Source organism: Trichosurus vulpecula, chromosome 9, assembly GCF_011100635.1.
Source record: "Trichosurus vulpecula isolate mTriVul1 chromosome 9, mTriVul1.pri, whole genome shotgun sequence".
In the NCBI taxonomy this organism is placed as follows: domain Eukaryota; kingdom Metazoa; phylum Chordata; class Mammalia; order Diprotodontia; family Phalangeridae; genus Trichosurus; species Trichosurus vulpecula.
The window spans coordinates 124,484,772-124,773,129 of record NC_050581.1 but is presented as its reverse complement, the minus strand read 5'-3'; the positions used below and the strand labels follow the sequence as shown (position 1 = coordinate 124,773,129).

General features: G+C 42.2%; 7 protein-coding genes, 3 non-coding genes and 1 pseudogene across 13 annotated transcripts; 7 read left to right on the top strand and 4 right to left on the bottom strand.

The window, feature by feature from the left end:
* Positions 1-2,257: 2,257 nt before the first annotated feature.
* Positions 2,258-9,530, bottom strand: LOC118831512 (myb-related transcription factor, partner of profilin-like). The gene is made up of 3 exons (XM_036738883.1): positions 9,232-9,530; positions 5,758-6,417; positions 2,258-3,323 (listed from the first exon to the last, which is right to left on the bottom strand). The coding sequence occupies exons 2-3, from the start codon at positions 6,134-6,136 to the stop codon at positions 2,350-2,352; spliced, it is 1,353 nt and encodes a 450-aa protein (XP_036594778.1). The 5' UTR covers positions 6,137-6,417; positions 9,232-9,530; the 3' UTR covers positions 2,258-2,349.
* Positions 9,531-42,094: 32,564 nt separating this feature from the next.
* On the top strand, positions 42,095-48,258 carry LOC118830698 (whey acidic protein-like). The gene is made up of 5 exons (XM_036737601.1): positions 42,095-42,204; positions 43,376-43,522; positions 43,831-43,995; positions 44,648-44,794; positions 48,091-48,258. The coding sequence occupies exons 1-5, from the start codon at positions 42,132-42,134 to the stop codon at positions 48,123-48,125; spliced, it is 567 nt and encodes a 188-aa protein (XP_036593496.1). The 5' UTR covers positions 42,095-42,131; the 3' UTR covers positions 48,126-48,258.
* Positions 48,259-49,032: 774 nt separating this feature from the next.
* LOC118831178 (histone H2A-beta, sperm-like) lies at positions 49,033-49,603 on the top strand. The gene has a single exon (XM_036738346.1). It carries the CDS (start codon positions 49,076-49,078, stop codon positions 49,505-49,507), a length of 432 nt encoding a protein of 143 aa, XP_036594241.1. The 5' UTR covers positions 49,033-49,075; the 3' UTR covers positions 49,508-49,603.
* Positions 49,604-63,810: 14,207 nt separating this feature from the next.
* On the bottom strand, positions 63,811-64,396 carry LOC118831881 (histone H2A-beta, sperm-like). The gene has a single exon (XM_036739352.1). The coding sequence runs from the start codon at positions 64,351-64,353 to the stop codon at positions 63,922-63,924; it is 432 nt and encodes a 143-aa protein (XP_036595247.1). The 5' UTR covers positions 64,354-64,396; the 3' UTR covers positions 63,811-63,921.
* A 29,339-nt stretch (positions 64,397-93,735) lies between these two features.
* TBRG4 (transforming growth factor beta regulator 4) lies at positions 93,736-107,800 on the top strand. Of its 3 annotated transcripts, none has more exons than XM_036738154.1 (11): positions 93,736-93,829; positions 97,224-97,697; positions 99,967-100,290; positions 101,336-101,507; positions 101,888-102,045; positions 102,614-102,724; positions 103,273-103,417; positions 103,753-103,995; positions 104,502-104,613; positions 104,859-104,973; positions 107,408-107,800. In XM_036738154.1, exons 2-11 carry the CDS (start codon positions 97,302-97,304, stop codon positions 107,507-107,509), a joined length of 1,878 nt encoding a protein of 625 aa, XP_036594049.1. In that variant the 5' UTR covers positions 93,736-93,829; positions 97,224-97,301; the 3' UTR covers positions 107,510-107,800. The 3 variants fall into 3 exon arrangements, with proteins under 3 accessions (XP_036594049.1, XP_036594048.1, XP_036594050.1); XM_036738153.1 differs by having other exon boundaries at positions 93,742-93,874; XM_036738155.1 differs by lacking the exon at positions 93,736-93,829 and adding an exon at positions 94,356-94,377.
* Positions 100,864-101,000, top strand: LOC118832435. The gene has a single exon (XR_005009197.1). It is a non-coding gene; the product is annotated as a small nucleolar RNA SNORA5 (small nucleolar RNA).
* LOC118832437 lies at positions 104,144-104,281 on the top strand. The gene has a single exon (XR_005009199.1). It is a non-coding gene; the product is annotated as a small nucleolar RNA SNORA5 (small nucleolar RNA).
* Positions 105,124-105,261, top strand: LOC118832436. Its single transcript, XR_005009198.1, has one exon. It is a non-coding gene; the product is annotated as a small nucleolar RNA SNORA5 (small nucleolar RNA).
* A 7,040-nt stretch (positions 107,801-114,840) lies between the features above and the next one.
* Positions 114,841-131,373, top strand: NACAD (NAC alpha domain containing). The gene is made up of 9 exons (XM_036739636.1): positions 114,841-114,958; positions 121,440-127,616; positions 127,783-127,938; positions 128,543-128,631; positions 129,561-129,644; positions 130,089-130,235; positions 130,436-130,564; positions 130,762-130,884; positions 131,269-131,373. Exons 1-9 carry the CDS (start codon positions 114,841-114,843, stop codon positions 131,281-131,283), a joined length of 7,038 nt encoding a protein of 2,345 aa, XP_036595531.1. The 3' UTR covers positions 131,284-131,373.
* Positions 131,374-136,916: 5,543 nt separating this feature from the next.
* Positions 136,917-267,964, bottom strand: CCM2 (CCM2 scaffold protein). Of its 2 annotated transcripts, none has more exons than XM_036738144.1 (10): positions 267,879-267,964; positions 180,739-180,912; positions 164,867-164,950; positions 163,343-163,526; positions 157,067-157,203; positions 155,241-155,376; positions 149,813-149,870; positions 147,482-147,617; positions 145,437-145,575; positions 136,917-141,606 (listed from the first exon to the last, which is right to left on the bottom strand). In XM_036738144.1, the coding sequence occupies exons 1-10, from the start codon at positions 267,906-267,908 to the stop codon at positions 141,326-141,328; spliced, it is 1,359 nt and encodes a 452-aa protein (XP_036594039.1). In that variant the 5' UTR covers positions 267,909-267,964; the 3' UTR covers positions 136,917-141,325. The 2 variants fall into 2 exon arrangements, with proteins under 2 accessions (XP_036594039.1, XP_036594040.1); XM_036738145.1 differs by lacking the exon at positions 267,879-267,964 and adding an exon at positions 197,025-197,086.
* Positions 218,198-260,387, bottom strand: LOC118831075 (annotated as a pseudogene).
* Positions 267,965-288,358: the final 20,394 nt, after the last annotated feature.

The window sequence follows — 288,358 nt, the reverse complement described above, 5'->3', positions numbered from 1 at the left end:
ATACCTGACACACTTACTTGCTGTGTGACCTTGAGCAAGTCACTTAACCCCAATTGCCCTGCCTTCCCCCCTCCAAAAAAAAAAAGGAAAGAAAAGACTAGCCTTGTGATCTTGGACAAGTCACTTGGCCTGATTTTCTTGTTCTATAAAATGAGCATTATGCTTAGACTACCCATCTCACAGATACATCCTGAGAATCACATGACACAATCTACCCACTGAAAGGGTATGAGACTGGCCAAGTCATGTACATGCTCTGTGCCTCCGTTTCCTTATCTGTAAAATGAAGGGGTTGGACAAGATGATCTTTTTATGTCTAAATATGATTCCATATAAAACTCTTGATAAACCTTAGAGCACCATAAAAATATAAGCAGTTCTTCCCAGCCCTTGTACACAGTGTCACATTTCCCAATTTTTAAATACAGGGTACCTAGCAAGCTAGAAGGGGAGGGGCAAGGGATGTGCAGAATTCAAGGGAAATGATGATTCCAAAGCTCTATCTTCGAAGCTGCAGAAGACTTCAATAGGCTTTGTCTATGTGAACCATCCACCCACCTCCACATGGAGGAATCCAGGACATTAACCCCTGTAGGTTTCCTTTCATTCCGTCTCTAAGAGCCAGCTGCCAAAGGTCTGGCCAGAGTTACCAACTAGCCACTGACAAGGGTTGGCAACAGAAGCCAGGTGTCTGTACACATACCCAGAATCACAGAATGGCAAATTTGGAAGAGTTCTTAGGGATCATCCAGGCCACGGGTTCTTTGTCTGGGGCCCATGAACTCGTTTCTTCAATGTTTTGATAATTTCATTTCAATGTTAGTTGTTACTGAAATCCTATGTGTTAGTCATGCATTTCTATGTATGAATATTTCATGCAATAATGGATATTTATGCATTTCAAAATATTATTCTGAGATGGGGTCCATAAACTTAACCCGACTGCCAAAGAAATTCATGATACAAAAAAAGGTTAGGTAACCATGATCTAGACTAACCTTCTTGTTTCTCTAAGACCTAGAAAGATGAAGTGATGACCATAATCACACAGTTAGGCATGTTTGACCCTGTATTCTCCAACTCTCTGGATAAAAGTCAGTTTCAGAGTGGAAAGGAAAGAAGGAAGGAGGGGAGGAAAGAAGAAAAGAAGAAAGGAAGGAAGGAAGGAAGGAAGGAAGGAAGGAAGGAAGGAAGGAAGGAAGGAAGGAAGGAAGGAAGGAAGGAAGGAAGGAAGGAAGGAAGGAAGGAAGGAAGGGAGGGAGGGAGGGACCTCCAGAAAATTCTCCTGTGCATAGCTTAGTAAACATTTTCAGGGAGATGAAATGACTTTTCTTTCGATGGCCACAAGGTGGCAGAGTCAAGCTTTGACCCAGGTTTCTTCCTTTCCTATGGGTACCCAATGGTAATTTAGGTGTGGAAGCCTCAGGCCACCTCTGTTTCTTTCGTGATTAAGTTCCATTTTCAGAATTGCTTCCTTCAAGGTTCTGCTGCCCCATTCTCTTCTGGGTTCCTTCTCTCCAATTCTGCTTGCGGTTTCCAGGAATTGCTATCATCAGCCAGGGTTGAGGGGCCTATAATGGCCAAGTATAGCACTCAAATATGCCAGGCCAGCTATAATACTGTGGTATGGACTGCACTAAATGCAATGGAAGGGGCAGGAAGAATTCCAAAGGGTGACAGAAGGAAGCAGATTTCAGGTCAATCTGAGGAAAAATGTTCTAGGGTTGAGAGCCGTCCAAAAGTGGAAGACCTGGCTGCTGCCTGAGTCTGTGGGTGCCTGGCCACAGAAGAACTCACCAACAAACATGTGCCAGGCTGGATTAGACCATCTCTAACATTCCTGCCAAGTCTAAATCTATACTAATTAATGCCTTGGTGAACTTTCAGACACAGCTGTACCTACATACTGCTGCATATCCTTTAGGCTGGTTTGTAGGGAAAATCTCCACAGTGAGGTTCTGTTGCCCATCCCCCCCCCAACTGGCACAGAAACAGGAGAGTAACCCACTCTGCATCTCTCCATTCTAGCCCTGCCACCCCCTCCCTACTTCATGTGGCATGTCACATCAGACCGTTCACAGGTAAGAGCCAGGGAGAAGCAGTGGCCAATAAATCAGATAACTCATTCCCCGTCTGTGGGCAGATCACCTGCCCTCAGTTGGCATAGTGTAAATGCCATCTGGCCAGTAGTACAAACCCTCTCCTGTGCCCCCCCACCACTACCCTACTTGCATACACTGGCATGTCCTACAAGTATCGTGTTGAATTTTTTTATTAACATCATTTTGTTTTAAACTTTTTAAAAAGTCTCTCAGTACATGCCCCCCACCCCAATTCCCTTCTTCTCCCCTAGCTGTGAGCTAAGGAGAGCCTTTTGTGTTTTGATGTGGAGCCTCTGGGTCTTCCTCGGCCTCGACGTGGTGGCCTTCCACTGTGGTTCAGTCCTACTGACTCCCCCCGGCCTGTGCTGGCAAGGGGAGGGCCTGAGAAGCCAAGCCCCGAGCCAGGCTCAAAGAAAGAGGAGCCAGAGTGTGGTGAGGTCCCTGAGAGGGGGGTCCCTAAGGTGGGGAAAGCTGGAGGTGGGGAGAGACTCTGGGCTGTGTTGGCAGTGGTGGATGCTGCCATGGCTTCGCTCTGTCGGGCAAAGGCCCTCTCTTGGCGCAAGTAGCGAAGTTCATCTCTAATGTCTGTGAGTACGCTGAGAAGGCGGGACTGCAGCTCACGGTCTCGGGCCCGCTCCTCCCGTTGCTGGGCCCTCTCCTCCTGCCAAACACCCAGCTCCTGGTGGTACAGTTGATCCCACTGTTCTTCCAGGTCCAAGAGCCGATGCAGGTTAGTCCGCCAGGCCTCCCGAGCGCTCCGGGAGCAGCTCATACCCCCCCGGAGGGGCTCCCCACTTGGTGAGGCTGAGGAAGGAAGAGATTCCTCTCGGAACAGTGGGGAACAGGGGGCCACATCCTCCAGCTTCTCCCAACTCAGACCCCGAGGTCTGCCCCTGCCGCTCCCATCTCCTCTCTCTTCATCTTCAAGTGAAGGTGGGGGCAGCTGGGAGGGGCTGAGAACCTGGCTGAAGTCGCTGACCACAGCAGGGACAGCCCAGTCAGGAGGGGCTTCTCCTCCGTCCTCAGCAAGGGAGGCGAGAGACGTCCGTGAGCTGCAGTGTCGCAGCAGCAGCATCCCATGTCTCTCCTCCTCCTCTTCCTCTCCTTCCTTGAGGTGGCCAGGTGCTGCCTGGGTGTCTTCATCCTCCTCGTCCACGGAAGCATAGGAGACCATCATGCCATTTCGAAGGGTCGGAGACATCGGTGGCTCGAGGCCAGGCTCTGTGAGAATACACAGAGAGTACACATCAGGGAATGTGGAAAGTGAGTGCTTCTGCTAAGGCCTCCCCCATCCCAGTCCCTAAACATTCCCAGAATCAGGCCCTTGAAGGGAGGAAGCTCATGACAGTGAAGAGAGGAAGCTGAGTTCAATCCAACCTTATCTCAAAGCGCTTCCTGATTCTCTGCTTTGATCTAGCCAGGCCAGTCTCCTCTATCCAGAACACAGCACCCACTCTGCCCAGTGTGGCCTCTGCTCATAGAAAGTCAATGGGTTCAGAGCTGGAAGAGACCATCATGTCCAACTCCTTCTAGGGTTGATAGGGAACCATATAGGGATACTGAGAGGGAAACTGAGCTTTAAGTGATCTGCCCAAGGCCATGCAGCATGTCTTGGGGACACTGAAGCCCAAAGTCAGAGAAGTCACAGGTCATAGATCTAACACTGGAAGTGACTTGCCCAGGGTCACGCAGAAAGAGCAGCAGAGCTAAGTCTAAGGACCCAGATTTCCCAACTCCCAGGCTAAAGTCTGAAATGATGCTCAACATATTTCACTGGAGAAGCAGGCTTTGATTGGGGCCAGCCCCTAGATGCCAGATTGGGCATCTGGAAAGACAGGGATTGTCACCCCATCAAGCCCCTTCCTTAACGTCTTCTTCATTTCGGACCTGCACAGTCTCAAAGGGTAAATGGGGCCATGATCTGGGAGACAGAAGGGTGCTCAACACCATCGTCGATTTGCAGTGTCACCTGGGGGTTTTCCTGCAATGGAAAGGCTAGGTCTTTCCATCTCTTGCCAAACCTCTGCTCCCAGCTAAGGAGCACCTTGAGGGCTACAGAGAAACTTGTGTTGAGAATGTAGCCTCTGTAGCACTACAAAGTATTTTAATGCTCATTTTATAGCGGAAACAACCACAGCCCAGGGACAGTGAGTGACTTGGTCCATGCCCCAACAGGGAGCTGGTCACAGAACTAGCACTCTGGACTTCTGAATCCTAGACTAGGATTTTTTTTTCTGCATAACCTTTGACCTTCCCCAAGTTTGGCCCAGTCTCGGCTCTGAAAGGCCAGCATAACCAACACTATTCTCCTAGGAATCACAGGATTTTAGAGCAGAGAGACCTTAGAAATCACAGTATATTTCCCCCATCCTCGTTTACACATGTGGAAACTGAGGCATAGAGAGGTTACGTGACTTACCTAAGGTCACACCACACGGGTACTACATGGCAGAGCCAGGATTGAAACTCAGGCCTTTTGACTCAAAGTCCGGTGATCTTTTCACTATGCAAGGCTGCCCCAACAGAGGGCAGGCAGGATCATTCCCTTGTTGGCATCAGCATAGAGGCTAGGGTGGCAGAAGCCCCATTGTCAGGGTGGCCGTGACTGCTCAGAGACTCTAAGGAAGAAGCAGTTTGTGGGATGGAGGAGCAGGACACAGATGGGCTCAAGCCTGGTGTCCATCCCACAGAGAGCTCCCAGGGGAAAACAGAGATCCTCCCAACCCTCCATCCACCTGCCCAGAACCAGAGGCACAGCATGGTACAAGGGGAAAAGCACTGGACTTGAGTCGGGAACTCTGAGTCTGAATCCCAGCTCTGACACAAGCCAAAAAGAGACTGTTTCCTCAGCTCTAAAATGGGCATAAATTAAACCTGCAGCCCCTCTCAGAGGACTGCTGGGAAAGCAGTTCTGCAAGCCCTCAAGTTCTCCTTGGCAGGGCATCCCCCACAGCCCGTCAGCCCTGGGTCTGCACCTTCCAATAATGAGCACTTGGTCAGGGAACAAGCTGGGAGTCCCTCCGTCCAGCCACAGCAAGTCCCAAGAAGGGAGGGCAGGCGGCTCTTTCAAAAGCCCCTGACCCAAAGTCTCCTCTCCTTGCGGGATCACGCCCAGGGTAGGGGAGGAAACCTTCCCATCTAGGCCTGGATGCTCCTGTGTAAAATGACCTCTCCTGGCCCTTCCAGCCCCAGGAGAGGGCACTGGGTCTGGAGGCAAGAGGACAGGGTTTGAGTCTTGGCTCTGATCCCTCCTTTTCTGGGCCTCTGTGAAGTGAGGGGGTCAGACTAGGTGATTTCTAAGGTCTCTCAGTTTGAATCAATCTCCCATGTCCCTCCTCTGCAGGTCCCAGTGCTGGGGGCAGGGGAAGAGTCTGAGCTTCTGACTCAGCTCCTGAAACCTTCCTCCATGAAGGAGATCATGGGATTTAGAGCTGGAAGACACTTCAGAAATCAGCTGGTCCTTCCCAGCACTTTAGAGAAGATCCAGGAAGGCAAAATAACTTTCCCCTGGTCACAGAGCTAGTCAGAGCTGGTGCCTTGTCTCCAAGTCCAGCCCTCTTGCCCCTGCCCCACAATCTTCTCCAGCAGTTACCCCACACCAAGTGACTCTCTTCCCTTTCCAAGCCAAAGCCTCCCGGGATGCCTGGGGCCTCACCAGAGTCAAAGAATGCCTCAGGTTCTGCCTCTGGGCTGGCCTGGGTAAAGGTGGAGGCCACCATCTTCTCCAAGGGGGTGAGGCGGGCCTTCTGGGGGCCACAGCTGCCAGGGGGACCCTTCCTGGAAGTGAGCTTCCGCTTGACATCCAGCCGTAGATCCCGCCACTTGTGTTTCAGGTCTTCCACGGAGCGTTCAGTATAACCCAGGAAGTTCACTCGGCTCTGGATCTGGCCCCAGAGCTGGTTTCGGTGGGCAGAATGGGTGCGAAGGGCCTCAGCCCCGTACAGGGCCCCAAAATGCCGAACCACGTTCCACACCAGCGTCTCTGTCTCATCATTAGAAAAGTTGGCTTTTCTCTTCCGACCAGGGGCCGCCATGCCCAGTGACTGGGAGCTGGAGGAGGGGTTGTCCACCCTGTGCCCAGGCTGCACAGGGGGCCCGGTGGCCCTCCAGCAGCTGGCAGCAGGGGCAGCCCTTCAGGTAGGAAGCCAAATGTACAGCCAGGCTAGCAGGGCCAGGGCAGGAGTCCTGTCCCTGGAAAAGGAAGACCAGCTTTTAGGCATCAGTTGTTCCCTGAGTCAAAGGAGTGGGGGAGGAAGGCTTTGGATCCACGTCTGGCCCCTGCCCCTGCCCCTGCCTTCCCATGGTTCCAGTGCACCTGGCAAATGAAGAGAGAAGCATATTCAGGCAAAATTCATTTCATTAAAGGTAAATAGGGCCCCGAAGGTCACGTTCTTCCCAACTCTAAACCCCATAATTCTCTCATCACTCCTCCTTCCCTAGTGCTATCCAACACCAGCATTCGTCTTGCTATTGATCGGGGCTGCCAAAACCAACAGATTTGTGACAGCTCTTGTAACATGTACATATTATACATAATATATATAAATACATGCATACATATATATACATATACACATATACATACACACACATACCTGCATGCATGCATACATATACATACTTAGCAATAGCTCAGTATGATAGAAAAAGCATTAGAGCAAGTTGAGACCCTGTTCTGACTCACTAGCTGGGAGACCATGGGCAAGTCAGTTTCCCTGTCTAAGCCTGTTTCCTTCTCTGTAAAAGGAGGATAATGATGCTTTTACTACCTGCCTTACTGGACTATTGTGGGTTAAGCACTTTGGGAATGGAAGCTATGGCCAATTTCACCAATGTCATAAACGCCTTGGGAGCACAGGCCATGTCCTAGCACAGCTCTGAATTTCCCACAATGGTTATTTCAGGGCTGCGCAAATCCCACTTCAGTACAGCCCCTGGTATCCACAAAGTATGACGTTGTTCTTCAGTCATTTCAGTCATGTCTGACTCTCCATGACCCTATCTGGGGTTTCCTTGGCACAGATACTAGAGGGGTTTGCCATTTCCTTGTCCAGCTCATCTTACAGATGAGGAAACTGAGGCAACCAGGGTTAAGTGACTTGCCCAGGGTCACCCAGCTAGTAACTATCTGAGGCCAGATTTGAACTCAGGAAGAGGAGTCTTCCCAACTCCAGGGCTGGAGCTCTAGACACTGTGTCACTCAGCTGCCCCATAAAGTGTGAGGCTCGTCATTCAGAGTGGATTTCTAGGAGAACCTGGTACTCCAGTTTGTGCTAGATTTACTGTCGTAATGTCTCTCCTAGTACCTCCCTTTCCCCAACTCACTTCAAGCTTACAAAAGAAAACTCATAGGATTTTGAATAGTTCCAGGAACTCACTTCTCTTAGTCCTATCTAATGTAACATACAGTAGGAACTAAACAAATACTAATTAACTAAATGATAAAGATACTAGATAGCTAGATGGCACCATGGATAGAGTGCCTAGGCCTGGAGTCAGGAAGACCTGAGTTCAAATGCAGCCTCAGACATTTCAAGTCTCTTCACCCTGTTTGCCTCAGTTTCCTCAACTGTAAAATGAATTGGAGAAGGAAATGGCAAACCCCTCCAATATCTCTGCCAAGAAAACCCCAAATGGGTGAAGAAGGGTTGGACACGACTGAACAAAAACAACAAAGAAGACAGTCTTCTTTCGTCCAGTGTAAATACACAGTGGCACCAAAAGTCTCTGCAACAGTCTAAGCATTTATTTTTCCTTAAAAATGTAGCTTTTGGTATCTCAGAGCCCTACCAGATCTTACCCCAAACTGCTTAGTAAGCCTGCCTGCACGGCCTATCTGATCTCTCTCCAGACTCCGGATCCTGCAGCTCAGGAGGAGATATATCCTCTGTGGAACTGTGAGACACACATCCATCACACATCCAGATGGTGTCACACGCTTGAGTGTATAAATAAACTGCTATGTACCTGTCCATAAGCTGCGCTGGCTTATTCATGCAATGGCTAGCAAGGAAGGTGAAAATTCCTGCAGCATGTTTATTCAACCCAAGGATCTGACTTCGTTTTGCTGGGAGAGGGGAAGGAGAGAGAAGGATTGGCAATGAAATCCCCTCCCTATATTTTCCCTGCCCAGATGGGTTATTCTATCTTAAATTGGGGAATTGGCATCTAGAAGATTAAACCAAGTCCTACTCAAGGCTCAGCCACTAATTTCCCAAATGGTCTTAAGGCAAGCCACCTCCCTCTCAGAGTTTCAGGTTCGTCAGTAATAAAAGGGGTCTGGACTATGTGACCTCTGAGGAGGCTGTCCGGCACCACCTTCTCTGACTCCAGGGCCTCACATCCCATGGCCAGGCCAGCTATGCCTGATATGATGGGAGAGGCTTAATCCAGCAATGGAAAGGCTGGGAGCTGCAGGTGTTAGAAGAGCAGCTGGGGTCCCAAGCAAGGAGTAGTGGTGAGAGGTGAGCAGAAAGTAGCATGGGGTGTTGGTGTTAGCCTGGCAGGCTTTGTCTATGGTATACACCCGGTCATCTCCCATCCCCCAAGGGCTTGGGGTACCGGGTCTCCCCTCCTGCTCCCTAATGAGTCTGTTCTCCTACATCACTAGCCTAAGACCAACAAGCTTGCCCGGGTGGGGTTGGGCTAGGCCCCACCTCGGTTAAGATGGGGCACCCACTGCCCAGCTGGGGGAGTTACGTCCCATTCTGGGAACGACAGAAAAGGGCTCACCCCTAGATGGAAAAGGGGCCCACAGAAGACGATGGACGTCCCTCCTCCCCAATCCCACACATCTGGATTTGGGTGGGGCGACACTGTGCCCCTGCCCCCAAGTATGCACACACGCGCGAACACACACACAAACACACACGCCTCCCGGTCCACAGTCCTAACGCACGCGCACACACACACACACACACACACACACACACACACACACACACCTCGCGATCCACAGTTCTACCCCACACTATCCCCTGCTTCGGGTCACTGGGGCACCGCTGGCCCTGGGGTCACCCCCAACACCACCAGCCGGGGCGGGGGAGGGGGAAGAGTCCAGGCCCCTCAGCCAATAGGAGGCGCCCACCCCCTCCCTGCCCAAGAGTGGGTTGCAGGCCCGCAGACAAACCTGGCGCGGGCTCCAGGCACTCGGCTAGTGCTCGGTGGTGTGGCCCGCTAGCCCTGCCCCTCCCCCGAGGGAGGAGGAAGGGCGGCCGGCCTGGCGGCCGACCCGGACGGGGCACAGCTCGGAGGGAGGGCGGGGGTCGCAGCTCGTCGGACCGCGGTGGCACCCGGCGTCCACGGAGGGTGCGGGAGCGCAGCAAGTCCCGGCTGCCGCCGCTTTAGGGACTAATGGCTCCTGCCAGGGCAGGAACTTGCCTTCATTTCCTCCACCGCCGCCGTCTGCCACAGAGGGAAGGAGCCGTCTCCCGGCCGCCCTCTGCCGGCCCTCGGGCCTCAATGCCCGCCCCGCCCCCCATCTCCAGTCTGGACCCCTGGGTCCCTTTCCCAGGGCTGCTGCGGTTTAGCTGCGGGGGTGACCGCGGGCAAGTCATTCCCACTCTCTGGGCCTCAATGTACGCACCTGTAAAATGGGTCCGCGGCGGGGGGGTGGGGAGGGGGTGCGGGGGTGCAGCGGGGCACAGAGGTGACATCAGGGTAAACGGGCTTGGATTCAAATGTTACTCTGTGGCACCTTGGGCAAGTTATTTAGCTTCCCTGAGCCTCAGTTTCTCCGTCTGTAAAATGTGGGACCCTTCCAGCTGTAGATTCGTGACTATATAAATGGTTTAGGGCTGGAAGGGACCTTAGGAATCATCTAGACCAACCCCGTTATTTCACAGATGAAGAGAATTGGTTTAGAGCCGGAAGAGGCCGTGGAGGCCGTCCACTGCACCCCCCTCACTTTGCAGAGAGCCTCAGACAGTGGGAAAACTTCCTAACAGCCGGCGCAGAGCGCAGGTAGAACAGGCAGTCCTTGGGCACGGCGGATTCACTGGAGGTCTTTAAAGAGACAGAGGTAATCGGACGGGATAAACATTCGTCGGGTCCTAAAGGTGACTGCCGTCCAGGTATAGGTTAGACTAAATGCCTTCTGCTCTCGGATTGGGCAGTTTTGTGATTCTGTGTGTCGTCCTGTGCCTGGCACACCAAGCTAGGCAACTAATAAATCCTTGGTGAGTGATTGACTGATCCATGGGGGCCGTCAGAGAAAGCTTCCTAGAGGAGGAGGATGATTTGGGCCCTTGAATTTGGGACAGGATTTGAATAAAGAACTCGGAGTATCCTTCTTTAACTAACCTGTCTATAAGCTACATGAATCTCTGATGAGCTGATCATTCCTAACAGTAGAGGTCCCATTAGGTTCATATATTTCCGATTTGCTGTGGCCATGGGGAGGGTATGGCAGGAAGGTGGCCCAGCTTGGGAAAAGGCAGACAGGTGCAAAGACAGGAATGAAAATGGGGAAGAGAGCAGGGTGGGGTGTTATAATGGAAAGACCACCAGAGTCAGAGGACTTGTAGTCAGAAGACCTGGGTTCAAATCCCACTTCTGCACAACCTTCAGTGAGTCATTGGACTCCCTGGACCTCTCCTCATCTGTAAAGTGAAAAGGCCTCTGAGAGCCCTTCCAGCCCCTCCTAAGACAGCCAGGAGAGCGAGGGCCGCAGAGGGCATAACTAGCCACAATTCCCATTTCTATGGCCCTTTACAATATTATCTCGCTTAGAGGAGGAAGGAGGCCTCCTCTGCAACTCAGAATATTCATCCTTTTTTAAAATTTTTTTTGCAGGGGGGAAGGTAGGGAAACTGGGGTTCAGTGAGTTGCCCAAGGTCACACAGCTAGTGTCAAGTGTCTGAGGCTGGATTTGAACTTAAGTCCTCCTGACTCCAGGGGGGGGGTGCTCTACCCACTGCGCCACCTAGCTGCCCCACAACATTCATCTTTTACTTAATGTCTGTAACTTAGAAGAAGTTTAGATGAATCATTCACAAGGACAGGGACTTGTCCAGTTCATTCATTGGAATAATTCACTTCACTTGTGGGGGGGGGTAGAATAAACTGGAGATATGTGTGATAACTTCTCATTTTCAGCCAATACATGATCTGTCTCCAAGCTGTAAACTTGGGCTTCCAGAGCCGTTTCCAAAGTGCTCTCCCATCCACAATCTCATTTAAGCCTCACCCCAAGCACGCAGTATGGGCGATCGATAACCACATTTTATGGATAAGAAGACCGAGACTCAGGTGGGTAAAGAAACTTTGGATTCGGAAGTCCTGGGCCTGGGTCCTGGCACTATGCCGTGACCTTGGGCAAGGCACAACGAGCCCTGTGCTCGTACCCTATTTGTAAAATAAGGAGATTGGGCAATAGAGTCAGAAGTCCCACAAACTCTCTCAGTGTCCTATCAACCAACCTGTGATCCTAAGGTCACATGGTATGGTTTTCCAACCCAGGGCTTTCTGACAAATAAGTAGAAGACCTCAAGGAGCTCATAGCCTCCTTGGATAGACAAAACAAACCCATGTGGATAGTAGTAGCTCCCTCAGGAAGACCCTGGTTAGAATCTTGCCTTACATAACTAAGTGGCTGTGAGCCCATGGGATAATAATAGCACCTATCTCACAGGGGGCTGTTGTGAGGATCGAATGAGATAAAATATGTAAAGTGCTTTGCAAATGTTAGCCATGAAGTGTTAAATGAGGATTATAAGACCTTCAGAGTGGCTTTGTGAGTAATCACAGCAGCTAGCACTTATTTAAAGGTTTGCAAAGCACTTTGCAAATAGCTCATTTTATCCTCCCAAGAGCCCTCCTGGGTAGTCCCATTTTACAGATGAGGAAACTGAGGCAGGTTAAAGGATTTTCCTGGGGTCCCACAGCCAATAAGTGTCTGCGGATGGATTTGAACTCAGATCTTCCTGACTCACTATCCACTATGCAACCTGGCTGCAACAACATAGGTAAAGCAAATGCTAAAAAAAAAAAATAGTATCTCCAATTTCTGTAGCATTTTAAGAAGTATTTTCCCCACAGCAACTCTGTGAGTGCAAGTATGACTATTCAGTTTATGGACGAGGAAACAATCCCTAGGAAAGTGAGGTGACCTGCATAAACTCACACAGCTCACAAATGGAAACAGGGATTTGAAGGCAGGTCTCCTGATCCCAAGTCCAGTGCTCTGTCCACCTTGTGCGGCTCCCTGGCCCAAAAGCCAGGGAGACATTAGGTGCCAAGCTATGAGAGCCAGGCTCCCTGTGCCACAGAAATTCAGATCTGGGGGAGGTCCAAGTTGGCAGCAGCATCATTATTATAATTCTCTTTCTATCCCCAAAATAGATACTTGGCCAGGAGGACTTGGGGTGCTGTAGAGCTAACACCAGATTATAGAAACATATTGTTAAAAAGAATCATTTGATTGAGTTTCAGGGACCTGATCTTTCTTTTTATCCCTCAATCCAGACTTACGGCATTTCTACAGTAGGGTCATTGAGAACCTACTACAGTGATGATCACTCCAATTTTCCTCAGTGTCTGAGGTTGCCACATGTTTTGGTCAGAGAGGCTAAGGTGACTTGTCCAGGGCATCCAGAGCTGAGAATCAAATCCAGATCTTCTGACTGGCAGCACCGGAGCTCTTGACCCTCCTATATTATACAGTAGCTTCTTGGGCCTCCTCCTGTGCACCATGGGAAAGACTGCCTTCAAAGACCTCCCCATCTATCTAGCTGTAGAATCAGTATCAGATGCGTACAAGTGAGTACAATCTAAGGCAGGAAATATTATTAAGCATATCGTGTGTGTGTGTGTGTGTGTGTGTGTGTGTGTGTGTGTGTGTGTGTATGAGGGGTAGTGTGGTACAGTAGGTAAAGAATTAAACTCAGAGTCAGGAGTCCTGGCTCTGGCTGCTGAGCTTTCTAACACTGAGCGAGAGGATTTGTGGCTGGAAGAAACCTTGGAGATCATTTAGTCCAAACCTCTTATTTGATGGAGAAGGGAACTGAGACCCAGAAAGGATAAGTGACTTGTCGAAAGTTATATAAAGAGCAATTGTTGGGATTCAAACCCAATCTACTACACAAGGCTACCATTACCTCTCTCCTCCAAGCAGAGTGCAGTGGGGAAAGCCCTGAATTTAGAGTCAAGAAGATCTCTGTTCAGATCGAAACTGCTTCTTCCTACCCCTGTGGCCTTGGGGAAGTCAAAGCATAGATGGAGATCTGGAAGAGACCTTAAGAGAGTCCAAGCCCCTCAATTTAGAGGTTGAGTCCCCTGGGCAGCCCCTGTTTCCTTACCTGTAAATTAAGGGCTGAGGGATGGACTAGATTTCTACAATCCCTCCCAATTCTATAGGATCCTAAATGAAATGAGGGTAATGATAGTTAACATTTATACAACGTTTTTTGTCCATTATCTGATTTGATCCCCTTGGCAACCCCATGAGGTAAGTAGTATAAAAGTTATTAATCCCGTTTTCACAGGCATACAACCTCAGGAAACTGAATCGCTTCCATCTGAATTGTCTTAGGAAGATTCTGAAGATCACCTGGCAGAATAAGGTACCAGACACCGAGGTCTTTACTCAAACTAAACTGCCAAGCACTCAGACTCTGCTTCAGAGAGCGCAGCTCCGATGGGCTGGCCATGTTGTTCGAATGCAAAATGTACACTTGCCAAAAAGATTGTTTTATGGAGAACTCAAACAGGACAAGAATTCACATGGTGGTCAGAAGAAGCGATACAAGGACACTCTCCAGGTCTCTCTTAAGAACTTTGCAATTGATCGTGTGAAATGGGAGACATTGGCACAGGACTGCTCAGCACGGTATGCCCACATCAGAGAAGGTGCTGTGCTCTATGAGCAAAGCAGAACTGAAACAGTTGAAAGGAAACGTAGCTTGTGCAAATTCAGAGAATCCACCCCAAATGTTCACATGGATTATTTGTGCCCAACCTGTGATAGAATATTCCAAGCCCGTATTGGTCTGATCAGCCACAAACACATTGAAACTTGACTCTAACATAGTGATGTCATTTTGGTACTCTTCGAGAATGAAGGACAACAACCAACCAATCCCATTTTACAGATGCTAAAACTGAGGCTCAGAGAGGTTAAGTTATGAGTTATACCACTAGTAGGTGTTAGGGGCAGTGTCTTCTGACCCCTAAGTCCAGTGCCTTCTTTTAACAATGCACCACTTGTGCACCTCACTGGGTTGTAGTAAGCAAACTATAATTGTAAGCTCTCCCTGATAAGATATCCTTATCTAAGGGGAGAAAGAGATCTCTAGCTGGAGCTTGAAGGATGGGTGTGGGAGGGAAGAGAGGAGAAAATGTAGGTCAGTTTTCTAGCTAGGACTAGCTTTCTAAAGCTTTCAAGGCTTTCTCCTTCCTTTGCCCCTCTGTTCTCTCACAGAATTTTTTCTGTTATCTCTAGAAAGAATGTTGGGTTGTGGAGGTAAAGAAGCCACTTCAGGCCTCAGTTTCTTCACCCATAGAATGGGAAGAACAACTCAGAGGGGAGTTACCTTTGGCTCTTGGAAGGCTAGTCATTCAGCTCTATCCTTGCTGGGGGACACAGAAGGCTAAGACTAGACAGGAATCAATGTGCTAAACAGTCTGTAAGCCAGCTTTGATCCTAGATCACTAAGCCAATGCTCTCTACACTATTTTGAACGAGTACCAATAACAGTGAAATGTTTTTTTTTTCCCTTCCTGATGGGTAGGTAGGGGGTAGGGGAGGATTTTCTCAGTTGCACCTGGACAGCTGCTGCTCTGGGTGCTCTCGTTGGGGTAAGGTTATAACTCTCTTGAGACAGCTCAGAAGGGGAAAAATTGAGAGCTTACACATACGGGGAGAGCATGGGAAAGGTTGGGCTGTAATGGGAAAGGTTGGGCTGTAATGGGTAAAGGATGGATGTGATTGTGTTGCCAACAAGCTCATGACTGGAAGAACAGGAGGGGATCCATAGTCCAATTTTCAAATGACTGTTCACACATTCCTTGGGGTTAAGCCATGGTCCTGTTTGGGTCATGCCCCAGCCACTACTTTGGAGACCACTGCACTAAGATGCCAGGGCTCTAAACTACTCATTGAAATGTTAGTCACTGCATGGGGAAAAATCTTGTCTGTATGGCAGTGGACACCCAAGTCTTTCCAACGTGCCAGAGCCCATGTGAAACAGCAGGTTCCACCAGAAGAATGAGTGAAGTATGGACAGAGCACTGAATTTGGAACCGGATGACTCAGCTTCCAAACCTGCCTCTGCTAGACTAACTCCATGTTCTGACACTCAAAGAATAAGCAGATGTGATTGCTGAGCCACTTTCAGTAGTGGTCTCTGAAAGGTAGTGGAGAAATGAAAAATTGCCCCAGGATCCACAAACTATGGGCAGGCTGAGCTTGAGTTCAACTTCTGGCCTAATTTTAGAGTGAATATTAGAAGGGTGGTCAGTGAGCATCTAGAAAAGGAATCAGTGATTGCAGAGATGTGGCATGGCCTCATTAAGAACTGAGCACCCTGGTCTAACTTTGATTCAAGTTTTTGATGGAGTTACTTATGGCAGATCAGGGAAATGCTGTAAATATAGTTGGATTTTAGGAAAGCATCTGGTAAAGTCTTTCATGCTATTTCTTGGGAGGAATGGGGTGATGGGGACTAAAAGGCAGTGTAAGGAGACAGCTTCAGGACTAGTTGACTGAACACAAAAAGTAGTCACCCAGATCAATGTCAACTTTGGAAGATCATCTCTAGTAGAGGATCCCTGGTCTCCATGCTCATTCAGCCTTTACAGCTGAACCCTTTTATCTACGTTTTGGCTAAAAGCCTAGACAGCATGCTTATCAAGTTTGTAGATAACACAGAGTTGGATTCAAAAAGAACATCTCGGACTTCTCAACAGGATAGTGATAGAAAAGGCTGTAAAGGAGCCCAGTTCTCCCATAGAATATCCAACAAATATCTGAAAATGACCCCAGAAAGACCAATGACAAAGAAATGTGAAAAGACTCAGCTCTTCCATCTAATCCAGAACTTGATGAAAGGATACAGAACAGGGAGGAGGCCAGTAGAGGGATATTGAACCAAAGAAGCTGGCACCACACCAGAAAAACCCGAGGGAACTCAGGCAAACTGTCCAGAAGGCGGAGGAGACAGGGAGAGGAGGGGACCGGGGCTGAAGCCAGCCAGCACTGCAACAGAGGTGTCACAAGCTGACACCAGCTCCAGCCGTTGGGCATCTTTGGACTTCAGTATACTCATCTGTTAAATGGAGCTCTTACTTAGACTACCCAACAGATTTATAGTGAAGAAAATGTTCTGTAAACCTTAAAGCCTACAAAAGTGGAATTGTTATGCGTTATCTCAAGGGCATGCTAGGCAGAGGCGAGTGACTTAATGGAAAGAGAACCTGATGGAGAGAGCAGCTTTGGTCTCAAATCCTGGCTTACTCTTGGCACATGTGCTAAGTCACGGCTTTTCTTTGGTTCTGTTTCCTCATTTGTGCAATAATCTCAAAGTTGATTCTAGCTCTAATATTTATGGTCCTTTGAAGGAGGGATAGGACTAGTTATTAGAAGGAGTTCCCAGGATATCTGAAAGAGAAGATATTTTTGTTCTTTCCAAAGTCACCAAGGATCTCAAAATTTTTTAATATAATTGCCTTTTCTCAGTGCTCCCCCTTCTTGACGTCTTTTTCAGCTTTTGACATCTCTGGTCCCCACTTCCTCCCAGATATTTTCTCCTCCCTGTGTTTTCCTTGCTCTCACCGGCTTTCCTGGCTGAGCAGACTTCAGTCTCCAGTGCTGGATTAGGACCCATGTTCCACTCCCTGTGCACTCTCTCCTAGGTCCTCTTCTCCCTTCTCTGCACTCCCTTTATGCAGATGATTCCTGCGCAAACAGTTCACATCTCTCCCCTGAAGAGCTAGGCTGGCCTTCACCTGATGCTTGATAGACAGAAGTCTCAAAGGAGTACAAAGAATGGAATTCATTGCACTTCCCCTCAAGCCCACTTCTTTCATTGCCGTTTCGGTTAAGAGGATCCATATGTTTCCAGTGACTCAGGTTCACAACAACAGACTCATCCTTGGCTTTTCCCTCTCCTTCACCCTCCATAGTCAATCAGTTGCCAAATTTTTGCTGATTCTACCCTCATAATGTCTCCTGAGTCCATTCTCTCCTCTCCACTCACATCACCACCACCCAGTCTCAGATTCAGCACAATTCGCCTACTCAGTTATAACAGTGGAAGAAATTTCTAACTGGAAGGGATCTAGAAGTCATTGAATCTAATGTCCTTGTTTGACATTTGAGGTCACTGAGGCTAGAGAGAAACTATGATTTATTCATTGTCATAGTAAATGTCTGAGGCAGGATTTGAATCCAATTTTTCCTTTCTCCAAGTCCAAAACTCTATCAATTACACCATCCTGTTTCTCTTAAACTGAAATACTCCCTGCCCTCAAGGATCATGCATTCTAATATTTTTTGTTTTGTTTTGTTTTGCAGGGCAATTGGGGTTAAGTGACTTCCCCAGGGTCATACAGCTAGTAAGTGTCAAGTGTCTGAGGCTTGACTTGAATTCAGATCATCCTGACTCCAGGATCTTGGCTCTATGCACTGTGCCACCTAGCTGTCCCTCTAATTTTTTTTTAAATTGGACCTGTGATTTCATCAATTGAGCATGCTCCCAAGGAGGAACTTCCTTTATCTCTGTCATTTCCACTAACCAGTATATCCCCCAACATGATTGCCTAGACCCTGGCACCAGGACCTTCTCAGGCAAAATCTCTCTCAGTTACCCAGCATATCTATACCCTATTATCCATATTATCTCTAGGCTGTGGCAGGTGCCCCGAGGGTACTTTGGGGTGGTGGCTAGTAAGAATCCCACTTCCCCCCTTTACATTTTTAGTGGTCAGAGTGAGCAGACACAGATGGGTTACACTCTTCACCTGCATTGCAGATCTTAAAGTATTGTCTCCCCCATCAACCCACCCTCCTTCCTTAGTCCCATCAAAGGCATCACTATCCTTCCAAACTCTCGAGTTGTCATCTTCCTTATTATCCTTAACTGCTCCTCACTCAACTGAAATTGCTCTCTTCACAGTCACCACTGATCTCTTAATTGCCAAATCTGAATGCTTTTTCTAAATTCTCTTCCTGCATGTCTGTGGCAACTATGCTATTCATCTCCCTCTCCTCCTAGACAACTATTCTCTCCCCATTTCTCAAAATGACGTATGTCGACTATAAAAACTTCTCATGTCTGCACACTTAGAAAACTTGGAAACAGAACTTTCTTGCCTGTTTAAAAGCCTTCCAAAGGAAGGGTTTGAGTGGGTTTTGAACTCCTTTGTTAAAAATGCAACACTTTCTGGCCGGTTTGCAAGAACCAACCAAGACTAACACCAGGGAGGATGGAAATTTACTAGCTGTATTTCAACAAAAACCTCTGTATAATAGGAAGACAGGATTGAAAAATGACTGTCATTTAGCAACTGTAGTGAATGATCTACTCCTCCCATTTGGATCTATCCATCTTTGGGAGGCAGCCATCTTTTACAGCTGTGACAGCCATTAAAACCAAGGACCGAAATAAATTGCATTAAGAACCAAACCTTTGAATCATTGTATCAAAGTATTAAACTAAGATTTTAAGAAAATAATGATATATATTCAATCATATTGCTCTCGTTAAAAATGTTAATATGAATAACAAAATTTTACTGAGAGGAAAAAAGTTTTTTGTACCATTAACAAATGAAACATATTCAAAATACTATTTTACCTTTTCTCATCCCTTTAAATTTTTATTTTTTACTTGTTTTGTGACATACATAATTAGTTCTGAATGAATGAATGAAAAAAATTAAGTGTTTACTATGTTCTGAGTATTGTATTAAGTGCTGAGGATACAAATAGAAAAATGAGATAGTCCCTGCTCTCAAGAAGCTCATATTCTAATAAGGAGAGAAAACACATATGGGGAAGGTTCAGCTTCAAGACAGATGGTGAGGCCCAGGAGTCCTTAGGGTCCAACGTGAGGGCAAATGGTAAGATCCAGTGGTCTACCATATTACTAAAAGGATTGTACTTAGTGATTCCCTGCTCATCCAAATGGTGGGAATGGATATATAACTCACCCATAATAATTGGGAAAGTGATAGTGGACCCATAGATTGGAGTGGAGTAGGGTCTCTAGATTATCTCCTGTGGGAGTGGGGATGGGGCAGTATACAGCCAGAAGGAGCACCCAGGGCCAGGTAGGAATGGGCAGTGGGGACCAGGATGAGAGAGGGAAAGATAACTGCTCTATACAGTGTCAGGTCCTGTTAAGTCCTTAGGTCAAAAATTCATATATCATGAATTGATATTCATGCATTACAAATTTATGTTATACAATCTCAACTGGGACCTCACTGCTGCTAGGTAATCTTCCTAGACATTCTTCATCAATTCACTATCCCACTTTCCACAGCAACTTTCCTGAACCTTTTTCATCCATCTTCAAACCTGCCATGGCTCCCTCTCCCCCTCCAACCTCTCTGCTGAGAACCTTATCTCACATTTTACACAAAAAATGGAGGCCATTTGTCATGAGCTTCTTCTTCTCCCCTCTTCCTCATTTCCCATCATTCAGGTGCCTTCTGTTTCATTCTTTTCCTTCGCCCCATCTCATATGATAAGAGGCCTTAGACCCTACCAAGGCTAATCGCTCTTCCTGCTCAAGTGATCCTATTCCATCTTGTTTCCTCCAACAGACTACCCCCGCTCCATCATTCCCTCTCTAGAGCTTATTTTCAATCTCTTCCTCTCAACGGCTCCTTCCTTACTGCCTACAAACATGCTCATGTCTCCTTGATTCTAAAAACCCTCGCTTGATTCTTCCATCCTTGCTAACTATCGTCCTGTATTTCTTCTGTCCTTTGTGGCTAAACTCTTTGAAAAGGACATCTACAATGGATGCCTCCATTTTTGGTCCTCTCACTCTCTTCTTAACTCCTTAAAATCTGGCTTCTGATCTCACTGTTATATCAGAACTGTTTTCTCCAAAGTTAGCAATGGTCTCTTAGTTATCAAGTACAATTGCCTTTTCTCAGTCCTCGTCCTTCTTGACCTCTGCAGCCATCAACATTGTTGATTGTTCCTCCTTGAAACTCTTCTCTCTAGGTTTTCAGGAGGCTACTGCTCTCTCCTGGTTCTCCTCCTACATATCTGACCTTTTTTTATCTATCTTTTTATTAATTGTATCCCCAGCACTTGTCTCTGCTGGATCCTCATCCAGATCACACCCTCTAACTGTAGGTGTCCCTCAGGGCTCTGTCCCGGGCCCTCTTTTCTTCTCCCTCTACACTATTTCACTTGGTGATCTCATCAGCTCCCATGAAATTAGTTATCATCTCTATGTTAATGACTTTCAAATCTGCTTATCCTGTCCCCGATGACCTCCAGTCTTGTATCCCCAACTGTCTTTCAGACCTTTCAAACTAGATGTCTTGTATGCATCAACAGTCAGCACTTCCAAAACCAGATTCAATATCTTTCCTCTTAAACCTTCCCTCTCTCCCATGTTCCCTATGACTGTTGGGAGCAATACCACCCTCCTAGTCCCCCATGTTTGCAACCCAGGGGTCACACTCATCTCCTATCTCTCATCCCCCATTTCCATTTGTTGCCAAGGCCTGTCAATTTCACCTTTGCAATATCTCCCCTGGTTTCAACTCCAAGAAACAATATACCCCTCCCAGGATAAGCTCATCACTTGTGACTACTCATCACCTCCCTAGTTTGGAATCAACAGCTCCCTCAGCCTCCTCTCCCCTCTGATTGGAGGGCTAGAGGGTGGAGTATCAAACTCCTCCCAGTGCTTTCCTTTATAGAGAGCAGAAATGGGACTTGGAACTCACTTTGCAATTGCTGCTCTCCCTGGCTTCAACCCCATGGAACAAGATGCCACCCTGGGGTTACCTCCCCCCTTTTCTTGCCTCCTTCTACAATATTTGTTGTCTCTCCCCTTAGCTTGTAAGTTCTTTGAGGGCAGGGACTGTCTTTTTATTAATTGTATCTCCAGCACTTAGAACAGTGTCTGGCACATAATAGACACTTATAAATGTTTATTGGATTTATTGGTTTAGATCTCTCAAAGATGCTCCCATCTCTGCTCTGACACTGCCACGGCTCTGGTACAGGCTCTCATCACTTCTTGCCTTGATTATTGCAATAGCCTGCTGGTGGTCTGCCTGCCTCAAGTCTCTCCCCGCTCCAATTCACCCTCCCCTTAGTCACTAAAACAATTTTCCTGAAGTGTAGGTCTGACCTATTCAATAAACTCCACTGGCTCCCTGTCACCTCCAGGATCAAATACAAAATCCTCTGTTTGGCATTCCAAGTCCTTCAAAACCTAGCTCCCTCTGACCTCCCCAGCCTTCATACACCTTATTCCTCTCCAAGTACTCTCCAACCCAGTGACACTGACTGACCGTCTTGCTGTTTCACACTCTCTGCTCCAGAATTTTTCTCTGGCTGTGCCCTATGCCTGGATTGCTCTGCCTCCTCTTCTCCACCTACTGCCTTCCCTAGCTTCCATTAAGTCCCAATTAAAATCTTTTCTTTTACAGAAAGCCTTTCCCAAACCTCCTTAATTTTAGTAACTTCCCTCTCTTATTTTCTATTTTCCCGTATGTAGCATGTTTATACGTGTCTGTTTGCTGGTTATCTCCTCCATTAAACTGTGAACAACTTGAGGGAAGGGACTGTTTTTGCCTTTCTTTGTATCCTCAGTGCTTAACACAGTGCTTAACACATGATAAGTACTTCATAAATGTTTATTAAAAGGTTATGCAAAATTCCCCTCCTCACTTCCTCTTTTCCAAATACCAAGAATATAAGAAATAAATATTTCTAGTTTGAAGTCCATTTTAGACTTATATAAAGAAAACTTTATCAGGATTGAATCAAACTTCTAGGAAACACAGAATTCTTTTCCCCTTTCCCAAGCCCTAACCACTTTATCTTAGGAAATCAGGTAAAAAGTTCAAGAACAAACTCTAAAGCCTGGAAAATGGATTAAAAATACTAAATATTTGATCCTCATAACAACAGTGAGGTCAAGTCAAGCAAAAAAGCATTTATTAAATGCCTTCTATGTGCCACATACCATGCTAAATAAACTAGAAGGATGCAAAGTCAAAAAGCAGTCCCTGTTCTCAAGGAGCTGATATCCTCATGGGGGACAGAACAATAATAATAGCTAACATTTATAGAGCACCTACTATGTGCCAGGCACTGGGCTGGGCACTTTACAATTCTAAATGCAGGGTGGATGTTATTATCTTCATTTTATAGATGAGGACCTTGAGACTGAGACTGGCTTAGTGACTTGCCCAGAGTCATGTAACCACAAAGTGCCTGAGGCAGAATTAGAATTCAGTTCATGAGTGTAGGCTTTCCTCACCTCACACCTATTCATGAGGCCACCTACCTGCCACTTTATTAGGACTGTAGGGAATAGAGAGAAATGGAACTGGGAAGGCACAGAAGAACCAGAGTGTGTTGAGCTTTAGGAGCCAGGCTGAGGAGTTTTGACTTAATATGGTAGCCAATAAGACACTGAAGGTTTCTGAGCAAGGCTCCAATCAAGAAAGAATATTCTGGAAGCTGTGTGCAGAATGGACTAGAGAAGAAAGAATAGAAGCAGAAAGACCAACTCAACCTGTATCAACAGTCCCAATAATTAGATATGGATGGTGAAATAAGAGGGAGATTCAAAAGCAACACCAAACTTTTGAATATGGTTGCCTGGAAGAATATTAATGGTCTTAAACAGAGAAGTGAATACAGTTTAAGACGGGCGGGGGGACTCAGTTTGGGATCCATTCAGTTCTGCCAAATGTCATTCTTGCTGGAAACAAGGGGATGTGATTTTTTTCTGAGGTGGTGGATTCGGGACCCAAGGCTTATGCCAGCACACAAAGTTATTTAACCAAGAAGGATTCTGGGAATCAAGATGTCTCTTTTGTACCCACTTCCTGCAGTGCTCAGGTGCTTAGCAAAGGGGCACTGTGTCCTTCCTGTTTGCCTTGGGGGCAATGTTCTCTGGTACAAATCAGGCTAGTAAACTCCAGGTGAGGTCTGGCTTTAGCCTTTTCCCTTCTCAGAAGAGAGACTTATTTTCACCTTTGTTTATTTATTCACAATGATGATACCAGAGGAATGTTTTCTTGGACCTGAGGTTTTGTTTACTACTGAGATGTTTAGGATGAAAATGGGACATGATAATAATAATCATACTCATAATAATACGTATCTGTTTACAAAGAACTTTTTTCACAATAATCCAGTGTTAGAGACTGCAAAAGCTAGCACCCTCATTTACAAACTAGAAACAGACTCCAGGGAGATTAAATTCCTTGCCCAGGGTCATAGAGATAGTAAGTGTTGGGGCTGAGGCTCAAACCCAGATCTTCTCATTCCAATACCTATGCTTCTTCCTCCCACTAGATGAGGGCTCCTTAAGCCAGGCTCTCAGCATCTCACACGCACATTGGTTCCATGTCCTCCTCACCAACCTCCTTGCCTCCAGGCTCCCCCCACTCCAATTCATCCTGCCTGCTATCTCCAGAAATATTCTGCTCAATTCAAAGAGCCACATATTAAACATCTACTATGTGCAAGGTACTATGTTAGGTGCTAGGGAAAAGAAGACAAAATAAAAACTAGTCCCTGCCCTCATGGAGCTTATATGATATTCTAGGCTCTTCCTAAAAAGTCACTTTCAACATGTCCCCCTCATGTTTAAGAACTTACTGAAGCTCCTCATTGCCAACGGGATCAAGTTCAAAACTCCTCACAAAAGCAGTCATGCAAAGCTCTCCATTATTGGGAGGTGCCCTACCTACCTCTCCAAATAACCACTCCCCTTACTTGCCACGTTCATTCCTGGCCTATAATGTTGCTTGATCTTTCTGCCATCTGGAATGACCTCTCCAGTCTCCACATATCCACAATCTACCTGAAGGATGGAGTCAAGAGATTCCAAATTATCTTGATGAACTGAAATCAACAAAATGAAACTTAACAGGAATAAAATAAGCATGGTGCTAACAATTCTATAGAGCTACAAGTCAGAAAAAAAAGTCTCAGAAGAATAAAGATTACAGGTGACCCAAGGGACAATGGAAATACATATGGGAGGTAGGCTGAAGCATATTACCTACCATGAGATCAAATGAAGATGAAATGAGATATTATGAAAGCACTATATCGATATATATTACTATTTATATACTAATATGCATATTATTATATAAAAGCACAAATTAGTACAATCTATTATTATGGTCATCTCATTCTTGCTTTTTCAAGGGAGTCCAAGTAGATATAATCCTGGAACAAGTGGCTTGTCTGCTACTATTCCTTTATATTTGATGTTCTCTGGACCATTGCCCAGATGAGTAAATGCTTTCTGTAGCTAATCTTAAAATGTTGGAATATAAGTTTATCTTCTATATAGACACACTCAAAGCATCTTTGAGACAAGAAACAGGACAACAGGGATGATATTTACCTAATTCCCTTCCATCAAAAAATCCAAGTACCAAATTGGGCAATTGATTCTTACCAATACAGAGGGGAAAGGGAGATCAGGTTTGGCAACAGTGCCGGGAGAAACGGCCTGGGTATTTTTAGTTGACTTCTAATTTAGCTGTGATGAAGCCACAAGGAAAAACTGACATAGTCTTATTTTCATACTTCAAAATCTGTGGTTTTATCAGTGCATGCTTGCTTCCACCAGTGCAGACCCCAGCCCCTCCAGGCTTTTGTAGATGGTCTTATTATTGTCAAAGGCTGAAAACATTTGTCATCTAGTGGCCAACCCTGAGGCAGTTACCCTCTCCAAACTTGGCAAGGCTGGTTGGTCTTCATGTGACAGATATACAGGCCATCCCCAGGCCCACACTTGAAGCCTGTCCATCCTGGTAGGACCAGCTGGAGTTTGTATTCCATTGCCACAGCCTATGAGCACCTGTGGTCACCTCCATAGCATAATAAGGCATCAGAAGAGGAGTTTAGTGGAAGAAACTAATCTGTGGGTGCTGATCATGAGTTGTGATCAGAAGAGGCAGTAGTCTTACCATTCCTTGTCCTGATCCAATCACTTCTGAAGCATAGCACGTCACCTATCCAGAATATATCTCTCCAGCATCCCTATCAGAAGTGTAGCTGAGAACAAGAACTAGTAAGGATGATGGTGATGATGATGATAACGATGATGGCTGTCTTATTTTATCCCCACAACAGCCCTGTGAGGTCAACATAGCTGCTTCACTTGCACTCTGGTGATGTGGGTTAAAATCTCTACTGTGGTGTAGTTAGATCCATGAACCAACCATTCACTTATCTGAATCCCAGTTTCTTATGCAGAAAATGCCATCAACCAACCAAACAACAGGAGTTTCTTAAGTGCCTACCACGCATCAGGCACTAGGTGCTCCAGATACACAGATAAATATAAAATAGTCAAGTTCAATCTGTGGAGGTAATAATGCACACATATAAGTATATACAGAATATAAGAAACATGAATACAAGGTAGTCTGGTGAAGGATAGTACCAGCAGCCAACGGATCAGAAAAGGCTTCGTGTAGAAGATAATGCTAAAGCTGAACTTTGAAGGAAACAAGGGACTCTGGGAGGTAAATGTAATACCAAGCAGAGTAGAACTTTTTGCTGTTTTCTGTCTGAGTGCTTCTCAGCACTAAGGCAATTGAGTACCTTTGATTGAGTCTTGCCTTTGTTTCAATCAAGAGTCTTTGATTGAATCGGGAGTCTTTGATGACCTGCTTAAGTCACAAGAAAGTCTAAGTCGCATGAGTTTGAGTCACATGGTAGTGATGCCCTCTGACCCTGAAGAAGTGTATATATACTCTGAGATCAGAATTTTGCTTGGGGGGGCACACTCATGGGAAGAGTGTTAGTGTGGAGACTCTGGGTAGCCTTTAAGGGCCCGCCCTGCTTTAAAAACCCAGATGCTGGTGCTTCTCTTTCTGTTAACTATGCATGTATTGCTATGGTCAGACAAAAACCTGTTTGTTGATCTGTTTATATTTTCTCTGTAATTTCTGTTTGTATTTGCTCTGAAGTTCAAGGTGCTTACTTTTTTGCCCTGAACTAAGTGAGTGATATATGTATGCTTAATTAAAGTGAGATTGTAAACCCCTTAAAGTTGCTTTCCTTAGAAAAGCAGATCAAAGAACCTGTGCTAGCAGCCCTCCTGTGTGCTGGTGTTATTAGCCTTACATAGCCATAGTAGCTGTAAGTAACACTGTTGTTACAGTAAGGTGGGAAGAATATGGTGAGGGGAAGAGGGGAAATAGCTTGGAACAGAGATGAAGAGTACATATGTATGTGTATATGTGTATTTGTCCTCCTGTGTTCCTGAATATGTTACTTCTAATTTCTGTCCACTGCCTCTCGTTTATGATTAGGGGACAGAAATTGAAGAGGAACTTCATATTTGTCGTGTGTGTGTGTGTGTGTGCATGTGTGTGTGTGCGTGTGTGTGTGTATGCTGAAGTCTAAGAATATTTCTTGTTTGGAGTATAAAATGAGGACATTTTTTAAAAAAAGATTCCTTTAGTAAATGTTCTCGTTGGCAACTGAAGATGGAGTCAGTAATAACTATCAAAACAATCAAACTTCAAGATTTGATTACAAGATGGTATCCCCAAATCCACCTTGATCAGCTCTCTTTGCAGGAATAGCCTCAGGCCCTTTTACAAACAATTTTAGCAAGCTGAGTTACCTGGTTTTCTAGCCTATGGCTAATTAGGAACTATGGATAAGAAGGGGAGAGGGTACAAAACACAAATAACAACAAGAAAGGACAGTTAACAAAGACCATGAAGAAGAAAGAGAAAACCTGAGACAAGAAGTCAAAAGAATTCACTAAACTTGGAGGTCTAGTACCATTTAATTTAGGGCAAACATTATTACATAAACCAGTAGTGCCTGAGGGCACCACTATTGGTATTACAAAAGAGTACTGTCATTGATGTTCTGGTGATGATCCTAGGAAAGGTAAAAGATGTTTATTTTCTCTCTTTTTCTGGTGTACCTTACTATTTCATTAGTGTAGGGATTTCCGGGTATGGAAACTTTTTCCACTAACACAAATAAAAAACGCCTTTTAGTTTTAGAAAGTTGAGTAGCCTGGGGGCACCAAGAAGTTAAGCATCTTGACCATGTCACATAGTTAATACCCTTAGGAACCCAGTCTTCCACAATCCAAGGCATGTCCTCTAACCGTATACCAAACTACCTCAAATGCAGGGAGTGGTGCATTGTTTTGTTTTGTTTTTATCAGTGTAATAGGTACATACAATCTTAGTTATCTGGAAAGCTTGGCTAGCCAGAATAATTCATTTTACAGATCTGGATAAAGGGAAATGTGCTCTGTGTTCAGTAATCTATTCTGGGCACCACATTTTAAGAGGTAATGATAGACACAAGAGTGTCTAAGTGAGACCAACCAACATGATGACAGGTCTTGAAAGATGAAAAACTGTTGAAAGAGTTAAGATGAGAAGTTTGGGGAAGAGAAGATTTGAAGGGAGTTAATGGAAAGCAATCAACATTTTCAAATATTTAAAGGGCTTTTAGGAAGAAGAGAGAATAGATGTATTCTCTGTAACTTCAAAGTCCCAAAGTTACAGGGGAGCAGATCTGATCTCAGGGGAAAAAAAGACCTGTGATGAGGTTCATTGACCACTCTATTTGAATCCCATCAACCTGTATGAAAGACCAACCAACAATATAATAGAAGAACTCATAAACTTGTGAGAGAGGGGATTTTTATAATGAGTGGGAAGCTGAACTAAATGGCCTTTAAGATTTCTTCCAACACGGGAGTCTACATTCTGTCTCCTTTATGAAATCTTCCCTAAAGACTCTAGTCCATACAGTTTGTTTCTCCTCATTCTTCACAACCTTTAGCATCCACTCCTTATATTTTGTCATATCCTATTTAGTCCCTCAGTTATCAGTACATAGGATTTAGAGATGGAGGGATCTTAGTTATCATCTAATCTAATCTCATTTTGTAGATGGACACTGAGGCAAAGAGGAGGGAAGTGACTGCAGCTGTTAAATCAGAGCCAAGATTCCAATTCAGATCACCCAGCTCCAAGCCCAGGACACTTTCAACACATTACCTAGAAGAGTAGTTCTCAAAGTGTAGTCCAAGGACTTGTGGGGGCTCCTAAGACCCTTTCAGGGGGCTTACAGGTTCAAAACTATTTTCATAATAATACTAAGATATTATTTGCCTCTTAAAATTTTGTCTTTTCCAACTGCAAATCTGCGTGAGGCCAGATTTTCTCCATATTATTCCACCAAAACAAAATGTTGCAAAAGAATGAATGCAGAAGCAGATGTGGGAATCCTAACGTCTTATATTATGGACAGACAGCAAAGAGAGTTGAAAAAATATGTAAAGCCACTCTTCTGACTAAATTTTTTTTAATTTGGAAAATATAGTTATTTTTCATAAAACATACATTACTTATGTTAGTAAATGAGCTCATTATTGTTATTTTAATGAATTAATAAGTAAATACTTTAATTTTAAAATTTCTAATACATAAATATTGATAAACAAAAACTCTTTGGGGTCCTCAATAATTTTAAAATGTGTCAAAGGGTCCTGAGATGAAAAAAAAAGTTGGAGAATCAATAACCTAGAATGTTACTGGGCACAGAGAAAGCATTCCAATCAGCAAGCATTTATTAATTGTCTTCAAGGCCTTGTCCCAGTTGCTTAGGCATAGAAAGGCAAAAATGAGAACAGTGGTTTCTTCAAGGAGCTTACATTCTCCTGCAGGAAAACAACATGTCCACAATCAGAAGCAAAAAAGACACAAATGAATTTGGGGGTGGGAGGAAATGACAACTAGGAGGATCCAGAAAAGTCCTGTGTAGGAGATGGTACAGCCTTGAACAGAATAAGGGATTCTAAGAGGCAGAGGGGGAGTATTGCAAGCACGGGGGACAGTCTTGTACAAAGATATGGAGAGGAGAGGTAGACGGAATGTAGGGGAACAGGAATACCGGGTAGAGTACTGGTTGAATGTTGAGTGGATGATGGATTTTTCTTGGAGAATTAAAGACCTGTGTGGTATGGACAACCCCATCTTGGAGAGTCTGGAAAAGGTCGGTGTAGCCCATCTTCCATTCTCTGTGGCTCTGAGTTCAGGAATGAAGAGGATAACTGGACCCCCTATAAACAGCCTCAACTTACCCTTGACTCTCAACTCCTATCTTCTAGCACCTTCCTCCAAGTTGTTCCCAAGATTTCTAAACAGATTGTAACCTCCTATCAAGCATGGAGCAGGTGTTATTTATATTTGTCTTTTCCCTACACCCAATCCCAGTCTTCTATAGTTGGCAAGGACAAGAAATATTTAACGAATGAATGAGTGAAAAACGCATTTATTAAGCACTTACTATGTGTCAAGCACTGTGCTAACATGGTGAGCAAGCAAGACAGTCCCAGGCCTCGAGGAACTTATATCTTTATGGGGGAAAGCAACACATTAAGGGCAGCTAGAAAGAGAGTGGAGGGCAGAACATTTGGAAAGGGCTAGGAAGAGAGATGGAGTCTGGTTCTGGGCAAGATAAGATTAAAATATATTTAAGGACAGGTTGGACAAGAGGCAAGGAGATATAGACTGGAAAGAGTGGCGAACTCAAGAATCAAGAGTTGGCTGTTCCGTCCTGACTCTGCCTGAGTGTTTGATTTGTACAGACAACTTCTTCACCTCCTTCGTCCTGCTTCCTCAACTGTGTAAAAAAGGCAGCTTGGGCTAGACAGCCCTTAAAGTCCCTTCTTGTTCTGACATTTTATGACTTGATGCGAAATTCAGAGAACAAATAATTAAATAGTCAGTTGAGACATGCAGATTCTAAGAGTTATGGGAGCTTAGGAAAGGGAGAGCTAATCCCTGCACAACCGGAGAAGCCTCAGGCCCCGCTGAGGATGGGGACCTGAGCCTGACTTTCAACAATCACTTAAAGCATAGCTAAGTTTTGCGTAATTAAAAAGGAAGGGAGGACAAATATATAGAGAGTTATCGAAAGGTCATGGATAAAGATCTAAAATATTTAAAAGGTCACATCAAAAATGAAAGGAAAATGGAAAAACTAACTACAAAGGGGTGCAGGGAAACTGGACATTAATTAAACAGGCAATAGAGAACACCTCCCAAAATAGCCAGATACAAAATTTAAAATCTTTTAATCCAGAAAAAAGTGTAGCTGGAATGAAAAAAGCCTGTCAAATAAGGGAAAAATCTTTGCATCAAATATTTTTGATAGAAGTCAGATATCCCAAACACAAGAATCAAGAGAAGCATGAAAAGAAATAAAAGCAATAGGGAACAAACTGTACTTACTACAAAGAAAAACAGCAGCTAGTGCCCCTCCACCTCCAAATGAAGAAGCTGTTTCAAGTAGTTCTGAGGATGATTCTAGAACAGACAGAGAAGACAAGGGCTCTGTTTCTCAGTGCTCCACACCAGTCAAGATGACAGATGCAGGAGACAGCACCAAAGTAACGGAGAATTTAATGCAACCTATAAAGGATGTTTATGGGTACCCACCTCTCAGATGTCCCTTCAGAAGAAGATCTCTCTGTTTGTACAAGATTTGTTCAACTGGGACAGCATCAACAGAAGCAGGACAAGATTAACCAGCAGCATTGTTCCAAGCACTCAGGTGGAGTTGTAAAATTAACACATCTCTTTCTCTTTCTCTTTCTCTCAAGACAACATTTATGAAGTTCAGCCTCCAAGAGCAGATTGAAAATCTACTGAAATCTTTCAGGCACACATCCAGGCCAGTAAAGGCATCATGCAGGCTCTGGGAAAAGAGGATATCTCTATGTACAGAGAATATATACAAAATCGATACATATGAAAAAGAGGTTAAGAATGACATGCTAGACTCCAAAAATAATTATCTATCTTTGATCATCCTTGTTTGTTTTGTTTCCTCTCGTGAAGGTAAAATTTCTCAGCTATCTGTTGTCAAGCATGTTTTTTCTTTGTTACTTATAAGTGTGGGGAGCCAGCTATATCCTGTTTAGGCCTCTTAGACCTCTGCAAGGCAGGGTCAATTGAAAATGGGCCTGTGCATGGCAAGGCCAGTTTTAGGATAAGAAGACTTGGCAAAGAAAACCTGCCTTTGTAGCTGATTGCCCACATGGGTGATGACAGAAATGTTTCAGTCTGGTTATCTATATGTGAGAGAACATAAATGTTTCAATTTGGTTAGCCTTGAGTAAAAATAGTGTCTCACTCCTAGGAACAAGGAGATAAAAAACTTAATCAATGCTTTATTGTACTTTTCTTTCAAGTCAGGATGACTCAGTAATTAACCTGTATAAAATACTGTCAGTAACTCCATTAAAATCAGTCTATAGCTTGAATATACTCGCCTAGCCCCATGTCTTTGTCTTTTTGTGTCAATTACTTCATCATATATTTACACCATTGCGGGCACAGTTGGCGCCAGGAACAGGGACAAGTCGAGGACTTGAGATGAAGTAACATCTTACCAACACAGGCTCTAGAGTGCATTCAAATGAGAGGTAAGAGGATTACTCCACTAGGCTTACTGGGGGATTGTAGAAACTTTAGAGATTTAGAGAGTTAGAAAAGTAGATTTAGAAAATTTAACTATGGGACAGATACAATTTAAAGATAGGGATCTGTATCTGCAAGTATTAAATAAAATTGTAACAGAAAGAGATTTTTGTATAACAGAAAAGCAAAAACAAGAAGGCACAATTGATTCAGAAAGATGGGAAATTATCAGAAAACAAATTTGTAAAAGATTAAGGGAAGATGGACCAGAACACTTCCCAATGTCAGCCTTTTCCATATGGAACATTTTAAAAATATGTCTTACTCCAGAAGGAAAAGTTCCTGTGGTACAAAGCACGATATTGGGGTTGTGGAGAGATCTTGTGAGCCTCAGCCCAGGGATGGCTGACAATAACCCCTGGGGGTAGACTAGCTAATTGGGAGTTACCAAAGTAGAAAGGGAAAAGAAAAATGCCAGATTTCTAGAAATCCTTTTTGTGTGTCCTGTCATTTTCTGTCTGTATCTGTTTTGTGTTGTGTCTCTGTGTGAAGAGAGTATGTTATCTGACTCTTTGTTGTTAAAGCTGTTGAAATAAAGAAAATGCTCTTTCTTTCTCCCTTCATTCCAATTCTGGCCAAATCTGAAAAGTGAAGAGAGATAAGAAAGAAAACGGGGATCTTTTCCCCTTAGAGGTAAGTGAAATGTGTTACTCCTAAATTTGATGTTAAAGTCAGAATTTATCATACTATTTGGTATTAAGACAAATTTGGAAAATATATAGATCTGAAAAAGAGACACTTTGAGTTTCCCAGCATGGGGGAGAAGGGACAAGGCACCACTGGATCTTTTCCAGAGTCCCACTCACCTTGGCTGGAGGATTCAAGGTTCTCACTTTCAAAAAAGTTTTTAAGGAGTGAACACAGAAGTAAAATTTACTCAAGTTAAAAATAGAACTATTAAGATCTTTTCAGGGCTGCAATAAATGTTAGAGCAGCTAAAAATTCTTTAGCAGCTTCCGTTAACCATAGATAATCTGGTGAAGCATATGAAACCTTTTTCAAAATAATAACACACTTACGAATGTGAAGAAAATTCAGTTTAAATGACAAAAGATATATATTTTATATCCCCCTCCTATCTGTAGACTCCTTGGGGGGTTAAGAATTCCAGCTCAAAGTCAGAAGTATACACAAAGATGTTTTAATTCATGTGTGGTTAATAAGAATCACCATGAGACTAGTATAAATAATAAAAAAAAACTGGAAAGAGGACTTTAAAAAAAATCTAGAATGTGCTTTCCCAGTTTTTAGAATTAAGAACTTTAGTAATGATCCTATAAACAGAATTGGAAAATACTTAATAACATAAAGGTATTAAATAAATAAATAGAATTAATAAGTAGTTTTTAATATACAACTACAGAGATCCTTATGTGCAATTTAGTGACCCTCATTCCTATTTGAGTTGAAAAAAGTGGCTTAAAGCCTCCAAAGTAGAGAAATAGAAGCAGAGAATGAGAGCCAATCTGAACATATCTTACCCAAAAGACTGTTACTTACCATATTCCTGAGAAAACAAAAATACTTCTTAGAATAGGAATTATCTCAATAGATATTTCTAGCTTGCTGTGATCTTCCTAGTTTGCTACTTGGAAACTTTAAAAAGTGATTCAGCTGTGAATATACAATAGAGAGTTGACTCCTTTTCAAAATAATTGCCCCACTTACTAGCTGCTTTTTCTTATTTAGGCCCTTTATTTTGATGTTTTTTCACCTAAAGCCTCAATGTAAATTAAATTATAATAACATTGAAACTGCAAAAATTAAAATGCATGTTGCAACAAAAGCTCTACTCCCTGTTCTCTACTTTGCTACTTTGTTGCCCTCTCATACCCCCACTGACAGTAGCCCTGGACCCTTGGGCACCCTGACACCCACACTTCTAGGCAAGCAGAGGAACCTCTCCTCTCAAGCCCCCAAGTCCTTGCTTCCACACCACCAGAACCTGGAATTTTTGCTCCAAGTTTCCCAAAGCCCAGCTACTCCTATTAGGAAGCAAAGGTTCCTCAGGGACCCTCCTTAATGACTCCTCAGACCTTTAATTCAGGTGCTGGACTCTACATAGCTTCCCAGCACTCCCCGGTCCTTAGTCCCCCTCCCCTTTCCCAAATCCCTGGCTCGACCACCCCCAATCCACAGCCAAACTCTGCAATTGTGGTGAGAGAAGAAAAACCTCTATGCTTGGTAACCCCAATATATGTAATTATTTGGGAATGCAATTAATGTAATCTGAAATTTTTCTGCTTGGATTGTTATTGTACTTCTAAATTGTAGTAAAATTCTCCTATATTGTAAAACTCAGGTGAATGTTGTGAGCTAAAATTAGTGTTAGACAAAGAAATTTTTAATCTGAATTTTGTTGAAACTAAAAAATGACAACAATTGTGTAAAACTGGTTAAGTTACTTTCTCAGCTTTGCTAACCCTGTCTTATATTTTATAATTGCCATTTAAAAAGCCAGGTATTCCTACCTTTACCTGTAGTTAATAGAAGGTCACACCTAAAACAATTCGGCCAGCACTTATGAAACTTGTAAGATTGTTAACTAGGTTTTTTGGGATTACTGTTTTAATGTTAAAAACCAATAAAGTTCTGGAGAGATAAAAGGAATTATGGCCACCTAAAGATATTGATTAGGATAAAGATATTGATTATAGTGAGTTATTATTATTGCTGTTCGATTAACTATCAGCCCCCTCTGCCTGGAAGGGAAACTGACTATACCTTGTTAGCAATGAGTCAAATTCCTTAGGCTTCCTTTTTACCTGGGCCAAAAGAAGTAGTTAGAATACTGGCCCAGCACATTTTAAACCAACCTAATTATAATAGATGATTCCAAACTGTTTGTAAAACTTTCCCAAGAAAAATGTGAATGGAACTTAGAAATGTATATTTGAATAATTAAAAAGGGGTACATATTGTTATTTGGCATTGAGAAAATTATTAACTACATAGCTCCAAGAAAATTCTATTTACTTTGTTTATTGTTCAATAAGGGGATGGTGGTGGAATTCATTCCCAGGGATATTACAAAGATCACATGATTATAAAGGTGCTTAGCACAATGCTTGTCACAAAATAAATGCTATTTGAATGTAGACTATTTTAAGTTAAAAATAATTGCTTCATATTTATTAACTTTATGTGGATTTTCTTCAATGTGAGGTTTATGTTAATGGTGATGAGATGAATGACTCTCTGTATAAGGCAATATGGGAGTCTTCTCCATGGGACCTACGAATAGCCCAGGACCTTCCTGTTGGGACTCTGGAGGCTGACCTGGGTCTCCCCAGCTGTGTGATACAGATGTAGATAATTCCTCCATTGGTGCTGATTAATTGTGGTGATATTGGGTAACTATTAAGACTTACTGGTTGTAACATAACTACTGAGACTTACTGACTATGACATAACTATTGAGACTTACCGACTGTGACAGAACTATTGAGATTTACTGATTGTGACATAGTTATTGTGATTTACTAATTGAGACCATTACTATTATCATTAATATAAATACTAGTAATATATATGTGTAAAATTTGAGACTCTGTGTTGTCAGAAAAGCAATTTCTTTTATAATCTAAATGTTGTTAGGGTAAGAATTGTACTGAGTTAGAAAACTTTTAAGTCATTCTAATTGACCATGCCTTTATAATTATATTTCGTAGTGTTGTAATTTAAGAACTCATAAATTACCAAATTTTGTCTTTAATTGTTTTGCTATCATTTAGGAAATTTGTGAGATTGTTAATTAAGCTTAAGTCTAGTATTTACAAAACTATGTTTAGTTTTCTTTTTTTTTCCTCTTCAATTATGTGGAAAAGGTTTGATGATCAAATTTAAGAATTGTTTAGTACTTAGAAATTAATAATAATATCAGGATAAATTGTAAGCTGTTTCTGAGAAAGGGAAATAAGTTTATGAAGAAAAGTTTTGTAAAATCCTTTGCATGATTTTCAGAAAGACTCGACCTTGTGTAAGTGTGCTCAGAGAAAAGGCAAAAGATAGCAGACAGGCCCAAGGTTTTTCTATTAACCCCTTCCTGAGATCCATGTTACTTCTCCTTATTTTGTAAAATTGCCAAGACCCCTGTAGGTTAGTTCATCATCCCTGGAAAAGAACTTGTTTGATTTATGTAAATTCTAAACAATGAACTTGGCCTGCTGAGAAATTGCCAGTTTATGTACAATAGATAAAAAGGATTCTAAGAGTAGTAGTATTTTTCCTGTGATCAGTCTCTTACTGCTAACAATGTGAGATTCTGTTACAACACCTTTTTGACTAAGAAACTTTGTGATATCTAAGAATTCTGCAATAACTAGAAACTTTGTTTATTACAATACTCTGGAATTAGTGTTACTTAAGGACTTTTGTACTAACTTAGTAAAGTTTTATCAACAAGGGTAGAAATGCATGCGAGCCACTTAGGGCTCACTTTGTAAATGTTCCTTAAGCAATGTGAGAATGTTATTTTGTTATTTGATTAATATCATGCTTGTCTAAAGTTTTGTTACAACTAATGATGCCCCCCCCAAAAAGAAGAGGTTTGTGGTCTACTTTGTAAATGCCATCAAAGAAACATGGCATGACTAAAAGGTTAAGATTCCATATGCATTGTGTTAAAAATTGACAATTTAACGTATTTATGTATGTACTGAAGCCTGTTATTAACTCTTTAAGTGACATCTCATCCTCCTAGTGAGGAAATTAATAATGGATATATGTCAAGTGTAAGACACTGGCTTCTGATGTGAATTTCTTAAAAATGACAGTTGGCCATGGTTCACATTTCGAGTTCGTAAATATGATCAGGGTTATAGAGATTAGAAATGGTAATTTAAAATTGTGCTAAGATCACTCTTGTAGGAGAATGGACAGAAAGCGGATTCCTATAAGAAGACAAGAAGAAGAAGATGCTGTGCTGGAGACGGTGGAACAGATACCAAGGACCAGACAATTGCGTTGACAATGATCCCTGCCAGACTGCTGCATAAGAAAAGACTTTTTGAATCTTAAAGAGACAATTACATTTTTTATTTCTTTTTGAGTCTATGTATCCATATTCATAAAGGGGACTGCCCCCTTTGATTTGTCAATGCGTCGATCAATCCTTCCCATATTTACTTAAATGGATGATGGTTAAGGGGAAGAATTCACATGTATCTATAATGGTGAAGTGTCTACAAAAGAGAAAGCGGGGATTGATTGGAATGCTGACATAGTGAAATGCCCCTCTTCCTGGTATTGATTCAGAAGGGGTAGTAAAAACAATTATTGATATTTTCAAAAATTTAACCCATTTAATAATGTACTTTTGACTATTTTCCATACGCTACCTTATATTCTTTGTTTGGTCATGGCAATTTTTTGTCTACCTTGTGTCCTTAGGATAATGAACGCTATGTTTAAGCCACTTAAAATTTCAAAATAAAAAGGAGGGAGATGTGGGGAGCCAGCTATATCCTGTTTAGGCCTCTTAGACCTCTGCAAGGCAGGGTCAATTGAAAATGGGCCTGTGCACAGCAAGGCCAGTTTTAGGATAAGAAGACTTGGCAAAGAAAACCTGCCTTTGTAGCTGATTGCCCACATGGGTGATGACAGAAATGTTTCAGTCTGGTTATCTATATGTGAGAGAACATAAATGTTTCAATTTGGTTAGCCTTGAGTAAAAATAGTGTCTCACTCCTAGGAACAAGGAGATAAAAAACTTAATCAATGCTTTATTGTACTTTTCTTTCAAGTCAGGATGACTCAGTAATTAACCTGTATAAAATACTGTCAGTAACTCCATTAAAATCAGTCTATAGCTTGAATATACGACTCGCCTAGCCCCATGTCTTTGTCTTTTTGTGTCAATTACTTCACCATATATTCATGCCACCGCGGGCACATATAAGTAACTTTGTAAAAAAATAAAGAAGCAACTAAAAGTAAAAAAAAAGTCAGATATCCAAGATATTTAGGAAATTGACAGTGGTATACTAAACCAGGAGTAATTCTCCAATAGATATGTGATCAAAAGACATGAACATATAGTTTTCAAAAGAAGAATTACATAGAAATAACCACATAAAATGCCCCAAATCACTAGTAAAGAGAGAAAATGCCGGTTAAAACAACCCTGACATTTCATTTCACACTCATGTGTGAAGGAGATAGCTCATGTTGGAGGAACTCCAGAAAGGCAAACACATACTATTACTGTTGGTGGAACTGTGAATTAGTCCAGCTTTTCTGGAAAACAGTTTAGAATCAGGCAAGAAAAGTTACTGAACTGTTGCCCAAGTTATCCCTTTACTGGATCACCTCAAGGGGATCAAAGACAAAAAGGAAGACCTCATATTTAACACAATATTTTTATAGCAGCACTTTTTGTGGGAGCAAAAAAACTGGAAACAAAGTGAGTGCTTATCAACAGAGCAATGGCTGAACAAGTCACTGGTATATGAATATAATGGAAGGTTGTTATGCACTGAGAAATGATAAGTATGAAGAATTCAGAGAAACGGGCAATCTCGAATGAATTGATGCTGAAGTAGACAGAACCAAGGGAACAATATATACAATGTCTATGATGATGTTAATTAAAGGAACACTAAAAGGAAGTTTAACTCTGAGTAACTGTAATGACCCTTCTTGGTCCCATAGAATAAATCATGAAATACCCCTCTTTCCTCTTAAAGGTGGAAAAGGGAAGGAGGGGAGGGGATCTTGGGTGTGGAATATTGCATACACTATCCAATGTGGTCATTGTGTCATATGGTTTTTCTTAACTGTGTCTCTTCATTCCAATGACTGTGGGAGACATATCTGGAAATGATTGTGATGTCACAACAAAATGTATCAATAAGGCCCCTTTTTTTTGGTTAACACATTTGGAGAGGGGGATGCTGAAGAGGAAGGGTCCTAGACATGTCAATCTAGACAAAAGGTATCCAGTTTTATCCTAAGAAAGATCTATTTTTAAATCCTTCAAAGTTTTGCAGAGTGGGGCTGTTGTCACTGACAGGTGGAGCAGTGAGGTTATACAGCAGCCACTGACTTGGAAGTCTACCAGCAGATGGCGATCAGTTTGTTCATAGGCTCATAAAACTCGGAGACAGAAAGGATATCAGAATCAAGGCTTCGAGTCAGGAGGGAGTTGGGTTTGAATATCACTTCTCTTACTGGCTGTGTGACCCTGGCCCAGAGGCTAAGTCTTCTTGAGTCTATCTCAACTGTAATACAGGGGTAACCCTGCAGTTCTTACCACTCATAGGAGAGATCAAACAAGACAATGTGAGCAAAGTGCTTATAAACTACAGTGTTACCAAAATGTCAATTATTATTATTATTATTAGAGATTTAGCCCAATCCTCTCATTTTATAGACAGGAAAACTGAGGCCCACATAGGAGCCCATGCCATCCATAACATTTAGATAATTGAATCCAAGTCTTCTGACTAGAAGGTAGAACCCTTCTCATTATACCAGACTGACCTAAGGTCTTGATTGAAATGATCTTATCCCACCCCTCCTACTTTCACCTGCCTATGACCACAATTCACTGACCCAACCCTGAGGGTAAGTGGGTTCAGAAAATTTGACTAGAGGAAGGACTCCAGGGCCCTTCTGAGAAGAGGGGGCTCCACCTACCACCCTCTGCTAGGAAGGAGCCGACCCATAGCCCCAGGCAGTCTCCAGCCTCCAGCTCTAGCTGGATTCAGCTCCATTGGCAAAGGCAAGGAAGCTTCTGCGAAAAATGGCTTCCTTGTGTCTATCTCTTTGACTCCACGCTAAGCAACTGTTCTGCAGGACCATAGTAAGGTACAGGCATGGGTAAAATGAACAAGAAAAGTTTAGCCCTGGGCACCCAGAACGTGAAAACGTGTCTGAGGGTTTAGACTCAATAGCAATTTAAATTCAATTAAGTAAATGTGGTAGGAAGGTAAATAGAATAAGAAACAAAACTCTGGTCCTCTGGGGAAGGGAAATATTGCTGTTTCCTCCAATTCTAATTCCCCTTCTCCCAGCTTCCCTACATTCCAGAGCCATGACAGCTCTGGACCAGGAAATAGCCTCCCTTCATATGGTTGGGGTGGGGAGAGGGGCAGAGGAATCAGGATTTGGAGATGGAACAAAGGGACTTGGGAGACCGTTCAGTCCAACCCCTCCATTTTACATCTGAGGAAGTTAAAGACCAAAGGAAAGTGACTTGCCCAGGGTCATACAGGTAAGTGGCAAAGGCAGGATTTGGTCATAGATTTATTTTTGAGGTTGGGTCAGAAACACAATGGAGAATTCGTAGATCACAACCCACCTGTGCCTGCCCATACTGTTTAATCATTGTCCATATCCTCCCACAGTATTTTTTTTAATTTTGAGTGTAGTTATCCCTTCCATATTTCAGTGGTTACGGATTTGTGGAAGGGACAATTCTATTTTATTTTTTCCAATTACATGTAAAAACAATTTTAACATTCTTTTTTAATTTCGAGTTGTGAATTCTTTCTCTACCTCCCCTTCCTTTCCCCCTCATTGAGAAAATAAGCAATTCGATATAGATTATATATGTGGAGTCATGCAAAACATATTTCCGTATTAGTCATGTTGTGAAAGAAAACACAGATACACCCCACCCTCCAAAAAAGAAAAATAGTTTGCTTCCATCTGTGTCCAGACTCGATCGGTTCTTTCTTTGGAGGTGGATAGCATTTTTCATCACGAGTCCTCTGGGATTGTCTTGGATCTTTGTATTGCTGAGATTGTATAGCTAAGCCATTCACAATTGATCAAAGCACAATATGGTTGTTACTGTGCACAATGTTCTCCTGGCTCTGCTTGCTTCATTTTGCATCAGTTCATGTAAGTCTTTTCAGGTTTCTCTTAAAGCATGCTCTTCATCATTTCTTGTAGCACCACAGCATCCCATCACAATCATACACCACAACTTGTTCGGCCATTCCCAGTCGATGAGCATCCCCTTGATTTCCAATTCTTTGCCACCACAAAAAGAGCTGCTATAGATATTTTTGTACAGATAGGTCTTTTCTTTTTTTTTTTCAAATCTCTTTGAGATATAGACCTAGTAGTGGTATTGCTGCATGGGAGGGTGTGCACAGATTTATAGCCCTTTGGGCACAGTTCCCAATTACTCTCTACAATGGTAAGATCAGTACATTAGTGTCCCAATTTTCCCATATACCCTCCAATCCTCCCATGAGTCTGACCCAGGAGATCTGTCTAAGATACCACTGGAGAATGCGGGCAGTCCTTCCCTCATGTTCCCTAAGTGAGCAGTTTATCTTCATTTTCCACTGTGCCTTTATCTAGCCCATTTGCACTTACCACTCGTCTCTCCATTGCCTTTGGAGTGTTATTCATTTTTAACTCTCTGCAGACTGTTGTCTGTCTTGACTCACAGCCTCCAATAATAACCATTCACAGGTAGTAAGTGACTAGTGCTAGATGATGGAATCAGGAAGACCTGAATTCAAATCCAGCCTCAGACAATTACTGGCTGTGTGGCCCTGGATGAGTCATCACTTAATAGCCCTCAGCCTCAATTGCCTTATCTGTAAAATGAGGATGATGATCATGGTACCTCTCTCCAAGGGATGTTGTGAGGATTCAGATGAGAGCATGTGCAAAGTGCTATGCAAATCTTAAGACACCATATAAATGGCAGCTATTATTATAGTTCACAAAGTCCTTTTCTCCCAAGCTTCCTCTCACTACTGGTGCTGGGTTATTGCAAGTCCTACCAAACTGCAAAGGCTTTGGAGTGCAAGCCCAGAGCTGAACTGGGCATATCTGTCACAGGAGAGAGGCTATCTACCAGAAGATAGATTTTTGGTGGGGGAGGGGTGTCACATGAGACCAACTACTAAAAAGAATGGAGCAGCTCTGGTCTGCATTACCAGGAATCACAAATCCTTGAAGAACTGAGGTATTTCTCACCATAACCCTATAAAGCAGGTGGTGCAAGAATTATCACCTTCATTTTACAGACAAAGAAACTGAGGCTCTGATCCATGAAGTGCTGTGTCCAGTCATACAACTAGTTAGCTCAAAAATTGGGCAGGGGATGTCTTCTGGCTCTCAGTTTAGAGTTCTTACCCTCCTCCCCTTCCCCTAAAAGAAGGAGTAATACTCTGAACAGGAACTCCCAGGAGAACCAGCTGTCCTGCTTCTCCCCTTCACCCTTCTCCACTTTTTGCTCCACCCTTCCTGGCCCCTCCCCTTCCACCCCCCAATCTGTCTCTCTTTTAAATCCTGCTGGAGCAACTAGGATGGCCATTCAACTGGTGCTGCAGCCAAGCAGGAGGAAGCTACCACTTCATGATGCAGTCAGTGCAGATTCTGACCTTGGTCCTTCTGGCCCTAGGAGCATGGGCTGCTCAGAATTCAATAGGTAGGAGAGTCGCAGCTGTTGGAGATGTCCCTCTCCTCCTTCCTAGTCCCGCATCCCCTAGTCCACTGTGTGCTTGGGGCCTTTCCCTGGTCTCCAGCCCCTCAGTTTGCCCATCTAGAATGTAAGAAGGTTGGGGGAGGGCTGAAGTTTAGCTGAGGCAGATAATGGCTCCATTGGTTACCAACCATTCTTGATCCCAAGGATCCCTAGAAATGATGGGGTGTCATGGAAAAGGTTTCAGTCAGGAAACAAGGGTTCCAGTCCTGGCTGTAGAACACCCCCTAGCTCTGTGACTTTGGGGAGGTCCCCACATCTCTCTGGATCTAGCTGGATTTCCAGAAATAGCTTCTTTCCAGTTGTAGCTCCAACCTCCAGTTTTGCTAGCAGGATACTCTCCTGCTCCTTCCAGCTGTCCACTAAGAATACCTGCCCATCTCCTTGTCTCTTTCTTCTCTCTCCTCATCCCACATTTTATTTCTAATCCCCATTCCCCATAACTTTAACTTCCACCAGTTGTGGGACCACCCTGGCCTGCCCAGCCCCTTGGGGAAAGCTTTGCTTTTCTTCCCACCTCTTTGTGCAAAGTAGCCCTCTGGGGTAGACGTGCAGCTTCTGGACAGGAGCAGGAAAGAACTGGGGAGAAAAGAGGAGGAAAAGAAAGGAGATGGCGGGAGAAGAAGTAGGGAAGGAGAGAAGGGAAAAAAGAGAGACTCAATTTGACAAACTGCTATTCAGCAGCTGCTGTGTGGCAGACACTGTGCTCCACACCAGAACTCCAAAGATGAGGAACAAGAGTTGGCCTTCTAAGGTGGGGGGAGGGAGGAATAGGGAAAACAGATAGATTTTAAAGTGTGCCAAGAGCAAGGAGACGGAGTAGTCCAGAAAAGTCTGGTACAGAAAAGGACACAGCTCGGAGTATATATCAGGGAAATCTTCAAGGAGGAAGCGGCATCTGAACTTGATGAGAACACAGACGGAGAGATGAGGAACGGCTTCTCATAGGAGAAAAGGGCCCTGCCTTCATGAAAGGAGGCAGGAAGAGAAGGAGGTGGGGTGGAAGGAGGAAATAGAAAGGGGGGATGGGGCAGAGGGTGGGGAGAGTGAAGGTGTCAGGACTTACCTTCCAGAGGGGAGAAGTTGGCAGGGTGCTCATGGCTCCAATTCACTGCAGAAAAGGCTGGGTACTGCCCAGACCTTCGCCACGTCTTGTCAGACATCCGTGACTGTAAACAGATGTGCAACAATGATGCCAGCTGCCCCCAAAACCTGAGATGCTGCCAACGGGGCTGTAGCTGGCTGTGTTTGAACACCACCCAAGGTAAGAGAATTTGGTTTGGTAGGGAAGTGCTCCCTGCATCTGGGACCATGGAGGCTAAGACTCTGGGATTCTCCAGTTAGGGTGCCTTGATAAATAGCTATGGGGGTGGGTAGCAGATGGGGAATGGAAAATGGAGGCAGTTCTCCTCATTCTTCAGCTCACCCCAACTCCTCCAGATCAGGGAGGACTGCCTAGAAGAGACAGCCTCACCCCACCGGCCCATAAGCAGAGCTAGGTGACACAGGGCAGCATCCTAGAAGATCTTCCACCCCACCCCCACAACCACTGTTGGTTCTGCTCTCTTCCAGAGAAGGATGGCATGTGCCCCATGGGGACCTCTTCTTCCTCCTCCTCTGAGGAGCAATGGCGCAATCGGCTTTGCAACAGCACATGCAAGACTGACCTGGACTGTGCTGGAGAGGCTAAATGTTGTGCTAGCTCTTGTGGTCGAATCTGTTCCATGCCTATCAAAGGTAATAAGGATCCCTGCATGTGTTTCTAAAGCAAGCCTGACTTTCTAAGGCTGCTAAATGGATGGGACCTGCTGGGCCTGAAGTTTGGAAGACCTGAGTTCAAATCCTGCCTCAGACACTTACTAGATGTGTGACCTTGGGGAAGTTGATGAACCTTACTCAGCCTCAGTTTCCCCATCTGCAAAATAGGGATAACAGTAGCACTTCCCTCACAGGTATGTTGTGAGGATCAAATAATATTTTTAAAGTGCTTTCAAAACCTTAAAGTGCATTATAAATGTTAGGCTTCCTTATAATAACCTGGAAGGTATGAAATGAAAGTACCACTTACCCCCATTTCATCGGTGGGGACATGAGGGTCAGAGACTCGCCCATGAGCACAGAACTAGTGATGTGGCAGAACTGGGACCCAGACCACTGCACCAGAGAGGATCATGGATGTAGAGTTGGGAGGGCTCATCAAGCCCAACCCCGTCCTGTGAATTTTACAGATGAGGAAACCAAGGGAATCAAGTGGAAGAGGTGAGATAAGAGAAATTGAGCTTGCTCCTGCAAGGCTGCCTCTAGACAGGCCCTCTCTGCCCCATGCTGGTAACAAGGCTCCTGTCTGTATCCTCTAACCCACACTGTCCCCCTTCTGTTCTCCCCACAGCTAAGCCCGGTCGATGCCCTGCCATAGCCGAGGTTTGCCCCAAGAATATGTCCTGGATCGATAACTGTCAGAGTGATGATCATTGCAACAGAAGTAAAAAGTGTTGTTCTTCTGGCTGTGGTCAGAGGTGTATGAAGCCTTTGCCAGGTAAGAATCAGCCAGCAAAGCTTAGTGAGTTCTCCTACTTAGTGAGTTCTGCATTCCAGTGATCCCAAAAAGCATTAAAAAAAATCGCCCTTTCCTGGGTGGGGAACTCACTATTTAGCTGGAAACTTGGGACTTGGAATCTGTATCAAGTTAAAATGAATACTTAATTCTGAACAATCTCATTTTAGAACTGTCTAGAGGTGGTTTTGTGCAGACCTGAAAGCACTGTACAAATGTGACAGATTATTCATATTCATGATTCTTTCTAAATGCTGGGAGAATTCAGAGATCAGTTGGGCCTGGTATTATTGCATTATTCGGAAAGGGAAAAGGTGGGAGTTTAGCTGGGCGTTGAAAGATGGGAAAGTTTCTGGATGGGCAGAAGGAAGTTTAGGCACAATGGGAATAGTAGGATAAAAGGTATGAAGGCCAGAAAAATGATAGTAAGTATGCATTGGCTATAGAGACTTGGATTCTAATCCTGGTTCTGCCATTTACTAGCTGTGTGGCCTTGGGCAAGTCATTTCCCTCAGTACAGGTTTGACTTTCCTTATCTGTAAAATGAGGTGGGAGTGGACTAGCCAATCCTCTGCATTTCTGCCAACTCTCAGTTGGCTCCAAGTTTGAGTATGACATGTATAGGGGACAGTGAGGAAACAGGTCCAATTGTTGTAATGGGGTATAAGATGGACAGGTGGGGCAGGGGCAGATTGAAGATGCACTTGAATGACAAGCTAAAGAGCTTGGATTCAATTTTGGGTTCTGTAGACAAAAGGGAGAAATTGAAGGCTCTCAGTCAGAGGAGTATGCATGAGGAGAACAATGTTTTAGATTAATCTGATAGATTAGAAGAGTCAGGGAAGCTAGTGCAGGGACCCGAGCATGAGGTATGGGAAAGGTTTATAGGATTATGGATTCAGACTTGGAAAGGAGTTCCCTAGAGGTTATCTACGTCAACTCCCTCTTTTTTTTAACACATGAGGAAATTGAGGCAAAGAGAGGTTAGTAATTTTCCCAAGGTCCCAGAGTGTCAGAGGTGAGATTGGAAGCCTGGTCCTCTGACTCCAAGTCCAGTGTTCTTTCCACTCATCTCTTCCAGGGAGAGTGAGATTTTTCTCCTTTCTCCTCCCCATCCTCCAAAGGCCAAGACCTCAGGCTTAGGCCAGCTTCTCTGGCCACTACTGTAGCTGCTGCTCATTTGTTCCCAGTCCAGCACATCCAGAATAGGATCAAACTCTTCTCCCATCCTCTGCAATTCCAGCCAGAGAGTCATAAAGACCTTCTGATTATGAAGGTCTTGATAGAATGATGGAATGGAAGGACCGCTGGCCCTAGAGGTCAGAAGGCCTGCTTTACATTGTAGCTCTGACCCTTACTAGTCACCTGACCTCTCTGGGCCAGTTTTGTTAGGATTTGCATCTTTGGTGTTGCTGTTTACAACCCCATAGAGACAGAATGCTTAACATCTCTGGGCCTGATCTACATGATAACTCAGTTCGATAGCCTACAAAAGGAGGGAAATATTGTACTTGCAGTGTAAACTTCCTGAGGCCAGACCGTTTCCTTTTTGTCTTTGTATGTATCCCTGGTACCTGGCCACAGTGGACATGGGAGACCACTTAATATTTGTGTAGTAAGATTGCATTATACAATCTCAGACTTATTATGAGCAGAGTGCTTTGTAAATCTTTGTAATCACCAGGTAAACAGGAGCTATTATTATTAATTATTATTATTATTATAATATTACAATTATCTAATGACCCTTCTCCTCCATACCGTCCCAGATCCAAAAACCACTGAGCATCTACCATGTGTCAGGCCTGAGAGGGAGGTAATCAATCTACCAACAAGTAATTTATTAAGGGCCTGCCATATTAGGCACTGTGCTAGGCATGGGGAAATATGCTTTCTTTCATCCATTTTTGTGTTGTTTAAAATTTTGTTTTCTCTGTGTCCACTACATTTCTATCTGTGTATGTCAATGTCAGTCAGTTAGCCAATTAGCATTTATTAAGCATCTGCTTTGTGCCAGGCACTGTACATTGCAGGATACACAAAAAAGAAAGTTCTCAAGGAACTCACAGGCTAAGAGAGACAACATGCAAACAATTATGTACAAACAAGCTCTATACAGGTTAAATTGAGGACAATCAACAGAGGGAAGGCACTAGGATTAAGGGGGGGTTGGGAAAGGCTTCTTAGTGGGACCTAAGGTCACACAGGTAATTAATTAGATGGCAGAGCCAAAACTAAACCCATAATTCATGATTCCAGGGCAGTACCATTCCCTCTATGCCATGCCCCTCTGAGGATAGAGACCAGAACTGTGTCTTGTCTGTACCACATTAGGTTCAAAGATGCCGTGTGTATGTGTGTGTAAAGCTGAATGTATTAGGAAAACAAAGTGCCAGGGGACAGAAGATGGAAGCACTGGGGAGACTTGGGGGTCTTTGAAAGTTTCAAGACTAGATTGGATAAGAATAAGAAAGGGCCATCAGTTCTCCCCTGTTACATCCATCATCACCAACACATACCCGATCAATCCATTTCACACACACACACACACACACACACACACACACACACACCCCAACTCAACCTTTTAGCCTTCCAGGCTGTGATGTTCCCTAGAATGAAACGATCAAACACAATATCTTCCCCCTTCCTGTCTTCTAGTCCTGGCCAGGGCTGACTGTCATGGTAACACTGCCTTTCCTTTTCATCATCACCACCCATAACACTACTTTATATTCATGAAGTGCATCACATTCTTTGTCCTGATCCCTACAATATCACTGGGAAGTAGGTAGGGAAAGGACAACGACAACCATTTCTCAGGTGAGGAAAATGGTCCAGTGACATTAGGTAACTTGCTCCAGGCCACGCAAGTTAGTGGCAGGCTGAGGCCAGAGACCCGGGCTATGGATCATAGGAGTTAGACCTGAAGTTATCAAGCTCCACAGAAGTACATGGTAGCAGTAAAGAGCAAAGCTAGGATGCTCTGACTTTCAATCCAGCAGGTTTCTGCTCTACCATCCACCTCTCACCTCCCCCGACCCCTCCTTGGCACTTTTTTCTAGGACCTACTTAGCCCCTTGCCTTTCTTGAAAGCTTTCCTCCCATCCTGACTCCATCTGTCTAACTAGAGTGGATCCTCTTGCTTGAGTCTCCCTGGTTGGTTTCATAACCTCAACCCACCTCGAGATTCCTCCCTTGCCATTCAACAATGCTGACTCCAAATCTGAGGCCAGTCCCTTTCATGCATCTGAGTGGTCCCTATGTTTCCTTTCCAGAGGAGCGTGGAGCAGTAACCAGAAGCTTCCACTGAGAGGAAAGCACCGTACTAGCCCTCTAAGGACTGAACCAAGACAACAGACAGCCCCACTGGCCTACTCCTGGAAGTCCAGATATTTTTTCTTGGGGCTCCAACCCCCGCAGGTACTAATAAAGCATTAACTCTGAATTGTGCATGATGGCACTTTGTTCTGACTCCTTTCTCCTTCTTTTTCTGGTCCAGATTCTAGAGTTGTATAACCATACAATCATAGGGTTTTAGAGTCTAGCTACTACTGACCATTCTGCTGTTGCCCTGCCCTTAGGAAAAGAAGACAGTAATGTGTGAAAAGTTAAATACTGATAGAACAGATAAATTGATGGATATAACAAACCAAGAGTCTAGGAATAATACATAAATGACAGATACCAATAATAAGTGAGGTGAGAGACATCACTATAGGCCATGTTCTCAAGGAAGCCTTGCTTCAGTGAGAAGAGAATAACTTATTAGCTGAGCCCTGAAGGATGGGTATGATCTGGAAGAAAATGGAAGAGGATGTGCCAGGGGAGGAGATACAACAAAACATGTATTCTGTGGCCATTGAGTACAGCATTTTGGCTAGAAGGTAATATTTGGGAGGGCTATATTCTCTGAATAACTAGTGATGACCTGGTGTCCAGATTTCTGAAAAGGCTAGTTTCTGTGAAGGATGAAGTACTTATTTGTTCAGCCTCCACATAGGAAATTGTGAAACCACCATGGGAAAACAAGAAGCTAAGGAAAGGGGCCCAAGGGAGAAGAGTTGGCAAGAAAGCAGGAGGTAATGACATCACAACCAGCCAGGATGAGTGTCTCATCTCACAATGGGTCCCTGGCTCCCCATTGGCTATCCACTGGCCAATCGAAATAGTGAGTCTGAGTGTATAAAAGGGTCCCTGTTAGGGGACCTAACACAGGTGCCTGGACTAGTTGGGGATGCCAGAAGACCTCAGGATAACGTCATGCCTGAGAAGCGGAGTCACCAAGGACCCTCGCATCCCCGTGCCCGAACCCGATCACGCTCCTCAAGGGCCCAGCTGCACTTCCCTGTGAGCCGTGTGGACCGCTTTCTGCGCCAGGGTCACTATGCCCAGAGACTGGCTTCAGGTGCCCCTGTTTTCCTGGCTGCGGTGTTAGAGTACCTGACTGTTGAGATCCTGGAGCTGGCAGCCAATGCTGCCCGTGACAACCAGAAGAGCCGCATAGCCCCCCACCATTTGCAGCTGGCTGTGCGCAATGATGCTGAGCTCAACCAGCTCTTTGGGGATGTCACCATCTCACAGGGTGGAGTCTTGCCTCACATCCACTCACAGCTGCTGCAGCCAACAAGCAAGGCCCACAGCGGCCAGAACCATGTTGGACATCCCCATACCCATCCGGTGAAGGCCAAGTGAGCCAGCTTGGAGAGAGCCCAGAATCTCATGTAGTAGCCGCTTCTGTTTTCTGGGTCTTCCAATTTCATCACCCCGCAAACCTATTAAAAGAGATTAAATCCAAAGCAGCTTTGTTCAGACTCATCATTCTTTTTGGAAATCCCACTTCTAGAGGTATGGTCATGTGCCATGTGTCTTGGGGACCATATTCTGCCCCTGTGTCATGAAGTATGAGCTGACCTCTTGGTTCTTTATGGGGATAGGCACAAGTTTTCTACAGTATAAGTTGGTTTTCAAGGCCTTTCGCTCTTTGGGTCCAACACATCTTCCCTAATTTTATCTCCTACCACTTGCCTATAGGAATCCTTGGCCCTACTTAGAATAAAATCAAGTTGGGCAGTGATTGTTATATTTTAAGGTATAGGAGAATAGTGCATCTTTAAACATAGAAGAGGGGTCAGTTCAGAGGGATGAGTATGGGAGCGGAGTCCAGATCACTTAATCTCATTCCCTTCTGATCCCTGAAAGATCTAGACTCTGTTTTCATGGTCCTTTACATCTTCTATTGATGTGGTGGTTGTTCAGCCATTTTAGTCATGTCTGACTCTTTGCAACCCATTTGTGGTTTTCTTGGCAAAATTACTAGAGTAGTTTGCCATTTCCTTCTCCAGCTCATTTTACAGATGAGGAGCTGAGGCAAACAGCGTGAAGTGACTTGCTTAGGGTCATACAGCTAGGAAATGCAAGGCCAGATTGAACTTAGGAAGAGAGTCTTCCAGATTGCAGGCCCAGCACTCTATCCACTATGCCACCTAGCTGCACTATCTTCTATTCTAGTCATTTCTAATTACATTGCAATTGTTGCATTATATGGTCTTTTAAATATAACATAGAGTAATTTGTGCTTTTTAAAATTTGTCAGTCTGCCTTTTTTTTAAATTTACCCTTCCCTGTTTTTACTGCTAGACAACACAAGGTTTCTGTCAACAGGAGTTAGAATTCTACTAAATGCAGGAAACTGCTACACAATTGGAAAATTGAAAATTCCTTCCATCTTCATTACCTAAAACCTGGCTTTCTTTACCTCAATGATGCTGCATCCCTAGCAGCCTGCGAGCTGATCCTGGTCATTTTTATTACACAGAACCATAAGGAGCCAAGATAGATTGTGATCTTTATGTTCCCATATCATTGACGATCTCTCCTCCTTTCAATAATGTATTTCAACTGTACCACTCTCTCCAGATCAACCAAACCCCTGGCATTTTCTCATCTTTTTTTTCCCATGATTTTGATAGTCTTTCTCCCCTTCTTAATGACTTTAAAATTAACATTGATGGGAAATGTGCTTCTATCATCTTTCCATTGTTCAGTCAGGCAGAGATGAAGATACTTCTGGGAGAACCATCAGAATACGGTCACCAAAGGAGAACCCCGAGTTTAGGTCAAATTTGTATTAATTGGTAATGGTGGTACTAGAAAAATCACATTGGTAAACACTACTTGACTGGTACATTTGAGAAGTATGCAGACATTTGGGTGTTGAGGTCCATCTCTTTGTGTCCTTTATCAACAGAGGTTCTAGTAAGTTCAATGTATGTTATACATCTGGCCCTGAGAGGAATTTGGTAGTCTGAGAGATGGTCATTGCATTCAAGTTCAGTGTACCACTGTAATGTTTAATGTAACATGGAGAGCTACTTACAAGAATGAAACTACCTAACATAGAGATCAGATATGAGAGCATGCGAAGTTATATCTTAAGTGTCGAGTGGCAACAAAGTGGATATTAAGAACAGAAAAGTCAAGGAGAAATCCATTGTCTTCCATTGGAAAAAAACCCTAGTGCTATGACATTTCAGCCAAAAGTAACCGTAACGGGGCAGCTAGGTAGCGCAGTGAGTACAGCACCGGCCCTGGAGTCAGGAGGACCTGAGTTCAAATTTGGCCTCAGACACTTGACACATGTACTAGCTGTGTGACCTTGGGCAAGTCACTTAACCCCAACTGCCTTGCCAAAAAAAAGCAAAAAAAAAACCAAACCAAAGGAACTACAACTCTGAGATGCCCTTCTTTTGGCTTGCTAGAAAACTTAATAGACACCCTAATTTGGAGCTTGTTACTCTTGCATCTCTCCAGAAGTGGTCATGGACCCAACACTGGCAAACACAGTATGAGCAGAACTTACAGATTGCTCAGACAACTGTACTCTTGATAAAGACGGTGATGGCTTATGAGAAGTGGAAGTTAGAGCCAGCATCAGAGTTCTCATTATAAGTAACTATTCTGTGATGTCAATGGTGCAAAATATCTAGAACTTTTGAGATAGGCAGAACATGTGTTTAATCTTTGGGTTGCTAGAGGAAATGAATGGATTTTGAGAGTGAACTGTGGTCAACTGTTTAAAAAATGTTTAATTTATATTTTGAACCTGAGTGTTTAGCTGTTTTGAGCTAAAATTATATCCCCCACACACCCCTTAAGTTTCAAACATGACTAACTGCTGCAATCCTATCACCATATTCAGTTCTGAATCTAATGTGTTACTGTCATTCTCATCTCTTTTTGTTTGATCATAATAAGACTATATTTCAAATATCTAAGCAAGTGAGATCTTATCCCTTGTTTACAGTAAGTATTTAAAAAGCTGTTTTGTGTGTTACTATTTTAATGGTCTTCACATTTTCATGGCAAAATTATATTTTTAAAAGTATCGAAAACAGCAAATATCATCATCATATCACATATAACTCTCCACTTCTTAACTCTATAAAATAAGTTCAGTGAAGCGTTCATATTTTTTCTCTCCTGACCATTCTTGCCCTCATACCAGGGGACTTCACCATATTATATATGTGTATGTGTGTGTATGTGTATATATGTGTGTTGACACATATATACACACATATATAATATGTATACATATATTTTGACTCTCAAATACTCTAACCACTTAGTTCCTCAACCTACTCACCTCCCATTACTTACTCCTCTATTCCATCTCAGCCACACACAAAGATGGTGTCATACCCTTCAACTTGCCATCACCCACAAATGCACCACCTCTATGTTCAGGAATTCTGAAATCCTCTTATCTAACCACAATCTATTGACTTGCCACCTCTCCCTCTTCCTTCTCTTACCAGACCCTACTCTTTATTCACACTATGACTGCCAGTCCCTTGACTCCTTAATTCTCCCCCAAGCCATCTTCCCTGCCCTATCCACCCTCTCTCCTTTTCCCCATCTTGATCTCTTGGTGAACTTATTCAACTCTACATTGTCCTCCTCTGTTGAATCCCTAACTGCTCTATCATTTCCCTGACTGCATCCTGCCAAGCCTCAGCCGTGGATCACTTACCATCCACTTCCTTCCTTCCTGCATATATGTTACTGAATGAAGGTAGAGAAAATTACACAACCATTCTTATTAGGTCCACTACAAATGTATGTTATACAACCTCAACTGGGCCCTCACTGCTGCTAGGCAATCATACTAGACCTCCCTCATAAACTCACTATTCCAATTTTTCCAACCCTCTTCAAATTTCCTATGGCTCTCCCTCTCCTTGCCCTCTCAGCTGAGAACCTTGCCTCATATTTTACAAAAGGAGTTAAGGCCATCTCCTTCTCCTCTCTTACAGCTCTCACATGCCTTCTGCTACTAACTATCTCCTTCACCCCTTTCTCATGATGAAGTGGCCTTTTTATCAAGGCTAACAGCCAATCTACCTGCTCGAGTGATCCTATTCCATCCTGTTCCTCTAACAAGTTGTCACACCCTCTGTTACACCTTCTCTGTCAACTGTTTTCAGTCCTTCTCTTTCTACTGGTTCATTCCCTACTATCTCCAAACATAATCATGTCTCCCCCATCCTCAAAAAAAACTTCACTTAATCATTCTTACCCCACTAACTATCAGCCTAAATCTCTTCTGCCCTTTGTGGCTAAGCTTGTAAAGGCCATCTATAATAGATGCCTCCACTTTCTCTCTCCTCTAACTCTCTTCTTAACCCCTTACATTTTCAGCTTCTGACCTCATCATTCCACCAGAACGGTTCTCTCCAAAGTTACCAGTGATCTTTTAATTAACAAAACCAAAGGCGTTTTCTCAATCCTCATTCTCCTTGACCTCTCTCAGTCTTTGACAGTGATGATTGTCCTCTCCTCCTCTTCTCTCTAGGTTTTTGGAACAACGTTCTCTTCTAGTTCTACTTCTACCTATCTGACTGCCCCTTCTCTGTCTCCTTTGCTGGATGCTCATCCAGATCACACCCTCTAACTGTAGGTGTCCCACAGGGATCTATCCTGGGCCCTCTTCTCTTCTCCCTCTATACTACTTCACTTGGTGATCTCATCAGCTCCCGTAAATTTAAGTACCATCCCTATGCTGATGTTTTTCAAATCTACCTATTTTGCCTGAAACTCTCTGTTGATTCCCAACCTTGAATCTCCAAACTGCCTTTCAGACTTCCCAAACTGGGTGATATCCAGTAAACATCTTAAACTAAACATGTCCAAAACAGAACTTATTATCTTTCCCTCACCTACTCTCCTGTTAATATAGAGGGCAACACTATCCTCCTGGCAACTCTGGTTTATAACCTACGAGTCATCCTGGACTCCTCACTATCTCACCCCCACATCCAAGCTTTTGCCAATGCCTATCAACTTTACCTTTGCAACAACTCTCAAATACGCCCCCTCCTCTCCTCTGATACTGTTACCCCACAGGTGTAGGACCTAGTCACCTCAGACCTCAACTATTGCAATAGCTGCTGGTGAGTCTGCCTGCCCCAAGTCTCTCCCCACTCCAATCCATCCTCCATTCAGTCACTAAACTGAATTACCTAAATCACAGGTTCAACCATGTTACCCCTCATACTCAATAGACTCCAGTAGCAAGTGCTTAAAATGTCGACTTGACCGTTCCAAATGTATTAAAGAATTATATTTTACAAAGTGAAGTTTTTTAACCTAGATGTACAGGTTTAAAACTTTGTGCTACTGTTAGATGAGTGGTTACAACTTGGTAATGAAGCTAAAAGTACAGGACATAGTATATATAATTTTAATCAACTTAAGCTAAAATAATGTGAGGATTTTTTTTACACTAAATTGCATTGCCCTAACGTGGCTTGTGGAAAAACGAATGGTAAAGTTGAAAGATAAAAGACTCACAGGAATATGGTACACTTTTCCCTATGAAATGAGTGGCCAATAGGATAGAATTGCAGTTATCTAGATTGAGTCTGTTAACTAAATGTAGTTTTAAAGACTATCCTGCTTTCTTGGCTTACATGTTTTAGGGATGCCTGGAGGTGATTAGAGAAATAAGGTAGACACTGAAGCTGAAATATTCTTAGAGGGAAAGAAGTAAGCATGTCAAGATGAAAGTTATTTAGATAATGCTGCAATGACCACTACTGGAATGGTGTGAAAATGGACCATTTTAGTGATATCAAACTAAATTGAAGCCTTGTGAAACTGATTTCTACTATTTGGGGTTTTATAATAAACACACACACACACATCAATGACTCTTCTAACCTCTTAATCTCACACTTCCTTGAACTTTCCAACTCCTATGACCCATTAGCCACTTCTATTCTTATCTCAGCCAGGGTGGTCATACTTTAGCCATCACTTAAAATTTAATCCAATTGTATTATCTCCTATTCTCCTCTCTGACCACAATCCTCTATCCTTCCTCCACCTCTCACACTGTCTTATTCTTTCCATTTGTTTGTTGAACTCATGACATACAGTCCCTTGATTCCTCCTTATTCTCCCAAATCTGTCCTGGGTTCATGCCTCTCACCCTGAGCGTGGTGGGAATTTGTAGGTGAATAAAAAGAAGACCTAATTGTTCAGTCCTCTCTTCCAGTCTTGAACCTCTTGCCTCCTTCAGTTTCCACCTCCCTACTCCGTCAATCCTTCACACCTGGATATCTCCTACCAATCTGCCTCTTCTGCCTATACTGTCAAGTGGCTAAAAGCTTATGGGAGATACCTCAAAACCACCTTCACTGGGTCATCTACTGATTCAAGCTTTCTAACTACAGCATAATTATGGTGAGGTCACCCTCCCTAAGCCTAGTCATCTTGTCCGTAAAATGGAGATGACAATACTCACACTATACACTATTGAGAGTGAAGCAATTGCTTTGTGAACCTTAAAATGCTATTTTAAAAAAAAACATAGCTCTTATTATCAGTAGAGCTGCTGATCCATCATAGAGCTACAAGGCTCCAAACTAAATCATTGTTGGCTTTGATAAGTAACAGGACATCGGACAAATGTTCTTGGGCATATAGAAATTTTATCTATGTCTGTGAGTGAACAGAAATTCCCCGATATTAGTAGGTCAGCTCCCTTGAGTAAATAAATTGGGAAATTACTGTCCCGTTACAGATAAACGTACAAGTATATTTGTATTGGGCCAATATCTCCCAATGCATAAATTCCTCTGTACTTTAGGACTGTCATGGTATCTTTTCAAAGTCTCAAGCCTCTTCCTCCACCTTCCCTTCTTCCTTCCACCTGTTTTTTCACCTCTTCTTTCTCCCTTTTCTCCTTCCAATAGTAAATGCTCAACACTCTCTAGGGCAATCCTATTATTCATCTCTGCTGCCAACCTGAACCTATTCCCTCTCCAATTCTCATTCTTTACTTCACTAAGAAGATTGAAGCTATTTGACATGAATTTCAATAATAATAATAATAATAATGTTATTGAGTCATTTTCAATCCTGTCCAATTCTCTATAACCCCATTTGGAGTTTTCTTGGCAAAGATACCAGACTGGTTTGCCATTTCCTTCTCCAGCAATAATAATAATAATAGCTAACATTTATATAGCTTTCACAATGTGCTGGGCACTGTGCTAATCACTTCACAATTATTAACCTCATTGATTCTCCCACCAACTCTGGGAGGTTAGTACTCCTGTTGTATAGATGAAGAAACTGGGGCAAACAGAAGTTAAGTCTCAATTTCTTCACCTATCCTGTCCCTCCTCCCAGTACCTGAAAGGGGTGACCCTTCTCTTTGACAAAGCCAGTCCCTCCAACTTATACCCTTGATCTTCTCCCTTTCCCCTGCCTCATGTCCTTTCTCCAGCATTTATTCCCCTTTCTTTTAGTCTTTATTCTTCCCCTCTCTACTGTGTCCTTCCTCCCAACCTACATCTCTCCTATCCTAAAAGGATGCTTTCTCTTAATCCTGTTTCCCTTCAAGCTACTTTCCTATAGTTTTCCTCCCTTTCATTAGCGAACATCTAGAAAAAGTGGTCTACACTCGATGTCTTTACTTCCTCACTAGCTATTCACTCCCCAACCTTTTACAACCTAGTTCCCATCTCCACCATTCCAGTGGATGACAGAGAAGGTGCTCCAAAAGATCCTGAAAAACCAAACCTAACAAGCCGAAATTTGATAAGAATAAATAATGACTTATCACATTACACAGCGCACATCAGGGTTTGTAAAATACTTTATATACGTTGTCTTATTTGACCTCAGATGCTATTATCACTCTCATTTTACAAATGGGAAAATGAGAAACATAGAGATGAAATAATTCACCCACGGCCATAGTATTTGAGGAAGTATTCAAAACAGGTTAGTCTTCGTAGCTTAAAGTCTAAGGCTCTATCCTCTATACCACACTGCCTATAAATGTATACATATATATATATATATATACATATATTGGTTCAAGAAATCAGTTTCATAATTACAAGAGAGTTACAGGTAAAATACAATTCATGTGAAAAAATCTGGGTTTGTCACAAGTTCAACATGTATGTCAACACTGTGTCATGGTAGTAAAAACATAATGCTAATCCGGACTATGTTAAGAGATGTATAATGTTCAGGGCTAGAAAAGTGACAGTGTCACTGTATTCTGGTCAAACCACATGTATAGAGTACTGTCTTCAAATCTAGGTTCCATATTTTAGGAAGAACATTGACAATGTGGAGCATGTCCACAGGAAGGTGATGATGGTCAGAACACTGAAGACCACACTATTAAGAGTTTGGTTGAAAGAACTGGCGGGTGTTTATCCTGGGGAAGAGAAAACTTAGGGAGATATAGGGTAATTAATCCTGACTGCTCTGCAACAACCCAACCTAGTTTTTCAATATTATACCTTTTTTGGACTTAGGACCATGACCTCAGCTATAATGGCAAGAACCTACCTTGGTCCGGTTTCATAGTTGCTAACAAAGGCATTGTGATGCAACATTAGTAGGGTTTTTTTTTAAATTCAGATCATCTTTTTTTTTTTTTGCTTTTAAATTCCTGTGGCAGTATGTTGCTGTAGGGTTATCAGTGCTTCTTTCTCACCTCCCTCCACTCCAATGACTGTGCCAGGTCAGGATCCCAAGGTACTATGATAGACTAAGGCTTTATACCACTTGAATCAACTCTCCCAAGGTGGAGAACTCAGGTGTGTGCCTCTCAAGCAAGTAGTATGTTAATGGAAAAGTATATAAGGTTCATCCTATACACAGGACTGGGGATTCTTCAATCCATGGAACTTGGAGGTAGGATGTCCACGCAATGTCTTTAGAAAAGAAAGCTAGGAAAAGCTGTGTTCACTTAGACCTTTGCTTGCAATTGCTTGGGTGAGTTTTCAAACTCCCAGTCATTATGTCAGATAAAAGAATGCTTTTGGGGGTAGTCTTTTATGACTGTTTGTATAGGGGAAGCCTGAGAAAAAGATTTCCATATACATACTCAGACAGCATCATCAAAGGACAGATCTCACCAAGGGTTGACTCTAGCAATCTGAACAGCCTATGTTGTTTCCCTGGTTCCTTTCTGCTACCCAAAGACCAAATAGAATCTCTTCACTAAATATCATCTCACTAGAAAAAAAATCAGACATCTCAGCTCCTCTGGGGAGTTGAACCCCTTGAGAGTAAACTCTAGAGAGACACACAAATTCACATACTAGAAACCGCAGAAGACTCAGAAACTCAGAAATTCCCACCTCACATTTTGCCCATCTCAGAAGTGTAAGCAGTTACGCTATAAAGCAATATATGCATTCCTAAAAATCACTGCACTCTGTGAAAATTGCAAAATAAAAAAAAAAGCCACAGGATTTATGGGGAAAATGCGGTTGGGACATAATACTTAAAAACTTCATCAGTGACACAGAAAACAAGATAGGAACCTAATAAAACTGTAGCACAGTGTTATATAAGCTATTGGTTTTGCCTGGCAATGTTTGTGGCTATGGATGACTCTTTCAACTTGGAATGATGAATGAGTTGTTGGAGTTAGGTTTTTTTTAATAGAAAAGTTAACAAATATGAAAGGATAGCAAAACAAGACCTTGCAGGATTGCACACTTGGAGAACGGGGGTAGCCGGTAGATATTTGAGACATGAGCCTTGGGCACTTACTGTCTATTCCTCCGTTTCATTTCAGCTGGGTGCAGCATTCTGCATTCTCACTGTTTCTCATGGACAGTTACACATAAGCAAATCCAAAATTCACATTATACTCAAATTGTTCCCTACTATATCAATCATGTTGGAACTGACTCACATTTTCAAAACAAGCATTATAACAGAATAGACTGGGGGTCTATCATGACACTGCTGATTGCCTTCCTTAGCACGTCACCCCAGAATATGTGGCCAGCTTCAACAAGTCACCAGTGTCAAAGGAGTCTCTGTCAGTGTTTGAAATAAATGTGCCACCCTTCACTGGGCAGCTTAGGTGGTGCAGTGGATAGAATTCTGGGCCTAGAGTCAGTAAAGACTCCTCTTCCTGAGTTCAAATCTGGCCTTGGATGCTTATTAGATGCATGACCCTAGGCAAGACACTTAACCCTGTTTGCCTCAGTTCCTCATCTGTAAAATGAGCTAGAGAAGGAAATGGTGAACCACTCCAGTATCTTTGCCAAGAAAACCCCAAATGGGGTTACAAAGAGTCGGACACAATTAGAAAAAAACTCGACTGAATGATTAGTATCGTTATCCCTCACCATTTTTTACTGACCCAGCACAACAAATATTCTTGCCTCAGATACAATGAGAAAGATCATCAATGACGTTTGAAAACTCATGGAAAACATGAGAGGTACCACAAGAACGGAGAAGGGCAAATGCCCTGATTTTCAGAAAGGAAAGAGAATAAGAGTCTACAAGTATAAGCCAGTGTGTTTGACTATCACTTCCCTATTATTGGAAGCTATGCTCCTCTTAATGCAGCCCAAGATCAAATTAGCTTTTTAGGCTGCCACATCATACCGTTGACCCATATTGAACTCAAAGTCCAATAACTCCCAGACATTTTTCAAAACAATTGTTATCTATCCATGCCTCCCCGATCTTGTACTTCTGGAGTTGATTTTTTTGGTACCCAAGTGCAAAACTTCACATTTATCCCTACTGAATTTCATCTTATTAGATTCAGCTAATGCTCTATCCTGTCTAGATCCTCCCAGATGCTTACTTTGTCGCCCAAGGTATTAACTATAGCTCCAAGCTCTGTAAATTTGATGAGTGTAACCATCTATTCAGTTATCCAAGTCTCTGATAAAAATGTTAAACAACACAAGGCTAAGCACGGACCTCCAGGGCACTCCACTGGAGACCTCCTTCCAAGCTGATGTTGAATTATAATAATTAACTATTCTTTGAGTCCATCCATTCAGACAGTTCTGAATCCATCTGATTGTATTAGTTCATAATCCATACCTCTCTTCAGCTTCTCCACAAGAATAGCATGAGAGGCTTTATCAAAAGCATTGCTAAGATGTAAGTGAGCTATTTACACAGCATTCTCCTCATCTACTACTTTAGTAATCCTGTCAAAAAAAAAAAGAAATGAGGTTTAGTCCGGCACAATCCATTCTTAATGAAGTCATAGTGGTTCTTTGCAATCACTACTTTCCTTTTGCTATGTTTGCCGACAATCACTCGCTTTAATGATCTGTTCTAGACTTTTCTCAGGAATTAAAGTCAAGCTCACCAGCCTATAGTTGGCAGACTCTGTTCTCTCTTCTTTTTTGAAAATCAGGACATTTGCCTTTCTGGCACCTCTACTGGTTTCCAAGATCTTTTCAATATCACCGACAGTGATTCTAATCCTGCCTGTCTTTCTTATAGTATACCGTGTTTGTGAAACCCAGCACCCCCTCTCTCCAAGCACATCATTCAATTAATCTTCCTAAAACATAATCTTGCAAACTTCGCACACATATCCCCTAATATAAGTACTTTCAATAAACTGTAGGATTACACCTAAATGTCTTAAAGTGGTATTTAAGGTCTTCCACAATATGACCCCTACCTACTTGAAGGCAGCATAAGTATAAAGAAGACCAGCAGATGAATAGGCCCAAAGGGACTATCCCAGGGAGTTTGTCACTAGGAAAATTCAAGGGACCTCAGAGGAACATGTCCAAGATGTCAAACAGTTTGGCTTCTTCTATCAATGTAGTGCCCTTAGCACAGAAGGGCACATGGGAACTTAAAGCGAAAAACTTCTGAGCCAGAGGAACTGATGATTCTTTTTTCTTTTTTTTTTGAGGGGGGGAAAGGAAGGGCAATTGGGGTTAAGTGACTTGCCCAAGGTCACACAGCTAGTAAGTGTATCAAGCATCTGAGGCCGGATTTGAACTCAGGTCCTCCTAACTCAAGGGCCTCTGCTTTACGCACTGCACCACCTAGCTGCCCCTGGAACTGATGATTCAATGGACTTTTTCTAATGGACACACAGTTTCTGGCTCAGTCTCTTTGCTTTTTTTTCTCATGTGGTAAATCATTATGCGTCTATGAAGTTGGGAGATTGGAGTGAGGGGATTCCTTAAGCAAGTAGGGATTCTTGTAACTGCTAGATGATGTTTCTCTAACGAGAGGTTCAGGAAGGGTCACCCTTTCCCCTACTCCCCAATTAAGGAACCACATTAAGAAGAAAGTTAGGATACTGTGAGGCTAGAGAGAAAAAGGGACTACAGGTGCTATTATTTGGGGAAAATCCCCTCCCACCCCATCAAGAGTAGCTGTGAGGAATGATAAACTATAATTCCACGCCATATTTAGGGGCATTGTTACTCATGTGTCTCTGAGGTATTTAAATGACTGACAAAAGTCTCATTCCAATCCACTAACTTTGAGGTGGATTGTTGGTAGGGTATAGCTTAAAAATCAGTACTTTTGGTTAAACTGTGAGTAGCAACATTGTCACATTGTGGTGTGTAGAAGGTGATCACAGAGGGGTACTCTACACACACACACACACACACACACACACACACCCCTTAGCTTGAAACTGTGGGGTACTTAGTGGCCTGGAGAAACGAAATGCTCTTGGAGGATGTCATGCAACCGTGCCAACAGAATTCACTACAAATTTATTCGATGTACACTGGGCTGTCTCAAGTTCATGGCAATCTTTCTATTCTCCATCACATTCTCCATCTCACATTCTCCAAAGTGGAGAAGATCCTGAATCTTTATCCTTTCTCCTCCCAGTGGAATATAAAATAGTTCACAGGACAGGTCAGAGCAAGGTTCTTACTGAGAAAATAGAATTCGAGTTGGTCCTTGAAGGATAGATGGAATTTGAAATACAATGTAGAGAAATAATTTATAAGCACAGCCAGTGGAGGGCAGTGTGAGGGCAGGATCTCCTGGCTGACCTGAGAAGAACATGCACACAGGGGAAAAAATAGGAGAGGAGGGTAGAGAGACTTTAAAATCAGATGGTGAGATGTGCACTAAATCGACATTTCCAATCCAGACCTGTCTAAATTCAATTTAGTTCAATTGAGTGCCTACTATACTGCAAAGAGTGGAGGTACAAAGACAAAAAAAAAACCAAGAAAGTCTCTGCCCTCAGAAGGTTACACTCTACTAGGGTGTGAGAGAAGAACCAATACGTACAAAGATGGGTAAATGTAAAATATATACAAAACAAAGGCTATGTATTACTTGGGTGTGGGGGAATTAGGAAAGGCCTCTCCTAGGAGATGAACCTTGAGCTTGGCCTTGAAGGGAGTTCAGGTATTCTAAGGGAAGGCGGTAAGGCGGGAGCTTTGTTCTCATTGTCTACTGGACCTCTCCAGGTGAGTGAGGTCAATGACTTTTTGCAACTCTGTTTCACTTAAATCATTGTCACTAGTCCTCTCCAAAAATAAAAGACAAACAAGAACAACAAATATCCCTTTGTAAAAATCTAATTTATTTTAACTGGTTAAGCACTACTGGGGCACCAGGAGACCCTACAATGATATAAATATAAGGAACATACTAACCGTTAACTCATGGTTGATGTTAGGAGAACACACTAGAATGGTATTAGAGAATGGTTAAGAGAACACACTAGAACGGTATGAGAGAATGGTATTAGAGAGACCCCACACACACACATACACAGTGACATTCCTAGAACTTTGAGAGGGGAGATATATCCTCTCAAGGTCCAGGTGCCTTCGGAGACCCAGTTCATCAGTGCCAGTGGGAACTGGGAGAAGAACCCTCAAAATTTATAAAGGCTACAAAGCAAGATTTAGGCAATAACAGTTAGCCATATGTATACCTTGCTTAATAATTCAGTTATTACTTCTCCGCCTATGCTAACTAGTTCTACTACTTATAACGAAAGCAATAATTGAGGAAGATTTTAGCTGGCCTCCAAGTTCCTTTTTCTGACACACATATTATGTAGGGTCTTACAAAAAGGAGACAATGCAAATTTGGAGGCCAGAGAAGCTTGTCGCAAGGGTCTAGTGATAAGGGCTTGAACTTGAATCGTGGGAAAATAGAAGGGATAATACCCAGAGTCATAACTAGGAATTAGACCATGCTAGTACGAAAGACGGTAATTAATTGCCATCACCTCTCATACTGCCACTGAATCCTGGGTGTCTCATATAGAGAGAACTGAGCCTGTTGTCATGGACTTAGGCAGTCTATCCTCATTGCCATCCCCCTTCCCCACTCCATTCCCCCAGTGGCACCCTTTGGACAGTCTCAACCATTCTTCTCTAAGCTTGGCAGATACACACATTTTAAAGAAAAAACCAAAAGGAATGGAGATGGATTTTTAAAAGATTTTTAAGAGATAAAAAGATGACACAGGTTATCTTGGAAGAGAGAAGAGGAATTGGTTTGAAACGTGTTAGAAAGTGAGTGAAATAAGTGTAGCAGCAGGGGCAATCTTCATCCTCTTCAGCTTCTAGTGATTAGGGACTAAGAAATAAAGCCGTATCAACAATCAAATTTGTTCTTGGGGTAGAGAGGCAGGTGTGACGCAAGGGGAGTGAATGAGGAAACTGGACAATGTTATTCTGAGTTTTAATCTCTTTTAATAGAGTTTGTGGGATGGGGGTGGAAAAGATGGAAGACCCATAATAAAGGAAGTGGCTACCCTTGCTGGGCTCTCATGATGGGTCCATGAGCTGGACTCATTTGGCCTTTAGTGGCTGGATACAAGAATTTCCTCCACGGTTTCGGCTACTTTGACCCTTGTTCACCGACTGCAGGAGCTCCGAATGGATGCGGGGCAAGACTCCACCCTGTGAGATGGTGACGTCCCCAAAGAGTTGGTTGAGCTCAGCATCATTGCGCACAGCCAGCTGTACATGGCGGGGAGCAATGCGGCTCTTCTGGTTGTCACGGGCAGCATTGCCTGCCAGCTCCAGAATCTCAGCAGTCAGGTACTCCAGCACAGCAGCCAGGAAAACAGGGGCACCAGAAGCCAACCGATCGGCATAGTGGCCCTGGCGCAGAAAGCGGTCCACACGGCTCACAGGGAACTGTAGTTGGGCCCTTGAGGAGCGTGATCGGGTTCGGGCATGGGGATGCGAGGGTCCTGGGTGGCTCCGTTTCTCAGACATGGTGCTATCCTGAGCTCTGCTAGCATCCCCAACTGGTCCAAGCGCCTGTGAAACTCCTCATGCTGGGCAAGTCCTTTATACACCTAGACTCCTTATTTCAATTGGTCAGAGGGGAGCCAATCAGGAGCTTGGGTCCTTTGTGAGGTGGAATACCCACCCTAGCTGGTTATGATGTCATCACCTTCTCCTTTTCTGTCAACCCTTGCTACTAGGGCCTTTGCCTGGAACTTGTATGGCCATTGCCTATGCAACCCATTAATTAGTTTTTACTTATCTTTGAATGAACTAGAAACAAAAAAGCAAGTATTTTTAAAAATTGATTTTCATATTTGTAAGTAAATCCATATACAAAATTCTTCAAGAAATGAATTAATTTGTAAGTTCCCTTAATGTCTAAGAACTGCCAGAAAACAGTTCTCAGATCCCCCTGAAAATCTGGTTTTCTACATAAAACACAAGGGTGCTTGGATAAGTTTTCAGGCAAAACAAATACTTTGGCCAGACACTAAGACATGTTTCTGAAATACTAGTAACACTTACGTGAAACTTTTAAGAGGTTTCACATCTACTCGATTCTACATGTGAATTATTTTTAAATGATATATATGAGTGCTACCAAAAAGAAGCAGGGACATTGTGAGCCAGTGTGGGTCCATTAAAGTTATGCAAGAGTTCTGGGGAGTACATCCTGATGGGGAAGGAGGTAAATATATCATTCAAGACTATAGAAAATATTAAACTTGGTTTATATAGGAGTCACATGGTATCTCTCTTTTGTATTCCCTACAATGGCTGTTCCAAAAAAAATCATCTTTTCTCCTCACAGTCACACAGTTTATGTCTTATTTGTACAGGTTTTTGTTTGTTTGTTGCATGTTGTCTTCCCCATTAGAATATGAGCTCCTTAAGGATGGGGACAATGTTTTTGCCCTTTCCTACATTCTCAGTACTAAGTACAGTGTCAGGAAACAGAGAATGTTTTTTGACTGACTCTCAAAAAAAAGTAATGCCCAACTAACCATTTCATAATTTTCATAAGATTGCTAAGAATGCCAAAAATGTGGTGTACATGTTTCAGCAAGACATATTTTAGAGTCCCTCATGATATTCTTGGGGCAAAAACTGAGAGATATGGGCCAATGCTGGAATAGTTAAGCAGTCATCACCCTTGATGAGTGCTGAAAAATGACTCCATTTAGCCACCCCCACCCACCTGAGCCTGTCATCTTCCTGCCATACAACCATAACCCTCTCCCTACTATCCCTTTCCATCTTTTGCCTTTGGAACAGTTATTAAACCAAACTACCATCACTTCTGAAAGGCCATACCATCTGATTTCTGTATGGTTCCACTCATCATCGCAATGACTCCATCCTTCCATGATTACCATTCCCCACATGTCTTCCCCTGTCAGAATGGAAGCTCCCTGCGGACAGACTATCTTTTGAATTTGTATCTCCAGTGTTTAGAACAGTGCCTGGCATAGAAGCACTTAACAAGAAATCATTTGTTCTTTCCATTCATCGAATAGCCATGCTGAGAGTGGTGACAAGTCATCCTGGTGGATGATCTCTAGCTTTCTGGTACAGCTGGCCAACATGGTTATCAACATCACTTCCCATACACTTATATGTATACATGTTGTTCTTCTTCCTCCCAGTAGAAAGTATGCTCATAGAGGGCAGAACTGTTCTGTTTTTAATCACTGAATCCTCTGTATGTGATACACAGCAGAATATTTTAAAATGCTGCACGAAGTCAATGGTAGGTACACTCATCAGATTTGCGAATGAGGATGTACATGTCAGACTATTAAAGTAGTGAAATATTATGCATTCTTCCATGCCTTTTTTTAAGATTTGGGAATGCTTGGGAGGATCATGATCATCTTATGGCATCCACAGGATTAAGGATCTAGCACAGGATGCTGCAACGTGATGTGAACTAGGACTCCAGGAATGTCCATAGGGTAGGAGGAAAGCTTTCCTCCCCTGACTGCCATAGATAAAGGTGAAAAACCAAGGTAACTTTCTGGCCTGACCTGCATAAAGTAAGTTAGCTTCTCAGTGGAGCATCCTACCAACCAAGTGACCATTTATGAAGGGCCTGCTTTTTCTGAAATGTGATTGAAGTTGTGATGAGGCAACATGGATGGAATCTGGGGACTCTTGGAATTAGGGCTTTCCCTAAGGACATGCACCTCCGATTGAAGTAGGATTTGTTGTTTCAGACCTTTTCTTTCAGACCCAGGGGACCCAATCCTGTCTCTCATAGAAGAACAAGTCTCTAATTTTGACAGAAGTTTTATTTAGAAAGATGTCCATAGCAGCCAAAAAAAGGAAGAAAGACAAAGGAAAGAAAAGGAAAGCCTAAGTATAGTACAGATCATAGATTTAAAACTAGAAGGGCCCTCAGAGGTCATGTAATCCAACCACTTCATTTTATAGTTGAGGAAACTAAGGCCCAGAAAAGTTAAGTGACCTGGGCACAAGATTACACAGGCAGTAAGTTCTCTGACTCCAAATTCTGTCCTTTCGTCACTATACCACGATCCCAAATGGGCTATTGACACTATAGAATGCTTTGCTCAGCTATGTCAAGAAATTGCTGTCCTATTGGTAAGGAAGCTAAGTGAACTATGATAACATGTGGAAATATTCATATGAAATAATATTTAGTGAAAAAAAGTAGACCAGGTAAGTGAGTCAGTGCACAGAGTGCTAAAAAAAACTCCAAAAAAGGAGACACAAACCTAAAGTATGACTAAGGCAAAACAAACTATGATTTACTCGACAATATCGGAGCTTTGGCTGACAAGAAAGCAGGGGTGGACTGATAAATTGTGGACCACATCAATCAAAAAGACCAGCCTCCATAAAGACATATTTTCTCTTCTGAAAAAAAAAGTTTTGTGTTTTTACATCACATTTATACAATGTGTCCTCAAAATCAGAGGGCAGTTTTACCCTATTAAAGCTTAGAAGTACACTATAATTTTGAGGACATCTTTTCCACCCCAGCCTTCTCAAGCAAAGTCTGTCTGGTTACCTTTTCTCCTCAGAACAATACGGCTAGAATGTAACCAATGGCAAACAAAGTTGTGACCTACTCAATCGTATTACAACATGTACAAAATAATTTGTCTGACCATAGGACGAGCATCTGGTGAGCCAAAAAGCAAGAACTCCGCTCCTCTGGCCAATGCTATTTCTTGGCTGCTGTGACACACCTCAGGGTTCCAGGTTTTATTGATATTTGAATTTCTATCTGCGGGAGTGAGGTGAGTGATGGATCAAGGCTATATTATTACTGCTATTACTTAGTGTCTACTAAGAGCAACTGCATTTGAGATTTCTTTCTTTCAGGAAAGGCTAAAATTTTTTTATTAAATATGGTTTATTTTAATCATTTTTGCTTGCAGCTGAAAGGTAACAGTTTTCTTAGAAGCACAGCTTCTTGTATTTAGCCTTGTAAATTTGGTTGACAAAAATATAAAGAGTTTTTTATTTCTTTTAGCTTTTACAAAATGTTTCATGCCCTCCCCCTCTCCCTTCACCAAGATTACAATAGCTTTTGTCAAGGTCATTCTCAGGATATTTATCTGTATCCAAGCCAAGTCTGAGATAACTGCCACCCCCCTGCAATGTCACTGATGTCAATATATGTATCATCATATTAAGGTTAATTATGGAAACCAGTCCATCATAGATTTCCCCCCAGATAATAGAAATCTGATGCTGATAAAGGTCCAGGCCCAATAATGAAGATAGAAAGGACTGTCCACAAGCTAGGCTTCTGTGCTCTGGCCAACTTAAATTCAGAAAAGACTATCCCCAAGCTCAGATGCAGATAGACTTTGTGGTCAGCTAGTGTTCATAAACCTACAGGCACACTTGAAGAGGAAGAAACTTCACTGACTAGAATTGTCCAAGGTGCTTTTTCACTACGTAAGAGTTATCTATACATTAACAGAAAAATTTTTTTAAGATTTTTGAGATTAATATTCATTAGGTTATTTTCAGTAAAGTTTCTTAAATTCCTAGTTTTTTTTTTTTAAATCTGCTGTATATGTGGGACTACCAGGGCAAAATAGTGTATACATTATCAGACAAGGTTCCTGTATTGGATATTTTTGCTTAATTATTTAGAGGATCCAATCTGGAGAGAGTTGAGAAATGTTATAGCAAAAGGACTAGTTCTCTTTTATAGGTTTTGGGGAGTACAGAACAAAGAACAGAACTGGGTAGATGACATCATGAGATTAAGGACAACACGATTGGGTACAAAGCTGAGGCGCAGGGAACAACATAACTGGTTGGAAGTTTGGTAACGGGAGCTAGCAATGACTCCTCTTCTTCTCTCATGACACTAAGAAGTGCTCATTATTTGAGTGCAGGTGTGAGATATCACCCAGACTTTGGGGCAGCAAACTGGACATCTTTGAAAGATACCTTGGTGACATAAAGATATTAGGCCCAACTCCCTTTGTGTTCACACACATCCCCCGAGGTCAGCCAAATTCCTTGAGGCAAGAATAGATCAGTGATTAGCAGGAGAACTAGATTTTTAAAATTAACCCATTACAGGCCAGCTGAATTCTGAACTAAGCTCAGAGACAAAGAATCATGACTTAAGCAATTACAAGACAAAAGCAGTTACAGGACAAAAACAATTACTTGTAAATAGGATCAATAAGAAAATGATACAGAATTTATCTTAATCTTCTCATTAGACAACCGTGGCTGCCAAAAATACTTAATGAGAAATTTAGGCTACCGTCAAAGTACAGCATTCAGATGTAAAAAAGTGATAGTCTCTTTGTAATCGGACCTGGTCAGACAAATGGATAATATGGCCATTTATGAGTAGTGCTGTTTTGTTCGGTTGGGGACCATATTTTAAAAGAGCTAATGGCAAACTGGAAGGTGACTAGGATGATGAATGGCCTGAAAACTGTGTTATATGAGAATCAGTTGAAGGAGTAGAGCAAATTTAGCTTGGAGAAGAAAAATCATGAGGGAGTTATGCTATCTATCTTCAAATATTTGGAAACCTACCTTCTGTAATTATGATTATGCCTATTCTTTGTAGCTCCAGGTGGTCAAACTAGGATCCATTAGTAGAAATTATAGGGAACTAGACTTTGGCCCAGTGTAAGAAAGAACTTTGTAACCAACAGTGCTATCCAAAATTCAACCTTGTGAAATAGTGAGATCTCCACCACTGAATGTGTTTAAGACTGGATGAACTAACTGTCTTAGAGGGAACTCATACATCAGGCCCCTGATCGCCTTTAAAACTTTTAAACTCTAGGATTCTGGGGACATCTTAAAGCTGTCTATGGCATGTGATTTTTAAGGACTATTAAAAAACCTTACTTTATCTTTTAAAAAACATGCCTCCCTCACTTCTTTCCTCAGATCTAAAGTTTCTTCAGAAGGGGTCAAAGCCTTTTTATTGCATGGGGTTTACCATACAAATAATCTCCTGGGGAACATGGAATATTTTACCTCTCAGATCTATGGATAAAGGAAGAATTTATGACCAAACAAAAGCTAAAGAACGTTAAAGGATATAAAATGGATAATTCTGATTACATTAAATTTTTAAAATTTTGTACCAAAAAAAAACCCCATTGTAGCCAAGATTAAAAGGAAAGCAGAAAACTGGGAAAAAATTTTATAAGCAATCTTCTCTGATAAAGGCATCACTTCTCAAATATGTAGAGAATGGAGTCAAAGTCATAAGAATGAGTCATTTCTCAATTGTTAAATGGTCAAAAGATATGAACAGGCAGTTTTCAGAAGAAGAAATCAAACTACCTATAATTATATGAAAAAAATGCTCTAACTCATTATTGATTAGAGAAATACAAATTAAAACAACAGAGATACCACCTCACACCTATCAGATGGGTTAATGTGACTGAAAAGGAAAATGACAAATGTTGGAAGGAATGTTGAAAAATTGAGATATGAATGCAATGTTGGTGGGGTTGTGGACAGGTTCAACCATTCTGGAGAGCATTTTGGAACTACACTCAAAGGGCTATAAAACTATACATACCCTTTGACCCAGAAATACCATTACTAGGGTTATATCCCAAAGATATTTGTTTTAAAAAAAAGGAAAAAGACCTACTCGTACAAAAATATTTATAGCAGCTCTTTTGTGGTGACAAATAATTGGAAATTGAGAGGATTCCCAACAATTGGGGAATGGCTGAACAAGCGATAGTATACAATTGTGATGGAATACAATATATTGTGCTGTAAGAAATGATGAGTAGGATGCTTTCAGAAAAACCCGGAAAGACTTACATGAACTGATACAAAGTAAAATGAACAGAACCAGGAGAAGATTGTACACAGTAACGGCAATAGTGTAATGATCAACTATGAATGACTCAGCTATTCCCAGAAATACAATGATTCAAGACAATTTCAAAAGACTCATGAGGAAAAATGCTATTTACATCCAGAAAAACAACTGATGGAGTCTGAATACAGATGGAAGCATACTATTTTCACTTTATTTTTTTGTGTTTTTTTCTTTTGGTCTGTTTCTTCTTTTATAACATGATTGATATGGAAATACATTTTACATGACTGCACATATATAATATATATCAAATTGCTTTCCATCTTAGGGAGTGGGGAGGTAAGGAAGGAAGAGAGGAAATTTGGATCCCAAAATTTTAAAATGAATGTTAAAACTTGTCTTTACGTGTAATTAGAAAAAATAAAATACTATATAAAAAAGAAAAAGAAGAAAAATGCAAATTAAAACAATTCTGAGGTACCACCTCACACTTGTCATATGGCTAATATGATAGAAAAGGAAAATGAGAAATGTTAGAGGGAATGTGGAAAATTGGGACATTAATGCACTGTTGGTGGAGTTGTGAACTGATTCAACCATTCTGGAGAGCAATTTGGAACTATGCCCAAAGAACTATAAATTTGTGCTTACACTTTGATCCAGCAATACCACTATTAGGTCTATATCTCAGGGATTTAAAAAATAAAAAAGGAAAAGGACCTATATGTACAAAAATATTTATAGCAGCTCTTAAAGCTGTGGTGGTCAAGAACTAGAAATTGAGGGGAAACCCATCAATTAGGGAAGGACTAAACAAGTTATGGTATATGACTGTGGATGGAATACTATTGTGCTATAAGAAATGATTAACAGAATGTCTTCATATGAACTAATGCAATGTGAAGTAAGCAGAACTAGGAAAACATTGTCCACAGTAACAGCAATACTGTACTATGATCAATGATAAATGACTTAGCAATTCTTAGCAATGCAATGACCTAAGAAAGTTCCAAAGGATTTATGATGAAAAATGCTATCTACCTCCAGAGAAAGAACTGATGGCAACTGAATGCAGCTTGAAGCGTGTTTTCTTTACTTTATTTTAGGGGTTTTTTTTTGCTTCCTTTTGCAACATGGATAATATGGAAATACATTTTGCATGACTGTATATGTACAATTGAATTCAAATCGCTTTCTCAAGGAGGGAGAAGTGGAGGAAAAGAGGGAGAGAATTTGGAATTCAAAATTTTAAAAAACAAATGTTAAAAATTGTTTTTACATGTAACTGGAAGAAAAAAAGGATGAAAACAAAACAACTCCCTGAGAGAAGTAGTTAAATACTAACACTAAGATGTAAATGATTAATATCAGATTTTTTTTTCTTAAGAGCATGTTTTGCCAGGCAATAAGGTACTGGGCACAAGGAAAGGGAGGGGACAGTCAGTTAGTACCACTCAAGGCAAACCATTAATTTCACAATTTTGCCTTAGGTCTGATGCCCCACTGTCTGTGTCATGAAAGGGAAGGGATATTAGAGTATCAAGTCGCCAAACAGGTCCAGTTGTCACTGGTCCCGTATTCATGTCATACTTCCTGGCCCAAGTTCCTGGGGCAGTGCAGGTCTCCCCTCTTCCATAAAATGCTGAAGGAAATTATCCACGCCACCAGGCCCACAGAGAGGAATCCCACCATTGAATAAATCACCACCAAGTCCTCATCCTTTTCTGTAGAGGAAAGACATACAGTCACTATCACTGTTCACTCCTGTACCACAACCCCTCATGCAGAAGCACAGTGATGCAGCAGCTGGCAGTAGAAATAGTATGGGCCTGGGCCATCAGAAGACCGGAGGTCTAGTCCTGGCTCTGGCACAAACTCACAAGCTAGGGTGCTATCACTGTGCAGCCTGATGCCCTTGACCTCTCTTGGATTTTCACTTCCTCATCTGTCAATGTGGATAATACCTGTTCTATTTACACAGGATCTTTGGAACCCTGGATCTGAAAAGACTCTGAAAAGTGACATTTTACTACTAATGCCACCTTGGGCAAGTTACTTAACGTTCCAGAATCAGCTTCCTCTTCCGTAAATTGAGGGACTTGGACTATAAGAGTGCCCATGAGGTCCGTTGCAGATCTCTGATGTACACTGTAATTTACTAATACTCCCAGAAAAATGAAGATACCAGCTTTCAGGATCTCCCCTATTTTTAGGAATAACACTAATATGCACGGGGATAAGTTTGAGTTTCACCCATTGTCTTGATGAGATTTTAGTGTGAACTTGATGCAGGCATCCAAAGGTTGTGCCAGACTGATGACCCCTCACTGATCTCCAAGGTGAAGGTTGGGGCTGCCTCCTGATGACTGGCAAACCCTCAGAAACTCATCCCTTTTCTCTCTTTCCTCCATTTTCTCTCCTCCTTGGACCTTCAGATCAAAATGCAATAAGAAGGGGATTTCTTTCTTGCCAAAACCAGAGTGTGACAACTGACCTTACAAGTAATAATAATAACCCACATTGACCCTTCGCTTTCCTCACAGCAACACTGGACGCAGGACAGTAATAAATTGAAATTCAGGTTTCGATTCATTCTTTTATTGGTAAAGCTAATCGTTTAAGCAAGGGATTGACGTTAGCAAATTTAATTTGCTGAGCTGTTTCCTAATATGAAATAAAAGATTTGAGAAAACTCAAAAGATACTTGCGAAATTAGTATATATTTTGATTTTAGAAAGCCTGATTAAAACAGAAAACTTTAGTTAAATGGACAATTAATCTTGGGACTAGGAGGCTAAATAAATGCACCTGACTAATGCATTTTTTTTTCCTGATTGCAGATACTAACCAAAATCAGTCAACCTTTAATAGACTCTCACTGTATAAAAGTGTATAAGTGGACTCTGTATTTGTCCATTTCCCCCACTGAATTGTAGGCTTCTTGAAAATAAGATATATGTTATATCTTGGTATTCCCAGAACAGGGCAGATTTTAATAAATGTGTCAAGAAGAAGATGAGTAGGATAGTGTGAGAAAATGAGAGAAAACTATCAAAGGAGGGGCTCTTAAAGGAACTCAAAATATTTGGCCTAGATAAAACATAGGCCGGGATATGACAGCAGTGTTCAAGTTTATCAAAGGTTGCCATGTGGAAGAAGGATTAAACTTGTTCCATTTGGCCCCAGAGGATAGAATGAAGAGCAAAGAACTGGAAATTGCTGCAAATCCATTTAGAACTGACATGAGGAGAAACTTAACAATTACAGCTGTCCAAAGGTGGAAGCAGCTGGTTCCCTCCCACTGAAGGTCTTCAAGCAAAGTCTGAATGACCTCTTCTTGGTCAGGTATAAGTTGGAAAAGATGGTCTCCAAGAGAGATAGTCACTCTCTCTTCAACTCTTACTTTTGATTACATCAAAAATATTTGTTGAAATGAACTGAATAGATATGTCCATCACTAATACCGCTATCGGTTGTGTCTCCTCCATGAGACTCTAAGTTCCCTAAGATCAAGGGTCATGTCTATTCTTGACAGAGCAGTATGAATCAACAAATATTTATTAGGTGTCTACTATTTGCCCTCTATTGGTCTCTAAGTCTAAGTACTGCCAAAGATACTGAGCATTTTAAAACATAGTCCCTGCTTTCAGGGGAAAGACACAACACACAAAGGAAACATTAATAAAAATGTAAGATAAATTAATGGTTGAGAACAATTCCATACAAGCGCTCACTAGGTATTACATACCAAATTGGGGCATAATAGACAATAGTGCTATAAGAGTTCAGGGGAAAGCATGAGCGCTGATGATTAGAGCATCTCTTAAGGGGGAATAAGAAGGATTTAAGCTGGATCTGTGGACAGGAGAAGAGAGAAGGTACTGATGGGTATGAGCAAAAGTACGGCAGCAGGAATTCATGACATTTTCAGTAGGCAGTAAGTAAAATTCAGAGTGGAAGAGTTCAGCAAGATAAGAAACTAGAGATGAGGCTGGAATTCTGAAAGGTTAAGACCAGATTGGAAAGGACTTTGAATGCCAAGGTAATTAGGGTAATGGGGAGATTTTGAAGGTTTCTGAGAAAGGTGCTGAGGAAGGCTTCTCAGGATAGAGAACGAAGGAAATCATAGCCAATTTACCTGTCACCTGGAGAATCATATATCTCTCTGTTGATTGATGATTATTCTCCTGGACACATATGTACGTCCCACTATCTTCTGGCCTTACAATCCACAAAGTCAGCAGCACCTCCCCTGGACTGATGATAAGGAGGGTACGTCCCCGGAACTCAGGGTGCTCCTGGATATGGTCATCATGAGGAGAATAACTCCGTACCTTGGCATGTGATCCATCCTCGCCGAGGTGGTACCAAGAGACGCTGAGATCTGATATTGGGAAGTCTGCCCTACAATAAAGGGTGACATTTTCCCCTGTCCTTGAGATCACTTTTGTCTCTATCACAGGTGGAGAAGAAACATCTGGGGAAGAAGGAGATAACCAAGTTTAGGGCTGGGGTTCTGAGGCCCTGACTCCTAGCTACCCCCTCCCTGGAGGCACATTCTGCCTCCCTACCCTGAGCGAACTAGACACATCCTGGGAAGGGAGGAGAACAGGCTACTAGAGAGGACCTTCCAAAGATCTTTGCTGTTCCCAGAGCTCAGATACTCATTCAGGCCACCCTGCAAATATAAAAGCTTGTCCTCTGGTCACTTCTAACCCTGCTTCTTCCATGAGAGCTCACCACCAACTCACCCGAAGTCACTTCTGTCACGGTAAGAGCTTCGGCAATCCCAAACAGCTTCAGTAATCCCGAAAGCAAGAACAAGGACCATCTACAAGAATGTTGCCCTCCTGGTATAGGGAAGAAGTTCGTGAATAAAGAGCCAGAAAAATCATTAAATTCATTCTATTACTCTAAAAATGGCTAGTTCAGGACAAATCCCTAGAGTCAAAGTTACACTCAATTTGCATCAACTTAATTTGCCCTTATTTCATATAATCAGAGCATCTTAGATGTCATCTGATCCAACCCATCCTTGAAGGAGGAATCACCCCCAAAATAGACCCAAGAAGAGATCACTGAAGACTCCATTTAAACATCTCCACTGACAGGGAACTTGTGACCTTTAATTCAACAAGAATTTTATCAATCATCTCCCATGTGCCAGGCACTTCTAGTTCAGCCTACTGTATTTCAGGACAACTCTAATTCTTAGGTTTCAAAGGGTTAGAGCTGGAAGACTCTTTGGAGCTCATCTAATCTAGTGGTTCCTCATGTTGGAGCTGAAAACTCATAGAAGTACATGCATCATAGAGTTATTGCAAGAGGTCCCTAAATCCATTCATAAACCAAGCATTATCCTTTTGGTCTTTATTAAGTTCCAACAAAATAGTCAACATGACTGTATAATAAGGAAATGTATACTAGGAATGTTTCCTAATTATATTGAATAATATTAAAGTATTGAATAACCAACACTGACTACGATGTATTAATAGTTTGCAACTGTGCATAAATGTTGAAGTAAATAATGAAATAGAAATTCATTTGAAGCAATGCTGCATCCACAGATACTAATAGTACAACTAGTTACATAAGGAGGATCTGAGCATTTTTTTAATGTTAAAAAGAAGTCCTCCTACTCGAAAAGGATAGAAACCTAGTCCGACACCTCCCCCCACCCAAACCCAGGAGCTCGTAGCTTGTCATCCAAAGAAGCAGCAAAGCCAAGATTCAACCCCCCAATTTCTAAATCCAGTGTTCTTCCCCCCATCCTGCACTTATTAGGAAGCTCCTCCTTAAGCCAAACCAATCTGCCTCCCTGCATTTCTTCTTTTCCCCCTGCAACCAAGCAAAACAAATTTAAATATTCTTCCATAGGTTAGAGATTCACATACTCGAACTTCGTGACTGTCTTCCTTTCTCTAGACCCCAACACATCTCTAATTCCTTAATTGAGCCTCATACGAATCTTATTTACAGGCTGTGGGTCATACAATTGCCCTTTCCCAGAGGAAGGGGGGGAATTGTGTGGTTACTTTCTCACCAGGACTCATGGAGGAGAGGCAGGTGGGGGTCTGTGTTAAAATGTAAATGTAGGGCCCTAAGTATTTTGAAATATTTAATTAAAACCAAAATATGTTTGAAAATGTGTGGTCTGTATCCTTTAGGGGGAATATCATAAAAGGAGGGGATGCCTAGGTTGAGAGGAGAAAGGAAATTAATGCTAGTACTAGTGGCTAGTAAAGGGTTACTGTTGGGGAAAAAATATGAAGAGAGTACAGCACAGAGCAACTGGTGGCAGAGAGAAAGGATGGCAGCTCAGTGAGAATGAATATAATCATTAATAATGGAGTTCCCTACACAGATAAAATTGCAAGTGTCGGCAAATAAATACTAGCCAACATTTATAGAATACCTGAAGATTTGCAAAATGCTTTACATGTTATTTCAATTCATCCTCACAATAATCTTGGGAGATAGGTACTTTATTATCCCCATATTTCAAATGAGGTAACTAAGGCACAGAGTAAGTGATTTGCCCGGGAGCACACAGCAAGTGTCTGGGGTCACGTTTGAATTCAGGTCTTTCTGATTCCAAGTCCAGCATTCTATCAACTACACCCCTCACTGCCTTATTAGTATGTAACATTATATTATAGAATACTTATGAGTTACAGAATGTATTATGCCTGTGAGGTCGATCCAGAGTACAAAGGTAGAGGACAGAAGAGCCCAGGAGAGGGGGGACAAAAGCGAGAATAGGAACCTACAGAGTTTAATGGAGAAAACAGGGCCTATGCTGCAAGTCAGAGATAGATGAAACAGTGAGTAACCAGGATTCCTACAATGAGAAACACCTGGACACCTTGGTGACAGAGATGGCTTCAATGCCAGTCAGTTTCTTCTTTTTCTATTAAAAAAACAACAACTTAATATGCACTTATAATCAACAAAAAAATCAATTAAGCATATTTATAAGTATTTCATTTTTTAAAAAATTTAACATATAAAATGTTCATAACAGCTAATTGGCTATCCTTTTCTATTCTGTTCACAAGGTCACAGGATCTCAGAGTTAGAAGGGACCTCAGAGGTGCTCTATGTCCCATCTACACTGTGCAACATCCACAGGTGGTCATCCAGATCTCTAACAAGGAGGAATGCATTGTTTTCAGAAGCACTTTTGGGTATCTGAAGCCATTAGGAAGGTTTTCCTTGTAATAAGTCTAGATATTCCTCCAGCTCATCCTCCCTTGCCCCCGATTCCGCCCCCTAGGATGAAATATAACAGCTCTAATGCTTTTCCAAGTGACAACCAGTGTCAAGTACCTGCAGTCTGCTATCTTAGCTCCCCTACCTCCTCTACTCTCCAAACTAACCATTTCCAGTTTCTTCAACCAATCCTCCTATATAACATGGTCTCCAAGTCTTTGTTTATCCATATAAACTTCCTCTGGACAGTCTCCAGCTTGTCAGTGTCTTTCCTAAAACGTGTTTTCCATAACTGAATACAATATTGCAAATGTGGTCTGATCAGGACAGAGTACAGCTGGCTGGACTATCACCTCCTTAGTCCTTGATACTAGGCCTCCCTTAATGTAGCCTAAGATCACCTCTGTATCGGTGTACATTTGGATTTTTAGGTAATTGCATTTGGTGCATGTATAGTTCTTCTGATTTTATTTTCTATTATTTCATGTCTTTGAAATTTCTTTATATTACTATATTCATTTTAATTGCATTATAATCTACAACATTGATATATTTATCTAGTATACAGTTGTTGGTCATTTAGCTTGTTTCTAGTTTTTTGAGCTTATAAATAACATAGCTATGAATATCTTTGGACAGTTAGGTGGCACAATGGATAGAGTGTTGGCCCTGGGGTTAGGAGGACCTGAGTTCAAATCCAGCCTCAGACACTTACTAGCTATACAATTCTGATCAAGTCACTTAACCCTATTTGCCTCAGTTTCTCATCTGTAAAATGAGCTGGAGAAGGAAATAGTAAACCACTCCAGTATTTTTGCCAATTAAACCCCAAATGGGGGCATGGAAAGTCAGACACAACTGAAACGACTCAACAATAAAAATCAGTATCTTTGAACCAAGAACATGGTGGGTAGGAGGGGAGTGGTGGTGGACAGAATATTGTTATTCGGTTATATTTCCAATAATGGTGTAGCAAGCTCATGAATCTTGATCATTATAAAGATTTACCCCCACTTTCCATGCCTATCAACTTGTGTATCATAGGTACCTGGATTGTAAGTATCTGCTCTTCTCTGTCTTTATTTACAGGCTTTCTCAGGTAAGAGCCTCAGGGTAATTTTTGCCACAGAGGAAGGTGTGGAATGGAATGGCAAAAGGAAAGGGAATGCAAGAACCATCCCAAATCCCCACCGCCCCCCAAAATGAGATAGGTGACCTCATCAGAAGCACACTGCTCTAATGAGGAAAAAGAGATAAGTGATTCATGGAAAGGGAAATCAAGACTTTTGTTTGGAAAAAAAAAATACTTTTGTTTGGGCAGGGTAAATAAACACGATTCCATGACAACTGAAGAGGATTTTCATTTGCAGCACTAGGCTATGGGACCTGGTATGATAAGACAGAAAATTAACAGAGACAGAAAATTTTGGACCCGGAATTGAAAAACAGTGATTCTAATCAGCCTCTGCATTGGGTTGGCTTTTAGGGAAATGATGCCATCTTACAGAAAGAAGCATTTACTGCTAGAGAGCATCTGTGGCAGTAAGTAAATAGGCCAGAGCCATTCTGCCTCAGGGGACAAAAGGACTATATAATACTGTTTGCTTCTCCTGGTTCACCTACTCCAGATTAAGCATCACCTCTTGGGGGAAAAAAAAAGCAATGAAAAAAAAGCAATGGCATCTTTAGAAGAAGTTAAATAGCAGCGAGCAATCAGGAAACAGGAACCATGTGGTGAATTATTAGAGATGGAGCCTCATTAATGAACTCCTGAACTTTTTCTACCACTGGAAGTCACCTAGAGAGACACTGAGTCACAGGGAAAGTAGAGGCAGGAGGTTAAGGGGAGGAGATTATCCCGAGAGAGACCCTCTTAATTCTCTCTTGACTAAGGTTCTAGGGAAGTGACAGAGGTCCTTTCTGTACGCTTTGCTCAGTAAATCAAACTTGTTCTATGCTTGATGCCTTGTGAGTTTGAGTGCTTATAAGGGGAGTCGATGTGCATCTTGGAAACCGTGACAGATCGATTTTCCCGGGTGCCAGCTGAGCGGGTTAAGGGATCAAGCAAGAGAAATGAATGGTCACCAAAATGACCATAACACAAGTCAGGAGAGTGCCATGACACAAGGGTTGCAGTGGAATTATTGGTCTTAAAGCTTAACTTCTTAATGTAAACCTATGTAAAACAAATTAATATGAAGTGTTGCTATGCATCTACAGATACTCCATACTATTTAGATTTTTAATGATAATGCAATAATGCGGGGAGGGGAGAACATTTCCAGAGGGTTGATGAAGACTATGCTAGAATTCATTCTCTAGGGTTTCAAGAAAAAGAGGGATGATCTGGAGGGGAAACTAAAAAGATTAAGAGTGGCACACATGTGTTACATATTATAATCAATGTAGAGCCAACTCTGATCTATATTAATTGTGGATAAAGGGGTTAGAATGGATATACCTCTAATATTCATTTCATGCAATTCAAATTCCTTACCCACTAAACATTTTGCAAGATTTGTCAACAAAGGAGGAAAATCAAAAATTAGAAATGTGGAAAGAGATTTTACTAGGTATCAGGACATCTAGGTATAGAACTCTATCCAGTGTGCAATTTAACTAGTGCAATGGCCTACCCTCTCCTTCAAAGCTGCTCTTAGCATTCAATTTAACTGCTCTTGTTAAACTGCACACTGGATAGTGCTGGACTTGGAATCGGAAAGACCTGAGTTCAAATCCACCCTCAGATGCTTACTAGCTGTGTGACCCTGGGCAAGTCACTTACCCTCCGTGCCTCAGTTTCCTCTTCTGTAAAATGAGGATATTAACAGCACCTACCTCCTAAAGTTGTTATAAGGACCAAATGCTATATTTGTAAAGTGCTTTGCAAACACTACATATAAACCAGCCATGATAATAATGAAGATGCTGATGATTTCCTCCTCAGAGGACAAGGAAAAAGTTCCTTTCGAAGATGACTGGCCTATTGTTTCAGCTTCCCAACCGGTGCAATAATTGTAATTATTATTTCATGGGCGAGGAGACTGAAGAAGCAGTCCAAGCCTTCAGTTATCACTCCCCACCAACTCATCCTACCCAACAATGCCATACAAAGCTTTTACTGCCATCGAAAAAGATTGCAACAGCTCCTTATTGCCTTCACAGATGTAGTTTTCGAGCAGTTGGCTAAGAAGCCACAGAGGTCAGCAAAATTACTACAAGGCATTCACATGCAGACTAACACTGTCATTTTTTACCTTCAGTTTTAGCAAAAGTTGCAGTCAGTAAGGATTTATTAGGGAGCAAACATACCTTCCATAGACAGAATAACTGTCTCATGAATATATGTATTACTATTTTTCTAATGTAACATGTAGATGTTTGTGATTAATAAGAAAACTTATTTAAAAGCATTAATATTCATGGAGTCTTTTGGCAACATGCATTTGCTCCATTAATATATACAGCTAAGTGTTTCAGTTTATAGAGTACTGAATTTGAAGTCAGGAAGACCTGAGTGTCAATCTTGCCTTATAAACTTTACCTGTGTGACTCTGTCACTTAATCTCTCTGTACCTCAGTTTCCCTATCTGTAAAATATGGATGATAACAGCACCTACCTTCCAGTGTTGTTGTGAAGATCAAATGAGATAATGATTGTTGAGTGCTTAGCACAGTGGCTGGGACATAGGAGGTGCTATATAAATGCTAGCCATTTTTATTATTATAAGATAATACAATTACTATCATATGAATGCTGCAAATTTTTAAAAATATTTATTATTTATTTTAGACATTCTTTTATTTTTAAATTTTGAATTCCAGATTCCCTCCTCCCCCCACCCACTGTGAAGGCAAACAATATATTATCAATCACATATGTGAAATCATGTAAAACATATTTCCATATTAGCCATATCACAAAAAAAGGAATAAAAAATACGGAAAGTGAAAACTATACTTCAATTTGCATTCAGAGCTCATCAGCTCTCTCTCAGGAGGTGGGAAGCATTTCATCATGGGTCCTTGGTCCTGACCACTGCGTTGATCAGAGTAGCCAAGTCTTTCACAGACGATCATCATTACGCTGTTGTTACTGTGCACAACAATCTCCCAGCTCTCCTCACTGCATTTTGTATCAGTTCGTACAGGTCTTGGCACATTCAGAATTTTTGAAATTAAAAAGGGTTCTTTTACTCAAAAAGGTTGGGGATCACTGGGTTACAAATTAAAGTCCTCTATGATCTCTCTGAAGTCCTTTTGCAACCCGATTTTACAATACTTTTCCACACAAACTATCCAGTTGTTCTGTTTGCTGTCTTCCTAATGGGCCATGCTCATTCCTACCTCTGAGCTCTTGCTCACATTTCCCCCTATCTTGAACTCCCTTCCCCTGTACCCCACTCCCCAACCCATATACACTAATCCAAAGCCTACCTATCCATTATGGTGTTTCCAAGGGCTAGCCCTCCATGAAGCCTTAGTAAGGCTGTTCCAACTCAGTTAATACCACTTACTGCCTGAGCTACTCATTTGACGGGAATGGCCAAGGCTCTTATATCTTTGTTTGTGTTATTAAACACTTAAGAGTGTTGCTTAGCTTCAAGTCTCCACCTCCTGATTCCTACTTAAGTGCTTTTGATACAAGTCTCCTCCTCTAGACCCTGTCTCCTTTGCTTAGCCATTCTATCCCTTTACCCTTCCCTGCTCCTTCCACTGCAATGCTATGCCAACTATCTGGTTTTTCCCTCCCTCCCTTTTATAGTTCATCCAGGCTTCACTTATCATAAACACCCCCAAAAAGACAAAAGCAAACTTACTTCCCTGGGACCACGCAGACAGCATATTTCCTATCAATGTGATACTCCAGCAGCTGCACCAGGTACCCTATGCCTCTCAGTCTCTCTGCTGCTCTTTAACCATGTGCTCTTCTGATTTATAACCTCTGAAGCAAGACCAACTCAGTGTCCTGGCCCGCCCAATGTATCCAAAATTTCTGATGGGGGGAAAGTAACTGCTGATTCATCAGTGGTAAGACTTGATAACACTGAAGAACCAATACCTATTCCCGAGGCTAGTTCATTAAGCAGTATCTCTCTAGAACATATGGTTCCCCAGTCACATTTTATGACTGAAGGGCCATGAGTTTACTAATTGAAAGGGAATTAGTAGAAATAAAATACAGAGGAATATGTAAAGACAAATTAAACAAATTGCACCGCAACCTTTAACTTGCTCTCATATCTAGGATGTCAGCTATACCATCCTTAAGGGCAGACTGTCTTTTGCCTCTTTTTGTACCACTGATTAACACAGTGCATGGCATATAGTAGGTGCTTAATAAATGTTTATTGTTTACCTGTAATAGTGTTCTTGAAAAGCTGTGTAATCAAAGAAAACGTAAGATCTAATATTTCCATAGAACTTATAATTTTTCAAAGCACTTTTCCATCTGTTATTTCAGTCAGTCAATAAACATTTGTTAATGGCCTACTTTGTGCCAGGCACTATACTAAGCACATTTGTTCTTTACTTGCTGGGAGTTTGGCTAAGTAGAGACGGTAATCTCTTTTGACAAATGAGGAAACTGAAGCTGTTAAGTGATTTTTGTCTAGTGAATTAGCTGGACCTAGTATCCAGATCTCCTGTTTGGTTAGTTTATTCCCACTAGAAGGAGGGAAACAAGCATTTTTTAAAGCACCTACTATGTGCCAGGCACTGTGCTAAGCACTTAGTAAATATCCCATTTAATCCACACAAAAACACGATGAGGTAGGTGCTATTATTATCCTCATTTTGCAGTTGAGAAAACTGAGGTGGACAAAGGTTAAGTGACTTGCCTTCATACAGCTAGTAAGTGTCTGAGGCCTGATCTGAACTCAGGTTTTCCTTATTCCAGGCCCAGTACTCTTATCTACTGTGTCATCTAATAACCTCTACATTGACCATGCCAAACTCAAATTGGAACAAGGGTCATTAAACCAACATAAGGATCTCTGCAGGCATATCTTAACTTAGAAAGCTACATATTGGCATTAACTATGCTTTACTTTGCTGTACTTTTATTTTTGTAAATATTTCCCAATTACATTTTAATTAGGTTTAGCATTCAGGAATGTTGTAGGAACCTGCAGCCTGTGGCTATGTTTAACACCTCTACTCTACATCATGTTAGCTTCTAACTTGAACCACAGAACTGAAGAGCTGGAAGAAAACCCAAAGGTTGACTATTTCTTTTTGTGACACCATCATTCACCTAGTGTCCCACATTTCTAACAATGAGGTTGTTTTTCTATTCATATCCTTCCACCACTTTTCATGTTCTATCAGTTACAAAGTTCTGTTGATTCGAACTTTCTCACATCAGGCTTCTCTTCTATTCCCATGGCCACGATCTTAGTACAGGCCATCATTACTATCAGCTTAGACTATTATGATAGCCTCCTGGCTATTGTTCTTCTTCAGACCACTACCTGTTCCCATACTTTGACTATCTACTGGAGAATGGTTCCTGGTGTTATTTTTTGGTTCAATTATATATTTCGCATATCAAACTTTTATTTATGGCAAGAGTTTGCCTTTATTTCATCATTTGTGCCTTCCTTGGTTGCTACTAATTTCCCTTCCTTGTGCTTCTTTTGTCTGAGGGGCTTGCAAAGCAAAAACTCTGCTCATGTTTTGGGGCTTTTTTGGGGGGGTGGGGAAATGCTTCAAGTGTCTTTTTTTGAAAATCTTTTTTCATTGAAGATTAGGCTCAGGTTTTCTGGGTATGTCACCTTGGGTTGAATCTTGAGCTACTTTGTTCTTTTGTATACATTATTCCATTTTCTACTTTGGTTTCTAGTTCTTGAAGAATGTCTTGCATTTTTCAATTTTTCCCCCTTTATATTTGACAGCCTTTCTCCTGGTTGCTTACAGAATTTATGGTTTGTCACTGCCATTGTTAAATTTAACCCAAAGTGTCTTGGAGTTTTCAGCATAGGGTTTTTGTCTGGAAATGATCTGTAGATTCTTTTGAGTGATACTTTGTATTCTGTGTTCAGTTCCAAGAAGTTTTTTTGAATTATTTCTAGCATTCTGGTATTCAGATTTTTTGATTTGTGTCCTTATGGGAAACCTATAATCTTTAAGCTGTCTCTATATATTCTGTCTTCAATATCAATGTTTTGCTTGCATAGAAATCGTGTTTTCTTTTAATGTTATTGCTTTTTGATTTTCTTCTTCCAGATTTTCCTCCACTTATGTCTATCTGCATTCCCAATCAGGTGTTCTCTTTTGTTTCTTTAGTAAAACTTTCCACTATGGATTCAAGTTTTTCCATTCTGTCAACTATTCTGCCACAAATTCTGCTTTCAGGGTACCTACTTCCCTTTAGAATCATTTTAGAAACATCCTGCTGTAGTTCCATGATCTTTTGGGAATGCACAGGGTCCTCTGCCTCATCAGGTGTTGATTTGTTTTTCCTTTTTCTTGAAATATTTATTCAAAGATGTCTGGACTCATTTAGATAGCCTGGAGGCCATCTTCCCTTCTTTTATTATCTTTCTTATTGTTTATCTACTTGTGCTCAAGGTTTTTAACTGGGTTTTCTTCTTTCTGAGTTCTTTGATCATTTTGATTTTCTTTTCCCCTAATTCCCCTTTGCTCATTTTCTTTATCATTTCACTTTGATGTCAGTTTACCAGAGGGCTGGACTTCAAAGTTGCCTTAGCTTCCTCCTATACTAGAGAATTCACATTTCACTGGCCTTAGTCTCTGCCCCAACTGACTTCTAGAGGGCCAGAGCTGGTCTCAGCTGGCTTCCAGCTTCCTTTTCTTGAGGCCCCATGGAACCTCATACAAATGCGGTCCCTGCCCCAGTTCCCTATGTACCTTTGCTCTCTAGCCAAGCATTATTACAGAGTAGCATGCATTCTGCCACCACAGGGAAAACAATATTCCATTTTCCTATACCTCTACCTTCTTCTCACAGGGAAAGAGGGCAGAATCAAGTTCTATTGTTTGTTGCTACAGAATGCTGAGGCAAGGCAGAATGCTGGCAGAAACTACAGAGGCAGTGAAAGAATTGCTGAGTGATCCTAGAGTACAAGCCTGTGGGTCCTGTTGTACTTCCTTAGGATTTTGGTGTCTTAGCTTCCGAAGAAGGTTGCAACTACTTTTTACCTCTTGTGCCTAATTCTTACTTCAGTGATATTTAAGAGGCTGTGAAGATCAGGGAATATGTCTAGCCCATCAGCTTGTTGGTCATGTGACCCAAAGTGGAGCAAGTCTTTGCCTCTGATTATTCAAGAGGGAGGCTCACCCTCCAATCTACCACTACCACCAACAGCTATTAACAGAAGGGTGCTCAAGAGCCCCTCGAAAAGTAGTGCCCTCAGTGTTTCATCCCTAGTGCTTTGCAAATAAATGCTTTTTGATTCATTCATTCTTAATTGGTGATATTTGATGCAAAGGCATTATCACATTTTAAAGGACATTACTACCGTGCTGGAGGACAGCAACTCAGATGCTGGTATGTAGGCCTATGAGGAGAAAGTATAGCTAGCACTTGCTACCAGAAGGGACATCAACAAAATAAAGTATCTCTAGAGGATGGCTGGTTTGTGAGCCTATAAAGAAAAAGCACAACTAGTACCTGCTGCTATAATAGAACATTATTTCAGGCTGAGACCAACCGTGATTCACTAAAACTTGTACTAGTTTCTACTTAGTGTTCCCTAAACCAACTCTACACTGCCAGCTCCACCAGCCACATCAACTTTCAAGGCAACCGGGAGCATTAAAGGGGTCGGATATCTTTACTCCAGCTGTACCCAGACACTTGGCCGTTTGGGGAGGGGAGTGCAGGGAATGACTGGATGATTTGAACCTAGGTTCCTGAACCAAAGATATAACATGAATTAAGAAAAATTTTGGACCATAAGTCAGATAAGTGTTTAGACTTAGGGAAGAAGAGCAGTAGGAGGAGGAAAAGAAGTTCAAAGGGCAGCCTTAAAAACACCCAGTGGCTTCTATGTAGCTGGCTAGGGTAGTATATTACAAAAGAGTAAAGAGAGCCATTAGATTACAGGGAAAGAAGCCACATGGCAGCCACAACCCAGCAGAGGGCAGCAAAAAGCCCCGAAGACCCAAAGATCAACCAAACTACCCAATCATCATCACACATTTATTAAGGGTCTGCTATGTACCAGGCCATGATACAAACACAAGAGTGAGATGGCCTCCACCCTCTAGGAGCTTACATTCTAATAGCGTGTGGTGGTGGGGGGTGGGATACAATCGTGTACAGAAAAATAAACACAGGATATACACAACAGAACAAAGTGACTGGGGCAGGGAAGGAGGGATACACAGGAAGTATGTGTTAGTTGAGCTAAGCATTAAAAAAAATAAAAAGACTTCTAATAATCAAGAGATGAGGAGGAAGCGTATTCCAGGCAATGACAATAGTCCAGGCAAGAGATGATAAAGGCCTGAAGAGTGTTTGGAAAAAAGAGGGGAGCTTATATTCTAATTGGGAAATGCATAGAGAGAGTAGAGCTCAGGGAGTGTGTGAGTGTGTGTGTGTACATGTACACATATATATACTTTCAGGGAATGTGTGTACGTATGTATATGTTTGTGTGTGTGTACAGACACACACACACACACACACACACACACACACACACACCAAACAGAGTGGAATGCCTAGGTTGGCTGGTCAGAGTTTTGAGGAGGAAAGTCTACACAGGAAACCAAATTAGTATTGGAAAGTTGTTTAATCGGTATAGTATTTGAACAAATGAGAGTTGAATCCTTTAAAACAGGATCAAGCTTAAAGTCTCTCTACAATACCTCATCACAGCTGATCATGACTTCTCAAAGCCAATGCCAGTGGAGGACAAACTGTGGAGTATTCCACATATAACAGAGCATGCTGGTTCATCAAAAGCTAAAAGCTGTAAGGTAAGGAAAAGACAAACATTGAAATGTAAGCAAACATTCCACACCTCAACCAGAGTGATTCTTGAATAGCCCAATTGCATATGAAGGGACCAGCAAAGGCACTGAATTTATTTCTAGGGCACAAGTTGCATCCTATCTTTGTTCCTAGTCACTCGTCTGCATAAGATCCCAAAAGGAGTCTAGAAGCACAACTGATTGGTTTGTGATGATCAGTTCCAATTCAAAGTGGCATTCTGGGCTGAGAATTGGCTTTGAACCACCAAAAATGTTGAACAGGAGGTTAGTTCTCTTCTACCTCTTCTCTGAAGGTGCTAAACCTCAAGAGAGCACCCAGAAGGAAAGGTTTCTCTGCCAGGCCCAGGCTAAAAGAACTCTGTCACACTCCAACTAAAGGGAGAGCAGTACCACTCGGCTGAATGTAGTGGAAGACTGCACCTGCCCATCAAACAGTGAGCTGGGTGAGTCTAAGGGTTGACCTGTCCAGGCCTAAAAAGAACTCAGAGGCTCAGTGGTCTGGAGGCCCAGTGAGGAGCCAGTCCAGTAATGGATTTATCCAGCTGAAACTCTGTGCCCTGAAAGGATCCAGACCAGGTGAGCATCAGAGCAACTCGGTCATCACTAACACTATGTTCCATAGCAGGGTGTGAGAGTTTTCTCTGAAGAAAGGAAATCAAGCTCAGAGTTAAGAGTTGCCTTGGCCACAGTCTTTACACATACCTCACTATGATTGTATTTTTAGTTTGTGCCCACTCTTCCTCTCATAGACTCTGAGTGCATTTAATGGAGATAGCACTCATAGTTTGGAGAAGAAATGCTTTATAGCTACTACTCATCATGTTATTTTAGTAATTGTCTTTGCTAAAGAACTAAGTCTAATGACTGATTGTTAAGGAGAATCACATGGGTGCTACTGACCTAATGTTAGAAGAATCGCCCCTACCCCTAGAACCCTTAACAGCTTCTCTACTGGGGATCCAACCTGCAAGTACCATCGAAAAGTTGAAATCTGCTTCAGTGATGAGAACACTCATACAGAATTAAAGAACTGCAGTAACTACCATCAATCTATGATAGCCTTCATCTACGCTTCCTTATTACAAGTCCATCAAGGCTGCTGGTTGTCCCCCTGTATCAAGTCTCTCCCCACTATGATCCATTCTTCACTTAGGTGTCTGATTTTCCTAAAGCACCTAGTCTAACCATGTCACTCCACCCTCCCACTCCCCTATTCAATCAACTCCAGTGTCTCCCTATTGCCTTCAACTGGATCAAATATAATATCCTGTTTGGCTTATGAAGCCCTTTACAACCTAGCCCCTCCCTACCTTTCCAGGCTTATAATACCTTGAACCCTACCATGAATGCTGCAATCCAGTGACACTGGCTTTCTAGTTGTTACTTACACATGACATTCTTATCTCCCAGCCACAAGTGTCTTCACTGGCTCTCTATCATACCTGGAACTCTCTCTTCATCTCTACCTCTTGGCTTCCCTAGATTCCTTCAAGTCTCAGGTAAAGTCCTATCTTCTGCAAAAACCTTTCCTAATCTCCCTTAATGCTATCCTAGCTATCAATCAGACCAGAATACAAGCTAAAGAGGGCTTCTCTTTGACTTCTCAGAGGTTGTCACTTGGAAATACCTGGGAGAAGGTCTTATGTATGCTTCCATATATGTCTCTGAGATGACTGGCTATATAAATTCTGTTTTTCAATACAAAAACCATTTATTTAGTACTGCTACGCACACTACAGTGCTGGGCCTGGAATCAGGAAAACACTAATTCAAATCCAGCCTCTGACACTCACTAGCTACGTAACCCAGAACAAGTCATTTAACCGGTTTGCCTTAGTTTCAACTGTAAAATGGGGATAATAGCAGCATCTACCTTGGAAGCTTGTTCTAAAGATTAAATGAGATAATGATTTGTAAAAGTGCTTAGCTGATTTATGTGTATGTGTGTCTGTGTATTATAAATATAAGACTCAGGACAAGACCTTGTTCCTGCATAGCCCTACGAGCATGCCAACTCAGCTCGGTTCAACTCATGGCATCAGCAAAATGTTTATACTCTCTCCTTTTCCAATATGCTTCATTAATCATTAAAACATTAGCTCTTATTACAATTTCCAGGATTATAGCTTTATAGAGTACATTTTTTAAAATTTTAGGAGTCACACACAGTATCATAGCAAGAGCACTTGATTTGACTTTGTTGATGCAGATTCAAGGCCCAACTCTGACATCTGATTGCTGTATAACTTTGAGGAATTCACCTCTCCTCTCTGGGCCTCAGTTTCCTATTCTGTTAAAACAGGCTGATTTAAATCAGCAATTCTTAAACTGAGGATTTTTTAAAAATTTTATAACTATTTCATTTTATATATTTAAAAACATTATTCTAAAAAGGGGTCCATAGGTGTCACCAGAATGCCAAAGAAGCTCAAGACACAAAAAGTTTAAGAATACTTGGTTTAGAATTTCAGGGGTGGAGAACTTGCAGCCTCAAGGCCACATGGGGCCTTTTGAATGAGTCCAAGTTTTACAGAACAAATCCTTTTATTAAGGGGATTTGTTCTGTAAAGTTTGGATTTAGTCAAAGGGCCACACCTGAGGACCTAGAGGGCCACAAGTGGCCTTGAGGCCACAGGTTCCCCACCCCAATGATCCTCAACATCCTTTCAGGTACTGAAATGTTTTGATACTATGTTCACAATAATTACTCCAGGAAAGTTTTCTTACAGAGGGGTGATTTTATTCATTTGAGGTTGATTCTTAGTAGCTTCAATTTCATTGAGTGGCCATTTCTGATTTTGTCCACATCTAGGGCAGATCCTATTTAGAGCTAGTAGTTTGTTGACACTGCTCAAAACACCTACCTGCTTTTACAACATGTATTCTACAACTATCATTTCTCATCAGCTCATACCGACTCCTCCCCCTCAACTAAAAACAAAATAGGATAATTGGATATATATAACTGAAGGATACCTTAGAGGTCAATGGGCCCAACCCCCTCATTTTACAGATAAGTAAACTTGATAGGATGCTGGGGTGCTCGTGCTTGGATGACATTTCTCCCTTGCCTCGAAACACTATGCCTGACAGTTTTCTCCCCAGCCCAAGGATACTATGCCTAGCAATAACTCATGGGTGGGCCCTGGTAAAACAAACTATCTCTCCCCATCACAAGAACACGCTGACCTCTGAAGAAATTCTCTTGCAAAAACAGGACTATCCTGTAACCACAGAATTATCATGTATTTATTCCCAAAGTTATGATATTCAATCCAGAGGTCATGCTATAGACATCAACTCTCAAAAGCTATCTTACTACAGATGGGGCAGACTAAAAGTACACCCCTGAGAAACCCCTTCCCCTGGTTTCCAGTAGTGAACGAAGCCAGTGACCAAGGTTGTATGTTATCACCTAATTTGCATATCTGCCAGATAATCCACTGCTTTTCCTATATAAGCTTTAGCATCATTCCTGTTAGGTTACAGATTCCTTAGGAACTCTTGCCCACTGAAAAGCATAACAATTAATGTTTGCCATCCTTGACTTAAAGAATGCTTGAGTTGGTGAATTCATTCCAAACAAACCTATCTAGTACTCAGGTCTTTGAGGGGTCCCTAAACCTCTCAAATACCCCTCAAACCTCATCATTTCTTTGGCACCAGGGCCAAAGAAATGATGCAGTTTGGGGGGGGGATGACACCCAAACAGGTGAAGTGACTTGCTCCAAGTCAGTTAATAGATGGAGCCACTATTTAAGGTTCTCCAAATCTAGACCCAGCACTTTCCAAAATACCCATCAACTAATTAGCTATTTATTTACAAATTAAACACAGCTTCTTCTTACTGTAAAATAATCTCTGAGGGGCTTGGCAGAATGAAGATGGAGAAATTATATTCAGGAAACCTGGGTTCAAGTAGTTGGCTCAGACATTTACTAGCTGTGTGACCCTGAGTCAGTAATCATCACCTCTACAGCCTTGTTTCCTTATTGTAAGAGACTTATATTGCCTCTCCCACAAAGGTGTTATAAACTTTAAGCCCTCAAGTGCTATATAAATTTGAGCTACGGCTATGGTAGTGCAGCACCACGGAGATTATCTCTAACTTATTCTGTAGGTATCTCATTTATTATTGCATGTAGTCTTCCCCATCAGATTGTGAACTTTTAGAAAAGCTGGGAGGGGGGGGGTGGGAACGGACACGACTAGTCCTGCCTTTCTTCCTAATCCTGGCCGTTAGCACAGTGCCTGACATATAACGGGTGCACAATAAACCTTGCCTGACTTGCTTGCTTCCCTTTGTTCTGAAACTGACCTACTTCCTTCTCAACCCCAAGTTAAAACTCCTATTCCCTCTCTTCCACTAAGAAAAACTCCCAGACGGACTGATAGGTTTAAACTAAGGGTATGGATGCTTTAAAAAGAATTCACTTTAAAAAAATTGATATTAATGGATGGATTAAAGGGCATTTTAAAAAGAGAGGAGCGGGGTCTTAACCACTGCAGCTGCAGGCCTCTCTCTCCCCACTCCTTAGAACAGTGTTGACAGCCACTGAAAGGCAGCCAAGACTGACACTGGCAAAGAAGGACCTTTGAAAGTTTTATTTGTTGTTTATTATTATATTTTAAAGCGGGAGTGCCACGCACTGACACTGTTTTAAAAGGCTAGATTTCCTAAGGCAGTGAGGTCAGTTGCCAAGTTTCTGACTCAAAACCACAGGGGTCTACACTGTTCACAGCTGTGAGAAAGCCTGGGAAGGTAGGGGGACCAGAAAAACGACGACAAAAATGTCGACGCAGGACTTTAAGGCCAGGGTTTCTCTCCCTGGTAAAAGGGCGCCCAGGTCTCACTCGGCTGACCCTTAATTAATAGCTGTGTGACCACGGGCGAGTCGTTTTAATTTCCTGGAGCCTCGGTTTCCTTACCTGTAAAACGGAAATGAAGAAGTTTAAGGAAAAATGATGACAGGTAGTGAACCATAGGTTTCCAGGGGTGCTCGAGACCCCAAAATACCTACACGCTGGGTCCTGCCGAAAGGCTTCGACTCAAGCTTTCTCAGCCAAGGGAAAAGAGAGTTTATTAGGGATTCACCATAAAGGGATGTCTTAAGAAATCCCACCCTTTGTGACGCCTGTTTTCACAAGCGGGCCAGATTCAATCTACTGAGCTAGATTCAATCCAGAGATTATACACACAAAGATTGTAGGAGGGATTGAGGGGTGGTCTGGGGTGACTAGAGGAGGGGTTTAGGGAGGGTCCTGAGGAGGAGTCTAAGGAGAGATGAGGTTAGAGTCCGAGAACCAAGAGAATGGCATTAAGGGTGGGCAGTAGCAGAAGGTATGGATAGATAAGTATCAAGGGTGGGAAGTAGCTGGACAATAAAGGGCGAGGCTAGGCAGAGATTTGGGCCTAATGATAATGTAAGGCTTATGGCCTTAGGGGAAGGCCAGACCTAGTTGGACGATTCAAGGGCAGTTCAAGGGGGCTCCCAGAGACTGTGCCCTCATCAGAGATGAAGGAAACCGTAAGCTTTTTGTTTAAGAGCTAATATTTGTACTGCAGAAATCTCCAATATCATTTCCTTTTAAAAATTGTTGTGGCCTACCTCACAGGGTTAGTTTAAGGAAAGCGTCTCCTAAGTCTCTAAAGATGCGAGTTATTACTCCTCTGGAAATACTCCAGTATTTCCCTAAGGAACGACACCGCACCCCTGCCCTCCTCCTCCCCTCCCCCCCATAAAAAGTCTTTCATTTCTCCCAGGACTCGCCAGAGCTTCCGCCTTCCCATGGTTGGGTCAATTCCTCAAGCCTGATCATCCCGGCGATAGTTCCTCCCGGAAGTAGAAAGGCTTCACTTCCACCCGTCGCGCGCCCGGTGACGTCATGTGCGTGCGCGACGCCGGTTCAAGTGGCCTTGCGGTCGAGTGGCCGTTCCTTCTTTCGCTTTGTCGGCGTGCGTGGCGGCGTATGGAGGTCAGAGGCTGCGAAGGCCTAGGGGTGCTGCCCCTGGAGACCCGAGTGGGTACAGCCCCAGGGAGGAAAAAGGGGTTGGGGAAAGGGAGCCAGGAAGGTGCGGGAGTAGGGGGAGGAGGCCGCGGGAAGGTCCAGAGGCGGAGGGGGACGAAGGGCCTGAGAAGGGGAAGGCCAAGCTCACGGGGAATCTCTGGAGCGAGGAACCGCCTCCTCGACTCTGGGTGTGCGGAACGTTCTTGAGCGCCGGCTGGGTCCTTCACGTCGATGCCCCGCTCCCGGCTGCTTCTCTTCCCACGGGGTGCCCCTACCCCGCATGCGCCCCCGGCTTCCGGCCTCGGAATGCGGGCCGCGTGGTGCGGTGGGGGGGCGGGGCGGGGGCGGCTTTGTAGGCCGCGTGGAATCGACTTGCTTATGCACTGGCCGCCGGGTGCACGTGTGACCTTGAGCAGGTCCCTTAAACCTTTTGGATTGGAATGGGTGGATTGGACCTCGTGACCTCTAAAATCACTTTCGGCGCCAAGTTAATCGAGCCCCCAAAAGGCCTGGCGGTATGAGAAAATGAATATTCTCTCTCACCCCGTGGAATGCTTTAGAATTTTACCGAGAAACTTCAGGTTCAACCCTTTGGCATAGGACAAGAGATGGGGAGGTGATTTGGCCAAGGTCACGCAGCTGGGAGAGCCAGGTCTCACGGCTCCCAGCTCCCTGCCCCTTCTGGAGGCTGGAGCAAAGAAGTTCCATTGTTAGAGACTTAAGCAGGTTAGAAAGGTGAGATACAGGGCTTCCTGGGGTCCGCTTAATGCCCGACTTGGAGACAAATCCAGAGGACTTTCAAGGTCGTTTAGTCTGACCTCCTTTTATGGTAAGGAAAGGCTTGGAGGTGGTTTAAGGGACCCTTCTAAGTGGTCTAGTAGTTAGTGGCAGTTCGGGAATCCAAATCCAGGTCTTCTTGAACCCAGCTCTTAATACTCTTCTAGTAGGTTGTGCTGCCTGTCTTAATTATGTGTTAATCCGAAAACGGTCTGTAAAATTTCTCAGAAACTTGGCTTTTACAAAACCGGAGATTTGTCTGTAATGGTGTTGATAGTGTCAAAGGTAAGCACTCACTTTTTTCCTTTTTTTTCCTTTTCCAGAACTAGGCTGAGAGCATAAAAAAAACATGATCTCTATGACGGGGATAGAGGCTCTGGGAACCCCCTTCAACTCTCCTTGAATCTTCCCACTTGATGAGGCCTTTGCCTGAGGCCATAAACCTTCCATTACCTAGGCCCAAATCTCTACCTACCCCTCTATTGTCCCGCTGTTTCCCACCAAAATCCCATTCTCTTGTTTCCTGGAGTCACCTCTAGTCACCCCAGTCCCATCAAGATCCTCCTTAGATTCCTCAAGACCCTCCCTAAACTCCTCTTCTAGTCACCCTAGACTACTTGACCACCCCTCCATCCCTCCCACAATGTTTCTGTATATATAAACTCCATCTTTTCTCCATGAATGCGTTCAGATTCCATCTAGCTCAGTAGATTGAAGCTGGCCTGCTTGTGAAAACAAGCCTCACAAGTGGTGAGATTTCTTAAGACTGTCCATTATGGCTGGTCTTTAATAAACTTTGTCTTTTTCTTTGGCTGAGAAGGCTTGAAAACATTTTAGTTGTGGGTTGCTTGCCCTCTTTGAGTATGTTTTTAGGAAAAATGAGAAGCGATAGTATGGGATAGAACAGTTCCCACCTTGAGTTTGGGATCTGCTTGTGGTCTTCTTAGGCCAGGACTGGCTGCAGCATCTACTGTCTATTCTTAGGAGTTTCAGTTCTAGTAAGTGGAGTAGAAGTAGGTGAAAAAGAGTGACTGTTGACTTAGTGGATTTCCACCCTGTGCAAAAGTACACAAATGATTTAAGCTGGATTTGGAAGGGTTCCCAGTTCAACCCATACTTGCAGAAAGAATCCTTCCTACAACATAGGTAGTAAGTGGTCACCAGCCTTTGCTGGAGAAACTTTCTTGATCGCTAGGCTGCCCTTTCCATTTTTTTTTTTTTGACAACTCTCATTGCTAGGAAGATTCATTTTATGGTATGTTTACATATCTTCCTGACCTATGTGGCCAAGAAGTTTGATTAGTCTTCCACATGCTGTCTTTGTGGACATCAGACTATTACTGGATTTAATCTCTTATCACAGCACTTGATTAAGATGAAATGGTCACTTTCTCCCCAAGGTTCTTTTTGCTAGAAAAGCTATGTATAGTCTAGCCCTTTCCTACAGAAATGATCAGAGGTCTAAAGAGGTTAAATGAAAGTCCCAGATCATAATCTATTCTATGGTCCTAAGCTGTGTTGATTATTTCACAGCTTCTATTCTGTCCTTTTCTTTCAAATCTAATACCATAGTTCCATATTAATTATCTCACAATTGGTCTGAGAAGATAGGCTTTTAGTGGATTCTCTTCTTCCCATCAATGTCCAAATTGAGTTTACCAAAACATAACTCCTCCACAAATATTTTCCAAGGTTCCCTGATTATTTACAACCTGGCTTCAGCCTTCCATTTTCAGCTCACTGCTATCATCCATGAAGCCCACACTCCAAACTAGTCCACAGTCCCCACATAGATCATCTGTAGTTTGCACAACTTTTTAAATCCTGTGAAAGATGGGAGTCTTGGCTGTTTTGTTTTTTGTCTGTATCCTTGGGGCCTCACAGGGAGATGACTCTAAATAGAGTTGAATCAAACCCTTTGAGGTAAATAGTTTGAGTTACACATGTGATGTCACAGATAATACAAACCTTAGCTAGAAGGAATCTAGTCTGACCTTCCCTATTTGAAATGAGAAAACAGAGCCACAACTTTCCTGTGGCCACACAGTGGGCAGGCTTAGACTTAAGTCCAGTGCTTATTCTTGCTTTACCACCCTGCCTCTCCCACTGCCCAGAGGAGCATAGCCTTAGCAGAAAAACTTGGTCAATTACCATTGGAAGCAGTTGCCTTTTCTGCAACAAGAGGCGATTCAAGGTCTATTAGATGAATAGTTAACCTGTTGAGATCAAGCAAGTAGCTCCTGTCACCTGCCGCGTGTTCCGTACTGGAGAACAGAAAACATAAGGCAGTTCCTTTCCGTAAGGAGTTTACAGTTCTGCTGTGAGATTACAATTTTCAGGAAATAGGCAGTTATTCAGAGTATTAAATGACTGGATTGAATATAATCAGTTGCTGAAATATTTGTAAAGGCAGTGTTCTGTGTGCTTGGTGTTGTTTGGTGGTGGTAATAGGGAAACCTTCATGGGAAAAAAGTGGCCTTGAAAACCACCTTGGTCTTAATGCTTATATTTCAGGAACGACTATTATAATAACTTGTTTGTACTATGCTTTAAGGTTTGCAAATCCTCTTTCTTGCTTTAACAGGTCTTAAGTGGCTTGAGTTGAATTGAAAGTACTACACCTCTTCAGCTTCAGTGTCCCTCCCCAGGCCTAGAGAGCATCATGGCATCTCGCCTGATGCAACGCTGCATCTGCCTTTTGGCCACCCACCAGGCCTCACCTTTAACTGTAATTGGCAGCCTAAGGCTAGCCGGGGCCCCCTGCAAGATGATGACCACCTCACGTGAATCCACTATCTCCACTTTGGATAGCCTCTTAAATAAGGAGCCATTGTTCACGCCCTACCCACAGACTCAGGAAGTCGACCAGAAGATTGAGAAGGCCACCACCACTGAGGAAGTGCTAGAATTGCTTAATGGTAGGCACAAGCTACACCATAACCATGCTGCCCTCATGGTAATTAAGCTTTCTCGCCTCTTGGCTGATAAGCACCAGGACAGAGACTCACTCCTTAAGGATGCCCGGGTTCAGAAGCTTTTCCGCACTATGGACACCCAGGTGAGCTACAGGGCATTATTTAGACCTTTAGAAAAGATGAGAACGACAGAAGTATTTATTTTGTTTACGTGGGCTAATACTCTACTAGGCATTTGGTATTGCATCTTCAAGTACAAACATGGGCCGGTCAGTCAGTCTAAGAGTCGGGCAAGAACTGGATTCTTTATATTCTCCACTGTGCCAAGACTCTGCTAGATGCGGAGTTGATTAATTTCTTGAGGAGATGCTTACTAAGCTCTTCCGTTGTGCAGAGTGCTGGGGCAGATGGATGATACTCTGACCTCAAGGAGCTTACAGTCTAATTAATATATTACACAGTGTTGTATGAGAAATATGTCAAGACATACAACAAAATGTGCTATATGAGGTCTGGAGCTGGAGGGCTGGGAGGTGGCGTTTGAGTTGGGATGTAGGACTGCCTTAGGAGTAGGACAGGTGAGGACATATGGGGATCAGAGAAGCCTTCATCAAGAAAGTAGTCTTTGAATTGAGCTTTAAAGGATCATTTGGAATTCAGCAGAAGAGGGAGAAGGACTTTTCAAGCATGGGAAAATAGTGTGAGCAAAGATATGGAAGTAGGAAAACAAGGCATGTAAGAGCATTTAGAGGGAGATAGGAAATAAAGCTGAAAGTTAAAGTGGTACAAGTTTGTGGAGGGCCTTGACTGTGAGGCAAAGAAATTTAGGCATAATTCAGTAAGCACATGAGGAGCCACTGAATATTTTGAGCATCGACATAACCACGTCTTTGCACAAGATTATTCTGACAGTGAAGGATAGATTTGTAGGGTCATACGAGTGGAAAAAGGAAGACCCGTTAAGAGCTATTGTGTAGTCCAGGCAGGTATTGATAAGGGCCTGTGTTAGAGTGGTGGTAGTGAGAATGAAGAAAAGGATGTAAGCTGGACATAGAATAGACATGATTTGGTAACTAGCAAAAAAGAGGAAGAGGGAAAGGAAGACTCAAGGAGAACTTGGTTTCATAGATGGAAGTAGTAAAGTTAGGATGAATTTAAGAGAAAGGATAATGAGCTCGGTTTGGGACATGTTTATCACAGATCTTTTTGGTAGTCTGATGATTATGAACTCTTCAAATACGTAAAGTAAGATTAAATCAATTAAAGTTCAGTTATCAAAATATTTAAAAAGAGAAAAAATAAGGTTGAGAACTCCTGGGTTAGCGAGATGGTCAAATCAAGAGAGTGTGGTGTTTGTGAAGCCAAAAAAGAAGAGAGTATCCCATAGGGTAGCAGTATCAGGTGCTGCAATTCAAGGGAGACATGAAATCATATATTGTGGGCTAAAAGGGACCCTAAAGATCATCTAGTCAACTCTGTAACTGTACAGATGAGGATAAAGGCTCAGAGAGGTTAAATGACCATCTCAGGGAAGTAGCGGAGCCAAGATTTGAACTAAAGTCAATTCTAAATACAACTGGTTTTTCTGCATCATGAAAAAAAAAACATTAAATTTAGCCATCCATAAGTCATTAGTAATTTAGGACCAGTTTTCGTAGGCTGAGGTTTGGGAACTGGGTTGCAGGAGGTTGAGAAAAAAGAATGGGTTGTGAGTATTAGAAGTAATGAGAAAACAGAAGCTGGACAAGGTAGAGAAGTCTCTTTTAAGGGTGTTGAAGAGACCCTGCACATTTCTAGGTAGATAGGATGATGTGCCTGCAGGAGTATGTTAGGGTGAGTGCAAGGGTGCAGCTTGTGGGATTCACCTTTGAAGGGTTGAGATACCATCTTCTTGACCACAGGGTATTGACAAAATAGGAGGCTCTCTCAAATACACTCATTGATAGGAAAGGTTTGCAATTTTTGCTATAGAGTAAGCTTTCGATCTAGCAGCATGTGAAACATTTCATAGCCAGAAAAGTTGTATAAATGAGTGTCGACTTGTGTACAGAACTGAAGCGCTCCAGGACTTTTGAAAAGAGCCTTGGATTCTGAGGAGCAAGAGGAAGAAGGAGTGCATCCCATGGCCATTGCAGTGGCACCAAGATGGCAGGTGGGAGGTGTCATGTGAGGACCAGCTTGAAGGATATCTCAGCTAGACCTTAGAAAGTGCATGGGGGGGGGTGGTGCGGAGAGGGTAGGTAGGTAAGTTAAGACCAGGTTGTAAAGGGCTTTCAAAGCCAAACAGGAGTTATATTTGATTTCAAGAAGTACAAAGAGTTACACAGTCTTCTCACTGTTTCAGTCTACTTTCCAGTTGCTTTTTAATTACACTTTGGACTAGAAGGTTATTGTCTTCCATCCTTGGCCCAGGTATCCTCAATCTGGCATGGAACCCTTATGAATTTGCTCCGGAGCCTGTACGCATTACAACTTCCAGAAAATTTCAAGCCTCTGCGATCTGTGGAGCAAGAGGTTCGCTGGAGGCTTCGCCGAGTTAAATATAAGAATCTGGTTTTTCTGGCAGAGACTAGCATCCCCTACATGCAGGAGCGGACCTCAAAGGAGCTCCTGACAGAACTCTTGATGCACTTAGAGCGGCGCTGGGCAGAGATTGATGACTGCCGCAGTGTGGTGATCCTCATGACCAAAGCCGGGCACCTCTCAGAGGCACTAATGGACCATCTAGAGGACAAGGTATTGGGAAATGAGGGCTGAGGAACACGTTTCCTTCCCCCTGAGAGTTTGTCAACCATCGCTCATAGAAGATTTTAGGGAAAGTAGGTAGAGTCAGAACTTCCCTCTCTGCTCCAGGCGCATGCCCTCTGGGGCAGAAGCTGTAGTCTTATTCTTTAGTGTCTCAGCACATGGTCCCAGATGACATAGGACAAGAAGCATGGCTCCCTGGGAAATGGTGGGTTGTGGTGCCTTCCACCTCTAAATTGTGAATCTATGTTCTGCTCTGTTTGTGGTAATGGGGATTAAGAACCTCAGCCACTGGCAGAAAGTCAGCCAATTTGTAGCCAGGGTTTTTCCCCTTCATAAGCTTCTGTGTTTTTAGAGGGCTTTTATTTTTTTCCAAAGCAATTTCCCATCCAGTATCCAATCTCACTGATAATGAGGTAGGTAGAATAGAAGCTGCCCTTAGCTGACATAAAGTTTATAAAAATAGTAGTTCACCCAAGGTCACACAGGAAGTTGGTGGCAGTGTTGAGCTGCCTCCAGCTTAGGTCTCCTTAACTCCTAGTCCACTGTACGTGATCTGTCCTTTGCAGCCTTGTCAAATTCAGCACCTGCCTCTGGCCATGGCAAGGGCTGGCCCAAAAGGCTGCCACAGAAACACTGTGGTTCATGGGCCCTATGTCCTGCTTTCTGGGACCTGGGGATAAGTTTGGCTACAGACACTGGATTTCTACCAGCAGACTTTTCCCTTTAAGTGTCTGGATTTCAGGTTCTAAGCTGCCGTAGAGGTCCCTGAGACTTAGAAAGTTTTTCCGCTATCCTTGGGAGTTCATGATAGAAGGGTATTGGCATGTGAGAATTTGATTTAGTTCGGGTCCACGAACGTCCATAGAGGTTAAAACATCTCATGGGGTATTTCCTATGGGGGAGGGGGGAATCAATGTTTTGGGTGCTGGATTGAGACCAACTCTCTAGCTCCTCCCCCTCCCCCCCATCTTGGTGCAGCAGAGAATGGCAGCTGCCCAGCTAGCTGACCTCCCTGGGTGGCTGTGGTTGACAGTTCCTGGAGTTGGCAGAGCAGTTTGGCCCTGAGGACCTGCGGAAAGTGATGCTGACCCTGGCTTCTCAGAACCGGCGGTCAGTGCCTTTACTTCGTGCCATCTCCTACCACCTGGCTCAGAAACCTTTTACTCTGACAAGAGGAATGCTTATTGACTTTGCATATGCTTATGGTAAGGCAGTGGAAGTGACTGAGGAGGGCAAGGAATTTAAGGGTCTTGTCTCCATCGCTAAATCTGTTGTCGTGTCTTTTCCTTTCTCCTTGTCATATCAGTATTTGCCCTACCCCTCTGGCATGTTTGACCTAAAAAGCTGCTACAGAAACACTGTAGCACTTGGACCCCACATATTCCTGTCCCTTTTACCCCATTAAATTTTAAGACACTAGCAATTCTGGTTCGTGGGAGATGGGACCAGGGTTCCTGAGGTCTGGGCAAGGCTAGTGAATAAAGGAGGTGGCTTTTCAGGCTCCTGCTGTGGATTTCCCCCCTCTTTCCCCCATTCCCTCAGGGGCCCTGCCATTAAGCTCACTATAGTCTCCTTTGTCCTAAAGGAAAACTAAACTTCCACCAAACCCAGATATTCCAGAAGCTCGCAGCTGAACTGCTGTCCCAGGTGTCCAGCATGACGCCCAGTGAAATAACTCAGTGCTCTAAGTCCTTTGCCTTCCTCAAGTGGCTCAACTTGCCTCTTTTTGAAGCCTTTGCCCAGGTAAGCAGGGGTCAGATGGACTAGAGAACCCTACCACCCCAGGGCTAGGAGGTCCATTTTAGATAATAAGAGTGACCGCCACCATGTATATAAAACTTGGACAGTTGCAAGCAGTGGGATTTATGGGCCAGGCCTGGTTCAGAAACTGAATAGAAAGTGTCCTTTCAAGATTTCTCCTTATGCCTTCACTACAGTCATATGAGGTATCTCCTAGGTAGATACCAAGCCAGTAGCCACAGATTATTACTAGTTGATAAATTTTCTTAAGAACCATAACCATTAACAGGCCCAGGCCACCACCTTACCACACAGGCCCTTGCAAGGCTTGGGAGCCCAAGGTCCAATGACTGGTATGTCTGTATTCTCCTGCCACTAGGAAGATAACACTTCTGGAAGAGCCATAGGTGTTTGGGGAACGACCTGTGTCCTTGAGAGAATAGATTAGATGTGTGTCTTGACAGGTACATTGGTTGTTGGATAATGAGGTAAGGGGTAATAGACTCAAGTTAGGTTAGGAAACAAATGGGCAGCCTCTTCTCTATCTTACCCTACCTCTTCTGGTCCCCAGCATGTACGGAACCAGGCAGACAGCTTCACCCCACTCCAGCTGAGCAACATGGTCTTGGCATTTGCTCGCCTGAACTTCCGTCCTGAGCAAGAAGAGCAGTTCTTCAGTTTGGTATGGTTCTTCCCTACCCCCGTTTCCCCTTCCTGGAGGGAACACTAGAAGCAAGGTCAGGATGGTGGGCTTACATGTGGTTTTGTTCAAGGGACCAATGAAGAATGAACTTGGCTGGAGCATTTGGGTAGAAGGACAAGAGTTCAAAGGAAGAAAGGCTTCTGTTGTCTTAATTTTACTCCTAAATAAACCCTAAAAAACCTAATCTTGTGGACATGTAGAAATGGCAATAGAAGAGGAAAAGTGGGTGCTGGGAAAAAATACTTGGAGAAAGGGGAAGCAGGAATACGGGTTCAAGTGCTATAGATCTCTGACAAAATGAAAAAGCCTAGAGTTTGAGGTTAAGGCTCCTTAAAAATGTGACTCGGAGAGGGAGAATTGTTATCCTAGGAAGATGGCAGAGGATGTGATGTAGACCTCACATTTTTTGCAGGCTGCCTTCAGCCTTGGGTTGTGTGACTACCTCATTGATCATATCAGGGAGTGTTCCACCCAGGGATGGATGCCCAGCTGCTGAGAGGGAGCCTCACACCTGTTCCCTTCCCCAGGTGCACAGGAAGCTGGAGCCAGAACTGGCCAAGTGGAACCCCACCCTGCATGTCGATGTGGTGTGGTCTCTTTGTATACTGCAGCAAGTACAGAAGGCCCAGCTTCAAGAGGTTCTTCGCCAGGACTTTAACAGCCAGTTTCTAGGTGAAAGATTGAAGGGTTGGGGAAAATAGTCTGGCATCTCCTCTGTCTCTTTCCATTCTCCCTCTTGAACTGCCACGGGCCAGGGCCAGGGCCAGGGCCAGATTCAGCCCTGACAGGTACCTTATGCCTGCAGTGGAGAATTACCTGGATGGTTCCCACAGTAGTAGATTGCTCCTGAGCCTTGTCTGTCTTCACGTGGCCCAGGTACAAGATAGGCTCCAAGCTTTTAGTTCTGCTTTTCCTCCAAAGTTGGCTTCCCTTTGACTGACAGTCTACAGTGTTTGAGTGTTAACTGTAATGTCCTTCCCTAGAACGTGGCTCTGTTCTGTTTCCAGATGGCAAGTTCCCTCAGAACCAGAACACCTGCCAGAAGCTCATCCACATCAATGCCACCGCTCAGCTGGAACATCCTGAGTACACTGGACCATTCCTGCCAGCAGCGGCTCTCCACCCCCAAGCCCCCACATCCAGGAAGATGACACCCATGCAGAAAGATCTGCAGGACATACTGAAAGGGTGGCTGGGGAGCGATGACAAGGCCCGTTTTGGAGAGATCACTCAGTATGGCTGGGAGCTGGGTGAGCCTGCACGTCTTCCCCACGCTGTACCTGGGCTGATGGTGTTGCATCCACAAATACCCTTCCCCTATTTTTACCACCTCAAACCTAAACCTCCCCAGAGGTTTCCCAGAGCTTCTATTGAAATATTTGGTTCTTCCTGCAGTTCTGCAGCTGTGTCAAATTCAGCACCTGCCCCCTTTCATGGCAAGAGCTGGCCGGAATAGCTGCCACAGCAACACTGTAGCTCATGGGCCCCAAGTCCCTCTTCCTGGGGCTCGGGGATAAAATCTTGCTGCAGACACCGGGCTGGGCAAGGGTATTCTATGTTTGCCTTCCCTCTACGTTTCTGGCTAATTACTAGAGGCAGGTTAACCAGTACTTTGATCATCTCACTCAGGCACAGGCCTGTCTTGGCTGCCATCTTCAGCATGAGATCTCAATTGAAGCTCCAACTCATTGACTATCCATTTGCTCCTTAGCCCTTATATTCCCATCCTCATCTCTCTTGCTTTCCCGTTATCTAGATGCTGAGTTGGTACTCGACGCGGACAGTCAGCCTCTGCCCGTGAAGAACTTTTTGGCGCCTCACCTGGCTCAACCAACTGGAACTCAGCCTTTGCCCCCTGGTGCCAAGAGGTAATGTGCTTGTTGTTCCAAACCCTGTGTAACATGGGCAGAGGGTGTGGGGGGGTGTCATTCCTACATTGGAAGGCAGGAGTTGGCCTTGGCTACAACATGAGCAGGAGATCTGTATCTTCCTTCTGGGCCTCTCTTCTGTTTTTCCTTTTGATCTTCCCAGTCCTTTGTCTTTGAGGAGGAAAGGTGAATGAATCTTTTTCCATGGAGTAATGCCCAGCTTCCTGTACTTGCCTTTTCTCTAGGTTGGTTTTTCTACGTTGGGAGTTCCCAAATTTCATCAGCCGAAGCAAGGATCTGCTGGGTCGATTCGTTATGGCCAGGCGCCACCTTCGGGCTGCAGGCCTCCTGGTGGTCGATGTGAGTACCGAGTATGGGTGTGGTTATCCAAAGCCCTAGCCTCCCTTCATGGGCTGGCAGAGGAGGAGGGAGAGACCAAAAGGATGGGAGAATTCAGTGTGCATACACATGCCTTGAACTTAGTTGTAACTGTTTTTAACCTTTTAGACCTGCAGCTGCGTCAAATTCAGCACCTGCCCCCTTTCATGGCAGGAGCTGGCCCAAACAGCTGCCACAGCAACACTGTAGCTCATGGGCCCCAAGTCCCTCTCCCTGGGGCTCGGGGATAAAATCTTGCTGCAGACACTGGGCTGGACTAGGTTAGGACATTCCTCCTCTCCAGCCATTTTCCTCTTTCTTTATGTTGTCCCTTCCGCTCTGCCGACTGTTTCACCTGCCTCTTGACTTGTTTTACCTGTCTTTCTCTTTCAGCAGTATTGTTTCTATAAATACAGTATGCCTGATGGAACTGTCATTCACTCTGCCATCACCTGCAGGGGCCTTCACTTAGCCCACTGCAATCAAAAAGTACAAATGTGGGACTAGGGATCAGCTAGTAGTTGGAGACAAAAACAGCTTCATCCAGTTCTCAGTTATGTTGTGACATCCATTCGAGGTTCTCTGAAAAGTTAAAAGTGGGAGAGCTTGCCTCTAGCTTAGGGGAATCTGGGAAAGTCTCATAGAAAGGTAAGGTTGGCACTTTAAGAATACCAACAGTTAGTCTTGGGGGGGAGCATTATCAGAAGACCAAGGCTCAGCTGTTCTTTTGAACACTCGTTTCAGCCTCCTAACAGCTGTGCTATATTTCATTCATTAATGTGCTGGGATTCACACGTGGAACTCTACCCGCCTTTCTCCACTCTTTGTTGTCCCCCCTCCAGACCTTCCTTCACTTGGCTGTGATTGGTTTGGCATCAGAATCTGACTAAGGTCTGAGAATGTTGACAGCCCCTTGTTGCTTTTTAAGCAGGAAAGTGTTGGTTCAGAGCTTCACATTAGGAAGATGGCATTAGGAAGTGGTTGGAACAGAGAAGCTAGAGGCCAGTTAGGAGACTTGAGATCCCAGCTGAGGGCTGCTGCTTAGAAGCTGGAGGGGGCAGATTTCAGGAAGTATCATAGATGGGGAATCAAGGAGACTTGGCACCAGTTCGAGTGGGGCAATGGGGGAATTGGGCAAGAAAGTCCAGGGTGAGAGTTTGAGGTGATGGTTATATGTGTAGGTATGGATGTCGAGGAAATAAATACCAGACTGGAGTTTCAGGAAGAGTTGGGGCCGGAGATAATAGATGGGTAAGTCGCTAGCACAGATACCATGAATGAAGCCTTTGGAGTCAGTGAGGTTGACAAGAAAAAAGAAAAGCCTGCCAAGGACAGAGTGCCTTGGTCTGTGACCTTTCTGGCTGCCAAGAGTATCTTAGAAGACTAGGAAGGGAGGAAGTAGCTACAGAACGAAATGTTGGGCATCAAGGGAGATAAATACAACAAGAAAAAACTTGGGATTTGCAATAAAACCTGCCATCGATGACACTGAGGAAAATTGAATAGCGGAGAGGAAGTGGAGGTAGCTGGTGATTTTGTCATGAAGTCATTTTCAGTTATGTCCAACTTTCCATGAACCCATTTAGCATCTCCTTGGCAAAGATACTGGAGTGATTTTCCACTTCCTTCTCCAGCTCATTTAACAGAAACAAGGTTAAGTGACTTTCTAGGGGTCACACAGCTAATAAGTGTCAAGCCAGATTTGAACTTCGTTCTTTCTGACTTGAGGCCGGGTACTCTACTATTGTAGATACCAGCTGTGGCTGGTAATAGAGGGTACTTTCCCTAGAAATTTGGGGGTGAATGGAGATACTGGACATAGAACTTAATCAGTGTCTCAGTGGAGAGTGCTGGGCAGGTTTGATCTAAGTTAGTGATCCTTTGATCAAAGGAAGGTGTTTTGGTTTGTTTGCTTATTTTTAGGAAAATGGATGTCTGCGCGTGTTTGTAAGTCATCCATAGTGGGGGTGGTATTAAAGGTGTGTGGGAGGATAATTGCTAGGGACAAGCCAGGGTGAGAATGACAAAGTAAGGGCACATAGCAAGTAGTTAACCTTAGAAAGGAAAACCACATCATTTTCTGAAGCCAGAGAACGAATGGGTGAGAAAAGAGCTTCAGTTCAGTGGAGTGGAGAATTAAGGGGCCCAGCAGGCTTTCCAAAAGGAGGACATTGGACCGCTCAGAACCCTTGCCTTTTGACAGTTTGCACTTGAGTGTTTCCTCTTTCCAGAGCACAGGGTCGTCTTCAGATTAGACCAAGGGGGCTTTGAAGAGCTAGTATTGACTGAAAAGACCTGGAATACTCATGCTGCCTCTTTACATACAACACACATTCTTTCCTTGGCAGGGCTTGTGGGGTACATGCTCTTCCCTCAGCCGCATTGGGCCATCCTGACCTCTGTTTGACCTCCCTAGGTTCCATACTACGAGTGGCTGGAGCTGAAATCTGAATGGCAGAAGGGTGCTTACCTCAAGGACAAGATGGGGAAGGCTGTGGCCGAGGACCTGGCCAAGTGACCTTCCCTCTTCTAGCCTTATTAGCTCCAACCCTGCAACAGAACAGCTTGTGTGGAAGGGAAGAACTTGTGTATTCAGGGTCCTACCAGTCAGCCCAAGCTTATTCCCAGAGACCTCCACCTGACGAGGACACACCTGGGCACTAGATGCTGGTGGTGTTGAAGCCTTTCTCCTCAATGATCTGACTCCTGCTGCTACTGAATTGGGGTTCTTGGGTAACCCGGTCCTATGGGGGGAGCAGGGGAGGACTAATCTTAATTCCCCAAATAAAGGTTTCCCTCTGAGTTGTGACTCTGGCACCATGAGTCGTAGGGGCTTGAGGAAGGAAGGCTGCCATTACAGCCTTTGATTCAGGCTCGTCAGCCCACTGACATCTTCCCTGCTGCCTGAGAGGTGGCTAGGTGGTGCAGTAGTTAGGAGCGCGTTGGGCCTGGAGTCAGGAAGACTTGGGTTCAAATCCAACCTCAGATACTTCCTATGTGTGGGACCTTGGGCACCAATCACATATCTGCTGCTTCAGTTTCCTCCTCTGTAAAATCGGGATAATAGCCTTACCTCCCAAGGTTGTTTATGAGGTTCAAATGAGATCCTTGTGGAATGCTGCTTAGTCCTGAACATAGTAGGCACACTTAATAAATGCTGCTTCTCTGCCTTCCATGCAGTGGGGCACTTCACTGTCTCTGCCCAGACCTGTGATAGGGATTGTGGGGAGCAGAGGCTAGGGTAAGATTCTCCGAAGGGTAGAATGGAGGTTAGCTTCAGGTCTGGCTCCTGCATGGAGGAAAACCCCAACACAGGGCAAGCACATAGAAGGTGAGTTAGTAGGTCCAAAATAATGACTTCTTTCATCTGTAAAGTGAGGAAATTGGACTAGGAAACCACCTAGATGGGAGACCCTATGAGTTAGTCTGTACATTTCCTAATTTTCCGAGTGTCATCAAAGAAAAAATACTAGTATTGTACTCTGTTTAGCCAGACGTCTACCAGAAATGATTCTTGAGCTTAATCTATTCAAGCAGTTTTTGCTTGGAGAGATCCAAATTGGGATACTTGACCCACCTCGCCTCGATGGCCTTGGACAGGACTACCTCAAGACAAAATGAAAGAATGTAATATGTTAAAATACAGTTTAGGATTAACATTACAGAACGGTCAATACTCATTTAAGATTCCAAAGTGGTCAATTCTCATTTCTCCCCTGGACCACTTAAGTGTTCACTTAGAGTAAACAAACGGAATTCCTCAAGAACAAAATTCTTTGTCAGTGGAGAAGGGGGTGGTTCATGGTTCAGGCGGTGACAAAGAGGCTGCCTTTTCATGGGTCTATACCCCAATTAACTTCAACCTCGTTCCTACTGTCAAGGATTTAAAAGATTTTAAAGAATGTAGTTCTTTGTGCCACATAACAAAGATAAAAGTTACTGGTCACAAGTGATTTGCATGAGCTCACAGGTAATGAGTAGAAAAGCTGAGACTTGTACTGAAGTCCGGTGGCTCCAAAGTCCTCTGCTTACTGATTAGGGTGAAGTAAGAATATGGGAACATTGTGAAGGAGCTGGGACTTCGGTTGGGTCTTTGGGTTTGGCTATTGCCTTCTGGGCCCAGTATTCCTATATGTAAGCATTTCCCCTGACCCTAAACGTGTATATGCAGTCCTGCAGCTTGGTCATCTCAGGTACTGAAAACATGCAAGTGACTCAAATCTCCAGTTCTGATTTAAGCTTTGAACTTCAAATGAATGCCCCATCTAGATGTGTTGTCCTTACCTTCATCCAGTTAGGCACCAGATCCTTTAAAATGACCCTGAAATAAGCCATGGTGCTTAAAATCATACCAGGGTTTTGTCACGTGGGAGGTATATAACTATTTAAGAGATGAGTGAGGCATCACCTGATGCTGAGATTTTGTTTTGTGCAGCCCTTGTACTGAGCTTCGAAGGAGGAGGAAGGGACATTCTGCATAGGGGCCATGCTTTATTCCATAAGACTAATAGCAGGAACACAACTACCCACTGATCTTAGTTCTGGCCCCTTCTGGTGACTGAATGTTGATGTTTTCTTGCATAATTGCTTATCCCTGGGTTTTTTAATTTATAGACACGTGGAAGATCTCAAATGCCAGGGAAAGAAATTAAGACCTTCACCAGAGGGCAATAGTGAATTTCTGTGCCTGTGTGTTAGGAGTGTTACTGGGGCAAATCTGGAATGGCTTGGGAGAAAGACCGGCAGCGGGCCGATGAATTAGAATGAAGAGGGCTGCATTTTTATTTTCCACCACAGAAACCTACCTCCGGCATGACTACTGGTGTGACCTTGGGCAAATCACAACCTACCCTGGGCCAGATTCTTAATCTGTGAAATCATTAATTGGACTAGAGTAGGAATATTCAAATTAGTCTGTAAATCTTTTTATAGGATGTTTTGGTAACATTAAATGTAATTGGTTTCCTATGTCTTTATTGTGCATTTTAAGAACATTCTGAGAATATTCATGCATTTAAGAACAATTACTTTTAATTCAGAGAAAGGAAGGATCCATAGGTTTCCTCAGGCATCAGAGACTGGGCTCAGTGCAGTCCTGACTCTTACGTCCAATATTCTTTTCACTATACCACACTGCCCCCAGTGAAGAGAAGGAAGGAATAATGGTTGTAAGTTTCCTACCTGGGAGGTGTATAGAAGTACCGAAATGGGGAAGAGTTCCATTCTGAATAGGTGTGGATTTCTGGGTGGAAGAAACAATATGATAGAATTTAGAGCTAGAAAATGTAATTTCACAAATCGGGAAACAGCACCCCCCCCCCCAAAAAAAAAAAAGTAAAGTGACCTACCCAAGGCTGTTACAACAAAAATAACACACCAGACCAGACCTCGGACTCAAATACAGTACTATTTTCAGTAACAGCTAAGAGTTCTGTTATACAGTGGGGAGGGGAGGGTAGAGAAAATTACCCAACTAATTACAGCTTCTTAAATCTTTGATCTCTGCCCAAGAGCCCTCCTCCCTCACCTGATCCCAGTGAGTCCTACCTCCTTTCTTCCCTCATTGCTCTGGAAATGGCTGCTGATGCAGCTGGGCCCTGTGGTTGCCAGGCAACTGGGAAGTGGTTTCTATGGTGACTACTACTGGATGACTGGAGGACCAATCTTTTCTGAGTTCCACCCCTTTATAGTCTAGCTTTGACTCCTGGATGAGAGGAGCTAATTGTTACATAGAGTTGTTTACCATCACACCACACCTCCCAAATCCTCCCTAGCCCCAGCTACATGATGGGGAAAAGGACTAAGGATGCCCATAATCTATTTTTGGTTCCCTTTCCCCTTGGCATAGTATGACAAAAAGAGGAGTCAGTATAGGGTAGTGGAAAGTGCCCTTAGTTTTTGCAATCAGAGGACCAGGCTTTGGGGAAATCACCTTCCTGAAGTGGGGCCCAGTATTCTTATATATAAAATGAAGGGCTGGACCACATGATTTCTAGAGTCTCTGCCACCCCTAAATCCAAGCCTTCCCCTGGACCTCCGGGACCTAGGTTTATTCTTTGAAGCAGTCAGCCTGCTGTGTACCCATCAAGGGCAAGGTCAGTCAGTGTCTTCTGACTCATTATATTCCTGGCAGCAAATTCCAGGGACAGGTAGAAAGGGCCTCTCCCTTTGCCCCTTGGAGGACTTTAAAGTTTATCAACTAAGCACAGGTTGTGAGTACACTGCTGTTAACTTGCTTAGAGATCCTCTGAAGGACAAGGTCCTCTTGGCCTGCCCAGAAAATCTTTGGTACCTTCTTAATCTTTCTTCCCATAAGTTTGTGCAGGAACCCAGAAAATCAGTAGTGGCTGAGGAAAGGCCAGCTGGGGATAAAAAGAAGTTTGGTCAGACTGACAACTTCAGATCCAGCTACACCTGATTGGTAGATTTGATGAAGCCCTGTTTCTCCCAGGAGCTTCGGTGAAATCACAGCTGGAAAGGGTTTTAGCCATCATCTCCCTTTAACATTTATACAGCACTTACTATGTCAGGCTCTGTGCTAAGCACTTCACAATTATTTCATCCTCATAACAACCCTGGGAGGTAGGTGTTATTATAATCTCCATTTTACAGATGAGGAAATAGGCAAATGGGTTAAGTGACTTGCCCATGGCCACATAGCTAGTATCTGGGGCCAGATTTGAACTCAGGTCTTCCTGAGGAGCGATTAGGTGGCACAATGGATAGAGCATCAGTCCTGAAGTCAGGAAGACATCTTCCTGAGTCCAAGTCTGGCCTCAGACACTTCCTAGTTGTGTGACCCTGGGCAAGTCACTAAACCCTGTTTGCTTCAGTTTCTCATCTGTAAGATGAGCTGGAGAAGGAAATGGCAAACCACTCCAGTATCTTTGCTGAGGAAACCCCAACTGGGGGCAAAAAGAGTCCGTTACAACTCAACAACAAAAACTTCCTGACTCCAGGCTGGGTGCTCTATTCACTAAGCCACCTAGTCACCCCTCAACTAGTCCAACCTCATTTTGCATAAGGTAAACTTTGCATACAAGTTCTGAGAGGGCATGTCCCTTCTGAGCTGGTTGTTGCCTTGGTAAGCACACTAGATTCTGAGTCAGAAAGAACTGGGTTTGTTTTGGTCAATTGTCGCTGTGAGAAAGGACGAGTCACTTTGAATTTATTTCCTCATCTGTACGATGGTGACGATGCCTGTCGCGGGATTACCCCATAGGGTTGTGAGGCTCAGATAAATAGTCCGAGGAAAGAGCCCTTTGTAAATCTGAAAATGCTGGGTGTCAGTGGTTCTCGAGATGCTGATGATATGGCCTGGGACTGACCAATCCCGTGTCTGGAGAGCGAAGAGTGCTTGTCATCATGGGGAGAGGGAAGGGCTATAATTGTGTGGGGAGGCGGGGCGGTTGCACTTGTTCCCCACTGTGATGGTTGGGTAAGCATAGGAACTGAGGCAGGTTAACAACAAAAGGCGCAGGGTGTTTTGTTTTTTTCTTTTTAGAGGGGGAAGAGAAACTATTTTTGTGTTAATAATACTTCACATTCAAATAGAGCTGTAAGGTTAAAAAAGAACTTTTCTCATAATAGCCGCATGAGGGTGGTAAGCAGGCATTATAATGCCCACTTTACAGATAAGGAAACAAAGGCTCAGAGAAGGGCTCTTTTTTTAGATTCTATAGGTCTAGTATAAAATGCATGGTGGATACGGGTCATTGGACTGGACCTGTTTTTACTGGCACTGCAGCCTGGGAGGTTGAGTGACTTGCCTATGATTACACACTAGTGTCAGAGGCTACATTTGAACTCTCCCCTGCGGACTCCCAAGACCAGCCCTTTCTCCATAAGGCCAAGCTGCCCCCGGCAGGACTGAGCCCCGTCGCCTGCAGGCTAGAGCCTGTAAGCCGTGACTTGGTGGCCTCAGTCAGCCGGGGTGCCTTGTTCGATGCTTGCAGGCTACCTGGCACAGGAGGACCCGGGACTGTGCGAAGCACCCCCCCCCCCCCACACACACACACACATCCATCTCCCCGGGGGGCAGACGGAACACCAAAGTGGAGCATGGGGGGCGGTGTGGGGAGGGAGCCCTCCGGCAGCCTTGGCCTCCCTCACCTCTTCCCACCCTCCGGCTTCCCTTGATGACTCCCCAGCCTTCCTCCATCTCCTCGTCCCGGTTCTCTACATCTCCCTCCACCCCCAGTGTTGGTCCCATCCCGTCCCTTCCCCCGCCACCGCGGGCTCTGCAGTGCCTGGCACACACCCGGCGGGGGGAGGTGGAGGGGGCCCGTGGAGGGCGGGGCTGAGGGGACGGAGTAAGCGGTGACATCATTGGCCTGACCCCCCCCATACACACACGCGCACACACACACACACACCGCGCGCACGCACACACACGCACGCACACACACATACACACACTCACACACACACACTCACTCCCACCCTGCTGGCAGCCAGGAGGCAGCAGCGGAGAGGGCGGGGAGGAGGGAGGGGCCGCACCGCGGATCCGCCGGGCCCCCCAGTCCGCCCCGCCAGGCCCCCAGCCAGCCAGCATGCCCGGGGAGGCGGCCCGCGCCGAGCTGCTGCTGCCCGCCGGGGGTGGCCCGGGCCCCCGCACAGGTGAGAACTCGAGAGAGCGGGGCCCGCACCTGAGAAGGGGCGGGGGGGGGCCTGCGGCCGGGCCGGGGTCCGAGGAGCCGAGAGGGAGGGGACAATGACAGCGCAGCCCCGGGCCGTCCCTGCCGCGTGCCGCCCCAGCCGTGCATCCTTTGCCCTTCTGGCATCCTTCCCTCCATCCCTGTGGCCGTCCTCATCCCCCGGCGCAAGCTCTCTGCCTCCCTGCCCCTTCTCCTCCTTTCTCCTCCAGCGCTCTGCCCGCTCTGCCTCTGCCCCCTCCCTGCATTACACTCTCTCCTCCAGTCCCTTCTGGGCTCCCACTGGCTTTTGCTTAATTTCCAGGCTCAGCCTCCTTCCCCTACCCTATCTTCCACGCTAGCCCACATCGTTCCTCCTTTACTCGTCAGCCTGGTCGGTCCTTTCTGGGCTTGAAGGTGTGTGGGGAGGGGCAGGGGGGGCCGTGGGGGGAGAACAACACCTCTGTGGTTGGGGAAGAGGGGAAGTTTGGGGATGGGTGGGAATCTCGCAGGGATGAGTGAAGAGGTGACAGAACAGTGGAATTGTACACCAGGAGGAGGAATGGATTAGGCCTCGGGTCTGGCTTGGGGTGGGGGGGAGTGGATTGGAGGGGAGATTGTCTGTGGAGCTGTGAAGGTTTGCATCTCCTTCCTGTCCCCTTGGCCCTGCCCTTGCCCTCTCTCTGCCCTTGAGCTTAAGGGCACTTTCAGAGGGCTAAGCACTACCCAGGGTACAGTTTCCTACAGACTACCACCTTCAGATTTCTACCCAGCCCCTTAAGAGGGGTTATTGATTAGGGAAGGAACAAGACTGGTGTGTTTCCCAGGGGTCTGATCCCATGATCTCCCATCCCGTGGAGCACTCTTGGAACATGCTTTGGGCAAAATCATAGCTTACCCACCCCTCTTATTTTGAGCCAAAGAAGGAGCGACTGATTCCCAAAATGGCCCATGTTGAACCTTATGAGTCCTAGGCCCAGCTGGGTTTGTAGTTTCCTGGCTCATTGGCTCCTGCCTTTGTTTTGTTTTGGGAAAGAGAGAAGAATATCACAAACTGAGAAGGTTAGAGAACAGCTTACTTTGCCCGTTTAAGGACAGGCATTCCCAGAGCTCCCTACAAATGTGTTCAGATGACCTAAACACATGGAGCTGCTCCCCCGGGGATAGGAGGGAGATATCCTCAGCCCGAGGAACAGAGGCTGGGGCAGAGACAACCATGAAGGTCCTGAGTGTGGAGACAAAGTTTGAGGGCACAGAGATGACTGGAGAAAGGACTGAGCTGGAGGAGACAGACAGGAGAGATGGAGAGAAGGAAGAGTGGGCCTTGAAGCGATGTGGGGATGCAAAGGAAACCCACCTTAAGGAAGAAAGATATACTAAGAAAGGCTTTGGAGTATTGATTCTTAGTAAAGAATGATCGAACGTCCGGGGGGGCCAGAAGGTCTTGCCTAGAGGGTCAAGCTACAGTGCCTTTAAAGAACTGGGGTGGGGGTGGGGCAGAAATTGATGAGGGTAGCTCGGAACAGGAGCTTACCCACATGTCCAGTGGTTGTCCATTCCGGACCAGTCAGTACTAACCCCACCCCACTGAGATACTTTCGCTCCCTGGGCCAACTGGCAGCAATTGGATTTTTCCTCAAAGTGCTTGTAGCTGATGGGAGAGGAGGGAGACAAGAGAGGAAAAGAGAGGTACTGGAAAGTGCTTATGGACACCCTGGGAAATCTCACCTCAGCATACTCAAATCCCTTCCTCCCCTAACTCAAATCGTAGGTGATTCAGGAAGAAACAGACTCCCACTCTTGTGACCCCTTTTGAATAGGTATAGCCAGCTTAAGTCTAGTACCTGGCTGATGGAGCCCTCAGCTCCCAGTGAAACCACATGCTTTGTCAGGAATAGGGTATAGTTCTCCCAGTTTGGGAAATGGTTACTCTATTAGCCACCTCGAAGGAAGAGCTAGCCAGCCAGCATTTACATTAGCATTTTTCATATACTATCTCATCTCCTTCTCTCTACAACCCTGTGAGTTAAGTGTTCTCATCAGACCTACTTAACTGATGAGAATACTGAGGCTGAGAAAGGTTAAGTCGTTTACCCAGAGTGATATGGTCTGAGGGAGGATTTGAACTCAGGTCTGATAATGCTCTATCAATACACCACCTTGCTTCCTCAAATCCCATAGAAAAGAGATTGAAAAGGCAGGTGGCAGCTGCATCAGGAGATTCTACAGCCCACCTCCAGCCCTATCCGGGGTTTCAAGAGACCAACAATTCTCATTTCTACCTCCCCTCCTACCCACCAGTTAGGCTTCCTGCCTTCTCCGAGACCCCCCCTAGTTTCCCCTTTCCCCCCTCTCACTTATGTGGGTCCCTCACGCCTGTAGGCTGGTTCCCCACATCGGCCTCCCAGAACCCATCCTAATGACAGCAGCTGGCATCCACATCATTTACAAAATGCTTTCAGTCCATTGTCTTGCTTGAGCCTCACAACATCCCTGTGAGAGGGGTCATGTGGATTATTATCACCAGTTTAGGATGAGAAGCTGAAGATTCAGAGGGCATTGGGTGCTCAGGGTCCCACGAGTACCAAGTGCCAGAATTGGAGTTGAACCTTGAGCCTTCTGCTCCATCACGGCACTCTCTCCCTCTCCTGGGGGAATGAGACCCCTCCCCATACACACAATGACTTCTCAGGGCACAAAGCCCTGGGCAGAGAGGGGATTTTACCCAAAGGAAAAAAGCAGCCTCTTAACTCCAACCAGCCAGCCCACCTCCAGGGGACAGAGCAAACTATCTCTGGGCTAGGGGATCAGCTATTTGGGAGCAAACGAAGAGAGGTGGATTCCCCTATACAACTGGCCAATGACCTTCCTGTTTCCAAAGAGAAGAGAGACCTAGATCCTCCTAAGGCAGGGACCCTCCATCCTTGCTTACATAAAGTTCATCCATCAGCCACACCCACTCCCAAGATCCTTTGGGGCAAGGCTGGAGGCTTCCAGGTGCTTGGAATTAGTCCCACCCCTAGGTCACTGGGGACTCTTAAGTTCTTAGCTCTCTATCTGTCTCTCCGGGCTCTGCCTCAAGCTCAGTATCAGCGGTTTTCTCAGTCACAGTAAGAAATCTAATCTTCCCATTCCTCTCTGGTCCCCCTCAGCTGCTTCTCATATAAGTGGAAGCTAAGGCTAATCCCAAGGTGAGGACCCCTCCCTCCCCTTAACCTCCTCTCAGGATGACTGCTCCCCACTACCAGATGCAGTTGATGGGTGAGTTTCCCAGCCTGGGCTGAGGGTGGGGCAGCCTTCTGGGTAGCTAAGGGTGGAACCACCCCAGGGCCTGAAAATGGATTGGGTTTGCTGGAGGTGAAGTTTATGGAGGTGAAGTTCCTAGTACCTTGGGAGTGAAGGAGTTTGTTCTCTGAAGGGTGCCTCTTCCTGCTGAGGTGATCCCCCCTCCCACCTGCAGGGTGTCTGCCTAGGTACCTTGTTTCCTGGGGGAGTGGGGATACCCAATTTATTTGGGAAGCCCTCAGGTTCTTGGATATCTCCCTCTCCCTCTCCTATCCCACCACTGGGGGCTTTGCTTTGATGACCCTCCCTTTCCTAAAAGCAGTGCAGAGATGGGGATTACAGGTTGGGGATGGGGGTGGTAGGGAAGCCTATGGTATCGCAGAATAACCACGGGCTACGTGTTGAGCCTTTATTTTATCACAGTATTGGTTGTGAGATCAGTAATGTAAGTACTCTTAGCCACATTTTACAACCAGTGAATCCCAAGTTATGTGAGCTCATTCGTTCTGTCATTGGGATTTGAACCCTGAGCATCTTACCACAAATTTAGTGGGAGTTTTTCCTGTGGCTGTCAAGCTGTGAAAGTTGAAAGGAAATTTAGAGAGCATGCAGTCATACCTACTTGTTTTATAAACTGAGGCTATTAAACAGTTTTACCTTGTTTTGGCCCACAAGGACCTGAGTTTTTGTCTCTTCCCTACCTCCCTTGCCTCAAGTGTGGCCTGAGATAAGGAGTTGTGGTGTAGGGTAGGCACCTTTGTCGTGGCAGTTTGAGCTCTTGCATGTAGCCGTCAGAACCCCACTTCTTCCATCCTGGGGTGGGGCAATAGACAGGTGGCTGAAGTGTCCGATATGGTACAGAGACTATTAGGACTATAGTGATAGGATGGCCCTGTGGTCTTAAAAGTCTGGACAGAACAAACAAGGAACAGCTAGGCTCTCAAGTTAGGACTCTGTGGTAGCTGTCCTGATGGTTTATACACCCTCTCTAGCATGTTCCTGCCTCCCCAAACATTGCCTCTCTTCCACTCAAAGCAGGCTCTCCCGAATTCTGTCTGATGTGCCCATTTCCTGGGCACATACATACTAGGTGGTCCACACTTCTTTGCAGATGGCTCCCGATTCAGCCTGGTTAGCAGGAAGTGATGGATTTGGGGGTTGGGGCTGGCCACTTTCTAGCTTGCTGGCCTTTGAACCCAGTTTCCTCAACCCTAAAATGGGAGGTCACTCTACTTAACCTATCTCCCAGGGTTGTTGGGGAATAATAGATATAGAACACCTGTTGTAGAAACACGAGCTAGTTTTCTGCTCTCTGGGCACCTTAAAATGCATGGCTGAAGCAATCTACGATCATTCGTTTTCAAACCAATGGTTCCTTCAATGGATGGTTCCTGTTTTTCTTAGGGACTGTAACACCCCCAAATGGCATTACTTAGAATTGGGGAAGGGCTTGTTTATTCTTGTATTTTGTGTTTCACTGATTTAAAAAAAAATAAATTTGCCAAGCTCCAAAAAGGAGAGAATGAAATAAACTATTGGTTTGAGACCATCGTCAAGAGCTTGAGTTTTGACCCGGGTCTTAGCAGTAGAGTCAGAGTGCACACAGGCTACTATAATAACAGATATGTTTATGTTCTGTAGAGTTGGAACAAGGGTGAGGCTTAAGTACTAAAGGTGTTATTCTCTCCAGGACAATAGGACTAGAGCTGAAGAGGACTTCAAGCTGGCTAGTCCAACCCTTTCATTGTTTTTGGTTTTTTAACAGATGAGAAACTGAGGTTCAGAGGTTGAGTGGGATGATGTTCCACTTGGCTGGTACCTAGACCTTTCCAGGCTCCAGGTCCAGCTCGTTGCACCATGTTTTCATGTGGTGTTTACATGCACCTTAGTAATTCAGAAAGGCCTTACCCCACTGTGCTTATGCTTTTTGGTACATCAGAAGTCCTTCTCAGATAGAATTCCTAGATTCTAACCCTGGTCTTTCTGCCTCAGTCTAGGGCTACGGGGCAAACCCGTGAGCTGAGTGGGCTTCTCATGCCTCAGGACAGCCTAGCTAACACCTTGTGGCTAGGGCCATATGGATGCTTTTGCTGGAGTCTCCCAATCCCCACCTCTTGCTTGTCTCTCTCTGATTGATTCCTCCTCCAGCTGGGAAGGTGAGGCATCTCTCCTGGGGCCCGTGCTTAGATGTGGGGCTGGCCTTCCAGCGGAGGCAGAATGCTGAGTCAGGGCCCTCAGCTGGCCATCTCATGCTGAGATGCATCAGGCTTCCCTCCATCTTCCAGTTGCAGCCTGGTCCCTGGGGTGACAATAGCTTCCCCACCAGCCAGTAGTTTGGTCAATTCGCTTCAATTCAACGATCATTTTTTTAAATTGCCCACTGTGTGTAAGCTGTTGTGTTTGGTGCTGAGAAAGACAAATAATAGAAATTGTTCCTTCCCTCAAGGAGCTTACAGGATAGACGCTCCATTCAGATTTAACTCCAGTGGGAACTGGAGTCTGAGACAGCAGTGAGGTAGAAGACCTTTTACCCATCTTTAAAATAAGTATAGCTAATACACAACCCTTCTAGATGGGAGGGATGTAGTGTAGTGGAAAGAGCCAAGTTCAAATTCGGCTTCTCACTAAACTGGGGTGATCCTGACGGGTCACTTTGTTTTAGCGGGCCTAATCTTGTAAATCCTCATCTTGTAAAATGAGGGGGTTGGACTAGACGACCTCTAAGATCCCTTTCCAAAAGTTCTTCATTTAGGGCCCTGTGAACCTAAATGATCTCTAAGGTCCCTCCCTCCTCCAACTCTGAGACTGTAAGATTCTGGACTCCGTGAGGTTACAATAAAGCAGATGCTTCATGTGGGGGAGGGGAGGGGAAGAGGAAGAGGAGGGGGCCCTGGGCCTCTTCCTCCGCTCTCAATTGGTGTCTGACCAAGGGAGAAGCCTCTTATTGTTCGTAACCTTTCCTGAGGGTAGAGGGAGATTCCAAGATCTGGCCACCGTTTCTTTCCCCTCCCCCCAGGTCCTTGTCCAGGGGCTCCGGAGACTGGGAAAGTGGGAGGGAGAAAGAAGACGAGACAGTTGTGGGGGCCAACTTGTGAAGCCCAATGAGGTTGTGCCCCCCTGCCTCCCTTTCTAGCTGGGCTTGGAGAAATAGGTACTTGGGCATGGGGGAAGGGGAAGAACGGAGAGATTGCAGCTGTTATTTGAGACGGGAGCTTGGGCATTTTTTTTTTAAATGGATGGAGCCACAGTGGCAGGTCTGGTCTAGAATGAAGGCCTCCCTTCTGGCCTCAGAGTAGCCCTTAGGTCTTCAGGGGTCAGAGCACAGACCTCATCTGTTTAGGTCAGATCACATTCAAATGGGATCCTAGGAAATTCCAAAATAGGAAGGGGGCTTTTGTGAGCTTCCAGTGCCAAATGCCTTACTTTTACCAAGGAGGAGGCTGACACCTAGAGATGATAAGGGACTTACCCAAGGTCATGCAGTCAGATAGGTGGCAGAAGCAGGATTAGAATCCAGGTCTCCCCACCAACAAGCCAGTGTTCTTTCTAGTCTCTCATTCTTGAAGTTAATCTAATGGCCCAGGGGTGGGGAACCTTCAGCCTCGAGGTACCATGTAGCCCTCTAGGTCCTCAAGTGCAGCCCTTTGACTGAATGCAAACTTCACAGAACAAATCCCCTTATTAAAAGGATTTGTTCTGTAAAACTTGGACTCAGAGGACCTAGAAGGTTCCCTACCCCTGGCTAGGCCAACAGATCTACTCTCCCCCTTTCCTTTCTCTGCTCTCCCTGGCTAGGCCCTCTGGCCTGTGGACTGCTGAGGGAGGCAGACAGACCCTGGCAGTTAGCATGGAGGGAGAGAAGGACCAGAACCTTAACAATCTGATCCCTTACCTTGGGACTGTGGCCTTGAACTTTATTAGTTCCATAAGACCCAGCATTGGTGCAATGCATTCAAAATCCATTTCACAACACTTTTCTGTATCCACAGTAATAGATGTAACTGGGAAATAACAGGATCATTGGAATATATAATAGTTATTGGAAATAACCTTGGAATCTGTCCACTACGCCTTGGAAAACCAGCGTTTGAGCCCTGATTCAGCCAGCCGTTTCCGTAGGCAATCACTTAACTCTCTGACACTCGGTTTCTTCATCCATAAAATGGGTACAGTGCTAGACTCGGAGTCAGAAAAGATCTGAGTTCAAATGTAGCCTCAGACACTATCTGTGTGACTCTAAAGAAGTTATAGAACCTTTCTCTGCTTCCTAATGTGTAGAATGGGGATGATAGCACCTGCCTGCCAAGGCTGTTGTGAGGATCGAATGGGAGAACCTTAGGATGCTGTGTGAATGTTTGCTATTTGACAAGGCACTACCTCCTTTACCATAGCCGTGCTGACGGATGCACATGTAAAGTACCACAGAACCAGAGTTACTGTTGTCGATCCTTCTAGAAATGTTATCCTCATCTTACCAAGGTATTTGTCCAAGGTCCTACACGTTCCTCATCTCTCTTATCTTTTCCACAGTTGAACCCCATGATGCAGCTGCTTCTACGCCCAGTGGGGATCTGCCCACGCCTGAGGACTTGTCCATTCGGGGAGACCTGACTCCAGGGCCAGCCTCTGTCCCCTTAGCCTTCCTACCCGCCAAGCACGGCGACCGGCCGCAGCCAGAAGGGGCCAGCTCGGATGCTGGAGTGGGCAGCGCCAGTTCTAGTCGAACTGCCTTGGGAGAGTGCAGCCCTGTGGTGGAACCCCAAAAAGGACTCCCCGAGGAACCCCTCATCCTGGAGAGTTTGGAGCCTCGGGTTGTGATGGGTGAAGAAACAAGCAGTGGTGGGCCCCAGCAGACCATCACAGAGCTGCCCAAGGAGCCCCAGGCAGCAGAACCCCTGACAGTGACAGATTCAGAGCTCAGGGACTTGGAGGGCAGGCGGGCTGGCCCCAGCCCACCCCCCGAGCTGCTCTCTCAGGGTGACCTCCCTGTGCCTTCCCCCCGCCTGGACCCAGACCCTTACTTCACAGCTCCTTCCACCCCCACCAAGGTGGCCTGTTCCTATCTGTTCTCCCACTCTCTCTGCCTGAGTGAGGAACCCAGTGACACTGAGGTTGATATCCTCTGTTCACCACCCACATCCCCCTCTGGCTCCTACATCACTGCAGAGGGAGGCAGCTGGGCCTCTTCCAGCAGCTTTAGCACATCCCCATCATGCTCCCCCAACCTGCTAATGGAGACTGAGGGACTGGACTCTCCTGAGAATGGGGACTTCTCCCCTCTCTGCTCCAATGAGGAAGGCGGCCAAGAGAGTCCTCTTGGCGGGGCCTCTGACTCGGATGACACGGAGCTCCTGCCTGCAGGGTCTCGGGACCATCTCTCCTCGGAGTCGAGCCTCTCTGGGGACAGTGGCTCCTCCTGGAGCCCAGGGGGAAGGGGGGATTCCTTCCCGGATGTTGTCTTTCCCGGGAGCGAGCCGATGATCCCGGCCACCTTGCTACCTTTCAGAGGCAGTCTGATCTTTGAGGCCGACGCTGTGGAAATCATGCTGTTGCCCCAGGAGGAAGCTCCGAGCAGAGATAGTGAAGGTGAGGATGACAGCACCTCAGCCTCCTTCTTGCAGTCCCTGTCAGAGACGTCCATCAACGAGGGTGTGGATGAGGCCTTTGCCTTCCGAGATGACACTTCACCTGCCTCTTCGGACTCTGATTCAGTTTCTTATGCTGGGGAGGAGGATGAGAGGCTCTACAGTGAAGAGCCCCATGCCCAGCCTCCGCTCCCTCTCTGGCTCAGGTCCCCAGAGTCTGGGGATAGCTTAGCTGAGAAGGAGGAGGAAGTAGTATCTGCACAGCTCCCAGCCCAGTGCGCAGGGCTCAATTTAGGGGTGGAGCCTGCTGCCATGGCATCGACCCCTCAGTCCCTCCAAGAAACGGATCTAGAGCCCATTGCAGTGACAACATCCCAGGCCCTACAAGAAGCAGCAGACCTAGAACCCAGTGCTATGTCAGTGACCTCTCAGACCCTCCAAGAAACAGCAAGCCTAGAACCCATTTCCACAAAGACATCTCAGGCCATACAAGAAGCAGTAAATCCAGAACCCATTGCCACAGAGACATCCCAGGCCCTACAGGAAACAGCAGATCTAGAACCCATTGCTGTGTTAGTGTCCCCTCAGACCCTACAAGAAACTGCAAGGCTAGAACCCATTTCCATGAAGCCATCTCAGGCCATACAAGAAGCACCAGATCTAGAACCCATGGCCACGAAGACATCCCAGACCCTACAAGAAGCAGCAGATCTAGAACCCATCACCATGACAGCATCTCAGGCCCTACAAGAAGCAGCAGGCCTAGAACCCATTGCCACAAAGACACTGCAGGCCCTACAAGAAGCAGCAGGTATAGAAACCATTGCCACGAAGATATCAGAGACCCTACAAGAAGCAGCAGATCTAGAACCCGTTGCCATGAAGACATCTCAGGCCCTACAAGAAACAGACCTAGAAACCATTGCTGTGAAGACATCTCATACCCTAAAAGAAATAGTAGGCTTAGAACCCATCGCCATGAAAACATCCCAGGCCCTACAAGAAGAAGCAGACCTCGAACCCATCGCCATGAAGACATCCCAGGCCCTACAAGAAGAAGCAGGCCTCAAACCCATCGCCATGAAGACATCTCAGGCCCTACAAGAAGAAGCAGGCCTCGAACCCATCGCCATGAAGACATCTCATACCCTAAAAGAAATAGTAGGCTTAGAACCCATCGCCATGAAAACATCCCAGGCCCTACAAGAAGAAGCAGGCCTCAAACCCATCGCCATGAAGACATCTCAGGCCCTACAAGAAGAAGCAGGCCTCGAACCCATCGCCATGAAGACATCTCATACCCTAAAAGAAATAGTAGGCTTAGAACCCATCGCCATGAAAACATCCCAGGCCCTACATGAAGAAGCAGGCCTCGAACCCATTGCCATGAAAACATCCCAGGCCCTACAAGAAGAAGCAGGCCTCGAACCCATCGCCATGAAGACATCCCAGGCCCTACGAGAAGAAGCAGGCCTCGAACCCATCGCCATGAAGACATCCCAGGCCCTACAAGAAGAAGCAGGTCTCGAACCCATCGCCATGAAAACATCCCAGGCCCTACCAGAAGCAGCAGTCCTAGAACCCATCGCCATGAAAACATCCCAGGCCCTACCAGAAGCAGCAGGCCTCGAACCCATCGCCATGAAGACATCTCATACCCTAAAAGAAATAGTAGGCTTAGAACCCATCGCCATGAAAACATCCCAGGCCCTACAAGAAGAAGCAGGCCTCGAACCCATCGCCATGAAGACATCCCAGGCCCTACAAGAAGAAGCAGGCCTCGAACCCATCGCCATGAAGACATCCCAGGCCCTACAAGAAGCAGCAGGCCTCGAACCCATCGCCATGAAGACATCCCAGGCCCTACAAGAAGAAGCAGGCCTCGAACCCATCGCCATGAAGACATCCCAGGCCCTACAAGAAGAAGCAGGCCTCGAACCCATCGCCATGAAGACATCCCAGGCCCTACAAGAAGAAGCAGGTCTCGAACCCATCGCCATGAAAACATCCCAGGCCCTACCAGAAGCAGCAGTCCTAGAACCCATCGCCATGAAAACATCCCAGGCCCTACCAGAAGCAGCAGTCCTAGAACCCATCGCCATGAACACATCCCAGACCCTACCAGAAGCAGCAGGCCTAGAACCCATCGCCATGACATCCCAGACCCTACAAGAAGAAGCAGGCCTCGAACCCATCGCCATGAACACATCCCAGACCCTACCAGAAGCAGCAGGCCTAGAACCCATCACCATGAAGACATCCCAGGCCCTACCAGAAGCAGCAGGCCTCGAACCCATCGCCATGAACACATCCCAGACCCTACCAGAAGCAGCAGGCCTAGAACCCGTCGCCATGACATCCCAGACCCTACAAGAAGAAGCAGGCCTCGAACCTATCGCCATGAAGACATCCCAGACCCTACAGGAAGCAGCAAGTCTAGAACCCATCGCCATGAACACATCCCAGACCCTATCAGAAGCAGCAGGCCTCGAACCCATTGCCATGAAGACATCCCAGACCCTACAAGAAGCAGCAAGTCTAGAACCCATCGCCATGAAGACATCCCAGACCCTACAAGAAGCAGCAAGTCTAGAACCCATCGCCATGAAGACATCCCAGACCCTACAAGAAGCAGCAGGCCTCGAACCCATCGCCATGAAGACATCCCAGGCCCTACCAGAAGCAGCAGGCCTAGAACCCATCGCCATGAACACATCCCAGACCCTACCAGAAGCAGCAGGCCTAGAACCCATCGCCATGAAGACATCCCAGACCCTACAAGAAGCAGCAGGCCTAGAACCCATCGCCATGAAGACATCCCAGACCCTACAAGAAGCAGCAAGTCTAGAACCCATTGCCATGAAGACATCCCAGACCCTACAAGAAGCAGCAGGCCTCGAACCCATTGCCATGAAGACATCTCAGGCCCTACAAGAAACAGACCTAGAAACCATTGCTATGAAGACATCTCATATCCTAAAAGAAATAGTAGGCTTAGAACCCATTGCCATGAAGACATCTCAGGCCCTACAAGAAATAGTAGGCTTAGAACCCATTGCCATGAAGACATCTCAGACCCTACAAGAAGCAGCAAGTCTAGAACCCATTGCCATGAAGACATCTCAGACCACACAAGAAGCAGTAGGCCTACAACCCATTGCCCTGAAATCTCAGACAGTACAAGAAACAGACCCAGGCCCCATTGCTATGGCAGTGACCCCTCAGATCCTACAAGAAGTAGATCTAGAACCCAGTGCTGTGACATCTCAGCCATTACAAGAAGTAAGCCCAGAACCTATTGCTGCAGCAATGACCTCTCAGACTCTGCAAGAAGAAATGGGCTTCACATTAGGCCTGGAGACTATTGCCATGGAGATGTGTCAGGCTGACAGGACCCAAGTAACACCAGAGACCCTCCCTGACATGGGGCAGGAGGAGGGAGAGGGAGAGAAACAAGAGTGCCCCCAGAACGAAGAAGAGCCATCTCCGGCTGAAGGACTGGACTCAAGGGAGGGCCTTGTCGCCTGTTCCAATACAGATGAGGAAGCTGAACCATTGTCCCTCCAGAGAGAAGCTCTGCCTGAGGCTTGGGAGCTGGCATGTGGCCAAGACCAAGATATGGAGGGGCAGGAGGGGCTAGTTGGTAAGGATGAAGGCTTGAACCCTGTGGATGAGCAAAGTTACGTAGTCATTTCCAAAGGCTCTGAGGATGCTCTGTCAAGGGATGTCAGTGGGGAACGGTGTCCCTCTGTCTCCCTGGAGTGTTCCCTTCAGTGGCATCCATGCCATCTGGAAGATGAACCAAATTTGGAAAATGAGGGCCCTGTTGGTGAGAATGAGAGCTCAGAACAGCACTTGGTCTCTCCCACAGAGATGGATTTTGTGTCAGGGTCACTGGATGCTATCCGATCCTCTAAGGAGATTGGAGCTCCAGGGCCCAGTTCTGGACCTAGTCTGGAACAAACAGATGTCCTGGGGAAGGAGTTACTGGGAGAGGTTGAATTTAATCTGGAGGAAAAGTGCCCAGAGGAGCCAGCTGAGGCGGCTTTATCCACTGATGGAATCCCAGAACCCAGTGAAGGCCTTGAGCCTGTGCTCAGAGCAAAGGAGTCCCATGGTACCCCAGGGGAAGGTTCCCCAGGGTCGCCTGAGGGCCTCCAGATAAAGGCTAACTTGAGGGGGGATACTGAACAGGCATCCTTCCTCAGGTCAGAAGAGGAGGTGCCAGGTTCCTCATTCCCAGAGGATCTGTCTGACCTCACCTTCCTGCTCAAGTCCCAAGAGACTTTGGTTTTTGCTCCTGTGCCCGCCGTAGGCACTGACAAGTCTCATGACCCCAAACTTCTGGTGGAGAGAACTCCTTCCTCTGTTTTGTCCTCAACTGACTGTTCCCTTGAAGAACCAAGTGGTCCATCTGAAGAGAAGAGAACCCTGCCTCAGAGCTCCCTGGGCAGGGAGAAGTCACCAAATCCAGCAGGTGGCCCAAACACAAAGTTAGGGAAATCACAGCCCTGTTCTGCCGCTCCTGTGCCTACCTTCAGGGAGGCCCAGAGCCCTTCTGCCCCAGTTATCCTAACGCCCAGCCCAGCAGCTCCCCAGTCCTCTTCTAGCCCAGAGGCCTCAAGCAATAAGGGCCCCCCACTTCCCTTGGCCCAGAAGCAAGAAGGGGGTAGGGTGGAGGGAACAGTCTCTTCTTCAGCCTGGGCTGTCTCAGGGAACATGCCCCCATCGGCCTTGTGCCCATCAGACCTGGGCACAGTAGCAACGCGGAAAGCAGGATCTCCCCGGCACCGTTCCCCAAGGGGTCAAGTCCTAGTATCCCCCAGAACACCAACCTCAAAAGCGGTCCCTTATGCCAAAGACCAGGCCCCAGCAGGGTCTCCTGAGGTGATCTCAAACCCATGCTCCAGGGGGCTCTGGGCAGGACAGGCTCCCCTGGGGGGCTCTGTGCCTCAGGTGGTTCCCAAGCCCCTCCCTCCCAGCCAAGTGCCTCCAGGCCCTGCTCCTGGCCCAGGGCTTTGGGCCCCAACTCACTCTAGAGGGGGGCCTGCTGCTGCTCGGCGGGAGGAGTGCAGCCCTGGAGATGTAACCCCTCCAACAGGACCCCGGCTGAGCAGAGAAGGTAAGAGGGCTGGGGGTGAGGCTTGTTGGCAGGTGTGACAGGAATGGGCTGGGGATGGTATGGGTAGAAGGGGGAAGGGAGGCTGAGGTTGGGCCCTCTTGTGGAGAGAGAGGTTCATGCTGGATTCCCTCTCCTGCCTTTCCATCCTTCACTGCCAACCTCTCAGGTACGGATCGTCCACCTCTCCAGGGCTCAGTGCAATCACAGTCGAGCTCCTCGAGCGAGGCAGACCCCCCTTCACGATGCACAGAGGTGGAGGAGCTACATCAAACAACTAGCATGGCCCTGCGCCCAGTCCCTGGGGCTCTCCCCAATCACAGGGGTGAGTGGCCTTTGGACTGCAGCCCCATGGGCCCCAAGCCAGGCAAGAGATAGTGGGGGGCTTCAATGATACCCCCTTTCTCATTACATTCTTCAAAGGGCTTTCACATCCATTGTGAGTCTCACAACTCTGTATGTTGGGTAAAAAGGGCAAGAGACGGTTATCGCTTTAACAGATGAGTGAACTGAGGCACAGACCAGTAAAGCAGTGTACCTAAGTGAGTCAGGAACGGGGCTAGGACTAGACCGCAGGTCTCCCAGTTGATCAGGGCTTCCTCTAGTTGGAACACCAAGAAGCCATATTTCAGCTATCTTGTGATCCTGTGCCCAGTCTCAGCCTGCCTCAAAGGAGTCCCAGTTCTTTCTGCAGTTTGAGGTGGGACCCCGCTCCTTCCCCCAAGCCGTGAGCCTGGGCTGGGCCCTCCAGGGTTGCTGGCAGTCTCCCTGCTCTTTGTGCCCGGGGCTTGAACTCCAGAGCCTGTCTGGGGGGAGGACGTTAAGGTTGAAATGGTGACCTCCTTCCTCAGAGCAGGGGTAGGTGGGGCTTGTCCAGACTCCGTCTAAGCAGCGATTCATTTCTTTAATCTTTCTGACTCTCCCCCCAGCATCCCGCAATGATTCTGAGAGCAATGGGGAGTCTCTCCCCGAGTTGGAGGAGCCAGACGGTACCGACCCACGGACTGCACCACCTCAGGTACCCCCTCCCCCCTTGAGGATGGGCTCATTCTGTGCCCGTGACTTGGGTTGGGGAGAGACCCCAGAGAAATATTCCTCTGGATGGTCCCTCTGACACTTCTCTGTCTAGGTCGATTAGAGTAACTATGGTGACTTGAATTCTTTTTTATTGCTTTAAAGTTCACAAAGCACTTTGGTTTTCAACTGTCCGGCATTATCCCCATTTGGAGGGATTGTGATGTTTGCCTAAAGTCATTGCAGTGAGAACAGCTGCTTAGAAAGGCTTAACATACATTATTATATATTGGATCTATATTATAGTATATATTGGATCCTCACAACAACCCTTCGAGGTAGGTGCTATTATTATCACTCTCATTTTACAGTCGAGGAAACTGAGGCAAACAGAAGTCAAGTGACTTGCCTAGGGTCACACCACTAGTGTCTGCTGCGGAATTTGAACTCTGATCATCTAGACTCCTGATCCAGTACTCTATACACTGGAGCATCTTGCTAGTAAATATAAGCAAGTGTAAAACCCAGGCTTTCTGACTCTGCAGCCTCTGACTATGAGCTCCTTCTGGACAGGGACTGACTCTCTCTCCTCTAACCTCCCCACAAAAAAAAAAAAAACAAAAACAAAACAACCAGACTAGATAATGCACTACACTAGAGGCCCTTACTTAATTTGACTCTTGCGTCTGAGGCCTGAAGCAAGTCAGGCAGTAGGTCTAGTCCCTATGAAGGTAAGTTTCTTTTCTCAGCTTCCTTCTTTTATTCCCTGGGGGCTTCCCTTACTTGATATGGAACTGGCCTCTGGACTCCTTGACCCTCCTGTGGCCCTGCATCCAGCCACCCCTTGACATTTTGTAGGCCTAGATCTCAGGAAGATGGGCTGTTCGTGCGTCCTGCACGATCAGTCCAGTTCAGGCTCTGTACTGTCCACAGGCCCAGCTGGCCCACTCCATGGGAAGTGGTGAAGAGAACGTCAGTAAAGCCAAGCAGAGCCGCAGCGAGAAGAAGGCTCGGAAGGTGAGTTGCCTCTGAGCAGAGAGAGTGTGGGTGGGCTCTGGAGGCCCTGGGGTGGCTGGGAGGGGATTCGCCTCACCCACCAGGCTTGGCATTCCCATAACCCCTAAGGCCAGAGAACTTGGAACCCTCTTCTGCCAAATGGGGAAACTGATACCAGAGAGGCTGGAGCTACTTTAGTTGCCTCCTGGCCTAGGGCTCTTGTCCAAGCAGGTGTCTCCTTGATGGACAGTACTCAACAGCTACTTGATGTTCCATAGAAATCAAACAAGAATCCCAAAATGGAAAGAAAGTTCCTTCTCTTTCCTGGTCATTGACCAAGTCAAATGCCCTTCTTGGCCCCCACAAAGGGGTTTTCTTCCTCCTCCCTCAGGGCAGAGAGGGTTGGGGTTGATTCACCTTAAACGTAGATAATACACTCACTTTTCATGTCCTTCTCCTCACCAGGCCATGTCAAAACTGGGCCTGCGGCAGATCCACGGAGTCACCCGAATCACCATCCGGAAGTCTAAAAACATTCTCTTTGTCATCTCCAAGCCTGATGTCTTCAAAAGTCCAGCTTCAGACATCTACATAGTCTTTGGGGAGGCTAAGGTCAGCCTGCTTGGGTCACTCACACTGGTGGGGGTGGGGTGGAGACTCACCCTCATGCAGAACTGGGGGAAGGGGGTCAGGTTGGCTGCCATGGAACTCAGTCCCTGGGCTGGAAAGGCAGTATATTCTACCTATGAGCGAATGGGGATGTCTGCCTCACCTCCTTCCTTGCACACCTTCCGCCTCATTGTTCTCTGTAGATTGAGGACCTATCCCAGCAAGTGCACAAGGCAGCAGCAGAGAAGTTTAAGGTGCCAGCCGAACCTTCACCCATCATCACGGAGACTGCACCAGGCGTCAGCGTCAAGGAGGAGAGTGAAGAGGAGGAGGTGAGGGAGGGTTGGGCCGGGCCCCTGGGCTCAGGAATTCCACAGAGCCATTTAGAGGGTCTCTCCTTTCTTAAAGACATGGGGGAGGGAGGCAGTCATGTGGGGTCCAGTGGGTAGAGGTCAAGGCAGCCCCGTCTGGACATGGGGCCCAGCCTCTCCTAGCCACATGCCATCTCTTGATTCCTGCTTCTTGCTAGGTGGACGAGACGGGCCTGGAGGTGCGTGACATTGAGCTGGTGATGGCTCAGGCCAACGTGTCTCGAGCGAAGGCTGTCCGGGCTCTGCGACACAACAATAATGATATCGTCAATGCCATCATGGTGAGCATGGATCCAGGAGAGGCTGAGTACAGAGCTCATGCCATGGGGTAGCGCCAAAAGCTTCTACCCCTTTTCTTCTTCCTCATGCCAGGCTTCCCTCCTCCCTCTCCCGCCAAGTAGTTTCCAGAGGCAGCAGCATGTCAAGGGCCTTAGTTGAAGGTCCTAGTGCGTCCTTTTAGAGGATTTTTTCCTCACTTAACCCCAGCGAGCTGTTTCCTGTCTGCTCGGCAGAGCTGAAGACAGTTGAGCGTACCTTGTCTAGAAGGCAGCTGCTTTTCCCTTCAGGCTTGTTCTGGGGTGGGGTGGGGGAGAAAGGAGGGACCACTGCTGCACGAACCTTCTAGCTCCCAGCCCTGATATCTCTTTTTTGTCCCTTTCTTGTAGGAGCTGACCATGTAGCCACTGCCCTGCCCGGCCAGCTCCACCCCACTCCCTTTTGCCCCTGCATCCCTCAACTTAATGCTGCTCAATAAACCTGTATTCACTCCCCGTTGCTGTAGAATGGCGTTTACTTCACTACTCCCACCTGGAGGAGATAGGGAGGGACTAGAACTTCACCCTAGCAGCCTCTGCCCAAGAATCTAAGTCTGGGAAGAGACTTTAGAGACTACCTAGTCCCACCCCCTTATTTTACAGAAGAGGTGGGCTCTTGAGAAGCTGTGACTTGCTCAAGGAGACCTAGTAAGTAGAAAAGATTAGATTCAAACCCCAAGTCCTTTTGACTCTGGACACCACCCCCTGCACTGACTTTAGGGTGGTAAAGGAACTAGAAACTGTGCCATCTGAGAATTTATTGAAGAAAGGGCGGGGGGGAGGGGAGTTTAGACCCGAGAGGTGACTAGTGGGGTGGGGTATGAGAACGTGTAACGGCTCTTCTTTTGGAAGATAAAGAGGCTTGCCCACAGAGGGCAAAACTAGGACCGGTGTTTGTTGTTGTGAAGTCTCCTACCGGGGGTTTTGTGTCCTGAGGACTTTCTTGCCTCTCCTTAACCCTGAATTTGCCCAAGGTCTGTTTCCTCCTCTGGAAAAAGAGGGAGCTGGGGTAGATAATATTCAAAGTCTCCTCCAACTCTAATCTCATAGGACAACTGACAATTCCTAGGACAAACTCACTTCTTCTCAAGGCTGTCCAGGCAACTATCCCTAACCAGCCCCCAAATTGTTCCCCCTCCATCCTAGGTTGCCTCTTGGAGCATTCACTCTATGTCCTGACCCCCTGCTCACAACAGAAATGGAAATCTAGTTCCCTTTACCCATTGGCAGGGGTAGGGGTGGCTTCTGGTCTGGCTTCATAGAAATAGTCTAAACATTTTTTCTCCAACATCCCCCCCACCCCGCCCCCAATACGGAGCAAAAAGGCTTTTCATGGCTAGGAGACTTGGGTCTGAGTGGAGCTCGTAACGGGAACAGCTGGAATCTCCTGGGACTGAGCTTCCTGAAGCAAGCTTTTAAGAGAAAGGCTCCAGCAGGGAGGGGGTAGAGGTGTCCCCCCCTTCCCCATCCCCCATCCCACCCTGCCTTGGCAGTTGCTAGCTCTCCAGCTAATGCAGACTCAAAAGGTCATTTCCTTTAGTGCTGAGCTAAAGGCAGGAAGACAGCCTTCTGGCAGTGTGGATTCACTTCGAAGTGGGGAGGACATTCTCGAGCTTCTGTCTGGATATGACAAGTAGGGGCCTGCCCAAGGGTGAGGGTGAGAATCTTTCCTTTTCTAGAACCTGAGGAAATAAGGCTATGTGCTCACTGTATTGACCCCTGTAGACTCTATGGCCAAAATTCTCATTTGAAAAAAATCCTTCTCTAGATGGGTATGTTGAAAACCGATTACAGTCGGGTTTTATAAAAGTTAGATGGAGGGAGGAGGGGAAATGCGGCCCGTGTTTTCAATTGGTGTAATATTTTAGGCCTTCAATTCAGCCTGCATTGAGGCTTCTAAAAGGCTGAGGTGGGGAGAGAAGGCAGGTGTGTTCTGGTGCAGTGCAGTCTTGCTGGAACCTGAACCTCAGGACCCGAGTAGGGCTGGCTGGAGTGTCTGCTGCCTCCCCTATTTCTTTTGACCGCTCCCCTCCCAGGGTTTCTATCTCTCCCCACAAACTGCTGGGGAAGGCTGTTAGAACCTTTAACCTAGCTCAATCAGAAGGCAGAGTCAAAAAAGATCAGCAGATAGAGAGTTCAACCCCCTCATCTTGCAGAGAAGGAAACCAAGGCCCAACGAAAACACGGCCAGAGCCGTACCTAGTTAAGCTGTGGCCAGCAGTAGCTGCAGAGCTGATTTACCAGATGGTCCCCCCAGAGAGGACATCTGGAACATGGTGATAGCTGCTTACTCACTAGAGTTTAGGTGCACTGTGTGGGGACCCTTTCAAGTCAGAGGTGGGTGACTATTGTGACAGATCCAGTTCAGAGCTAGGGAAGATTTTTTTTTTCCTTTTTAGAGGGTGGGAGAAGGGAAGAGAACAGAGTGGAAGGTTGTGAGGTCTGAGAGCCGTGAGGTCTTTGTCCTCTCTCCACCCAAGAAACCTGGGAATGATACACTATTGGCTCACTCCAGAGACAGGTAAACTTTTTGGGAAGAGCAGAAAAAGCACTTGATTTAGAGTCAGAGGAGAAATAAATGAGTTCTGGAAAAGGACCATAAGCCTGGCAAAGGGGCTTGCTATAGTAATGATGAGGGACTTTAATTATCTAGACATCTGCTAGAGCTCTCTCTGCCAAAAAGTAGAACAACCAATAATTTCTTGACTTGTATTTGTGATAGTTTAATCTTTCATTATGTAGAGGACTAAACAAGGGAAAATCTATTCTGGAAGTGATCCTTGCCAACAAGGTTCCTGTGAGCCCCTGGGCAACTGACCACTCCATTTTAGGATTTTTGATAAAGGAGATGCTAGGCAAAATCTGACCAACACTCTAGAATTTTAAAGAGAGTGGGGCATAACCTAATATATACCCTAGATTTTGGGTGGCAAAATGGTCCTGACCAGCACTAGAATTTTGGAGAATTGGGGCATAACTTAATATGTACCCTAGCTTTTGGGTAAGCAGATTCAAAGGATTCAGAAAAAAGACTTCATGAATTAAAATTCTATAGGAAAAGTCAGTCCAGAAAGAATAGGACGCTTTTAAGAATGAAACTGTGAAGACACAGAGAAACAATTCTGATGTGGAGGAGTGTTCCACGGAGATGTGGCTACACAAGGGACTCACCAACTGAGAGCTTACAAATGCATATACGGTAGATTGAAGCCATAACATGCAAAGGAAAATGAATATTAAAGTATGGCACAGTGCTGTAAAATAGGGTCAGGAGTGCTAAAGCTCAGGATGAGCTGAGGCTGGTAAGGAATGCTAAAGATGATTTAAAGGGGGGGGGTCATAAAAAGGTAACCTGGGGAAAAGAGGAGCAAAGATCATTGCCCAGAGTGGGTGGTATAGCGGACAACAGAGAAGCTACACTGAACTCTATTTGTTTCTGTTTTCTATGCCAGAGAATGATCTATGGATTGGGAAGGACCAAACAAAAATAGTGAGTAGGAAGTTAAATTACCAAGATTAAGTGGGGAGAGAGCAAGAGAACAGCACTTTGCTGCCTTTAACGAGCTCTTCACCAGGCCTAGATGAACTAGGTGATATTAACCATAGCTAACATTCATATAGCACTTCAAGATTTGCAAAGTATGTTACACATACTATTGCTTTCATACTCACAATAACAGTGCTGTCATCCCCATTTTACAGGTGAGGAAACTGAGGCAGAGGTTAAATCTGTGTCACATTACCACTGGGTGTCTGAGGCTACATTTGAATTTGGGTCTTCCTGACTTGCAGGCCCAGAGCTCTATCCCCCAGCTAACTGCATCTAAAATATGGAACGATGTAATTGCTGAGATAGTCAGTGATTTCAAAAGATCTTGGAGAATAGGAGAGTTAGGGTTAGACTGGAAAAGGGCAAAATGTTTTCCTGATTTTCAAAAAGAGGATCCTGCAACCTACAAGTGACTGATTCCCAGGAAAGGAAACTGTGATCACCAAAATACCACATATGGCTTCCATCAAGTACAGGGCACCCTCCATCTCTGGCCTCAAAGAAGGGTTGAGAAATGCACCTCCCTCTCTTCTTTGAAGAGCTGAGGGAATACGCGTTTGGAACACTGTGTAAATTGTCACACTTGGCTGACAGGGTTAGTTTATCATACTTATGTTGCCTTTATCCCCCTCTTTCTTTTTAATGGGATGGCTCACTGGAGAGGGAGGGTGGAAGAATAAATTTGGAAAGGAAGGTGATATAAAAGAAAATTATCAATTATAAAAAGAAAAGGGCATGTCACATGTGTCTCTCTGATGTCACTTCCTTTTTTCTGAGAGTGTTATTAGGCTGATGGACGAGGGGAGTGCCATAGATATCATTTACCTAGATTATCAGTGAGGCATTCGATACTGACTCACATGCTATTTCTGTGGAAAAGATAGAAAAATGTGGGCCAGGTGAGCGTATGTATGATTAGGTGTATTTGCAGCTGTTTGAATGGCTGTTGCATGTCAGTTTAGAAGAATGTTTCCAGGGAATGCCCCAGAGAAACTGTGCTTGGCACTGTGCTGTTAAATGATTTTCTTTCCCACTGTTTTGGATAAAGACATAAATGGCTTGCTTACCCAATCAAAGCCAGGAAAGTTGGCTGACTCACAAGATGAGAGTTAGGGTCCAAAAGGACCTTGCTAGGCTAGAACTCTGAGCTGAATGGAACAAGATAAAAGTACATGTAAAGCTGAACACTTGTGCTAAGAAAGTCAACCTGAAAAGTACAAAATGAGGGAGGTATGTCTAGATAATAGTTCATCTGAAAAAGATCTGGGAGTTTAAGTGGTGGGCAAACTTCACAAGAATCAACAACATGGAGCCGCAGCCAAGAGAGTGTGTGCTACTTCTGGCTGCCCTAACAAGAGCCATCGCACCCTGCTCTGATCAGACCACACCAGGAGGGCAGTGTTCAGTTTTAGGGGTTGTGCCTTAGGAAGAATGATAAAATTGGAGAGCACCCGGGAGAGCTGAAGGGAGCCTGTACTTTTTGCTATGTGATTTTCAGTGGAAGGAACTAGAGATGTTTAGCCTGGAGGAGGCATTTGGGGACATGGCAGTTATGTTCAAGTATATGAAGGTCTGTCATCTAATTAGTCCTGTTCTTCTTGACCCTCCTGACGTGGGATTGCAAAGAGGCAAGCTTAGACTAGGTGAAAGGAAAATTGTCCTAACAGGAGAATAGGCTGGGGAAGAGTAGGTTTCCATTATGGGAGGTCTTAAATAAAGGTTGGAAAACAAGTTTTGGGGGCGTGTTTTAGAAGGGATTCTTTCATGTTTATATACCGGACTAGAAGGTTTCGGAGGCCCCTCTTCCAACTGAGAGTATTTTCCCAAGTGTCCCTCAGAGGACTAAATTATGGTCCCATGGCCCCTTAGCCTCTTCTGAGTCTTTCTGCTCCCTTTGACCAAAGTCCAGATCAGGAGCCTAAGTAGATCTATTACACTTGAGTCCTAGCTAAGCCTTGGAAGAGAGAGGGGGCAGGAGGAAAGGAACTAGCATTTATTAAGCACGTACTATGTGGCCATGTTGCCATCTCTGACGAGCACAAATCTAATGGGAGCATTCTGGTATGTCTGTTGCTAGCCTGTATCAATAAACCATACAGGAGTCCTCCTGGGCCAGAAGAACTATGGTAAGAGTTTTACCAACCTGATCTTCTTCATAGGTATCTAAAGAAGCTACCTCTTTTAATTCCTTCTCACCAATAGGTTGGGGAAGTATGCTACAGTAAAAAGAACACTAGTTTTGGACACAAGATGACCTGGGCTCCAATTCAGGCTCTTCTGCTTACTTCCTGGTATGACCTTAGGCACTAAGTTGCCTCATTTTACAAATGAGGGGGTTGGACTGGTAAGCTCCTGAGGACCACTCCAGTTCTAGACTTGTATGCAAGGACCCAGGAGCCGATTCTTGGATGGCAATGGCGTTATGGGACTTCAGGAAAAGAAGCAGGGCTAGATTGGGTGCTGGAATATATTTACCTGTAACAAATACTCCATACAGAAAGCATACATACAAAACCGCGTACAAATGAGGTGAGGAACATCATGTCATACATACAGCTGCCCCCCACCTCCCACAACCCCACACAAAAGCTTGAGGACATTTTTAATGGCTCAGGTGACTGCATCAGGGGCCAAAGTCCTCTCAGCCCCACCAACATGAAAACCACCTGGGGAGACTGAAGTGCTTTCAAACTCTAGGGCCCTGATTTGTCCCCTTCCCAGAAGCCCATAGGGCAAATTACCTTTGTATATAAATCTAGAGACCATATCAAAAATAAAGGCATCTCTCCCATCCAATCCCCACCCTCCCCCCCACCCCCTTCATTCCCCAGTCATAGCACTGGGGACAAATTTCAGTTTCAGAAACTGACCAAGTCCTGAACAAGGCTGGGCCAGGGAAGGACATGGCGGTGGGGACAGAGGAAGACAATTATTCAAATAGGCCGGTACCCAGAGAACTTTGTTTTCAGTGACAGCCACTGATACAAAAATACTGCAGCTCTTGAGTCACATCGCTCGGCACATATGAAAATGGCTACAGGTCTAACAGGTTGAGTCCCTGAAGTCGATTCTGGAAAATCATCCCCAACCTGTCATGGCCTGAGCTCTGGTCAGCTGAGTGGACACAATTCCAGTGCGGTGACATCAAAGGCACTAATAATTCTAATGGCCAAAGTTCTGGGGAAGCCCCTAGCAAGCTGGGGTTTTGGTGAGGATGCACCAGGGATACAGGTGCCCTCATTTATACCATCCATGAGTTGATCACTCCAAGTAATCAACTAACCCACAAGTATGTATCAAGCATCTACCATGTGACCAGCACTATGTTAGGTGCTATGAATTTCGTGTGTTAATCCAAATTCCTGTGAATTACATCCTACCTTAAATGCACCGGGGAAGCCTGCTAGTAGAGGAATCCTCTCTAAAGTGAACAGCCATGCTCTAATTTATTCATTGTGTCAAACTGGCTTTTCATATTTTGCTTAAAGCAGGAGAGACGTAGTCCAGCTTTACCTCAAGCCTTTGCAGGGAGCAGAATCTCCAAAAGGGCAAGATTCTCTGCCCCCACAATCCTTCCTACTTTCATTACCGCCCCCTCTCCCCATTCCCTTTGTATTTCAGTGCCCTAAGAGGGCATTGCATATCCATGGTCAATTAAGGTTAAGCTCACCTCTGTGTAAGAGCTATTAGCCTTGTTCTGGGCAGAAGGGACTGTCTCCTCACCCATTATTCTGTATGACAGAAACAACTGATTGCTATCGGTCAACTAGGGGCTGTAGTCTGGCTAGAGGATCCCAGCTAGTAGCGGGGTTGGAGCTCATGGCATTGGTGCCTTCTTGCTGGCCACTGTAGAGAACAGGATTAAATGCCCAGTTCACCGTGAAGAACACTTGGTAGTGAACTCCCTCCCTGACATCCAAAGCCTTGAGGTGTGTAATACAGAAAGGGACAGATAAAACAGTGCAATGGCACCCCTAGGGCAGCCATGCTGGCATCTCTGGAGAGCACATGTCTAGAGGGAGCTTTGGGGGGCATCTGTTGCTACTCTGTATTCTTCCTCCTTCCTCAGAGGAAGGGCTTTGGGATTTGAAAACTGTAGCTCAGGCAAGGATGAACCTGAGTAAGAGTGGAGTTAGGGTGTTCCTATCTGGCCAAGAGAGGGCTGACATTTCCAGAAAGATTAGGCAGTTCAATGGATTATGATTCCTCCTCTCTCTTCCCTTTCACTTCTCCCACTCCTCCAGATCTGACCCCTCTCTTCTAAACCTCTGGGTACCATTACCACTTTTCCCTGTGGAAGTGGAGTTCCTGGTTCAGTGCCACAGGTACCGCTGAAACTGAGAATTAGCCAGCCATCGCTCCGGAGATAGGAAGTCAGTGGGGATGCATAGATGAACTGGAGTTGAAATGTGCAGCCCACACCGAGGCAGAGCTCACAAGTCTAGATTTCATATTTATCTACCTTCTGGGTGAAATTTACCTGAGAACTATCACAGGGACTGAGATGATAGGCAGAGATGCTTTCCATCTTGGGGAAGCTGAAGCTCATGATTGAACAGGAAGCAGTTGAGACTGTAGCTACCACTGAGAGGGCCCAGAGAAAGAAAGTGGAGAAGGAAGGTCTATGAGAGGAAGTACAGAGCAGGGGGAAGGAGTTAGCACATACCCCTCACAGAGTTCTCATTAATCTTGCCCTGACTTCCAAACAGAGGAAGGAGTGGAAATGACATCCATCCACACTGCCTATGGCCCCACCTTGGCTTAGCTTTTGAGACTCGGTCCCTGGCTGCCAGCTTTCCTTTGGTATGTCTGAGAACCCAGGCTCCACCGAAGTGCGTGGAGAGAGGCGGTGTGATGAAGTGGGGATGATGCTGGGCCTGGGCCTGGATTGAGTCTCTAGCTACTGACTGACTAGGTAACTCTGGATAAGCCATTTAACTTCTCTCTTTACAAATGAGAAGACTGGATGAGGTGACCTTTAAAGCCCCTCCCAGCTCTAAATCTATGATCCCATGTCCACGAATGCTAATTCAAAATGTGAAGGTTTGGGCTAGGGATTGGCCATTAGCCTTTGCTAAGTGCGGAAAGACAATGAAATTTCCCATCTAAGCAGATAGAGCAACGTGAGCCTCTCTTAGCTAACTTACATACATACATAAAGGTCACAGATGGCCGGCCAAGTCAGTGTAATGTGACCTCCCCACCCCCCCAGCTCTGGTGCTCAGTAACACATGGAAACATCTGCATATGTGAAAGATGGGGGAGGGGAGGTAGAGACAGAGGAAGGCCAGAGCAAGAGCCAGCCTGAATGAGAACAAAAGCAGGAGAATGAGACAGATGAAGAAGGAACGTGGTGAGGTTATGGCAAGGAGATACATGGAAGAAAGCAAGAGAGAGTGAGAATGAGACTCCAGACTTAACCTTTCTGGGGAAGTGTCAGCAAGGATTGCTACACACCAACAGTTTTACCCCAGAATGAAAAGAGAGCTGTGACTGTCCCTTAGCAAAATCTTGGGAAGCTTTATCTAAAAAGGAATAAAAAATATAACCCTAGTATAAATTAAGGAATAGGCTATTACGCCAAGAGGACAGCAAGTCCCACCACCCTGGGAAGGCTGGCTTCCCAAGCCAGTATCAGTATGGCATATGGATTAAAAAAATAAGTGTATTTATAAGACTATATTTACACTACATGTACATTATATTATATACCTCATGCAAAGGTAAAGCCCTCCCAGTTAACTGAACATGATTTGGTCTTCCACTTATTACTATCTCTTGTCCCTCAGAGAATGCTGACCACCTGATCCTATGGGACTGCCACTATCTCACCTTCAGTTCTAAAGAAAAACCAGAACAAGCCAGACACGAGGAGCTCCTTGCACTGAAATGCACAACTTCCTTTGGATTCAGAGGAGAGCCCCACTTCCCCTCCCACTTCAGGAAGCAGCAGGGTGTCCAGGGAGCTGCTATGCTGGAGAAGGCAACAGAGACTACCCAACGTAGTCAAATCAGCCCACTCTCGCTTGTCATACCTGACCAAGGCCCTATTCTCCAGGAACAGGTTTCTCCTAGGCACACCTAAATGGGGCCAGGATAGTCTCAGTGAACAGAGGTAACAGCACTCTCCCCTCTTTGGCCCACAAGATCTCATTAGGGCTATGGACTGATGGGGGCAGAAATCAATGAAAACCCCAGTGCCATACTCCAGATAGCCTGGCCAACTTCTCCAGCATCTCTGGGCAACCATATAAAATGGTAAATGCCTACCACCTAAAATATACTTCTCTCAGCACACACAACTTCCCCATTTAGACTAGAAATGTGTCTGACAACAAGAGATTTAAATTATTCACATTGTGATAAACTTCATTTTTCAAAAAAGGTCTCTGAGAGTTACAACAGGAACATCATGTGCAAAACTGTAAAATGTCCAGGGGAACTGAAGAAGCCACTTCTTCACAAAGTTGGCTCCTCTCCCCATCCTTCTGCCATACCTTGGTGGACATGCTTCTACCCAGGAACCTTCTGGGTAGAGGATGGGAGCAAGGAACATGGACAATTTGGACAATTGCAAAGCTCTCCTATGTTCCTGGCACCCAATACCACACTTCCTCTTATAACACATTCATTTCTTCACAGTAGAAGGGTCCTAGCTCACCCATGCTATCTAATGAAACCATCCTGCTTCCCAGCACTAAGGAAGGAAACAAGGGGTTCAACATGATGGCTGGTCCCCTAGAACTTTTTCTGAGGAAGGACTGGGACGACAGCTATGGGAGAGGGTGAGCCAGAAGGAGGGGAAGGCCTCTTCCAGGCCTGAGAGATGTTTCTCCTCCCCTCCTCCAGGCTTTTTCCTCATGAAGAGTCCTGGTCCATGCTGCAGCCAAGCGCCTCAATGTCATTGCTGATATCAGAGATCATGCGGTCCCATTCATCCCCTTCTGATGGTGCAGACTGGTCATCTGAGCTGCCTGCGGCCCCATTCCCATTGGTAGTCGAATTGGACGTAGTGCTCATTGCCCGCCGGTACCTTCCAAAACTGTCAGTGATGATACCCCGACCATCCTTTACTCCAATTGTCTCCAAGAAGTTCTCAAAATGTTGGTTGTCTTTTTCTGGGATGAAAGGCCTCAGACCTGACAGAGAATAGACAGAATGAAGTAGGGAGAGATGGGAAGGAAGGATAACAACCACTGGTGCTACAGAACTTCTATCCCAGAGTAACTATTCCATCTCTTGCACTGTAAGAGAAAGATGCACTCAGGATGGCATGAATACTGGGACAGGAATGGAAAATAAACATAATTCCATTACCTAGGACTTGTGGCTTAGGAGGAGGATTAGAACAACAATGTGATGTGAGTGCTTCTGCAGGAATGCAGATTTCATAGGATTCAGACTTGGAAGGCTACTCAGTCCAATGCACTCATTTTATAGATGATGAAACTCAGGCCTGGAGAGGGGAAGGTCAGGCCAAGGCAGGCCACACAGGTGCAAGGCAAAGAGCCAAGCCTCCTTCAATTTAGCAACATCTAAGGCTGTCTGTGCAGTCACAAGCAGCTTTCCCTCCAAAGAACTGAATAACTGCTACTTCTACTTATATATCCCTTTATGATTTACAAAGAACTTTCCTCACAAAAGTCCAGTAGGTAGGTAGGCCAAGGGTTATTATCCTCATTTTATAGACAAGGCCACCGAGGCTCAGAGAAAGGCCTTGCCCATAGTCATATTGCTAGAAGGTGTTGGAGCTGGGATCTGAACCAGGTCTCAACTCTCACGCCAATACTTTCCAGTGCACCATGCCTTTTCGATAGATTGGCATATTTGTCTATGGAGGTAGTGACCCTTGGGTAGAGGATCCAGGGTTTGTAGCCCAAACCCTTCCATTACTTCCAAACCTGGCTATTGAAGATAGGCTCTTTTACTTTGAGTTTCTGGGCAATATATTACTAATAATTCCCAGCATCTTGATAAAGTTGATCCTCATTTTATGAACTGGTAAATAAAGGCCCAGAGAAGGGGTCACTCTGGCCTGTGCTTAGCTTTAGAGTCTAATTCAGTTCTCTGCTGACTCTAAGCCCTTCTGCCTCCCTGGAGCTAATCTGTATTTTCTCCACTCTGTCCTTGCCCAGACTAGCCTAGGTTGTGGTGGTCTCTGTCAAAGATGCTAAACCCTGGGCAAGGAAGGAAAGGTAGTGAGGAAGGGAACTGGCTGCTTTGGTGGCTGCAGAGTCTCCTACCACATTCCACCAATCACCTCTGTTGAGGTAACATCCAGCAAGAAGTCAAGTTTATACAAAACTAGTTGTAGCTTTATAACAACATCTTGGTAAAACACCCTAGCTCTGTCACCACCCCACAGCCCCAGCCTTGACCTGGGGTTTGTGATGTGCTGCTCAGAAATAAGGCAGGGAGTGAATTGCACACGCCCATGGGGGCAAGGCTTCTGCCCCCACTAGTCCACAATTCATCGAGCAAGGACACAGAAAGATTCTCAGAGATCCATGGGGGTCTGCTATAGTATATTAATACTGATGAAATGTTCCATCAATTTGCAAGATGGCATGAAACCTGCAAAGGCGAGGTTTTGGCCTGATTAGATACTTTACTTTTAGGGCTCAAATTGCATTTCCACGGTGTTTCTATTGTATTGGGGAACAAGAGCTCCCTCTGATGGCTAAAACAATACCTTGAATAAGCTAGGCAGAGTCTAATTAAGGATATCACTGAAATGATTACAGGTATACCTTTAAACAGTTCTCAAGTAGGTGAGTGAAAAATCAGAATCTGAAAGGTAAATAAAATTTAAATGTACCAGTGAAGGTTGCCTTAAGTAGGAATACTTAACAAACTGGTCATTTAACATTTGAAAGACTAGCAAAGCCCATTTCAACCCCACTTCTGTGTTAGGTCAAGATGCCCCTTAATCTTATCCAGGTGGTTCAGATTTCTTGGCCCAGGTCTGTTCCTATGAGACTTTCTTCATTACCAACTCACTTCTGAGGGCTGATTCCCTGGGTCTATTTTTTCACTTTCTATAGAAATTAGGTTTAGGTATATCTCTTTGGCCTTCCTGGACACTCCTGGGAATTTAATTCAAGAGCTATTTATTATGCCTACTATGTGTGTTCAGCCAAGTGTTAAGTATTTAGGGAGAAGTGAGGTGACCTCAAGAAGCTCAGAATCTTAGACTCATAAGAAGAAACTGAACCCCTGAGATAAGAGAATAAAAACGTATAATCAAGATGGTACAAATTACAAATGCCATGAGATTGCCAAGAAAGAATGGGCCAGAGTAGCTAGAAAAGGCTTCTCTGAGGGTGGGCAACTTGATCTTGATACAAGTCAAAAGCCTTTTAAGTGTGGAGATCTAATCCTACTGATACATATCATTGGAAATGCCCTGGATGTCTGACAGAGGATATGGTCTAGGTAGCCTTGAGTACCAATCAAATGTAGGACTAGGCATTGTTGAGACTAGAGGTGGGGGAAAGAGCTCTCCTTCCCCCCTCCCCCTGACACTTGGGAGAAAACTGACTGAAAGCACAAAGCATGAGAGCTCATGTGGACTGCTCTGCTCACTGGAGATCCCTGAGGCTTGTTCATAGTTGGTTGCTAGATTAACCTGGCCCTGAAGACTTCTGGTTACGCATGTGGCCTGGTCCAGGCTTCTTTCCCCTCTCCTTTGCTACCCAAGACCTTTTTCCCTGAGCCTGGGCCTAATGATCGGCTGCTGCCTCACTCTGCAGACCCTGGGACGCCAGAGGTCCACATCTCTGTATGGATCCAGGCAGACCCGTCAGCAGTAACACTCCCATGCTCCACTGAGCTGGGGGTGGGGAATGGGGGGTGGTGGAGTGGGAGTGGGGGTGGGGGATGTGCTTTCCGCTACTGCAGACAACAGCCCCTCCAGGAGTCTGCGGCCTATTTTGTGAGACACAAAGATCACCAGTGGTTAACTTCTGGTGACAGACTTTGCTCAGCTTAGCGAGGCAGGTTCTTGGGAGTAGATGTGCAGTCAGTTAGCTCCTGAGTCCCTGTGCAAGGCGGTTCTAGCTCATCTCCATTTCATAGGTTAGGAAACTAAGAGATTAAGTGATTTGCACAAGGTCACTGAGTTAACAAGGGGTAGGCCTGGGACTCGAACCTAAGGCTCTGCATCTGGAGTCACACTTCTTATTCCCACTGAAAGACAATAATTTCTAAATGCTAAAAACTATCAACAAATAACAGGGCCAATTTGATTGCTACTTAATTCCATAATGATATTATTGGGGAGGTGATCATATCTGTAGCCAGGCATTATGTCTTGATAATATTCCTTGAGTAGTAGAAAGAACAGACTGAAAGTTCTAGGAAGCAGATTCCAAACCTAACTCAGAAAAAGATGAGCTGTGACCTTTTACAAATCACCCAAGTTCTCTGGGCCTCAGTTTCCTCATCTATATTATTAAGCGTCTGCCTTGAGTCTCTCCTAGAGGTGTTGCGCAGATTGAATGAAAGAATATGTATGAAAGTACTTTGGAAAGTTAAAAGTGTTAGCATTTTTTTTCTTTTTTAAATGGGCAGCTAAGTTGGGGAGGAGGATACACTGGCAAATCCATGGAGGATCAAATGCCTTTGTTTTCACCCATCCTAAAGATAGCTTGCCCCACAGAGGAGGTTCAAAACATTTCCCAGACCTAGCTGCAGGGACCCTTGTCCTGCAGAAGTGATTCGACCCCATCAGCCAAGACTGGCTGGCAAGAGAGACAAATGGGGAGACATCTATTGGATCAGGACCACAATCTTCCTGCCCCCAGAAGAGCTTCATCTTTCCAACCTCTGAAGACTCTTTCATGAATTACTGAGGCTGAAAAATTCATCATCCAATGGCCAAACTTCTTGCTTCTTTGCAAGGGCTAGGCAGGCCCACAGGAGGGAACTCTCTTTTGCTACATGTATAAATAAAGCCTTTCCAGCTCACCTAGCAAAAGGAACTTCCTGCTGTCTCCATAGAGTTGCCGCAGGTTGATACAAAATTCATGAATGGAGGCCCCATTTCGGTACTCATGCAGCAGCATGGCAAACTGCTGGATCTCCTGGGATGACAGCTTGGTTCTCAGCTGCCAAGAGAGCACAACCAAAGACCAGTGCCATTAGTCATCGCTAAATGGAAGCGCCACCTCCCTTACACCCACACCTATGATTACCCAATTAAATGCCCCTGGAACACCTTTCCAACAGTGACAATTAGGGCTAAGTCAGTAAGTCTGAAAATGAATGAGGACTTTTGTCAACTGCACTACGTAGCAGAGAAAAGGCACTCTTAAGTGTGATATCATTCAAGTCCTCAACACTTTTTATTCTGAGGAAGTACTGAGCCTGTGGTCCAGGGCATCAGTCAGAATGTATCAGGTATGACCCCAATTTCCCTCTCCCTTTTTCCTCACCTCATAACTGTACTACATGGAAACTGCACCCAAAGAGGGACCACAGGAAAATCTGTGTCACTGTCAGATGAGGACAAAATATGGGGAGAAGGAGGTAAAATCTCCCAGACTTGGTCCAACTGCTAAACACATGCTTTTTCATTCATTCACGTAACTGCAAAATTGACTTGAGCATTAATTACCTATGCTGTTCCTAAAGGATCTCCTCCTTTTTTGGCAGGAGATGGTGCCAATCTCTCTAGCCCCTCAAAGCTTCCCTGGTTAAGCAAGTAGGAACCTTAGGGAAAGGACCTTGCTTCACAGGGGAGTTGAAGGAGACACCAGAGGCTTGGCTTCCCATTTGAGTGAATCATTTTGTAGGAGGGACAATGAGAATGACCAGTTATTTCAGCAGAAAAATGGTGAAAGCACACAAGTCAGATAAAATGAGTTCGGGGTTACTTGCGAACAGAAACTAGTTCACAGAATCATAGGAGCATAAATATAGATCAGGAGGGGAAGCCCTCCATTTTACAGATGAGGAAGCTAAGATCCAGAAAGAATGCTGCCCAAGGTCACATACGGAATAAGGAGGAAAAATTGATGGGTAAGGTGGGTATCATTACTAAATTTCCAACACAGTGTTTCTGTATTTACTGCTATGCTCCCTTAATCTTACATCAAAACAAACATGATTTTACAACCTTAGCTCCTGCTTTTGATGCCTGCACTACATGTCTTTGAAAGAAGAAATCTTTCAAGGTCAACTTTTCTTACAGAGTGCTGAAAGAATAGAGAAGTAAAGTGGCAGTGGAGGCGGGGATGTGACAAACCATCCACCAAGCCCATCAAGGCCAGCTTATTCAAATCCTCCAATAAAAGTCAATATCCACCACAAAGCTTCAGACTTCCCTGGTCAAATATAGACTTATGGGTTTGCTAGACCAGCCTTACAAATACTAAAATGTCAAAATGCAACCAGTCCATAGTTTCCTCCAACCAACTCCTTGCTCCTCCCCAATAACATACTATTTTTCATTAGTCTGGTAGTAAAATGAATGAAATGAGAAATTTGGGATATGACTTGGTACACGCCCTAAGTCAGTAACTATTTTTAATCCTACATTAAACAGGGACAAAGGACCCTGCTTCAGTTGGGGTAGGGCAGTGGGATTCAGAACAAAGCCTTCTTTTGTGCAGTGTTCTTTCTAGCTAATTGATTCTACTTTTCATTAATTTTATTTAGCTACCCTTTAAGCTATCTCTCTTCTCTTCTATCTTCTATTCCCTGAACCCAGTTAGTTGTGAATGGTCTGTTCCTCCAAGAGGCAATGCTCTGCTGCCCAACAATTCCAATCAGCCACAATGTTCCTAGGTGAGGAAGCTCTGCATCCTGTTCTTGGGCCAATAACACACCCCATAAACCTTGGCCCCTGCGTCTTGGCAGACAAGGCCAATGAAGGCCAGGTTAAGTTTCCTTTAAACACCCCCAATGCTGACTTTGACTACATCTTCTATCTGAACCCCAGGGTGACAAAGCATCAGTAATGCTGCCTTGGCCCTTTGGGGAGGAGGAAGCAGGGAAGGAGGACAGGCCCACCGTCATCATGTAATCCTGCAGGAGTTCGGAGGCTGTGGTACTCAGCTCACTCTCGCTGACTGTTTTGATGTGAGGAGAAGGCTGTGTGAAGGATGAGGATGAGGTGCCACCTGTATCCGGCAACTTCAAAAACAAGCTGAAACAGTAAGAATATAAATATGTGAGCACAGTCTGGTGTTTAATGAGCTGATTAAACTCAACAAACATTTATTAAGGTCCTTTGTAAGGCACTGTGGCAGGTACTTCAGACAGAAACATGAAAAAAGTTTCTGCTTTGGAGCGGCTTACTGTTAGGTAAGGAAAGATAAGTTATGTATATTCTTAGGTATGAATGCAGAAAGAAGTTAGCAGGCTGCTTTGGGCCTTAAAGGAAGAATAGGTCTCACCAGACAGAGATGCAAGAGTTCATTGACAGCACGGAAGAATGCCTATGTGAATGCACTGAGGCCGAAGAGGGCAAGGGTAAGTCTGGGTGACAGCAGGCTGACCAGCACAGCTGAAACACTGGATGTGTGAAGGAGAGAAGAATGAAAATAAGATGGGAGTCATCCTGGGACAGCCTTAGACTCCAGGAAAAGAATTTGTCTCTTATCTTGGGGGCAATGTGGAACCACTGACTGTCTCAACTTAAGAGGACTATCTTGGAAGCCAAGTCTTCTTTGCTTAATGTTCACATTTTGGCACCCTTGCCCTCCACTCTACCATAGGGCTGTAGCCACCACTCCGTTCAGGTCCTCACCACCTCCTGCCTCTAACTCACCTTCCAAATAACTGCCAAAACTCCCTAAAGCACAGACAGGTCTGACCATGCCAGTCCTTGCTCAAAAACACCCAGCAGCTCCCCACTGCCTAAGAGACAAAATACAAATTCCTCTGCCTGGCACTTAATACACTCCACAATCTGGCTCCACTTACCCTTTTAGACTTATTTCCTCTTACAACCTTTCATAAATTCTTTATGTTCCAATTAATATGGACAATTAGCTATTCCCCCAGCTCTGTCCTCCATCTTCTGCCTCTGTACATAAGTTATCCCCCACACCTAGAACACACTCCCTCCTTGTCTCTGCCTCCCAGAATTCTTGTCATCCTTCAAGGTGAAGCTCAAGCATCACCTCCTCCATAAAGCCTTCTTTTGTTGTCCTAGCTGTCAGTGTTCTCTTTCTTCTTTATCTACCCTGAAGTACAATCATCTGTGTACGTGCTGCACTCCCTCCTTCTTCCCCCAGTAGTCTGCCAACTTCCTGAAGGCAGGGCCTGTTTTATTTTTGTCACCAGTGCCTTGCATACAGTGAGCGGTTAATAAATGTTTGTTGAATTAAACTGAAGAATGGATTGGAATGGGGAAAGATTAGAGATAAGATCAGTTAGAAGAGGTATTGAAGGCCTGAGTCAGGGTTGTAGTAGTGTGAGTGGAGAAGAGCAGATGAATGTGAGATTTTGTGTACATAAAAATAATAGGATGTGGCAAGTGACTGGAAGTGGGGAACAAGAGGGAAGAGTCAAAGATGACAGATTTTGCACCTGAGTGACTAGGTGAAAGGTGTTATTAAATGCATAGGGAAGTTGGGAGGAGGGGCAGGTTTTAATGAGTTCAGTTTTGGGCAGGTACTGAGCTTGAGGTGCTGGTGGGGCATCTAAATAGATACGTCCAGCAGGCAGGTAGAAATGTGAACATGAAGCTCAAGGGGGTGACCAAGGCTGACTGCTATACCACACACCAGTTAGCTTAATTCCATGGCATGCTGGCTATTTGTGTCAACCCACAGGGTACCTCATTCAGGGCAAAACTGCTATTCATAAATTGCTTCTTTGGATTCAGAAAGTATTTGAATGAATTTATGCACCAGAGACATAAGTGGCTTTGTGATATGCTTAACTTTTAAGGATGATAATAGTGAACTATGCTATCTTCAATTAAGAATGTTCTTGGCTGAATAACCCATAGTGCTCACCCAGGATGGCAATTTCTACGTATCTGATACATACATGAATCTGAACATAAGAGTGAGGAGAGACTGGGGAGAAGGTAACCCTGCTCTGGGAAACAGTTAAGAATATATATTCTAATGACAGTAGATCAGTAATGTTATCTTTGAAAATGAAAGATGGCACATGATGAAGGCTGTTAGTTAAATTCTTCCCTACACTCATTCAACCAACAATATATCAGGAGAATGTCTGAAAAGGTAAGAAGGTTTTAGACAGCTCCCCTGAACTGGAAGGAAATGGGGAGATGGTCATCACTGGGGAATGGCCTTGGCCTGCATCACTTCTAAGAGCTAGTTCAGCCACATCTACTATAGGGTTCAGGGCAAAGTATGTACTCACAAAGGGCTTGCTTCACTTTCATAGGCTTCTTTCATGTCCACTTTTGTAGAAGAGTCATCTGCAAGGAAGGTAAGAATAAACTTTTAAAGACAGGTGTGAATACCTATTTTTCAAGTTGTCAATAAGTCTCAGCTGAGTGCTGGAGTGATACAACAGGAAAGATAAAAACCACCTCAATGCCACATTTTTGGGGTGCCTCTCTTGACTCCTTTCCCTCCCTTCTCTGTCCTCTCCCTCCTCATACTACCATGATCCTACTGACCTGCGCACATGGTATGTCAGTCCCACTCATCGGACTATAAGCAACAAGCTCCTTGATGAAAGGGGCTGTTTCATTTTTGGCTTTGTAGCTCCTGGGTCTAGCACAGTGCCTTGCATATATCTAATAAACTTCTGCCGACCTAATGTCAACAAATATTTGTTGAATGTCTATTATGTACAAGACACTCTACCAGGCTCTGTGGAGGATACAAAGATGTCTAGGTAGGGAGATGACCAGGCCTGATCACATCACTGCCTTACTCAATAACCTCTAGGATCAAATATAAATTCTCCATTTTGGCATTCAAAATACTTCACAACCTGGCCCAAATGCACAACTCCGTCCCTGCTCATTTATTCATTTATTTATTTATTTTTAAGAAATTTTTTAAAAACATTTTGAGTTCCAAACTCTCCTTTTCTTCAGCCCTCCCCCACCCATTGAGGAGGCAAGCAGTATATCAATTATACATGTGAAGTCATGCAAAACCTATTTTCATATTAGTCATGTTGCCAAAAATAAAAGAGGGGGACAAGAAAAATAAAGAAAGTGAAAAAAGTATGTTTCAGTCTGTACTCAAGAGTTCATCGGTTCTGTCTCTGGAGATGGATTCCATTTTTCATCATGGATCCTTTGGAATTGTCTTGGATCATTGTATTGATTAGAGTAGCTAAGTCTTTCACAGTTGGTCATGGTTACAATACTACTGTTAATGTGCATAATATTCTCCTGGTTCTGCTCACTTCACTTTGCATCAATTCAAGTAAGTCTTCTTGGGTTTTTCTGAAACCATTCTCCTCACCATTTCTTACAGCACAATAGTATTCCATCACAATTATATACTACAACTTATTTACCCATTCCCCAGCTAATGGGCATCCCTTCAGTCTCCAATTCTTTGCCACCACAAAAGGAGCAGCTATAAATATTTTTTGCACACACAGGTCCTTTCTCTTTGATCTCTTTGGGATACGGACCAAATAGTGATATTCCTGGGTTACAGGGTATGCACAGTTTTACAGACCTTTGAGTGCAATTCCAAATTGTTCTCCAGAATGTTTGGACCAGTTTACAACTCCACCAACAGTGCATTAGCTACACTTCCAGTCTTATAAATTACTCTTCTTCATATACTTCTTATTGTTCCTCATACCTGGCACTTTATTTCCTACCTAGAATGTGCTCCCTCCTAACTTCTACCTCTTAGAATCTTCAGTCTCCCTTAAGACTTAGCTGAAGTGCCACTTTCTACAAGAAGTCTTTGCTAAGTCCCCCACAGCTTCCAGTGCCCTTCCTTTCAAAAGTTACCTTCCATCTATTTCAAATGTATTTTTATGTGAACATGCTGTCCCATCTGACAAAATATAAGCTGCTTGGGGGCAGGGACTGTTTCATTTTTGTATCTGCATCCTCAGCATATCATTCCATGCTTGGCACCCAGAAGGCTCTTAACAAACACTTAGTGATGATTGAGACAGGGCTCACATCCATCAACAATGGCATATAGCTTAGTGCCAAATTGAACACAATAAATCTTAAGTGATAGTCAGAGAAATTCAGACAAGTAAAGGAACATTATAGGTAGTAACACTCAGGTCAAGCTTCAAAGAGGAGCTATCTCGACTGGGGCCTTTGAAGAAGTGTCAGAGAAGTTGGTAAAGGGATGTGTAGTATGGGCAGGAGAAACAGCATGAACAATATACGTGTAGGAACATAAATGGATTTGAAGGGAAAAGCTAAGATGAAGTTCTGAAAGAATTTGGACAAAGGGAAGAAGCTCCCTAAAAATACCCTATTCAGAATTTCAGTATTTAAAGAATAAAAAAAACTCAATCACAGTTTAGAATTTATAAGTACTAAGTCCTTTTGATATTACCATTTTATAGGAAAAGGTAAAATGAAAACAACACTCCAGTTTTTATGGAGTTCTGGCATTTGGAGAAGGAAACAGGTCGGAAATATTGGGCTTACTAGAATAAATTTCAAAAGGGCCCCTTGTTTTTAGCTAACTCAACAAAAGATAGGGGATCTCCCTCTCTTTCTTTTTTTTATAAGTTTACTTATTTTTAGTTTTCAACATTCACTTCCATAAATTTTAAACTTTCTCCCCCCCCACCCCAGATGGCATGCAATCTGATATAGGCTCTACATATACACTCCTATTAAACATATTTTCACATTAGTCATGTTGTACAGAAGAATTAGAACAAATGGGAGGAACCATGAGAAAGAAAAAAACAAAACAAAACAAAAAAAGAAAACAGTCTATTTAGCTCTGCATTCAGACTCCATAGTTCTTTCTCTAAATGTGGATGGCATTTCCATCATGAGTCTTTTGGAATTGTTTTAGGTCCTTGCATTACTGACAACAGCTAAGTCTACCAAAGTCAGTTATCACACACTGTGGATGTTACTGAGTACAATGTTCTCCTGGTTCTGCTTGGGGGTATCTCTCTTGAACTTACACTGACTCTACATTTCTTTCTATATTTCCCCCTCTAGACGGGAAAAATGGAAGTCAGCATGGCAGAAAATAAGTTTAGATTGGTTATCTTCTACCAAATGCTATAACAATTCTAAATGATTAAAGATCTGATTAAAAAACATCACATCATAAAAACAAATCAGGGGAGATCTGATAACCAAACCAGGGAACACAAAACAAGACACCCAACTTTCACTGTATAAAATTTTTAAAAAAATCTTTGGTATGAACAAAATCAATACAATCAGAATAAACAGAGTAAAAAGGTAAAATTGAGTGGGAAAAAAAATCTTTGCATTGAAAGTCTTGACATTCAAGCTACGTAAGTAGTTCACATAAATATGAGATTGATTCATTCCCCAAAAGATCAGTTGTCAAAGTATACGAAATTTTCAAAAGAAGAATTGTAAACTGTTCACGATCATATGAAAAAATGTCCCAAATCACTAATAATAAGAAAAATGTAAATTAAAACAACTCTGAGATTTCACTTCACCCCTAACAAGTTGGCAAAGATGACTCTTGATGGAGTTGAGAGTTAGTCCAAGCATTCTGGAAAACAATTTAGCATAACGCAGGAAAATTCACTAAACTGTTCACATCTTTTGACCCAGCGATTTCCCTCCTTGATGGCGTCCCCAAAGAGCTCAAGGATAGAAATATCCCATGTATAATAAAATATTCTACCCAGAACTTTTTGTGATGGCAAAAAATTAGAAACAAAGTGAATGCCCACCAACTGAGTTGAAGCTGTGCTTCATTTTTATCACCCAGTCCAGTACCTTAACATAGACATCTACTGGTAAGGCTAAGAATATGAGACAGATAATGAACACCTTGAGGAAGGACGGAGAATGATCTGAGGGCTAGTAGATGACACATTTAGAAGAGTTACCTGAAACGTTTTTTGTATATAAATAAATTTATTTTCCTCTCTAACAACCTTGTATTGTATGTGTGTGTGTGTGTGTGTGTGTGTGTGTGTGTGTGTGTGTGTAAATTCCCAATATATTCTAATGAGGAAACAAATCATATAGATATAGATAGATAACTTCCCCTTAGCTATTCCCATCTCTAAGCCCAACTGAATCTTTGCTTGTAACAAAGAAAAACAATAAATAATGTATTTTAAACAACCTTAGTAATGTCTGGTAATCTTTAAATAGGTGATAAATTAGCAGAGCTGAGCTTCTGTGATGTCTGGCTTGGTCTTTCAGTACTCTATAAGCACTGGCTATATCTATAGGCATGTGAGTTTGTATTCTTGTAGTGCCTGGACAGGAACCCCACACATGGGGGCTACTATGGACTGTATGTATTTTTAAAAAGAAACACACAGTTAAGAGTTATAGAGCAATTCAAGGTTAGCAAAGCACTTCACTTGTTCTGGCCTTTGATTCTCAATAACAGCAAAGTGAGGCGGGTGCTCTTATTATCTATCACCTTCTTTCCAGTTGAGAAAACCGAGGCTGAGAGAGATTAAGCGATTTGCCCAGGCACATAGATGTAGTAAATGTTTGAGGCAGGATTTGAACCCAGTTTTCCCTGATTCCTTATCTACCTACACTCGCATAAATGAAGAAAAATCTTAGATCCTGACTGCCCCAAGGGAAAGCACTGCACCTAGTACAAAATTTTAATAGTTTCACTTGAGTCATTTCCCCAGTAGATAACTCATCAAAGGATATGAAGTTTTCAAAGTTAGTTTCAAAAGAAGAACTATAAGCCACCTGTGACTGTATGAAAAGATGCCCCAAATCACTAATAAGAAAATGCAAATTAAAACAACGCTGAGGTTTCACCTCACTCTCATCAAATTGGCAAAAATGACTGTCCAAGTATTCTGGAAAACAATGGCAGCTAGGTGGTGCCATAGTGCACAGAGGCCGCAGCTTGGAGCCAGAAGACCTGAACTCAAATCCAGCCTCAGACGCTTTCTAACCGTGGGATCCTGGGCCAGTTATGTCTCAGTCCCTTATCTACCTCCCAGGCTGCAATGAATATAAAGTGAAATAATAATTGTAAAGTGCTTTACAAACTTTAAGTCTCCCACACAGGAAAGCAGGGCTGCCCAGACACCCTGTAATCTTTTTGCTCCTGGTAGGCAAATCCTCCTTGCTTTATATCCCAAGCCTCCGGAAGCAATAATCAAGCCAACACTACCACTGTTGCCTGAATGGAAGTGATAATCATCTACCTCCTGGCCTTCCTCACAAACCCTGTGTCTGTCCAGGTAAGACTCCTATTATTATTTCATGCTATTAGATGTAAGCTCTTCGAGAGAAAGAACCGTGTAACGTTTGTGTCTGCCTCCCCACTGCCTGGCACATGTTAGGTGCTCAATAAGTGCTGTTCATTCCTTCATTCATCTTCTCCCTTGGCTAAATGAAATCCAATAGGCTAAGAGTGTTCCCTTAAAAATGCTGATAAAATGGTCCCGCTTCTCTTCTGTTAGTATCTTCTATTCCCAATAGACCAGAGACCAATAATAGAGGGTTAACCTAATTAAGTGCTAAGACAGGTGGTTTTTTATGAGGGTCTGAATGGGAAGAGGGAAGACTTATTTAAAACAGTAAAGTCCCAGCCACAATGAAAATTCCTTAAGGTCCCACCCAGCCTGTGAAGAATCCAATGGGCTGTTCTCAGCCCCCACAGATTTTCCTCCTAATTCAGCTACCTACCGCTGTGCAGGGACAGTTGGCGTGTGGGTGTAGAGGCCCCATCAAATATTGCTCGGTCTAAGAAGTCTATGGTGGACTCTGTGTAAACAATCTGGAAGACTTGGCTGAGCAGGGAGCAGAGTTCTTCTGCAGCCACCTGGAAACAGGGCAGTGACAGTTACTTCAATTGGCTTCTTCCCCAAATGGCATCCCCTTCCTGACCCCTATATGATGACATGGGCAATACCAAATACAGGCAATGTTGGGGGGAGATGTCTGCTCTGCTTCCAGGATGAAATACCGGACTAATCCAAACACCACTTTGATTCTATCATGGCCTTGCTCAACAACCCAGGGCTTCTCCCCACATGCCTTTTGGTCTGACATTCAAGGCCTTCTCTAGTCTGGCCCTAACACACTTTTCCAGTACCATCTCTCTGTTCCAGCCAAACTGATATGCTTACTGTCCTCTGAACATACCTTACTTATCTTACCTTCATGCTTTTTGTTCACAAATCCCTGGATGCCCTCCCTCTCCTCCAAATCATGTTCACCAATATGGTGCAGCTCCTCTGTTACATCCTGGATGAAGCCTTCCTAAAGTGGACTCTATGCTCACACCAATTACACTCTATCCAATAATTCTCTGATCAATCTGTTCTGTGATAGCTCATCTACTAGTGTCTTAACTGTCTGAAATCTCTTATCACAACTTCGCATTTATGTCTCATTGCCTCTGCTAGATTGCTAACTCTCTCAGATTGAAGATCATGTTTTATACTTCTCTGTATTTCCCACACGGCCCAGGACTTATTAATGAATATGCACTGATCTGATTTTATTCTTCATCAAAAACCCTAGCTTTCAGTGACTTTGTTATTCAGGCTATGGCCACCAGCAGGGGTCACCAAAAGTAGGAGCCAGTCACACTTCACCTTAGACTTAAAATTGAGACTGAATTTCTCCCCTGCATCATGAAGGTCAAACCTTGAGTCATGAAGTTTAAAGTTTAAAGGTTGGTTTGGTTAAGAACTATCCTCTTCTCAAAACAACAACCCTAACTACTCATCACATCACCACCTTATTGAATTAGTTTCAAAAGAAGAATTATAAGTCATTTGCAAAGCACCTTAATATTCTCCCATTTGTTCTTTGTAACAACCCAGTTTCAGAGAGTGAGAGTAATTATTCTCCTTCTCCCTCTTCCCACCTCTTCCTCATCCTCTCCCACTCTTTTATAGATATGGAAATGGAAGAATGGAGTGGTTTCGTGACTTGTCTATGGTCAGCTAGTTGTGGGGATCAGAATTTAGATTTCTAGACTTCCAGCCTTTTCCTACTTCATTATGGGGAAGAAAAGAAAAAGGGGATTAAAAAAAATAAAAAGGAAAAAAGAGGAGAACGCATAAAAGTCACAAGAGGGCAAAATGGATTTAGGTTTTCAGAAAAAAGGATGACATGGCATCTCCTTATCCCACGGCCTGCCAGGAAAGTCACTGTTTAAATGTAGACCTTCCTGAATAAAGCTCCTTCTCTCAAGACAAGTCATGATTTTATACATTCGCCCCTTTTAATGAACTTATTGAAAACTACAGCCTGAAGTGAATGTGTGATGTGATCAGATGCCCCTCTGGAGATGGCAGCTTGGTCCTCTAGCCCACAGCATACAAAAGGCACTGGTCTGAGAGAGGAATAAAACGAACAGTAAAGTGCCTGGAAAATTGGAAAACTAAACATGGCACATGCTGACACTACTCTATCGAGTTGTGATAGACTTTTCTAATGATGAACTGTTTAGGCCACAGGGGAAATAGACCAAGTGAGCTTCTAGTTCCATCCCCTCTTACTTTGTTCTCTGTGGCCAGGATTACCAAGCAGCATGCTTCAACGGGTACCACTCCGCTTTCAGACAGGGAGCCCGAGGTGAGAGTTTTGGAGCCTTCTGCACACAGGCTCTGGCTGGGGGAGATTCCAGGGTCCTGAGCTGAGGAGACACAAATAATCCATGGTTAATGAAACCAAAAGGGGGAGGAAAAAGACATAAGCACTATTCCTGAGAAAAAAGAGTAGCCTGGAAATCTTACATCCAGAACTAGGTTCTGAGACCTTGGGATCACTAACTACAAAACCAAAACAAAATCTGCCTGCCTTCAAGGAGCTTAAATTCTAATGGGAAGATAACACATATTCATAGAACAAATATGAGAGTGTATGATATACACAAAATAAAGACAAGGAGATGGAAGAGTACTAACAATAGAGGGAATCGATCTACACTTCTTGAAGGAAGTAAGCTAGTTCTTGAGGGAGCTACAAATTCCAAAACATAGAGGAGAAGAGAAAGAATATTCCAGGCATGGAGAATAGCCCATGCAAAGGCATGGAGATTGTATTAAGGAGGACAAAAAGCAGACAAAGTTGCATACAGTGAGGGGGAATAGCTTGTCATCCACTTGGAAAGAGCCTGGAGCAGCAACAACAAACTCAAACAGAAACGGAGGGGTGGGGTGGGGCACTGAACCAACTGTACATGAGGATCCCATGGGCTTCATGCTGACTTAGAAAACGATACATTAACATGATCCACCTTCTATTGTATTTTTATTTATTTTGTTAAATATTACCCAGTTACCTTGTAATCTGGTTTGGGCTACAAGCACAGGCAGGCTGTGTGTCTAACACCTTTGGTGTAGAGCTCGATTGTGAAGAACTTTATATGACAGAGTAATTCGCATTTTACGAAGTTTCCTGAAAAGGGGAGTGATTTCTCATCCATAAAATGGGGATGATAATAGTAACTACCTCACAGGGTTTTTGAGAGCTCAAGTGAGATGTCTGTAAAGTGCTTTGCAAACTTTAAAATGTTCTACAATTATTAGTAGTTATCATTATTAATGAGCAGTGGAAACAGGGGAGCGATTCAATGAAATTCAACCACCATTTATTATGTGCGCACTGTACAAAGACTATGCTGGATGCTACAGACACAAAAGCAAAAATGAAATGATTCTTGCCCTAGAGGAGCTTGCATTTTATCAGAAACAAAACCAATGATGTTCAACCTGAACAAAGAGCAGGAACTAGACACCAGAAAAGAGTTTATTATTCTTAGAAGCTCAGTTAGAATTAGCAGAGAAGCAGGGGTGGAACTAGGGAGCAAGACAGAACCAAGGGTTTCTAATTTCTAAGTTACCTAGATCTACACAAAGTAGGGTCATTCCCCCACCTTAAAAAACAAACAAACCCCAAACTCCCAAAACCTCTGTGTTGTCAACCTGGCCCAAAAGGTAGAAAAAGCAAGGAAAGCAAGCTACTATTCTGGATCGGATTCTTACTGACAAGAAGGATCTTGGTGCTACATTGATAATACTGGGAACCTTGGAGGCAAGCTCCTTCTCCATCCTAGAAGGGCTGATGATGAAGGACAAGAAAGCAGGGGACAAGTCTGGCAAGTACCCTGGATTCTGAGAGAATGAATTCCAAAGAATTCAGAAAATGAGTAGATCACAGGAAGTTAGCCCAGAAGAGATAGGAAACTCTCGAGAATGAAACTCTGAAGACACTAAGAGAATTATTCCAAATGAGGAAGAGAAGGAGGAGCTGTCTAAAGAGACCAATTAAAAAGGCAAACAGAAGATGGGAGCAAGGGCAGGTTGTAAAGAATCCATACAAAATCGCGGCACAACCCTGTAATAATTGTGGGAAGAATGCTGAAGCTCAGCATGAACTGAGGCTGTCTAGAAATGCTAAGGACAACAAAACAAAGGATTTAAAAAACCCATATTGGGTAAAAGAAGAGACTCAAGGAAAGGGTTGGTCTCATGCTTGGGATGAATCATGTAATAACAAAGTTTTTTAAAAGGCAAAAGTACCCAACTCTTATTTTATAAAAGGATACAATATAAATGGCCAGTGAGGCACCTGAACCTAGAGGTAAGTCAAGAGAAAGGAAGGGAGCACCCATTGCCTCTGATGACTTCACAGCAACAAGGTCCAGACAAACTCCACTCCAGGGTACCCAGAGTCAGGCAGTGCCAGTGACCTCTCAAAGAATCCAGAGATAGGAGAAGGGCAAAGGTTTTCTTAATTTTCTTTTTTTTTTTTAAGTTTTTTTTCCCCATTATTATTATTATTTTTTATTTTTTAAAATTTATTTAACATATTTAGTTTTCAGCATTGATTTTCACAAGAGTTTGAATTACAAATTTTCTGCCCATTTCTACCCCCCCACTCCAAGATGACGTATAGGTTTTCTTAATTTTCAAGAAAGAGAATCTGCAAAATAAACACCAATAACTTGACTTGGATTCCTGCAAAATTCTAAAAAACAAAGGATGGTAATTGAACATTTAGAAACAGAAGAGGAAATGAGAAAAAGTCAACTTGCAAAAGGTTCCTCAAGGGTAGGTTATGAAAGACTAATCTCATTTCCTTTTAGATAGAGTTATTACACTAGGAATTCAGTGAAATCCTGTAGAAAAAATTTACTCAGACTTTAGCAAATAATTTAACAAAGTTTCACATGGTGAGGAAAAGATGAATAGGTAAAATTAGGTTGATTTGGAACTGGCTGAATGGTAGTTAGGTGGTGAAGTATACAGAGTGCCAGGCCTGGAGTCAGGAAGACCCAAGTTCAAATCCAGCCTGAGATACTTACTAGCTATGTGACCCTGGACAAGTCACTTAACCCTGTTGGCTTGTTTCTTCATCTGTAAAAATGAGCTAGAGAGGGAAATAGCAAACCCGCCAGTATTTTTGCCAAGAAAATCCCAAATGGGGTCATAAAGAGTAGAACACGACTGAACAACAAGAATGGCTGGACCCAAGGAATAGTCACTAATCATTTGATATCAACTTGGAAGGAGTACTCCAGGGGTCTGTACTTGGCCCTGTGTCATTTAACATGTTTATCCATCACCTGGATCAGGGCACAGATGGCATGCCTATCAAATATTCACAAGGAACAAATCTAGGAGTGACAATTCACATATCTGATGGTAAAGTCAGGATGCAAAAGTATCTCAATAGGATTTAACATTGGGTCAAATCTAGTAAGATGAAATTTAATAAGGATAAATAAAAAATTTTACATCTGGATTCAAAAAGTTGATTTCCCATGTACAATATGAGGCTAGATAACAGCTCATCTGAAGAAGAATGTTGGGATTTTAGTGGATTGCAAATTCAATAAAAGTCAACAATGTGACACGGCAGCCAAACAAAAAAGCTAATGCACTCTTAGGCAAAATTAAAAGAGCCACAGAGTTCAGAAGGGGCAGTCACACCACGTGCAGCCCCGGTTGTGTGATATCTGGAGTACTATGTTTAGTTCGGGGTGCCACTTTTTAGGAAGGACACTGATGAAAGAGGAAGAGAGTGTCCAGATGAGAGAAATTTGGACAGTGAAGGGCTTTGAGATCATGCCATGTGAGGAGGAATGGTTTAAGGAACTGGGAATGTTTATTTAGCCTGGACAAGATTTAGCGGGGATATCACGGCTGGCTTCAAGTTTATGAAAGGCTATCATATGGAAGGAGGGACTAGACTTACAACTCTTGGCCTCAGAGGCACACGTAAGAACAAGGGGCCAGCATTTTAGAGGTAGATTTAAGATGGATGTAAAAAGAACCTTCCCTGCACTTCAAGTTATCCAAAAGTGGAATGAGTTGTATCAATAGGAAGCTGTTTCTCATGCATTATAGGGCTTCAAGTAAAGGTGGGATGATTCCTTGTAGGATGTTTTAGAAGGGATTCTCTGGTTGGTCTAGAAGGTCTTGAGGCCCCTTCCAATTCTGAGATTCTGTTCTTTCACAGTCTCTTGCTGGATAATCATCTGTCTCTGTCCTAGGCGGCCTTCTGTTCTACTCTGTACTCTCACACTTGGTGATCTCATCAGCTCTCATGGGTTTAACGAGCTTCTCTATGCAGAGATGTCAGAGAGATAACATGGGGTAGTGGATATAGAGCTGGTTTCAGAGCCAGGAAAATCTGGATTAAAGTCCTACCTCTGATACAAGCTGTCTGCGCAACCTTGGGCAAGTCACTTAACCTCCCTCAATACCCTTGGCAACTCTCTAAGACAACAGGTTACAAAGAAGTTGCAGAGCAGCACTGGGAAGAAGGATTTTCCTCAAACAAGAGTATTCCACCCCAGTTAAGGGAGAGGTCTTGTCTACTGCTCTAGCAGGACTCCCAGATCGAGATAGCAAGCCTTGGTCTGCTGAGCTCCAGTTCCACATGTTCAACTTCCCTGCTGGACCTTTTGAACTGGATGTCCTGTCATCATCTCAAACAGCCCAAAACAGAACTCATGACTTTTCTCCAGAACTTCCTGAGAGGCTGAGGTTACTGACATCCTTCTAACCACCACATTTGTAATCTGTGTCTTCCAGGCCTGGGATACACTCCCTCCTCACTGCCTCGGAGGAGCCCTGGCTTCTTTGAAGACTCAGCTCCCAGGTTGAAGTTTTTCCTGGTTCTCTCAGGGCTTGTGCCTCACCTTCCTCAAGGTTACCTTGAATATGCTTTGTATCTATCTATATACGCACGTTATCTCCCCCATTAGAGTGCACCTAGCAGAATGCCTGGCATTTAATAGTCTTGTTGACTGACGGATCAGGTTCTGCATCTTCTGATGCAGAAATTCTGTTGGCCTCATAAATTCTCATGCCTTAATAAAACAGTTTTTGTAGAATTCAAGAATGCATTCCTATTAGTAACTTACTACAAGGGAGAAAGTCTCTATCCTTGAGGCCATGGCCAAACAATGATGGCGCTTTATCATACACATGTAATCATGGAATATTAAGTAAGGTGCATATTAGTATATTAACCAAACTAGCGAAGGGGCTTTAACCTGATCATAACCTCCACTTTTTGTTGTCTCTTCTTCATTGAATATTGTCTAATTAAGACCTATACCTCACTTTCACTTTGTTTTTTGCCACCTTTATTCTTTAGGCATTTTCCACTGATAACTGAACATGTATGACCAGGACTTTATCATTTGGTAATCTGCTTTAAGATGTGATCTCCAAGAATATATAGTGTTTAAAAGTGTGGAATAGCTCTATTGAGAGAGGGACAATAAAACGGAATAAAGGAAATTCCCTCACTGTTAAATGAAAAGCATTCCCTGAGGTCTATTACTGCAGAAAAGGATAGAATGAGGAGGGAGTTTTTGGGGCAAGTTAATGCAGGAGAAAGTGGGCCATCCTGCACTGCAGAAGATATGGTAAACAAAGGCCAAGAACAAAAAGTGGAACAGAAAGGCTAAATCACGAGGCTGCAATTTCTGATGGATTACTCCATAAACCATCCCAACTTTATCCTTATGGTTTAAGACCACAACAGCCTTCACCACCATAGATAGTCCAATACATCAGGTTGGATTATTCTCCTGTGACCACCTAAGCTAGTGATCTTATAAGCTCAAATAGTATGTCATGAGGTGACTCATTGTAACAACAGCCCATGTGTCCCAAATGCATAGTAAATCTCAAGTTTTAAAGAAAATAACTCAGGGACAGAACTATATATCACCCTAAACCTGTAAGATAATCTTCTTTCTACATTGCACACTGGCACTGTTATGGCCTAACAAGTTCAAACTCACCAGTTTAAAGCCACTCTGCTAATAACCCTCTGGAAGGAAATAGGCTTTGGGGGCAATCTCAGCCTAAAGTAAGAGTTAACTGGTCCAGAAGCAGGATCTAGTTACTTCCAGCAACATAAATTTAGGACTTTGGATGAGCAAAGTATCACATAAACTTTGATTAAGTATTATTTAATAAAGCTTCTTTCATCTTTAATTCTAATTGACTCAAAACAGCAGCTGGGAACTGCAGAAGGCAGATAGCTTAGTGCCTAAGTTTACTATATTGTATGGACAGGATGAGATTAGTCAGTGTCCCAGTATAGATGAATAAGGTTACTCTCTTGGTAGCAGTCTAAGATTTCACAGTTCTAACAAACCCTCAAAATAGTGCCATGAAAGCTGTCAATGTAGTTTTAACATCTGTTAAGTGTTAAGGTTTCATATGCACATGAGAGAATAAAGAATAGTGGGTTAAACAGGAGGTTTTTGCCCAAGGATCAGCATTTAAACCTGGTTCTGAAAGTACCTGTTTTCAGCACCACTAGGTGCGATGAGTCATCCCGGATGTAGGAAACTGCTGCAATGTCATGGATGGGAACCCTGAGTATGATGTCTTCTCCATCTCTCCACACCAGCTTTATGTTGTAGGCAGAGAGACTGATCACAGCATCATGTTCCTGGGTCAAGTGCCCAGGGAGCTGATGAGCCCTCTGAAAGAAAACCATGGGCCATCAGAAAACGGAGGTTCTTCCGCCTTGGGTGTAGGCCAAAAAGTCTGAACCTCTTCTCCGAGGAAGAATTCTATATGTAAAAGGCGACACTATAAATTCATGCGACTTGATCTTTTTCAGCAAACATCTGAGAACTTCTACATCCAAATGAGTTTCATTCTTTTCAAAGTATTCCCCCAAGCGTAGCAATGCCTTAAATCTAACAATACTGCTCCTCGTCAAAACATTGTTTTCACTTCTTCTTTTGGAACTTATTATCTTGAGAGCCTGTGGCCATTTGCTTTTAATAATATTAATGGAGGATAACAGGGATAGACAGTTATTGTTTTCAAATTTCTTACGGTCTTTTCCCTAGGTCTTTCCCTTGAACGTCCATTCTTTATAATGGTTTGAGTATACAGATTAAGGCCTTTGAGAGCAGGCCTTGTGGCTACCTTTGTATTATCAGTTCCTAGCACAGCATCCCACATATGGCAGACACGAGAATGGTTAAACTGTTATATAATTATATGACTACAAAGAAAAGAAACTAATTTTCTTGAGCGCTTATTAAAGAAAGCAGTAAGTAACGGCAGCATCCACGGTATGTGTGTTACCTCCCAAAGTGGATATTTTAAAACATAAAACTCATTTAGGTATGTAAGCTCTAGTGTATGTGGGTTTCTTTTCTTAGGGTCACATCAGGTATAACATACCTGGTATAATGAGGATGACATAAAAACTACTGAGGATCTCTTCCCAATGTATCATGCGGGACAAGGGGAAGAGAGGAGAATGCTGCAGATGGCCAACCCATTTCCTTAGGCCTAAAATACTGTTAAGGAAAAGGACCTAGTTACATTCGGCATAAGTCACTAGATACATACACTTTGAGCTTCTGCTCTAAGATGAAATAAGCTGAATTATAACCATTCCCATTGTGGCCAGTGGCCAGTGGCCATCAAAGGACCATTCTCACTCCCAAGCCCTCCTTTGCCTAAGGTGGGAAGGAAGAGGCAGTGCAGTACTGGGGCGGGGTCGGGGGGGCGGGGAGGAAGAAGGAGAAGGTTTGTTCAGATCTTGGACGGTTCTTCCATTTGGTGAAACATATGATGAGCTTTGGCATCACTGCATATCTTCAACTTGACCACAGTTAACTAGTACATCCATCGTGCAAAATATGCCTAAATCTTTTGAAATCTCTTCTGATCAAAATCTCCATTTTAGCAGTTAATGATGGCTTACTCTCAATGATTCTAAATTAGGTTATCCATCTTCCTCATGTGGGGAGAATCAAAGGACTAATACAGGCTTTAAGATTACAGTAAGATGGTACCCACCTTTGCATTATCTATGAAATGCAGAATTTCAGTCCGACTGGAGGGATTCAGGTATCCTGGGATTGATGTTAATTGGCCTAAATACTGAAACAAAAAAAAGGAACTTCTTTTACTCCCTACTATATTAAGAACACATAGAAAGAGTCTCCTTCTACAAGTAACTAAAAACAGAGCTTCTTAATGACACAAAAGTACAATCCAGTAGCAAAACAATAGTAGAATTTGGTAATGGACAAAAGGAGAAAGGAGAATTTTCTTTCATTTAATGAATTAACAAAGTATTCCTAGTCCTAGTACACTTACCAAAATTCTGTGTGAACAGTGACTGTCTCCATTACATTCCAAACTACAACTCAATATGCAATGACATCAAATGCTAAGATAACATACCTCTCAAAACACCACAAGTTTAACAGAATTTGTTTTATTGTAGGTTTCTTAAAAAGGATAAACAAAGATAGCCTTCCTATAACTGAGCCCCTAGGTCATTATAAGAGAACCTGATAGGTAGGTGGTACAGTAGACAGAGCTGGATCTGGAGTCAGGAAGACCCAAGTTCATATCTGTTCAAATCTGAGTTCAAAGCTAGACACTAGCTATGTGACCCTGGGCAAGTCACTTAACTTCTTCTTTTATTTATTTATTTAATATATATTTATTTCTTTTTTTAGTTTTGTTTTTTTTTTTAAATTTTGGAGGGGGGAAGGCAGGGCAATTGGGGTTAAGTGACTTGCCCAAGGTCACACAGCTATTAAGTAAGTGTGTCAAGTGTCTGAGGTCGGATTTGAACTCAGGTCCTCCTGACTCTAGGGCCAGTGCTCTATCCACTGCGCCACCTAGCTGCCCCACTTAACTTCTTTATCTGTAAAATACGGATAACAATGTCACCTACCTTCCAGGGTTGTTTTGAGGATGAAATGAGATTATCTGTAAAGTGCTTAGCATAGTGCCTGGCACATAGTATGTGCCTAATACATGCTTGTTCCCTTCTCTCTCTCCTGATAATTAAAGTATAATACAGGTCTATCCAATATAAGCCTACTAAATGGCCAAAGACACACAGCAATTTTAACGTAATGGCTATTAAGCACTTATTTGGCATATGGCAAACATTAAGGAATCCATTGTTTTTTATTAGTCTTAATGGATTTCAAGTTCATAAACAGAATTTAGCAAATACTACCAGATTCTAGACTACCATGCTTTTCTTGTACAAAAATAATTCCCAGTGTCTAGCACCCGTCAATCTTTCATTAATAATTTTTATTATATGTACTCTATACCTAACATTGAAGTATAATGCCATGTTTCAATTCTATATCTCTACAGTTTGACAATATTCATATAGATCTTGGTCCAGAATGACCCTGGTCAGGGAGCTGACATTTATGTAGCACTTTAAGATTTGCAAAGCACCTTATATGCATTATCTTGTTTGATGATGTGGGGAAGAAGTACATTTTGAAAGCTGTCACCATCAAACACTAAAGTTAGTGACAGTTCCTTAAAATCTGCATTGAAGGAAAGATCATTCATAAACTCAAGTTGAAAAAAAAAACCCACCAAAGAAACCAAAAACAAAGTAGGCACTCACACCTCCTGCCCTCAAACACACTGGCAGTTATGCCAGGTATCAGGTCCTAGTAGTTTGCTCTTCTTCATGGTCTTCACTGCTATTCTGACTTAAAGATTATAGCAATGGCCCTATTGTCAAGTCTCAGAACAGTTTTATTCATTTCACCAAACATGTATTAAGCACTTCCTAAGGGCAAAGCCCTGTGTAGGTTAGGGGCATGCTACAGTACAAATGGAATAGCCCCCATCCTCAAGAGTATCTACCTACTGGGGGATACAAGGTGCCTTTATGAGTTTGGGCAGATGACTTTGGACTAGATGATGGTTCAGGTCCATTCTGGCTCTGAATCTTCTCACCCCATGTATGCTTTTAAGGATACAGAAGGTAATTTGAGGCAAAATACTAAGAACAGGATAGGGAAGTTGGGACCAGAGCTAAGCCTTGAAGGAAAGCAAGATTCTGACAGGAGGGATGAGGAGAGAGTAAGGTTCTAAACATGTGAAGGGGAGTCATCTGACAAAAGGTTGGATTGTGGAGGGCTTGGGTCAATTTCAAAACTCTGTTTTCTGATTCATTCATAGCATCCTGAAATAGGGAGGTGATAATCCCACACAGTCCTCTGCCCTCATCAGACCTCATCTCACGTACTGTATTTTGTTTGGGGGGCCACAATTTTTAAAAGATATTGATAAACTGAAGAATGTCCAGAATGGTGAAAGACCTCGAGCCTATGACATACACACATGAGGATCAGGTGAAGGAACTGGGCACATTTAGTCTTGAGAAAAGAAGACTTTAGGGGAGGTGTTCAAGACTTTGAAGGGCTATCACATGGGAGAGGAATGGAGACTTATTTTGTTTGGCCTCAGAGGGATGAATGGGAATGGGTGTGAGGGGCAAAGAGGCAAATTTAGGTCTGATGTCAGGAAGAATTTTCTAACAATCAGCACTACCAAAAGTGTAAATGGATGGCTTCTGGGGGTGCTGTGCTCAGGGAATACCAAGGATAGGGTACTTGGCTGGGGAGTCAGGAAGATGGGTTCAAATTTGACCCCAAACGTGGACTAGCCACTTCATCTCTGTCTGCTTCAGGTTTCTCCTCTGTAAAAGGAGGCTCATAACAGCACCTATTTCATAAGGCTGTTGTGAGGATCAAATGAGATAATACTGGTAAAGCACTTATTAGCACAGTACCTGGCATACAGCAGATGCTTAATCAATCCTTGTTCCCTCCCCACTCCCTGGAGGTTTTTGAGCAGTGGCTAGACAATCACTTGTTTGGTGTGTTATAAGTGGAGGTTGCTTTTGTATATGGGTACAATTAGACAGTTGCTGAGGTCCCCTTTAACTCAAATTCTGTGATTACATAAAATGGAAAAGCTTTTGCACAAATAAAATTAATGTGGCGAAAAGGGAGTTAGGTGGGAAAAAAATTCTGGAAAGCAATTTGGAATTACACCCCAAAAGTCACTAAGTTGGGAAATAGAGAGATCAAATTGGGGAAGGACCTACATGTACAAAAATATTCATAGAAGTACTTTTTATTGTAGCAAATAATTAGAAGTTGCGGGAGTACCTATCAACTGGCTTTGGTTGAACAAATTATGGCATAGAGAAGTAATGAAATATCACTTAGCAATTAGAAATGACAAAAAATGGACTCAGAAACTCTGAAATACATCTCTGCATGGAAGCAGAATGAAGTGAGCAGAAACAGGCAGTCTAAATAATGAAAGAAAAATAGCTTTGAAAGAGTCAAGAACTCTGATCAATGAAGTGACTAACCATGATTTCAGAAACTCAATGAGGAAAATGAGGAAGTATGCTTCCCACATCTTGACAGAGAGATGATAGACCAGAGGTATAGGATGAGACCTATATTTTAAAATATACTGCTTTCATGGATTTGTTTTGCTGAACTATGCTTATAAGGAATAGTTTAAAAATTTTTGTGTGTGTGAGAGGAATTATAGTGGGGGTGTGTTTGATAATGATGTATCTTCCCCTCACCACCACCGCCCCCCCAAAAAGAAAGAAAGAAAGAATATCCAACATTTTGAAAAAGGCTCAGCAGGGTCCAAAGGGAGACAAACAGGATGGTCTAGGAGCTAATATGTTGGATTTATTTATATTTTGAAAAACCGAAGCTGTACACAGAGATCAGTGGCTTCATATACAATACTCTTTTTCTAATACAATAACTCTTTTTGTATATGATGATGTTCGTACTTGTTGATGTTTGTCATGTTCGAAATAACATAAAATAAAAAGAATACACTATCTACTTGAAGAATTTCTTTGCATTTTTTGTTCTGAACACAGCTAAAAAAGCCCCTTTATTGTTTCCTGGCTATATTCTCATTTACCTCATCTCCTCTAATATCTTTCAACTCTGAAAGGGCAGGTATACCACATTTTATTAAATTTTACATTCCCCATAATAATGACAGTCTCTTTTATGAAGAGTGCACTCAAATTTTAATTGAATACATCAGTGGAATAAAATATTAATAAGTTTACAGAAAACACCAAGTTGATGTGAGTTAAAATCAAAAGGGCTTGATAGATATTCATAATATACTCTAATGGATCTGAGATTTCATTAATTTGACAGTCTCCTCCAGTAATGCAGATCACAATCCATTCATGTTTGCCTATATTATGCAACTCTTCTTGCCTGGGTCTTCCACCTGTCAGTTGTTCAGTCAGTTAATTAAGTACCTACTATGTGCCAGGCATTGTACTAAGCCTAACACATTGGAGGCCTTTCTTGCTTTCTCCCAGCACTGAAAGGCTACCTGAGGAGCAATGTGGTTGTCTAGTTATTGTTCCTTGTCTTGCCACAAGGCCAACCCATCTTATCTTCCTTGATGATATCTTTTACTCTTCTTCTTCGAAGTTCCTCAAGGTTTATATGTTACCATCATATGCCTCAACACTGCCCCCATTTGAAAATCCTTTCTAGAGAAAGGGGACACAAAGATAACTAAGACAGTCTTTGTTCCTAAAGAGCTTTAATTAAACCTGGCTGGATATTTCATTTACTGTCAGACTTGGTTAATTTAAGGGAATTGTTTTTCTTTCCATCTTCTGCACAGGATATGGCTCATTAAGTTGGAGGGAAGGAAAAGGACTATCTTTAGAATTTAAGGTGATATAAAAACAAATGATTTGGATATCTTTTCAAGTAACTAAAAAAAACTTTATTGGAGTGATAATGCAACCACAAAACAAGGGAGACTGCCTTAAGACTGCCATAAGAGAGATGTAAGAAATTACTTCTTCTAACTGAATGTATGAGGAAAAGCTTTAGGATGGAGGCAAATTTTTAGCTAAGCCTTAAATGACCAGTAGAATTTCAGAGATGGGTGTCATAAGGTAATTACAAGAAAGATTACTTCTTCTGGTTTGGGGATCAGATAAGAAGACATGGAGGAAGCAAAATTTTAGCTAAGTTTTAAAGGACTGGTAGAAATTCAGAGATGAGGATTAAGAACAGTTTATTGTAGAAAGCTGAAATAGTAGTACAAGACGAATGTGAGAAATAATGAATGAACAATCCAGTTTGGTTGGATTGAATGATGGACAGTAATGGGGTATAAATATGGAAAACTGTGGCCACATGGCCATGCTCCTCATCTTCTTGTAAGAGAAATCATGTACTTACAGGTTGAGATCTTTTTTTGGACATGGCCAGTTCAGGAATTTATTTTGCTTGAATGTATGTGTGTGTGAGTGTGAGTGTGTGTGTGTGTGTGTGTATACACATATATGTGTGTGTGTGTATACATACACACAAACATATTTACAGCTATCTGTCAATCTATTTTTGTAACAGGGATATTGTTTTTCTTTGTTTTTCATGGAGTGGGGAGAGAGAAATGGCAAGGACAGAAGGTGGATTTTCACTGACTGAAAAAACTTATATTTAATTTTTTTTTAATTTAAATTTATTTATTTAACATATTTGGTTTTCAGCATTGATTTTCACAACAGTTTGAATTACAAATTTTCTCCCCATTTCTACCCTCCCCCCCACTCCAAGATGGCTTATATTCTGGTTGCCTTGTTCCCCAGTCAGCCCTCCCCTCTATCACCCCCCCTCCCCTCTCATCCCCTTTTCCCTTCCTTTCTTGTAGGGCAAGATAAATTTCTACGCCCCATTGCCTGTGTATCTTATTTTTTAGTTGCATGCAAAAACTTTTTTTGTTTTTGAACATCTGATTTTAAAACTTTGAGTTCCAAATTCTCTCCCCTCTTCCCTTCCCTCCCACCCTCCCTAAGAAGTCGAGCAATTCAACCTAGGCCACACATGTATCATTATGTATAACCCTTCCACAATACTCATGTTGTGAAAGGCTAACTACATTTTGCTCCTTTTTATTGAATTTTCTCCCTTAACCCTGTCCCCTTTCCAAAGTGTTTGTTTTGATTACCTCCACCCCCATCTGCCTTCCCCTCCATCATCCCCCCCCCCTTTTTTTTTTTTTATCTTCCTCCCTCTTCTTTCCTGTGGGGTAAGATACCCAATTGAGTATGTATGGTATTCCCCCTCAGGCCAAATCTGATGAGAGCAAGGTTCACTCATTCCCCCCTCACCTGCCCTCTCCCCTCCTCCCACAGAACTGCTTCCTCTTGCCACCTTTATGCAAGATAATCCACCCCATTCTATCTCTCCCTATCTCCCTCTCTCACTATGTTGCTCTCTCATCCCTTAATTTCATTTTATTTCTTTTAGATATCTTCCCTTCATCTTCAACTCACCCTGTGTCTGCTCTCTCTCTTTTATATATATATATATATATACACACACACACACACACACACACACACATATATATACACATAAACACATATATATAAAACACATACACACACACATATATATATATACACACACACATACATATACACATAGATATATACATACATACACATTCATATATATATGCATATTCCCTTCAACTGCCCTAATACTGAGGTCTCATGAATCATACACATCATCTTTCCATGTAGGAATGTAAACAAAACAGTTCAACTTTAGTAAGTCCCTTGCAATTTCTGTTTCTTGATTACCTTTTCATGCTTCTCTTGATTCTTGTGTTTGAAAGTCAAATTTTCTATTCAGTTCTGGTCTTTTCACTGAGAAAGCTTGAAAGTCCTCTATTTTATTGAAAATCCATATTTTGCCTTGGAACATGATACTCAGTTTTGCTGGGTAGGTGATTCTAGGTTTTAATCCTAGCTCCATTGACCTCCGGAATATCACATTTCAAGCCCTTCGATCTCTTAATGGAGAAGCTGCCAGATCTTGGGTTATTCTGATTGGGTTTCCACAATACTCAAATCGTTTCTTTCTGGCTGCTTGCAATATTTTCTCCTTGATCTGGGAGCTCTGGAATTTGGCAACAATATTCCTAGGAGATTTCTTTTTGGGATCTATTTGAGGAGGTGATCGATGGATTCTTTCAATTTCTATTTTGCCCTGTGGCTCTAGAATATCAGGGCAGTTCTCCTTGATAATTTCTTGAAAGATGGTATCTAGGCTCTTTTTTTGATCATGGCTTTCAGGTAGTCCAATAATTTTTAAATTATCTCTCCTGGATCTATTTTCCAGGTCAGTGGTTTTTCCAAGGAGATATTTCACATTGTCTTCCATTTTTTCATTCCTTTGGTTCTGTTTTATAATATCCTGATTTCTCATAAAGTCACTAGCTTCCACTTGCTCCAATCTAATTTTTAAAGTAGTATCTTTTCTTCAGTGGTCTTTTGGACCTCCTTTTCCATTTGGCTAATTCTGCCTTTCAAGGCATTCTTCTCCTCATTGGCTTTTTGGAGCTCTTTTGCCATTTGAGTTAGTCTGTTTTTTAAGGTGTTGTTTTCTTCAGTGTATTTTTCAGTATTTTTTTGGGTCTCCTTTAGCAAGTCATTGACTTGTTTTTCATGGTTTTCTCGCATCCTTCTCATTTCTCTTCCCAATTTTTCCTCTACTTCTCTAACTTGCTTTTCCAGATCCTTTTTGAGTTCTTCTATGGCCTGGGGCCAGTTCATGTTTTTCTTGGAGGCTTTTGTTGTAGGCTCTATGACTTTGTTGTCTTCTTTAGGCTGTATGTTTTGGTCTTCTTTGTCACCAAAGAAAGAATCCAAAGTCTGAGACTGAATCTGGGCGCGTTTTTGCTGCCTGGCCATATTCCCAACCAACTAACTTGACCCTTGAGTTTTTCAGTGGGGTATGACTGCTTGTAGACTAACGAGTTCTATGTTCTACGTTTGGGGGGGAGGTGCCAGCTCTGTCAGAGCCACACTCCTCCTTCCCCAAGGACCCCCAGTCCAGACTGGGCTTAGATCTTCAGCAGGCTGTTGCACTCCTGCTCTGATCCGCCACTTAATTCCTCCCACCAGGTGGGCCTGGAGCGGGAAGTAACAACAGCTGTAGCTGCCCCACCTCCACTGCCCCCGGGGCTAGAAGCTGAACTCCTTCCACTCCCGCAGCTTTTCCCACTAACCTTCTCTGCAGTCTTTGGTGTTTGTGGGTCGAGGGGTCTGGTAACTGCCGCAGCTCACATATTCAGGGCGCTAGGGCCCCCTCCGCCCGGCTTCTGGTCTGGATGGTCCACGCCGCTCAGGCTGGGCTCTGCTCCACTCCGTTCCCAGCTCCCAGCTCCGTGTGGAATAGACCTCACCCAGAGACCATCCAGGCCGTCCTGGGCTGGAGCCCTGCTTCCCTCTGCTGTTCTGTGGGTTCTGCCGTTCTAGAATTGGTTCAGAGCCATTTTTTATAGGTTTTTGGAGGGACTCGGGTACGGAGCTCACTCTAGTCCCTGCTTACCAGCCGCCATCTTGGCTCCGCTCCCTGTTCCCTATATTTAATTTTTTAAAAAAGAAAGAACACTGGGGCCAAATTGAAAAGGGCCCATGATTTATATAGCTCTTCTTAAACTGCAATTGCGACCCCATATGGGGTCGTGACCCTCTGTTTAAGAAGCGCTGAAGGGATCTTGAGTGGAAAAAGTTTAAGAAGCCCTGGTCTATAAAATGAAGGGGTTGTACCAGATAAGTACTATGATATACTAAAAAAAATGTGGTTCAATAGACATCAGGGTGTCCTAGAAGGTTTTAAAAAGTTTTACTGATACCACCTAACTTTTCACAACACAACAACTTTCCAGTGTCTCCCCATGTCAAGCCCTAGTGTGTAAGAAACACCTCTACAAAGATGTCCACAGTACAGTAGCTACACTCTGATAAACTTTCCCAGCTGTGGACTTCTGCCTCTGTTCCGAAGGTCTAAAACTGAGCAGTACAAACAATCAATCTGGCCACCTCTTGCTGTCTGCATTTCCGTGATCTCAGTCACATGTACTACTCACCTGATTCTTTCAAATTCTGAATTCATTTGGAGCAGCTGTGCAGTTTCTCTAAATTCCAAGGACATGTTGCAGAAAGCAATGGAAAGTCAGAAGGTCTGGGCTTGGGGCTCAGCTTTGGAGCCTAGGGCAAGTCACTTGTCTGCTCTGGGCCTCAACTGAAGAAGCTGGACTAGATGACATCTAAGGCCCTTCCCAGCCTCTAAATCTATGGTTCTATAGTTCCTGTATGTTCACATAACACCTAATTTGTTGAACTGTTCTCTACTGAAGGACAACTAATTTGTTTCCAGCTCCCCCCACCCCAACCTTTTTTTGCTAACACAAAACGTATTGTTAGAAATAATCTGGTATACGTGAAGGCACTTCTGTCTTTTAACTCCTTGTTGTATATGCCCAATAATGGGATTAATGGATGACTTTTTTCATATAATTCTAAATTATTTCCTAGGATGGCTAAAACCAACTTGTTTCACCAACAGAATATTCATGTGCCTGGCTTCTGACTGAAGGTTTCTGACAAGATCTCAGCTATGTGCAGAGAGACTGAGGAGAAAGAAACTAGTTAGAAAAATATTTCAGCAGTTTGGGCAATGAGGGTCTGACATGAGGGTGATGGCAAAAGAAGTGAACAGACTAAGAAGCTCAACAAAATCTGGCAAATGATTGTGGAAGATAAAGACTAGGTCTAAGTCAATAACAGGCCCCTATCAACCAGAGCAGCTACATGGCCAGAGGAAAGAGTGCAGGGCCAGGAGGACCCGAGTTAGAATCCGGCCTCTGATACCTCCTAGCTGAGTGACCCTAGACAAGTCACTGAACCTGTCTGCCTCAGTTTCCTCATCTGCAAACCTGGAGATCTTAACTTCCCCTGCCTCCCAAGGTTGTTGTGAGGATCAATGAGATAATATCCATAAAGCACACGATGCCTAGCACACATGAGGCAATTGATGAATGACTGCTCTCTTCTCCTTCTTCCCAACTCTTGCCCCACTTCAACTATCTGAAATGTTGATTGGGATCACTAGTGACTTTTAAGGACAGTGTAAGAAGAAGCTAAGGCAAATATCATTTCACAGACTGGAAAACAAGCTCTGAGAGGTAGACTCCAAGCCAAAGTTCTGGTCCCAAGTCTTGAGCTTTCTCCATTGTGTCCCACTGCCACTCAGATGTTCCTAATTTTGACCCAGGAGAGGACAACAGGGGTGGCAGGGATGCTGTGGACTGAAGCTGAGGGAACCTGAGATGCCTCGCCTGGAGGCCTGCTCACTAGCACCAGTCTTACTGTGGGAGCCTGGCAAAGTTACTGTGGATCTCGGTTTCCTTATTTGTAAGATGAGGGGTTGGCCTATCCCTCTGTAACAGCAACCACACTGGCACACCCAGGATGGCTGCTAGCTCAGGTTCTTTTATCTGCTTTACTAGGAAAGATAGCTTTAAAGGGGTCAATGTTCTTCTTTTAATTATATTCACTAGTTCAGGGAAAAAGTCAGCACCCTGAACATCAGAGAAAATACAGACAGGAAAAATACAGAGAAAATACAAGTACAGAAATTAGCATAAAGACCAACAGACAGGGCTCTTAACTGCCTGAATCAAAGCAATATTGCTATATAATTTACATACAACACTGGATCAAGAGAACCCTTACCTCTGAGCAGTCGAGGAGCTCTGAACATATGGCTACTCAAGAGTCTCAACCAAGGAATCACAAGGTCCTTCTCATAAGCAAGCCCCCAAAGCAAACTACCAACTCACAGTATATATACACTTCTAAGAGCCAGAAGGCATCATAATCCTAGTGACTCAGTCCCTAATTAGAAATTAACAAAAGGTGTGAAAGCCTTCCTACAAGCAAGCTTCCCCTAGGCAAGCTTCCCTTAATGGGTTCCATGTGAGGCCTATTAATGGGCTGGGGAAGTCTTACATCCCATTAACATTATACCCTCAAAGTCCTAACATTGCTGATTCTAGAAAATTCTGAGGAAGAGAGATAAGATGAAGGCATTGGGATAACAACATAATCTTTGGTTGGAATAAAGTTCATCTTCTTAGAATTGGAAAAATATAGTAATAATGAGGGATAATACTGTAGATCAATTGATATAAAGCTATTGATGTGGCCATGCCTATCCTCTGCAGCTCCTGTCCATGTGCCCCCAGCAACAGGTCATCTACAAACAGGAGCATCTGGAGGATTCCTTTCTTCCTTTAACAGAGTTTCTGGGCTGTATTTCCTTCATGCAGGTGAAAAACACTTTTAGTGAGCATACATTTGATATTAATTAATGATCAGATGACTAAAGAAGATTTTTTTCTGTTATGATTTGAGAGTTCTTGTAAAATACTGATTCACACATGAGATATACCTTATTGGAATATAGCCTATTTGAATAAATCAAATGCTTTTAAACTAATTCAACAATCAGTAAGCGGAAGATAAAAAGTCAAGTCTCCTAGCTGAGAGATTACAAAATTAGGAGCTAGAACCATAACAGGGATCACTTGTAAGTAAACTAAAAGTCTTGCCATAGGAAAGCAATTTGATTATTTTCCTTTTCACCCTCAACTATCCATGCCATGAATCCCATAAACAAGAGTCGACCTATAATGATCTGCAGCTAACACACCTTTACTTCAACATGAACTTGTCCGTGTTGCTATTCCCTCCAATGGAGCATATCACCACTCATCTGTGTCTCTTGCCTTGTCTGTCCAAAGACCATCTCAATGGCTGGAGATCTTCCTCTAGGTCTGTTTGTGTTGTCCCCAGCTTGACACAATTGTCCCAAACATATATTTTCTCAATGATAGTCCTTACGTTACTTCCTTCACATATGTAGTCACTGGAAATCATTTGTAGCCTACTTATGCCTAGCATTCGCCATTGCTTTATGTGTTACCTACATTTTCTGATTCTTCAGAAGCTGTGTGTAATGTTATAGGATTATGATCATACAACATCAATGGAGGTGACATTTGTGTTTAAAGAAAACAAAACAAAAATGGGGTCTCTGTGCCAGAGGGTAGCTTAGAACTGTTAAAAGCACATCACAATTTTCCAAATGCAAGCCAGCCTGCTCTCCTTCTCCTGTTCAATTTTGGAGCCAACTCACCGTCCATCTGAAGTACCTGTGCCAAACTTTATGTAAGGAGGAATAACTTGGTATATCGGCACTCCTAATGCATGTCACAGTCTTACAAAAGACATTTTTTCATCTTTACGTACCAACTGTCATCAGTATGTATACCAATTGTTATTTCTTTAGTAATCACTGACCTCTCTGAGATCTTGTAATGCTATAAAAATGATAACAAACATATTGCAGATAAGTGTTGTTGAAAATAAGAGGAGAAATAGGTAGACTTTCAAAGATAACACTCTATAACCAATTGTAACTCTATATTCATAACTACCAAACATGTTCTTCCTAGTCTTCAGATGATGCAGGAGGGGAAAAGTAGAGCAGAGAAGGAAATGCACAGGATAGAAGAGTCACAAGACTGGGCTTCAACTCTGATCTCTATCACTAACTAGTTTCATTATTACTAACTAGTTACTGGGCTACTCATTTAGATCTCTTGAGCTTCAGTTTCTTCATCTGTAAAATGGGGATAATAATACCTACACTACCCATCTTACAAGTCCACTGTGAGGCTTGCGTGGAATATAACCCTTTGTAATTATAAAGTTCTAAACAAATACCAGTTGTCATCATTAGCATGAACTTCACCCTTCGCTAGAAGATGGTCATTTTCTAAATCCTGCTCTCTAGTGCTACGTAGCCAGTTGTTCACTGCTCATGTATGCCCTTTACCTTCTAAGGCCATAATCTTCAATTAGAAGGTGAATCCATTACTTATCTCTGCCATACATTTTTTTTTTATCTCTGCCATACATTACTTTACCCCAAGTTCTTAAATTTTCTAACCAAGGATTTCAAATTCACTGGATATACGTTTAAAATTTTTTCCTGCCTTTACACTATGTCATTCGTTTCCAAGAAAATCAGCAGAAATGGGCAGTGGCTGGGGTAGGTCTGACTAGCTTTGGTAGGTTCTGTGATATATTGCATGCATCCTCCAAGAAAGCCAACCCATCTAACCTTCTCATTAGTTTGTTTATGTCTCTATTTGACTTCTTCCATACCCTTTCAGCAGAAAATTATCATCCACTACTACTACATTTGCCAAACCTCACACACAACCTCTGAGTATGGCACCATGTGTTGAAGGGCATGATGACAATAAAGAACAAAGTTAGGGTTTCCTTCAAGACTAAGCTCAAATCCCACCCTCTGAAGTGGGCCTTTCCTGGTCCTTCTCAGGGACTAGCATCTTCCCTTCTCAGGTTAACTTCCATCTACTCTGTATGTAACATATATGGACCTAGTTATTTACATGCTTTCTCCTCCATTCAAATGTACACTCCTTGGGGGCAGGCAGTATTTTTAAGTAATCTTTCTTTGTAACAGCACTTAGCACAGTGCAAACACAGTAACATTAATCTTACAGATTAGGAAATTGAGATTGAGAGAGGTTAAGTGACTTTCCTAGGGTCATACAGTCAGTAAGAGTCTGAGGGAGTATTTGAAATTAGGTCTTATTCATTCTAAGTCCTGTGTTCTATCTCCTGTGATTCCTGGTTCCCTGGAAACTACTCTATGGTGGTTCACATCCACCTGCCGGCCTGAGCCCCTGGAGCTGAAGACTGGTCTTCAGTAGCAGAATGAAAGCTATAATCAGTAGGGAATGGCTGAATGCATTGCTCAGATGTTAGTTAGATTTCTTTGAACCAATCTATAATCTCAAGCTGAACAGCAGTGAATTTCAGGTCTGGGACCACTCATTCATCCTGAAACTCCACCTCTGCCCTTGCTGCCTGTTCCTCCTTTTCAATCTCCTCTGGATCTCTAGAGAATTAAAGATCAGGCGAGCTTGACAATGGTGCCATATACATGCAAGACTTCCTAAGTACCTACTACATGAGACCTACTAGGCTAGCAAGGTCCACGTATCATAGTACGTGATTGTTGGGAGGTTAACACATGATGCTTCTATTAAAAGCTAATGATTAACCCTGAGTTCAAGAACCACCAAGAGGCTCCTAGAAAGCTGCCTGGATCTGAGTATGAAATATCCAGAAACAAGTATGACACCAATGGCAATAGAAAAGCCAAAGGGTATGCCGGTAAGGCTTCCTATGGAAAATAATGCTCACAACAGGTGGCTTTTAAAAACAGGAACAACGAAATAAACCGGCAAGAGCTTTATCCTAAGTTCTCTTCAGATTTATGATGTAACTTCTATTACTCTTCCTTTAGTAGATATAATGCTACTTTTATCACGTTCATGAACTCTGAAATTCCTTTATCTGACCATAATCTGATGTCTTTCCACCTCTCCCTCTGCCTTGTGACTCCAAATCCTGTTCTTCATCTTCACCATGGCCTCCACCACGGAAGCCAAGAGTTGTGGTAGCTGTGGTAGTGGAAAACATGGGTTGGGTTGAGATGTTGTGAAGGCAAAAATGGTAGGATTTGGCAACTGATGATTGGATACGTGGGGTGAGGGAGAATGAGGAGTTGTGGATAAAGTCAAGATTAAAATCCTGAGAGAATGGAAAGATGGTGGTATCTTGACAGAAACAGGGAAGTCTAGGAGAGGAGAGAGTTTAGGGAAGAAAAGATGATGAGTTAAGTTCCAGACTGTGAGTTAAAGACATTTCAAGGTCATCCAGTTTGAAATGTCTAATGGGCAACTGAAGATGAAGTAAAAGCAAAACACAAACAGGATGAGGTTGAAATCTATTCAAGGAGCATTCTGAATTTAGATCCACAGATGTGAGTTACTAAGCATTATCTCTACCGGTGATAAAATTCAACAGAAATGGTCAATTCAGAAGGCCAAATAGGTCAAGCTAAACAGGGCTATGGCTAGTAGGTGATTAATAAATATTTGTTGGATAAATGACTGATTAAATGGTATTAATTCTAGAAATATGAACATGGATTAAAAAAATACTCTCTGACTAAGGAGGACAGGGCAAAGGGAACCGATAAAGCTTCTTTTCTAAGTCTAATAGCTATAGCTAATAAGAAGGGCCTGATTTCCTTTTAAGTATAAATTTCTCAGTAGAAGCATCTTTCTTTTAAATAGTCGACTACTCTCTAACCTGGGTGTGGGAGAAAGGCTATCTTTTCTCCATACCTCATCCTTTAGGCCCTGTGAAACAGGCTCTGGGTTTTGGTCTGTCTCAATTGTCCTTTTCAGTTCTGGGGGCAGTTCCCCAGAGGAGTCCCAGGACCTGGGAGTTCAAGCCATCGTGACCTTGGAGGCAGGATCCCAGCCTAGATGTTGCTATCAGCCAGGTAGGTCTTTGAACTTGGAACATGGTGAGACTATGCCAAATAAGAATTAAGTTTAGCTGTTAAAATAATTCCCTTCCCCCGCCTCCCCAGAGACTGAGTTGGTGGAAGGACTATGCCCTTTATGGGCATATACTTGCTATACTTTTAAAGTAAATATTCCTTTGTGAGAGGTAATTTGACTATTAAGTCAGGTGCTGGGCACCCCTCCCGAAACTGAGGAAACATTATTGGTGGCGAGCTGATGGCAGACATTAGACACTACCAAGCCCTCTTGAAGGTACCAAAGAACTCTGGGGGAGGCATGAATTGTAAGGTACCTAGCCTTTGAGCAGGGGTTGAGATGGGCAAGGGGAGAGTAATCACTTTACATAATTTGCAATTATTTTTTGCAGGGGTGGCTTTGCCATTAAAAGATGACTATAAAATTCCAGGGTCAACTGAGGTTTAAAAAAAAAAAGTCCGTTCTTGTTTTGTAAGTCCATTTGCACATATAAATAAATTAGTTTGGGTGAAGAATTAAAAGGACAATGATTTCCTCTTTCTACCACCACTACTTACCTTTACTTCCTTTTCAATATAGTCATTCAACAGTATATCTGGTTCAACTCGATCAGGCAGAGATAGCACCACGGTATGAAGAGGGCGTCTTTCCGTGACCTTCTCATGGGCCTTCTTATCCCGACCCTTTTCTCCTTTAAGGAAAACTCGCTTAAATGGCGACACAATTCCAGGCTGTTGGAAAAAAGAAAACAATGTTTAGCTTTTCAGCACTTAAAAATTATTCTGTTACAGATAAGATTAATGAATAAATAACCCAAACCAATACTAAGGGGTTTCCTAGTCAACTATGAACTGGAAAAAAAATATTGAGTCTATAGCCAACATAACACTGACTTTTGGTTTGAGTGCTAAGATTAAATGCAGGGCTGTCAGTGCTGCCTTCTGGGTTAAAAAAAGGCCTCATCATTCAGCTGTCTGTTGTAAATCGACAACCAGTTATTTTTCAAAGTATAAGAAATATTAGCTCGCAAGAAGAAGAGAGAAAAAAAGTTTGTTTTTTCCTGGAAGATCAAGAATGTGTTATCTATTACTCTATCCACTTCTTATCTATTTCATTTAGGGGATATTGGGAAGGCAGAGTGTGAAGTAAAGCCCAACTATGGCAACTATTTGAAAATTAACAGAATGTACCAAGCATAAGACCTCATTCTCACTCCATATTCATTACCTAAATAAGCATTTAGTTCTCTAAATGTAATTGTGAATGTTGCCTAAGGGAATAAAAATAAACACAACACTGCAGAGCAGGGCATAGTATTTCATTCTCAATGGCACTACAAAGGAAAAAAAAGGCTGATCAAATAGAGCATTCTACCATTAGGAAACCACAAGAAATTTGAATTAATCCAACAAGGAAAGCATCTCAGGAAGTACTTCTTCTTCTTCTATATGCTTTCCCTGAAGATGTCATCAACTCCAGTTCAATTGCCACTTCTATGCATATTATATATACTCTATATACACGTGTGATACACAGCTATAGATCTCCAATTTAGGTCTCTCTCCTGAGTGCCAATCCCTTATCGCTAACTGCCTATTGGATACTTCATACTGGATACTCCACAGGCATTTCAAACTTAATAAGTCTAAAACAGAACTCATTATTTCTTCCCCCAAAACTACCTTTCTTCCGAACCTCCTATTACTGCTAAAAACACCACCCAGCTTCTCAACTTTGGTGTAATCCTCAATTCCTCATTCTTCCCCAAATATCCAATCAGTTGCCTCATCTTGTTTTAACGTCTCTATCTCTCACAAGTTTCCCTGTCTTCATTTGCATAGATATGGCTCTAGTTAAGGCCTTTATCCTCTCTTCTTTCCTTAATTCTCTACTCTAATCCATCTTCCAAATAACAACTAGTTTTCCTAAAATGTGGGTCTCAGGTACTCTCACCCTGCGTACTATAATAAATTCCAGTGGTGCCTCAGTATTTCTAGTGTCATTCTAGTATATAAACTCCTCCTTCAGCAAAGTTCACCATGATGTGACTCAAACCTACCATTCCAGTCTTTTGACATGTTTCTCTCCTCCATGAAATCTCTGTTCTAATGATAATGGCTTTCCTGCTGTTCCTCATACACTACTCTACATCTTCTATCTCTGTGCTTCTGCACTAGTTGTCCCCCATGCTTGGAATGCTGTTTTTCCTTACCCTACACTGTTGGACTCTGGTTTCTCGTCATACTCAGGACTAGCTTCTCTTGCACAAAACTTTTTCCAGGCCCCCAACTACTAGTGCAGCTCCCCCACTCTAAGGTTAACTTGTAATTAATATCTCCAAGAGAAAGTAAAAATTCTTTTTGACCTTGGCCTCTTCCTACTTTTCCAGTCTTCTTGACACTTACTCCCCTACGAACACTGTATGATCCAGTTACACTGGCCTATGTGTTGTTCTGTGAACACAACACTCTACATTCAGGCTCTATTCTATGCCCTTGAACTGACTATTCCTCAGGCCTAGATGCTCTCCTTTCTACCTTCCCCTCTTTTCTGGCTTCAAGTCTCAGCTAACTTCTACAAGAGGTCTTTTCTGGTCCCTCCCCAGCTGCTAGTACCTTCCCCTCTCAGATTACTTCCTATCTACTCTATCTTCTATCTATCTAATTTTGTCATGTTTCCCATTAGAATGTAGGTCCTTGAGAGCAGGCACTGTTTTATATTTCACAGTATCCCCAGAACACTATAAGTGATTAGTAAATGCTTTCTGATTTTTTTGTAAATGTTGTTTTCTTGTTACTGTCGAATTTAAATGTGAGGGCAGGGGAAATATTGTTTTTGTCTTTGTACTCCTGTTGCCTGGCATACAGTAGATGCTTAATAAATACTTTATTGGATGACCAATTGAATAATCATCTCCAGTAATTTTGCACAAATTATGCATCAACAAATTAACAAGCATTCCTTAAGTGCTGATATAACAGAAGAATCGATATTTTATTGAGACACCTTGGCTAATGTTCCACACGTGGCTCTTACTATACAAATATTCCCCCATAACTCTCTGAATTCTTCATCCAGGAGGCAGAACTTCTATTCATCTCTAGATTAATCCCCATGGGGATTCCTACTTTTCCCACTCTAAAGTCACTAAGTTCCCCCTCTTTCAAAAGATGAAATTGTCTCCTACTTTACTAAGAACAAGGCATCTATTGTGTGCTAGTCCCTTCTCTTCACCCTGGCTTTATTTCTCAGGTGTTTAGGAACAGAGATATTACATATCTGGGGTTCCCATCCAAACCCAGCTATGCTAGAGATATCTTATCACACATGGTGGTTCTTATAAATGGCCCTCGGAGAACCACATCAACTGGTGGTTCTCTCATCTACAACTCCTCTACTTAACCAGTGAATCAACGTTTATTAATGTTGATTTAAGCAATTGATTAAGCACCTACTATGTGTCAGGCACTGTGCTAAGCATTAGGAATACAAAAAGGGGCAAAAGACAGCCCCCGTCCTCAAGGAGCTCACAACCTAGAGGCTTCTTTTTCCAGTGCCTGTCAATCCTTAAGTCAGACTCAGTGCTATAGCTACAGTGACAGCTTTAAAAGCATTATACGAAGAGTCCATTAGCAGAGCGAGCACCTACACCAATATCAGAATGGTCAAAATTGGCTCATTTAGACACTAAGGTCATGTCTCGAAATCAAGCAGTATTATTGCTAGGCTCAGAGAAAACAGAAAATAACCAATAGGTATATGTAGAGAACTTCTTCAAACATTTCACTATGATTGACTCACGAGCAAAAATCTTCTGGTTAAAAATCCTGTAGCCTCCTTTGAGGTTTACCTGGGGTTCTCCATCTTTGACTAGAAAAATGGTACTAGAGTATCTAGCAGGTGTTCTCATGAAGACGTTCACTGTGCTCTTAAGGATTGTGACTGTTGTATCAGAGGTAGGCCTTAAAAGCACAGTGTTATGTTTTCAAGTGAACTGCTATTAGCCTTCCCCAGATCCCTGGCTACAGAACTGATTTCATGTGGAAATAAAGAGAAGATATTGTTTAATATTTTATCCAAAATTACAGGTTTGTGTTACTGGTAGTAACAGGACTAAATGTCTTGATCAGGTTGCTCTACTGGAGATGGAAGTTGTCCCTGAGACCTATTCGTTTCCAGAGAGTTCTACTTGGTTAATATTCATTACACACAAACTATGGTGCTAGGCACCAGGGGCATAAAGACAAAAATGAAAATAATCCCACTCCTTAAGAAGTTTACATTTTACTGTGAAGAAACAACACTTACACACATAAGTCAATATAAAATATTAACAAAGTAATTTTTGTGGGGGGGATGTGTTTGCTAACAATTGAGGAATTCAGGAAAGATTTGGTGTACTTTGTAGAGGAGGTAGTAATTGAACTTAGTTTTCACAAGAGTTAGTTAGTTGTTTCCCACAAGAGGTGGGAAGAAAGGGGGGTGGGGAGGAGTTGTTTGCATCTTGTCTCCTCCTTTAGACTTGGAGCTCTTGAGGGCAGGGTCTGGTCTGCCTGTCTTTGTTTTCCCAGCGCAGTGACTGGGGACATAGGGGGCAAGCTTGTGCAAAGAGGATAACAAGTAGGTCATTCTGCCTGGAAGACCTTTGAATGCTAAATTCAGGGTATTGTTTACATACCAAACTAAGACAGAGTGGCCTTAAATTGGTTAGTTCCTATCTGCTTGGCCATAACAACTCAGTGTATGGTACAAAAGCTATTTTACAGGTCTGAGATGACAAACAGTTTGGTACCTGAGTTTTTGTTTTTAAAGTTGAGAGTCATCATGTATTTGGGATACAGAGACTTTTATTAAAACCAAGCTCCTAATGGCATCATCTCATGACAAATTATTTGAATTTTAAGATAATTTATTTAGGAGGGAAGCTGAAAAAAATCCAGCATTTAATAGTGGGATGTATTACAGGGGTGTGCTGGAGGCATATCTAACCAGCATTCATACTCAAGGAACATGTCAAACACTACAAGCCAGGGAATGATTTATTGTTTTGTTGATTGTCTAGACCAGGGCTGTCCAAAATGAGGCCTGCAGGCCCATGCAGCCTGTGGTGTGATTTATTCGGCCCACCTACAAGCATAGAAATTTACGTAAATGCTTTGGTAAAGGAAGCTGAGCTACCGCAGAGGTCTCAATAAAATGGCAAATCAAAATATATTGTCTATTGTTTCAATAAAAACCTAAGGTTGGACAGTCCTGGTCTATACTTAAGGAAACTGTCATGGAGCATATTTTTTGGTTTCTGAAGAGCTAGTTGTTAAACTTACCAGCTTACCAATGGTTATAACCTGTGAGTGTCATAGAGATACTAAACCCCAAGGAGAAAGCTAGAAAGGTTACAGGGTTTGTATGTGGAAACTACAATCCTGTGATTTGGTCTGTTTTAGGTAGCAAATATGTACTTTTCTCCTCTTCTCCCCGCCCCCACCCCCAGCAGCCCACTAGACTACTGCGGGGCGGGGGTTTACTCCCTTCCTCCATCATAAATTTCCTCGAATAGCTGCTGTATCACTCATTCCCCCTCGAAGATGGATCTGACTTCTTTATTTAAGAGGGAAATTTTTCATATTCAAAAAATCGCAGCTTTTTTAACAGGCATGTTCTTTCTACCTAACATTACGAGTTAATTTCAAGAAAACAGTTTTAGAAGAAATATAGGAAGAAATTCCATAGAAATAATGTTATGCATGCGCCAAATGAGTGGCAAGTTGAACAGTATCTCATAGGAATCTCTGTAGGACTTAGATGTTACGGAAATTATTTGGAGAAAGCAAATTTATACAATGGCTATGTCTTTGTAAGGTATTCCCAACACTGGATATAGGGCATTTCTGCAAATAGCTTATTGAAACAGCTTGCTAAAGGGTGAAATCTGACAAAGCTTGCACTGATCTGCTCTTGCCTTCCTCACTGGTCAGACATTAGTGAAACTCCTAAGGCAACTGAGGAGATTCAGAAAAAAGTAAGATAAGGTGCCTTCCACCTCAGTAAGCCACCCTGAAGCAAAGAAATGTCATAAGTACATATTTAACTGTGAAACTGTAAATCATAATGACTAATATTTATAAAATGCTTCAAGACACTTTATACATATTCGTAAAACACAAATGTGAAGGAGTTGCCCCCCTCATCCATAAGTTATATAATCATTTAACTGTTGTAATGTTTAAACTACACTTTCCCAGTTTCTTAGATTGCCATATTTTTTATAAAGCTTTAATAAAATAATTTCCCTTCCTCCTATCAGGACTGTCACTCTGTTAGCAGAGAGCAGATTAATCTGACTTGAGTTACTCTTTATACAAGATATTTTTACTCAATCATTTATTCCTTCAAATTACTGCTCCCAAAGAAATTACAATTTACTCCCTATTAGACAATCCTTAGCTGGTCAATTACTACACAGTCAACAAGCATTTATTAATTGCTTACTATGTGCAAAGGACAGCTAGGTGGCACAGTGGATAGAGCACCAGGCCTGGAGTCAGGAAGACTCATCTTCCTGAGTTAAAATTTGATCTCAGATACTTACTAGCTGTGTGACCCTGGGCAAGTCAGTTAACCTTGTTTGCCCCAGTTCCTCATCTGTAAAATGAGCTGGAGAAGGAAATGGCAAATCACTCCAGTACTCTGCCAAGAAAACCCCAAATGGGGTCATGAAGAGTGGGACATGACTGAAAAACAACTGAACATGTGCCAGGTACTCTCTGTGTGCTATGGATACAAAGAAAGGTGGTCCCTGCCTGTTCTCAAAGATCTCATATTCAAATAAGGGAGACAACATTTAAACAACTATGAACACACAAGATATATAGAGTGTAAATGGAAAGTCATCTCAGAGGGATAGGCTGGGAAAGGGCTCTTGAAGAATGTAGGATTTTAGCTGTGTCTTGAAGGAATCAAGGGAAACAAACCAGGAGGTAAGGAGGATGACCATTTAAGGCATGGGCAGGGTGGGGGAAGCTGCCAGACAGTGAAAATGCATGGAGTCGAGAGATATAGAGTTACATGCAAGAACAGCAAGAACTCCAGTGTTGCTAGATCACATGGAAGGGAGAAAAGTATAAAAAGAGGGGCACCTAGGTAGCGCAGTGAATAGAGCACCAACCCTGGAGTCAAGAAGACCTGAGTTCAAATCCCGCCTCAGACACTCGTCTAGCTTACTAACTTATTAGCTGTGTGACCTTGGGCAAGTCACTTAATCCCAATTGCCCTGCCTCCCCCGCCTCCAAAAAGAAAAAAAGAAAAGTATAAAAAGATTAGAAAGCTATAAAGAAGTCAGGTTGCAAAGGGCTTTAAATGTCAGATGAATTTAAAGTTGATCCTGGAGGTAATAGGAACAACTGGAGATTATGGAGTAGGGGAAGAACATAGTCAGACCTGCGCTTGAAAAAATTTTGAGGGCTGAATGGAGAGGATGGTTTGGAGTGAAGAGATATGAGGCCAGAAGACCAAATGACTTTGAGTTCTCAAAGGCTATGTCAGGAGAGCACAAATTTCTGGCAGTCACGATGGAAAGGCTTTGAGAGATAGTACCCTAGGGTATTTCTGATGACCTGGCTACATTCTGTAACTCATCATTAGGAAATGCATTTTTTAAGCATGGCAATCCATGAAATGAAGAATACAAAATGGCTCTGATTCCTAAGCAGTCCCTTACATATTAGCAGTGATAGTGGTAGGAGGTAGGGTGGAGTGGAAAACAGGATAGAGATTGCCAAGAATCACATGATTTTTAGACATCAATAAGCATTAATTACCGGTCCTCTAAATGTGAGAGCCTTGTCCTATGACTCAGCATACCACTAGGGAACTTAACCATATCAATATTTACATTCTTGCTATAAATGAAACCAGAAGATAAAAGGAAGTTACAGCTAAATTAAAGAATGGTTCACAGGTTTTCTTTGGAGAGTAAATAAAGGGTTGTTGAACTTGGTTACTTGGTTTTCCTTCAATATTGTCAAAACTGTGATGCTTCCTTTCTTGAGTATCCTTGGTCTAGTCAAGCTACTCTGCTCTTCCCAGCTTTTCTTTCAAGCCTGTTTGAACTTCCTCATAAAGTACATCCTTGGCTGTTTTGGTAGAGTCCACACAGGGATCCTGTGCACTTTTCCTCTGTTGTCCTTTCAGTTTCACTCCTTTAGAAGACTTTGCTTAGTTGAGTCTCTAAACTTTCTGAAACTTGTTTTTTCCTCAATTATTTTAAGGAATAACACTGTTTATAATCTTCCACCATCCCTTGGATAAATTTTACAAACAAGTTTGTTCTAACTCAGTGTTTGCCCTTCATTTTCCTATCTCTCTAATGGGCAAAGAGACTAAATAAATGTTCTTTGGCTGAAGAAGCATGTTGGTTCTTCTGGACTCACTAGGTTGTTTGATTTATATCATTTAAACTTTTTAAGGACATGATAGTAGTTTATGACAGTGTCCTTTCATCCGTTTTTCATTTTTAAAAGACACCACTGGGATAAGAACTCACTATGTGGTAAAAATTCTTAGGAAAACTAGAAAGCAATCTCATATAAACCAGATATAGACCAGTATCTTATACCATTTACCAGAATAAGGTCAAAATGGATACATGACCTAGACATAAAGGGTGTTATCATAAGTAAATCAGAAGAGCATAGAACATATCACCTATCAGATTTATGAATAGGAGAAGAATTTATGAATAAACAAGAGAGCTTTCTGGGATATAAAATGGATAATTTTGATTACATTCAATTAAAGTTTTTGTACAAATAATACCAATGTAGCCAAGATTAGAAGGAAAGCAGAAAATTGGGGAAAAAATTTATAGACAGTTTCTCGGATAAAGGTCTCATATCTCTAATATATAAAGAAATGAGTGAAATTTATAATAATATGAGTTATTCCCCAACTGACAGTTAAAAAGACAGGCAATTTTTAGAAGAAGAAATCAAAATGATATATACTCATAAGGAAAAATGCTCAAAATCATTACTGAAAAGAGAAACAAATTAAAAGAACTTTGAGGTACCACCTCACACCTATCAAATTGACTAAAATGACAGAAGGAGAAAATGACAAATGTTGGAGGGGATGGGAAAAAATGGGACATTAATACACTGTTAGTGGAATGAACTGATTCAACCATTTTGGACAGCAATCTAGAATTATGCCCAAAGAGTTATAAAACTTTGACCTAGCAATATCACTCTTAGGTCTGTTTCTCAAGGAGATCAGGACAAAAAAGGACAAGAACTTATATGTTCTAAACTATTAATAGTAGCTCTCTTTGTGGTGGTAAAGAGCCAGAAAATGAGGGGATGCCTACTAATTGGGGAATGGCTAAACAAGCTGTGGTATGATTGTGATGGAATACTACTGTGCTATAAGAAATGATGAGCTGGTTGTGATTAAATGTTCCCATGAAATTTGTTCTTGGATATATGAAAACGAATGAATGAAAAATCATGAATTAAGCATTTCATACGTGCCTGGAACTGTGCTAAGTAGTGGGGATACAAATACAAAAGTGAGGCAGTGCCTGCCCTCAAGAAACTTACATTCTTATTTTTATTGATGTCATTTTCTTTTATATTATTTATATTTCTCAATCTATCCCTTTCCCTCTCAGAGGGCCAAGGCAAAATAGCATGGTCTCTGTAGGTCCATATAAAGTCCTATGGGAAGGTGAACAATACCAAAAACTCCTCCAGAATGTTCTATTCTAATGTCCCATCTTGGCCTGGAGGTAATCCTGGGTTCTTAAAGAGAGTGCCAGTAGAGTGGTAGCTAGGTGGCACAGTGGAATGAAGAAGACCTGAGTTCAAATTTAGCCTCAGACACCAGCTGTGTGACCTTCAGCAAGTTGCTTAATTCTGCCTGCCTCAGTTTCCTTAACTGTAAAATGGGGATAAACACAACACCTATCTCCTAGGATTATTGTAAGGTTCAAATGAGATAAGTTGTTAGCACAGCGTCTGGCATATAATACACACTTAGTAAATGCTTGTTCCCTTTTCCTCCCCCAGAGCACAAGTTCTGGTGGATTTCATCATATTAGAAAGGCTTAGAAAGTACAGTCCTGGCAACACATTGTGCCTGTTTTCTGAGGATAAGCCTAGCAAAGAACAGAGAGGATCTTCAACAGCAAACTGGCTACTTGGTGATGAATCATTTGGTCAAGGCAACCTGTGAAAAAAAGACAAATACCAAATGGCCTTCAGTCCTATATAGTGGGTGCTCTCCTACTTCTACAATGATGCAAGCAGACTAGAACTGTGATTTCATTGGTAAAGATAGGTAAGCTTCCTCTATCAATGCAGGTCAGCACTTCCTCTGCAACTTAAGATTTAAGAGAGTTAGATTACAAGTGTCCAAGACAGGACTTGATACATGTCTTCATGGTTCCAAGGCTGGTGGCTTTCTACACTAGATGACTAAGAATTACAGTTATTGAACATTCAGTTGCCTGTAAGTACTCTAAATGTGAAATCCCTCCAGAAACCAAGGAATAGGTGGGCATGTATCTCTTAAGAAAGTCAGTGACACAGAAGATCCATAAAAACAAAATATCCACAATAACACACTTTGTCGTAGCAAAAACCAAGAAGCCAAATGAGTACCTATCAATGGGAAAGTGGCTAAACAAATTGAGGTATATGAGCATGATGGAATGCTACTATGCTAACAATAAACAATGATTACAATTTCAGACAAACATGAGAAGACTTATAATGAAGTGATGCTGAATGAAGAAAGCTTAACTAAAAGGATAATATACACAATGACTACAATACAGTGATTGATAACAACACTAAAAAGCTGCCAGTCAAATTAGGGATGTGCTAGTAAATGTTGAACAACCAAATAACACTTTTAAGCTTAACCTGCATTATTTTTTTTTAATTCCATATTTTATTATTTAATGTTTTTAGTTTTCAGCATTGATTTCCACAAGATTTTGAGTTACAAATTTTCTCCCCATTTCTATCCTCCCCCCACTCCAAGATGGCATATATTCTGACTGCCCCGTTCCCCAGTCAGCCCTCCCTTCTGTCACCCCACTCCCCGCCCCATCCCCTTTCCCCTTACTTTCTCATAGGGCAAGATAGATTTCTGTACCCCACTGCCCATATATCTTATTTCCCAGTTGCATGCAAATTTTTTTTTGAGAATCTGCTTTTAAAACTTTGAGTTCCAAATTCTCTCCCCCTTCCCTCCCCACCCACCCTCCCTAAGAAGGCAAGCAGTTCAACATAGGCCACACATGTATCATTATGCAAAACCCTTCCACAATACTCATGTTGTGAAAGACTAACTGTATTTTAATCCATCCTATCCTGTCCCCCTTTATTCAATTTTCTCCCTTGACCCTGTCCCTTTTCAGAAGTGTTTGCTCTTGATTACCTCCTCCCCCATCTACCCTCCCTTCTACTGTCCCCCCTTTTTATCCCCTTCCTCCTTCTTTCATGTGGGGTAAGATACCCAATTGAGTGTGTATGTTATTCCCTCCTCAAGTCAAAAACAACGAGAGCAAGATTCACTCATTCCCCCTCACCTGCCCCCTCTTCCCTTCCAACAGAACTGCTTTTTCTTGCCACTTTTATGTGAGCTTTTCTCCCTCTCTCAATATATTCCTCTCTCATCCCTTAATTTTATTTTATTTTTTAGATATCATCCCTTCATATTCAACTCACCCTGTGCCCTCTCTCCCTCTCCCTCTCTGTATATTCCTTTCAACAGCCCTAATGCTGAGAAGGGTCTCATGAATTACACACATGATCTCTCCATGTAGGAATGTAAACAATACAGTTCAACTTTAGTAAGTCCCTTATGATTTCTCTTTCTTATTTACCTTTTCATGCTTCTCTTGATTCTTGTATTTGAAAGTCAAATTTTCTATTCAGCTCTGGTCTTTTCACTCAGAAAGCTTGAAAGTCCTTTATTTTATTTAAAATCCATATTTTACCTTGGAATATGATACTTGGTTTTGCTGGGTAGGTGATTCTTTGTTTTAATCCTAGCTCCATTGACCTCTGGAATATCATATTCCAAGCCCTTCTATCCCTTAATGTGGAAGCTGCTACATCTTGTGTTATCCTGATTATGTTTCCACAATACTCAAATTGTTTCCTTCTGGCTGCTTTGCAGTATTTTCTCCTTGACCTGGGAACTCTGGAATTTGGCGACAATATTCCTAGGAGTTTTCTTTTTGGGATCTTTTTCAAGAGGCAATTGGTGGATTCTTTCAATTTCTATTTTACCCTCTGGTTCTAGAATATCAGGGCAGTTCTCCTTGATAATTTCTTGAAAGATGATATCTAGGCTCTTTTTTTGATCATGGCTTTCAGGTAACCCAATAATTTTTAAATTATCTCTCTTGGATCTATTTTCCAGGTCAGTGGTTTTTCCAATGAGACATTTCACATTGTCTTCCACTTTTTCATTCCTTTGGTTCTGTTTTATAATATCTTGATTTCTCACAAAGTCACCAGCTTCCACTTGCTCCAACCTAATTTTTAAGGTAGTATTTTCTTCAGTTGTCTTTTGGACCTCCTTTTCCATTTGGCTAATTCTGCCTTTCAAGGCATTCTCCTCATTGGCTTTCTGGAGCTCTTTTGCCATTTGGGTTAGTCTATTTTTTTCTTTTTTTTCCTTTCCTTTTTTTTTTTTTTTGGAGGGGGAAGGTAGGGCAATTGGGGTTAAGTGAATTGCCCAAGGTCACACGGCTAGTAAGTGTGTCAAGTATCTGAGGCTGGATTTGAACTCAGGTCCTCCTGACTCCAGGGACGGTGCTCTACTCACTGCACCACCTAGCTGCCCCAGTCTATTTTTAAGGTGTTATTTTCTTCAGTATTTTTTTGAGTCTCCTTTAGCATGTAATTGACTTGTTTTTCATGATTTTCTTGCATCACTCTCATTTCTCTTCCCAGTTTTTCCTCTACTTCTCTTACTTGCCTTTCCAGATCCTTTTTGAGCTCTTCCATGGCCTGAGCCCAATTCATATTTTTCTTGGAGGCTTTTGATGTAGTCTCTTTGACTTTGTTGACTTCTTCTGGCTGTATGTTTTGATCTTCTGTCACCAAAAAAAAGATTCTAGAGTTTGAGTCTGAGTCTGTGTTCTTTTTCGCTGCCTGGCCATGTTCCCAGCCAACTACTTGACCTTTGAGCTTTCTGTCAGGGTATGATTTCTTGTAGAGCAGAAAGTGCTTTGTCCCAAGTTTTAGGGGCTGTGCTGCTGTTTTCAGAGCTACTTCAACACAGCAAGTGCTGCCATACCAGCACTCCACCTCCCCCAAGAACCACCAATCAGGATTGCGACCCAGATCCAAGCAGGGCAAAGCAGGCTCTGCACTCCCACTCTGATCCGCTGCTTAATTCCTCCCACCGAGTGGGCCTGGGGCCCGAAACAACTGCATCTGGAACTCTGGAAGCAGCTGCAGCACTGTACCACCTCTGCCACCCACAGGGCTGGGGCCAACTGTGCACTCCTCTCACTTCATTCCAGCAGTTTTTCCACTAACCTGCTCTGTTGTCTTTGGCATTTGTGGGTTGAGAAGTCTGGTAACTGCCACAGCTCAGTGATTCAGGGCCCTATGGCCCGTTCCGCCCAGCTTCCAGTCTGGTTGGTCCTGGCACCCCACTCTGGGCTGCGCTCTGCTCTAGCACTGTGCAATAGACCCTTCTCAGCGACCACCCAGGCTGTCCTGGGCTGGAGCCGTGCTTCCCTTTGCTATTTCATGGGTTCTGCAGCTCTAGAATTGGTTCAGAGCCATTTTTTACAGGTGTTTGGAGGGACCTGGGGGAGAGCTTAAGCGAGTCCCTGCTTTCCAGCTGCCATCTTGGCTCTGCCCCTTAACCTGCATTAACATTTTCTTTATGACTTTCTTAAGTCTAGGCCAGAGGTGTTAAACTCTGTCCACTAAATTAGAATGTAATTAGAAAATGTTAAAACAAAATAAATAAAAATGTGATACAACACAAATAATGTTAATTTGTGGTTTTCTAATCAATATGTGGCCTATAAGGATCCTGTTTCTATTTGAGTTTGACACCACTGGTCTAGACAATTAAGAAAACAATAATTCGAGTCTGATTTATATAGCATTTGTCAATTTCCCCAGTGGTAATCATAATGAAAACTTAACAATCAGCTCTTCTGAGCTGGGATGAACCGTCTCTAGCATGCCCCCAAGTCAAATTCTGATGAAATGAATATTCTCAGTTCTGAAGAAATGAGAAAGAAACACTCTCAGTGAAGAGACTGGGCTATGAATATGGAATGAAGTATACATTGTGTGAATGTATAGATGTGCTGTCAGTAAATGCTACTCTCTCCTATAAGGAAATGCTACTCTCTCCTATAAGGAAGGGTTTATTGAGGATAGAATAAGATGGAATGACTTGTGAAAACAGAAAACAAACAAATTTTTTAAAATGCTTGTTGATGATAATAGCGAATGCAACTAGTCCACGGGCAGTGACAGGCCAGGCTAGCTTCCTTTAAAAGAATCACAAGGGTCTTTCTTCATTAATAAATCCTTGAGAAACAGAACTCCTGAATATAAGGTACCATGAAAAAAGAATTTCTAGTGTAATTTTCTTACCACCATTTATTTAGGATAAGCAGGTCACATAACTAGCTACAGCCTGCAAAATCAATGGAGACATCCAACTCTACTCCTAGTGTTAACTTGTTACTTTGCAAATTCTAGCTTTGGGATATGAAGCCACAGCTCACATGGGCTCACATCCTATTTTACCTGATACAGGTCTTTCCCTTTCTGTCATCTGTTCTTTGATGTGTGAATAATTATCTTTCCTTTCTGTTTTCTGTAAATTCCCCTGATCTCACCACCTATACAACTACAACCTATATAAGGTTGCTGAAACCACTGCTCAAAAATCACTGATTTTTGTATATAGTAAATCTATGCTCAGATCATATAACACATACACAGGTACTCTGCTACCTGTGACAATGATTTCCTTGCTATTCCTCGAACAAGAATTCCTCTCGGCTCCAGGAATTTTCACTGGTTCTTTATTTTCCCTATGCCTTGAATACTTTTTTTCTTCATCTCCAACTTCTAGCTTCCCTGGCTTTCTTTAAGTTTCAGCTAAAATCTCCCCTTTTACATGAAGCCTTCCCAATACCTCTTAATTCTTGGACCTCACCACTGTTGATTATTTACTATCTGTCCTGTATAAAGCTTGTTTATACAAAGATGTTTGCATGTTGTCTCCCCCAATGCACTGTGAGCTCCTCCAGACTAAGGTCTGTCTTTTGCCTTTATTTCCAGTGCTTAGCACACATGCCTGACACACAGTGTTTAATAAATGCTTTTTAACTGACTGCCTGTCTAAAAGGGGGAAGACAATAAATACAGGGAAGTGATGTTCTGGGAGGAATGTTTTGGTTTGGAAAGTTACAAATGTGGTGAGTGGAGCCATAGGGGAACAGGTTGACACTCCCTTTCCAGAGGCAATGACAAGAGTACATTTACTTTTTAATGTTTGTCTGAATTCCTAACCACTGTTTCTTTTAGTACAATACTATTCCATTACACCCATATACCTCAATTTGTTCAGAACTGGAAAAGGGAGATTGGACTAGGGGGCAAGGGAGGGAGGGTAAACATAAGGTGCCTCGTGAAAAGATGGTCTGGGAGTGAAGTGAAGCATGACTAGATCCAGGCCTAGATGTGTTGGATGCTATAAGACAGCTTCCAATCAGGAGGACTAGAGTACAGTCCAAGGATCCATCCATAACCATCAACAACACAGAAAAAAGAGCCTGTCCAACATGCATTTCCTCCATCTGTGATGCTGGGCTAGAAACTCCATCAGAGATCACTTACTTTTTTCTTTTAAAAATATTCCTGATGCAGTTAGATCAAATGGGGAAGAGAGATTATAAAGGTCTTTAAATGCCAGGCTGAAGAGTCTGTATTTGTGGAACTAATAAGAGTTAAGCAGAGAAGTAACTTGGTTGAAATCTGTGCCTTAGAAAAGTCTATTTTGGCAACCTAATAGAAGGTGAATTGCAAGGTGGAAAGACTGCAGAGGCAGGGAGACCAATTAAGAGGATACTACAAAAGTCCCTGGGGAAAGTGATAAATCCTGAGTGGTCTCAGAAAACCAATGAATCAAGGTACAAGAGCATACACTTCTAATGTAATGCTACTTTTTTCAAATCTTTCCGTTTATAGCAGGATTCAAGGAAACAGGATAAAAAGGGGGCAGCATATAGGGGGAGCCTACAACTCAAGAAAGGAAAAAACACTTGCTAGGTTTTCCAGGATAACAAAAGTTAACTGAAATTTCCAGAAATGATAATTAATGAAAAGCAGTGAAATTTTTGGAACTCAGAATAATACTATCTTCGCCCTGATGTTTAGCCTCAATAATATCTTATTATAAAACTCTGGGCAGATATTAGCTCTCTACCCATCAGCTATACTACACCATTTACAAGAAAGCTCAGTAAATGCCAAAAAAGTTATCTGTAAACCCCCAATATCACAAAAGAATATCTGTCCAATCGACTGGAAAGCTCCGTGTTTATTATTTTCATTATAGAAAAACAAACTGTTTAGTGCAGAAAACTTAAGATTCAATACCCTCATCAAATCTTTTCAAAACAATGGAGACTTTGAAATTAGCTCAAATTTGCCAATATATGCTGTGACAACTCAGGCCACTGAAATTTAAATATTGGCTTTCAGTGACAGAGTATTTTTGGGAAAGCAATCCCCTAAAACCAAACATTTTGAAAGGCCATTTAATGTTCCTTGTTTGTACCTACCTCACTCCCCATTGGGTCTCTAAGTCTGATCCAAGAGTAACTTCTTTGGAAAAATTCCTGTTCTTCACACTCTACTAACAGTGATTATACGTTTTCCTCTCTTCTCATGTCTGATCTTGTTGAAAAACACGGCTAGATTTTAACCTTCTCTCCGACAAAAACATGTAAACGAACAGGAAGAAGAATAACCACAGTTTCCTCCTACAAACCCCCTGACGTTTGCCCACACACAAAATAGAAAAGCGTAGTCGGGCAATCCCATACAACTACTGCCAGGAACCAAAGAGGCCTAAGTGTATACCAAAGCGTGTAAAATAGACATATTTTCATCACTGCCTCCAATACCTGTAGCTCTGTAAACAGCCTTTCCCCATCTATCACTATTGACTTATTTTGTAAGCTTGAATTTTTCATGTACTTATATATAGGAACTTACATAGATCAAGACTAAAGTATGCTGTGAAAAACCTTATTCATACTAGACTGCATTCTTAGACTAGGTTTTAACAAATTAACAATGTGCACTTTTGGCTGGTTAATACCATATGCTGGATTTCAGAATATTCACTGTGACAAGTATAGAGATTGTTCCATTTCCATTTTCTTTCCTAGCCTCCTCTGCTTCTGAGGAAGGTTATAGTTGGGTTAGTCCTTAGTAAACTGTAAACTCTGCATCGCCACAGCTTGGCAATGCCTGGCATATAACAGGTGCTCAATAAATGCTAGCAGATAGAGTTTAACAAAAAAAGATCATCTTAACTCAAACCTCCTCCTATACTGGCCATAGGTGTGAGGGGAATCAGGAAAGGGTTTTTGTTTGTCCTTAAACGACCGGAAAGATTTCCCCATAAGGAGAGAAAGGATGGGGGTGGAGAAGGGTCAGGCATTTGGACAGGGAGAGCACAGAGACACAAAAGTAGGGCAAAGCAGGACATGAAGAGGGGACTAGGTGATAAGAGTGGTATGGCTGTATTGTTCTAGATGGTGGAAGGCCTTGAATGCCAAAGTTGGGAAATTTTATTTGGAAGGCAATAAGGAAGTACTGAAAAGTTTTAAGCAAAGTGTTGACTTGATAACATCTGTACATAGGAAGATTAATCTTGGAGTGGGGGAGGGGGACCTCCAAGACCTAGCTGAAGGTTATTTTGAAAGTGATAGATTTTCGAAGCCTAGATTAAGATGTTTAAGATGTGGGTTTAAAGCTCAGGAACAAATAAGGATTACAGATAGGCTTGGGAGCTATACGTATAGTGAAGGTAGCTAAAGTTATAGAATTAAATGACATTGCCAAAAGGAAGAGAGAAAAAAAAGAAGGGGGTTAAGTGAAGAGATAGATCACCATGTATACGCACAAATGGACAGTTTTCAAAACATCAGACTAAAATTCCTATCGTACTAAAACTGATCAATAAAATGTAATATTCTTTTGATGGTTCAGAAGGCACTACAGCATCTTACAATACCAGTCATAATCAGAAATATTATCATTGTATATTCTATAGTGTAGCTTATGATCTCATCTTCAAAAGAAACTGCTCTCTCCAAAATTACTCATGATCTCTTAGTTGCCAATCCAATGGTTTTTTCTCAGTCCCCATCTTTCTTAATCTCTCTCTAGCCTCTGACACTCTTGATAACCTACTCTCTGATACTCTCTTCTAAGTTTCAGTGACATTAGTCTTTCTTGGTTCTCCTACCTGTCTGAACTGGGGGCCACCTCCAGTCACCCTGATTGGTATCTCACCACTGGACCCAAATGGCTCCAGAGGAGAGAGTGAGGCTGGTGATATTGCACAGACTTCCTTCACTTAAATCCAATTCACTTTCAAGTCATGGCATTACATTCTTGGTGTCACCGTCCTCTTTGAGAACAAAGGACAAACAACACCTGTCTGAACTACTCTACTCTGTCTTTTTTTCCTGACACTTCCTCCACATCGCTTGCTAATAGTGGAGCCTATCATTATTTAATTGAATTTCATTTTCACCTGCTACAACTAAGTAAATCTTCTTTTGTTAACTGCTGAATGACCTGCAGGTGTCCAATAACAAATGTAAACACCAAGGAAATGAATGGCTTGAGTCAGCCTAGAACAGAAGGCTTAGGGAGGTTATGTGACTTGCTTCCTATGAACACAGAAGAGAGATCTGAATCCAGGTTTTCCTGATTCCTAGTCTAGCATGATATCTGCTACACCATTCTGCTTATGAGCTCAGGCAAATCTTCACCTTAGTTTAAAAAAAAAAAAAGGAGTTTGACTAGAAAGCTGACCTTAGTAACTCATCCTCAATTTTGACTTGGACTCAGAAGCCTCCTGACAGTTGTGTTTAGCTGCTTAGTGTTAAAACACCTTCTCTAGTTTTTCCTCAGTTTGGCTGTGGATAATTTAGCTCAGTAAATCCTTTCTGTAAGGTCACCTTTTTAGCCTCCTTTCTTCTCTCATTCAGTTGGAAGAAATGCATGAAATTAGTCTCATGCTTCTGGAAGCAATAAACCTCATGAATAGATTCCTCCAAATATAAAAAGGTTTTGAACCACCTTAAAGAGTGGAAAGTTATCCCTTCTTCCTCAACATGGCAGAGTGAAAAAAAAAACAACACAACCCTTTGGCAGAAAAAGAGGAAGAGAAATTAAGAGATCAAATTCTAATTTCAGTTTTGTATTTAAAGATCACTAAATATTTGTTCTTTTACTCAATCAACTCTGAAGCAATTAAGACCCAATGTTCATAAAAATTTGGTTTCTCTGCATAAAAGTCTGAGAGACATTGACAGGAAATTAGGTTACACTTGAAATAATGAACAAGTATTTCTTGACACCCAGTACTATCTTACTACCATTAAGTCCTAGGAAATGCCACAGAAGTCTGACATTCTCTACAAGATTCTTCACACAGTAGGCATTCAATAATTGTTGTTCACTGATGGAAATGTCTGAAATAGTGCTCACATTAGAAATAATTTTTTGATGATAATAATATCTGACATTTAAACAGAACTTTTAAGATTAACGAAGTACTTAACCTATGTTGCCTTACTTGATACTCATAAAAATCCTCTGAGGTAGACAGGCACTACTGTCCCATTTTACAGAAGTAACTGAGGCTTAGAGAGATTAAGTGACTTGACTAAATTATGGTTACAATATGGAAGGAAGCTTAAAGGTATGACGTTAGAAAGACTTTCCTTTAATATTAAGTCATTCCCAATGAATGAAAAAAAGTGGTACTTGTTAAAAAGCTCTCATAATTAAGAAGTTAATGACTACAACTACATTTAATCAGCAACCTTTGCCAAGCTGCAGATACATCAAATGCTACTGTTTACCCTAGAGAGAACAAAAAGGAGAGTAATGAAAGAAGGACCAATTGCAGTAGACATGAGGGAAAGAAATAAGGGCAAGAGAAAACACTGGTGACCTAATCTAGTAGCCTTATTTCTACTTCAAGATCACTATAAGGGCGCCAAAATGTCTAGCACTAATATTCCCCCACAAATATAATCTCTAATAAAATTATGAATATTAAATGTTAAGTATAATCTTTGAAAAAGAAGCTTTTATCAAGTCTCTCAACTCCCACAATTCTGAGATTTATCAGTATCAAATTTGCGAGAGAAATGAAATCATAAACTAACTATTCCTTACTGTGCTTGGAAGTACCACCCCTCCCCCCTAAAAAGGCCTCCTCTCCTCTATTGCTATGGGAGTCAAACTCTTGCCTCCAGTACTTGCTAGCTGTGTGACTCAACAGTCTCAGTTTCCTTATTTGTAAGATGGAGATAATAGCACCTACTTCACAGGGTTGTTATGAGATCAAATGAAGTACTGTATGTTAATAAACCCTTTGCAAGCCTTAAAGAATAATATAAATGTGAGTTAATTATTACAGATATTTGTTACTAATATTGTTAATCAGCAGTAACACTAGGAAGTAATCAGTCAACATTTTGATAGCCAATAGGTTCACTTCTGATGATCAGTCTTTGAGTTATATCATTGCTAGCTGATATTTATATAGATTTGCAAATCACTGCATGCTTGATTTTTTCTGAGTTTCACAACTAATCAGTTTTGTCTTTATTTCTTATTTATTAAGCATCTCCTAGCACAGTCCCTGGCATATGAGATGCTTAATACATATTTATTAATTTATTATCCTACAGAGTCTCGGCTGACCCAACAATGTGGAGGTCCTTGTCCATCTGTAAGCAGTGATTAGGTTCCTTTTAACTCAGTTTGGGGAAAAAATGAGGAGGAACAAGAGTATAGGGCAGTTTGACACAAAACAAAGAAGAATCAAGGAAACTATATACATGATGAACTTCTGATATGCAATTTTTTTAAAAGCAGAGAACTAGGTTTAGCTTGTCTTACAAATGTGAAACAGTATCCCCAGAGAAAGAACTGATAGTGTCTGAATATAGACTGAAGCATACTTTTTTTTTTACTTTATTTTTATTGAGGTTTTTTAAAAATCTGTTTTCTTTCACAACATGACTATTATGGAAATGTTTTGCGTGACTACACATGTATAACCTATATCGAATTGCTTGCCTTCTCAACGAGGGGGCGTAGGGAGGGAAGGAGAGAATTTGGAGCCAAAGTTGCATTGATTAAGGAGCCAGACAATGTGTTAAGTGCTAGAGAAATAAAAGACAAACTGAAAAGTACCTGGGCAGCCTTTTATTGGAGGGAGATTGTGAACAAAGACATGTAAATATAATATACTCATAGTAAGTACAAAGTCACTTGGGGACGACAGAAGAGGTTCTAATAATGAGGAGAATGAGAATAGGCCCTATAAAGTAGGTGGCACTTGAGCTAAATGCTTAAAGTAAGCTAGAAACTCTAAGGGGTAAAGGTGAGAAGGGAGTGCCCCCAGGCATGGGAGGGCCCGTATGAAGGCCCAGGGAAGAGTGAGTAGGTCAGTTTGGCTAGAACACTGGTCACCTGGACATGTACACTAAGCCTGGATGAGTAGGGTGGGGTGATAGTGAAAGACTTTAAAAGACAAATACTAGTTTCTATTTTGTCACAGGGAATAGGGACCTTTGGGAGCAAGGTAGTACATGGTTGGACTTGACGCTTTAGGAATTTCAGTTTGATAGCTCTGTGAAGGACGTGCTTGAGACAAGAGACTAGACACAGGGGAACCAATGAGGAGACTATGTGGTAACTCCAAATATCCAGAGGCAGTCAAAGGAACGAGGCCTTAGACTTGTTATGCTTGGTCCCACAGTTTAGAATTGTGGAAATCCGATGACAGAGGACCTAGGTTCAAATCTCATGTGACCTCTTGTGGTCTCAGCTTCCTCATTTGAAGGGGTTTAACTAGATGATCCTTCTAGCTCAATATCTATGATCCTGTGGACAACTCTTTTAGGTAGGTATCACAGTCTTGGTTTTTTGGTCTGCCACGTCAAACTGCTGACTCTTTAAGTTTGTAGTCCTCTAAAATCCCCAGGTCTTTTTCATAACTGCTGCTGACTAACCATACCTGCCTCATCTTGTACATGAAGTTGATTTTTTGTATTTAAGTATTCCTATTCAACTTTATCTTAGCACATTCAGCCTAGTGACTCCAGCCTGTCAAGCTCCTCGTGAATCCTGATTCTTATCTTTCAATGTTACCTGTCCCTCCTAGATTTGTGTCATCTGCATATATGATGAGCATGCCATCTATTTTGCTATCCAAATTACTGATAAAAATGTCCAAGAGCACAAGGCAAAGCACAGATCCTCGAAAACCCTTTGTCATGCTGACATTGAACCATTAACTATTCTTTATACAACCTGGCCCTCTGTCCAGGACACTCACTTTCCTCCCCCCAAATGCCGCCCCCACCCCATTATTTGCTGAAAGGGCTGTTATAAGTTGATAATAGAACATTTATTAAGCACTTAGTATGTTCCAGGCACTCAAGTTCTGGGAACACAAATACAAGCAAAAATACAGTCCCTACCCTCGAAGGACTTATATCCTAATAGAGGAAGACAACACACAAAAGGAAAGTGGAAAATGGAGGATTATGGGTGGCAGGGGCAAAGCTGATGGTGAGAAGTGAGTAAACATTTATTAAGCACCCACTGTATGCTAGGCATTCTACTCAGCACAGGGAATACAAAGAAAGGTAAAGGATAGTCCTTGTTCTGGAGAAGCTCATAATTTAGCGGGGGAAGACAACATGCCAATAACTATGTGTAAACAGGCTATGTATAGGATAAATTGGAATTAATCAACAGAGGGAAAGCACTAGAATTAAGGTAGATCAGTAAAGGCTTCCTGTAAGAAGGTAGGATTTTGGCTGGGAGGTAGAGATAAGGAGAGAATTCCAGGCAAGGGGAATGGCTTAGGGAAATGACTGTAGTCAGCAGATAAAGTGAAGAAGACCATGGTTGTCAGTGTTAATGGACTAAGGAGCAAGGTAGAGATGGGCAAGGTGTTAGAAGACTGAGAAGGTGGGAAGGGTTTACTGGTTATAAAGGGTTTTAACACCAAACAAAGGATTTTATATTGGATTCTGGAGATGACAGGGAGACATTGTAGTTTACTGAGTTGCAGGTGGAGGAGGGGATGGAGAAGAGATGACATGGTCAGATCTGTGCTTTAGAAAGATCACTTTGACAGACTAGAGCAGGTACAAACTTGTGGCAGGGAGACTAACCAGCAGGTCATTTCCATAATCCAGGCATAAGGTGGTGGCAGTGTCAGAGGACAAAAAGAGGTTGTTGATTATAACAGTCATGTCTGACTCTTCATAATCCCATTTGGGGATTTCTTGGCAGAAATACTGGGGTTATTTGCCATTTTCTTCTCCAGCTCATTTTACAGATGAGAAAACTGAAGCAAACATGGTTAAGTTACCTGACCAAGGTCACGCAGCTAGCAAGTGTCTGAGGCCAGATTGGAACTCAAGAAGATGAGTCTTCATGACTCTGAGACTGGCACTCTATCCACTGATCTAGCTGCCCCCTAGCATACAAGAAATGTCACAAAAGCAAAATTGAAAAGCCTTAGTTTCATATTGCATGTGAAAAGTGAGAGAGAGGAATTAATGACAATTAGGTTGAAAGCCTGGGTGATTGAGGGGATGGTGGTCCCCTTAAGAATAACAGAGAAGTTTCAAAGTGTGGGTGTGGGTGGAAAGATAATGGCTATAGAGGGGAAAGATAATGAGTTCAGTTTTGGACATTTTGTCTTTTAAGATATCTAGAGGGATGTCTAGTAGGCAACTGGAGACGCCCAACTGGAAATCACAGGAGAGATTAGAGCTAGATACATAGATTTGTGAATCATCAGCATAGAGATAATAATTAAAACCTTGGTGGCAGATGAGCTCAACAAATGAAACTGTACAGAAGGAAAAGAAAAGAGAACCTAGGACAGAGAATCCGGTGGGACACCCATGGTTAATGGTTGTAACCTAGATGAACTTATAGAGAGAAGAGGGAATCAAGGAAAAGATGTTGAATGACAGTGTCAGAGGCTCAAGAAGGATGAGGATTGAGAAAAGACCATTAGATTTGGCAATTAAGAGATAACATCAGACATAAGCAGTAGTTTTAGAGGTATAATGGGGTTGGAAATCATACTCTAGACATTTAAAGAGAGAGTGAAAGAAAAGAAGGCAGCTGGCCTTTTCCAAGGAGTTTAGCCACAAAAGGCACAATTATCACAAGAGTGGGGATGGATGGATCAGGTGAGTTTTTTGAAGACAGGAGAGAAATACTTATGTTTGTAGGCAGTGGTGAAGCAGCAAGTATACCTGAAGAGACTGAAGGTAACTGAGAGAGTAGGGATGAGACAGGAGAAAATCTACTGGAAAAGACAGATGGCATATGGTCACTTATGCAGGTTAAAGGAGTTAATCTTGGTAAGAAGGGCTTTCTGCCACTTCATGTGAGACAAGGGTGAAGGAGGAGATAGTGGCAGAAAGCGCGGTGAGTAGGATAGTGAGTTAATTAAGGAGGTATAAAAGAATTATCTTGCAGCAGTGAGAGCCCTAAATTTGTCCAGAGTCAGGAGTGTACCCAAAAGAGAAATGAGCATGAATGGCCTCCTACACACTTCATAAACTGCTGATTTTATCCAAGGGCTCACCCATCAGAGGTGAGAGATCAAGAGTGGAAGCATCTCCAGGATAAGGAGGATGCTGGTGAAGAGAGAGAAAGCCTGGAGGGCCAGGACAGAAGTAAGCATGAATGGCCTGGGTCTTTCATGAAATGGTGGCTCCAGCTACGAATATTGGTATATATTAGATTTTCGTTTCTATCTTTGAAGACTTCTTTGGGGTATATGCTCAGAAATAAAGACAGTTTGGTGATTTTTTCTTACATAATTCTATATTAAAATCTAGAACAGTTAAACCATTTCACAACTCCCTCAACAGTATACTCTTGTTCTTGTCTTCCAGAGTTCCTCCAGCATTCTCAATTTTTGTCATCTTTGTCAGTTTGCATGTGGGAGGTAATTTGCATTTTTTTTATTATTGGTGATTTGGAACATGTTTTAATGTGGTCGTTTATGGCTTGCAATTTCTGTTCAAACCCTTTAAACTCTTACCAATTAGAAATTGGCTCTTGCTGGAGATAACTTCTTGATAGTTCTTTCTACTACCACATTCTTTTCCCCTTCAGTGTATTCTTCACATGGATGATAGTAGAATGATCATTCTTAAAGCACAGATTTAATTGTGTGGCTCCTTACTGCCTCCCAGGTGCAGCTAGACGGCACAGGGGATATAAAACTGGGCCTGGAATCAGGAAGTCTCATCTTCCTAAGTTCAAATCTGGCCTCAGACACTTACTAGCTATGTGAACCTGGGCAAGCCACTTAGCCGTGTTTGCCTCAGTTTTTTCATCTGTAAAATGAACTGGAGAAGAAAATGGCAGTATTTTGCCATTATCTATCTCTATCTATCTATCGTCTTTGCCAGGAAAACCCCAAATGGGGTCACAAAGAGTTGGACACAACTGAAAAACAGCTGAATAACAACAGTTATTATTCTTCCCCATTTTACAGATGAGGCTCAGAGAAGTTTTGCCTACAATTACACAGCAATTAGAATTGGAGGCAATATTTGAATCTAAGATTACCTGACTTCATGCTGTTTCTCAGAGAAGAACATAGGATCTCACAGTTGGCAGAGTGTTTAATATGCCTCCAAAGCCATTCTCCTTATTTGAGGCCTCAGAGGTCAAAGGACACCAAACAAGAATTCATCACTTCAGAAATCAACACGGATCATTTTAACTGTCTGGTTTAAAGTGTCATTTTTAGGGACAGACTGAAAAATAGCACTGTCTAAAGGAAAGAAGAGAAGATAGCAGGATGATAGAAAGATGGAAGGGAAAATGCACGCACAGTTCTTTTCTATTACGTATTGTTGACAAGTTTAGAGTTTCTTCCTATTTCGGTATAAAGCCAAAGTGCCAAAGGAAATAAAGGAAACTGTCTACACTTCTACTTCATTCATTCAATAAATACTTAAGCAGCTATGAGCACAAGACAGTGTCTATAATGGCAAGAGACATAATTCTTGCCCTTAAGGAATTTACTCAAAAGTTTGTGTGTGTAGTCTCCTAATTTTCAAACACAAAGAGTCATTCCTTTGCATGTGCATAGGGCTGAGGCCTGTGGCAACCAGCATTTTGTTTCCCATGATAAACGTTTCCCAGATGAAGAGTAGCATTTAGATTTAGAAAACATGTTATTTTTGTCACCACTGAGCACATACAGACATTTAGAGGGTATTCATGCAACTAGGCAAAGTTTCTGCCAAAAAAAAAAAAAACAACCCAAATGTGGTTTGTTTGCCTTCCTCTGTAAATCATATCACTTGAAGCTATATACTACAGGCTTTGCCAACTGGTACAGAGTAAAACTAGTAACTGATAACCCATTTTACACAGTCTACCAAAGTAGCTTCTCTCATCCTACTAAAACCTGTATTGTGCTATGGTCTTCTGAGTATTAAGATATATCACATTTATTCCTTCAAATTGATTTCTTAAACAAATGTGTCTAGCCTAGGAAAAATCTGAAACTATTGGAAGAAAAAGGTGTTTTACACTAGGCAATCTGGAAACCAGGGTTCTAGTTGTAGCTTTGCCAGTAGCTGTGTGACCTCAAGGAAGTCACTTTACTTCTCCATCCCTTGGATGACAAAGGTTCCTTTCAGTGTGAAAAACTGTCCTCCTATTCAATTGTTGTCCCAAACAGACTGATAGTTAAGCCACATAGGTTATCTATTCAACTAAATATCATAGTATGGCATTCTTCATTCTGTAGAGATATTTAAGAAACTTTTAAAGAGTTATTATTGTTCTGCACTAGTACAAGGAAATTACAATTTCCTCATCAGGAATTCCCTATATCAATGAAATCATAAGTCTACTTTTTAAAAAAATCTCATTTAAGATGCTTTGCAACGATTAGAACAATGCTGTATGCAAACAGGAACATTCAAAGGAATTCTTCCAATCTATATGGAATTTCTCTTCAATTTGGACGCTATTTAGACCTTTTCATGACAGTGGAAACCATGGTTGGAAGATATATATGTCCCTCTTTTATGCCTTGCTTGATATTGAGCAGAGCCCAGAACAATGTTATCTCTGTCTCTTTATCTTTCAAGGAATCTGGAATAATTTGGACACATTCATGGGAGATAACTTGACATTCAAAAAAACATTTAAGGTGATATTTTGCTCTATCAAATCAATTTTTTAAAAATACTGAAGCTCAGTGAGACTCTACAGTTTTTACCTCTTTTAGTCAATTATGTGAATATAAGACGTTGTCTATTATACAGTATCTCTAGTAAAAACCTGTCTATTTTTATCTAACACCCTTATCGACAATGGTTACAATGCCCTCAAGGTACGTGTGGGTTACATTCATAAAATTTTGATACAGATGGGAAAGTAGTTTTTGATTTGTTTGTTCCTGTTGCCTTTTTTTGGTAATAAACTAAGTTCCAAGGTCTTTCTTTGTTTTCGGTATCTTTTCCTTCTTCAGACATTAATGAGAATCTATTCTTCAATGCTCTCAAAACTGATGCCTCCAGTGTGAACCTCTTCTGTGTATACTTAACCTAATCCAGCTGCTTTTCCCATCTTTGTTTCCTTCAGTACCATTTCTACTATAAGCACATCATCAACTGTTATGTCAGAGGCCAAAAATGGTGGGTCTACTGCCTTCAAGGGTCAAAAGAGTCTGTTACACAAATGCTTGAAAATCGTTTCCGTCTCTTGCCCATTTGCTGTCTTCCTTCTAATTTCATCCTTAAATGCCCCTAAGTTGACTTTACTTGAGTGTCCTGCAAAGCTTTCTTTAAACTGTTTTCCCCCTCCACTGCTTCTTTTTTCCCCCTTCCACTGCTTCTTACTGGTTTATTAGGTAACACAACTCAATCTTCCAACATCCTTCTCAGTAAGATTTATAAATGATCCTGTATCCTAAATGCCAACATATCTCTCTGCTTAACAATTAAGAGTTTGCTAAGTTGATTTCAAGCTCTTGTAAATTAATTAAAATAATGGGAGACCATTGTTATACATGTCCTTTTCTCCATTCCTGATTTTTTGAGTCAATAATCTGTTTAAAGAGGTCAGGGTGTAATTTTAATTGCAAGCTTTAGCTTTCATTTTTAGTCTTTTTTCAATCAATTTTTTTCTTTCTATACAGCCAGGCCATCAACTTGTTAGAACAGTTGATATGAGAATAATTCCCACATCAGTAATGAATCATTTCCTATTTGTTAAATTCTAATTAATTTCATTTTTATGATATTATTTAGGTGTTCCCCAAAATTAATGCCTTCAATTTTTTTTTCAAAGAAAACATTAAAGATGCATAGTTATAAGAATTCTGTGTAGGCTACACAAGTCCTTGGTTTTTCTCATACCTTACTTTTGAACCATAGTGTCCAACACATTATTTCACTGACCTTAATTTCCTCCTATTTCTACACTGAAATCAGTGGGTTATCAAAACATATGTCACTTTTAGTTGAAGTCTTGAGTTCTTCATCAAATTTCTCTACTTGGTCGTCTTCTGCAACAAATGTGATATAAATTGCAATTAGGCTCACTCATTTGTCAATGGCCAAGAATTGTACAACTTTATAAGAGCACCAACAGCTAAGGAACTATCCAAAGGCAGTCTAAAAGCTTAGCAATTCTTAGCACCCTCTGCTCCTTTTTCTACCACTCTGCCACCATCTCTGAAGAAGCAAAAGGAGCACGCAGAGTACTGAGGACTACTTTATATTTGCCTTTGCATCATGGATTGCTGTGGCCAGCTGGTAATAAGCCTCTTCATACTTAGCTAGGCTGGTCTTTGGAAAGCAAACACTGTGTTGTCTTGCTGGAACTGTACTTAAAGCCTCTCCGGCATGGTAGAGCCTGCCAGAGCTCGTCCTTTCCTGGCAGAGTTTCTGAGAATCCAGGGTGATCTCCATGCCCCCATGAAGCACTGAAGTAAGACCTTGTGAAGGACTGCTTGTGTTATTACACATCTTTTTTGAGAGAAATGATTATTAATAACCAATTTTGGGGGACATCCAGGTCTTTTTCCCTGTCCTATTCCCCGTTTGAAGCTCCACCTTTGAAGGATATTACTAGTCTCAGCCAAAAATTTACCCGACCTAGACTATCTTCTCTAGGTAAATTCCTGCCCACTATGTTCTACTCAGGTTTGAGTAGGGGATAAATTCTTGAACTAGACTGCCCTGAGGCTGTGCACTTTAGAAGTAAATGGCATAAAGTTACATCCCCAGCCCTTCATTAGAATGGTTCCACCTCTCATTGTAATATTCACTCTTTTCATTAACCATTATCCAATCAGAATTGATTGCTACCCTCAGGAACACCCACTCACTGACCAAAATGGATAATTTTGATTACATTAAATTAAAAAAGTTTTACACAAACAAAACCAATGCAACCAAGAGTAGCAGAAAAGCAGAAAGCTGGGAAATAATTTTGTCAGCCAGTGTTTCTAATAAAGACTTCATTTCTCAAACATATAGAGAACCAAGTCAAATTTATAAGAATACAAGTCATTCCCCAATTGATAAATGGTCAAAAGCCATGAATAGTTTTTCAGATGAAGAAATTAAAACTATGTATAGTTATTTGAAAAAATGCTCTAAATCACTACTGATCAGAGAAATGCAAATTAAAACAACTCTGAGGTACCACTTCACACCTATCATCACATTTCACACCCTACAATGCAAAACAATGTCTTACTCGTGGTAGGGGCTCAGTACTAGCAGCTGAACAAATCAATATATAGAATGTCCTTCAATTGAAAGAAAGTTTCATTGCCTAACCTATTAGAAAAGGCTAGAAGAAACAAAATTTAGATTACACAAGTAAATTTCATTTAATGTAACCAACTACAGAACACATATTCCCATCATTTTCTCCATCCATATTCTAAATAGTATGTGCTATCCCTGCAATCTAGGTTTATTTGGAGTCAAGAACAATACTCTAAGGGGGGAGGGAAAGATGTTACTTAAGGCAATTCTATATGAAAGGAAAATCTTTTCCCAAGGATAGTGCCTTATGAGGTCTGCATTCAAAGTCAACAAAGAGCAAGGGAGACATTTTTAAAAGGTCAAGCTCAAGAGACATCCACCCTAGTAACAGCATGGCACTCTACTTAAGATGAATTTGTGAACTAGCAGGAAAGGAGTCTTTAATTCCAGGGAGTCCAGCTGTTTCCAATCTCATGCTTAGCTCACTAAGCTAGTTCTCTGCCAAGTTCATGAGGCCACAGTAGTTTACAAAGTTTTTTAGCCTTTCTTACTCTGGGTACTCTGGAATCCTACAAGATTCTGGGGCTGGGGCAGATGGGGATAAGAGAACTGGCAAAGAGAAAGGAGACAGGAACAAACTTTGGTTTTTCTTTCCTGTTCATATTTATTGCACTCCCACCCCCTGTTGGTTGCTATACAGCTGCATAAACATACCAAAAACAGAAGCTAGTATTTTAAGATTACCTGTGCATTTATTAGACTATACCACTAGCTCTTTAATTAATCTTGCCAATCTGAGCTGACACTTCCCAAATCGTTAAGCTATGAATAGCAATAACTATTCTGAATGCAGTATACCAACTACACAACAAAATCACTGATCTGCATATCTAAGGGTCTATAACACTTGATTTAATTAATCCTCAATTATAGGGAGAGTAGAACTTGTGAACAGATCCTAAAGATGTGGGCATGGGTATTTATAGGGCTTCATCACTTGCTTCCTCCATTTCCTCAGTACCAGTGAAGGGCCATATAAACCAGGAAATTCTGGGGGACCTTTTCTTTATTTCTTTTAAATTTATTTTTATTCTAAACTTAAATTTTAAAAAGCACTTCCATCTACATAGTAGAATAGCAAAAGAAGACTGTACATAAAACTGCTAATCTCTATCATGTATGCCTATTCAGAATCTGTTGGCAGGATGCATTTCTCCTGACAGTACCTGGCCCCAATGTTGGGAACTTGTTTCCTGTGGTAATTTGTGAAACCAATGGATCATTGGAGTCCCTTCCCTATCCTTTACCAGTCTAGAACCCTTTGAAACTTCCCAAGCTACTACCTTTTACAGCTTCATGTAAGGCACAGAATTGCTAGTAAGGTAAAATCTACCTTTTCTTTATGAAAAGACCCCAAAGATTATACAGCAGAACACCTGGCCCAGTAAATGCATTAATCAAACCCTGGAATCCCAAATTCTTAATCCTCTGGTTTCTCCTCTTGCAAGTATTTTCTTTTTCTTTTGTGGAGGCAATTAGGGTTAAGTGAACTGCCCAGGGTCACACAGCTAGTAAGTGTCTGAGGCCAGATTCATCAGGTTCTACTGAGTCAAGGGCTGGTGCTCTATCCAATGCGCTACCTAGCTTCCCCTCCTCTTGCAAATATTTTCATCCCTAAACATTTATTACTTTACTTCAAATACTTTAACCTAAAATAATCTCTTTAACTTGTTCCCTCAACTTTCCCACCTGTTTATCCCTCAGTAGTACTGCCACTTTTCACATTCTCTTCATGTTTCTCATTTTTTAAAAAAACTTCTTATCATTTATTTTTAGGCCATTTTTATTTCCCAATATATTCTTTCCCTTTTCTCACCCAGAGAGTAACTCCTTAATGAATAAAACAGAAAAAGTTCAGCAAAACTAAACAGCGTATCAACCAATTTCAACATTATATGTAATGTTCTAAAACCACAATTCCCCATGTCAGTAAAGGAAGGAGGTGATGTGAATTCTCCTATCTCTTCTTCGGGAAGAAGCACGCTCATTATAATTATTCAGTGTTCAGTTTTGATTTCTTTTTTGTTCTTTCCATTTGTATCATCATAGTCATTATGCAGGTTGTCGCCACTTTGTATCATGTTCATATGAAGTCTTTCCAAGCTTTTCTACACTCTTCATATTTACTGTTTCTTAAGAGTTTGGCAATATTCCATTTACATGTAAATAATCTGTCTACACACCTCTCACTTAAAACACATATGCAGGTCTTTTGACAGTACTCTCCTCATTCTCCTATCTATCTAGCTGCTCCTGCTCTGTCCCCCTTGCTAGATCCTCCTCCAGATTACACCTTCTAATCTTAGGTGTCCTTTAGGGTTCTGTCCTGGGCCCTCTTCTCTTCTCCCTCTATATTACTTTACCTGGCGATCTCATGATTCTCAAATCCACCCCAGACTTTTCGTTAAGCTCCAATCTCACATCTCCAACTGCCTTTCAGATATCTTAAACTAAATGCCCAGTAGAAATTTTAAACCCCAATGTTCAAAATGGAACTCATTAGCATTCTCCCTAAATCTTCCCCAACTTCTACCCCCTCTATTACTGGAGATGCCAACGCCATCCTTCCAGGCCCTCTGGCTCACAACTTAGGGGTCATCTTGAACTCCTGTCTTTAACCCTGTCTGTTCCCCTGCACTCCGTCCAATCTATTGCCGAGACCTGTCAACTTTACCTCTGCAACATTTCTTCGATATGCCCTCTTCTCTCCTCTCCTCTAACACTGTCACCCTTCTAGTGCAAGCCCATGTCACCTTGTGCCTGGACTATTGTAAAGACCTGCTGCTGGGTCTGCCTGCCTCAAGTCTCTCCCCATTCCAATCCATTCTCCATTTAGCCATTAACGTGATTTTCCTAAACTGAAAGTCCCATCATGTAACCCTCCCCCACCAATAAACTCCAGGATCAAATACAAAATGGTTTTGCATTCAAAGCCCTTCAAAACCTAGCCCCCTCTCACCTTTCCAATCTTCTCACACCTTACTCCCCACAAATACTCTTTGAATCAGTGACACCAGTTTCCAGGCTGTTACACAAACAAGACACTCCATTTCTTGGCTCCAGGCAGTCTCTCCAGCCCTTCCCCAACTAAAATCATATCTTGTATAGAAAGCCTTCCCCAACTCCTCTCAATTCTAGTGCCTTCCCTCTGTTAATTATTTCCTATTTATCCTGTATATATCTTGTTTGTATATATTTGTTTGCAGGTTGTCTCCATTAGACTATAAGCTCCTTGAGGGCAGAAGCTGTCCATTGCCTCTTTGTATCCCTAGCACTTAGCACAATGCCTGGCAAACAGTAGGTGCTTAATAAATGTTTATTGACTGACAGATAAAGCTCACCTTTCTTCTTGAAATGTACTGCCAATTAAGAAGCACTTCTACGAGAAACTATACGAATAACTATCCTCTTCATAGAAGGAACCAAGCAAATATAGTGCACCATAAATTACAAAAATTTAGTTAGATAAACTAATTCAGGGCTCTTCAAACAACTGAAATCTACTGGTAGATCTTGAAGGACACCACTCAAATTTCTTTCCTCTAAGCCTTCTTCCTTCCCTCTTCCTCTGCTCTATACACACCAATGACTTTAAGAAAATCAAAAGGAGTTCCATAGACCTTAAGAAAATTTTGGAGATGCCTGAATGATTTAAATCCACTAATCTTATAGATAAGGAAAATGAGACACAAATACCATTAGCAAAAAAAAAATCATAAAATCTTAAGGGCTGGAAAGGGACCTTAGAGGTCATGTGGTCCAACCTCCCACCTGATACAGGAATCTCCTTTAGAACATCTTTAACAGATAATTTATCCAGCCTCTTCTTGAAAAACTTTATGGGGAAATAAACCAATAAATAGTTGAAAGAGGTTTTTATTTCAAGAACTGCTTCTTAAATACTATGGGATAAAAAATTTTAAGAATACACTTTCACATAAAGTAATCCAGCCACTCATGCGGTCCTTAGAAAGTACGTGATGAGAAACAGTCTGAGGAAGTAACATGGAAGTCAAATTACTTTTTCTAATTTTCAAAATGTTACAGGCCAAGTGCTGAAAACAACTCGATGGCCTTAGAATGAACTGCCCTTTCCTGGAACTGGCTGGTCTACTGGCTTCATAAAGAGAGGGCTGAGTGCCAGTCCAAAGACCACATCCAAGAGAATGACATCTACTTCTCAAAGGCAAAGTTCCAGAGGAAATACTTTAAGGTGGGAGGGCCCCCAATGATGGTGCAGATGCGGAGAGAAACAAGACATCAGCAGAGGCACATGCAGAGAGAGGGAAGGACTAGCACTTTTAAGGACACACTATAACACAGGATATTTAGTCTGGCTAGGGTATATGTGCTCTCTCTTTCTCCTCTCCCTCCCTCCCACCCCATCTCTTCTAAGCCTGAGATAGAAAAATCTCTCCTACCACAAAAATCTCTTTCTAACAGTCTAACTTTGGGTAAGTCATTTCTCTCTCTCTCCAGGACTTGGTTTTCTCCATTTGTAAAATAAGAGGGTTGGCCTAAATGGTTTTTGATGTCTCTTTTAAATTTCTAAAATTCAAACAAATGCCCAAAGGGCAACCAAACTGTGCATACCCTTTGATCTAGCATACCACTACTAAGTCTGTACCCCAAAGAGATCATAAAAAAGGGGAAAGGACCTACATGTGAAAAATATTTATAGTAGCCCTTTTCATGGTGACAAAATATGGGAAATTGAGGGGATGCCCATCAACTAGAGAATGGCTGAACAAGCTGTGGTACATGAATATAATGGAATATTATTGTGCAATAAGAAATGATGAGCAGGCAGATTTCAGAAAAACCTGGAAGCATTTGTACAAACTGATGCCAAGTGAAATGAGCAGAACCAGCAAAGCGTTGTACACAGTTATCAACAACAATGTGATGACTATGAATGACTTAGCTCTTCTCAGCTATACAATGATCCAAGTACAAAGGACTCATGATGGAAAATGCTATCCATATCCAGATGAAGAACTGATAATCTCTGGATGCAGATCGAAGCATACTTTTTTCACTTTATTTTTTTGTGGGTTTTTTCCCTTTTGATCTGTTTCTTCTTTCACAACTGTGACTAACATGGAAACATATTTTACATAATTACACATATATAAACCTATATCAAATTGCCTACCATTTTAGGAAGAGGGGAGGGAAGGAACAACAAAAATTTGGAACTCAAAATCTTGTAAAAATGAATACCAAAAATTGCCTTGACATATAGCTAGGGAAAAATAAAATGCTATTTAAAAAATTAAAATAAATACCATTTAAGCAAGCCAATAGCGTGCTTTTTTCAAGACATATTTGCTACCACCAAATTCCAGTTATAACCTAAGAATTTGGGCAAACCCTCAGAGTTTGACATAACAAAATTTCCCCACAGTCTCATGGTATAAATGAAGCTGCCTTAAAGGAAGACCTCTATAAAAATAGACACATAATGTATCATATCTAGCAGTGTAGTGAATGGTGATCTCTGATACTTCAAAATTCGCAAATTTTAATTATGGAGTAGGGAAGGGAGAAAGGTTGGGAGTTTCTTCTTCTCTATCTTAGTTTTTCACTGTAACAACGTAGACACAGCGACCCTTCCTAGAAAGAAAATCTGAATCATCCAATCAAGAAGGTACATGGTTTAGTGCTTTCCAAACAAAGACCTCAGAAATCTCTGCAATGATCATCCACGATGAAATAACAACAGAACAAGATTTCTTAACAGAAAAGAAATGTGATGAAATGGAAAGGGAAAGGATTGTAATCAGGAGACCTGCACTTAAAATTCTCTCTCCATTACCTATTAGTTGTGGGACATTAAGTCAAGTGATTCGACCAAATAAACATCAATTTCCTCTTTCTATAAAATGGAGATGGATGATAATACTTACACTATCTACCTCAAAGGATTGTTGTGATGATGATGCTTCATAAGTATTAACAATTGAGTTCTAAGACTCAAACATATATTTATTTTTGCTATCTTAAATTGCATGATTAAAAAGAAAAATCAATCAGCAAGCATTTGATAAGCCTCTACACAGGCACTGTGCTAGACAAAAGATACAAAAGACAAAAATGAGACTAATCTCAAGGAACTCAGATTTTTACTAAAATTTCTGAATTTTGTGACAATACATACATTAACTCATTGCTGTCTCCAACAGCCCTGTGAGGTAGGTACTACAGGTATTATTACCTAACCCATTTTACAGATAAGGAAACTGAGAATCAGAGGAATTAACTGACTTACTTGCCCAGGGTCTCAAAGCTAGTGTCAGAGGTCAGATTTGAATCCAGCTATCTCCTGGCCTTAAGTTCAGTGCTCTGTGCCAAAACAATCAACTTTAACTAACCAAGCAAACCCTTGGTCTTTGAAAGCCAATTTTGCCATATACCAGGTATCTAAGAAGGAAAATAAAGACATAGAAACTCTTCAACGTTCTTTAAAAGATCATACAAAATTTCTGCTTCCATGATGTTCTAAGTCTACAAAAAGGAAAAAAGATAGGAAAATTCTCAAAATAAATTTTGAGAAATGCCAAAAGAATAATAGACAAAGCTCACAATGAACAACAAAAATGACAAAATCTGGAAAGATGCCCCTATTAGTCACCTAATCAATCAATATTATTTACTTACTTATATTACAATACTATTTTTTTTCACTATTACTGAACATCTACTGTTCACAAAGCACTCTCTAGGACAGGGCTCAGGGGATTGCAATTAGACCAATTTCATTTACAACCTCAGTTCAACCATTCTTTTTTTTTTACACCCTACAAGGCACTGGATAGACATAGAGGGAAGACAAATATTAATACCCCTACACTAAGGAAGCTTGAAGTGACATGTGCAAAGATAAATTTAACACAAAATATAGTAAGTGCATAAAGTGTTATGAGTCAGATGACTTGAGGGATTATTCCCATCTGGAAGAATTAGAGGTTTGACAAAGGAGGTACCACTTAAACTGGATTCTGAAGAATAGATAGCATATCAACAGGCAAATAAGGAGAAGGGTATTCCAGATCCAAAAAAAGGCATGAGCAAATGTGAGGGAGCAGGAGAGCAAGAAGAGCCAGATACACTCAAAGGAATGAGTAGTAGCACAATTTGACGGGAGTTTAGCATACCTGAGAGGGACTACTGTGAAATGAGGTTGGAGTCAAATTGCAGAGGGTCTTAGCTAAGGAATCTGGATTTTATTTGTATTGTAGAATGCTAAATTTTCATGTATTCAGCCTCAACAGGGCTCACCATCATGAACTCCCTCTCTTCCCCAATTTAATACTTCAAATGACCTTTTTCTTTGGGGAGGGCCACACAGCCTTAGAATAAAATGGCTCTTCTTGCCAACACCAGCTATTGATACTGTCCTTTCTCATCTCCTCCAGGACCCTAGTTCCTCAGATCATTTTAAATTTAATATTTTTTCCTCCAATTTTATGTAAAAGCAATTCTAAATATTTGTTTTTAAAAACTGAGTTTCAAATTCTTTCCTTCCCTCTTTCATGCCCCTCCCATTGAAATGGCAAACAATTTGTTAGGCATCTTGTGAAAGTACAGACCAAAAAAAAAAAAAAAGAAAGAATAAAGATAAATATTTATAAATCCTGTTAACAAGATAGTCTAGATGGATATAGTGATCTCAGTTTTCATTTTTTAATTTTAACTATTTTATTATTGAAATATTTTCATCCTATCCCTTTCAAAAAAAAACCCCACTCATTTTTTCCCCATCCTGCCCCCCAACAAACTTCCCTGCCCCTCTATACTTTATTTAAAATTCTATGCTCAGTGGTCAACTTGAAATGTGTTCATTGAGCAGTCTTATCAAGCCATTTGTGAAAGAAGTAGCTGGGTGAAGGAGGAAAGAAGCTCTGTCCATGGTTACTGTAGGCTTTGGCTACTAGCTCATAAGCCAGCTCTATCTCCTCGGCATCTGGACAGGTGGAGGCAAATGCTTCTATGGCATAAGCATTGCTCAGATATCTTTGCACTCCTCGAAACTTCTCTGGGATAGTAAATCCTTGATATTTCTTTTCTTTTAAATTTTTTTTTTTAGAGGAGGGAAGGCAAGGCAATTGGGGTTAAGTGACTTGCCCAAGGTCATACAGCTAATAAGTGTGTCAAGTGTCTGAGACTGGATTTGAACCCACATCCTCCTGACTCCAGGGCCCGTGCTCTATTCATTGCGCCACCTAGCTGCCCTAATTCTCGATATTTCTTACATACAACCTATACAATGTGGAGCTTGGGCCATGGGTTATAATCAGTCAATGTAAACTCATCACCACAGCTTTCTGTGGGAGACAGCTTCTTCTTCTGCACTTGTCTCATCAATCTCCTCAGGAAGTGGTGATGTCAGATAGTTATCAAGAACCTTCAGGGCTTTCAACAGCCCTTTCTCCAAGTTGACATTTGGTGCTGGGTTTGAATTCTTGATGTAGGCAGAAAATTTGGCAAAGACATCTATGGCTGCTATGTTGGATTCTGGGTTCTTAGCTGCCAACTTGGGATACCTAGAGGGACTCAGCACCTCCTCCAGAAACTCTTCAATCTTGTTAGTGTCCATGTGTACTTTGGTGTCATCCAGTAAAAATGAGAGCTGACCTCCAGGACACAGCTTCTGTACTGTTTCTGTTCTCCTCTTGGTGTCTACAGTGGTGACACTGAAGGTGACACCCTTAAGTCAGAGCACCATGAAAAGTCTTTGGGAGAAGGGGCAGTTCCCAATCTTGGCACCATCGCTGCTAGCCTTGACTTATTCCTGCTCTTCAGCCATGGCTGCAACTGGGTGAGTTATGCTTCTTGACCAGAGATAACCCACAATACTTGGGCCACAAGTGTGACCTGAACCAGATTAAAATGTAATTAGTAAATATTTAACAAAATAAATAAAATGCATTAAAACATGGATAATATTATATTTTAAAACTAGTCAATATGCAGCCCTGCAGGGATCCTTAAGTATGAATTAGTGGCCCCAGTACAGTGTGATACCACTGTTTTTGGTGTCTCTGCAGTATTAACATAGGGTAGACCACCAGAAAGAAGAGTTTAATTTCAGTGCAAGTCACTTAATCTCTCTGTGCTCCCGGCAACTCTGTAAGAGGCTGAGCAGCTTCTAATAAACAAAGTCAGAGGGAATTTCTTCACTGAAGTTCCCAATACTAGTAAAATCACTAGTTCATTGACTTAAAAAAAAAAGGTGGGGGGAGGGGAAATGAGAACCTGTTCTGGAGGAAGGGGTGAGCAGATTGTGAAGGGCCTTGAATGCCAAGACTGAGTTTATATTTTATGTGACAGGCCATGGGAAATCACTGAACATTTCTGAGGTTAGAATGTGAATCAAATGGTAAAAGGCAAACACTGACGAAAACTGGAGAGTATCATAAAATATATGGAGAGGGAGTAGAGTATAAGAAGACTGGAAAAGTAGGAAGGGGCCAGCTTGTGACAGGCTTTAAAAGCCAAACAGAGGATTTTCTATTTAATCAAATGCTCCAAACAAAATAAAATGCAAATCAAAACAACTTTGAGGTTCTACCTTACACTCAACAAACTGCCAAAGATATCAAAAGATGAGAAAATATTGAAGGAGCTAATATCCTAATACACTACTAGTAGAGCTATGAAGGGATCCAACAATTCTAGAAAGCAATTTTGGAATTACGTGAAAAAATTGACTAAAATGTTCATATCTCTTAATTCAGATGTTCTACTACTCAGAGTATACCCCAAGGTGGTCAATGATAAAGGTCCCATATACACCAAAATATTTATAGCAGCACTTTTTTTAATAGCAAAAAACTGGAAACAAAATAGATGAATGTAATGAAATATTGTTGTACAGTAAGATACAATGAATATGACGAATAGAGGGAGAAATATGGGAAGAATTACATGAAATTATGCAAAGTGAAGCAAGAAAAAGCAGGTAAGGAGTATCTATATATCTATAATGCAAACAGAAAGAATAACAACAAAACAAGTGAGACTAAATTAGGCCAAAATTATAATAACCAAGCTTGGCTTCAAAGAGATATGAGAAAGCAACTCCTTCCCTACTTTACAGAGGAGGGGGACTATGGGTGTAGGCCATGGCAGATAATGTTAACTTTTTCAATATGTTGGTTAGTTTTGTTGACCTGTTTTCCCTCCCTTTTTTAGTCCTTTATTATAAAAAATGGCTTTCTGAGAGGGGTGGCAGAGGATTATACTGGAAAATGTTGGTAACGTAAAAACAAAAGATAACAAAAACAAAATAATACATGGCTTGTTGAAATAAGTTAAAATGAAAGATCTGGGCTAAAAAATGTCTGGCCATTTTTTTTCTGGCCTTCAACTAGGTCGGGCTTTCCTCTAGAACAGTGGGAAAGGAATTTTCCCTGGTAGCTATTTTTAGAATAGTTCTGGCCTTTCTTAATCCAAACAAAAGATTCATGTAACCTAACTACTTTCCCCACTGCCTTTTCTTGTGAATTTATGATATTTGTAGGTATACAAAGAGGTGAGAAGAATGTCAAGAATACTTTTAGAAACAAAATGACTTTTTTTTTTTATAAGTACGAATGACCTAGACTAGGTCATCCTTCAGACAGCTACAAAGGAAGTCTGTTCAGGGGACTAACTTGGAATCATGAGACCTCTGTTAAAAATCGAGCTCTAACACTACGCTGTGAGACCACAGACAAGCAAGTCACTAACAGTGTTGGAGACTGAGCTTTCTCATCCCTAAAAAGGGGATAATAATACTTGTACCTCAAGTACAAGAGTTATTGTGAGAAAAATATTTAATTGACCTTAAAGTGCTATTAAAAATGACAGCTATCCGAGGCAGGAGGAATAGGAAACAAGAGATGCACAAACATAAAAACAAAGATCAGGAGTAGAATTTGTTTGGGAAAGTACGTGTCTACATATGTATGTATATATCTATATATAGCGAAACATATCCAAAATTAATTGTAGCGGGGGGAGGGGAGGGAGAAAGGAAAAAAAAGAACAAAGTAAAAAAGTACACAGCAGAGAACAAAAGAAAACTTACAAGGAAGCAAAGAAAAGATGGACAGTTCTCAATACAATGTGTATTATTCATCATACGGGCTTTCTTAAAATGAAAATTTAGTGTTACATATTTTGAATCCTCTCTTATGTTCCGCTATGCACATGACATGCTTTTTTTTCCTTTCTTACTTTGTATTTAAATTCCAATATTTAAGTTTATGATATCTTTTTGTTTCTTTTTTCTACTTTGTGTTCCGGTGTTTGAGTCTAAAATAAAATTTTTTTAAAATGTCAGCTATTATTGCTATCTTGTAATTTCCCTGCTCACCCAAAGTCCTAGCTCAATGCATGTCACTGGAGGTGATCTTGGGTTCTTTGTAGCTATGCCAAGGGAAGCACAACCTGTGGCAGAGTCTACCACACTAGAAAAGGCCCAAGTATAGTACCAATGATGGACTATATTTGTTGCCTGAATATATGAATTATGAAGAACTATTTGACTATGGCAACCAATGAAATACATAACAATACAAAATGGCCCTTGGTCCAATGTGGTTTCTTTCCACTGCTGTCCCGGTGTGGGAGAGGGGTGTGTCCTTTTATACTTACTTTCCCTCTTTACTACCAACTAAAGGCATCACTAAATTATACAACTTTCCCTAAAATTCACCAAATAAAGCCCTATTACCCTACATTATAGGCTCGTCTAATTCTTTTTTGAAGCTCTCTTTAAGTCACAGCAAAGGACTAGAGCATCTTACATTCATTGTGTATCTCCTCACTGTCTTTCTGTGTAACTCATAATTTGGGTTCTTCAGAGATTTTGATGCTCCAGATTTCACAACCATATATTATCACTGGGAGAATATGAATGCTGAAAAGCTAGAATTTTCTGAAAAGAAGCAGCTTGCGGTGGTTGGAAGGGCTACATGGTTTCCCTTACGTAAAGCAGCCCTCTCTTTTCCTCATGTTCAATTCTGGGATTAAATCATAGTCCATCTATAGTGTCTAATCCCCATTCCCAGTTGTTAGTGTTCTCTCCTTCTTCTTCAAATGATCATAAATATGTCTATCTGTTTATGTATTGTATAACCTCATAGAGTGTAGGCAATCACTGAAAATAACGATTGACCTATAGTTTTCTGGATCGTGATGAAATCAACAAAATATCATAGGTAAATCACAAATACTGGGAAGACTTCACCATTATAAAGAATCCCTCTTCCATTTTTACCCTGCCAAGGAACATTTGTTTCCCTATTTTATGTTTCTCTTGATATTGGTAATTGTACAGGATCCTTATACAAAGTTATCTTTGTGATTGCAAGTATCAAGGAACTGTGATCTTAAAATATGCAGTGGAGACACCTAGTTGGAGGAAATCATTTAAAAATGAAGTTTTATTCTAGGGATTCAAATGCTTCTTTGTAATCAGTAAACAATAAACACAGGTGGCTGTTGTAGCCTCCTTTACACTTCTCAATCAATTCTGTTAGAGTGAAGATACAGTCGGCTGCAGAGTATGGTCTAAAACATAAAGAGCTGATTGTGAAATTGATCCTACATCCATTAACAATTTTAATTTTTTTTTTGTTTAACGCTTGCTATGGCCAGTGCTTTCTATGTTCATCATATATAAGCTTGAGTCTTCTAAGGAACATTCTATGTATTAATTATTCAGCTGGTAGTATTTTTTTTTTTTGCAACTGAGTCTCCCTATTTTGCCCAGACTGGAAGCCACTCACAACTTGATCCCGCTAATGCCAGACACAGAAGCTTGAATCTGCTCCATTTATTAACTTTTGTTATTGTTGTTCAGTCAACTTAGTCATGTCTAACTCTTTGTGATCCCATTTGGGATTTTCTTGGTAAAGATATTGGAGTGATTTGCCACTTCCTTCTCTAGCTCATTTTACAGATGAGAAAACTGAGGCAAACAGGGTTAAGTGACTTGCTCAGGGTCACATGGCTAGTAAATATCTGAGCTTACTATTTCCTGACTTAGGCCAGTTCACTCCAGTGGTCCTCCATTCCCACGGATTCACCATATTAGTGCTGGACCAAATTTGGATACCCAATCAGCTTTAGTCCTACTTCAGTTCAAAACTCTAGAGCTCTAGCAATCCACAGACCTCAGCCTCCATAGTAGAAAGGATTACAGGTATGGAATACCATTCCCAACCTCAACTGCTAGTACTAAGCCCCTACCATGTGTAAGACATTGTTTGGCACTGTAGGGTGTCAAAGGAAGTATAACAACACATTTAAAAGCAGTCCTCCACAAGGTCTTACTTCAGTGCTTCATGGTGGCATGGAGATCATCCTGGATTCTCAGAAACTCTGCCAGGAAAGGACAAGCTCTGGCAGGCTCTACCACGCAGGAGAGGCTTCAAGTACAGTCCCACCAAGACAACACAGTATTTGCTTTCCAAGGACCAGCCCAGCTAAGTATGAAGTATGGCCACAGCAATCCATGATGCAAAGGGAAATACAAAGTACCCCTGTGTACTCTGTGGCCCCCTTCTGCTTCTTCAGAGATGGCAGGGGAATGGTAAAAAAGGGCGCAGAGGGTGCTAAGAATTATACAGCTTTTAGACTGTGTGTAGATAGCAACTTTTGGGCAGAGTACCTGCATGTAAGGGTATGATACCCTATGTGGACGGATGGAAGGAAGGATGAAAGGAAGGAAGATAGGAAGGGCTGTGTTGCCCAATTTATTTCTACTCACAGAGGTTGTTTGTCCTTCCTTCTGGAAGAGGACCAGGACATCAAGTAGGTGATGCTATGACATGCAAGTGAATTGGATTTAAGTGAGAGAGGGCTGTGCAAATTTTGATCTGAAATCTTTTTTTATCTTAAGGACCATGCCTTAAACCCAATTCACTCTGGCTCTCATAGATTGGCCAATAGGTCACAAGTCAAGCCCCACTTAGTCATTTGGCCCTGTTTTACTCAGTGAATGTAAACAGCAATTGTTTCTGTTTTGGCCAGAAACCCTGAAGGTCTTCCCCTCCCAGATGGATTTTTTTTTGGGGGGGGGGATTCTGTAAAGAGGCTATTTTCATACTCATTTCTCACCTAGCCCTAATCATGGGAACAGGCATTGCCTCTCAACTGATACCTGTTTAAAGACTTTAGCTTTAAAAAACAAAGGTCTTCCACTATTTCCAGGGCCATCTCCAGGTGCTCTGATCTATATCGCACCACTGGACTCAGATGAGTCTGGAGGAGAAAGGCTGGTGATTTTGCACAGCCCTCCCTCACTTAAATCCAATTCACTTTGCATGTCATGGCATCACCTACCTCCCTGATGTCATGGTCCACTTTCAGAAGGAAGGACAAACAACAATGACAAGATAGTGACTTAGCTGTCAGTATTCTTGTAAAGCTGTAAAATCCTTGGCCATTGACAAATGAGTAAGAACCTTCCCAGCGTAACTGAATTGTATCAACTTTGACATTCCTGATATGAATGAAACTAGAAAATGGAAGGTTGAGCTAAATGAAAGGATTACTCACAAACTTTTCTTAAGGAGGCAAATAAAGAAGGTAGCAAATTTTTCTCATGCATCCAAAGGCAATCAGAGAGATCATTTTGTGGGATATTAGGTCATTTTATACTTTGTGTTTATAAATGTTTGTAGATATCAAGGCCTCAATTGGAGAGATTACTATAGCTAGGGTGAACTCCACATAGGGTTAGATAAGAGAGAACTTGGACTAGTCAGCTTTGAACTGGACTCAAAAGGAACTAAAAGGCATATACCACCTAAGCTGCTGCAATCGGTGGGATTACGTAATAATTTTGTTGAGACATTATAACCAGGGTTCACAATTTAGATATAAAGGCAGACACTATAAGCAATCTGGGAGAGTAAGGAATAGTTTACCTGTCAAATTTATGGAGAAGGGAAGAATTTATGACCAAACGTTATGAAATGCAAAATGGATAATTTTGATACCATTAAATTGAAAAGTTTTTGTACAAAGCCAACGCAAGCAAGATTAGAAGGGAAGCAGAAAATTGGAAAAGAATTTTTACAACTAGTGTCTCTGACAAAGGCCTCATCTCTAAATTATACATGGAACTGAGTCAAATTTATAAGAATACAAGTCATTCCCCAATTGAGAAATGGTCAAAGAATATGAACAGGCAGTTTTCAGAGGAAGAAATTAAAGATATCTATAGTCATATGAAAAAATGCTGTAAATCTCTATTGATTAGAGAAATGCAAATCAAAACAACTCTTAGGTACCACATCTCACCTGTCAGATTGGCTAACATGACAAAACAGGAAAATCATAAATGCTGGAGAAGATGTGGGAAAACTGGAACACTAATGCACTGTTGGTGTAGTTATGAACTGATCCAACCTTTTTGGAGAGCAATTTGGAACTTTGCCCAAAGGGCTATAAAAATGTGCATATCCTTTGACCCAGCAATACCACTTCTAAGGCTGTATCCCAAAGAAATCACAAATGAGAAAAGGACCCATATGTTCAAAAATATTTATAGCAGTTCTTTTTGTGGTGGCAAAGAACTGGAAATTGAGGGGATGCACATCAATTGGGGAATGGCTAAACAAGTTGTGGTATATGAATGGAATGGAGTATTATTGTGCTATATAAGAAATGAGGAGCAGATGGACTTCATAATAACTTGGAAAGACTTATATGATCTGATGCTGAGTGAGGGGAGCAGAACCAGGAGAACACTTTACACAATTACAGACACATGTTATCTCCAATGACTAACTTTGATAGACTTGACTCTTCTCAGCAATGCAAGATTGTAAGACAACTCCAAAAGACTCAAGATGGAAAAAGCAATTCATATCCAAAGAGAGAATTAGGAAGTCTGAATGCAGATTGAAGCAAACTATTTGCTCTCTTGTTTGTTTGTTTGTTTTGTTTCTTCTTTCTCGTGGTTCATTCCATTGGTTATAGTTCTTCTTTACAACTTGACTATTGTGAAAATATATTTAGTGTGAAGATATATGTAGAACCTATATCAGATTGCATGCCGTCTTGGATGGGGAGGGGGGAGGAGAGAGAGGGGGAGAAAATTTGAAACTCAAAAACTTGAGGAATCGAATGTTGTAAACTAAAACTAAATTAATTAATAATTTTTTTTATTTTTAAAATTAAGTAAAAGAAAAGACATTATAATCAAACTACACTCAAACATCACTCACTTTCTGTTGCTAAGCAGTTCACCCAGACTCAGATCAGCTGAGTCCAGCTGCCAGATCCCACTCTGCCCAAATTCACCCTATTCACTCCATGTTGTCTGCTCCCACTAATCCAATATTGCACCATTTGGCTCTGACCCTATGTAACATTGTTTCACCTACCATTATGGTTTCTTGGAATCAAGAGGGGAGCATATTTGTATAAAATGAAAGGAAAGCAAGAGATAATAGAACATGATTATGAAAGTAAACTCTCCAACCATGTCAATAACTATCACAGCATATTTTTAAGATCTAAGGACACTAAATATGTCTACTAAAACTTCTTCAGCATGTCTTAGGCTTCACAAGAGAAAAAAAGTCAATGTATATTTTCTGAAAATTTTACTTATTCTTGATCCATATAAATTAAAAGCTAGTTCCCTCAGACTACCTCCAATTAAATTCCAAAAAACCATTCATAACATCTACTATATACATTTTTTAGAAATTAGCATACTTTTCAGATGCTAAAAAGATTGTTTCATTGACAAAATATACCAGCTGCACAGAAAACTCCAACATACTTAAAGATATATAAGCCAAATTATGACATCAACTAAAAACTCCAGAGCACCATATATTCTAGTGTCTTGAGGACCAGGGAAAAAGGGAGGGACACGAGGAAAGACTGAACAGGAAGAAGAGGTGTGGCAATTTCCTTGTGGCTTTCCAAACATAACACAAAATTCCAACTGCAAAGGTTCATGAAAACAACCTCTGTGACTATTCCATTTTAAAATCTCAGAATATGTGATTGAGAATTCCAGAATAAGCTGGATGCTGCAACATTCTGTTCTTCCTAATATTTCATCTGTGCAAGATCAGAATAAAAAATTTTCCATGCCTTTAGCTGGTATCAACTAAAACTTCAGGACTTAGAACTTAAACTAGAAATAATTTTCCTAGAAACACTGGAAAAGAAAAGGACTCCACTAGCTAAAATTTTCATATCAATGAAAGGCATATGGCTTCCCAATTGCTTGAAATGCTAACAAGACATATAAGCTGGAAATATTTTCTGTTTTTATATAAGTGATGAGTTGGTCAGTAGAGAATAGAACAATCCAAAATCTATATCATCTCCTTAACACCAAATTTGTTTTTATTTACAATTTTCAACCAAGCAAGAGGTGATAAGGCTAAGATTAGAATCAAGTGGCACAGAATTCAACCCTAGTTATATAATCCACTTACTATAATTTCAGCAAAATCACCATTAAAATATCCCAGCTTTTATCCCTTTCCCCTTATTTTCACATATATACAAGTATAGCCAAAAAAAAAATCACAGGTTTAGAGCAGCAAAAAACCTTAGAGGTTCTAGATCAATATCATCTTTTTCCAAATGAAAATTAAAGGCCAGAGAATTTAGCTAACTTGCCCAAAGTCATCTCCCTAAATACCTGCTTTTGTTAAGTTCTTCCTTATATGACTCCCAGGATCTTCCATAAGTAAGCCTGGAAAGTCTGAAAGACAGCATCCTGGATCACATGCTTAAATTGGGGCTTCATGTTGTTCTATGTTGGAATTATTCTTTTTTTTCATTTTAAATTACTGTAACAGTCCTAATATGCTACTAGTTTGGTTTATCTTTAAAAAAAAAAAGCCATTTTTAAATGCTGAGAAACAGCACATAGGATCACCTTAAACTAGAAGATCTGACATCCTCATTTGCTATCTGAAGAAAATTAGGCCCAGGAGTTAAGTGATTTCCCCAAGGCCATAAAGCCAGTACAGCCAAGCCTTCTAGTCCAGTACTGTGGGTCTTCCTTATATAAATGACCCAAAGAAGGGCTCTAAGATCCACAAGCTAAACACTGGAGTCCTTCTTTTCTGGAATATCACATTTTGCTTAAGTTATCTGGGATTCTTAGGGGTAGACATCCCAGATACAACAAATAGGTATTTTACAAAGTACACTTTCAACCCCAGGCCACTGGCTGAACACAATCCAAAAAAATGAAACCATAATCCTACATACCATGACAGGAATCCCAAAAGTACCTAATTCCTTGCCAGGCCAGAACCGTTTGGAAAGAACGGATGACTTTGCCACTAATCATTTATGATTAATCTGATATACCTTAGCCTATCACAGGCAACCAAAAGTCTAGTGCCTTCCCACAACTTGTCTGGAGAGGATTTTTTTTTTTAAAGGGGGAAAAGGAAAAAGCCGCTCCCAGGAACTATTCACTCCAAGGAAAAAAAACCAAAACTCCACCCTGACAAAGTAAGAAAGGAAATCAACAAATAGGGGACATAAAGCACTAGGCATGATTCTCATTTCCAAAACTGATCTGGATTCTCATTTCAGACTTTAAAAAATACATCAGGCTTGCAAAAAAGAAACATTTTTAAAAGAGAATACCTTTTCTGTCATCCTCTAACCTCTGTTAACAAACACTAAAAGTGATAAAATTGTTCTCTTCATATCTACTTTTTAAAGTCTTTTACGCTCACCTAATAATTTCCCTCTTTCAACCTGAGTAGCATGTGGCTCAGCTAACAGATGGAGAAAGTTCTACAGTCTGAATCTGATTTGCCTCTTTGGAAGGTCAGATGGAGCCAATTCCTGGAGGAACGTTACTGGGGAGTAACAAAACAATGATTATCTGCGACAACTTGTTTGTGTGGACTTAATCCTAACAGTAGCAGGCAGATCCACTCAAGAGTTACTTACCAGGTTAGGCTTCTGACTAGCCTGCATCTAGCTAAGACAATATATGAACCACAAAAATCTGACACATGCTTGTAACTTACAATTATGCTGGTCCTCTTAAGATACAAATCAATCTAGTTTCCTCCCTCTCCCTCAGTAGGGACAAAAACCTCTCTGGCAATTAGGCATTACAGCACTTTGTGTCCCTCAAATAGCATTTATAAAATGCTGTCTCATATACATGTTAGCTTTCATAACGGTCATGCGACGGTGGAAAGAGCCCTGGATTTAGAGTAGAAGGCCCTAGGTTAAAATTCTAGATCTGCCACTTCGTAGCTGCATGGATCTTGGACAAGTAACAGTCTCTTGGGGCCTCAATTTCTTAAACTGTAAAATAAGCCAGCTGGACTAGATGAACTCTGAGGTTCTTCACAAGTATAAATTACTGACCATGTGAACCTAATACACACTCTGTTCACCCTTACTAGATCATCAACTCCCTGAAGGCAGAGATTCTAGCTCTAGTACAAGGCCTTGTATGTAAGAAGGACTCATTGCATTTTTGTGAATGAATAACTGAATCTGGCTCTGAACAAGGATCAGATAAAATACGACATTCAAAGACATTCATCACAGTGCCTGGTGAAGACTGCACTGGGGACATCATAACACTGGAGGAATGTCTATAATCAATAAAGGTATTCTAACTTTTACACATTTTTCATTAGAGTGTTACTAATCACCATCTGACAGCTCCTCTAAATTCTCAAACTCTCAACTTTCCCACCCCCATTCTCAATGATACAATTTGGGGGCACCCTAATGGGTCTTTTGAGGTCTGAAGACTGACTAAAAATAGTTTACTATTCTCTTCCTAAGTGGATCACCAAATATTCAGCATAACTTTGTTTATGTAGGTATACAGCTCAGCACTGGAGTTAGCATTTTTAAACTTATGACATTTTTCATTAAGTCTCTTTTGTTTTACACTTCATGGAGGAAAAAGTCAAGAACAGTCTGGTTGAAATGGCTGCTCCATTCATTAGGAATACGAAGTATTATAACATCAGAGAGTTAGAGATGGAAGGGACCTCAGAGGTCATCAAATCAACTCTCTCATTTTATAGAAGAGCAAAATAAGACCAGTCAAGTTCAACGGCTTGCTTAAGGTCACAAAGAAATAAAGTATATGAGGCAAAATTCAAACTCGGGCTGTATTCTTGACTACAAGTCTGATACTCTTATCCAGTCCCACCACACTCCCTATCTTAGTGGATGAAGCCAAGTTTTAGATTTTTAATCATATAATTCAAGTTGCATTATTATAGAATAATCTTACTTCCAATAATTTGTAAAATTTGTCAGATATTTTCCTTTTCATTAAAGAGATTTGTTTTATTCAATGGAACAAAAAGTCCATTCTGTACCTATAATGGTGATCAGATTTTATTTTAATACTCACAGCTTAACTGAGTTGGCCAACAATACTGAGTGAGATTGAAGGGAGCTATCTAATTTAAGGCTTTTTGGGCCCAAGTTTGCACATACAACTAAACAGAATTATAGAATGCCAAAACAAACAAACCTTTTTGGTTAAGGAAAACAGGGTAGGAATGTAAGTCTGTGGTTAGAATCCAAAGCAGCAACTTAAGTGTTGTGCACTCTATTCTTGTTTTTACTACTGCCTTACTGTGTAAATGGTTGTATTAGTATTCTTGTATGAAGGGACAACATATTGATAAAAAAAAAAAAGTGAGGTTGAATGAAACAGGATCCTATTACACTCTCCTCCAAAATACAGTGGGCATTACTGCTTCTCCACCTTTAATTACTCCAGTTCCACCTACATGAAATACTCTTATTCCTCTACTTTTCTAAGACTTACACACGTTTCACAAATTTCTTGAGAGCTGGGACCCTTTACTTCCCCCATGGTATCTACTGCAATCACAGGATCACAGTTCATGGGCTGAAAGGAACCAAAGAGGTTATCTAGTCCAATCCCTTCATTTAACAGATGAGGAAACTACGAACCAGAAAAAATGTGACTTGTTCCAGATCACCTAGGCAAATGGCAGAGTCGCGATACCAATCCTCTGACTCCAAATCCAGCCTTCTTTCCCTGGCACATAAAAGGTCCTCAATAAATGCCTACTGATCAACCCTGGATCCTAGACTTCTCTCTTGCTAAATATTCTAATTAAGCAACATGTTCAATAAAAAGAGCAATGGCTCAGGATTTACAAAACTTGGGGTTCAAATTCTGCCTCTGATAATACTTACTACCTATATGATCTTTAGTTTCCTCATCTCAAAGATTAAATGGGTTCTGAAGTCCCTTCAAGCCCCAGACCTATCATCCCACAACTCCTTGGCAAAGTAGTTTAGCTGTTCAGTAGTGCAGCAGATTAAATATTATACCTGTTCCCTTCCTAAGGAAAAAGAAAAAAAATGGGTAAAGAATTATGACAATTCTTTATTAATAAACAAGGAGTAGCTACTAAAATGATTTAGCAAATGTAAGGCACTCTAGCTGTCCTAAATGAAGGTGAATAGATTAATATGGTAGTTCAAATAAAGTGCCAAAGCCTTAGGCCAGGGGTTTTTAACCTTAGGTCTGTGGACTTGCTTTTTAAGATGACTTAATCAACTTTTAATATAATTTGTTTTCTTTGTAATCCTGTGCATTTTATTTTATGCATTTAAAATAATATTCTGAAAAGGGATTCACAGCCTTTACCACTGCTAAAGACAGCACACACACACACACACACACACACACACACACAGACAAAAGGTTCCCCCTAAGCCGATCTATAGCCCTGACCCCAAGAGAGAAATCATTCAGTTTGCTGACTACACATTTTGTCAACTTGTTCAATCCAGAAATGGTTACTTCTTGAGATCTCCCAACCATCATATCTACACCATAGACTTTGATTTATCCTTATCCAGTAACAAACCTTTAGCACAAACATTTATTGGCTCAGTCTGCAGCAGCAACACCTATACGTCTCACATAAACACCTACTTCATTCAGGCACATGTGCATTGCCACCAAATTAAATTTCCAGGATATAATTTAGTTAATCCCAACAATTCCAGGTAGCTTGCATCAAGCCACCCATTACAGTGGGATAAATGACACTGTGGCTTGCCTCTTACTAAGACTCCCCTGGCTATCCTCCTCAACCTCTCACCTTTGGCTTTACATTAGCTTGCTCAATACAATATCTGGTCTGGATGATCTTTGTGATCCTGTATCTCTTGGATGGAATGGACTGGCTAGGCCTAAACTCAGTAGTAGTTATAATGGGTTAGTTCTTCATTCCCCTTCCTTAGGGATGCTCTTCACTGAACTTGTTGATTCAGTATCTTTCCTATGTTCCTTTACCTTGACTCACATAGCTGCTATCTTATTTCAAGCTCTCATCAAGTCTCAATTGGACTATGTTACACCAGATTCCTAATTGGTCTCCCTACTTCCACTCTTTCTCCTCTCCAATCTACTTGTGCTTTAAAAAGATTAAAAAAAAAACTTAGCACCAAAAAAATCCAAGCATTTCAATAAATAAAATAGAATATATATATTTGATGCTGCTTACTTCAGTAAAAATTATATAATACATTCAACCAGTAACTTTCAAAATTATCTTGTTTGTGCTTCCTTCTGTATTCCACTGTGCACTTTTAAAAATATTTCAATGGCCCTCTTGTTTTTGTTTTGGCCTCACCATTACTAATATTTGCAGTATTTTTTCTTTGATCTAGAACTTCAGGATTTTGCCTATGATATTGCTTGGACTTTTCCTTCTGAGAATTTTTTTCAGGTGGTGATTGGTGGATTCTTTCTATTTTCATTTTATTCTCCAATTCTCACAAATCTGAGCAGTTTTTATTTATGATTTCTGGATATACAGTATCCAGGCTTTTTTCTTTTGAATCATGCTCCTCAGGTAGTCTGATAACTCTTAAAATCTCTCTCTTTGTCCTGTGTTTCATGTCAGTTATTTCTGATAACACATACTTGATATTTTCTTCTATTTTTTTTTCTAATATTTCTTGCTGTCTCATGAAGTCACTTGATTTCTGTTTGGTCTATTCTAACTTTCAGGGAATCTGTGGCTTAAGTAAGGTTGGCCACTTTCTATTTTAGGTTATTTTTTCTCTAATTCTTTATTCCGAACCTTTTATTTTACTCTGAATTAGGGTTTTGTGCTCTGCCTACTGCTCTGCTTTTGGGTGGGGTTGTTGGTCCTACTTTTTATCTGGGTCCCTGAACTAGCCTCTATTTCCTGAAGTTAGGCTCTCCTGTATCTCTGAGCTTCAGAACACTGGATCCTCAGGGCACTTTATGGCACCTTAGGATAAAGTGGTGAGAAATTTGAACTCCAAGGCCTTAGGCATTCCAGTCTGAATGCTGCTACCACCCCACTGGTCAATGTAATTCCCAAGGTCCAAAATGTGGGTTTCCCCACAACCCTGGAACTTTCTTTGGGGAGCCCTCCACATCGAGAGCCTTTCCAGTTACAAGTGTTTCTGGTCACAATGGGAGTCCTATGGCTTGTCTGGCTGAACATGCACTGGCTTTTCTGACAGACTCCTTTTGCTATTACCATTGAGCTTCTTGCTGATTTTTTTGTAAGCTCTATGGTGGATTAAATTTCTTACGATAGCTTCTGTTATGTCTTGAGAATTGGTCTGGTGGTGACCATTCTTTCTCAGTATCCTTTTGCAAAATCTTCATCCATGTCCCACTGCCTCCAACTCTGGGTGCATCCTAGCTAGGGTTCTATCCTAAATCTTCTCTTTTTCTCCTCTCTACACTCTCTGATGGTAACCACACCAGTTCCCACATATTCAACTATCATTTCTATGTATGATTTCTAAATCTACATATCCAGACTTCATTTCTCTTCTGAATCCCACATCTCCAAATGCTTGCTGGACATTCCAAAAGGCTCTCAAACTCATCGTGTCTAAAGCAGAACTCAGTCTGTTACCCCAGAAACCTAAGCTTCCTTCTAACTTCTGTATTCTGGCTGAGGGCACCACCATTTTTCTAGTCACTCAAGTTCACAGAGATCCTCCTTGACTCTTCCCGTTCCCTCCCCTCCCATATCCAATTAGTTGCCATATCCTGCCAATTCTACCTCCAAAACATTTCTCACACCTCTCCTCTTCTCTCTAGTCATACCACAGCTACTCTATAGTCCCCATGACTTCTCACTCATATTATTCCAACAGCTTCATAGATGGTCTCCCTGCCTTTTTTCTCCTTTTCTGATTAATCCCCCAAAGAGCTGTCTAATTAATATGCCTAAGGTACATTTGCTTATCTGCTCAAGAAGTTTCAGTCACCCCTAGAGTCTCTAGAACTAAATACAAACTCCTGTTTTGTCCTTAAAGCCCTCCACAATTTGGTTTCATCCTTCTTTTAAACTCTAGCATATTCCCCCTAGCCTATCTGCACTAGGCACTTATGTTAACAGCTGAGGATACAAAGCATACAAACAACCATGTACATTCAAGATATATACACGAGGAGGTAATCACAGAAGTAGGTACTTGATGGAGGGTAAGACAACAACCAGTAAAGGCCTCTTGGGTAAGGTGGAGGTAAGGAGAAATAGCATTCCAGGCATGGGGGACACAGCAGAAAGACATGGAGAGGAATAGCAAGAAGGCCTGTGTTGCTGAATCATAGAGTACATGGAGGAGAGAGTAAAGTGTCAGAAGCCTGGAAAGGTTAGGAAGGGGCCAGGTGGTAAAGGGCTTTAGAAGGTAAAACAGAATATTTGGATCTTGACAGTAAAAGGAAGCCACTGGAATTTATTTAGTAAGGATAGTAACGAGGTTAGAACTGCACTTTAGGAAAACCACTATGACAGTGATCATCTCACACGCTATTTTTTCCTGGATTTCATCATCTCCAGAACTCACCCCTCCTCAGCAACTTTGCCCCCTAGGGCCCCTCCCTCTCTTAAGTTAGAATGGGGAGTGTGTGGCGGGTGTGGACTGGGAGCTCCTTCCTGATCCTTTGGCATTTAAGGGGAACATGCAGGGAATTCTGATTTCTCAACCAGCTGCTTTCCTGGACTTCATCTTCTCCAAAAACTCATCTTTCTGTAAGATGAGACAAATCCAAAACTCACAGCAGGTAACCTTCCCCAATCCTGCACCTCACTTCCTGCCCTATCCCTGGTATTAGCTTCTCCCCCATTAGATTGTGAGTTCCTTGAGGGCAGGAACTGCCCTATTACCTCTCCCTACCCTTTTAATCTCCATTACTTAACACAGTGCCTCGAACACAGCAGGTGCTCAATAAATATTTATTGATTCTGACAGATGAGTGGAAGATGGACTCTTAGAGTGGGAGAGGAGACTTTAGGACTGGATAAAGATATCTGGGAATCATCTATATGGAGATGATAATTGAATACATAGGAACTGGTAAGATCACCAAGTGAGATAGTACTAAGGATGAAGAGAAGAGAGCCAAGGGCAAATCCTTGAGGGCCTAACCCATGGTTAGTGGGCATAACCTGGAAGATTCAGAAAAGGAGACTGCGACAGAATAGAAGAGACTGGTAGAAGGCAAAGCAGAGAGAAAAGTGTCATGAAAACCTATGGAAGAGAGCGTGTCTAGGAAAAGAGAGAGACTGACAACGTTAAAGCCTGCAAATAGGTCAAGAAGGACAAGAACTGAGGAAAGGTCATTAAATGTGGCAATTAAGAAATCACTGCTAACACTGGAGAAAGCTGTTTCAGCTGAATGATGAGGATGGAAGCTTATATTGTTGTACTACCATTTAACTCCAATAGTTAAATTTAATTTTCCTTGCGTTTGTCTTGTTTTCCCTACTAGACTGTAAGCTCTTTGAGTGTAGGGAGCCTAAAAATAGTTGTCAATTGAATCAACAGCACTGGACTAGAGGTAAAATGAACTTTTTCTTTTTGCCTTCTTTCTCTTGCTTGTTTCAGTGTTTTCAATCAACAAGCATTTATTAAATGCCTATGTGCCAGGCACTGATGAGATGCAAATATAAAAATGAGCTAGTTTTTGTTCTCAAGGAGCTTAACATTCTCCTTCCTGCCTCCCCTGTCTCAATTTTTCTAACCATGTTCTCTCCAGCCAGTGAACCACTCTTCCCACTCTTGCTACCTGCAAATCATTGCAATCTGACTTTTAGCTCATCACCTACCTGAGAGCCAACATTGCTATGTAGCCATTATTCATTAGCTCTCAGTGGCACTTGATGCTACTTATGACCTCCCTCTTTGAAATGCTCTCCTCCCTCAGCTTCCATGAAATCACCATCTAAGGGTTGTTATGGCAGTATATTACAAACTATCCTAGCTAGGTGAAGGATGTGGGTTATACTTTTCTGTTCACTTCTGTTCTCTCTGGGCTTCTCAGTCTTTTCCAAACTCCACACCTGACTCAACACCATGAAGTCATTTGTGGCTACACATTCCTAGGAGCAGATTTAAAAGCACAGGCTCTCTGGCAAATGCACAAGTCCACTTGCCAATCCAAAAGAGCATATAATAGGTATATCCAGCAATATTTCCACATACAATTACTCCTAGACAGTTTGCCACAAGTGTGGCAGTTTTCACCTTTGGCTAATCTTAATCACATAGTGTTTCTGCTAGTTCTAAAGTTAGCCACAGATTTCTAATCCACAAATTAAAATACAAAGTGTCTCCTGAACCTATGCTCTAAAACTTCCTCCTCTGCTTCGTACGTTACTTGGCAGGGTCTAAACAAAATGCTACCCTTCTGGCAGAGTTGGAAACTGAAACAGATTGGCCTCTTGTCTGTGCTACAATCCCTGGTTAGCATGAAACATAATCCTTACTCATAAACCCAGAGTGATTCATGTTGGAAGAGTTCAATTTCGCCTGAGTCAGGTTGGTATGGTTTTCCACTTAATCCCATGGGCACAAAGCAGGGATCTACTTCCATGTGGAAGCCAGCTGTGAGGGAGTAACCATTTCCTTTAGTGTTCAAGCCCTATAAAAAGGATTAGTGCAATGGCTCCTAAACTTTTCTTGTTACAACTCCAAGCTAGTTTATCAACAAGGTTTTGTGATCCTAAGAGGGGGAAAAAAAGGTAGTATTCATTTGGAAAAAAAAAAAAAACCAAACAGATTTCAACATATATAACAATGATTAACCCAATACAAGCACACACCCCTTTGACCTTTAGGCTGCAGTTGTATGTAGCACACCTCAGATCATTTGCTACATCTTCCACTTCCAAATTTCCTATAGGAACCCAGTTAAGAAACAAAACGTTGGAGGGCACCATGACCTCTTACAGAAGTAACAATCAGTTAGTTTCAATGCCAAAAAGAAGTAGCAACATCAGAATTAAAGTCATCTTGCTGGTGGTATGACATGGAGGAAGACTGGTCCTGAAGTAGGTTATTCCTCTTGCCTGTTCCCTCTTCATCCAACCAATAAAAGCTTCTCTATTCTTTAACCTATTTTGTAATCATCATGCAGTGTATGTGAGTAAAACAATTCCAACCCAATTAATGACATGAGGCAGAGTATGTCACTATACTGTTCTATGCTATAGTTTCTTTTGGTTATTTCTATCTCTTCTACTAGATAAGAAATTATCTAGAAGTTGGGACCAATGTCTTATGCTCCTTTTTAAACTCCCCATACAGTTATCAGAATGCTCTATACATAGGCATTCAGCAGATATTTGATGAATAAAGGAACAACCATTGACTGTAACTTTTAGTGGATTACCTATAGGTAATTACAATTACTTTGGGCTGGCTTCCACTAAAGTCTTAGTTCGAGACTTCATCATGGACTAGAGATGACCTCATGTTCCTGTAGGCTCTGGTAGGGAAGCACAAGTTCTAACAACCAGATGAAAACTTGAGGGATGGATGGATTCTGTCTCTTTTCTGAAGACAATGGTTTGCAAAGTTTCATCAACAGGTTGGCTGCGAGACTATGAATATTTCTGCCATACAGCTTTCAAAAACCAACCTTTCTTGAGATCAGCATTGGTGAAGGCATCACCCACATTAATCAAATCACCAGTCTCTGAAATACCGAAATGTTTTGGGCCATTAATATAAATTAGCAAACCAACAAACAAAACTCCTCACTATTACCTGTGTCTCTTCTCAGCTTTGCTGTATTGGGATACAGCCATCATTTCAGGGAGGAGGGGTTGAAAGAGAACTAATCTTCCTTGATGTACCATCTGTAGCATGCTTTATAAAAGGCAAAGTGACTAGGTTTTTACCTTCATAACTCACATGTTCAGGCTGCTGAGATAAATTTGGCATCTATACTCATGTTAATTTTCTTCACTTCCTGACCTACATTCCTGCCAAAAATACAGAGGCTTGTATCAAAAGACTTTACAGCTCCCTCTGTATTCTGTATTCAAAAAAAAAACAAAACTGGAAGCAGCTGGTCTGTCCACTGAGCCAAAAGGATACATACGGACCAAACTGTGCAATACTGTTTATGCCAGAGAGGCAATGGATAGGAGATGCCTGTTGTTTTCAGCTTCACCATTCACATACTTGGTAACCTTGAACAAGTCCTATCCTTTCTTTGTTTCTGTTTACCTAGCTGTAAAACAATTATGCCATGCTAGGCAAAAGTCTTTTTAAATTATTGGACAGATCAGAGAATTAACTTCTTTTTCTCAATTCCTTATTCTGAAGACATACTTCTATCTTCATATCTAGTCCCCTGTTCTGATTCGCAAATCTTAAAGAGGGGCTAGCCCTCCTTTTCCCTAAAACTAACACTTCTTCCTCACCCTTAGATGTCACCCCTTCCTGATTCCTGTGACCACAGTCACACATTCACCCCATCTCCAGCTTCTTCAGTCTTTCATTCTGTATTCGTTCTTTTGAAATATATATAGGTGTCTCCCCCTCCGATTTGAAAATATCTTCACTTGACCCTGCTGTTCCCTCTACCTACCATCTGTCCTTTCATCATTAAACTTCTCCAGCTATCCACATCTACTACCTCTATTTTCTCCCTTCCCACTCTTGCTACCTGCAAATCATTGCAATCTGACTTTTAGCTCATCACCTACCTGAGAGCCAACATTGCTATGTAGCCATTATTCATTAGCTCTCAGTGGCACTTGATGCTACTTATGACCTCCCTCTTTGAAATGCTCTCCTCCCTCAGCTTCCATGAAATCACCATCTAAGGGTTGTTATGGCAGTATATTACAAACTATCCTAGCTAGGTGAAGGATGTGGGTTATACTTTTCTGATACAGACAACACTAACACCAGGGCATTATATGACATTAATGATGAATATCCAGACAACTAATGAAAATCTCATTCTGCTCAATTTTGGCAGAGAATCTGATGCATTTTTTTTTATTAGCCTTGATAACAATTTCATCCCTTAGTACACTGTGGAAATAGAATGGATGGCAAATCTAGAATTAATTCTAACCAAGAAAAAAAATAGGTAAAGTTAGAAGTTAGTTAAGGTGAGAGTAAAGTTAAGAGAAAGTGACTGTATCATTCTAGAATTTTTAAAGCCAAAAACAGGATCCCTGGACATAGCTGGACATGCTATTTAGGAAAGTAATTTAAAGAAGTTCAGAAAAAACAGTATGATCCCATAACCAGAGATTCTGAAAATACAATTCTAACAATACAATCCTGAACAAATACCAATGAGGGAGAAATCCTCATTGAAATGAGGAAAAGGTATTTAATGAAACCAATGTGGCCATAAAGAGAGCACTCTGATGAACTCAAATTTTAAAAGGTTATGTAGAGAAGGTAGAAAGGAAATATCCCAAAACCTGGAGCCATAGGAACACATGAAAGAGATAGACCCAACTGCTTATGGCAGACAGTACAGTGTTAAAACACAGAAAGTACCAAATCAACTCCCATTTTGTTTTTGTTTCTTTAGGAAAAATAATTATCTTCAAAGTAGAAAGAACAGAACAGAGTTATAAGAGAACTGAAGCCCAAGCCCTAGGAAAATTCTAGAACAGATTAAACAGATTATTACAAGCACTTAGAAAAGGAGACAGTGAAAACAAAGAGACAATATGGGTTCACTAAAAACAAGTTATGAAAATTTAACCTCATTTCAGTTTCTTAGAGGTAGCACAATGTAGTGAAAAGAATAGTTTGAATCAGAAGAAGCAAGTTCAAATCCTAGTTCTATTAGCTATGGGACCTTAAGCAAGTCATTTAAAGTCTCTGAGGTTCATTGTACTTACTGTACACTGACAATAATACCTGTACTAACCTATGACAGGATTGTTGTAAGAGAATGCTTCATAAACCTAAAATATGTAGATACGTATTTTCTTCGTATTATTAAGCTGGTAGATTAAGGAGCTTCTATAAACATAATCTATATGAATTTTACTAAAGCATCTGATAAAAATTTGTTATAAGATCCTCATTGACAAAATGAAGAAGTATGAATTAAATGGTAGTGCCATTTATAAACTTCACTGCTGACTGAACAGTTATACTCAAGGAATGTTAATTGAGAGAACAATCCCTAATTGATATGTTGTATGATCTATGCTTGGTCGCATCTTGTTCAAAAAATTTTTTTCAGTGACTTTTATGACAACATACAACACACAGAAGGCAAGCTTATTAAATCTGTGGATGACGCTAAATTAGAAGAAATAGCTAATATTCTGATTAACAAGTTCAAGATTCATAAAGATCTGGAAAGCCTGAAATTAAGGTCTAATGAGAATTAATAGCAATAAATATAAAGTCCTGCACTCATATATCAAGAAATCAAGGAAGGTGAAGTCTTGATTTAGCAGCTCAACCACTCAACCAAAAGCTCAATTTAAGTGGAAAGTGTGCTACAATTGCCAAAAAGCTATTGCATTTAGGCTATATTAGGAGAATGTGTTCTTTACTGACCGTGTTGCGTTCCAAATGCGTGCTTCATGAGAGGCACTGACAAATTATATTGGGTTAAGACGAGGTGGAAGGTTAGACCTTTAAAGTACTTGCAAACTCTTAGATCTTTTTTATTTTAGGTCTCAGCTCCTCCATGAAATCTTCCTCAAGTACTCTCCAACTTGCCCACCTCTACTGTATTTGGATTCCTATTACATTTTCAACCACACAATTCATCATTAAAAAAAACAAGTATTATTACCTAATTTTTTCATGGGTGTTAGTCTTGTCTTTCTAATCAGAGTATAAACTACCAGGTATCTCTTTTGTATCTCTCCAGTGCAAAGACGGTGTTCCGTTCATAGCATAAATTGGAAAACCTGATGGTGATCTAGCATGAATATACTAAAGAGACATTTTTTCCTTGTTTGTAAAGGAAATTTTTCCCACATGAATTAAGACTTTTTCATTTCCCACATGATCTATGGATATTGCCAGATACAATGAGCAATGCAAAACATTAAAACAATATACTAACAGATCAAAAGCAGGAAACACTTTAAAAATGTTTTGAAAGGGCAGCTAGGTGGCATAGTGAGTACAGCACCGTTCCTGGAGTCTGGAGGACCTGAGTTCAAATCCAGCCTCAGACACTTGACACATTTACTAGCTGTGTGACCTTGGGCAAGTCACTTAACCCCAATTGCCCTGCCTTCCCCCCTCAAAAAAAAATGCTTTGACAAACTGCAACTGAAACGAAAATCAAATATGTAAAATGAAATGAAAATACCTCCAAGTTAAAATTTTGATTCATAGATTTCTCTTAGTTTACAAAATGACTGAAATATATACCTTACATGACTTAGATACCTCCAGATAATTAAGCTAGGTGATACAATGAATAAGAACATTGGGCCTAAAGTCAGGTATTCTTTCTGAGGCCTGGCCTCAGACACTAGCTGTGTGACCCTGGGCAAGTCACTTAAAACCCTGTTTCCTCAGTTTCCTCATCTGTAAAATGAGCTGGAGAAGGAAATGGCAAATCACTCCAGTATCTCTGCCAGGAAAACCCCAAATGGCGTCATGAGAGTCAGGTATGACTAAATAAATGAGTGAACAACAAACATAATTATGAGAACAATGCAAGTTGGAGAACAATCATGTAAAGTTCTCAACTCACTGGTAAGCTGCAAACAACCAGTTTTAAACAATTATTTAATGTAACTTGGAGTCAAATTAAAAATTAAGTACTTGTTCCAAATGTAACCCTATTAAGTGTGAAATATGACATACTTTTGTCACTCACTTTTGTTATATCAAATCATTACTTAAACTGTTTTTTTTTAAATGGAGGGGTATTGTGGGGTTAGGGGAGATATATTAGATGTGTTAAGTGATCAGAGGCTAAAAAATATATAAATAAAACATTAGAAGAAAAAAATAAAAGTACCTCACAACCCTCAATGAGAAAGGCTCCCAGCCAGCACAGCCCTAGAACTCAGTTCAGGTCCTCAGATTTTCCCCAGCTGCTTCTGGCTAGATTTCCTCTCAGTGACCTGACCATTTCTAAATAAACACAGATGTTTTGAAGAGCCAGGTATGTCAGTATGAAGCAGGAGTTAGGAAAATTTTTAAGTGCAAGTTACACTTCTATTAATTCTATGCTTTCCACAATATTCTGAAACCAAGCTTGCAAAAGTCTTGAGAAATCTCATGAGAATTGTCAGTAGGGTAGCTGAAAAACATCATGAAAAAAATGGCATTATACCCTGTCCTGAATGCTATGGTTGGTCTGTCATACTCTGTCACAGCACTCCTGTAAGCTTCCGAGAGTGTCACAACTAACACTGTATCTTTAGTATTGCTTTTATTTTGCCTGGGGAGCTTGTAAAAGTCAAAATATATCTCTCCACTCACTCACAGGCAAGGATCCTGGAGTTATCATTATCATTGCTTCTTAGGAAAAAAGAGAAAAGAAAAAGGAAGAAAAAAACAAATTCCTGACTGATGACCATAGAGAGTACAACACAGAACACAACTATAGCCAAAGAACATCATGTTCCAAAAGCCAAGAGACAGGTGTAGCACACTATCTTTCCAGAAGTTAGCTGGCTGCCTTCTTCTCTGTGTGTAGTAGGATTTTAGAAAGCTTTGTGAAAGGTACTAGGATTAAAAACAAGCTACCTCAAAGATGATAAATGATGGAAACAGTCAATGTTGGAGTGGCTATGGATAAAAGCCACTACTTTGTTCATGTCCCTGGACCCAATAATCCCACTATTGGGCAAACACACCAAGGAAGTCAAAGATTTTAAAAAGAAAAGAACCATATGAAGCAAAAATATTCTCAGAAGCATTATTTGCATAGCAAAAGACTGAAAACAAAATGGACAATCATCAATTGGGGAATGACAAAATAAACCAGCACATGAAATGTTGTGCTGTAGGAAATAACAAACGAGAGACTCAAAGAAACACGGGAGAATTCACATAAACTAATACAGAGGGAAGTAAGCAGAACCAGAAAAATACATATGATGAATACAACGTTGTAAACAAGAAGAATACTATAAGGAATTCAACCTACTAATTACAAAGACCAATTTTGGTCCTGGAAAACAGATGATGAAATGCACCTCCCTCCTTCTGGTACAGAAGAGAGGGGAAGGAGAGGAACTATGGGATAGAATTTTACATATATCATCAGGCTCATCAGTTAGTTTTATTTAACTGTTTTTCTTTGGTTCAAGAAGGGCTCATTTGGAAGTGGGGCATATTTGGAAATGACTATAATATAAAAACAAAAAGCATCAGTAAAACTTATTTAAAAGTTTAAAAACCCAAAAGGTCACCTTTTGTGCTTACCTGCTTGCTGCTCTCAAACTGGTTACTTTATCTTTCAGGCAAATCCAAACACAATCACCTAACCCAAGGGTCTAATTAGTGTAATTTTACAAATTTTAGTGACTGAAAGATTAAAGGTCCCATCAGTTGAGGAAAAGGCCCTATGAATGCCAACATTTAAAGAATCTTGTTTTTTGAAAATCCTGCGTTGTTGTTGTTTTAAAATTAATAATAATAACTAATATTTATATAATACCCAGCATGTGTGAGGCACTGTGCTAAGAGCTTTACTAATGAGATGATAATATTTCTTTTTAAAAACCTTTTTATTTTTAATGATTTTAATTTGTTTTCACTGCATCTTCATCTCCCAATCCATCAGCAATAAGATAAGAGAAAGACATTAAAAGAATAGAGATAAAGAGGAAATAAAGCTATACCTATTTGCTGATGATATAATGATATACTTGGGAAAATGCTAGAGAACCAGCAAAGACACTGTGAGACAATTAAAAGCTTCAGCAAAGTTGCAGGCTACAAAATAAATCCTCAAAAAGCAATTGCATTTCCACATAATAAGAACAAAATCCAAGAAGTAAAAATAGGAAGGGAAATCCCATTCCAAATAAGTACAAAGTGTTTAAAATTTCTGGGGTTGATCTATATAGATTCAATTACAAAGTGCTTCTTAAAGAGATAAAGAACAATTTAAATAGATGGAGGAATATTCAGTGTTCTTGGCTAGGCCATGCCAATATAACAAAAATGACAATACTACCAAAGTTAATTTACACTTTTACTGCTGTAACAAATTACTAAGGAAATACTTTATAGAACCTAGTAAAATAACAACGAAATTTATTTGGAAAAACAACAGATCTAGAATATTAAAGGAAATGATGAAAAGAAATAAAGATTAAGGGGGAATGGTACTTCAAACTATATTATAAAGCAGCAGTCTTCAAAACTAGCTGGTACTGGTTAAAAAAAATTGAGATAGATCAGTGAAACACACTAGATAAGGGAGAATCAGAAATAATAAAACTTAATAACTTAATGTTCAATAAAATGGAAAACAAATTACTTAGAAATAAACTTTATTTGATTAAATATTGGGAATTTGATTAAATTTATTTAATTAAATGTTGGGAAAACTAGAAAGCAATCCGGCAGAAATTAGGCTTAGACTAACACCTTACACTATATTCAACAATACATTCTTAATGGATATGTGACTTTAATATTAAAAATCATACTATTAAAAAATTAGAAGTAGATTATATACCTCTCACAGCTATGGGTAGAAGATGTATTCATAATCAAATGAGATAGAGGTAGATAAAATATAAGATAAATACAAAAAATAAAATAGATAACTATGATTACAGGAAACTTCTGCACAGACAATATTAATGAACCTAGGATGAGATGAGAAGTGGTTGAATGGGAAAAAAAATCTTTATATCATATTTCTCTGATAAAGATTTGGCATTAATAAATATAACACTAATAGCCCTTCTACAAAAAATAAGTGGTCGAAGGATATGAACCAACAAATTTCAAAGAATTGCAAAGTATTCACAACCATATGGAAGGCTTCAAATCTCTAATAAGAAGAGAAATGCAAATCAAAACAACCCTGAGGTTTTGCTTTACACCCTGACAAAAAATAGCAATTGTTAATGTTGATAGGGTTGTAGGAAGATAGGCACACTAATAGATTGTTGGCGGAGCTGTGAAATGGCACAATCTTTTGGAAAGCAAATTGGAATTACGCAAACAAAATCTTTGAAATAGAGACCCTATTACTAGGCTTATGCCCCAAGAAATATATCAATGAGAAAATCCCCATACACACCAAAATATTTTTAGTAGCACTTTCTATGATAGTAAATAATTAGAAACAATAAATGACCATCAACTGAGGAATGGCTAAACAAATTGTAGTAAAACGAATGTAAAGGAATATTACTGTGCTGTAAGAAATTACATATGTGATGAGTACATAGAAACATGGAAAGATCTACATGAATTCATGAAGAATGAAGTAAGCAGAGTCAAGAAAACAGTATATAAAATATACAATATACACAATAACCACAATGTAAATGGAACTGCCATACACAAAAAAAGTCAAAAGCAAATGTAATAAAACTCTTTCAAGTATGACTCAAAAGAAGACAGCTATCCCTTAAAGAGTTCCACGGTGTTAAATATTGCACGTTTTGATATTTTTTCAAAGTATCTATCAGCTAAGCTGATTTTTTTTCCTCTTTAAAAAATACTATTTGTTATATGGAATAGGTGTCTGGGAGGAAGGGGGATACTGGGGATAATTATGATGTAAGAAACAGAATACATCAATAAAAATGTATTTTAAAAAAGAGATAGAGAAATCAATAATCCAGTTTCACTAGTTTTTGCTTTGGGAACGAGTTCCCAAATCACTGGTGAACCACTGATTCCAGAAACTAACACGCAAGAAGATGCAGTTTTCCTTATTAATAAAAACTGATTTATTAATCATTTGCTAATCGCAGTTGTATGGTATCCTTGAACAAAACAGGACATATGCTAGTTCAGTTTAGGCCCTTATCACCTCTCACCTTGACTGTTCAAACAGTTTCCTAATTGATCTACCTGCCTCAAGTTTCTCCATTCTCTAATTCATCCTCCACACTGAAGACAAAGTGATTTTCCTAAAGCACAAGTCTGACCAAGGTACTCCCTACTCAATAAACTCCAACAGTTCCCTATTGCTTTAGGACAGGGCTGTCCAACCTTAGATTAGCTTAGGGCCACATTAAAATAAAATAATTATTCAAGGGCCGCATTCAGAATACAAATACAGCACACTAATAGAAAGTGGGGGAACACGCACCATCAAAATACAACAGGCAAAGCAACAGCGCAACAGTATAAAGGTAGGTGCGTGCTGACTAGTCTGCATCCTACAGAGGGAAAGCATCCCCACAGATCGACTGAAAATTCCGTAAGATATGTTCCATCTGTAATACTGCTTAAAAACACCAAAGAAAACTAACATTGAGATTATTTATTAGTGATAGAATTAAAAAATCTAATACACATTCCATGCAAATTATTACTTTATTTTTTTGCTTGTGAAAATTAAAACCCACGGGCAGGCTACATAAAATTGCGCTGTGGGCTGCCTGCAGTCCGTGGGCCCTATTTTGGACAGCCCAACTTTAGAACAAAATAAAAATTATAAACTTTCTTCAGATTTTTAAACTCCATCACAAACTTAGCCCCAACCTATCTTTCCATTCTCACTGTACATTATTCCCCCTACAGACTCAGTACTGTGGCCAAACTGACTCTGTTCTTCACACACAGCATTCCAGATCTCCCATCTCTGAGCCTTTGCATTGGCTGTCCTCCTTTCCTGGAATGTATTCCCTCTTCACCTCTGCCTCACTGGGTCCATTCTTTTTTTAAAACGCAGCTCATGACCCAGCTTCAACATGAAGTATTTTCTGATCTTTCCAAACTATTAGTATCCTCCCTCCCTCCCTTGTATTTCTTTTCTTTATATCAGTGAGAGAGAGAGAGAGAGAGAGAGAGAGAGCGAGCTCCGTAAGAATACAAATTCATTTTGTTTGAATTTATATCCTCAGAGCCTAGAACAGTGCCTGGAACATAGTATATGCTTAGTAAATGCTTGCTGACTGATAATAACTTGCATATAAATCATTTCCTGCACTAAAATTCTATAAAGTAGGTAGGATAAGTACTTTTATTATCATTTTACAAGTGAGGAAACTGAGGTTCAAGGAGAGATGTAATTTACTCAAGATCATACAACCAACTCTTCTGACTCTAAGAGTACAATGTTTGTTCTATACTATGTAGCTTATGGGAAAAGGAATTATTCACATGTGTTCAAACCAAGATGTACAGGTTAGAGGTATTCATACAAAAGCTTTGCTGGTATTTTTGAGGTCTATAAAACCTGAAGGAATTACAAATATCAAAGTAAGGAGAGTCCAGAAAGGTAATTCTGTGATATACTGAAGGAGATATTTTCATTTTAAAAGAAAAACAAAGTAAAAGTGAAAAGGAAAATAAATCAATAAAATATTTGGTAGGTGCCTATCCTAGGCCAGGCATTGTGCTATGCACTGGTAACACGAACACAAACCTAAGACAGCCCCTGCCCTCCAAGAATTTACATCCTATTGTGGGGAGGAAAGGCAGATAGAACATTCTGGATCCTCTGTAAGCATCACCTGAGGAAAGTCTAAATAAGTTGTGCCATAAGAATGTGATAGAATACTACTGTGCTCTAAGAAACGAAGAAAAGATGATTTCAGAAAGACACTCAAAGACATATATGAACTGATGCAGAGTGAAGTGAACAATTTATGCTATAAAATCAATATAATCAAAATGAATAGTTTTAAGAACTTTTAAAAACATGAAATGACAAGAGAACAATTTATACAGTAACAACACTGTAAAAACAAACAACTTTGAAAGCTGTTAAGAACCATGATCACTATAATAACCATTTATGATTCCAGAGGACCAATGATGAAAGCTGTTACTCTTAAAAGGTAATGGATTTAGGGTGAAGAATAAGGCATGATATATTTTCTGTACAGAGATGCTTAAGGAATTTGTTTTGCTTGACGATACATATTTGTTATAAGAAATATTTTAGTTTGCTTAACCTCTTTGCCAAATTTATCTCTTCCAGGCTCCAAGCCATCAACTTCCAGATGACTGCTCAGACCAGGACCCATCGAGGCAAGGACAACTCTACGCCCCTTGCCAGCAGGAAGCAATTTCAGAAGCTGAGACCTTCATCCCTGACCCCAAAAGAAACTGGGTCCCATTTGTTTGAGGGGGAATGATGAGGTTTAGACTGTGGGAATCTCCTTGGACCCCAAAAGAATTTGGGTCCTATTTGTTTAAGGGGGGAATGATGAGGGCACAATCTCTGGGAACCCCCTCGAACCTGGAGTACAGTCTCTAGGAGCCCCCTTGAACTCTCCTTGAGTCTTCCAACTAGATCTGGCCTTCCCCTAAAGCCATGGGCCTTGCATTATCATTGGGCCCAAGTCTCTGCCTAGCCTAACCCTCTATTGTCCAGCTGTTCCCCGCCCCCCCCCCCCTTAATCCTGATCAAAATATCTATACTCTAGCTCTGTTACCTCAGCCCTCTATTGTCTGTATGTCTCCATGTCGCCTTCAGCTATTTCCCACCCAGGAGTCTGACCTCATCTCAGTCCCATCAAGCTCCTCCTTAGACTCCTCCTCAAGTCCCTCCCTAAACCCCTCCTCTGGTCACCCCAGACCACCCCTCAATCCCTCCCACAATCTTTGTGTATATAATCTCCACCTTGCCTCCATGAAGGTGCTCAGATTCAATCTAATTCAGTAGGTTGAATCTGGCCCGCTTGTGGAAACAGGCGTCACCAAGGGTGGGATTTACTGGGGCAGACCAATATGGCTAATCCTTAATAAACTTTGTCTTTTCCCTTGGCAAAAAAAAAAAAAATATATATATATATATATATATTTTTTTTTTTCCCTCAATGGAGTCTGGAAGGGACCTTAGAGAATCAGTTCTGTATCTCCAACTGTTTCTTGTATATCTCTACCTATATGTCTCAGAGAGATCTCAAACCTGAAAACTGAACTCACCATCGCCCTAAACTTCACCCTCTTCCAATCCAGGGCATCACCATTCTTCCCATCACTAAGGTTTCCAATCTACGAGTCCTCCTCTATTTTTACCTCTCCCTCACTTCCCAAATCAAATCAGCTGCCAAGTCTTGTCAGTTTTACTTCCATAATATCTCTCATTTGTCCCCTTCTCTCTACTCAAAAAGCCACCACCCTAGTTCAGGTCCTTATCACCTCACCTTTTGGAACAGAGATGCTGGGCTTCTTGGAATGGGAGACTCCAAAATCAGAGTCAATATCTTCCCAGCTATCTCCAGTCTTGAACACAGTCTTAAGCTTTCTGTGTCTCCCTGTTTCCTGGTGGGCATGCCCTGTTTTTGATGGAAGCCACATTGGCTCCTTATGATTCTCTTTTCCTTTTCTAGATGTTCACAATCATTCTTTTAATTCATTCTGAGACTACACCAGGAATCATCGTCAAAATCACTGGCTTAGATAAGAGTTTACAATCTACTTTTTTTTGAAAATCAAAACATTTATCCTTCTCCAGGTCTGCCACACCTCTCCCCTCTTCCAGAATCTAAAACTGACTGAGTGGCTTATCAATTAATTGTATCAGGACCCTGAGCCTGGTGACTCAAACTCAAAAGCCAGCTAAGTGTTCTCTTGTTATTCCTTTATCTCAAATTTAAATCCCTTCCTTTTTTTTTCTTTGTTTGAATCTGTAATTTCATTGATGGTAGGGCAGAGGTTCTCAAACTTATTAGGTCTACTACCTCCTTTCAAAAAAAAAAAATTACTCAGCACCCCCCTGAAAATCTACTTTCTTTAACCCTTTAACAGTTTTTTAAAAATTTGCATCATTTCAAAAAAAAGTACACATCTTAAATTTAATAATTCATTGTAAGCTTGTGGGATTTTCCCTGCACTGAAATTTTGATGACGCAACCGTAAAGTATCATATTGTAATCAAATCATTACACACACATATTCCTGCTGATACATGTCAGACTTCCCGATAATGCAAGACACACTTCCCTGCCAACACTTGCTTGTTAAGACCTGCAGGTGGACTCAACCAGTGATTGGTTATAACTTGCATTTTGTGTACTTATTTGGAAAATAATGTACACTACAACTTTAACTCTGTTACACAACAGATGAAATATGTACGAAAAGTTTTTCAAAATTTTCTTATCTTCTCTTCTTTCCATTGCCCCCTTATTTTTATTCAACACCTCCAATTGTACCCAACGCTACTAACGCTCCCCTGGATCATTCCAGTGCCCCCAGGGGGTGGTATTACCTACCCTCTCTAATATCAGCAAATGCTCAGCAACTTAATTGTTTGGGGAACTGAGAAGTTAGGTGAGTTACAAAGCCAGAATGTCAGAGTTAGAACTTGAATTCAGGACTTCCTAACTCCAATACCCAGCTTTTTATCCATTATGCCAGGCTGCTTCTCCAAATGCCTATGAGTCATGTTTATTTTGTCCTTGCCATTTCAAAGATTATTCACTTTGGCAAGGAAGATAAATGTTGAATAGTTCCATCCTCTCTCTGTCATCTATTGTCATCCCATCCAATTCAATACCTTCTTTGATCTTCCTTTTCCCCAATTTAAGATTACCCTTTGCGGTATTTAAACTGCCTCAACCACCAATGGTCACTCTTTTTTCTGAATTCTCATACCATTCCCTTTGGTACAGTGTTTAGAGGCCTTGCAGTCTGATAGATCTGTCTGTATCCCGTCTCAGACACTTATTTAGTTATGTGACCCTGGACAAGTCACTTAATCTTTCTGAGCTTCAGTTTTCCTCATGTGTAAAACAGGAACAATAAAAACATCTTCCTCATTAGGTTGTGAAGATCAAATGAGATATTTGCCAAGCACTTTGCAAACTCTAGACAATTGTATAAAGGCCATTATTACTGATATTACTAATCATATCATTTACTAAAGAACACCTTGTAATATTATTTACTTTTCTTCATATGTGTCTGTGGAAAATATTATACTATTTTATATCATTTTTAATTTCAACTAGACCCAGAGCCTGAATTAATGAGTAACTGGATGAAGATCCAGGACCTGGGCTTCTTTGTTCTCTCTAAAAGTTTGCTCAGGAAATATCCTTACCACTGTCAACAAGGCCAGATTAGACTGACCTAAGGACATTCTTACCCCTGTTAGCCATTAAAGGATGAGACCCTAACCCCAAGAGAGACTACCTCGATTAATATTAACTGACCTTTGTCAACATTCTTTACAACCCTATTCCATTAAGGAAAATCCTCTTCCTGTATCATGGTTAAACATACATGGGGGTTATAAAAAGAATGAGGTAACACAGGCTTGCTGGGTCTGCTAAAATAACGTATATAAGTTTTCTCATTGCTTTGTTCAGACAGCCAGAGCTTATGCTCTGACTCCTTGTACATACAAGTAAGCTAGCTTAGCTATGCTTTAAGGGAAAATAATAAAACAACATGGATTTTTCTATCACCTAGCTCTGTTGTTTCCTTCAACCAAACTTTCAGGTTTAACAGTTATGGTGCCGTGACTTTCGGATGAAAATGATGGAAACGGGACAATGCAGCCCAACCTTGCCAAATGCTTTTGGGCACCATAGGATTAATTTTTCCTGGCATTTTGGCCTTGACAAGGTGGGGGTAAGTTGTCTCTCTTCCCAGTTTCCAAAAAGAACTCCCACAAAATTGGTTGAAGTCCAAAAATTCCCTTTAAGCTAGCTCTGGGGGCAGGGATCAAACCTGTGGTCAAATGCACGTAGATCTCCTGGAAACACTGGTCGATCTAGAAAATAAGCTATGGATCAGTCAAAAACTAGAATTAGAAGTCCAACTGTTCCTCCTCTCCCTCCACCCTATTCCTCACCCCCTCCCTCCCTTCCTTCCCTTGGAGGCCCTGATCCTGGGGAGAAAAGCTGCATTTTGCTGTTACCCCCTCCCCCTCTGCCTCCCAAGAAAGGCTCTGATCCAAGGGAGGTAACTCTGTTCTGCTACCATTGCTTTCTCTCTTCCCTCCCCCTTCCCCCCTTTCCCTTAAGGGCTCTGTTTTTGCCTTCTGCCCTATTCCTGCTTCCTTCCCTTAAAGGCTCTGATTATGGGGAGGATAAATGCATTTTATCCTTACTCCTAGCCTTCCCTTACCTGCCCTAGTCCTCCTCCATCTCCCCTTTCCCCCTTCCTAAGGGATAGGATATGGAGAGTCAGAAAAATCAGGAATGCCAAGGCTTCCCCAAAGACCATAGGGGTGCTAATAGCCAACTCATGAAAGCTTCTAATTCTCTGTTGTTTAAACTCTGAGCTCAGTCTGTATTTGTTCTGTATTTGTTTTGTTAATTGTCTGTTAACTGTCTGAGAGCGTGCGCTGTGAAATGTCTATACTTCGGTAAAATCTGAAACGAAGGTAGCCAGAGAATTCTAAAGCTGCAGTTAGGGAAACAGAGACTTTTTTATTTTCTTGTCTGGTCTGGCCAACTGGACTTGAAGAAAAAAATAGAGCTGAAACATTTTAGCAGATTCTGGGATTATTCATTAAAAGTTTGGAAACTGATTAGTTGGAATTTTGGGAGAGAAAACTCCTGAGACTATAGATCACTCCAGGAACTCTCACTGGTGCTAAAACACCCTCCCAATGCTGATCACTTAAGTGAAGTTTACTTGAGTTAAAATCATTGAGATCTTTCACCATTGTTTTCTTGTCTGACCGAGCCAGAGCTGCAGTAAGAGTTAGAGCAGTTAAAACAAACCTCTCTCATCCCAGATCAGATTAGGAGAAGTGAATGCAGGAGAACTGTAGGGAAAACTTAAGTCACCCTTTCCCACCTGGCAAAAGGAGGAAAAGGACAGAAATTCACAGACTGACAGTATTGTGACAGTCCTGTGCCCCTGGGTACCTTTGTAGCCCATCCTTTTTGGCAAAGTTTGGAAATGTCACCCAGGTCCTATGCATTCTGCCCACTCTGTCCTCAGCAGCTGCAAAACCGCTTTAGGCCCAGTAAATTCTGCAGTTGTGGGGAAGGGAAAGGTAGATGGATTTGGACTTTCTGCCTCCCAGAATTGTCACCACTGGGATACTAGCTTCTGCTCTAGGTAACTTCACACTTCTTTGTTCCAATTGCAAAACTATATTTTAATCTCTGTTTGACCTGTTTCCTGATTTGTAAAGGGAAAATAATAATGATGGCTGTTACGGGATCAAAATGATAATGATTGTAAAATGCTTAACATAAAGTCTGGTATATGTTAGATACAACATTATTATCTCTCTTTAAAATTAATGTAATTGTTAATTTGAAGTGGTTTTTAAATACCAAAAGTAATAAGCTGAATAATTTCTATGTGTGGTAATCTGGAATTACAATTGATATCATCTGAAAATTATTGTTTCTGTATTTCTAAACTTGCATTGTGTTCCCAAAAATTCTCTTAGATTGTGAAATTTGAGAAGACCATTGTGTGGTAAGAAATGATGTTATAGCAATCTTAAGCTGATTTTGATATATGTGAATTGGGTTTTCAAAGGGATGTGATAAAATTTGGAACTGTTATATGTGGTTATAACAAGTAAATAATTAATAATACTGATATTTAACCATGAGAACAGACTTTCTATGTGAAAAAGTTTCCTATTATGAAAATGCATCTGGTGATTTAAAGTTATAGCTTCAAATGATGATATGAAAGACTCTCTGTGCATGGAGATTTAGAAATGTGTTCACCTAAATTGATAAATGGGTTGTTTCAAGTTTTAAAATGCATAATTATGTTTAGGGCATTGTTACATTTCTAAATTGTGTAATTTGACAAACAGATGTATCAACAATATTGAAAAATGTGGTTTTATAGGCAATAATCTTTTCTTTTACAGTGCTAAGAGTATTCGGCCTTAGAAATTAAAATGTTGCCATTAGTGATTATGAATTCAGAATTGATTTGCTCATCCAAATAAGTTGTAGTCTGTTTCAAGTTTTAAAAACATGATAATTGCTTGTGGTATACTTATATTTCTAAATTTGTTATGTTATACAAATTGGTTAACATTGCATTGCCTATGCTGTTAGAAAAATAATTCCCTTTCCTCTAGAATGAGTAAACAGGGAACATAAATCCACCAACCTGTGAGGTTGGTCATTAACCTCTTTGTTTTGTTTAAGAAGCTGGAATGGGATTCCAGTACAGACAGTTGTGTCAGTAAAAATCACTAATTTATGAGCTATCTTGTCTTATGGTTGAAACGTAAAGGAAGACTGAATAATGGGTTTGAAAGATTTGGAAAGGTAAATAAAGGTTTGATTGGAAATACAAAAGGTAGATTAGAAAGTCTGGGGACAAATGGGAGTTAGCTAAGCCTCTCCTGTCCCAAGGAATATTAGTTTCAAATGGTTTAAGTTAAGTTGAGAGTGTGAGAAAGTATTTTAGAAGACAGAAAAGTTATATAACTTGATTTGATAATTATTAGCTCAATGAAATTTGGGACAGTCCTATCTGAAGGATATTTATTTGCTATTTAAGATTTTATGGGACTACAATTTAATATTGTTTTAAGCTCTGATTACAGGAATAGGTCACATGAAGCCAGTAGTGGAATGGCAGGCATTACAGGCTGAGAATTTTAAAGGCGGATGGATGTCTGTGCCTGGGAAAAAGTTTTGAAGACGACCTTGGACACAGCCTAGGTAGGATCTTCCTGACTCTATTTCCCAATTCTGCTATTTCCTTTCTGAAAAGGAAAATGCCCACCTGATTACTCCTAAGCCCTGCTTTTAGCATCTAATGGCTATATGATTGGCTAACAGATATGACTCATGCCTGGAATCAAACAGAGCTAAGGAAGTTCTTTCCTCTGTTAAGATATATGACATTGTCCCTCTTTTCTTTCATAGCAAATTTATATTATCAAGAAGTTTTGTAAGCACAATGCTAAATCTATTAGGTAATAGATGAATATTGGAATACCTCTGAGTTATTATAATAGGATGCAGGAATAAATAGCTTACAATTTTAACCTATGTTCATGACCAAATAAAGATTAAAAGAATATAGAGATAACATCCTCCAAAAGCAGGAAATGATTAGACAAAGTAATAAGCAAAGATGTAATGTGATAAATGTCTAATAAAAAAGGATAGCAAATTTTGAAAAAGGCAATAGGATCAGATTGATTCCTCTAAGAATTATATACAGATGTGTATGATTGGCTCCAAAATTTATCAATCATGGAAATTCAAGCTAATAAGTGTGTTTTGGTAATAAGATCTTAAATGTGGATTTTTGTACAAAATTTTGTAAGATAGTAGTACAAGTGAAATTATACCTCCTTTATTAAAGTATCTGTCTGATAATTTTAAAAGATGAGTTCAATTTATGTTGGACCTTCCTATTTTAAAGGATTCTTATACCAGGTATGAACTTTAGGTAAGAATAGAAACAGCAGATGATATATATGAACTGAAATACTCTGAAGTTTCAAAAAAGGAGAGCCAAATTTAAGTGATTGTACTAAGTTATATTAAGTGAGAATTGTCTGAGGATTTCTAGATCTGAACCAGAGAAGCAGAACTCTCTTTTACTATCTAGGGACCAGATAACTGCAATCAGGCATCTGGGATTCAAAAAAAAATGCTACTTTAAATGGACATTGGAAATATGTAACTGGGATTTAAAGTTACTTTGTATACAAATTGTGCAATTAAGTGCTGGAATTAAATCAGAAACATTTTTAGCTTTGTTAAGAATGGTTTGTGGATTATTTTGTAAATGCCATCAAAGAGACATGGCATGACTAAAAGTTTATGATGTTATATGTACTGTGCTACTGGGATATGAGGAATTTAATGTTAGTCAACATTGTTAATAATGATTGCATTACTTTGTATGGTTCATGTTTAAGTTTTCTTGGTTATCTAATATGTAAATGTAAAACATGTGACATGTAAATTTCCCCCTCTCAACACCAGTCTATTGTGAACCATCTAAGTGGCTTGGTCTGTACCTGACTCAATGTAATTGTGCAGTTTTGTGAACTGTGAGAAGAACTTTATTGTAATTATTTAAACTCAGCCCTGTGTGGCTGGGATACTGAACCATTTATTGTATTTGTTTGAACTTAGCCCTGTGTGGCTGGGACCTATGTTGTGCTGTCTTTTTCTCAATTATCAAATCATATGTGTTCTAGGAGCTCCTGTCAGATCTAACTACTCCTATAGCTGCCAACTTGTGGATATGGACTGTTTGATCCTTCTGTCACATCTGAAGATTGCCCCTGATCCCAAGTGGATATCTGAGCCCATAGGACACCTTACCCTCCGGTTTCAAAGAGCCTGAAGGGGACAGCATCAGACGCAGGCAACCCTCCCAAGAGCCCAGACCGGAACCTGAACAAAGAACTGCTCTTTCCCTTTCTGAGTCCCTTGCATTCCCAAGACTGTTTACCTGTACTTTTGGTGTCTTTGGCTTATTACCCCTTGCAACTTGCTCCCTCTGCTTGTTTACAATTTGTTTACAATTACTGTCCATCTCTGGGGATATCCAACCACAGAAAGAAAAAAAAAACCTGAATCCACCTAGATAAGGATTTTTAGAACTTCACCCCTGAGGAAGATAGAGGTTTTTCCATACCTTAATTGGTCTTCAGGTGAAACTTCCAGTTTGCCTTTGACCAAAAGGAGGAAATGTGGAAAATATTATAGTATTTTATATCATTTTTAATTTCAACTAGACCCAGAGCCTGAATTAATGAGTAACTGGAAGAAGATCCAGGACCTGGGCTTCTTTGTTCTCTCTAAAAGTTTGCTCAGGAAATATCCTTACCACTGTCAACAAGGCCAGATTAGACTGACCTAAGGACATTCTTACCCCTGTTAGCCATTAAAGAGAGACTACCTCGATTAATATTAACTGACCTTTGTCAACATTCTTTACAACCCTATTCCATTAAGGAAAATCCTCTTCCTATATCATGGTTAAACATACATGAGGGTCATAAAAAGAACTTGCTGGGTCTGCTAAAATAACGTATATAAGTTTTCTCATTGCTTTGTTCAGACAGCCAGAGTTTATGCTCTGACTCCTTGTACATACAAGTAAGCTAGCTTAGCTATGCTTTAAGGGAAAATAATAAACAACACGGATTTTTCTATCACCTAGCTCTGTTGTTTCCTTCAACCAAACTTTCAGGTTTAACATGTTCTATTTCCTCAACTAGATTGTGAGCTTCCTGAGGACAATGATCATGTCAAGTACTTCCTGCTATCCCCACAGGCTTGAAGTATCCCAAACACAGTAGTCCCTGGAAAAATTTCAATGTATTTATACAAGTAAGAGAGCTGTGTCAAAATACTCTCATCTTGTAAAGCTGCATACATCCTCATTAGACATCTTTTTTTAAAAAGCTCAACAAAATTCATTCTTACACATACATACTAGGGAAGTACATAGAGGTGACAATCTTTAAAGTACTACATCAAGGAATCCTTACATGATCTTAGGGTGTGAAAGATAACAGAAACAATGGAAAAACACACTGCAAAAACACCTGAAAATATCGATAACTAAAGACTCATATACCTAATTTTTCAACTTTAAGAATGCACAAACATATCAAGGGCATACTTGATGAAAATGAAAAGGGAATAGGTAGACTTTCACAAATAATTCTCTTCTGCAGACTATATCTTTGGAGTCATGCAACTGACTAAAAGTTTCAGGCATGTGTATTTATTGCTTGCAAAATAGCATCTAACTTGACAGAGCAGATGCACTTTTCAGAACACTCCTTCAACAAGTGGTCTCTCATACATATGTTAAGGTCATGTGATATTCCTTGATAAATGCAACGACAGAAATAACTGTTTGATGACATCATTAACATCGACCAAGGTATAAAGGCATGAAAGATATATTACACAAGATCTAAATGGAAGAGAGATTCTCTATAGTTACTTAAGTCCTCCAGATGTTATTGGCAAATAATAACTGGGACCACCGCATCAATTCCAGAACATTTACCTACAGGAGCTCCCTCAGTTAAACCCATTTCTAGAGTCCCAAGACTTTTTTCCAGAATATATCATTTGAAAGCTGGGAAAGATTCTACTAATTACTTAATCTGATCCCTCATTTAGCAGATGAGCAAACTGGGGCCTAGCAAGGTAGTGATTTGCCCTGGGTTACATGATTACATTGTGGCAGAACCAGAACTGGAATGCAGGTCTCTTAATACATTCTTCAGTCCTTTTGATGGGGGGGATACACTGTGAATATTTGGCAGCAAATTTACCTTCATATTTATGTTTTGTTTAAAGTGAGTTAAAATAATGAGTCCCCGAACATACCTGACAGAACACACAGGAAGCATGATAAGCAATGAGAAGAAGCTGATTCAGGATACAAAACAATGTAATGGATGGTCAACAATGAGCTGAATAAAAGCTATTCAATTATCCCTCGAAAAATTACAACGGACATTTTATTTATCGACAAAAAGTGACCTATAACAAATGGTGAAACATTTTGCTGCATTTTTTTATGACCGTGGTGATGCAGGAAGACTTAGGTTCTTTTCTGATCTCTCCTAGATAGATCTCTTTTGCCTCCCTCAGTTACAAAGTGCACATTGATTCCCACCACCCCTCATCCTCAACTCCAAATTCTTTCTTACTGCAATGCACATTCAAAATATTATCTTAATTTCACACATTTAATACGATCAAATAACTGACTTAATTCTTAACACAACTATGAACTAAAAATGTTAAAAGCCAGTTTCGTTTAGAAAAAATCCTGAATTTTGGCATTGGTTCATATAGTTAATCCAAGAATCTTCCCTTTTATCCCCTACTTAAATGCCTGCTGGGCTGGGAAAAAGCATCCATGGCAAAGCTGACAAATCCAACCTTGCTATTTTGAAGAACAGCTGTTGCTCATAGTCTCTGTGACAGCTATTTGAGAAAGAGACCAAGGGAAGAACAAAACCAGCAAAACCAACAACAAAAAAAGCAATATGCCAAGGGCTGGCACAGACCCTTTCAAAGTGACATTAACATGCAAAAGAGGAATGACTACTCTCCATTCCTCATATAGTACACTGCCCTGACAGCCCAGTACACAAAACATTAAATTCCAATTTTTTAATATTACCTACAATTCATAATTCTCCAGTTTTACTGCTTAGATGGATGTCCTCATGTAAGTTCAAGAAAAACATCTTATCACCTTTGGTATTTATTCTAAGTCTTGAGCCAACACTAAATGACCCTTATTACAAGGATGGCTTTAGAGCCCTCCTCAATTTATAGAACTGTCAATTTTCAGAGTTGAAAGGGATCTTAAAGCCCTCAATTTAAATAAGGAAAAAGAGGCCCAAAGAGGTTAAGTGATTTGCCAATGTCACTTTGCTAGTTAGTGACAAAACTGATCTCCCCATTGCAAATTTCTTCACACAGCCATCAAAGTGATTTTCCAAAATTGTATATCTTGACCATGTTACTCCAGACTCAATAAACTCCAGTTTACTTACTTCTAGGATCAAATATGAACTCCTCTAATTGGCATTTATTCTTGACAACGTAGCTCCTTCCTATCTTTCCTCATATTATTTCCCTCCATGTATGCTATAGTACAACCATACCAGCTTACCTGCTGTTTCTCACACCCTAAAATAATTTTCCCCATCTCCGTATCTTTGCACTATTCTATAAAAATGGGTCTGCCTACTGAAAGAAAATACACAACGAAACTGCTTACGGAGACATATGCCCATCTATTAAGGTGACCATGTACCTAACACCCTTTGCTCAAACTCAACGAATAGGACTGGTTATCCAAAATCCAGAACTTACTCTTTCCCCCTAAAACCTTTCAGTTTCCTTACTACTATCAAGGGCACCGCCACTACCACTTCAGTGTTGCCTTCAAATCTCATTCTCATTCACCCCACACGGGCTAAATCTTGTCATTTTATCTTTGGGAGATCTCTGGAATTCTTCCTTTATCTCAAATCACAGAGCCAAGCTAAGGCCCTAGGGCAAGTCCTTAATCACCTCACACCTAGACTGTAGCAACAGTCTCCCGATTAATATCCTAGCCCTAAGTTTCTCCCCACAGCTCTCAGTGATCTTCTTAAAACACAAATCATCCCCTTATTCAATAAATTCTAGTAGCTTCCTATTAAACTCCAAGATCAAATATCAAATACTGTTTGGCTTTTAAAATTCTTCACAACCTGGCCCTTTCCTACTTTTCCAGTTTTCTTATATATTTATTTCTCCCCACCTATTCTAAGAGCTTAAAACACTGGCCTCTTACTATTCTTTAAAAACGACACTGTCCCCCAACTCTGTGCTTTTTCACTGGCTGTACTCTAGGCCTAATGTTCTCAATCCTCACCTCTGCTCCCCTGGCTTACAAGACTCAGCTCAAATTCTACCTTCGGCAGGAAGCCTTTCCAAGACTCCTCCCTCACCCCTTTCCCTCTGATATGACCTCTCATTTACATTGGTTTACTCTCATTTACTTGGTTGTTGGCATGCTATCTTCTTCACAAGAATGTGAATTCTCTGAGGTCAAGGGCTGGGTTTTTTTTCCCTTTTCTTTATGTGCCTAGTGTTTTGAACCGTGCCCAGTGCAGAGTAGCCGCTAAATAAATGCTTATGGAATGCTTAAAGCCCAGATTCTAGCCTCTTCTTGTCAGTCTCTCTGGCCTGAGTCCCAGTATCTTTTTCTCCCCCAGCTATGTTTATAATCCCTACTGCCTGCTCTACATATTATCTGCTCTCCTGAGATGATAGTTCTAGACTTGGCCCCTTACCTGTCTAGACTTTCAACAGCTGCCTGTTCCTCCTGGACCTTGTTGACTTGTCAAGATTTAACTACTTACCATACCTGCTAACCCACCTATAGTCTAGCTGCAGGCCTAGTCCTGGTCCTTTCTGGTCTGTCCTTGTTACCACCTAAGTCTCAGCATGGCATCTATTTGAAAAACCCAAACATGTCACATTAATTTTGTTATTTTGGGCAGATTACTAACTAAACCCTTAACTAAAAAATGAGGGGGTAGGTGAACTCTTTGGTTCCATACATGGCTAACAGCCTGTGATTCTGACAATTTCAGGGGTTCCAAATTATACTTAGGCTAGCACACATGCTCTCCCAAACATTTGTACTGACTGGTTTAATTTTAATGCTTTAGCAGAGGGGTGAACCAAATAGCCCAAGGAATATGCCTGAACTTAGATGGCTCTAATTCCACAAGGAAAGTAGGTAGGTCTTTAAAAACCAAAATAAAATAATGCTTTAAAAAAAGGGAAATCCTTTAAGATATGGGAGAGCTTATACTGGAAAAGGTGGCCATATGATGACACTATCTTCTAAACAAGTGAACTGTCAGCCATTTTACTCAAGAGACATCTCATTGGGCATGAAAAGACACCCCCCAAAACGTAGACATTTAACCTCAAATTTGTACTTGAGTTTCTAGTTGTAGCTGAAAACAGGCAGCAAAACACTGATAGTGGGACCCTGCTCTATCCTATTCAAAATCAGTTACTACTGCTTTTTTTTTTTCCATTTAAAAACATTATTTGGAGAAGGGGTCCATTCACCAGACTGCCAAAGGAATCCACAGCATAAACAAGGTTAAGAACCCCTTTTGGAGAACTTTCAAATAAACATGGTACCAGAGACCAGAAACTAGACACCATTACATTTACTTTTTTTTTTTGAAAAAATAAATTGTCTTGTTTTTATATTTGCTAAATTTCTTCCTGTACCTTCCTCATCCCTCTTCCAAAGAGTCATCCCATTTAACAAAGAATTTTTTTTATGTTTATTTTTTGAATACAATTGCTTATGTTATTCTATGTATTGACTTTAAATTCCCCTAGTAGTTCACCAAGTTGTGAGAAAAGGCTAAGTATCAAATTACATGAGCTTGGGATGATTTCAGGTAGACACTTGTAGACCAAAACTTCTGCTAACATGACCTCAGCATACTGTGTTGCATTGATAAATATAGCGCACTGTGTCATTACTCAGATATGCACAACTGCCCCCAAATGATCTGGCCTATATAAAAATAAGCCATGGCAATTTGCTAGTATGTGAAAATAAGTTCTAGTACTATTCAGGACAGATCACTGAATTTCCTCTAACTATAACATAAAAATAGTCACAGTGTCAGTATTTCAACTATGTCTTGTCATTGCCTTCATTTCAAAACTATTGAAAGTTTTAATCTCAAATCTCCGGAATGTCTTATGTATGTCCCCATGTTTCTCAATTTCAAATCACAAAATTTCAGAGTTGAAATGGGCCTCAGTAGTTATACAGGGTCTTCCTAAAGTCTGAACACATAGGAAATGTGGAGTTATTGCATCGGGTTCACATGAATCTTGCAAAGCGCATCAACCTTTGCATCACAAATGATGGAAATCATATTGAACATATTATTTGTTAATATTCCAATTAAGTAAAATGTTGTTGAAAATTTCATTCATTTCTTGAAAATACGCATTTTTGCCTGTATGTCCAGACTTTAGGAACACCCCGTATAATCTTTTTACATGGGGCAGCAAAGTGGTGCAGTGGATAGAGTACTTACTGTAACTGGAGTTAGGAAGACCTGAGTTCAAATCTGGTCTCACAAGCTGGGAAAGTCATCTAACCTGTTTGCCTCAGTTTCCTCACCTGTAAAATAGGGGTAATAATAGCACCTGCCTCCCAGGGTTGTTGTTATCAAATGAAATAATAATTGTAAACCACTTAGTACAATCCCTGGCACTTAATGCTACATAAATGTTAGCTATTATTGTTTTGCTTGAAGATTTCCAGTGAAGAGTAAGTAACCAACTATTTCCAAAGGCAGCCTATTCCACTTGGGGAGAGCTCTAATGGTTAAAAAGTATGTATTTCCTTAACTTCTTTCCATGAAACTTCTACCCACTGACCCTAGTTCTGCCCCCTGTGCCCTCCCCAAGAGAACACATCTAATCTCTCATTTCTCACTTAATTAAATATCACATGTAAAATGCTTCAAAGCACTATATAAAATGCCATAATTATCTCTTTTCCACAAGACAGCATTTAGAGTGCTTGAAGACAGCTATGAAACCAATCTTTCCCTACCCACATCAGTCCTCTTCTCTCTATATACTCCCTTCGTAACTTCGTCAGTTCTTATGGATTTAATTATCGTCTGTACACCAATGACTCCCAGATCCCTAAAGCTTTAATCCTTTATCACTAGCTGTTTGTTGGTCATTTCAAACTGGATGATGGAGAGAGAACTCAAATCAACATGTCCAGGACAGATCTCATTGTCTTCCTCTTCCTGCAGCCAGCCCTCTTCCAAACTTCTCTATTTCTGTCAAAGGCCCCACCAAGACTTAGCTTAAGCACCACCTTCTACATGAAGCCTTTCCAAATTCCCTCAATTGCTAGTGCTGTCCCTCTCAAAACTATTTAACTCCTTTATATTTATTGCATTTATTATTCATGTTTATTCTGTTTATACTAATATATCCTTGTTATTTCTCATTAGAATGTACTCTTTATGAGATTGTTTCACTAACAGTGTTTTTATTTATAGTACTTAGCACAATGCCTGGCACACAGCAGGTGCTTAATATTTGATTGATTCAACCAATCCTCACCTAGGATCTACTTGAGGCCCTTCACCATTCTGGTTAGTTATTCTCCTCTGGAGGTTTTCAACTTACCAATATACTTGCTAACTGTGGTACTCAGAACTGAACACAGTGCTGCATATGTGGTCTGGTCAGGGCAGTGAACAGCGGGACTGTTTCCTCCTCACTCCTAGTAGATATGTGCCTCTCTCTCCGAGGCCAGAGATTATCTTAGCTTTTTGATTGGCCATCTCACAGTGCTGACTCATGTTGAACTTGGAGTCTACTAAAATCTTCAGATATTTTTCTTGCTGCTGTTGAATCACACCTCCCCACAAATTTTGTGGTTATTTCTTGAACCCAAGTTTAAGACTTACATTTGTCCCTATTAAATTTCATCTTTAAATTCAACCCAACAGGTCCTTTCCGTCCTAAAGGTCATTTTCTGTGGCGAAGAAAATGGAGCACTAATGCTGCCTCTCTGTGGTCAAGTTACCCTCATTTTATACACCTAAGCAACGGTCTAATTCCATATTTGTCCTTCTTTTCCCCAATACACCTTAGTTGTCTCTAGCACTCTGCTAGCCTGAGGTCCTTCTGCCCTTTAGCACTCTAGGGACACTCCTTATAGAAGTACGTCACCTGGTGTCTGCCCTTGCTTGCATATTCTGTGCATTATTTTCTGAAAAATCTAAGAGTCGAGTTCTGTACATTCACACTGGTCCCATTTTTCTCGCTATTGAGAATTATTTCCCTGTGTCACTTTCCATTCTTGAATATCCTATCCCTTCTGAGATGACATTCCCTAGTCGATGAGATCCTACTTATCCTGCTTCTGAAACATCTGCTAAAGTCCGGAGTCTATGACAAGCTTTCCACCCCTTCATCACATATTCTAGTTTTTGTTTCCCAAAGAGAAATGTTTTACTATGTAGCTAAATACTCAGAGGTCTCAGCCAATTGCAATCCAGCTTGAACAGGGAATTTGAGGCAAGTAGGTGGTAGAATAGAAAGAATGATGGATAATATCAGGAAGATCAAAATCGAAATCCAGTCTCAGATACTTACAGCTATTCGATCTTGGGCTTAGCCTTTCTGCCTCAGTTTCCTTATCTGTAAAATGAGGATAATAATAGCATCCCCCAACCCCTGTATTTACAGAGTGCTTCAAAAACCTTACAATGTTATTTAAATGCTAGCTATTACCATTAGCTGTTATTTAAGATTTTCCCCATGTTCTAACCTTGACCCATTTGCAGACCAGCAGACCAAGTATATTTAAGGAAAATCCCATACTTCTCCCAGCAGTGTTTCTAGCACTCTTTGCTGCCACCTTTCTACATGACGGCTACCGTAGGTAAAGCACTGCCCTTATAAGTTAATTTTAACAACCAGTATGTGACAGGTGTTACTGCAACAATCCTCAAAAAAACAGACCTGGTTCTTTTCTTCATTTCATGTTCCTCTTCCATTATTAGGCAGCCACCAAGTGATCTCTTCTTTGTGGCTTTTCAATTAGTTCTACAGTTGAAAACCTGTGATTTTAAGGTGTCTTTTGAGGCTGTCTACCAAATTATAATTTTTTGTAAAAATCCAATTGCAATTTGCAACACATTTTCTTAGCTACAAAAGTAGACATTTAAAAGACAGAAGAAACATCAGATTCATATTATACTACCTAGCACTCATTATTTCACATGGCTTCAAGTGAGACCTATCTTATGTGGGCCACTCTCTACAAGAGGCAAAAACTAATTAAAAGGACGAACTCTACAATAAGATGTGTACCAAGTACTAAAACCAAGGATGTGAGATAACTTGATTTTTGTTTTAAACCTGAGTAGCTTCACCTATAAATATAGAGAAATATGAAAACTACAGGCAGACACTTGAATCAGATCATAGTTTATTTAAATATACATGCATTTTATTAACACCCACCTTCCACTTACAACCAAAAGCTACTGTAGTTGATGTTCTTTATTTTTAGGGACAAAGTGAGCTATTTTATCTGTTGTTTCAAGCCTGTAATTAAAATCATCCTTTAAGATTGCAAAACCTAGGACCTTGGTGAACCCCTTAGCATCATCAGCTATATTCCCAATTCAATTGCCAAAGTATCTTACAAAGTCCAATCAAACTGGTTGCCCAGATATGTTACATTTAACAAGTTATTAGATCACACAGAATAAAGTACAAATCCTTTGCCCTGGCTTGAATCCCAAACTAAGGTCAAGTGAATAATGTCCAAAACACTGCTAACCTTTTAGCCACTTGGCTGAACCACATAACTCACACGAACTTAATAAATCCCACCTAGTCTTCCCCTTTCCCCTCACAATCAGCTACCCCTAGGACCACCACTTTGCCTCCCCTGGTCACGAGCATACATTGCTAACACACACTGGAAAAGAGCCAACTAACATTTGGGGTTAATTTCAAGGCATTTTAAAAGAGAGCAGTGGGCCCTGGAGAAAGGAATTTACTGTGTTTCGAGGAAATGCTTTTTAACTAAGTCACAGAACTTGGGGGCCTACAGACTCCTACCCGGAGGGTTTCCCTTCCCCTCAGGCAAGTGTGCCAAGTCTCACTCTTCCCACCTCCTTTCCTTTTCAGGACCATCCTAAATTCCTCTGCCCGACCCACCATCCCTGCCCAGAGATGCTTTTCTCCATCAGTGCCCAGCTTTTCCAAGCGCCTACTTGGCCTCGCTCCTGGGAGCCTGGGATTCACACATCTCCTCCTCTGTACTCGCAGAGCGAACATCCTCAGTAAACAGCCTGACACCACCCACAGGCTGAGCGCTCTGCACTGTCCTGGATGCCCGGTGCGCGGTCCGTCCCGGCTTCCCCTCCCCATCCCTCCACTCTGGGTCTCAGATCCCACGCTTACCCCCCGCCCCGCAACGTGTACACACGGTCACCGACACACTTCCCACGGCAGCCCACCCCTGCAGGTCTCCCACCACCCCAATCAAACCCAAATTTCCCCCTCCTCCCCCACTAAAATCGAACGAGCCTCTCCTAGTCTTCCTGCCCCCCCCCTCCCAGCTTGTCCAGGACCCTTCCTTCCTTTAGATCCTCAGGACCTCTCTCCTTAGTGCCCCAAGACGCTTCCCTTCCTTCTTTAGACCCTCAGGACCTCTCTCCTTAGTCCCCCAAGACCCTTCCCTTCCTTCTTTAGACTCGCAGGACCCCTCCGCTTCGCCTCCCAGGATTCTTCCTTTAATGAATGCCCCAGGACCCTTCCTTCCTTTAGACCCTAGGATCTCTTCTCTTGGCCCCCCACCCCTCCCCCTTAGTCTCCCAGATCCTTTAGACTCTTCAGAACTCTGCCTTTAGGACCCCTCCGCTTAGTGCTCAGGACTCTTCCTTTAGTCCCCCAAGACCCCTCCCCTGAGTGTCCCCCTGCCCCCGCCTTCCCCCCTTCCCTCAGGGTCCCCAGCCCCCTCCGCTGGCTCAGAGCCCTTTTCCTTGGGGTCCCCCAGCCCCTCCAGGCCCCTGGCCTCTGGGTCCCCTCAGGACCCTCTCGAGGTTCTTACCTTCTTCCCTTTCTTGCCCTCCTCCTCCATGTCTCATGTGAGTGGCTCTGGCGACGGCGCGGCCCCCCCAGGGGCACCCCGGCCGCGGCTCGGCGCCCCCGCCCCCGCCACGGCGGCTACATGCCCCCTCCCGCCCCCACGGACCCCGCCACAGCCTCCGCTCCCGCCGCCGCCGCCGTGCTCGCGGCCCGTCGCCGCCCACCCCCAGCCCCGCCCTCTCCGGCCCGGCCCGGCCCCCGGGGCTCAGAGGGGACAGTCCCCGCCCCAGTCCGCAATGGGATAGACCGCGCCCCCTCCACCCCACCCCCGACTTCCGGGTCTAACGGCCCCGTCCTATCGGGCTCCTCCTGGCCCGCGCTCCCCGCCCAGGCGCGCGCCAGCCCGTGCCCCCGCCCCGCCCCGAACCGGGCGCGCGCGGCCCTTCCTTCCGCGCGAGCGCAGGGTGCCTCAGGGGCGACGGCGGCGGCGAACTCGGGACCAACTTTTCAAGCCTACCGCCATCTTTGGGGCGTAGAAGTTCCCAGCCGGCCCTGCGCGCCCAGGAGGACTGACCTCAGTCCTCCTGCGGTCGGGGCCTGCGGCGGCGCCGTAGGACGGGGAGGAGGAAGGGGAAAGGGGGGGAGGGGAACGAGGAGTACGCAGGCGCAGAATAGAGAGGAGCCGGGGTGGGCGGGAGGGGCGCGAGGCGCTGCTTCACCTCTCTCTCTCTCTGCCTCCCGGGGGGACGCTTAGAACGTTGGCGGCCCATTCGAACCCTCGCACTCTTGGCCTCCACAAGCAGCTTCTGCCCGCTCTTTCCCTTCAAAGTTGTTTGAGAAGGCTAGAGCACAGGCCCGCTCCGCTCCGGGCCCCCGCCCTTCCTCGGGGGAAGCTGACCGTTGGCCCGGTGTGCGGATGGCCGCGGGGCAGGCGGTTTTGGCGCGCCCCCTGCTGGCTGCGGCTGGCTCCGCAGGCTCCTGCTCCACGTGGGGCCCTTCATTCCCGTCTTGGGGACCAGAGTCTAGAAACGATGGGTTCCCTGTGCACGATTTTGGGGGGGAACTTGGCCAATGCAGAAAATTTGTTTTGCTTGACTGTGCATATTTGTGACTGCTTCCTAGTATACAAATTAACGTGTAAAGTGCTTTGCAAACTACATATATGTACATATTATTATTAATCTGTTAGAGTATAGACCACTTTTTCTATTTATTTTTCCAATGCTTGGCTCGTAGTCAGTCAATAAGCATTCATTAAGCTCCTGCTACTTCCAGGCGCTGTACTAGGAAAGGCAAGAGAGAGGCCCTGCTCATCGTCTAATGGGAGAGATAACATACAAACAACTGTACAAACAAGCTATATAGACTGGAAAGTTTGGAAGGGACTTCATTATTGTTTATTTGATACTTTCCAATGGGGGAAGGAGAGAATAGATATTTGCTAGGTGGAAAAAACATTTTTTTTTAAATCAAGCTTTGCAAATTGTATATTTCAAGTTGTAAGGGACCTTAGAGGTCATCTAGTAATACCCCCTTATTTGCAGATGAGGAAACAGAGGCCCAGAGGCAGGCTGATGCAGGGAAAAGATGGCCAAGTCAGCCACTTAAGAGCTGTGACCCCAGTCAAGTCACTACCATTTCTAGGCCTCCATCTATGAAGGGACCCCACCCTCAAGGAGTTTACTTTTGAGTTGGGGAGACAACACATACACTTACCAGTATGTGAAAAATAAATACAAGATAATGGGGCTGTGATATTAATTAAGGTGGGTAGAAGTGCTAAAGTAATCAAATGCCTTTGACTAAGCCTTACTAGGTGCTAAACCCCAGGCCAACACTCTTTTGCTAGCAAACTAGGGGTGAATCCTTTGAGCCCTGAGAACACAGTAAAAAAGCCCAAAGGTTAGCATTCTGTTGCAGGCTCTCACTCTTGGAGGATGTTGATGTGGAGACTCTGGGCAGCTGTAGTTAAGAGCCCTCCAGCTTGTGAAGCCAGAAGTTGATGCTTTCCTGGTAACTATGAATTGTGATCTGGTCTATTTATATTGTGTATGTTTGTAACTTGTATTTGCTCTGAATTCAGGTTGCCGGCTTTGCCTCCTGAACTAAGTGAATGATATTTGTATGTTGGATTAAAGAAGACTGTTAACCCCTTAATGTTGCTTTCCTTAGTAAAGCAGATCAAAAGAACCCGTGCTGGCAGCTCTTGTTGGGTCTTACACCCCCACAACAGCTGCTAGCCAAATTATTGCTACAGGGGCACTACTATGAGAGGGGAGATGGGGAAGCAATCAGGAAAGTTTTCAAGTAAACTTTTAAGTTGAACTTCGGTAGCAATTAAGGATTCTTAGAGCTGGAGTAGTGCTATTCAGTCCTGGGAAAACAGGTCAGTTTGGCTACAGGAAAAGCAGTAATTGTATGATAAGCCTAATTGTAAAGGATTTTAAATGATCAACAAGGGAGTTTGTATTTGATCTTGACAGTGATAGGGAACTAATTGAGTTTTATTGGGCAGGTGAGTGAAATGGACAAACCATCGTTTTAGTGAAATAGGACTGCCTCAGAAGGGTTGTTAGATGATCATTTATTGGGGATATTGTAGAGGGGTTTCTTATTGTTTGAGGGCTTGGGGGACAGGTAATTAGTCATTCTAAGCTATTGCCAAAGCTAAGCTTCTCTGGGCCTCAGTTTCATCACAAAGGGGTTGGACCTCTAATATCTTTCCAATTCTAAAAGTATGATCCTAACGTTACAATTGTAGGCTAGTGCTCTTAGAAGGGTGGCCCCAGACTGATAAGCTCCCTGAATGTCATCACATTGTACAGCACTTCCACCTAGTGGCTATTTTTATATGTCTTCAATACTTTATTTTATTCAATATGTGTTCTCAACCCAATGCAAGTGATAAACTTCAGTAAATTAGTAGATGGTCTTAGACAATTGTTGCATCCAAAAAAATTTAATCATTCTGCAGCCAGACTTTTGATAAATCCCTCTCAAATGTTATAATAACCCTCTGGCAAGAGACATATGATCCTTATAATCCTTAAATAGTCAAAGTATGGTGAAACTTTGGCCTTGGAGAACCTTCAGGGAGTTATCTGGTAGAGCCAGTTTGTTTAATGACTGATGCATTACCCCCTTTAAACAACAATTCAAAATTATCCATTGTAGGGTGGACCAAAAATCTTTTCCTTTTCTGCTAAGATAATGCCAGTGGGATTGTATGACTCCTTCCCTGAATGCACTACCTGGTCCACCCCCACCCCCAACATGTGAACCCCAGAACAGCTATTGAAATTTTAGGATACTTTGAAGGTGGGTTCCACATCCTGTCACAACCATTGCTAGTGATCTCCCATCAATGTGTTTACTTTTATTAGCCAAAGGACCTAATTAGTTAAAAACAAAGGCATTTAATAAAATAACAGTGAAAAAATAGCAATATAACATTCCCCCAATAAGCCTGGTATATAAACTCACAGATACACACACCATCAGAATGGACATGTATAGCGATCATCCTTGAAGAATAACACACATAGGGAAACACATGGCTAACACATATGAAGTCATATGATAAATAGGGAACATATATGGCTAAGGAACACATGAAGAATGACCACTGAAACCTCTGTCATATCTCTGCATTAGCTGGTCACATTCCATCTGCTATCTGGCCCTTGAAATGCCATGCAAAGATGCATCTTTATGTAACACAGGTGGCACTTTGAGGTTAAAGTTGCCTACTGGTGAGCATTTTTGTTTTCTGCGGGGTCCGATTTGAGTCCTATTTGTTAAGAATTCAATGTGCAGAGTCATCTGACTTTCAATCTGCTATCACTATCCTGTGGAAACAAAACTTCTCCCACCATTTCTCACAAGGGTATCTCAGTACCAGTGCAAACAGCCCTGGAGTTTTTCTATTAACTCCTCTCATCCCAGATCAGATTAGGAAAAAAAGAGTTTCACCCTTCCCCCTACTTGCAAATTCACCTTCTCCCACTTGGTGAAAGGAGGGAGGGGGAAGGGGCATCAGCTACTGTGAAGGCCCTGTTGGTAACGGCCCTGGGCCCTTGGGGCCGAAAGCCTGGAAGTACCTCCCCAGGAGGTTAGAATCCAGTCAGTGATCATCTGCACTTTAAATTTCACCTTTAACTCTCTGGATACCAACCCTTAATCTTGGTGTCCTTGAGTGGTTTGCCTCTCTGCACCCTGAACTCAACTGGCACTGCATTCCACACCCCAATGCCGGCCACTTCTCCTCAACCTATTCTTGGCCGCTGAAATGGACTCTTCACCCGAGGTCAGCAGGAAGCAGCTATTGAAGACAATGACTTTTGCCCCTTTTCCTTCCCCCATGCAAAGATTTCTCCTGTCTAGTGGTTGAGTGGGGAAAAGATGTGGATACAAACATTGCCCTAAGTTAAAATTAATAGCTGACTTTGTGAAGTGCCTAGTTTACTCTCTAACCTAAAGGAACCCTGGAGTCTCTTCCCTTTATCTTGAGTTACCATAAAACTTCCACCTTATCCTGGACCATGGTATTCCTTGTCTCCCCCCATCCTGGGTCATATATTTTCCCTTGTCTCTCTTATCCTGTCCTTACAAAAACAAGGCGCTGCCCCTCTGAAAATTGCTAGTCCTGGCTACTCCTTCCAGGGCTAGCCCACTGCTTTTGTGTCAATAAAGCTCCCAATGGCAAAAAAAAAAAAAAGAATTCAATGCACATACAAAGTCAGGAGCATTGCATCTCTAGTCTAATCACCTATATTTCTCTGCATCAGTCCCACGCCACATTTGTCTAACCTCCGTGTCCTGTCAGATCAAGTATCCAAGGCTTTCTCTCCAGATAGCCAGCCATCTCTCCCTGAGAATATCCTTGTCATTGGCTCCACCCAACCAAAGCTACACTGCATGAATAACAACCTGATGACTGTCCCAAAAGAAGGGGGGCTAGCTATTGTCTCCCAGAAGGCCTATTAAAGTGCTCCCGGCTCTCATTATAAAAACTAAACTTGCTCACCAACTTCTGGTCAACAGTGGGAAGTTTAACAGGCAATACGTCCCTGCCATGTGCCAGGCACTGTGCTTAATAACTAATTTCCACTTCCTGCTTTTGTCGTTGATCTTTTGCAGGGTCTGAGAATGTCCCATAGTTCCAGGAAGCTCGCAAAATAGTGACTGAGCTGTCTTCTTAAATGTTTTGACCAGTAGTTTATGCCATTCTTCCCAAAGAGTCTACAGCCTATTTTTTAAAATCCCTTCAAAATCCTCATCATAACAGCCTTTGTGTATCTTCCAAATCATTTTTTATGAGGTTCTAGTCTCACTACTGAACACCATTTACTCAATATATTGGTAGCCACCAATTGGGGAAAATGTCACATGAGCAAAATGGAACTTCAACAAGCGTACAATGACACCTCAGCAAGATATACAAAAACATTTTTAACAGAGTTGTGTACTAATTCCACGAACCAAAGTAACTGGATCTCGAGTGACACATTACCAGAAAAGAAAACCACTAAGACTTTGAAAAATAAAAAGGCAGGAAGAATCTTCTATGTTACCACATAATTTTTTTAAAAAGCCTCACTGGATCCCTGCAGAGCTAATGTGAGCAGCCTTCACTTGACCTGACAATCCATAAATCCATAAACATCCTAAGGTTCACAGGCAATCTCCCCAAAGTTTCTAGGATCTCTTGCTACCTCAGGTACAAAGTGAGATGTTTGGGGAAGTCATGCTGAAATACTCAGAGATCTCTGTTAGACAGATAATACACAGGAGGCACTGGAGGTCTGGACTCCAGCCTCTAACAGGTTCACTCTTGATCTGGTCAGACAGAAAAGAGAGCTTCTAAGGGGTTAATAATAAGCTTTATTCTAGTCTAGTCTTCTCTAACACGGTATTGCTGGTAATGGAAACACTACAAACTCCTACAGCATTCCCTAATCACCCTTCTCACATTGGCTGGCTTGGAGGGGCAACTACCCCTACATCTCGATGGGGTCAATAGAGCCAGGCACAGCTTGTGCATTCAACCCTAAAGGGTTCCCCTAAATTCCCTGAAGCCTCAATGGGGGCTGGTTGAGGCGAACACAGATTCCCCCCTCGCAAGCCTCGTGGAGGGCCAGTCAAGGCACACAGCATTCCAGCTTGTGTATTCAACCATAAAGGTTCCCCAACTCACTGACCAATGCCCACCTGTTTTATAGGGCATCAGACAAAGAAGGAATATTGCCAGCAAGAGCCTCACAAGTTTACATCACCTCATCCCTGTATCTCACTGAGCTGTCGCAGTGGATATTTACGGTCTCAGGACACATGCTTATGTTATTTATCCTCATATAATGCTGCACAAGCGTGGTGGAGATGTTTTGAACCATGAGCCTGGAAACTCATATCTAATACCTGGGACACAGAGATTGTTATGGCCACAGATCCTGGGAAACTGAGGTTGTGATGGCCATAGATCCTAGGAAACTGAACTCTAAGAAATAATAAAAATCCACTTCACACACACTAAAATCCACCTTACTGACAATCTCCCATATCAATTCAGGGGTTTCCTCCAACAATGCAGACCATAGCTCATCCATACCTGCCCATCCTCTCAGACTCTTGTCCACGTTCTTCACAATATTTGATGGCAGGATCCACCTAGCATGCTGGAAGCCTTCCTTGATTTTTTTTTACGCATTCAATAGACATTTTCATGTATGTAGAACAAGCCTAGTGAAACATAGTGCAGATGATTCCAATTTTGTTGGTGTAAGTGTAAGGAGTTTGGTTTTCCAGGATCCATGACCATAACAATCTCTCATTCCCAGGTGTCGGATATGATTTCTATGGTTCAAAACATTTCCACTACACCAGTGTAGGTTGTAGGGGCCAGGTGTTGTCTGTTTAAGTTGTAAAGGTCAGGATCCTGGAGGGGTGGAGTGTAAGCATAAAGCAGGTGAACACTGGTCAGTGAGTGGGGAACCTTTAGGGTTGAAATGCGAAAGCTAGGATGCTGTGTGTGCCTTGATCTACCCCCATCAAGGCTTGAGGGGATTTAGGGGAATGAACAAGTTGTGCCTGTCTCAATTGACCCCATTGAGATGTAGCCTCCCCAGCTTCTTGCTGGCCCCTGCAAGAAGGGTGATTAGGGAATGCTGTAGGAATTCATGCTCAGCAACCCTTGTGAGAAGGTTAGATAGAATAAAGCTTGCATTGTTTAATTGTTAACCCCTTTGAAGCCGTCTTTCCTTTATAAAAGCAGATCAAAGAACCTGTGCTAGCTGGCCATTCTGGGTGTGCCAGGGTGCTTGCTAATACAGTTGGTAATATCCAAAGCATCATAGTTTGGAGCAAGTTGGACCTAGGCCTTCGTCTCTCTATCATACTGGGTTGGTATGTTTTGCTTGACCACAATGATATCATACAGTTTCTTTACAGCATGCTTAATCCGGTGTTTGTTGGCCTTGACATTCACAAGGACTCCCAGGGTGGTAGTGTCCTCACTCTTCTTCATAGCTGACTCTAGTCAAGGGAAACTTGATGACAGAACAGCCATCAAATGAAGAACACTTGGGCTATCTTCAAAGCCAAAGTGTTTTGGGTCACCAGAATATGGGAGGATTATCTCCTTTTTGTGGCCATGTGCACCCTTCAACACTGCCTTCTTGGCCTCCAAAGCCTTCAGCTTGGCTTCTGTTATATGGTTGGGGGCTGGGCAGGAAACAATTCCTTCCTTCTTCTTTGGCATTATCTTGAAGGAAACGGTCCTTCCTCAATTTCTTTGGATATTGAAGGGATGCCAGTAAAGTCCCCTTTCTACCTGTGATCCCTAGCTTCTGCCACATGACCCATCTTCTCTCCCTCTCATACAGTTTCTTGGTAGCATCCTTTTCTCCATTTCTTCAGTTTCTTGTTGATTATATGTTGCAGCCTGCTGACAATTGTGTGCCTTTCCTTTGCCCTTTGTGTGATACTAACCTTTAATGCTTCGGAGGCATTCAGAGCTCATTATCATGGGAAAATGCTGGTAAAATGTTAGTAGCGAAAAGTGTTGAAAAGATGGGCTTTTGTTTTTGTTGGAAACAGTGTCAGTAAAAACGCGTTGCAATTTCTCAAAAGCCATCCTGCCTTTACTCCTCCTTTTCAATTCTGTACCAAGCTCATTATCCTCATTGTCATTATCATCATCCATATATACACATACATGTGCACATACATATGTATATGTATACACGTATGTGTAAACATGCACGTGTGTATATGTATACACATAAAATTCTATAAGGTACATTAAAATGAATGTTGAAATCTGGGAGTTTGGGGGTAACAGTAATTTTGCAAATACGACTCAAGTCCCCATCCAATGCATTCCCTATCAATAGACTAGTAATGGCTAAATAAATGTTTGTTGAACTGAATTAAGGAAAGGTCAAGGGAAAGCCTCCCAGGGGGTGGGGAAGGAGATGTAATAGCTACTCGGGGTGCAATTTCTACAATACCACCAGGTGGCAATCGAAGGCCTAAGCTACTTGACAGTCCCTTTGTGTAAGACACCAACAGGACTATGTGTTTCAGTCTTTTCTTTTTATGTGCCTTGCCCAGATTTTGTCTGCGGTCTGACTAGATTCCTAATAAAATTCACAAGTTATTAAACTATTTAGGCTTGCGCCCACAGGAGACATCTCTCTATCCCCTTACATACTTTACAAGACCTAAATTATTCACTCACATGTGCATTAAATGTACATTTTCTAAAGCTTAGAAGAGAACTTAGCAATATTAGCTTTAAAACACCCCTCCTTTCTAGGGACATCAGAAATCTCACCTCCATCCACTTTTCTGTGCCTGATGCTCACAGATTGTATTAGCACGAAGTTCAAAGGACATGTATTAGCCTTTGTTCCAATTCATTACATGCCCAGACAGCTCGTTGGCTCCCAGAACCTGATGCTTTAGCAAGATGGTCACACAAGGGCCTTTCTGGCATTTCATTTCCAGCATCACCCATTGTCACCTCTGGGCCTGGGACCACAATAGCAGCTTGCAAGCTGCCAGCTCATTGTCTCCGTTGTATCTCTGGTATGTTTGGCATGTTTTCTGTAAAGTCTTTTCTTTTTAAAATGGTCTAGTGTTGCATGACATTAAACAACCTTAAGCAATTCCTTTTACTTTAAAAATCCTAGACCGTTCAACTCACAGCCCTTGCCTTTTCTGTCCTTGTCTGGCAGGGAAAAACAACTCACAGTACTTCAAAGATAGGTTACCTTTGAGAGTTAGAATCAGAGTGGGGAACTGTGATACCAGAAGGATCACAGAAAGCTTCATGAAGGGGGTGAATTTCATTTGGGATTTGGGGGATGACTAGTTTCAACAGGCCTAGGACATGCAATAGAGTTGCTATCATCTGAGGCCATGTTTAACGTGGGGGGAGAATGAATGGGAATCAGGAGGCCCAAGATCTGACTCTGGTTCTACCACTTGCTGTGTGACCATGAACAAATCTATACCAGTTTCCCCATGTATAAAATGAGTTAAGTTTGACATTCTAGGAGTCTGTGATCCTAAATGTGGCTTGACTGTGTATCCAAAGTTCAAAGTAGGTTGGGCTTGGATCTATTGGCCTTTTATTGGTGGCTTTGAAGTCCCTGGAATGGTTGGTTCAATTTATATCTCCCTCTGGACTCTAGGGATTGCCACCTCAGCATCTTGGTACCGCCTACATACCTCTGCTCACCCCTTCTTCTCTACTATCAATTCATAACTAGGGCAGGCCAAGCCATGCTGGACCCTATGCACCTTGGGTCTTAGCCAGAACTGAAGCACAGACTTCCTGATCTTTCCCAGACAAAGATGACAGCCTAATTTATCATGTTAGTGAAAACAATATCCGGCCAGAAAAGCACAATAGACCCAAAATCAGGAACCTTGGGCTTCAACACCTATTATTTGCATAACCTCAGATGAAACACTTTCATCTCTCTGATCCTCAGTTTCTTCTTCTTTAAAAGAGGTATAATAATCTCTGACCTACCTGCCTCATATAAGTGTTTGTAAAAAAAAAAGTTTCAAACTGTAAAAAACTATTTAAATGTGAAGTATTATTACTATTGGAAATAGTAATGACAGTTGTAGTTAATAATTATAATATATAATGTAGTAATAGATATAAAGCTATAGGTAATATGTAGTTAACAATAGTAAATCTCTCCCCTATTATATTGTGAGCTCCTTGAAGTCAGGGACTGGTTTTTGTGGTTTTTTTCGCCTCTTTTTATATCTCCAGCACTCAGCACAATCCTTGGCACATGGTAGATGCTTAATACATGTTTATTGATTGATTAATGATAATAAATACAGTCAGTCAACAAGCAAATGAAGCTCACAAGAGGCTGCCAGAGGGCCTGTGGCCCCGGTGTTGCATCAATACCTCCTTTTCTAGTTCTCTGGAGGGTTCCTCAAGGATCTTCCTCCAACATCTCTCAGGGATTGCTGCCATACATCCCCTGGGAGGATCTGCCGGGCACACTGCTGTTTCCTGTCTCCCTGATCTTGCTAGCCTTCTTTGTCTGTCTTGCATCCTTTTTGTTTTATGGAACAGTGAAAACATTTCAGATGCTTCCCCTTATAGCACAACATTAGAACACACAAACAGAGGCAACTGCTTTTATGTTAAATGTCCACAGTGTTTCACCTCCATACTTGATGCCTAGAGATGAGAGGAAATGGAAGAGGAAAACAAATAAATTCCTGGCCAAGAAGAGGTTATCCATCAAAGGGCTGGGCACAATTCTACTAGATTTTTATCATGATTTTTTTTTAAAAAGGCCCCAGGTGGATTCCCTGCTGGTTCCCCATGAGAGTTGCTGGGGGACACTTAGCTTCTATGTTTTAGGTCTGCCTGCAGAAGAAGGTTTCCATCCTGGTCTGAAATATATTTAATGGGATGAGGTGCATTTGGTTTTGTACTTTATCTTTAATGTTCTTTTAAAATTTTCTGTGTTTTATAAATTAATCAAAGGCCACAGCCAGTAATGTAACAAAAGGGAGGAAGCAGCAGGATCAGGGCTAAAACCATGATTGGTTAACCCATAAAGGTTGGAGCTAATGGGAGAGGAACAACAAGTTCTCTGACAGCCAGAGGGAGGGTGGTGGTTGCCCCAGAGTGCCCTTTGGTACTGAATGGTGTGCACGACAGATAAGAATGAGTATTTCTATGAGAGCATTGGATCTGGTCCAAGCATAATCTGCTACGTTTCTAGTATTAGCATCTCTCTAAGGTCCATGATGTAATGAGGGGCAAACAAAACAGAACAAAACACTGGATTCAGGGGTCAGAAGACTTGGGCTGAATTCCAGCTCAAGTACTTACTTGTTAGTTGGATAAGCGACTTTATCTTTTCAGTGCTTAGATTCTTCATCCATAAAATGAGATGGTTGGACTCATCTTTTTCCCCCTAAGATTCCTTCCCACATTGCCTTTCTATGGTTCTTTGATTCTCTGGGTCTCAGGATTCTTCATCTTTCAATGACCACAATAAAGCCTTTTCCTACCTACCTCACACTTATGTAGAATATAAGCTCCCTGAGCTTATATTCAACCTTATATTCAACAGAATCCACCTTTCTGTTTCCACTCACAGAATTTTAATACAGAGCCTTGCACATAATAGGTATACAGGGAATACTTGCTAAGGTGAGAAAATGCTTATAAAAGGATTTTGAAAAGTATAATAAGCTATGCAAAGTCAGGAAATGATTTGGGCTTTATCCAATCCAAACAGCTAGGGAAGAAGTCCCAGGGAAACCTCCCATGCCCTAGTATAATGGTCAAGATTTCAAACCACTCCTGTCTCTCTCAGATCCTATGGATGGAGGATAAGGTCTATCTCAGAAGAATTTTTTGTTGTTTGTTTTTATATTTTTAAATCTCCTCTGTCTCATTAGCTTTCATTCACAAATTTGCCTCTTATTCAAGAATCAAATGAAAGTCAGTGCTAGACAGCCCTCCTCAATTTTATTGGACATCAAGAAATATAATGGATTCTCCACTAAATGGATTTTGGACCCAATTTATGCCTTTCCCACCCCACCAAAAACACAGCTCCAGCCCTCACTCTTCTTGATAATCATTTAATATCATTTGAACCTCAATAAGGACCAGAGCCTGAACTAATCAACCAGAAGAAGCCCATCGACCTAGCAGATAGCCCTTCTCTGCTCTCTGAGTAAACTCAGAGAATGCCTCTTCTTGTGTCAACAAGGCCAGATGAAGCTGACCAGAGCATTCTGTTAATGACTACCAAGGATGAGGCACCTTAACCAGAGACACTATCTTGTATAGTGGGACTTTTCTTATCTTAATATTTTATGGACATATACGATGTTATGTCATGTTAATGGTAAAGAAAACATAGACATCCTGGGTCATAATTTCAATGGACACTTTGTCAACTCTCTTATCTTATTGTGTTTACCACCTATTCAATTAAGAAAATTCCTTTCTCATACTATGGTTAAACATATATGGAGATCATAAAATTGAGTCCTGAGCTAGGATTGTTCTAAAATGTATTTAAGGCTGGTCATTCTGTTACCAGACAGTCAAACTTTAAGTTTTGACTCCATGATCATGTGTCTGCTAGCTTTAAGGGAATAAATAATATAAGTACCTATCACCTAGCCTGTTTGACTCTTCAACCAAACTTTTGGGTTGACAGTCCTTTAGTCCAGAATCAACTCAGGGTTCCTGTGCCCCACCCCCACTTTCCCTGTTCATGCATCAGAAGACTAGGAGAGTCCAGCACCTTTTGGCTATTCTTAAGTGACTTATTACTCACGGTCATAGGTAACTCTGAGGAGTGGGCTTTTTTTCAGTAATGGTTTTCTCTCCCAGCCCTTGCCTCTTCCCCTAATTAAGCCTTTTACTAGAGCTAGCTTTAGGAGGCAGAGTAGGTGAGAGCCCAGGATTTTATAGCTGTGGGCCAGCTACTATTCCTGAAAAGTCTCTCTCAGCCAGATGCCATAGTACCTAAAATCCCACCATTAGAGAGTGATTTCTATAGCTCTCTCTGGAGGCCTCTTTTTAAATACCAATACTTTTGGAAGATGCTACAGCCTGGGGCAGTAGAAACTAGGTGGCTCAGTAGATAGAATGCTGGGCCTGGAGTCAGGAATATCTGAGTTCAAATCCAGCCTCAGACACTTATTTAGCTGTGTGACCTTGGGCAAGTCACTTAATCCTCAGTTTGCCTCAGTTTCCTCAATTGGAAAATGAGCTGGAGAAGGAAATGGCAAACTACTCCAGTATCTTTGCCCAGAAAACTGCGTATGAGGTCACAATGAGTCAGACAAGACTCAACAACAACAACAAGGCTTGGCCCATCCCTAAGCCCTCTACTCTGCCCATGCTCTGAAGGGTCCCCCAGCTACTTTCCTTCCTCCCACCAAAAGCTCTCCTGTCCTTGTACCCCAAAAGGTCCCCAAATCATTGACATCTATATAGCACTCTAAGGTTTACAAAGAAATTATTTAATGTTGCACTATGTTGGTATTGCTAATCAGAACATCAGAGAAGGATACCTGCTGATGGGGGGGGGGTAGGGGGGTAGAGGGGTAGGGAATATCTCCCAGGTTCCTCCCTTCTTAATCTCGAGAAAGTTTACCCTGAGCTAAAGATTTGCCGTGGACTTTGACAAGCTAGCTCCTCCCATAATAAAGGATTGTAAAGAGGAGAAGCAGAGAGGAGAGAGAAGGATCCAGGAAAATCTCTTTGGAGTGGGAGAGAGGAAAGGGGTGGAAAGGGTGTTGTATGAGAACAGCAGCCAGACTCCTGAGACCAATATCACGTGATTAATTCATTCTAGACATATGAGGCAGGAGCCTCATTGCTAGAACCAGTCAGTAAGTCTTCCATCCCTTCTTATTTTTCTTTTTTGCTATCTTAAAAGTCTGTTTGCTTTTCTGTTTACTTTGTCTCTTAAGAGGACAATTATTATACAAAGGCTGTTAGCCACCACATTGCTAATCTATGTGTATTGCTAAAATAAAGGAGTGAGGGACATTTGGGGAGCACCTAGAAGGGGGAGAGCGAGATTTTGAAAAAGCAGCCATATTATGCCCACAATCCACTGATCAGGACTTTGGTGTTGAAAGAGAGAATTATTTATTCGTTTTTACAACTTACCAAGGCAGAGAGAACGCTTATTTCAGGATCTAATTAGGCAGTGAATGAGTCAGCAGCGATTGGAGAGATAGTTGGGCTAGTAGGGAGCCAGGGCTTCTGCCCTTTGACCCCCCACCTATCCCCACCCCTGCCCCTTAGAGGGGAGGAGCTGAGGAAGAGTCATTAGGGAAGAATAACCAAGCTCCCCAGAAAGGAGAGGGGAGGGAGGCATGACAGCTAATACATCTCAGCAGCACAGCACCATTCATTCATGAAGATTGTTTAAAAGTCAGAATATCTGTAAGTGGTAACTTCCTGTTTTAGGAATGACTAATGGCAGGAATGAGCATAGTCACTCCTCCATCAGTATGTTGCCTCCCAGGCAATCTTCACCAGGTACCATGATGAATATTGTTGAAGGCCATAGTTTATCCACCCCCTTGTTTAGAGCTAAATTCAGTTACTCATTCATCAAACATTTTTTGAGTGCCTATTACACACAAAGCCCTATGGTTGAGCCACAATCCCTACCCTCAAGGAGTTTACAGTCTAGTGAGAGTGAAAGGAGTGGGGTTAGATCAAGCCAGAAGGAACCTTAGAGGTCACCAGTCCAAGCCCCTCATTTGATAGGTGAGAGAGGGGTGAAGTAACTTGAAGGTAACACAGGCAGGAAGTGCAGAGCCAAGATTCAAGCCAGGGTTGCCTAATTCCAGAGTCAACATTCTGTCCATGGGGCAGCTGAGCTTTACAATTTACAAAATGCCTTACAACCCCATGAGGGAGGTAGGTCTGCACCATCATTTCCAAGGGTACAACCTTAGAGTTGTAAATTACAAGTATGCTTTAGAGGGTTGCCATGCATGCCAGGAAAGAGGAAGGCATATATTCCAACCATCTGTGGATTGATATAAGCTTCAAGAGACCTTTATCTCTCTGTCTCACTTTTTTGCCTTAGCTCAGTTGAAAAAATCTTTGGAAACTTGTGATGGAATTTAAGTCTATGTCTTCAGTTACTCAACCTGCTAATAGACTCAGCTAAAGAATAGCTCTGAAATAGCAGAACATTTCATTGAGACAGAAATGAAAAGTAAAAAAATAGGAAACAGTATCAGCCCACATTCCCTAATGAGTCCAACCTCCTCCTCCTTCCCTCCAGTGTAATTTGGGAAACAAACCCCTCCATACTGTTTCCCCCTTATTCTGGTCTGCAACCAGAAAGAGGAGATTGGGACCTTTGGTTTGTAGACAGCCTTGGCCTCCCTGCTTGACAACTTCACCTGTCAGCATCTGCTCCCTCACTTGGCCATTCCTAGTTTCTTTGCTGCTGTCAGCTTGGCTCTCCAGGTGGCCCCAACCCCCCAGTTCCATCAATCCTCCATCTTCCTCAATCCCACTGGCACAATTTGCCCTAGTGGCCAACACTGCTCCCGGAACTGGAGTTCTTCCAAAGCATGTTCATTCACTGATCCAGGGCATCTTGGGAACTGTTGTCTTTCCCTGTCTTGGCCCTGCCTCAGCTGGATACCATACAAGTTGATACTTTAGAAATATGCTAGCAGGTGGACCATAAGAGAAGATGAAACAGGTGTACCATATAGTCAATCAGTCCCTCAACGATCATTTATTAAATGCTTACTACATGACTAATCCATGTTAAGCTCTAGGGATACAAAGAAAGCCAAAAGACAAACAATCACTACCCTCAAGGCATGTACATTCTAATGAGGGAGATCCCGTGTTAAATAACTACATAGAGGAGGTGGCCATTTGGGTAATGCTAGTGAGAGATAATTGTTGGCTATCCTGCATGCCATCAGGATCAGAGGCATCAAGGAAGATCCTCACTCAGCACTTTGGTCAGTAGCTTAGAGAAAAGTTAAGGAATGGTGTGGATGGCTTGAGTTTTGCACTACAGAAGGGAGGGTCAGTGTCAATCAGTCAATAAACATTTATTAAGCGCCTACTATGTGTCAGGCTCTATGCTAGGTGCTGGGGATACAAAGAATAGCAAAAGATAGTTCTTACTCTCAAGGAGCTCACAGTCTTTGTCAATAAGATCACGGATGAAATATTGAAGTATATTATGATTACTATTGGATCATAACACATCTCTTTTTCTCCAAAGGGATGTGAAGTTGAAAACTATTTTAAACCTGTTTTTGGTTTGCTTCATTTTTATCGTCTTTTGTTTCTTGCACACTTTCATTTCCGAGGATTTCTTTTCTCTTTCCATTATTCAGCAAGACAAACCTTGTAACAGAGATTTAAAAATAAAGAGGAAAAAAAGCAAAACCAACACATTGACCACGTCTGCCAATATATGCAATACTATAAACCCACAGTTCCCCACCTCTGCAGAAAAGGGAGGGAAATACATCTTTTCAAGTCTTTTCCAAGGCTAAACTTGGTAATTATAATTATACCACATTCAATTTCATTTTAAAAAACTTTTTTGGGGTATTTTAAAAATGTTTTATTGATTCTCTTTTAGAATTCATTTTTATTGATGCTATTTTAGTGGGTGTTTTCACGGGCAATCATTTTCCCTCATGAAAATGCATCTCCATTTCACAATTGAAATCAGTGGGGAAGTAGGTTGTGGTTTACAGAAATTCCCTTTCCAGTCAGCATTTCAGGAACATATCACACCAGAGATATGAAAGATACTGGATTAGAATAGCAAAGGAAACTTGCTTGTGACTGATAGTCCCCAGATGACTTTTCAGTCTTATGGGAATGAGAAAGGTCTAACAGCACAAACACTTGTGAAAATGGCAAGTGCTGAACTAAGCTACAAGGTGCCAAGGATACTTGGTAAAAATGTGTCAATGTCCCCCCTGGAGGATTCTGGGTACACAGAGAGATTCCATCTTATCCCTTGGCAATGGCTCCTGGGTGCAGAATAGCAGCTATGAGGAAAGAGACTTCATTCTTTGGCTACTTATACACTGAAGAACAAATCTGGCAATAGAAAATGAGTTGCCTTGAACACACAGGCAGAAAGCCAGAACACCTAGGTTCTAGTTTTGGCACTAAACTAACTTCTATAATCATGGGCAGGGCGCCTTGGCTTCCTGAACCCCAGTTCCTGAACCCCAGTTTTTCCTTCTGTAAAATGATGTAGTTTGACTGGATGGTTTCTGGGAAGTCATCTGACATTGTGACTGTGGGAAGCTGGGTATGTTTCAGTTCTGTTTTTTAGCAAACAGAAGAGCTATTTAATGAAATCACTGGACAGTTCCTTGAGTTAGATGGTATCTGAGGTCCTCCTGGAGTCTGCCCTTTATGCCACCCCCGGGAAACAGACATGAACACAGACATGGAAGCTGACTTACCCATTTTGTTTTTATAACATTCTTTCCTGGGGATGCTAACTCCATGTCTACATTCCCCCAAATTAAAGCATGGCTTAGAGCCCAGCTATGAGAAGAATTTCCTGAAGTCAGTGCAGTGGCAGGCGTTGCTCTGGTCTTAGTGGCTTGGGAAGGAGGTTAGGTTAGACCAAATTGGCTGGTGGCAGTTGTGGGTGATTTGTCAGAATGCCTGGGGTGATGGTTTGGCAGCTCCCTGTTGCAGCTGTTTCTCCTGTCTTCTCTGTGCCCAGTAAACCCAGGATCTGTACCCCATAATCTGGGCTATACTCAGAGCCGTCATACCACCTGCACTACCCTGGTTACTACAATTTCCCTGAACTACAGAGGAAAGAAAAAAATTAATGGAGGTTGGAGAGTAAATCTGATTTATCTTGGGGTAGGGTTTTACTATTCAAAAAATGAGGGAGATGGATTTAAAGTTCCTTCCAGCTCTAATTCTTTTCTCCCTTGAGAGTGGTGTGACCTTGAACAACTCAATTCTCCTGACTGGGCCTGTTTCCCTGGCCAATAAAATTGGGATAGTAATCCCTGCCCTTCCTCCCCCAAAGTCATTCTAGAGTCATAGATTTAGAACTGGAAAAGAACATTTCATATGATATGTGTGTATACATACATGTGTGTGTATATATGTGTGTTCTACTATATTTGTTTTCTACTTCCTGGAATTTCACATTTTGGAAACAATATAGAGAGATCTAGGTTCTTAGCTATAAGCCAGAGGTTCTGCTGTGCTGTGGTAAAAGCCACAGTTGATTTACCTCCCAGGACTCTATCTCTGGGGTGTGTGTGTGTGTGTGTGTGTGTGTGTGTGTGTGTGTGTGTTGGGGTAGGAAGATGTATCCTCTGGTTCAATTTATCCCAAGCTTTTCATTTTGTGCCATCACCAAACACCTTGACCCACTGCTACTAGTATTTGCTTTCTCCCACTATATCTCTGCTTTGGTCTGTCTTGACTCTACCCATCTCCTCCTTACGCCAGGGAGTCCTCCAAGTGCCAGAGACAGAAAGGATGAACCCATTGCTATCTTGGTCCCCCAAGATGGCAAAGCATCTTGCATCTCTCCAGGTACAATCCAGGCTTCACGTTCCAGGTCCATGTACAGGGGGCCACTCCTAGCTGCCCTTACTCCACTGGCACTGTGGGCTGGTCCCTTCCCCCAGAATTCTGTGGAACTTGAACCAGATTTACTGTGGGCCTTACAACTGGCTCAGTTGGGGATCAGGGTGTGAAGAACTCCAGCTGGGAAGAGGGGACCAGAACCCCTGACTCCCTAGAAGACTCTAGACTGGACAAAGGCAAGTATGGGTGGTCCCATCATCAAAAGTAATTCTTTCTTCTCTCCCCTCCCGTGTCGCCATCCCTGCTAACTCCATCCCAGTCCTTCCTCCTCCAGTCTAGAAAACTGAATCTCTGGCAACTCTGACAAGATAAATCTGGATCAGCCACAGGCTCACAGTGGTAGAAAAAGACCTCCCCCACATCTCCCCTGCGGCCTTCTTTATTGGAGGCTGATAGGAACTAACAGCATCTGACCCTCCTCCCATCTAAAAAATTCCCTCAAACTCCACCCCAGGGGATCCCAGACAGGCTGTAGCTCCCAACAGCTGGAATTTTCTTCTTTCCAACCCAACCCCCAATCCCACCAAGATTACTATCCACATCCTAGAGCTAGAGCAAGGCCTTTGGGATTCAGGCCTTGGTTTCCTTGGATAGGGCATGTGTAGATGATGCTGGCTGAAGGGGCAAGGTTGAAATTTCAGGTACAAACTAGCAGCTCTCAGAGGGCTCTAAGCTAAAGCAGAGCCTGTTCCCCCATTTGGTCCTGGGGTTTCCTGCAGCTGACCAGGTGAGTGGGCAGGGCTGGGCTGTGGTCACCAGCCCTCTGTCCGGCCCTCCGCCCAGCTGGCTGCCTTACACTCCCTGACTCTGGCTCACTCCAGCCATGGAAACTTGTACTTCAGCCCATAAAAATGTGGTTGCAGGAAATGAGCTTCTGTGGTTGCCAGATGTTGAAAGTTCTGCAGACAGCGGCTGCTTTTCCTCCTTGGGTACTCTCAGGAAAAAGAAGAATGTGGCCCTTTGGGGCAGGACACAGGGGACTTGGGGCTTTCTTTCTAGCCTTCGCAAGTTCCCTGATTCTCTCGGTTCTTGGGGGGTGGGGGTGGCAATTGAGTGTCAGACACCCAAAAGAAACAAAGGGGAGCTTCTGGCTCTGCCCTGAGATAGACACTGCACACCTACCACTGGACACACGAATGTGATTAGCCATAAGGGAGACTGGACCAGTTAGCTACCCCAGAGCCTCCTTCCTTCTCCAAACCTACCCCCCGCACCCTTCCCCCTGCCCCCGTCCCTATGTGGACCCAGCTCTCCAATGAGCCAGTGTTTGGGGCAGTCACCACCTTCCCCCCACATACGTCGAACATTCGAGCCTCCAGGCTCTTGCCTCACATTCTCTTAGAATACTCCCTTCTTTTCTCCTTTCCAAATCCCACCCTTCTTTCGAGGGCCAGCTCTAGTCTGATGGCATCCAGAAAGCTTCTCCTGATCAATATAGCACACACAGCTCTCTGCTGCCTCTGAATTACAGCACTTTTTCTGTACCCCACCCACTGGCCACTTAGCAAATATTATTATTTATTCCAAGCTTTGTTTTGTTTTTCTTCATCAATCTTGTGTCTCTGCCAACCCACAACCTAGATAGACTGTGAGCTTTTCCTTGGCTCTCACATTCTCCTCCATTTCTTCCACACATCCTAGGAATTTGGCCTAGGGCAGGGTCTGGCTCCTTGGTCTCTTTCCAGATTATACTCTCCCTGAAGGCAGGTCCAGGCATGCCCCTTGTCTCTCTCTCATAAGCAATCCCTACATGAGAATGGCCAGGGACATAAGGCAGACTATTGCTGATTAAAGTCAGCTTTTTCTCTCCCAACCCCCATCTAGTAAGAACATATATA

Excerpts from the sequence above, each read along its gene's own strand:
- LOC118831881 (XM_036739352.1), bottom strand. The coding sequence starts at position 64,353 with ATGTCTGAGAAACGGAGCCACCCAGGACCCTCGCATCCCCATGCCCGA.
- LOC118831178 (XM_036738346.1), top strand. The coding sequence starts at position 49,076 with ATGCCTGAGAAGCGGAGTCACCAAGGACCCTCGCATCCCCGTGCCCGA.
- LOC118830698 (XM_036737601.1), top strand. The coding sequence starts at position 42,132 with ATGATGCAGTCAGTGCAGATTCTGACCTTGGTCCTTCTGGCCCTAGGA. Across the intron at positions 42,205-43,375 it reads GGCTGCTCAGAATTCAATAG|AAAAGGCTGGGTACTGCCCA; the intron begins GTAGGAGAGTCG and ends AATTCACTGCAG. Across the intron at positions 44,795-48,090 it reads GTGTATGAAGCCTTTGCCAG|AGGAGCGTGGAGCAGTAACC; the intron begins GTAAGAATCAGC and ends TTTCCTTTCCAG.
- CCM2 (XM_036738144.1), bottom strand. The coding sequence starts at position 267,908 with ATGGAGGAGGAGGGCAAGAAAGGGAAGAAG. Across the intron at positions 149,871-155,240 it reads CCAACTGTCCCTGCACAGCG|ATGACTCTTCTACAAAAGTG; the intron begins GTAGGTAGCTGA and ends CCTTCCTTGCAG. Across the intron at positions 147,618-149,812 it reads GAAAGTGAAGCAAGCCCTTT|CTTGTTTTTGAAGTTGCCGG; the intron begins GTGAGTACATAC and ends TTACTGTTTCAG.
- TBRG4 (XM_036738154.1), top strand. The coding sequence starts at position 97,302 with ATGGCATCTCGCCTGATGCAACGCTGCATCTGCCTTTTGGCCACCCAC. Across the intron at positions 97,698-99,966 it reads TCCGCACTATGGACACCCAG|GTATCCTCAATCTGGCATGG; the intron begins GTGAGCTACAGG and ends TCCTTGGCCCAG. Across the intron at positions 102,046-102,613 it reads TTTTTGAAGCCTTTGCCCAG|CATGTACGGAACCAGGCAGA; the intron begins GTAAGCAGGGGT and ends TCTGGTCCCCAG.
- NACAD (XM_036739636.1), top strand. The coding sequence starts at position 114,841 with ATGAAGGTCCTGAGTGTGGAGACAAAGTTTGAGGGCACAGAGATGACT. Across the intron at positions 129,645-130,088 it reads GCGAGAAGAAGGCTCGGAAG|GCCATGTCAAAACTGGGCCT; the intron begins GTGAGTTGCCTC and ends TCTCCTCACCAG. Across the intron at positions 130,565-130,761 it reads AGGAGAGTGAAGAGGAGGAG|GTGGACGAGACGGGCCTGGA; the intron begins GTGAGGGAGGGT and ends GCTTCTTGCTAG.
- LOC118831512 (XM_036738883.1), bottom strand. The coding sequence starts at position 6,136 with ATGGCGGCCCCTGGTCGGAAGAGAAAAGCCAACTTTTCTAATGATGAG. Across the intron at positions 3,324-5,757 it reads TGAGGCATTCTTTGACTCTG|AGCCTGGCCTCGAGCCACCG; the intron begins GTGAGGCCCCAG and ends GTATTCTCACAG.